The sequence below is a fragment of the Ornithodoros turicata genome, unplaced genomic scaffold, assembly GCF_037126465.1.
Source record: "Ornithodoros turicata isolate Travis unplaced genomic scaffold, ASM3712646v1 ctg00000746.1, whole genome shotgun sequence".
NCBI lineage: Eukaryota > Metazoa > Arthropoda > Arachnida > Ixodida > Argasidae > Ornithodoros > Ornithodoros turicata.
In genome coordinates this window covers 700,174-936,415 of record NW_026999400.1, presented here as the reverse complement: position 1 = coordinate 936,415, position 236,242 = coordinate 700,174, and the positions used below count along the sequence as shown (strand labels likewise).

Below are 236,242 nucleotides of genomic sequence, written 5' to 3'. Positions count from 1 at the left end.
CGCTGGAATCGCTCTGTCACTCTGTCAACATTTCACATGGCCGCGAATAGAGACGTGAAGGACGATGTTGAGTCGTGTGATGTGTGTCAGAGAGTAAAACCACCAAGTACCACCAAAGGTACCACCAGAGAGCCGACAAATGACGTTGCCATTACACTCCTCAGTTCCCTTCGAAGTCATTCATCTCGACTTTGCCGAAACCGAAAAGAACTCCGGAGGAGTCAGAAAAACTCTGGCATTAAAGAAACATACCGTCGACGAGCATACCCGGCTAATCAACACCCGTCGAAGTGGAGAAGATGCGACAAGTATAAGCGCTATGTTTGAGAAGGATATTTTCAAAAGCGCCTAGCAACATGGACGACCCAAGACAGGAACGTTGAACTCAAGCTCACAGCCCCACACCACCCCGCGACAAAAGGAATGGTCGATTGCCATTCGCGATGCGAAAATTCCTTCACATGTACCTGTAAAGTTGGAAGCCGTGGCGTTGGGGGCGGTGACGCACCATCAGAATCGCTCACATAACAAAGAGATAGGTTGTACGCCTTATTAAGGCGTTAGCATTATAGTTGCCCGTTTTGCTCTCTATTCTCACTCCCCCATATTCGACGCGAACTGACACCCTCGACATCGCCGATGCCATACATTGCCGTACACTGAAAAAAGAAAAAAAGCACAAGACGCCACACGAAATCCAACAACAACAACTTCCATAATCCATCTACAGAAACGTTTTCAGTCAAGTGCCGGTATTTAGGTACTTTATTAGAGAAGCAATATCAGCCCAAAAAAGTATCCATAGACAGAACGTGTTTCATTTATTGAACTCATTTTACGCTCAGCAACGTGCACGGTTTTTGGACCTTCATTCAGAGAAGCGTTCTCCAAAAGGGACATTTTTTCTTGGGATTCATTGGCGATTCCGGAGGACAGTTAAACACTTCCCCAAAGTGTTCAGAACTCATGAGAGGAACATTGCACCTCTCGTCAGAGCGAGGATGAGTCTTCTCCGTAACAGGCATTCCACACCACATCAGGCACCAAGCCACGTAGAAGAGCTGATCACTCGTCAATCCCTTCAGTTGTCCCAGACGAACAGGCGATGTTTCCAAAGCTTTCCTGTGCACCTTCAGCAATGACCCCCTGCCCATCGTATCCGCTAGGTACTCGCCCGGGTAATCCGCGAAGTGTCTTGCCTTTGGAGAGTTCTCGATGCTGACGTTGTGACACTGAATGAGGTTAGCGTACGCTCGGTTACTCGCTTCAGAAAACCAGTCTGTTCTGTTTCCCGTACCGTCGTATTTTTTTCCGGTAGTGTCGAAGCCGTGCATAATTTCGTGTGTCAGTATCCCGCCCAGCGCGCCGTAGTTCAATTCAGGTGCTCCTCCATAAGTGAAAATTGGACGGACCATTAAGCCTGGAGGAATATAAATCACGTTGTATAACGCGTGGTACGCCGCGTTTGCAGAATAGATCGGTATCGAGGCTGTGAAGTGAGCTACGACGGACGCATTGAGGGCATCTTTGTTCCTCAACAGGTCAATAGCACTTGACGTTAGATGCTCTACCATCTTCATGACGTTCGAAACGTAACTGTCGGTCATGTCTGGGACATTGCTCAAATATGCGTCAGCCGCTTTTTCTGACGAAACACCAAAAGGGTAACCTATACGTTTGTGTAACAGCGATAGCTTTTTTAAGGCCCCCTTCCGCGTAGAATTGTCGAGCCAACTCGATGTCCTGAAAGACGTTTCGATCCCAAGCAGGATATCATTCGTCATCCGCTCTACAATATCTACTGTTGACTGGTTTACCTTCTCTAACAACGTCTTCATCGGCGCTACAATCCTGAATAAATATAAGACGTATCTTAGGCATATCTCTGCTCTCCAACTGGCCTTCTGATTTGCCGTGGTCACTCCAGATACATTGTAAAGGTACCACGTTGTTCTCCATGCAAGAAATGTTCGAATGTCTTCGGTGCTGATCAATGCTTTGCTGCCAAATAAATTATAGAGGAGATGTATATCGTATAATGTCATTACAATTCGATATCTTCCGGGGAAAAGCGACTTTGACCATTTTTGTAGGCTCTTTCTCCACCTCTCGCATAGTCCCTGGTCTTTGCCGGCAAAGTAATCGATGTTAGACATTCCAAATCTGTAACTCTTGTCTCTGTACGTCCGGTTGCTGGAGACGACGTACACTTCGTCTTCCGCTTGTAGAACACGATCTACAACCTCGTCGTCGAGATTCAAACCTTCGAATACCCAGTGTAACACGTTTTGATAAATTTTTCTGCGTTCCGTTGCACTGCGAGGCTTAACCGAGCGAAAAGAGTCGAAATGAGGAGATACACGAACGTCGAGATAGATGTCGTTCCGGCTCCGTGATGGTGCTAAAGTCATGATGTATATCACCGAATATCCTTCAACCAGAAACCTCACTTGCATATCAAGCGGTTCAAAGTTCAATTCTTGTGTCAATGACAAGCCTAACTTCCTTAGAATTTCATGTATTCCCGGCTTGCTTGACTGTGGATCTTCGAGACACGATTGATACAACTTGACTGCTTTCTGGAAGGCGCTTTGTCTTTGAGCCGGAGGAGAGGCGTTTTTCAACCACATCTCAATCGCTCGCTTATTCTGGAGGGTCACGTAAGATAGCATGTTTGATGTCCCTTTAAAATGCTTCATAGCACCGGCGCAGACATAGGTAAAAAAATTATCGCATGGATTCTTTGTCGTGTCGACAGACATACTGACCAGCCAGCGCATGTAGTTGCAGTCGTCGGTGCCACATAGTGTTTGCCTTTCATGGTCCTCCTCGTCGTCTTCTGAGGATGGAGTTGCATGAGCCTGACTTGTCTTTCGTGCTGTAGAAATCCTGAATTCGTCGTCCTCTGTATAACTACCACCCACAGGCGGTTGACCTCTTTGATGGAACGCTATGATGGCGACACCAGCTCCAAATGCCAGAGCTCCTAGAGCGTAGAGTACTAGCGCGAATAGCCCTTGTTCGATAGAGCTTGTCTGTTTTCTTTCGTCTGCCACTGACTCCTGTTCGCGTTCAAGCTCCTGGAAGAACAGAAAAAACACATTTCCTCGTTTTTCAAGTTATGTCTAAACAAACTATGCACATCTTTCTTGTTCACAATGCGCACGATGTATGACGATTGCCCAATATACAGGGCGCCCCAGAAAACGTGTCTTTGAATTTTAATAATAATAATAATAAAAAACTACGACACATAGAGTCATGCGGTCAATGGCATTTGTTCTTGCTAGGTTTTTGCCACCTCCTGATTTGCATGTCATACAACCTAAGTTTAATTATGTAAATTTTTACGAACTGAACTCTGAAAGTTCCCAAGTAAAGGTCACTTTTTTACCCCCACCACTGTGAACAGCGTGCCGAATTTACTCAAAATAATGACAGTTGACAGGAATATTGGGGAGATATCGTATCGGAAAAAATAGCCGAAAATCATGCTGTACGGAGCTCGCAGAGGATAGCGCGCGCAAAGCCCACACCGGCATGGTAGGAAGAGACAGACAGCTTATCGCGTCCGGCTTCGGCTGCGACCAAACCTTCCCTCTCCCAATTTCAGGAACTGTAACTTTTTCTACTATCATTCTGTGGGCTGGGTTTCCAACCTCCCATCGTCGGACTGACAGCGATTGCGGATTGCTCAGACGGATTGCGCTCAAAAAGTCCTCGCGCGTTACACTCAAGCGCCCCGAGAACCATGATGTTCGATTATTTTCCCCCGATGGGATAGATCCTGAATATCAGTCAATTATCATGAATTTGAGTCAATTCAGACACGGGTCTCACTGCGACGTTCGCCGCCAGTCGAGCGTTTATCGGAACGACGTCACGCCAACGGGAGGTTGGTTGAAAGTTGCGAGCAACGCGGGACTACAGTAGAGTGGTTCAAACGGCGCGGTCATGCGACGGACAAGACAGAGTTACGTATAGGAAGTAATTTCACATTCTACGAGAACTCCCCAAACCGTTTCCAAGCGTACGCGCAAGTGGAGGAGCATGCCCGACACACTTTTTTGTACAAAAGTTTAGAAAAAGTAGCCTGTTGGAAATTTCAGTCATCCGGGAATGAAATGCTTAATACAAACGACATGTTACAATTGCTGCCGTCCCATGCTTTTAACGCGCAGCTGACACATATTAATCAGATGGATTCGCTACTTAACTGCACAGAAGGTCCTCTCTCTTAAAGGGACCATGAACAGGTCCCAAAAACCTCTGCAAACATATGTAATGCATCGCTAGTCACTGGTCCATTCATCATGTGGGCTATGAACTCAACATTCTGTAGAATTACGGATATATTAACTAAAAACCAGGACACACAAAAAAACGCGACTGCTTCGACGCCAACGCTGCCGGCACGACTGAGAAACTGGCTACGACGTCAAAAGCAGGTGACCTTGGCCACTCGCGTGCTAGCTTGATGCAACCTCGGTGTGAGCAAAGGATGCAAGTGACGTCAGTCCGCTTACAGCAGGGGGGAGTCGGGCGACCGGTCGACGCTTTTTGTTTGTTTGTTTGTTTCGCGCGTGAACTACGTCCGTGTTGAATGAAATTGCAAAAGTAGGGTGTATTTCAGATAATAGCCCTCGGACGTAGTTCCGTAAACGGGCTTATGGCTTTCGCTTAAAGAAAAAGCAATAAAAATATGAAAACAACAAAACGTCCGCCATATTGGAAAAGCACACAGACTGCACAGACGATCGGCGGGCAAAAGAACGGAAGTTAATTCATACCGGAAGCAAGACAGCGCCCCCTTCTTGCAAAATGACGGGGGGCAAAAAGTCGCAAAATCCTGTAGACAACGGACGCACAAGACGCTTCCTTGCGGCTTCCTTGCCCATTGTCCCTTGCGGGGACAATGGGCCTTTTCGACAACCAGTGGCGGCGAACACCTGGCTTGAAGGCACTCGTATGTAAGCGAGACATGTGATCTACAACTACGACACGGCTGTCATAGAGTTACCATTCGACGGCAGAAAAACCATCAAGAGAAACTGTCGCAGATTGGTACGACTATAGCAGGGAGTTGTGGGGGCTATTCGGACATGGGGACGATTGGGCGCGGCGACCATGTCGCAGAAGTAGATCAATGCAAAATTGGGAGGCGGAAATTCAGTAAAGGGAGGCTAGAGGGGACATGGGTAATTGGCATGATTGACATCCATAATAATGACCTACAACTGGAAGTGTGTCGGGACAACAAACGTGATGCGATAACATTACTATCGCACATCAAAAACAATGTAGAAGAGAAGGCTCTAATAATCACTGATTGCTGGATAGGCTACATGGGGCTTGATCAGAATGAATTCTAACACTTGACAGTAAACCATAGCTTAAACTATACACTGATTCGGACACAGGGGCCAACACAAACCAAATTGAGTCGCAGTGGAGGCCTCATCATAAATGACAGCGTGGGGTAGCATTTGTTAAAGTTTCTATGGCGCCGTGATTGCGAGCGCAGCAATAAGGAAATATTTGACAAAATTTATACGACATTAGCGTAATATATACAGGTTTGGACTAAGGTCATCACCTCAAGGACACACCAAATTCGTTTTCTGATAGGCCATTCGTGACAAATTCCATCTTCCAGCAGGCTGTGATGAGTGCTCAGTGTTACATATTTCTCACATTATGCATATATCAACCACAATAACTCCTTTCCTTTCCTTTTTCGGTGCTTTACTCACTGACAAGCTCTCCAGGTGCACATCGCTGACCCAACAAATCTACAACGCGTTAAACACAAAGCCTGGCCTGACCTAACCTTGGTGACAGTTGCACAGTCTAGGTGAATACAGCCTCCAACAGGCGAAATAAGTAAAAGCCTGGCCTGACCTAACCTTGATGACGGTTGTACAGTCTACGCGAACACGGCCTCCAATGGATGAAATACGCAAACACCTGGCCCCTGGGCTTACCTAACCTTGGTGACGGTTGCACAGTCTACGCGAACAAACCCTCCAACGGGTGACATACGTAAAAACCTGGCCTGACCTAACCTCGGTGACGGTTTCACAGTCTCCGTGAACAGTGTCCAACAAGCGAAATATGTAAAATCATGGACCAAACCTTACACTGCAGTCACGGATGCTCTACATGAACAGTCTGCAATAGCGCACATTCCCCATTTTTCTTTTCATCTTAACACTTCCTCCACTGTCAAGACATCATAACCTGTATCTTGTGAAATGAAACGTTTTGAAAATCCTTTTGGATCCGGGTTTGCAAATCTCAAACACCTTTTCTCTCACCACTGCTTCACCTGTTTTGCTCCCCATGTGGCCTCAGTCACCACTTCTCCGCCTTACTAAAATGGCGGCCTCCACCTCTGTTAGGCTTAGCAAGGCCGTCGCTGTACAGGGTGTGTGCAGAAAAACGTGACCCGAATTTTTAAATGTAACTCGTTGTCTACTTACCCGAGGAACTTCCGGTGGCGTACGATGGCGTATTTATGCGTGCGAAAGCTACAAAAAATTCTGGAAGCCATACTCAGCGTAAAAAAATAAACAGAGCGCGAAAACATCGGCTTCCATGCATTAGAATAGGGCAGTCATGACAGTGCATGGTAGTGCATGGCGGTCTCAGGAGAGTTATGTGCAGGCACCGCTAGGGGTACCACCGATGAGCATCCATGTGGGACATTTCTGCACCGATAACTCCCCTAGCGGTACTTGAACACAACTGCCCTGCGTCCGCCATGTTGCCCTATCTGATGCACGGAGGCAAAAGGTTTCGTTGCTCTGTCTACTTTCTAAGCTGTGTATGGCTTCCACGCTGTTTCTGCAGATTTCGCACGCTTAAATGCACCATCGTGTGCCACCGGCAGTTCGTTAGTTGTAGACAACAAGGTATGTGCCTAAAGGCGGGTCATGTTTTTCTGCACACGGCCTGTAGATGAGCGCCTTCAAATGGTATTTTACAAATGAGCATAAACAATTTTCTTCCTGCACTTGTTCATAATCCTTGACTTTTCCTATCCGCTATATCACCCTCGTTCACTTCAAAGTGTTATTTAACTTTCAAACGCGCTGGCTAATTCTTAAAATCTATAAGCCTGTCTACGGAACTACACCCTAGGCCTCCATGCGAGCCCTTTTTTTTTAATCTCTTCACGGGAATCTCCCTTTATGCCACGGCGTTCGCATTATAACTCTCCCTGCATGACGTTCACGAAGCTCTACACACAATCTGAGGCCCAGGAACTCACCGACATCACATCGGGGTTTGCCATGTTTGACCGGTGGCTCATAACGTCGGCGCAGGTGACGGCGGGACAAGCTGCTTCTTTCCCTCAAGATGGACACGGAACAGGAGCTAATTTCACGTGACACGAGGGTCGTCCTTGGTGTCCTCTTCTTCACGGGCCTAGGAAAATATTGGCCACTAAAAGCGGTCCTAGCTTTCTGCAGCTATAAAATATCTTGCTTCTGTGCTAAAATATGAGAAATTTCGCGTTTTTCTGCGACAAAAATTACAGATAATACTGGTCCGACTCAGACACAATAGTCCTGCCCAGTAGCAACCCTCCACGCAAAAGGTAACATCGAACCCCACCACTAGCCTCGGCATTGGGACCACACAATGTTCTGCAAATGTTAATTTGGCATGAATTTTTAATAAAATATGAACCGTTATATAGACGTGCCACGGAGTCTGTCCGCAGTCTGGTGATATCACCTATTTTGAGTGCAACTATAAGGCACTGTTCTCTCACACAGCGCAAGAAAACAACTTTTTTTTTGTTTTTTAATGCGCTAGCATTATAGTCCTGATACGCAAGAATGGCGCAAGGGTCTGTCTGTAGTCCTGGCACGCAGCGCATGCGCGGTGAGCGGAGAGGGAAGGAAAGGGCGCGTCTAGAGTGCGACGCGCAACACTGCGCCAGCTTTGGTGGCGCGCTCACGCAGACACGACTGAACCTGTCGACCTCTCTTCTTCTTCTTCTTAGGGGGTGAGTGAGGTCAGCCAAAGTTCTTGACACAGCTGCACTGCGCCGCTCAGCAAACCGCTCATTTCTTGCGCTCGTATATGATGGCCAATGACATCACGAAAGCTATTAACAAGCCTGACCTCGTGACCTTGTAGTTTTTTTGTACTCTCAAATGAGACACAATAAACGTATCACTATGGGATTGTTTTGCGTCCTGGTTTTGTGGAGTGGCGTTAGTGTCCCGATCGTACGGCAACTGAGAACACCATCCACACGTAACGGAACGCTGAAACAAACTGAGCGCTGAAACGAAGCTGCCATGCAGTTTTTGATGCCAACAAATTGCACTCAAACGTTGCTATACTAGCGACTTCCTATGAGAAAGGCAACACTGCTTTTCGAATCCGCGTCCTGACAGGTCTACCATCACTAATGGGCAAATCACTCACCATACACAGGCTACTATCACTAGAAATGGACAAGAGAGTTGAACTCACTCATTGAGTTCAGTCACGTCATATCACGATCCTATTTGGCATTTTTTTGTTGTTCAATGACACGTTTTTTCTAGGACACCCAGTATACTACACGGGCAGGCGAGACCACTTTACTCCTCTAGTGTACAAAATAGCGCGTGGCATATTGTCACGTAACTCAACGTAACATGTACTTTGCAAAATTTTTCCACCTTTTTCTCGAGTTCCGAAGCATCAGTCCGCGTTAAAGCTAAGGCCGACCGAGGTGCTTATGGAAGCCACTTCAATACTACAGAAGCGCTACTTCAGACTTGAGTATACTCCCAAGAACATAATGAAACTAAGAATAATTTGAAAGCTAAATTATCCACACAGAAAGCAGAATCCGTCCGCAGAAAATGGTACCTTTTCATTTCAGCAGTACACAAGCCAGTAGAGCATGCGGAAAACGCCATTTAAGTACTTTATGAGAAAAGCAATATCACGGTACTTCCAAACGTACCGAAACATAAACCACTTTCCTTCATTGAACTGTTCATTTTACGCTCAGCAACGTGCACGGTTTCTGAACCTTCATTCAGAGAAGCGTTCTCCAAAAGGGACATTTTTTCTTCGGATTCATTGGCGATTCCGGAGGACAGTTAAACACTTCGCCAAAGTGTTCAGAACTCATGAGAGGAACATTGCACCTTTCGTCAGAGCGAGGATGAGTCTTATCTGGAAGAGGCTCTCCACACCACATCAGGCACCAAGCCACGTAGAAGAGCTGGTCACTCGTCAACCCCTTCAGTTGTCCCAGACTCACAGGCGATTTTTTAAAAGCTTTCCTGTACACCTTCAGTATTGACCCTCTGCCCATCGTATCCGCTAAGTACTCGGCCGGGTAATCCGCGTAGTGTCTTGCCTTTGGGGCGTTCTCGATGCTGACGTTGTGACACTGAACGAGGTTAGCGTACGCTCGGTTACTGGCTTCAGAAAACCAGCCTGTTCTTTTTCCTGTACCGTCGTATTTTTTTCCAGTATTGTCGAAGCCGTGCATAATTTCGTGTGTCAGTATCCCGCCCAGCGCACCGTAGTTCAATGCAGGTGCTCCGCCATCAGTGAAAATTGGCCGGACCATTAAGCCTGGAGGAATATAAATCACGTTGCTTAGCGCATTGTACGGCGCGTTTGCCGAATACATCGGTATGAAGGCTATCAAGCGAGTCATGATGGACGCGCTGAGGACGTCTTTACTCCTCAACATATCAATAGCAGTGGACGTTTGATGCTCTGTCACCTTCACGACGTTCGAAACGTAACTGTCGGTCATGTCTGGGACATTGCTCAAATATGCGTCAGCCGCTTTTTCCGATGAAATACCAAGAGGGTAACCGATACTCTTGTGTAACTGAGATATCTTTTTTAAGGCCCCCTTTCGTGTAGGACCGTCGAGCCAGTTCGATGTTCCGAATGACGTTTCGATCCCAAGCAGAATATTATTCGTCATCCGTTCTACAGTATCTACTGTTGACTGGTTTACCTTCTCTAACAACGTCTTCATCGGCGCTACAATCTTGAATAAATATAAGACGTCAGTTAGGCATTTGTCGGCTATCTCACCGGCCTTCTCATTTGCCATGGTTACTCCAGATATATTATAGAGGTACCACGTTGTTCTCCATGCAAAAAATGTCCGGATGTCTTTGGTGCTTATCAATGCTTTGCTGCCAAATAAATTATAGAGTAGGTGTATATCGTTTAAAGTCATCTGAATTTGATATCTTCCAGGGAAGAGCGACTTTGACCATTTTTGTAGGCTCTTTTTCCACCGTTCGGATAGTCCCCGGTCTTTGCCGGCAAAATAATCGATGTTAGACATTCCAAATCTGTAACGTTTGTCTCCGTACGTCTGGTTGCTGGAGACGACGTACACTTCGTCTTCCGCTTGTAGAACGTCATCCATAACCTTGTCGTCGAGATTTAAACCTTCGAATACCCAGTGTAACACCTTTTGATAAATTATTCTGCGTTCCGTTGCACTGCCAGGCTTAACCGAGCGAAACGAATCAAAAATAGTAGATACACGAACGTCGAGGAAGATGTCGTTCTGGCTGCGAGACGGTGCTGGAGTCATGATGTATATCGCCGAATGTCCTTCAAACAGAAACCTCACTTGCATATCAAGCGGTTCAAAGTTCAACTCTTGTGTCAATGACAAGCCTAAATTTCTTAGAATTTCACGTATTCCTGGCTTGCTTGATTGCGGATCTTCGAGACACGATTGATACAACTTGACTGCTTTCTGGAAGGCGCTCTGTCTTTGAGCCGGAGGAGAGGCGTTTTTGAACCACATCTCAATCGCTTGCATATTCTGGAGGGTCACGAAATATAGCATGTTTGGTACCCCTTTGAAATGCTCCATAGCACCGGCGCAGACATAGGTAAAAAAATTATCGCATGGATTCTTTGCCGTGTCGACAGACATACTGATCAGCCAGCGCATGTAGTTGCAGTCGTCGGTGCCACATAGTGTTTTTCTTTCATAGACCTCTTCGTCATCTTCTGGGGATGGAGTTGCACGAGTCCTCAGTTCGTTGTCCTCTGTGTAATTCGCAGGTGTTCTATCCACAGGTGGTCGGTCTTTTCGATAGAAGATTATGATGGCGATACCAGCTCCAAGTGCCAGTGCTCCTATAGCGTAGAGTACTATTATGAATAGCCCTTGTTCGATAGCGCTTGTTCCTTCTTTTGTGTCTGCCACTGGCTCCTGTTCACGTTCAAACTCCTAGAAGGACACAAAAACACATTTGCTCGTCATTCCCAACAATCTGTGCCAAAACGTAAAGCACACTTCACCACATTCGCCTGGGCATCAGGGGAAGATTGAAGGACAGGCCCCATAGAAATAATGTATTCGGCAGACAATGTTGCCTATAATTGTGTAATGAAGGACGGCAAAGTTCTCCCGGATATGAAGTGAAGGGTTCATGGTGACTATACCTTCACGAAATTTGATGGCGATAGCACCATTCGTCTTGGTTCCCCAATGACTATCGCTAACACATTGATCTCTATGGGGGAAAAGGTGACCTCTAGGGAACCTTAAGTCCCAGAATCCGCGAGAACTTTTTCATAACGCGAATAACGTGGGAGATATCGGCTGCAGAAGTAGCTCCCCTCACGTGCATGCATTCGACAACTTCAGTTCCGACATTCAGGGAACCGACAGTTCCGAAGGTAGGTGGAAATTGTTTGGATGACAGGTACATTAGGATATGTAGACTTGAAATCTTGGAGAACTTTTTTACAGCGCGTGTCACGAAGGAGATACAGGCTATAGCAGTGGACCTCGCAACCTGATTTTGACAACTTGTGCGACATGACTACCGGAATCTATGGAAGCTGCTTGCGTGGCGTTATTCTGACATAATATGGCCGAGTGGTCAGTTAAAGTGGATCTTACTGTGGACTATTGTCCAAGAAAAGGCTGTTGTTGGTGGTCAACCATACGCTGCGGGCAATGCTGGATACACGGAATACACAAATAAATAGTTTTACGGGTACAACTGCATTTTTCGAGAGAGACATGCGAGGTGCGGGTCGGTAGTTATTCACTACTTATCGGTCGATTTCTGTTGCTCGCCCCTCAGGGTCAGCGATACCGTGGCGTCCACGAGCATGCGAAAATATCTGCGTTACTTGAACAACTTCAAGCATGAACAATGTGCTCCCGGTGCCGCGACGGTCACTGAGGGACAGTGTCTAAGTTGACGGTGTTGAAAGCCTTCGGTGACTTATCCAGCGTAACAACAAGTGTAGCGAGTGTTTCGATGTCCAAACACGCCGTTGTACGCGATACTGTCAAGTTGAAACGAAGACAACGGGACAGTTGACAAGATAAAAATTTGAAACTTGTAACGTGTTAGCTAAGAAGTGTCTGCCACCTAAATCAGTAATATGCATCATTGCACTCCATTATTCAGTACATTTGACCTAATTAGGTTGAGAGAAATCTACAAAGTGAGGAAAAGGTCTTTTATTACTTCAAGTAGAAAGTTCAAGGTTTCGGTCACACCGTTTCAAGTAAGCGGTTTTCGGAAGTTATCCATAAAAATTTAACACTGCCGCTGACAATCGCCGCTCATCCGGCGTGCTGATTTTTCAGCTTCCAGCATGATAAGGCGAAAATAGCCTGCTGGTTTCCGCTAAGAGATAAGCTTGTGAAGGTGACAAAGGCGATAGCACTGTGTTCTAGCTGCGGGCTCCTCTCTCACTGATGCTTCCTTTAGCCGATCGTGTGCCATCGCGCGAAGCCTGTGCTGAGAGGCGTGAGGTTTCAGGTGTGGAACATTGATAGTAAGAGAGTTGAAAGCCCTTGAAAAATGTTACTAAGTCTGCCAATTTATCCAGCAGAAATAAATAATTCGGCTGATAATAACTTATGCACACCAGCGGTCTGTATCGCAAATAGAACTTGGCATCATGCAACCAGGTTACAACTTTTACCTCATGCATTCTTTTCTTTTCTATAAAATGCTAAGTTACAACTAGTGTACGGGCGTCCTCATCACCGTCAGGAATGAAACTAGTTTCAACTTATGTTAATTTAATACATCCTATTAACACAGACAACTGTCCTGTCGTACGCTCTTCAACGCACAGCGTTCTACACAGCACTCTGCATAACAGACATGGCATGAACTTCACAGGGAGGGTCATGAAAAGTCAAACTCCACCGCCTATACTTTCTGCTCGAGAATTGGAGCGATTCGGTGGCGGGTACGGATTGTATGCGCACGCCGTCCCCGGGAGGGACGTGAAGGCATGCGCCCGGTGTGTGAGGTTTCACGCACGCTAAAGAACCCTCCAGTAGGCGAAATTAATCCACAGACCGAGCACTATGGCGTCGCTCATGATCTCAGTTCTCACGCGACGTAAACCTGGAATTATTTTTATTAATAATTTTTTTACACTACTTTCGTGGCACCTTGAAAAAGTAACCTCGGGAAATCGCTTCCTAAAACGATCATCTATACACTATGAACGCATGTATACACCACTGATCTCTATGTATAAAGGCTGGATCGCGCATGGGAGAGGGGCTCGTGGGGGAGAGGCGTGCATTCGGGCCGCCATGTTGGGAGGCCCTAAAACGCGGTGTGCGCCCATAGAAAACAATGGGAGGCAACGGAGATTGTGAGTATTTATTGCGCTGCAGGCGTTGATCGTTGTTTGTCATCACACAATTTTGTAAGGTGCCAGTATACTGATGTATCCCAACAGTGTTTCACAGGTGTCCTGTCGTTCGATTCTTAATTACGTTATGTTTTGCATTCCGAAACTAGACCGTCACGGCAGTGCAGCGCTGGGGATTGTACTACAGTACGTTTCCCAGCCAATATTTCAATAAGAAACGATGTGAGGTTAACGACAACCATGTATGTAATACCCCGTGCTGCGTTCTGGACAAAAATTGTTCCATAAAGAACGGTCCGGGATGATATATACTCGCATGGCAGAAAGAGTTCGTACTGTACAATCACAGCCGTTGTCTTAGTCGTGTATGGGTTTAGTATGATTTATATCAAGCATCGCCGCAGAAACAGTCTTTTAGTAAACGACAGCGGTGCTTTGCCTCGCAAATATGGACACACCGAAGCAGCCCTAAATACTTCACGCAATTAGATCACGCTCGTTAGGACAGTTAATCAGGTAGTGATGTAAGCTTAATCAATTAAGTTACTTAGAAAGTGGTAACACGTCCTTGAGACACAGGACTTATCTCTTTTTGAAGTACAGTCCTCCTATGTTTGTTTGCTTCTTCCTTTATTTGTTCTGATTATTTGCAGGCACGGTTGTGCCAAACTGAATGTCCTTCTCCAGCACTCACATGCTTTTGTTGAATACAACTGCAGCGTGTGAAAAGCTGCTTGGGGACGGGGTCCTGCTATCCAGTGCTGACTTTGTCATGCTTGTTACACTGTTAAAAAAGACCGTAAATTTACGGAAAAGCGCACACGGAACCAGAGCTTCTCTTTTTCATTGCTGCTCCAATTCCGTAGCGGCACATGAACCGTTGCTATCCCGTCGTCTTTTCCAGGAATGAGTAGAACAATATCGCTGAAAATGAAATATTTTGTTCAGACCACGTCACGATTATACTAGCAGAATTATGGAAGACGATACATGTCTTCAGCGAAGCACATATTTACAGTTTTTAAACGATCCAACACTGATATCGCGATATTCGGGCGTAACTTTTTGCTCGGATGAATGTGGCAGGCTCAAGGACGCCGGCGTCTCGCCGTCAGCGAGTGCGCAGCGCGGAGCAATACAGCATTGTCACCTGAGCCGCTAACTGCTAACTGGAAGCCCGCGAAATTCTTTCCTCGTAGACGCATGAGACGCTCCGTGAAGTTTTAAGTGTTTAGAAGTGCATCTAGTGTTTGGTCTTTGGCCGACTGTACCCCCGCAAAGCAAAGGTGAGTTGAAACTCTGTTTCGTTGTTCCACTACTATACCAAGTCAAATAAGCACCACTTGTATGCATGGTTGAAAAAATTGTTTCGTTGCAGACGCGTTTCAGCAACGGTGTGCAACAGCAGGAGAGCAGTGTCTGTGTGTGTCACTGTGTGTGGATCATGAGTAGAAACGTAAAGAGTTGCCTAACCTTTAGTTATTCAGGGGGAGGCTACTGAAATAATTTGTGTTTTGCTGTGATCTCGCACTAAAAATTGATAAATGTTGTGACTCTATTTTCCCCCTTGGAGCTGGAGTAAACAGAATTCCTCTGTTGTGGAAGGTTCACCTGAAGGTGTCCCAATCTCCAAAGTGGATATCATTCCGATATGGCCTGTTATACTTTCCATTGAAATCTGTTGCATTTGCACTATAGGAAGGCCTCCTGTCTGCAAAATTGCAATCCTCTACAGTTTACAATTCATCAAAGAGGTCACATTTCACAGTCTTTCCAGACAAATGTACCTTTACTAGTCAAAGCGGCGTCAAAATTTTCACCAGTAACAGTTTCCTGCTCGCACAGCTGAAGGCTGTACATAAATGGATCCCTTTTTGCACTCTCTTGGTAGGTGGTATACGGGTGCACTTTGTTCCTGCAGAAATTTTCATCTCGTCGAGCTCTTTTCGACCATCTGCTATCACATGAAGATTTTGCAAGTGGTGTTCCTTGCACCATAGAGGGACCTAATGCTGCTTCTAAGAACTATAGAACCAATTCCTCCAGGTGTCATCCTGACGAAATGCCAACACATTCAACACAAAAAGTATTGTCTCAAAAGTTTTGCTCTCTGACTTCTTGCAGCCAGCAGTGTGGACAGTGAGGAAGCACATATTGCACGCTGAAAACATCACCTCATTACAGATGCATCGTGCACTGTGAGTTGACAGTCCCTTCTTGTGTGCTTCGACAGTCACTATCCATGGGACTCAACATACAACAGGACACTACCTTGTGGTCTCCAGAGACGAGTACAACCTGTGCTATGGGAAACTGGTACACATCTTTGTGGAAACTGGCCCGGAGGTGATGCCAATTTTTCTTTTTCGCATAACGCCATCAACCTTCCTACTAGACCTCATGCTATACCATCTTGAATCTCAGGTACAAGTGAATATTGTTGTGTGCGACCCTCAGAATTAATGGACAGTCATCCATATTCAGCTTATGAAGTAATAAACTCTATTGTTGTCTCCCCCAGAATATCACTGCTCAACCATGATTATGGAGGTACATATATATAGTCTGTTTAACCAAATTTTTGCCAAATATATACAATGCTTCTGGTTTCGCTTACTAACTTCTAGTTTTCTGACACAGAAAGTTCCATATGAGAGGTACATATATTTCCCTATGCGTGCTACAGTGATTGCTACATATGTGTGTGGTTTTCAAAGCTTGCTCATTGCCGCTGCTTTTTCTCTTTCTTTTTTTTACTAGGCGTTTCTGAAGATCAGGAGTAGAGATCACAAAACGAAAAACTTGGTGTCAGTAACATGTCTTGAGGAACTAATCAGAGTTGCTGTGGGTCATCGAATTTGTCAGGAAGGCGACATACAGGTATGCCACTTTTGTTATAACGTTTATAATGCTCGTATGAGCTTCAATTGCATTGTTGTTCTAAAAATCTTTGTAAAACCAGTTATTTGTTTCTAGGTGTATTTAGTGGATGAGTTATCACTTCGCTGTATGGTTGCTGGTGCTGAGAAATGCCTCGATGACATTTTCATTGTTAAAAATGGACTATGGAAACAAGGTATAGTGCATACATCTCCAGATGCCACTTTGCCCTCTTGCTTGGGGCTTTAAGTGCCATTTTTTGTTCTGCTTTCCTGTTTAGATCAGTCAACATGTGTGAGTGCACCTTCACCAATCCCACAAATGCCTCTGCTCTCACGAATTTATTACCCTTGGGAGAGCCTCAGCAAGACAGTACTTGATGCATTGGAAGCAGACAATGTTCTGCTTCCCTCTCAACGACAGGAAGTGGCACACATGGCAGCGTCATGGCCCTGCATATCCATTGAAGGTGGGAGGCACTCCTGATATTTATTCACAGGTATATTTGCTGTTTGCATGGCTTACCTGGATAGAGTACAGCAGATATAAAAAAAAAATGTTGTGACATGCATTGAAATGTTGTAGGAGAGCATATCACATACAGGTAAAATATAGCATTTTGAAACTCACGTCATGTAGTAGTAGTATCTGCGGGCCTGTCTCGCAAGAACCCTCCTTATATTATACTACATATTTACTCGGCTGGTACGATACATACTGCAGTAAATACAGCAGGTGATGTAACACATACGTATAGCAGAGGCCATATCAACTGCTAACCTTTCAGAGACATTCATATGCTTCACATATGGTGATGTCTCTGCCATGCTGAACTATGCTGATAAGCATGTTTCACGGATGAAACAAAAATCCTATCTATGTGCTCAGAAATGTGTTGTGCCACTTGCAGTGGTGGACGTGTAGTGTTCTTCATAAACTTATTTGGAATAGTTGGTAGAGAAATGGAGTGTTTGTCCTGATCATTACACCATGTGAAACTACGAATATTTCATGCAATCAATTATTTTGAATACTCATAAGGAAATTTTATTAACTGGTTGTGATTTTAGGCACCTGGTTGGTATCATTGAGAACGAAGGGAGCCAGCAGGCATAAAAAAATCAAGAGGGCTACATACATAAATGCGTGAGGCAGTGAGGGCAGCAGATGAACATAGCAAGAAGTGGGAACATGTAAGTTGTAAATGCTTCCTACGAGCATATTACATTTCTTTATTCATCAAATAATTTAATTTGTCGTGGAAGTATTATGACTAAGGGGGCTCACTAATACTTTCTTTTCTTTTCAGCTCATGTGATACATAGCGGTCAAATGTTCCGCCACCAAAGTCATGCACAAGTTATTTGTAGTCTTTCCAGTAATTTCCAAAATAAAGGGTTATTATTGAAAAGCTATCCTCTCTGGACACACAAAACATGAGAATTGAACAATTAACAATGAAACAAAATCTCTGGACATCTCACATTGATCATAAGGACTGTAAAGGAAAACAACAGGAAACCAGCTAGCATCATGGCCGACAGCATTTATCCCTGTTTTGAAGCGGAGTCATCGTTTCATTACTGGACAGCGCCCCGTCATTATAATTAGTGAATTGCTGCCGTAATGAAGAGGCACATCACGAGTACAGTTTCCTATACTTACTGATATATAGCAGTACCTTGCCCAAACGGCACTTCGGTGATGATGTGCTATTTACTGAGTGGTAGCCGTTGGCTGTTCACAACAGACTCAACACCGTTTTTCTCAGTTACGGATGCATTCCTGTACATTCGCCGTCTACCATCAGAGCCGTAACGGAAGACTACGGGCACTTGGCTGGCATCAACGGATAGCAGCATTCGTTCCCGTTTTGAAACGGAATATTTTCTTACAGTGTATGTGGAGCATGTTCCAAACAATGCAGCTCCACGTATGGTCTTCAAATTGCAACAGGACTATTTGGAGGTTGAAACAGTTGTGATTTTGTCATTTTGGCCCTCGTGTACCCAGTCTGTGAAACGCAAACAAAAAAGTCTAACACGATATGCTTTTGTAATGAAGATCACTGATGATGAGTAAAGAGAATATAAGAGTTCAAGTTTATTCAATATTTTATATCATTCATTATATTATTCAACATTTTATGTCAAGTTTATACAACATCAAGTTTATTCAAGTTCAAGATTTATTTCTTGCACTTATGCGTTTCAGGATACAATGAACGTGCAGGGAGGTCGCAAAAGGCTGCATTTATTGTTTTGTGACCTTGCTACAATGGCAATATATATTTTAGGAATGACAATGGTCAGGTACGCTCTCTAAATTTGTAGCACTCAATTTTAGGTTGGAATGAGCAATGAATAGCAACTTCCCCACTGATATTTTCTCATATATGCTAAATTTTAAATTTAATGTGATCGAATATGTGATAATATAATAATAATATATAAGATTATAATATGTGATAAATGAATGTGATCAACAGTAGATGTAAACAACATGAGTAGCCAGAGAAGTGCATTCTCAATAAATAATTGTCTTCTTATAGCGTATATGTGCATGCCTATTAACTGAAACAATTATCACAGTTCCCTGACAAGTTTTAATTTCTGAGAGTGTACTGTAGAAGCTGCTTAGATCTACAACAGTTCATACAAGGTATTATATACTGTGAATGCCTTTAAAAATCCCATGTGACACATATCCCTTTAATTTCTGGAGATGCTGTGGTAGTCAAAGTTTGCGGGCATTACGCAGGTTCTGCACCCATTTCTTGAGTATGTCGAGGCAGCTGTGAAGTAACCTGCATTGATGATGATTATTCCAACTTTTATGGTGCATCGACAACAAAGGAAATAATACATCAGAACATTGGTTTGGGTGCAACCAGTTAAAAATGAATATGTTGTTTAATAAATGCATGGGACAAATGTTAAAACATCAGTTTAAAACATGGTTTACAATCCCTGTATCTTCTAAAAATTAAAAAGATTAAAAACTATTCTAAAAAGAATATGGGAAACTCTTATAAAAAGAATTATAATCTCTAATTATTATATTGCTGGGTTAAGGAGCCTAAAGTGTAAGGTGTGTTTCTGATGTGAACATGTAAGAAAATATGCAAAACTGAGAGAGGCTAACCACAGTGCGTGCACTGAGGTTGTTCCTTCCTGTAAAGTAGAAACCAGTGGATGAGGAACGTGATACTTACCTGTACATCCAGCCGTATCACACTGCACAGATTATTCACTGGGCAGCCCTCATGACGAAACCTGTATTGAGAGACCACTTTTGCCTTAAAACTGCTACAAATAGCACGACACGCTACAAATTATTACTATCGTAACAAGCTGACGATACAGCTCAGACACAAAGCCGTTATTCAAGTCGCGCCACACCACCGTTACGTAGGATTCTTTGTCACAAATCAAACCAAGGCACAAAACAATACCAATACATGAAAAAATGTGACAATCGTGGTCTTATTATGACGTAATACCGAACTTGTGCGCGAAGGTAATTCAAAGAAATGAATGTGGCACTTGCTTCCGCAGAGAACACCGTGTACCATGCTAGCAATGCATGCAAAAAAGCGCTCGAGTGTTCGCACATATATTGATGACAACACTACCTGTGTAGTGTAACATGTTCTTTCAAGCATATTATGCACTCAAACTGTATTTGCCGCCGGGTAAAATGCAAGTGTGCTCGATTGAACGTCGGAAGAGCGATCAAGCAACCTGCATCCAGTGCTCGTTTTGGGCAAAAAAACACTTCATAATGGTCAAATAAATGTACAGAATGGACGCCTATTTATTCCTTGATGAAGAGTGACTCACCTGTATAAGTTTAGGCCCTGTAACCTTGCGAGTACGGTTGGTACGACCGTAATTGCAACAAGTTGCCATGATCGCTGCGGCGGCTGTTGTGGGCACCGTAAGATGGCGGCCGGTTTCTTCACGCTCGCGCTCCCTATCCGCGATCCAGCCTTTTACAATCGAGATCAGTGGTATACACCAAGCTTCGTCCGTCGTCTTCTTCGCTTCTTCTTCGGCACCCGCTTCCGTTGTATCCAGTAACACACACATACAAAAACAAAGAAATAAATAGTGATACTATTTTTAAATATTTTAAGCAGCAGTAACATTTTTACTTGAAAAGCTGCGACAAGCAGTCGGTATCAAATGTCTGTTTTCTTTTTTTTTTCCTGCCTTCTACTTTAGGAAGGTAAGCGGAATGCCAACAGCTTTCATTGCTACTATCAGTCTATCCTATGGCCTAGCTACCCTGCACAGCCCGTGAGTGTATAGGTGACGCCAAATCAAGTTCCTGTCAGATTGTTGGTCATGTTTTCAAGTTATGTCTAAGCAAATTATGTAGATTTTATGTAGATGCAGACGTCAGACGACAGGCGGAATGTCAGTTACGAAACTGGCGCTTAGCTAAAGGACCTTTGGTGTCTGTGCAAGACGGCAGCTGAAATTACCTTTAGTGGAAACTGGCATCTGACGCAGTGTGAACTATATCTGAAACTAGCGGGGATTGCTAGCGGCCTTTAGAGCGCTAAAGGCGAAGCCTCGTCACCAGCGCGCTGGCAATTCAGACTTGTACGTATCTTGAGTACGTACTCAAAATACAGTATTTTAAACACGTTTCCGGTGTTTTGGTACTCTACTCAATACCTTGTGCGACAAGTATTTTGAAAGTATTTAAAATACTCTTTGCAGTATTTGCTACTCAGTACTCCAAAGACATTTGATCCTCGGCAAGCCGTATCCAGCACACTGCACACGGCAAGCCGTATTCCCCACCGTGTCCAGATTTTCAGCTGCCTTCTTCCTTTATTTTTTGTGGAATTCGTGCATCTGGCACAATACAGGCGGGTTCCACGCTTGGCCTTGCTTGTCAACAGAGGTGGGCACCCGCACGAGGGCGCGCGAGGATGAGGGTTTCCTCATCCTCACCTTACGATATTTGAGGTGAGGTGAGGTGAGGGCCAGTTTTTCTGGTGATGTTTGAGGTGAGGTGAGGAAAATCTTCAAAAAATTTTGAGGTGAGATGAGGTGAGAAGAACATATTTTTAAAATTTTTGAGGTGAGGTGAGGAAAATTTCCAATTTTTCTAGGTGAGGTGAGAAAATTTTCCAAAAAAATTTGAGGTGAGATGAGGTGAGGAAAACTTTAGGAACGCGCACTTTCTGAAAACTTTTTACGCGCGTACACGGGAGATATTTCCTTTTTGCAGCTTGCGTCTCTCACCTGGGCGGGGACTGTCCTCCTCTCTCACCGGTGATACGCGCAACTTTTACGCGTATAACAATCGTTCCACGAAGTATTTTCTGTGATTGATTAGGTCAAATCTGCCAGCTAAAAAAAACGTTACATTGACTAAGCAATTTCACGAGTTCATTGGCAGTCACTCAAAGCCAACGCGACTTTACTGATGAAGATTCTTCAATCCCTGCGAATGTCACATCGAATACACAAATAGCTTGAAAAAAATGAGGTGAGGTGAGGAAAAGTCCCAAAAACTCATCTGAGGTGAGGTGAGGTGAGGAAAAATTTCAAACCATTTTTTGAGGTGAGGAAAAATTTTCAAAACAATTTTGAGGTGAGGTGAGGAAAAAATTTCAAAAATTTTTTGAGGTGAGGTGAGGAAAATTTTTCTCCCAGAAAACTGAGGTGAGGGCGAGGCTCTTGAGGACAAACGCCCACCTCTGCTTGTCAATAGCCCGACCCCTTCGTCAGAAAATGGTTACTATTCTTATTGCAAGGTGAATCCCCCCGGGGATTAGGTACAAGAAAATCCCGGCATTTATCTCATTGGTCACCAAAGTAATAAACACGCGCCAGAAGCTGAAAGACCCGAGCTGACATACAGTAGGGATTACGAAGTTTTGAGTCAGAACATATCACGAAAGTTCACCAAACATTACTTAACACCAAGTACTTGGAAATAAAATATACTGATTGCTGGATAGGCTACATGGGGCTTGATCAGAATGAATTCTAACACTTGACAGTAAACCATAGCTTAAACTACACTGATTCGGACACAGGGGCCAACACAAACCAAATTGAGTCGCAGTGGAGGCCTCATCATAAATGACAGCATGGGGTAGCATTTGCAAAGTTTCTATGCGCTGTGATTGCAGGCGCAACAATAAGGAGACATTTGATAGAACTTTGCACGACATTAGCGTAATATATACAGGTTTAGACTAAAATCATCACCTCAAGAGCACACCAAATTCGTTTTCTGATAGGCCATTCGTGACAAATGCCATCTTCCAGCAGGCTGTGATGAGTGCTCAGTGTTACGATATTTCTCACATTATGCAATATATCAACCACAATAAGTCTTATTTTCCTTTTTCGGTGCTTTACTCACTGACAAGCTCTCCAGGTGCACATCGCTGATCCAACATAAATCTGAAACGCGTTAAACACAAAACCTGACCTGACCTAACCTTGGTGACAGTTGCACAGTCTAGGTGAACACAGCCTCCAACAGGCGAAATAAGTAAAAGCCTGGCCTGACCTAACATTCATGACGGTTGTACTGTCTACGCGAACACAGCCTCCAATGCATGAAATAAGCAAACACCTGGCCCCTGGGCTAACCTAACCTTGGTGACGGTTGCACAGTCTACGCGAACAAACCCTCCAACGGGTGACATACGTAAAAACATGGCCTGACCTAACCTCGGTGACGGTTTCACAGTCTCCGTGAACAGTGTCCAACAAGCGAAATATGTAAAATCATGGACCAAACCTTACACTGCAGTCACGGATGCTCTACATGAACAGTCTGCAATAGCGCACATTCCCCATTTTTCTTTTCATCTTAACACTTCCTCCACTGTCAAGACATCATAACCTGTATCTTGTGAAATGAAACGTTTTGAAAATCCTTTTGGATCCAGGTTTGCAAATCTCAAACACCTTTTCTGTCACCACTGCTTCACCTGTTTTGCTCCCCATGTGGCCTCAGTCACCACTTCTCCTCCTTACTAAAATGGCGGCCTCCACCTCTGTTAGGCTTAGCAAGGCCGTCGCTGTACAGGGTGTGTGCAGAAAAACGTGACCCGAATTTTTTAATGTAACTCGTTGTCTACTTACCCGAGGAACTTCCGGTGGCGTACGATGGCGTATTTATGCGTGCGAAAGCTACAAAAAATTCTGGAAGCCATACTCAGCGTAAAAAAATAAACAGAGCGCGAAAACATCGACTTCCATGTATTAGAATAGGGCAGTCATGACTAGAGGGCGGATCCGCATGCAAATGCTTATTTTTTCCTTGACATGCTCTTGGGTCTGGGCGATACATAAGCGCATTTCATAGCAGGTAGAGACGATTCAACATGGTTTTTAGGTGCATGAAAATGCATATTCCGTACATAACCGCATATTTCGCATTTTTGTTGCATATTTTCCGCCGTGTCCGATATGACGCATTGATTTGAGCTCCAGGCAACTGCTACCGGTTTATGCTAACCCCACATGATCGTTCCCCGCTCTAGGCCTGGCAGTTTTCAACCACTGCTAACTTCGAAAGGCATAGTTTTGTACTGCAAGCCGACGATCTGACGTGCTGCTCGACTCATACCGTCTCTTCGCCTGATTCCTCAATTTTTTTCACGCGACGACACTATGACCTTTGACTTGCACGCGCGTCCGTCGCCTGGGCGCCGCCGAGCCGGGAGTTGTCACTTCAAGCGTCCGCGTCTGCCTGGCATGCAAGCGCGGAAAGCGTCGTCCCGGATTGCCGAGACCTAAACCTTCAACTTCGTGTCTGTACAAGAGATGGACGACAGAAAACCCGGATCTGTCTACGGACGGAAAAGTGCTCTTCTGCAGGATACGTGAGAAGAAGGTAAGGATGGAGCCCTTTTAGAGAGACAGGCGCAACTGCATTTGAGTACCAGCGGCCAACGAAGCCGGGCATGAACAACTGTCAACATTTGACGTCGATTGCGTTAGTGACATGGTACTCCTCACTGGTCAATGAGCAGAAATATTTCGAGTAAATATTGCTAATCAAAGCTGTGAAAAAGAATGAGTGGCTGTGGCTCAAGAAGAGCTGTCCTCCGCGTTTTATCGTTGGGCGCCGGGGGTTAGCGCCTCAACAAGTTCTGTTGTGGGTGACTTTTTCTCTTTTAGTTCTCTTCGTCGTAGTCTATTCTAGTTTCGACGCTGTTGCTTGTGTCGATGGGACACCATAGCACTTCCCAGTTCTATATCCATTTCGTACGGGACACACAAGGTGTATCACACCCGCTATTTTCTATTCTACCTTTTTGTTTCCTTAGCCTCCTTGCGTCGGAATTATCCGCCGTTCCTTACGCAAGTAATTTATTGATGAGGCGATTATCCGTCTTCCTTTTTTCCCGACAGGTCAACGCAACGCGGAAGTTCCAGGTGGACCAGCACGTGCGGTCGCAGTTCCATGTTTCTGAGAAGGCAAAGAAAGGCAGCACATCGCAACCCCTACTTGCCCATGCCCTATCGTACCACCCGTATTTCGACGAATTCTGCTTCGATCTGTCAGAAGCTTTCGTAGCTGCTAATAATCCGTGGAAGAAACTTGAGCACCCGACGCTCAGAAGGTGCCTTTAAAAATATACCTACAGGAAGTTACCAACGGAGTCAACTCTGCGCAAGAATTACTTGCCTATTTGTATGAAAAGGTTCTCAATGAAATACGGGCTTCTGTTGCAAAGGGCCCAATGTGGGCTGCTGCGGACGAAATGACGGACGTTTCCGGCCGCTATGTGGCACATCTTATTGTTGGACGGCTCGGTGACGACAAAAGCTCTAGACCCTACCTACTGGCATGTCGCGTGCTCGAGAAAACCAACTACAGTACGGTCGCTAGATTTGTAAATGACTCCCTCAAGACGTTATGGCCAGACGGAGGCGGAGAGGACTTCCGGATTTTTTACACTGATGCCGCCGCCTACATGATAAAGGCTGCTGACTTTCTGAAGGTTTTCTACCCAAACCTTGTGCACGTGACGTGCTTGGCGCATGGTATCAACCGCGTGGCGGAGGAGGTGCGGAACCAGTATACACATACAAACAAGATGGTGTCGGTGGTAAAGAAAAATTTTGTCAAATTCAATCCGGAAGACAGCAGCGCAGTAAGAGAGGCGCAAACGCTTTTCAAAGATCTACTGCTTGCTGTAGAGGTCCAGCTAATCAAAAGGAACTTCACATTTCTCGCAAGCTCCATACAAAAGCTCGAAACTGGTGGCCTGCCCCTCTTGGAATCCCTGGACGTTGTGAACCAAGTTGGCGAAGAGCTGGCAAAAATCACCAGTCTGGTTGGCCGGCATGTTTTCAGGAAATTCGAAGTCGTGCTCCAAAAGAACCCTGGATATAGCACCCTCAAGGCAGTCGGCAACGTTATGGCTTCGGCGCCCAACGCTACCCTGCCCGAAAACGTGCCAGCAGGACTACTGCCTGCCTACAAATATGGCCCACTGACAACGTGCGATGTAGAGCGCTCCTTCTCCAATTACAAGAATATTTTGAGCGATAGGCGCCAGAACTTCACAGAGGAGAACATTGAACGCTACATTGTGTCAAACGTTTTCTACAACGGCTTCAGCCCTTGAAACCTGCGTTTGCCTAACCCTGGCATTTTTCTGTGTTTGCGAATACGACGTTTTCTCTGTATTATCTGCAATAAAGATGTTGCTGTCACGTTATATTAACTTTACTTCGACTGCTGTACGACGTAACTTAAGATATAGTCAAAACTGTCAACTCAGAAGGGGCATATTTTTACTGCATATTACGACCAATTTTAGTGCATAGTAGCATGCATATTCCTCGACTTTTTAGTGCATACAGATCCGCCCTCTAGTCATGACAGTGCATGGTAGTGCATGGCGGTCTCAGGAGAGTTATGTGCAGGCACCGCTAGGGGTACTACCGATGAGCATCCATGTGGGACATCGTTTCGATTTCTGCACCGATAGCTCCCCTAGCGGTACTTGAACACAACTGCCCTGCGTCCGCCATGTTGCCCTATTCTGATGCACGGAGGCCAAAGTTTTCGTTGCTCTGTCTATTTTCTAAGCTGAGTATGGCTTCCACGCTTTTTCTGCAGATTTCGCACGCATAAATGCACCATCGTGCGCCACCGGCAGTTCGTTAGTTAGGTAGACAACAAGGTATGTGCCTAAAGGCGGGTCATGTTTTTCTGCACACGGCCTGTAGATGAGCGCCTTCAAATGGTATTTTACAAACGCGCATAAACAATTTTCTTCCTGCACTTGTTCATAATCCTTGAAGTTTCCTATCCGCTATACCACCCTCGTTCACTTCAAAGTGTTATTTAACTTTCAAACGCGCTGGCTAATTCTTAAAATCTATAAGCCTGTCTACGGAACTACACCCTAGGCCTCCATGTGAGCCCTTTTTTTAAAAAATCTCTTCACGGGAATCTCCCTTTATGCCACGGCGTTCGCAATATAACTCTCACTGCATGACGTTCACGAAGCTCTACACACAACCTGAGGCCCAGGAACTCACCGACATCACATCGGGGTTTGCCATGTTTGATCGGTGGCTCATAACGACGGCGCAGGTGACGGCGGGAGAAGCGGCTTCTTTCCCTCAAGATGGATACGGAACAGGAGCTCATTTCACGTGACACGAGGGTCGTCCTTGGTGTCCTCTTCTTCACGGGCCTAGGCAAATATTGGCCACTAAAAGCGGTCCTAGCTTTCTGCAGCTATAAAATATCTTGCTTCTGTGCTAAAATATGAGAAATTTCGCGTTTTTCTGCGACAAAAATTACAGATAATACTGGTCCGACTCAGACACCATAGTCCTGCCCAGGGATGGGCAGTATTTAAATACATTGTAATTAAACTACTATTTAAAATATAAATACATGTATTTATATTTTGTATTTAAATACAGACTCGAAAAATGTATTTATAATTATATTTAAATACCAATTTACGGCTATTTATTCTTGTAAATACTTTATAAATACTCTTAAATACAGAATATACTGACTCATATCTCCTGCATTTGACCTTTCGGGAAGAAGGGCGAGTTTGGGGCGCAATTATGCCGGGTTTGCGCTAGCATGCGCATGCGACAAACCATTTTAGATGGCGAGTTTTTCACTGTTGTTGCGAACAACGGTCGTGACTACCCGATTACATTGTTCTACGAAGTATCTTCGTCAAATTTAATACAAGCATTTCCTCAGCGGCACCTGTGGAGATGCTGTTCTCCTTTGCGAATCTGATTGTACGGCCGAACAGAAGATGCCTAAAAGAAGCAGTCTTTGAGAAATTTCTACAATTAAAATTGCCATGATAATCTAACAAATAAATGCTATTCTTTCTTGCTGATTTGTCCTGATCATAATTATTTCTGTAATTCCAGATGACATCTTCCTCACAGTATTTATGGTAGTAGTTACGGTATTTAAATGCCGTATTTATATTTTATATTTAAATACTCATGTTGAAAACTATTTATGAAGAGTATTTAAATACTCCTGTCAACAAAGTATTTTGTATTTATATTTAAATACTCAAAAAATGTATTTATGCCCATCCCTGGTCCTGCCCAGTAGCAACCCTCCACGCAAAAGGTAACATTGAACCCCACCACTAGCCTCGGCTATTGGACCACACAATGTTCTGCAAATGTTAATTTGGCATGAATTTTGAATAAAATATGAAATATGAACCGTTATATAGACGTGCCACGGAGTCTGTCCGCAGTCTGGTGATATCACCTATTTTGAGTGCAACTATAAGGGACTGTTCTCTCACACAGCGCAAGAAAACAACTTTTATTTTGTTTTTTTAATGCGCTAGCATTATAGTCCTGATACGCAAGAATCGCGCAAGGGTCTGTCTGTAGCCCTGGCACGCCGCGCATGCGCGGTGAGCGGGGAGGGAAGGAAAGGGCGCGTCTAGAGTGCGACGCGCAACACTGCGCCAGCTTTGGTGGCGGCGGCTCGCGGCCTTCTTTCGCAGCGGCTCATTCGCATAGCTTTCATAACCCATGGCGCGCCCACGCAGACACGACTGAACCTGTCGACCTCTCCTTCTTCTTCTTCTTAGGGGGTGAGTGAGGTCAGCCAAAGTTCTTGACGGTGGTGGTGGTGGTGGTGTGTGGTGATAGGGTGGTGTGGAAGTTCTTGACACAGCTGCACTTAACTCGGCACAGCTGCACTTAACCGAGTGCCGACGACTCGTCGGCACTCGGTTAAGTGCAGCTGTGCCGAGTGCCGACGAGTCGTCGGCACTCGGCAGGCCGCTCATTTCTTGCGCTCGTATATGATGGCCAATGACATCACGAAAGCTATTAACAAGCCTGACCTCGTGATCTTGTATTTTTTTTGTACTCTCAATTGAGACACAATAAACGTATCGGTATCACTATCACTATGGGATTGTTTTGCTTCCTGGTTTTGTGGAGTTGCGTTAGTGACTGATCGTGTCAGAGTACGGCACCTGAGAACACCATACACATGTAACGGAGCGCTGAAACGGAGCTGCCGTGCAGTTTTTGATGCGAACAAATTGCACTCAAACGTTGCTATACTAGCGACTCCCTATGAGAAAGGCAACACTGCTTTTGGAGTCCGCGCCCTGACAGGTCTACCATCACTAATGGGCAAATCACTCACCATACACAGGCTACTATCACTAGTAACGGACAAGAGAGTTGAACTCACTCATTGAGTTCAGTCACGTCATATCACGGTCCTAGTTTGCATTTTTTTATTGTTGTTCAATGACACGTTTTCTAGGACACCTAGTATGCTACACGGGCAAACGAGACCTGTTTACCTACAATATCCCTTACTCCTCTCGTGCACAAAATAGCGCGTGGCATATTGCCACGTAACTCAACGTAACATGTACTTTGCAAAATTTTTCCTACCTTTTTCTCGAGTTTCGAAGCATCAGCTCGCGTTAAAGCTAAACCGACCGAGGTGCTTATGGAAGCCACTTCAATACTACAGAAGCGCTACTTCAGACTTCAGTATACTTCCAAGAACATAATGAAACTAAGAATAATTTGAAAGCTAAATTATCCACACAGAAAGCAGAATCCGTCCGCAGAAAATGGTACCTTTTCATTTCAGCACTACAAAAGCCAGTAAAGCATGCGGAAAACGCCATTTAAGTACTTTATGAGAAGAGCAATATCACGGAACTTCCAAACGTACCGAAACACAAACAACCAGTTTCCTTCATTGAACTTTTCATTTTACGCTCAGCAACGTGCATGGTTTCTGAACCTTCATTCAGAGAAGCGTTCTCCAAAAGGGACATTTTTTCTTCGGATTCATTGGCGATTCCGGAGGACAGTTAAACACTTCGCCAAAGTGCTCGGAACTCATGAGAGGAACATTGCACCTCTCGTCAGAGCGAGGATGAGTCTTCTCTGGAAGAGGCTCTCCACACCACATCAGGCACCAAGCCACGTAGAAGAGCTGATCACTCGTCAACCCCTTCAGATGCCCCAGGCTCACGGGCGATTTTTTAAAAGCTTTCCTGTACACCTTCAGTATTGACCCTCTGCCCATCGTATCCGCTAAGTACTCGGCCGGGTAATCCTCGTAGTGTCTTGCCTTTGGGGCGTTCTCGATGTTGACGTTGTGACACTCAATGAGGTTAGCGTACGCTCGGTTACTCGCTTCGGAAAACCAGCCTGTTCTTTTTCCTGTACCGTCGTAATTTTTTCCGGTACCGTCGAAGCCGTGCATAATTTCGTGTGTCAGTATCCCGCCCAGCGCACCGTAGTTCAATTCAGGTGCTCCGCCATAAGTGAAAATTGGCCGGACCATTAAGCCTGGAGGAATATAAATCACGTTGCTTAGCGCATTGTACGCCGCGTTTGCCGAATACACCGGTATGAAGTCTATGAAGTGAGCCACGATGGACGAGCTGAGGGCGTCTTTACTCCTCAACAAATCAATAGCAGTGGACGTTTGATGCTCCATCACCTTCACGACGTTCCAAACGTAACTGTCGGTCATGTCTGGGACATTGCTCAAATATGCGTCAGCCGCTTTTTCTGATGAAATACCAAGAGGGTAACCGATACTCTTGTGTAACTGAGATATCTTTTTTAAGGCCCCCTTTCGTGTAGGACCGTCGAGCCAGTTCGATGTTCTGAATGACCTTTCGATCCCAAGCAGAATATCATTCGTCATCCGTTCTACAGCATCTACCGTTGACTGGTTTACCTTCTCTAACAACGTCTTCATCGGCGCTACAATCTTGAATAAATATAAGACGTCAGTTAGGCATTTGTCGGCTATCTCACTGGCCTTCTCATTTGCCATGGTTACTCCAGATATATTGTAGAGGTACCACGTTGTTCTCCATGCAAAAAATGTCCGGATGTCTTCGGTGCTTATCAATGCTTTGCTGCCAAATAAATTATAGAGTAGGTGTATATCGTTTAAAGTCATCTGAATTTGATATCTTCCGGGGAAGAGCGACTTTGACCATTTTTGTAGGCTCTTTTTCCACCGTTCGGATAGTCCCCGGTCTTTGCCGGCAAAATAATCGATGTTAGACATTCCAAATCTGTAACGTTTGTCTCCGTACGCCTGGTTGCTGGAGACGACGTACACTTTGTCTTCCGCTTGTAGAACGTCATCCATAACCTTGTCGTCGAGATTTAAACCTTCGAATACCCAGTGTAACACCTTTTGATAAATTATTCTGCGTTCCGTTGCACTGCCAGGCTTAACCGAGCGAAACGAATCAAAAATAGTAGATACACGAACGTCGAGGAAGATGTCGTTCTGGCTGCGAGACGGTGCTGGAGTCATGATGTATATCGCCGAATGTCCTTCAAACAGAAACCTCACTTGCATATCAAGCGGTTCAAAGTTCAACTCTTGTGTCAATGACAAGCCTAAATTTCTTAGAATTTCTTGTATTCCTGTCTTGCTTGACTGCGGATCTTCTAGACACGATTGATACAACTTGACGGCTTTCTGGAAGGCGCTTTGTCTTTGAGCCGGAGGGGAGGCGTTTCTGAACCACATCTCAATTGCTTGCATATTCTGGAGGGTCACGAAATATAGCATGTTTGATACCCCTTTGAAATGCTCCATAGCACCGGAGCAGACATAGGTAAAAAAATTATCGCACGGATTCTTTGCCGTGTCGACAGACATACTGATCAGCCAGCGCATGTAGTTGCAGTCGTCGGTGCCACATAGTGTTTTTATTTCATAGACCTCTTCGTCGTCTTCTGGGGATGGAGCTGTACGAGTCCCCGGTTCGTTGTCCTCTGTGTAATTGCCATCGACAGGTGGTTTACCTTTTCGATGGAACACTATGATGGCGATACCAGCTGCAAATGCCAGAGCTCCTATAGCGTAGAGTGCTATTATGAATAGCTCTTGTTCGATAGCGCTTGTCTCTTTTTTTTCGCCACTGCCACTGCTCCTCTTCTCTGCCACTGGCTCCTTTTCACGTTCAAGCTCCTAGAAGGACACAAAAACACATTTCCTCGTTTTTCAAGTTATGTCTAAGCAAATTATGTAGATTTTATGTAGATGTAGATGTCAGACGACAGGTGAAATGTCAGCTACGAAACTGGCGCTTACTAAAGGACATTTGGTGTCTGTGCAAAGCGACAGCTGATATGACCTTTAGCGGAAACTGCCATCTGAAGCATGGTGAACTACAGGGTGTTACCCAATAAAAGTCTACCAGCGCCTGCATGCCGTGCTTTGCAAATACCGTATTTTCACGCGTATTAGCCGCACCGTAGATAAGCCGCAGGACTCGTTTTTAGATACTTTTTGAAAATGTTTTTGTCGATAAGCCGCACTCGCAGAAACCCGCGGGTAATACGACGCGACTGCTTCGTGCGCTAAACCAGTGATGCACATACAAAATCAATAGGGATGCTCAACACTCGTCGACGCCGTACTCCCTGCCAGCTGCTCCGTTCCCGTACTGGTCCGCGAAGTCGACGACTTTTAGTTTGAAGTCGCTGTCGTATCTGTGCCTCCGGGTTGGAGCCATGCCTCACCTCTAACTGCCGTGCCCGTGTCCACGAATGCTGCTGCTCTCGTCAAACGAGAACTGACGCTTAGCTGACCACGTTTTATCCCGATGTCAGGTGTATTGAACCCTTCTTGTGGGTCTGCCGACAGAGGAGACGGTAGGGAAGGCCGTAAACCCTGTCCACATTCCGGTGTCGGCATGATGTATAACAAAGGAGGTCACTTCTAGTGTTCTACTAAGATCGGATTGTGCCCTTGTTGGGTGTTTTTCGTGGATTGACGGGTTAGTGGTGTTCCAGGAAACATGAATTACTGTCACCCCTTTTGTTAAAGCTGCGTGGGGGAATGTATTCGGAAGGTCAGTCCACTCGAATGTGGACCCGCCCCTGTTCGGTATTGTTCGTGCACAGGCAGGGCGATCCTGTTCCGAAAAACATGAGGCACTGTCGGCCCTTTCGTTTAATCCGGGGTATGGGGAAAGTACCAGGGAAAAATAGGCACCAGATAAGCCGCACCCGCGGATAAGCAGCAGAGCGTCCGCGAAAAAAAAAATCGCGCATAAGCCGCGGCTAATACGCGTGAAAATACGGTACTCAATGCACGCGCAATGTGCGATTCCCGTCGTCAAAACAACCAAGATGGCGGTGTTGCGAAAAGCACTTCGGATGTTGCCAACGCTGCTCCCCAGACGGCGATGAGTCGCACAACATCACGCAGCTAGCCATGTGGAACTGCTGTTCCTCATAACCTGCTTGTCGTTTCAATTTCGCTTCCGTGTTTGGAAAGCGTTATGTGCAAATTAACCTTTTCAAGGTCTGGAGAGCAGCATCCTAACTGCCCTCTGACAAACCGCCATCTTGGCTGTTTGGACTACGGGAATCACACGTTTCGCGTAATAACTTCGCTTCGCGGGGCTCAATCGCGTGGAAATATAGCATGGTTGATTGTCCCTAGGAGCTTTACATGCAGGCAGTACAATGTTGCGCCTGCCTTGTGTATTTGGCAAGCATGGAGTGCCGGCGCGGGTAGACTTTTATATAGGGTAACACCCTGTATATCTGAGGCTAGAGGAGGTTGCTAGCGGCCCTTAGAGCTTTAAAGGCGGAGCCTCGCTCGATTGTGCAGCCATTCTTGATCACAAATTATCAGAAACCATCGCTCGTGCCCACCGCACCATTTACCTTAGATATTTCAAATTGCTGAATTACTACGCGGGGCTAGAGAGCAGTCTTGTACACATGTAACGAAAACAAAAAGGTGACTAAACACCAATGCTCGTCACCCCGAAAAAAAAGAAAAGAAAGGAACTAGCGAGGTTACCTGTTACTCAAACGCGAAAAGGAACTCTTTCTCGCTATTCGTTAGCAACGGGTTGCTTTCCCGGGACGGGCGAGCGGGGGTAGGGGGAGGGGGGGGGGCGTGGTTGGATAATGAAGTGGGAGGCAATAATTTTTTTAGCTCGAATGTGCACGGTTGGATGTGCACAAGCCAGCACATTCAGAGGCCTCTCAAGACGGCTCAGTGTAGGTCAGTGACAGTCCATTCATTTCATTTCATTTATTTTCCTGAAAGCGCCTTTGGGCGCAAAGGGGTGGGGCATGAAAGACTTGAGAATACACCAAAGAAAATGTACAACAAAAAAAGAGGCTTACAAAAGCAGCTTCGAAGTGCTTCATCGCGTGCCGTTAAATATATACTAATTCTTCTTCAAGCAAGTCCAAGGTTCTAGGGATGAAACGATTACGACATGCAGGTGTACGGCAGTATCGTCTACAGAATTTGAAAGGGTGACCTGTACGTGAGGATATACAGCGTGTTTGTTTTTATTCGTGAGAGATTCTTTTATGAAAAAACTAGCAGAGCACAATGTATGAAGTTTTTGCAGTTGAGTGACCAGGCATGCTTTTTTCATTGTTTGTTTTGCGCGTGAACTGCGCCCGCGTTGAATTCAATGTGGCAAATGGCATGTGGCATGTGGCAAATATGGGATGTAGTTCCGTAGCCGGGCTTATGGCTTTTTTAAACAAACGGAAGTAGACATCAAATAACGGATGATTTTACTAGAAAGATGAGAAAATTACGGATGAAATGAAACAAAATCAACGTCGTATAACGTACCAAACATAAAAAAAATTAAATTTTATCGCTCGTTTCTTCGAGGCAATCCGACATCTTGGATGAGGACTTTCTGACCTAACCCGAGGCACAGTCTCGACGCCCGCACCGCCTAGTGCGTGCCTGGAAGGAGGGGGGGGGGGGAGACCCCCCCTATCTGTAGAACCTAACTTGACCTAACCTCACTAAAGTGAGGTGATTTAGCCCCCTACCTTTCGCAAGATGACAAGTTTCGAATCCTTTAGGTTTAGCACCCTTCTGTTTCTCCACCGCTACAAGTGCATCAGATGGGGTTGTTCAGATACATATAAAATAACTTCTAGACCACAAATTCTTGTAATTCGTGTTTTTTTATATTCGCTATATGGTCTTCTCTCACTTCAGTGCATTATTTCTCATCTGAACACTCCGTCTAATTAGAAAAAGCCATAAGCCCGTCTATGGAACTACGCCCGAATTCTCTTCATGAGAATCTCACTTTGAGCCGCGGCGTTCGCAATCTAACTCTCATTGCATGACGTGCATGAAGCTCTTCACATAATCTATAAGGCCCACGAACTCACCGACATCACATCGGGGTCAGACATATCTGACATTTTGGACGTGTGGCTCATAACGACGGCGCAGGTGAAGGTGGAACAAACTTCTTCTATCTCAAGGTATAGCCACAGAAGAGGTGATCATTTCACGTGACACGAGGGTCCTCCTTGGTGTCCTCTTCTTCATTGGCCTAGGCGATCCTGGCTTCCTGAAGATATAAAATATTTACTTCTGTGCTAAAGTATTAAAAATTACGCGTTTTTCAGCAACAGAAATGGCAGATGATACGGGTCCCACGCCGGTTCAATAGTCCTACCCCGTAGCAACCCAGTCAACACAACATTGCAAATTCAACGCTGAAAACACGTTCAAAATCAACCATGTGAATGCAGGGTCGACGTTAACAATTAACGTTGATTCAACCTGGCTAATGTCACAGCCAGAAACGGGTTAAATTAACAGCGACCAGAACGCATATTCCACGTTACTGAAACGTAGTTTACGCGTGAATTCAACGTATACCAATGTTGAAAAAGTGGAATAATCAACAGCAAACTGACAACATATAATTGACATGCGATGAAAATGCAAATTACTCGTAACTACATTTTTAATTATTATTGATACATGTTATTTCTCGATGCTTTTATTTCACAAATAGGCATAATGTCCTGATAATAGTCGTAAATAATGACACAAGAATATGCTTGCCGTAAGGTTTTATTCTCCTTACATTTGATTAGCACTGCTACATTTTTCAATACTCTCTCTTGTGAACAATAAAGGCAGTTAACTGACCGTTCTAATTGTTGAAATGCACTAGAACCTCGCGGGAAGCCACGTCGTTTCGGCATCCAGGCTGTCTTTTTTCTTTGCGACTACGCCTGCGTAAAAGTGAACACAAACAAAGCAAAAGATCAATTCGAACAGCCAAGACAAAAATTACGTTACATCTGTGTACAGGCTCGCCATTTGCTCAACATCTGCCTTTCTTTCACGCATCGCTCTCTGTCCTGAAATACAAGTGACGATAATTATCACACGAATTTGAAACGGCCAACAACGCTGAAAAACAATTCGGGAGCCCACCATGTAATAGTGACCCTATTTGCACACTCGACAAATGTAAACACAATTATGAACTCAAATCTGACGTGCACATACCTGCGCTTTCTACGAATCACTCATAAACCGCACACACTGGACTTGCTTGCGGCGGCGATAATCTCTGAGCCAGCTTCCTGGTAGTAGAGAGCCCGTTGTAACCGTCACAACCGATTCGTATATCCCAGCAGTGAAACCTGTGCTTACCAATATCACAGTCACCAGCACAACCCGGTTCGAAACCAAAACAAGCCACGAAACAAAGAAGAAGGAGCCGCAAAAGCGAAATAAACTTGAAACGCCAGCATCAGTTAATGGCGATTACAATCTGAGGAGAATGGCGTCTGGTGCGGCTTCCCCGATTCTCACTTTGAAAGGAACTGACTTGAATTGGATCCTGGATGGGATTGGATTGGATAATGCAGTTGCTTTACGTATGATAAACCAACGTGATTTCTACGTGTACACTTTGCAGGTGAAATCCTGAAGTTAAACTTGTGCAAAAACAACGTTGTTCGTTCTACGTTTTCGGTTACGTTAAATTCCAGCGTAAGTATCAACGCTGTCATAACGTGCTCCATTCAACTGCTGGTATATGAGTGTTGAATCAACGTTAAATTCCTGCATTACAATTCGCACGATGAAATTTTACGTAAAATCTGCGTGAAATTGATGTTCTCAATTCACGTTTCACATTGTTCAACGATATTCAACGTGGATTTTACATTCTGTCAACTATGTGTGTTGACTGGGAACCCTCCACGCGAACAGTAACATCGAAGCGTTACAGAGACGTGCCACAGAATCTGGCCCCAGTCTGGTCACATCACCTCTTTTCAGTGCAACTAAGGGACTGTCCTCTCACACAGCGGTAGAAAATAACGCTCTTTTTCTTTCATTTTTGCACCCCCCCTCCCCAACTACTATAAACCGCTAGAACACAGCGCTTGTCAGAGATTAGCTCCCGTCAACTCTTTCAGCGCTCATTTCTAGCGCTCGTATATGACGGCTAATCAAGAGAGTGCCTTACCTATGATGTCATGAAAGCTATGGGGTTGTTTTGCTTCTTGGTTTTGCGGAGTGGCGTTGGTGTACTGATCGTGTCAGAGTACTGGAACTGGGGACACTATCCACGTGTAACGGAGCGCTGAAATTTTGCTGCCGTGCAGATTTTGGTGCGTACTAACTGCACTCAGACGTTGCTATACCAGCGACTTCCTGTGCGAAAGGCCATCCTCTGTGAGCGGCATGCGTTAACACTTTCTCTCCCCTGTTGTTTCGCTTGTTTGGCCAGCACGACAATACGGCCTCCTTCCGTCAGCATTCTAAGGTATCGAGAAAAGACGTGGGCTCGAGCCGCGAGTCCCTATTTCGAAAGCCTCGGCCATAGCTGTACCTCGGCCGTTCAGCACAGGTTGAGTTGGCAAAGGTTCTTACATTGGCGCAGTCGGAAAGCGAAAATGTGTGCGGACACCACGGCCTATATGGTCCGAAACTACGACGACATCCTAGGGCTGTGCCTATGACATCACGACGACATCCCTAAGCCGATGAGAGCAAACAGGCTCGAACCGGCCGTCTCCCTTCACTTAGGCGTTCTAATGATCACCGTTGAGGGTGACAAAGTAGTGCATACCTGCTCTTCACTTTTAGGGCGTGGGCAGTGCTATTTTTGAAACGTGATGTGGGCAAGCTTGCGCTTGTCCCATCCTACAGTTGGCAATAAAACTACGACGCTGCACCGTTGGGGAAGAGAAACGCATCCAGACGAGAACAGCCTACTTAGCTACGTGGCGTCGAAGCTCAATTTATAGACGTGGGTTCTATATTTTGCCAGCTCCGGAACCGTAAAGATTAACATGAAGCTTGATGACATTGACCACTTGGTTCGCGTACCTCGGAAGGCTGAGCAAGCGAACGGGGTGACCTCACCGGGCAACGTAGACATAGCAACCGACCGTCCTTCGTTTCTTGGAACGACAACAAGTACAACTTGCACAACAAGAGGCCCTGGTTGACCTCGTTCGAAGCATATGTCCGCTCGCGAGAAGCCCTCTCGCGCTTTTATGAAGCCCGATTCGTTTGATGGTACATCGTGCTTGGAGTCACGGATTTCTTCCTATGAGCAAGCGTTCCAACACAATTCGTGGCTAACAGACGAGGCCAAAGCTAACAACGTAAGAACTTTCCCTGTCGGTGCCCCGAAGTATATACTGGTATGACGTTCGCCTCCTCGAAAACCAAAATGCCCCTTGGGAATCCTGGAGGAAAAGCGTTCTGCTGTCGTTTGGCGAAATGCAAGTGGGATGGCACAATGTCCCATAAGTATGTTCGCGGACGGTTTGGCGGCTACGAGTTCGAAAAATTACAACTTGCTGAGTCATACCTTCCTCCATCATCTGTTGTCGCTCTCCTCGTACATGGTCTCCCTACGCGTGTACAACAGATGGTAAAAATTGGGGGACCAAAGCAAGCAGAAGAGCCCCTGCATGGCCTACGAGGCATTGGTGACGGGGGAACCACTCACGGGGATCAACTATACTCACGCAGACGCGTCTCTACGCTGTTCACTTCTCCCAATGGACAACGGATGCAGAGTTTAAGACAGAACAAAACTGCTACCTAGTACCTACCAAGGAACATCAGCAACAGTGCGCGATTTTTCTGATGATGTACAACGACAACAACAAAAAAGAAAAACAGTGTCAGTTTCGACCCGCACAAAGAATGTGAAACTGTATGTGTAACTCCTCTCGAATAAATTAATTTACATCGACGTACCCCTGTACAACCGTCCAACCCGTGCCGTAGTGGACAGCGGTTCTTCGGTCACTTTCGGGAATGGTCGACTTCTCGACTCACAGCTTATCTGCGGATGGACGCAGGTGGTAGTGGACGGACAATACGCGTCAATGGACTTGACGGGAGTTCAAAATTGCTGGACGCGAGTCACCATAACAGTCTCCGGTGAAGATCTCCAATGGTCTACAGTCATCGGTGAAGTGGACCACGACGTCCTGTCGTCGCGGTCAGATATGAAGCGCTTGAAGCTGAACGTTTATTGCGACGACACAACAGTATATGTCACAGACGACCTTCTTCGATGCTCCTTTCCATCTCATCATCAGCCTCTCAGAGCAGATATGAACATGCAAGGTGTCTGCCAACCTGGAAAGCCTGGAAAACAGGGAATTGTCAGGGAATCTTGATGTGACTGGAAAAGTCAGGGGATTAGTCAGGGAGTTTGGCCAAAAAGCAGCTGAAGCGGGGGAAATCGCAGACAAGTGCTGTGCTGACCTGTGGCTGAGCGGCGATGCCGCAGCAACATTGCCGCGAGTAGCAGTTCGACAATACGACAAGCTCTCAGGTAGAAAAGTAGGGTAGCCTCACTAATATCCTTAATAAATGGTCGGTTTTATGGGGGATCTGTATCAAAATGTAGGAGCAGGCACCAAGTTCCCGTTTGTTTTTGTCAGGGAATTTGCTTGAAATAGTCAGTGAGAAACCAAGACGAGTCAGGGAATTTGAAGGCTGCAATTTGGTAGACACCCTGAATACGGTTGAAGGACATACAGCAAACCTATCCACAGTTAATTTCCTTGTCTAGTTTCCCTTGTGTGACCTCAGTACCTCAGGTTCCTTTGAGGTCTCCCTTCAACTCCGCGTACTGATCTTTGTCCCATCCTACCGTTGGCAATACGAGTGATCTTACGCGGTGGAGGGAGGCGAAAAGGAGCCGGTCCTTCATATTTGGAGAAGGGACCCTTGATAACGCGGTCCGCCCCTGGGTGGGCCGTGTCTTTGAATGGTACGGCCGATGTATAACAAGGTCGTGGGGGCAGCACCGCTTGCGGTGCTGTTCCGGGAAATAATTTTTCTTTCGCTTTTCTCCTTACGTGACACGACAATTGTTCGTCGTAAGCTGTATAACCTGTCCCGTGACAAAAAGAACTGGCTCAGGAGAGAACTGCAAACAGTGTTTGATGCCGGGATTATTCGCCCGTCAACGCCACCGTTTACCTGCCCCATCAACAAAGCCGCTGAGGCTGACGGCTCCTCAATCGATAGACAGACATCTTTCCGTTCTCTACGCCCAACATAGACGATATCATCAACGACACCAGAGGAGAGCACTGTACCTTCGTGCATAGACCTGTTCAAAGGGTTTTGGCAAGATCGTCCATGTCTACATTGATGACGTCTTCACTTACTCCGGATCCTCGGAGTAACACCATGCGCACCTGCACCTTGTCTTACAATCATTAAGTAAAGCACGTCTATACATCAACGTCAAACAAAAAAGCGTTTGCTTCCAGCCTAGTGTCGCGTAGTCTTTCTGGGCAGGAAGATCGATTGAACGACAAAAAGTACCTAGGACGAGTCGGTTCAGAAAATCAAGAACATGAACAAGTCACACGACGTGAATCCACTCGTGAGTTTTCCTCGGCCTCCCAGGCCAGTTTCGAGCATTCATCCGAGATTATGCAACAAGAACGACGTGACAATGAAAAAATGGCTAAGAAGCAAGCGAGCTGGTGAAGATGATGCATAATGTAAAACCCAGGGTATTTGTCCAAACTATTTTGGAGGTACATTTACTATAGGCACCAATCTTTGTGCCTGCTCGCTTTTGCTGTGATCTCTAACAATGAATATTCCCCGGAGCGGACCTTTAAAGGGGTTGTGAAACCACATGCAACCCACTAAATCTATGACATCGTTTCTCACGTTGTAGTCCCTGGAGCCAACGCGCAAAGTCCCACATTCCTCAATCGAACGGTTTTTTTTCTTTTTCTTTTTTTACTATTGGGCTTTCAAAACGGCAATTCTTTCAAGCCACCGTCGACTATGGCGCGGAACAGCGCCAAGACACATTGACAGACGAGCAGGAAGTGACGTTTTAGGTGTGCGCACTTGCCCAAAGTTCCCGAAGGTCACCGTACTGAAGCCTTTGCCCGCTAGCAGTCTCCCTCTTTACAACCGCTTACGTCGTCATAGAAACGGAAAACAATACGCTTCCTTTCTCCAACATGAAACGTCATTCCAAAAACGGTCGAGGAGGTTAAGAGCTGAGGGCGATGGAAGAGCTCGCCCAGCGCGCGGCCTTCGTAGTGCCACAGGTTGGTAACGCGGGATCGCAGAGACATTGTGTTTTGATGCACATGTTCAGTACACATAGATCAATATTTCCGAGGATCAACAAAAGTTTGGAAATGGTTTCAGTACCTCTTTAAGGTTGCAAACAAACTATCATAGTTCACGATCAATACCACACCAAAATGTCGAAACATCACCTTGTCAACTCGTAGAGAGCAATGGGGTAGAGTGAATGAGTGAGGGGAATCAGGTGGCCGCGAGGGCGTGTGGCGAACATACCCTCAACTCTGTCAACATTTCACATGGCCGCGAATGGAGACGTGAAAGACGATGTTGAGTCGTGTGATGTGTGTCAGAGAGTAAAACCACCAGGTACCACCAAAGGTACCACCAGAGAGCCGACAAATGACGTTGCCATTACACTCCTCAGTTCCCTTCGAAGTCATTCATCTCGACTTTGCCGAAACCGAAAAGAACTCCGGAGGAGTCAGAAAAATCTGGCATTAAAGAAACATACCGTCGACGAGCATACCCGGCTAATCAACACCCGTCGAAGTGGAGAAGATGCGACAAGTATAATCGCTATGCTTGAGAAGGATATTTTCAAAAGCGCCTAGCAACATGGACGACCCAAGACAGGAACGTTGAACTCAAGCTCACAGCCCCACACCACCCCGCGACAAAAGGAATGGTCGATTGCCATTCGCGATGTGAAAATTCCTTCACATGTTGGAAGTCGTGGCGTTGGGGGCGGTGACGCACCATCACAATCGCTCACATAACAAAGAGATAGGTTGTACGCCTTATTAAGGCGTTAGCATTATAGTTGCCTGTTTTGCTCTCTATTGTCACTCCCCCATTCTCGACGCGAACTGACACCCTCGACATCGCCGATGCCATACATTGCCGTACACTGAAAAAAGAAGAAAAAAAAGCACAAGACGCCACACGAAATCCAACAACAACAACTTCCATAATCCATCTACAGAAACTTTTCAGTCAAGTGCCGGTATTTAGGTACTTTATTAGAGAAGCAATATCAGCCCAAAAAAGTATCCAGAGACAGAACGTGTTTCATTTATTGAACTCGTCATTTTACGCTCAGCAACGTGCACGGTTTTTGGACCTTCATTCAGAGAAGCGTTCTCCAAAAGGGACATTTTTTCTTGGGATTCATTGGCGATTCCGGAGGACAGTTAAACACTTCGCCAAAGTGTTCAGAACTCATGAGAGGAACATTGCACCTCTCGTCAGAGCGAGGATGAGTCTTCCCCGGGACAGGCTTTCCACACCACATCAGGCACCAAGCCACGTAGAAGAGCTGATCACTCGTCAACCCATTCAGTTGTCCCAGACGAACAGGCGATGTTTCCAAAGCTTTCCTGTGCACCTTCAGCAATGACCCTCTGCCCATCGTATCCGCTAGGTACTCGCCCGGGTAATCCGCGTAGTGTCTTGCCTTTGGAGCGTTCTCGATGCTGACGTTGTGACACTGAATGAGGTTAGCGTACGCTCGGTTACTCGCTTCAGAAAACCAGTCTGTTCTGTTTCCCGTACCGTCGTATTTTTTTCCGGTAGTGTCGAAGCCGTGCATAATTTCGTGTGTCAGTATCCCGCCCAGCGCACCGTAGTTCAATTCAGGTGCTCCTCCATAAGTGAAAATTGGACGGACCATTAAGCCTGGAGGAATATAAATCACGTTGTATAACGCGTTGTACGCCGCGTTTGCAGAATAGATCGGTATCGAGGCTGTGAAGCGAGCTACGACGGACGCATTGAGGCCATCTTTGTTCCTCAACAGGTCAATAGCACTTGACGTTAGATGCTCTACCATCTTCATGACGTTCGAAACGTAACTGTCGGTCATGTCTGGGACATTGCTCAAATATGCGTCAGCCGCTTTTTCTGATGAAACACCAAAAGGGTAACCTATACGTTTGTGTAACTGCGATAGCTTTTTTAAGGCCCCCTTCCGCGTAGAATTGTCGAGCCAACTCGATGTCCTGAAAGACGTTTCGATCCCAAGCAGGATATCATTCGTCATCCGCTCTACAATATCTACTGTTGACTGGTTTACCTTCTCTAACAACGTCTTCATCGGCGCTACAATCCTGAATAAATATAAGACGTATCTTAGGCATATCTCGGCTCTCCAACTGGCCTTCTGATTTGCCGTGTTCACTCCAGATACATTGTAAAGGTACCACGTTGTTCTCCATGCAAAAAATGTTCGAATGTCTTCGGTGCTGATCAATGCTTTGCTGCCAAATAAATTATAGAGGAGATGTATATCGTATAATGTCATTTCAATTCGATATCTTCCGGGGAAAAGCGACTTTGACCATTTTTGTAGGCTCTTTCTCCACCTCTCGCATAGTCCCTGGTCTTTGCCGGCAAAGTAATCGATGTTAGACATTCCAAATCTGTAACTCTTGTCACTGTACGTCCGGTTGCTGGAGACGGCGTACACTTCGTCTTCCGCTTGTAGAACACGATCTACAACCTCGTCGTCGAGATTTAAACCTTCGAATACCCAGTGTAACACGTTTTGATAAATTTTTCTGCGTTCCGTTGCACTGCGAGGCTTAACCGAGCGAAACGAGTCGAAATGAGGAGATACACGAACGTCGAGATAGATGTCGTTCCGGCTCCGTGATGGTGCTAAAGTCATGATGTATATCACCGAATATCCTTCAACCAGAAACCTCACTTGCATATCAAGCGGTTCAAAGTTCAATTCTTGTGTCAATGACAAGCCTAACTTCCTTAGAATTTCATGTATTCCTGGCTTGCTTGACTGTGGATCTTCGAGACACGATTGATACAACTTGACTGCTTTCTGAGAGGCGCTTTGTCTTTGAGCCGGAGGAGAGGCATTTTTCAACCACATCTCAATCGCTCGCCTATTCTGGTGGGTCACGTAAAATAGCATGTTTGATGTCCCCTTAAAATGCTTCATAGCACCGGCGCAGACATAGGTAAAAAAATTATCGCATGGATTCTTTGTCGTGTCGACAGACATACTGACCAGCCAGCGCATGTAGTTGCAGTCGTCGGTGCCACATAGTGTTTGCCTTTCATGGTCCTCCTCGTCGTCTTCTGAGGATGGGGTTGCAAGAGCCTGACTTGTCTTTCGTGCTGTAGAAATCCTGAATTCGTCGTCCTCTGTATAACTACCACCCACAGGCGGTTGACCTCTTTGATGGAACGCTATGATGGCGACACCAGCTCCAAATGCCAGAGCTCCTAGAGCGTAGAGTACTAGCGCGAGTAGCCCGTGTTCGATAGAGATTGTCTGTTTTCTTTCGTCTGCCACTGGCTCCTGTTCGCGTTCAAGCTCCTGGAAGAACAGAAAAAACACATTTCCTCGTTTTTCAAGTTATGTCTAAATAAACTATGCACATCTTTCTTGTTCACAATGCGCACGATGTATGACGATTGCCCAATATACGGGGCGCCCCAGAAAACGTGTCCCTGAATTTTAATAATAATAATAAAAAAAACTACGGCACATAGATTCATGCGGTCAATGGCATTTGTTCTTGCTAGGTTTTTGCTACCTCCTGATTTGCATGTCATACAACCTAAGTTTAATTATGTCAATTTTTACGAACTGTACTCTGAAATTTCCCGAGTAAAGGTCACTTTTTTACCCCACCACTGTGAAGAGCGTGCTGAATTTACTCAAATTAATGACAGTTGACAGGAATATTGGGGAGCTATCGTATCGGAAAAAAATAGCCGAAAATCATGCTGTACGGAGCTCGCAGAGGATAGCGCGCGCAAAGCCCACACCGGCATGGTAGGAAGAGACAGACATAGCTTATCGCGTCCGGCTTCGGCTGCGACCAAACTTTCCCTCTCCCAATTTCAGGAACTGTCACTTTTTCTACTATCATTCTGTGGGCTGGGTTTCCAAGCTCCCATCGTCGGACTGACAGCGATTGCGGATTGCTCAGACGGATTGCGCTCAAAAAGTCCTCGCGCGTTCCACTCAAGCGCCCCGAGAACCATGATGTTCGATGATTTTCCCCGATGGGATAGATCCTGAATATCACAGTCAATTATTGTGAATTTGAGGAAATTCGGACACGGTTCTCACTGCGACGTTCGCCGCCAGTAGAGCGTTTATTGGAACGACGTCACGGCAACGGGAGGTTGGTTGAAGGTTGCGAGCAACGCGGGACTAGAGTGGTTCAAACGGCGCGGTCATGCGACGGACAAGGCAGAGTTACGTATAGGAAGTAATTTCCCATTCTACGAGAACTCCCCAAACCGTTTCCAAGCGTACGCGCAAGTGGAGGAGCATGCCCGACACACTTTTTTGTACAAAAGTTTAGAAAAAGTAGCCCGTTGGAAATTTCGGTCATCCGGGAATGAAATGCTTAATACAAACGACATGTCACAATTGCTGCCGTCCCATGCTTTTAACGCGCAGCTGACACATATTAATCTGATGGATTCGCTACTGATTTGCACAGAAGGTCCACTCTCTTAAAGGGACCATGAAGAGGTCCCAAAAGCCTCTGGAAACATATGTAATGCATCGCTAGCCGCTAGTCCATTCATCATGTGGTCTATGAGCTCAACATTCCGTGGAATTACGGATATATTAACTAAAAACCAGGACCAAGAAAACGCGACTGCTTCGACGCCAACGCTGCCGGCACGACCGAGAAACTGGCTATGACGTCAAAAGCAGGTGACCTTGGCCACTCGCGTGCTAGCCTGATGCAACCTCGGTGTGAGCAAAGGATGCAAATGACGCCAGTCCGCTTACAGCAGGGGGGAGTCGGACGACCGGTCGACGCTTTTTGTTTGTTTGTTTGTTTCGCGCGTGAACTACGTCCGTGTTGAATGAAATGGTAAAAGTAGGGTATATTTCAGATAATAGCCATCGGACGTAGTTCCGTAAACGGGCTTATGGCTTTCTCTTAAAGAAAAAGCAATAAAAAATGTGAAAACAACAAAACGTCCGCCATATTGGAAAAGCACACAGACTGCACAGACGATCGGCGGGCGAAAGAACGGAAGTTAATTCATACCGGAAGCAAGACAGCGCCCCCTTCTTGCTAAATGACCGGAAGCAAAAGGCGCGAAATCCGATCACAGCGGACGCAGAAAACGCTTCGTCGCTTCGTACTCTGCATAGAAATCTCAAGGAGTATGCTAGAAGGAAACCTCCGAAACTGGGACATACGTGCGAGGGGAGCGCCATATTGAATCAGCTACTGTTGCCGTGGCGCATGCAAAAAAATATATATATATTTGACAAAATGTATACGACATTAGCGTAATATATACAGGTTTGGACTAAAATCATCACCTCAAGAGCACACCAAATTCGTTTTCTGATAGGCCATTCGTGACAAATGCCATCTTCCAGCAGGCTGTGATGAGTGCTCAGTATTACATATTTCTCGCATTATGCATATATCAACCACAATAACTCTTATTTTCCTTTTTCGGTGTTTTACTCACTGACAAGCTCTCCAGGTGCACATCGCTGATCCAACATAAATCTACAACGCGTTAAACACAAAACCTGACCTGACCTGACCTTGGTGACAGTTGCACAGTCTAGGTGAACACAGCCTCCAACAGGCGAAATAAGTAAAAGCCTGGCCTGACCTAACCTTGATGACGGTTGTACAGTCTACGCGAACACAGCCTCCAATGGATGAAATACGCAAACACCTGGCCCCTGGGCTAACCTAACCTTGGTGACGGTTGCACAGTCTACGCGAACAAAGCCTCCAACGGGTGACATACGTAAAAACCTGGCCTGACATAACCTCGGTGACGGTTTCACAGTCTCCGTGAACAGTGTCCAACAAGCGAAATATGTAAAATCATGGACCAAACCTTACACTGCAGTCACGGATGCTCTACATGAACAGTCTGCAATAGCGCACATTCCCCATTTTTCTTTTCATCTTAACACTTCCTCCACTGTCAAGACATCATAACCTGTATCTTGTGAAATGAAACGTTTTGAAAATCCTTTTGGATCCAGGTTTGCAAATCTCAAACACCTTTTCTGTCACCACTGCTTCACCTGTTTTGCTCCCCATGTGGCTTCAGTCACCACTTCTCCGCCTTACTAAAATGACGGCCTCCACCTCTGTTAGGCTTAGCAAGGCCGTCGCTGTACAGGGTGTGTGCAGAAAAACGTGACCCGAATTTTCTAATGTAACTCGTTGTCTACTTACCCGAGGAACTTCCGGTGGCGTACGATGGCGTATTTATGCGTGCGAAAGCTACAAAAAATTCTGGAAGCCATACTCAGCGTAAAAAAATAAACAGAGCGCGAAAACATCGACTTCCATGCATTAGAATAGGGCAGTCATGACAGTGCATGGTAGTGCATGGCGGTCTCAGGAGAGTTATGTGCAGGCACCGCTAGGGGTACTACCGAGGAGCATCCCATGTGGGACATCGTTTCGATTTCTGCACCGATAGCTCCCCTAGCGGTACTTGAACACAACTGCCTTGCGTCCGCCATGTTGCCCTATTCTGATGCACGGAGGCCAAAGTTTTCGTTGCTCTGTCTACTTTCTAAGCTGAGTATGGCTTCCACGCTGTTTCTGCAGATTTCGCACGCATAAATGCACCATCGTGCGCCACCGGCAGTTCGTTATAGTTAGGTAGACAACAAGGTATGTGCCTAAAGGCGGGTCATGTTTTTCCGCACACGGCCTGTAGATGACCGTCTTCAAATGGTATTTTACAAACGCGCATAAACAATTTTCTTCCTGCACTTGTTCATAATCCTTGAATTTTCCTATCCGCTATATCACCCTCGTTCACTTCAAAGTGTTATTTAACTTTCAAACGCGCTGGCTAATTCTTAAAATCTATAAGCCTGTTTACGGAACTACACCCTAGGCCTCCATGCGAGCCCTTTTTTTTTAAAATCTCTTCACGGGAATCTCCCTTTATGCCACGGCGTTCGCATTATAACTCTCACTGCATGACGTTCACGAAGCTCTACACACAATCTGAGGCCCAGGAACTCACCGACATCACATCGGGGTTTGCCATGTTTGACCGGTGGCTCATAACGTCGGCGCAGGTGATGGCGGGACAAGCTGCTTCTTTCCCTCAAGATGGACACGGAACAGGAGCTCATTTCACGTGACACGAGGGTCGTCCTTGGTGTCCTCTTCTTCACGGGCCTAGGCAAATATTGGCCACTAAAAGCGGTCCTAGCTTTCTGCAGCTATAAAATATCTTGCTTCTGTGCTAAAATATGAGAAATTTCGCGTTTTTCTGCGACAAAAATTACAGATAATACTGGTCCGACTCAGACACAATAGTCCTGCCCAGTAGCAACCCTCCACGCAAAAGGTAACATCGAACCCCACCACTAGCCTCGGCTATGGGACCACACAATGTTCTGCAAATGTTAATTTGGCATGAATTTTGAATAAAATATGAAATATGAACCGTTATATAGACGTGCCACGGAGTCTGTCCGCAGTCTGGTGATATCACCTATTTTGAGTGCAACTATAAGGCACTGTTCTCTCACACAGCGCAAGAAAACAACTTTTCTTTTGTTTTTTAATGCACTAGCATTATAGTCCTGATACGCAAAAATCGCGCAAGGGTCTGTCTGTAGTCCTGGCACGCCGCGCATGCGCGGTGAGCGGAGAGGGAAGGAAAGGGCGCGTCTAGAGTGCGACGCGCAACACTGCGCCAGCTTTGGTGGCGCGCTCACGCAGACACGACTGAACCTGTCGACCTCTTCTTCTTCTTCTTCTTAGGGGGTGAGTGAGGTGAGCCAAAGTTCTTGACACAGCTGCACTGCGCCGCTCAGCAAACCGCTCATTTCTTGCGCTCGTATATGATGGCCAATGACATCACGAAAGCTATTAACAAGCCTGACCTCGTGATCTTGTAGTTTTTTTGTACTCTCAAATGAGACACAATAAACGTATCACTATCACTATGGGATTGTTTTGCTTCCTGGTTTTGTGGAGTCGCGTTAGTGTCCAGATCGTGTCAGAGTACGGCAACTGAGAACACCATCCACACGTAACGGAGCGCTGAAACAAACGCAGCGAACAAGCGATGCGAACAAATGGCACTCAAACGTTGCTATACTAGCGACTTCCTATGAGAAAGGCAACATTGCTTTTCGAATCCGCGTCCTGACAGGTCTACCATCACTAATGGGCAAACCACTCACCATACACAGGCTACTATCACTAGAAATGGACAAGAGAGTTGAACTCTCATTGAGTTCAGTCACGTCATATCACGATCCTATTTGGCATTTTTTTGTTGTTCAATGACACGTTTTTTCTAGGACACCCAGTATACTACACGGGCAGGCGAGACCACTTTACTCCTCTAGTGTACAAAATAGCGCGTGGCATATTGTCACGTAACTCAACGTAACATGTACTTTGCAAAATTTTTCCACCTTTTTCTCGAGTTCCGAAGCATCAGTCCGCGTTAAAGCTAAGCCCGACCGAGGTGCTTATGGAAGCCACTTCAATACTACAGAAGCGCTACTTCAGACTTGAGTATACTCCCAAGAACATAATGAAACTAAGAATAATTTGAAAGCTAAATTATCCACACAGAAAGCAGAATCCGTCCGCAGAAAATGGTACCGTTTCATTTCAGCAGTACACAAGCCAGTAGAGCATGCGGAAAACGCCATTTAAGTACTTTATGAGAAAATATCACGGTACTTCCAAACGTACCGAAACATAAACAAGCACTTTCCTTCATTGAACTGTTCATTTTACGCTCAGCAACGTGCACGGTTTCTGAACCTTCATTCAGAGAAGCGTTCTCCAAAAGGGACATTTTTTCTTCGGATTCATTGGCGATTCCGGAGGACAGTTAAACACTTCGCCAAAGTGTTCAGAACTCATGAGAGGAACATTGCACCTTTCGTCAGAGCGAGGATGAGTCTTATCTGGAAGAGGCTCTCCACACCACATCAGGCACCAAGCCACGTAGAAGAGCTGGTCACTCGTCAACCCCTTCAGTTGTCCCAGACTCACAGGCGATTTTTTAAAAGCTTTCCTGTACACCTTCAGTATTGACCCTCTGCCCATCGTATCCGCTAGGTACTCGGCCGGGTAATCCGCGTAGTGTCTTGCCTTTGGGGCGTTCTCGATGCTGACGTTGTGACACTGAATGAGGTTAGCGTACGCTCGGTTACTGGCTTCAGAAAACCAGCCTGTTCTTTTTCCTGTACCGTCGTATTTTTTTCCAGTATTGTCGTAGCCGTGCATAATTTCGTGTGTCAGTATCCCGCCCAGCGCACCGTAGTTCAATGCAGGTGCTCCGCCATCAGTGAAAATTGGCCGGACCATTATGCCTGGAGGAATATAAATCACGTTGCTTAGCGCATTGTACGCCGCGTTTGCCGAATACATCGGTATGAAGGCTATCAAGCGAGTCATGATGGACGCGCTGAGGACGTCTTTACTCCTCAACATATCAATAGCAGTGGACGTTTGATGCTCTATCACCTTAACGACGTTCGAAACGTAACTGTCGGTCATGTCTGGGACATTGCTCAAATATGCGTCAGCCGCTTTTTCCGATGAAATACCAAGAGGGTAACCGATACTCTTGTGTAACTGAGATATCTTTTTTAAGGCCCCCTTTCGTGTAGGACCGTCGAGCCAGTTCGATGTTCTGAATGACGTTTCGATCCCAAGCAGAATATTATTCGTCATCCGTTCTACAGTATCTACTGTTGACTGGTTTACCTTCTCTAACAACGTCTTCATCGGCGCTACAATCTTCAATAAATATAAGACGTCAGTTAGGCATTTGTCGGCTACCTCACTGGCCTTCTCATTTGCCATGGTTACTCCAGATATATTATAGAGGTACCACGTTGTTCTCCATGCAAAAAATGTCCGGATGTCTTTGGTGCTTATCAATGCTTTGCTGCCAAATAAATTATAGAGTAGGTGTATATCGTTTAAAGTCATCTGAATTTGATATCTTCCGGGGAAGAGCGACTTTGACCATTTTTGTAGACTCTTTTTCCACCGTTCGGATAGTCCCCGGTCTTTGCCGGCAAAATAATCGATGTTAGACATTCCAAATCTGTAACGTTTGTCTCCGTACGCCTGGTTGCTGGAGACGACGTACACTTCGTCTTCCGCTTGTAGAACGTCATCCATAACCTTGTCGTCGAGATTTAAACCTTCGAATACCCAGTGTAACACCTTTTGATAAATTATTCTGCGTTCCGTTGCACTACCAGGCTTAACCGAGCGAAACGAATCAAAAATAGTAGATACACGAATGTCGAGGAAGATGTCGTTCTGGCTGCGAGACGGTGCTGGAGTCATGGTGTATATCGCCGAATGTCCTTCAAACAGAAACCTCACTTGCATATCAAGCGGTTCAAAGTTCAATTCTTCTGTCAATGACAAGCCTAAATTTCCTAGAATTTGATATATTCCTGGCTTGCTTGATTGCGGATCTTCGAGACACGATTGATACAACTTGACTGCTTTCTGGAAAGCGCTCTGTCTTTGAGCCGGAGGAGAGGCGTTTTTGAACCACATCTCAATCGCTTGCATATTCTGGAGGGTCACGAAATATAGCATGTTTGGTACCCCTTTGAAATGCTCCATAGCACCGGCGCAGACATAGGTAAAAAAATTATCGCATGGATTCTTTGCCGTGTCGACAGACATACTGATCAGCCAGCGCATGTAGTTGCAGTCGTCGGTGCCACATAGTGTTTTTCTTTCATAGACCTCTTCGTCATCTTCTGGGGATGGAGTTGCACGAGTCCTCAGTTCGTTGTCCTCTGTGTAATTCGCAGGTGTTCTATCCACAGGCGGTCGGTCTTTTCGATGGAAGATTATGATGGCGATACCAGCTCCAAGTGCCAGTGCTCCTATAGCGAAGAGTACTATTATGAATAGCCCTTGTTCGATAGCGCTTGTTCCTTCTCTTTTCTCTGCCACTGGCTCCTGTTCACGTTCAAACTCCTAGAAGGACACAAAAACACATTTGCTCGTCATTCCCAACAATCTGTGCCAAAACGTAAAGCACACTCCACCACATTCGCCTGGGCATCAGGGGAAGCTTGAAGGACAGGCCCCATAGAAATACATGTATTCGGCAGACAATGTTGCCTATAATTGTGTAATGAAGGACGGCAAAGTTCTCCCGGATATGTAGTGAAGGGTTCATGGTGACTACCTTCACAAAAATTGATGGCGATAGCACCATTCGTCTTGGTTCCCCAATGACTATCGCTAACACATTGATCTCTATGGGGGAAAAGGTGACCTCTAGGGAACCTTAAGTCCCAGAATCCGGGAGAACTTTTTCATAACGCGAATAACGTGGGAGATATCGGCTGCAGAAGTAGCTCCCCTCACGTGCATGCATTCGACAACTTCAGTTCCGACATTCAGGGAACCGACAGTTCCGATGGTACGTGGAGATTGTTTGGATGACAGGTACATTAGGATATGTAGACTTGAAATCTTGGAGAACTTTTTTACAGCGCGTGTCACGAAGGAGATACAGGCTATAGCAGTGGACCTCGCAACCTGATTTTGACAACTTGTGCGACATGACTACCGGAATCTATGGAAGCTGCTTGCGTGGCGTTATTCTGACATAATATGGCCGAGTGGTCAGTTAAAGTGGATCTTACTGTGGACTATTGTCCAAGAAAAGGCTGTTGTTGGTGGTCAACTATACGCTGCGGGCAATGCTGGATACACGGAATACACAAATAAATAGTTTTACGGGTACAACTGCATTTTTCGAGAGAGACATGCGAGGTGCGGGTCGGTAGTTATTCACTACTTATCGGTCGATTTCTGTTGCTCGCCCCTCAGGGTCAGCGATACCATGGCGTCCACGAGCATGCGAAAATATCTGCGTTACTTGAACAACTTCAAGCATGAACAATGTGCTCCCGGTGCCGCGACGGTCACTGAGGGACAGTGTCTAAGTTGACGGTGTTGAAAGCCTTCGGTGACTTATCCAGCGTAACAACAAGTGTTGCGAGTGTTTCGATGTCCAAACACGCCGTTGTACGCGATACTGTCAAGTTGAAACGAAGACAACGGGACAGTTGACAAGATAAAAATTTGAAGCTTGTAACGTGTTAGCTAAGAAGTGTCTGCCACCTAAATCAGTAATATGCATCATTGCACTCCATTATTCAGTACATTTGACCTAATTAGGCTGAGAGAAATCTACAAAGTGAGGAAAATGCCTTTTTTTACTTCAAGTAGAAAGTTCAAGATTTCGGTCACACCGTTTCACTAATAAGTATGCGGTTTTCGGAAGTTTCGGAAAATTTAACACTGCCGCTGACAATCGCCGCTCATCCGGCGTGCTGATTTTTCAGCTTCCAGCATGATAAGGCGAAAATAGCCTGCTGGTTTCCGCCAAGAGATAAGCTTGTGAAGGTGAAAAAGGCGATAGCACTGTGTTCTAGCTGCGGGCTCCTCTCTCACTGATGCTTCCTTTAGCCGATCGTGTGCCATCGCGCGAAGCCGGCAGCTGCGATGACAGAAAATCTGAAAGTGCATTGCTGAGAGGCGTGAGGTTTCAGGTGTGGAACATTGATAGTAAGAGAGTTGAAAGCCCTTGAAAAATGTTACTAAGTCTGCCAATTTATCCAGCGGAAATAAATAATTCGGCTGATAATAGCTTATGCACACCAGCGGTCTGTATCGCAAATAGAACTTGGCATCACGCAACCAGGTTACAACTTTTACCTCATGCATTCTTTTCTTTTCTGTAAAATACTAAGTTTTAACTAGTGTACGGGCGTCCTCATCACCGTCAGGAATGAAACTAGTTTCAACTTATGTTAATTTAATACATCCTATTAACACAGACAACTGTCCTGTCGTACGCTCTTCAACGCACAGCGTTCTACACAGCACTCTGCATAACAGACATGGCATGAACTTCACAGGGAGGGTCATGAAAAGTCAAACTCCACCTCCTATACTTTCTGCTCGAGAATTGGAGCGATTCGGTGGCGGGTACGGATTGTATGCGCACGCCGTCCCCGGGAGGGACGTGAAGGCATGCGCCCGGTGTGTGAGGTTTCACGCACGCTAAAGAACCCTCCGGTGGGCGAAATTAATCCACAGACCGAGCACTATGGCGTCGCTCATGATCGCAGTTCTCACGCGACGTAAACCTGGAATTATTTTTATTAATTTTTTTACACTACTTTCGTGGCACCTTGAAAAAGTAACCTCGGGAAATCGCTTCCTAAAACGATCATCTATACACTATGAACGCATGTATACACCAAGCTTCGTCCGTCGTCTTCTTCGCTTCTTCTTCGGCACCCGCTTCCGTTGTATCCAGTAACACACACAATTACAAAAACAAAGAAATAAATAGTGATACTATTTTTAAATATTTTAAGCAGCAGTAACATTTTTACTTGAAAAGCTGCGACAAGCAGTCGGTATCAAATGTCTGTTTTCTTTTTTTTTTTTCCCTGTCTTCTACTTTAGGAAGGTAAGCGGAATGCCAACAGCTTTCATTGCTACTATCAGTCTATCCTAAGGCCTAGCTACCCTGCACAGCCCGTGAGTGTATACAGGGTGTCCCAGAAAACGTGTCATTGAATTATAATAAAAAAACTACACCACCTAGAGTCATGCGGTCAATGGCATTTGTTCTTACTGGGTTTTTGCCACCTCCTCGTGTGAATGTCGTGTAACGTAAGTTTAATTATGTAAATTTTTGCGAGCTTAAGTCGGAAATTTGCCTAGTAAAGCTCACTTTTTTACCTCACCAATGTGAAGAGCGTGTCTAATTTAGTCAAATTAATGGTAACTGACAGGGATATTCAGGAGCTATCCCATCGGAAAAAATAGCCGAACATCATGCTCTACGGAGGTCGCACAGAATAGCGCACGATGAATTTTTCAGCGCAATCTTTGTCAGTCCGACGAAAGAAGGTTGGAAACCCAGCCCTCCCTGACATCGCAGAAAGAGATAAAACAGGAACGGCTTATCACGTCCGACTTTCGCTGGGATAATGCTTTCCCTCTCCAATTTTAGGAACTGTTACTTTTTTCTACTATCACTCTGTGGGCTGGCTTCGAAACCTCCTTTCGTCGCACTGAGAACGATTGCGCTCAAAAAGTCATCGCGCGCTATGGTCCGGTGCTCCGAAAAGCATGATATTCGGCTATTTTTTCCGATGGGATAGCTCGTGAATATCACTGAATTATCATGCATTTGAGTGAATTCGGCACGCTCTTCATATTGGTGGGGTAAAAAAGTGACATTTACTTGGCAAATTTCCGAGTTCAGTTCGCAAATATTTACATAATTAAACCTGGAGTACATGACATTCACATTAGGGGGTGGCAAAAACCTAATAAGAACAAATGCTGCTGACCGCATGATTCTAGGTGGTGTGGTTTTTTCATTATAATTCAATGACACGTTTTCTGGGACACCCTGTAGGTGACGCCAAATCAAGTTCCTGTCAGATTGTTGGTCATGTTTTCAAGTTATAGCAAATTATGTAGATTTTATGTAGATGCAGACGTCAGACGACAGGCGGAATGTCAGTTACGAAACTGGCGCTTAGCTAAAGGACCTTTGGCGTCTGTGCAAGACGGCAGCTGAAATTACCTTTAGTGGAAACTGGCATCTGACGCAGTGTGAACTATATCTGAAACTAGCGGAGATTGCTAGCGGCCTTTAGAGCGCTAAAGGCGAAGCCTCGTCACCAGCGCGCTGGCAATTCAGACTTGTACGTATCTTGAGTACGTACTCAAAATACAGTATTTTAAATACGTTTCCGGTGTTTTGGTACTCTACTCAATACCTTTTGCGACAAGTATTTTTAAAGTATTTAAAATACTCTTTGCAGTATTTGCTACTCAGTACTCAAGACACATTTGATCCTCGGCAAGCCGTATTCAGCACACTGCACACGGCAAGCCGTATTCCCCACCGTGTCCAGATTTTCAGCTGCCTTCTTCCTTTATTTTTTGTGGAATTCGTGCATCTGGCACAATACAGGCGGGTCCCACGCTTGGCCTTGCTTGTCAACAGAGGTGGGCACCCGCACGAGGGCGCGCGAGGATGAGGGTTTCCTCACCCTCACCTTACGATATTTGAGGTGAGGTGAGGTGAGGGCCAGTTTTTCTGGTGATGTTTGAGGTGGGGTGAGGAAAATCTTCAAAATATTTTGAGGTGAGATGAGGTGAGAAAAACATATTTTTAAAATTTTTGAGGTGAGGTGAGGAAAATTTTCAATTTTTCTAGGTGAGGTGAGAAAATTTTCCAAAAAAATTTGAGGTGAGATGAGGTGAGGAAAACTTTAGGAACGCGCACTTTGTGAAGACTTTTTACGCGCGTACACGGGATATATTTCCTTTTTGCACCTTGCGTCTCTCACCTGGGCGGGGACTGTCCTCCTCTCTCACCGGTGATACGCGCAACTTTTACGCGTATAACAATCGTTCCACGAAGTATTTTCTGTGATTGGTTAGGTCAAATCTGCCAGCTAAAAAAAAACGTTATATTGACTAAGCAATTTCACGAGTTCATTGGCAGTCACTCAAAGCCAACGCGACTTTACTGATGAAGATTCTTCAATCCCTGCGAATGTCACATCGAATACACAAGTAGCTTGAAAAAATTGAGGTGAGGTGAGGAAAAGTCCCAAAAACTCATCTGAGGTGAGGTGAGGTGAGGAAAAATTTCAAACCATTTTTTGAGGTGAGGAAAATTTTTAAAACAATTTTGAGGTGAGGTGAGGAAAAAATTTCAAAAATTTTGAGGTGAGGTGAGGAAAATTTTTCTCCCAGAAAACTGAGGTGAGGGCGAGGCTCGTGAGGACAAACGCCCACCTCTGCTTGTCAATAGCCCGACCCCTTCGTCAGAAAATGGTTACTATTCATATTGCAAGGTGAATCCCCCCGGGGATTAGGTACAAGAAAATCCCGGCATTTATCTCATTGGTCACCAAAGTAATAAACACGCGCCAGAAGCTGAAAGACCCGAGCTAACATACAGTAGGGATTACGAAGTTTTGAGTCAGAACATATCACGAAAGTTCACCAAACATTACTTAACACCAAGTACTTGGAAATAAAATATACTGATTGCTGGATAGGCTACATGGGGCTTGATCAGAATGAATTCTAACACTTGACAGTAAACCATAGCTTAAACTACACTGATTCGGACACAGGGGCCAACACAAACCAAATTGAGTCGCAGTGGAGGCCTCATCATAAATGACAGCGTGGGGTAGCATTTGCAAAGTTTCTATGCGCTGTGATTGCAGGCGCAACAATAAGGAGACATTTGATAAAACTTTGCACGACATTAGCGTAATATATACAGGTTTGGACTAAAATCATCACCTCAAGAGCACACCAAATTCGTTTTCTGATAGGCCATTCGTGACAAATGCCATCTTCCAGCAGGCTGTGATGAGTGCTCAGTGTTACGATATTTCTCACATTATGCAATATATAAACCACAATAACTCTTATTTTCCTTTTTCGGTGCTTTACTCACTGACAAGCTCTCCAGGTGCACATTGCTGATCCAACATAAATCTGCAACGCGTTAAACACAAAACCTGACCTGACCTAACCTTGGTGTCAGTTGCACAGTCTAGGTGAACACAGCCTCCAACAGGCGAAATAAGTAAAAGCCTGGCATGACCTAACATTGATGACGGTTGTACTGTCTACGCGAACAAAGCCTCCAACGGGTGACATACGTAAAAACCTGGCCTGACCTAACCTCGGTGACGGTTTCACAGTCTCCGTGAACAGTGTCCAACAAGCGAAATATGTAAAATCATGGACCAAACCTTACACTGCAGTCACTGATGCTCTACATGAACAGTCTGCAATAGCGCACATTCCCCATTTTTCTTTTCATCTTAACACTTCCTCCACTGTCAAGACATCATAACCTGTATCTTGTGAAATGAAACGTTTTGAAAATCCTTTTGGATCCAGGTTTGCAAATCTCAAACACCTTTTCTGTCACCACTGCTTCACCTGTTTTGCTTCCCATGTGGCCTCAGTCACCACTTCTCCGCCTTACTAAAATGGCGGCCTCCACCTCTGTTAGGCTTAGCAAGGCCGTCGCTGTACAGGGTGTGTGCAGAAAAACGTGACCCGAATTTTTTAATGTAACTCGTTGTCTACTTACCCGAGGAACTTCCGGTGGCGTACGATGGCGTATTTATGCGTGCGAAAGCTACAAAAAATTCGGGAAGCCATACTCAGCGTAAAAAAATAAACAGAGCGCGCAAACTCTATCTATGTCTTGCTAACTTTCTGTCTTGCTCTTCTAACTCTTGCTCTGTCTATTTTCTAAGCTGAGTATAGCTTCCACGCTTTTTCTGCAGATTTCGCACGCATAAATGCACCATCGTGCGCCACCGGTAGTTCGTTAGTTAGGTAGACAACAAGGTATGTGCCTAAAGGCGGGTCATGTTTTTCTGCACATGGCCTGTAGATGAGCGCCTTCAAATGGTATTTTACAAACGCGCATAAACAATTTTCTTCCTGCACTTGTTCATAATCCTTGAATTTTCCTATCCGCTATATCACCCTCGTTCACTTCAAAGTGTTATTTAACTTTCAAACGCGCTGGCTAATTCTTAAAATATATAAGCCTGTCTACGGAACTACACCTTAGGCCTCCATGTGAGCCCTTTTTTTTTAAAAATCTCTTCACGGGAATCTCCCTTTATGCCACGGCGTTCGCAATATAACTCTCACTGCATGACGTTCACGAAGCTCTACACACAATCTGAGGCCCAGGAACTCACCGACATCACATCGTGGTTTGCCATGTTTGACTGGTGGCTCTAACGACGGCTCATAACGACGGCGCAGGTGACGGCGGGACAAGCGGCTTCTTCTTCTTCTTCTTCCACCACTAGGAACAGTGGCCACCAGCCACACAGGGCGGACACGGAACAGGAGCTCATTTCACGTGACACGAGGGTCGTCCTTGGTGTCCTCTTCTTCACGGGCCTAGGCAGATATTGGCCACTAAAAGCGGTCCTAGCTTTCTGCAGCTATAAAATATCTTGCTTCTGTGCTAAAATATGAGAAATTTCGCGTTTTTCTGCGACAAAAATTACAGATAATACTGGTCCGACTCAGACACAATAGTCCTGCCCAGTAGCAACCCTCCACGCAAAAGGTAACATCGAACCCCACCACTAGCCTCGGCTATTGGACCACACAATCTTCTGCAAATGTTAATTTGGCATGAATTTTGAATAAAATATGAAATATGAACCGTTACATAGACGTGCCAGGAGAGTCTGTCAGCAGTCTGGTGATATAATCTATTTTCAGTGCAACTATAAGGGACTGTTCTCTCACACAGCGCAAGAAAACAACTTTTCTTTTGTTTTTTAATGCGCTAGCATTATTGTCAGAGGCTGAGATAGACCGGACAAGGAGGACGACAACGAAGTGTTTGCGCTCGTGCACTCTTCTGTTCGAAGCGAAGCTTGGCCGAAGCATGTGACGGGCTTTCGCTAAGATGTACTAAGTTTGTCTTTACCTGAATAAATGGGAAGTTATATTACTGGCGACGAGGGAAGTACGAACTCCACGGACACTACAAGATGAATCAGGCAAGGCTTCCTGAATTCGTACAAGGCTCAAGTTGGAACTCGTGGCGTGAACGCCTAGAATTTCTCTTCGAGGCGAATAACGTGCAGGACGCAGCTAAGAAAAGGGCTCTGTTGTTCACGTTTTGCGGCGAACAGACCTACGACAAGGTGCGAGACTTGCTGCATCCGCTCACACCGGCGCAAGTTCCGTATGACGACATAATCGAACGTCTGAGCAGCCATTTTGAAACAGGTCCTTCTGAACTTCTAGGGCGCTGGCGTTTTCACAAAAGGGATCAACTTCCTCAAGAGACAATCTCTGAATATGTCGACGCTTTGAGAGCTCTAGCTAAAGACTGCAATTTCGGTAATGTTGCCGTTCCATTACCGCTACCACTTCCACCAACCACACGATCGCCTGCCACGGCGCACGGTGATTCCCCAGCGACCCAAACTGCAACCATGGCTTCAGCGATCGCTTCACCGTCACAAGCAACGGTCTCACAGGCTCCGACGACCGCTGTTCCGGCTTCGGCGAAAATAATTTTACCCTTGGAAGTGATGCTACGAGACAGATTCATCTGTGGTCTGAGGGAGGTGCACCTGCAACAGCGTCTACTCTCCGAAAGGAATATCACATTCCAAATGGCGGTCGCCACTGCGAAAGCCATGGAATCCACGGTTTCACAACAGGCAAGCATGCGCAGCAGGGAAGAAAACAAAGTACTTCAAACTTCAGCAACCAGAAGCCCAAAGAAGAATAAGCTCCCTAAGCCGTCCAAAAAGTGCTGCCGTTGTGACGGTGCGCACAACCAGAAAAGCTGCCCTCACCGAAATTCCACATGCGAGTTCTGCAAGAAACTGGGGCATATTGAAAAAGCATGCATAACGAAGAAAAAGAAGCAGGCTTCCGGCACGCGCTCATCTGGACGTCAACAAGCGAATAGTCTAACTGCCGACGAAGCAGATTCGTGGAACAGCTTATTCACGGTCAACTCCATGAGCCAATCGACTGAAAGCTTAACCGTATGGGTTACGGTAAACGAACGCCCTTGCTGCTTCGAAGTCGATTCCGGTGCATCATTTTCAATAATGAGTGAGAACACCTTCAACCAGCAATGGGACAGCAACAGACCACGTCTACTGAAAGCAGCATTGAAATTGAGGACGTGGACCGGCACACCGCTTCAAGTCCGGGGCAAAGCACGAGTCACCGTTCAGCTACACAGGAAGCAAGCAAAACTCGATCTGTACATCGTCGCGGGAAGTGGAACAAGCCTCCTAGGTCGAGACTGGTTTGAGCCACTGGGAATTTCACTGTCTGGCATTCACCGAGTCACGGAGTCACAGTGCCAACCACTACTCGATCAGTTCAGCAGCCTTTTTAATGGCAATATATCAGGCCATGTAGGCGACCCTATACACATCGAGCTGCAGCCAAACGCAGTCCCTAGGTTCTTGAAGTCCCGCACAGTGCCACTGGCATTGAGGACAGCAGTCGACAAAGAGTTAGACAAGTTAAAAGAACAAGGCATTCTGAAACCCGTTTCTTCTTCGACATGGCTACGCCGCTAGTAACAGTACGGAAGCAGAACGGCACCTTACGTCTATGCGGAGACTACCGTAGCACGGTGAACCAAGCGGTAGCGAAGGCAGCGTATCCGTTTCCCACAGTAGATGATATGCTGGCTCTAGTTCAAGGAGGCAGGATCTTTTCCAAGATCGACCTTCAGCAAGCGTATCAGCAGTTACGAGTGGACGACGCATCCTCAGAGCTACTCACGGTGAACACGCCACGTGGCCTATTTCGTGTCACACGCTTACCTTTTGGTGTATCTGTCTCGCCTCTGGTATTCCAGAAATACATGGACAGCCTTCTGGCAGGGTTAGAAGGTGTCGGGGCGTACCTCGACGACATTCTCATTTCTGGCAGTACCCTCGACGAGCATAACAAGCGTCTGCGCTCTGTGCTTAAGCGCTTCACTGATGCAGGGCTCAAGGTTCGTCTGGAGAAATGCCTTTTCGGCGTACAAGAACTTGAGTACCTTGGGTATCATATCAGCGCAGCTGGCATCAGACCCACACAAGTCAAGGTCAAAGCTATCCTTCAGGCACCCAACCCAAGGAACAAGAAAGAGCTGCAGTCCTTCTTAGGGTTGCTGAGCTTTTACAACCGTTTTCTAAAGGACCGAGCGTCGGTTGCAGAACCCTTGTATCGGTTGCTACACAAGGACACACCATGGTTTTGGGGATCCCAAGAACAAGACGCTATCGACAAGCTCAAGCAGTTGCTAGCTGCAGCACCAGTATTGGCACATTTCGACGTTAACCGGCCCGTTTTGCTGGCATGTGATGCCTCACCATACGGCATAGGCGCAGTCCTTTCGCAACGGACACAGAACCACTTGGAGGTTCCAGTGGCGTTCGCCTCACGGACACTCAGCAAAGCCGAGCAGAACTACGCGCAGCTAGACAAGGAAGGCTTAGCGGTGGTATTTGGTATGAAGAACTTTCATCACTTCGTGGCATATAACCGTGGTCACAGATCACAAACCGCTACTTGGTATCTTCAGTCAAGAAAAACAGATACCAGCAGTACTATCGCCTCGGATGCTGCGCTGGTGTCTCTTGTTAAGCGCTTACGATTATACACTGATATATCGTCCGGGTCATCGGCATCAGAACGCAGACGCGTTGAGTCATCTTCCGCTTCCAACCACAGCTAATGAGGACATTTCTACTGGTGACATTTTAATGCTGCAATCAGTCGAGTGTGAACCACTCACACCAAGACACATTGCAAGCTTAACCAAACAAGACCCTATTTTGTCCAAGGTATTTCATGCTGTACAAACCGGCGACTTTTCCAGTTGGAGAGAACAAGCGTTCACACCGTATAGGAGGCGTACCAGTGAGCTTTCCACGTGTAAAGGATGCGTGATTTGGGGCTCACGTGTAATTTTGCCCAAGAAAGCACAATCGCTAGCGTTAAGAATGCTCCACGCCAACCACCCGGGTATCGCAGCCATGAAAAGTACAGCAAGAAGCCATTTCTGGTGGCCCAAGCTGGATCATGATATTGAGATCACGGTGAAGAGCTGTCCGATGTGTCAGACTTGGGCTCGCGCTTCTTCGCCACTCGTGGACATAGAGTTCGAGCGTCCCCACACGCCATGGCACACGCTACACATGGACTTCGCGGGACCCATCGACGGTTGGTCGTACCTTATCGTCATAGACTCTTTTTCCAAATGGCTCGAAGTCAAGCGCATGCGAAGCACAACGTCAGCACGCATAATAGAACAGTTACGCAACATTTTTGCGACGTTGGGCATCCCTAGGGTAATCGTCACAGACAATGCGCCCAATTTTGTTTCGGCGGCGATGGCGAATTTCTACACAAGGAATGGAATCAAGCAACGAACAAGCGCTCCGTTCCACCATCCACGAACGGACAAGCAGAAAGGATGGTCGGAGAAACCAAACGTGCTCTCAGGAAATTAACTGACGGCAGCATCGAGTGTCGGTTAGCACGTTTCTTGTTTAAACAACACACCACAGTGTCTACAAGTACAGGGAAGACCCCAGCTGAGCTCCTCTTCGGGCGGCGCTTGACTACGCCCCCGGATGCACCCAGAAAATGACTCGTCCAGTCACGAGATTCCCCAAGTTCTTCCACGGTCCCACGACTTTGAACCTGACCGGTTAGTCTTCATTCGCAACTTCTCGGGAGAGCAGCCGTGGATACCGGCCGTTATAATCAGAAAGATCGGTCGTTGTTCATTTTCTGCGAAAACTGCAGACGGCAGAGTTCACCGTCGGCACGTGGACCACATCAAGCCACGTTTGCTCAAGAGCGACCATGTAGCGACATGGGAAATAGCCAAAGCAAGCTTACTCAACTTTCCCCTCGACATGCAGCATGCTCCGCTAGTGACTCAGTCACACGACCACGGCCATTCAACTCAGGAAGGTCAGTCAGCTGAGAGTAATGAAAGCCTCCGGCCCCAGAGTCAGACCCCAGGTGACTTGCCCCCTCAACAGGAATCTTCAAGCAAGGATCACCAGCCTCCAGAATCAGCTGGCCTCTCTGAGCAGGCAGAGCACAGTAGCGAGGAAGTGAACCAGCCGGCAAACCTTTCATCGCAAGAGCACACCAGAAACGACTCTACAGCACAAAGTGCTCCGAAGAGAGGACGTTTTGGCAGGGAAGTTAAGAAGCCTAAGCGCTACAAAGACTTTCACTTAAATTAGTTAAATTAGTGTTCCTTATAAGGCATGGGTATTTCTTTACTTAGCCGGGGGGAGTGTCAGAGGTTGAGATAGACCGGACAAGGAGGACGACAACGAAGTGTTTGCGCTCGTGCACTCTTCTGTTCGAAGCGAAGCTTGGCCGAAGCATGTGACGGGCTAAGATGTACTAAGTTTGTCTTTACCTGAATAAATGGGAAGTTATATTAATTATAGTCCTGCTACGCAAGAATCGCGCAAGAGTCTGTCTGTAGCCCTGGCACACCGCGCATGCGCGGTGAGCGGAGAGGGAAGGAAAGGGCGCGTCCAGAGTGCGACGCGCAACACTGCGCCAGCTTTGGTGGCGCCGGCTCGCGGCCTTCTTTCGCAGCGGCTCATTCGCACAGCTTTCATAACCCATGGCGCGCCCACGCAGACACGACTGAACCTGTCGACCTCTTCTTCTTCTTTTTAGGGGCTGAGTGAGGTCAGCCTAAGTTCTTGACACAGCTGCACTTAACCAAGTGCCAACGAGTCGTCGGCACTCGGCAAGCCGCTCATTTCTTGCGCTCGTGACATCACGAAAGCTATTAACAAGCCTTACAAATTGCACTCAAACGTTGCTATACCAGCGACTTCCTGTGAGAAAGGCAACACTGCTTTTCGAGTCCGCGCCCTGACAGGTCTACCATCACTAATGGGCAAATCACTCACCATACACAGGCTACTATCACTAGTAATGGACAAGAAAGTTGAACTCACTCATTCAGTTCAGTCACGTCATATCACGATCCTATTTGGCATTTTTTTGTTGTTCAATGACACGTTTTTTCTAGGACACCCAGTATACTACACGGGCAGGCGAGACCACTTTACTCCTCTCGTGTACAAAATAGCGCGTGGCATATTGTCACGTAACTCAACGTAACATGTACTTTGCAAAATTTTTCCTACCTTTTTCTCGAGTTTCGAAGCATCAGTCCGCGTTAAAGCTAAGCCCGACCGAGGTGCTTATGGAAGCCACTTCAATACTACAGAAGCGCTACTTCAGACTTCAGTATACTCCCAAGAACATAATGAAACTAAGAATAATTTGAAAGCTAAATTATCCACACAGAAAGCAGAATCCGTCCGCAGAAAATGGTACCTTTTCATTTCAGCACTACAAATGCCAGTAAAGCATGCGGAAAACGCCATTTAAGTACTTTATGAGAAGAGCAATATCACGGTACTTCCAAACGTACCGAAACACAAACAACCAGTTTCCTTCATTGAACTTTTCATTTTACGCTCAGCAACGTGCATGGTTTCTGAACCTTCATTCAGAGAAGCGTTCTCCAAAAGGGACATTTTTTCTTCGGATTCATTGGCGATTCCGGAGGACAGTTAAACACTTCGCCAAAGTGCTCGGAACTCATGAGAGGAACATTGCACCTCTCGTCAGAGCGAGGATGAGTCTTCTCTGGAAGAGGCTCTCCACACCACATCAGGCACCAAGCCACGTAGAAGAGCTGATCACTCGTCAACCCCTTCAGATGCCCCAGGCTCACGGGCGATTTTTTAAAAGCTTTCCTGTACACCTTCAGTATTGACCCTCTGCCCATCGTATCCGCTAAGTACTCGGCCGGGTAATCCTCGTAGTGTCTTGCCTTTGGGGCGTTCTCGATGTTGACGTTGTGACACTCAATGAGGTTAGCGTACGCTCGGTTACTCGCTTCGGAAAACCAGCCTGTTCTTTTTCCTGTACCGTCGTAATTTTTTCCGGTACCGTCGAAGCCGTGCATAATTTCGTGTGTCAGTATCCCGCCCTAGCGCACCGTAGTTCAATTCAGGTGCTCCGCCATAAGTGAAAATTGGCCGGACCATTAAGCCTGGAGGAATATAAATCACGTTGCTTAGCGCATTGTACGCCGCGTTTGCCGAATAAATCGGTATGAAGTCTATGAAGTGAGTCACGATGGACGAGCTGAGGGCGTCTTTACTCCTCAACAAATCAATAGCAGTGGACGTTTGATGCTCCATCACCTTCACGACGTTCCAAACGTAACTGTCGGTCATGTCTGGGACATTGCTCAAATATGCGTCAGCCGCTTTTTCTGATGAAATACCAAGAGGGTAACCGATACTCTTGTGTAACTGAGATATCTTTTTTAAGGCCTCCTTTCGTGTAGGAGCGTCGAGCCAGTTCGATGTTCTGAATGACCTTTCGATCCCAAGCAGAATATCATTCGTCATCCGTTCTACAGCATCTACCGTTGACTGGTTTACCTTCTCTAACAACGTCTTCATCGGCGCTACAATCTTGAATAAATATAAGACGTGAGTTAGGCATTTGTCGGCTATCCTCACTGGCCTTCTCATTTGCCATGGTTACTCCAGATATATTGTAGAGGTACCACGTTGTTCTCCATGCAAAAAATGTCCGGATGTCTTCGGTGCTTATCAATGCTTTGCTGCCAAATAAATTATAGAGTAGGTGTATATCGTTTAAAGTCATCTGAATTTGATATCTTCCGGGGAAGAGCGACTTTGACCATTTTTGTAGGCTCTTTTTCCACCGTTCGGATAGTCCCCGGTCTTTGCCGGCAAAATAATCGATGTTAGACATTCCAAATCTGTAACGTTTGTCTCCGTACGCCTGGTTGCTGGAGACGACGTACACTTTGTCTTCCGCTTGTAGAACGTCATCCATAACCTTGTCGTCGAGATTTAAACCTTCGAATACCCAGTGTAACACCTTTTGATAAATTATTCTGCGTTCCGTTGCACTGCCAGGCTTAACCGAGCGAAACGAATCAAAAATAGTAGATACACGAACGTCGAGGAAGATGTCGTTCTGGCTGCGAGACGGTGCTGGAGTCATGATGTATATCGCCGAATGTCCTTCAAACAGAAACCTCACTTGCATATCAAGCGGTTCAAAGTTCAACTCTTGTGTCAATGACAAGCCTAAATTTCTTAGAATTTCTTGTATTCCTGTCTTGCTTGACTGCGGATCTTCTAGACACGATTGATACAACTTGACGGCTTTCTGGAAGGCGCTTTGTCTTTGAGCCGGAGGGGAGGCGTTTCTGAACCACATCTCAATTGCTTGCATATTCTGGAGGGTCACGAAATATAGCATGTTTGATACCCCTTTGAAATGCTCCATAGCACCGGCGCAGACATAGGTAAAAAAATTATCGCACGGATTCTTTGCCGTGTCGACAGACATACTGATCAGCCAGCGCATGTAGTTGCAGTCGTCGGTGCCACATAGTGTTTTTATTTCATAGACCTCTTCGTCGTCTTCTGGGGATGGAGCTGTACGAGTCCCCGGTTCGTTGTCCTCTGTGTAATTGCCATCGACAGGTGGTTTACCTTTTCGATGGAACACTATGATGGCGATACCAGCTCCAAATGCCAGAGCTCCTATAGCGTAGAGTGCTATTATGAATAGCTCTTGTTCGATAGCGCTTGTCTCTTTTTTTTCGCCACTGCCACTGCTCCTCTTCTCTGCCACTGGCTCCTTTTCACGTTCAAGCTCCTAGAAGGACACAAAAACACATTTCCTCGTTTTTCAAGTTATGTCTAAGCAAATTATGTAGATTTTATGTAGATGTAGATGTCAGACGACAGGCGAAATGTCAGCTACGAAACTGGCGCTTACTAAAGGACATTTGGTGTCTGTGCAAAACGACAGCTGATATGACCTTTAGCGGAAACTGCCATCTGAAGCATGGTGAACTACAGGGTGTTACCCAATAAAAGTCTACCAGCGCCGGCATGCCGTGCTTTGCAAATACCGTATTTTCACGCGTATTAGCCGCACCGTAGATAAGCCGCAGGACTCGTTTTTAGATACTTTTTGAAAATGTTTTTGTAGATAAGCCGCACTCGCAGAAAGCCGCGGGTAATACGACGCGACTGCTTCGTGCGCTAAACCAGTGATGCACATACAAAATCAATAGGGATGCTCAACACTCGTCGACGCCGTACTCCCTGCCAGCTGCTCCGTTCCCGTACTGGTCCGCGAAGTCGACGACTTTTAGTTTGAAGTCGCTGTCGTATCTGTGCCTCCGGGTTGGAGCCATGCCTCACCTCTAACTGCCGTGCCCGTGTCCACGAATGCTGCTGCTCTCGTCAAACGAGAACTGACGCTTAGCTGACCACGTTTTATCCCGATGTCAGGTGTATTGAACCCTTCTTGTGGGTCTGCCGACAGAGGAGACGGTAGGGAAGGCCATAAACCCTGTCCACATTCCGGTGTCGGCATGATGTATAACAAAGGAGGTCACTTCTAGTGTTCTACTAAGATCGGATTGTGCCCTTGTTGGGTGTTTTTCGTGGATTGACGGGTTAGTGGTGTTCCAGGAAACATGAATTACTGTCACCCCTTTTGTTAAAGCTGCGTGGGGGAATGTATTCGGAAGGTCAGTCCACTCGAATGTGGACCCGCCCCTGTTCGGTATTGTTCGTGCACAGGCAGGGCGATCCTGTTCCGAAAAACATGAGGCACTGTCGGCCCTTTCGTTTAATCCGGGGTATGGGGAAAGTACCAGGGAAAAATAGGCACCAGATAAGCCGCACCCGCGGATAAGCAGCAGAGCGTCCGCGAAAAAAAAATCGCGCATAAGCCGCGGCTAATACGCGTGAAAATACGGTACTCAATGCACGCGCAATGTGCGATTCCCGTCGTCAAAACAACCAAGATGGCGGTGTTGCGAAAAGCACTTCGGATGTTGCCAACGCTGCTCCCCAGACGGCGATGAGTCGCACAACATCACGCAGCTAGCCATGTGGAACTGCTGTTCCTCATAACCTGCTTGTCGTTTCAATTTCGCTTCCGTGTTTGGAAAGCGTTATGTGCAAATTAACCTTTTCAAGGTCTGGGGAGCAGCATCCTAACTGCCCTCTGACAAACCGCCATCTTGGCTGTTTGGACTACGGGAATCACACGTTTCGCGTAATAACTTCGCTTCGCGGGGCTCAATCGCGTGGAAATATAGCATGGTTGATTGTCCCTAGGAGCTTTACATGCGGGCAGTACAATGTTGCGCCTGCCTTGTGTATTTGGCAAGCATGGAGTGCCGGCGCGGGTAGACTTTTATATAGGGTAACACCCTGTATATCTGAGGCTAGAGGAGGTTGCTAGCGGCCCTTAGAGCTTTAAAGGCGGAGCCTCGCTCGATTGTGCAGCCATTCTTGATCACAAATTATCAGAAACCATCGCTCGTGCCCACCGCACCATTTACCTTAGATATTCCAAATTGCTGAATTACTACGCGGGGCTAGAGAGCAGACTTGTACACATGTAACGAAAACAAAAAGGTGACTAAACACCAATGCTCGTCACCCCGAAAAAAAAAAAAGAAGGAACTAACGAGGTTACCTGTTACTCAAACGCGAAAAGGAACTCTTTCTCGCTATTCGTTAGCAACGGGTTGCTTTCCCGGGACGGGCGAGCGGGGGTAGGGGGAGGGGGGAGGGCGTGGTTGGATAATGAAGTGGGAGGCAATAATTTTTTTAGCTCGAATGTGCACGGTTGGATGTGCACAAGCCAGCACATTCAGGAAGAGGCCTCTCAAGACGGCTCAGTGGAGGTCAGTGACAGTCCATTCATTTCATTTCATTTATTTTCCTGAAAGCGCCTTTGGGCGCAAAGGGGTGGGGCATGAAAGACTTGAGAATACACCAAAGAAAATGTACAACAAAAAAAGAGGCTTACAAAAGCAGCTTCGAAGTGCTTCATCGCGTGCCGTTAAATATATACTAATTCTTCTTCAAGCAAGTCCAAGGTTCTAGGGATGAAACGATTAAGACATGCAGGTGTACGGCAGTATCGTCTACAGAATTTGAAAGGGTGACCTGTACGTGAGGATATACAGCGTGTTTGTTTTTATTCGTGAGAGATTCTTTTATGAAAAAACTAGCAGAGCACAATGTATGAAGTTTTTGCAGTTGAGTGACCAGGCATGCTTTTTTCTTTGTTTGTTTTGCGCGTGAACTGCGCCCGCGTTGAATTCAATGTGGCAAATGGCATGTGGCATGTGGCAATGTGGCAAATATGGGATGTAGTTCCGTAGCCGGGCTTATGGCTTTTTTAAACAAACGGAAGTAGACATCAAATAACGGATGATTTTACTAGAAAGATGAGAAAATTACGGATGAAATGAAACAAAATCAACGTCGTATAACGTACCAAACATACAAAAATTAAATTTTATCGCTCGTTTCTTCGAGGCAATCCGACATCTTGGATGAGGACTTTCTGACCTAACCCGAGGCACAGTCTCGACGCCCGCACCGCCTAGTGCGTGCCTGGAGGAGGGGGGGGGGGGGGCGCCCCCAGACCCCCCCAATCTGTAGAACCTAACTTGACCTAACCTCACTAAAGTGAGGTGATTTAGCCCCCTACCTTTCGCAAGATGACAAGTTTCGAATCCTTTAGGTTTAGCACCCTTGTGTTTCTCCAGCGCTACAAGTGCATCAGATGGGGTTGTTCAGATGCATATAAAATAACTTCTAGACCACAAATTCTTGTAATTCGTGTTTTTTTATATTCGCTATATGGTCTTCTCTCACTTCAGTGCATTATTTCTCATCTGAACACTCCGTCTAATTAGAAAAAGCCATAAGCCCGTCTATGGAACTACGCCCGAATTCTCTTCATGAGAATCTCACTTTGAGCCGCGGCGTTCGCAATCTAACTCTCATTGCATGACGTGCATGAAGCTCTTCACATAATCTAAGGCCCAGGAACTCACCGGCATCACATCGGGGTCAGACATATCTGACATTTTGGACGTGTGGCTCATAACGACGGCGCAGGTGAAGGTGGAACAAACTTCTTCTATCTCAAGGTATAGCCACAGAAGAGGTGATCATTTCACGTGACACGAGGGTCCTCCTTGGTGTCCTCTTCTTCATTGGCCTAGGCGATCCTGGCTTCCTGAAGATATAAAATATTTACTTCTGTGCTAAAGTATTAAAAATTACGCGTTTTTCAGCAACAGAAATGGCAGATGATACGGGTCCCACGCCGGTTCAATAGTCCTACCCCGTAGCAACCCTCCACGCGAACAGTAACATCGAAGCGTTACAGAGACGTGCCACAGAATCTGGCCCCAGTCTGGTCACATCACCTCTTTTCAGTGCAACTAAGGGACTGTCCTCTCACACAGCGGTAGAAAATAACGCTCTTTTTCTTTCATTTTTGCACCCCCCCCTCCCCAACTACTATAAACCGCTGGAACACAGCGCTTGTCAGAGATTAGCTCCCGTCAACTCTTTCAGCGCTCATTTCTAGCGCTCGTATATGACGGCTAATCAAGAGAGTGTCTTACCTATGATGTCACGAAAGCTATGGGGTTGTTTTGCTTCTTGGTTTTGCGGAGTGGCGTTGGTGTACTGATCGTGTCAGAGTACTGGAACTGGGAACACTATCCACGTGTAACGGAGCGCTGAAATTTTGCTGCCGTGCAGATTTTGGTGCGTACTAACTGCACTCAGACGTTGCTATACCAGCGACTTCCTGTGCGAAAGGCCATCCTCTGTGAGCGGCATGCGTTAACACTTTCTCTCCCCTGTTGTTTCGCTTGTTTGGCCAGCACGACAATACGGCCTCCTTCCGTCAGCATTCTAAGGTATCGAGAAAAGACGTGGGTTCGAGCCGCGAGTCCCTATTTCGAAAGCCTCGGCCATAGCTGTACCTCGGCCGTTCAGCACAGGTTGAGTTGGCAAAGGTTCTTACATTGGCGCAGTCGGAAAGCGAAAATGTGTGCGGACACCACGGCCTATGGTCCGAAACTACGATGACATCCCTAGGCTGTGCCTATGACATCACGACGACATCCCTAAGCCGATGAGAGCAAACAGGCTCGAACCGGCCGTCTCCCTTCACTTAGACGTTCTAATGATCACCGTTGAGGGTGACAAAGTAGTGCATACCTGCTCTTCACTTTTAGGGCGTGGGCAGTGCTATTTTTGAAACGTGATGTGGGCAAGCTTGCGCTTGTCCCATCCTACAGTTGGCAATACAACTACGACGCTGCACCGTTGGGGAAGAGAAACGCATCCAGACCAGAACAGCCTACTTAGCTACGTGGCGTCGAAGCTCAATTTATAGACGTGGGTTCTATATTTTGCCAGCTCCGGAACCGTAAAGATTAACATGAAGCTTGATGACTTTGACCACTTGGTTCGCGTACCTCGGAAGGCTGAGCAAGCGAACGGGGTGACCTCACCGGGCAACGTAGACATAGCAACCGACCGTCCTTCATTTCTTGGAACGACAACAAGTACAACTTGCACAACAAGAGGCCCTGGTTGACCTCGTTCGAAGCATATGTCCGCTCGCGAGAAGCCCTCTCGCGCTTTTATGAAGCCCGATTCGTTTGATGGTACATCGTGCTTGGAGTCACGGATTTCTTCCTATGAGCAAGCGTTCCAACACAATTCGTGGCTAACAGACGAGGCCAAAGCTAACAACGTAAGAACTTTCCCTGTCGGTGCCCCGAAGTATATACTGGTATGACGTTCGCCTCCTCGAAAACCAAAATGCCCCTTGGAAATCCTGGAGGAAAAGCCTTCTGCTGTCGTTTGGCGAAATGCAAGTGGGATGGCACAATGTCCCATAAGTATGTTCGCGGACGGTTTGGCGGCTACGAGTTCGAGAAATTACAACTTGCTGAGTCATACCTTCCTCCATCATCTGTTGTCGCTCTCCTCGTACATGGTCTCCCTACGCGTGTACAACAGATGGTAAAAATTGGGGGACCAAAGCAAGCAGAAGAGCCCCTGCATGGCCTACGAGACATTGGTGACGGCGGAACCACTCACGGGGATCAACTATACTCACGCAGACGCGTCTCTACGCTGTTCACTTCTCCCAATGGACAACGGATGCAGAGTTTAAGACAGAACAAAACTGCTATCTAGTACCTACCAAGGAACATCAGCAACAGTGCGCGATTTTTCTGATGATGTACAACGACAACAACAAAAAAGAAAAACAGTGTCAGTTTCGACCCGCACAAAGAATGTGAAACTGTATGTGTAACTCCTCTCGAATAAATTAATTTACATCGACGTACCCCTGTACAACCGTCCAACCCGTGCCGTAGTGGACAGCGGTTCTTCGGTCACTTTCGGTAATGGTCGACTTCTCGACTCGCAGCTTATCTGCGGATGGACGCAGGTGGTAGTGGACGGACAATACGCGTCAATGGACTTGACGGGAGTTCAAAATTGCTGGACGCGCGTCACCATAACAGTCTCCGGTGAAGATCTCTAATGGTCTACAGTCATCGGTGAAGTGGACTACGACGTCCTGTCGTCGCGGTCAGATATGAAGCGCTTGAAGCTGAACGTTTATTGCGACGACACAACAGTATATGTCACAGACGACCTTCTTCGATACTCCTTTCCATCTCATCATCAGCCTCTCAGAGCAGATATGAACACGCAAGGTGTCTGCCAACCTGGAAAGCCTGGAAAACAGGGAATTGTCAGGGAATCTTGATGTGACTGGAAAAGTCAGGGGATTAGTCAGGGAGTTTGGCCAAAAAGCAGCTGAAGCGGGGAAAATCGCAGACAAGTGCTGTGCTGACCTGTGGTTGAGCGGCGATGCCGCAGCAAGATTGCCGCGAGTAGCAGTTCGCCAATACGACAAGCTCTCAGGTAGAAAAGTAGGGTAGCCTCACTAATATCCTTAATAAATGGTCGGTTTTATGGGGGATCTGTATCAAAATGTAGGAGCAGGCACCAAGTTCCCGTTTGTTTTTGTCAGGGAATTTGCTTGAAATAGTCAGTGAGAAACCAAGACGAGTCAGGGAATTTGAAGGCTGCAATTTGGTAGACACCCTGAATACGGTTGAACGACATACAGCAAATATATCCAGAGTTAATTTCCTTGTCTAGTTTCCCTTCTGTGACCTCAGTACCTCAGGTTCCTTTCAGGTCTCCCTTCAACTCCGCGTACTGATCTTTGTCCCATCCTACAGTTGGCAATACGACTGATCTTACGCGGTGGAGGGAGGCGAAAAGGAGCCGGTCCTTCATATTTGGAGAAGGGACCCTTGATAACGCGGTCCGCCCCCGGGTGGGCCGTGTCTTTGAATGGTACGGCCGATATATAACAAGGTCGTGGGGGCAGCACCGCTTGCGGTGCTGTTCCGGGAGATACTTTTTCTTTCACCTTTCTCCTTACGTGACACGACAATTATTCGTCGTAAGCTGTATAACCTGTCCCGTGACAAAAAGAACTGGCTCAGGATAGAACTGCAAACAGTGTTTGATGCCGGGATTATTCGCCCGTCAACGCCACCGTTTACCTGCCCCATCAACAAAGCCGCTGAGGCTGACGGCTCGTCAATCGATAGACAGACATCTTTCCGTTCTCTACGCCAAACATAGACGATATCATCAACGACACCAGAGGAGAGCACTGTACCTTCGTGCATAGACCTGTTCAAAGGGTTTTGGCGAGATCGTCCATGTCTACATTGATGACGTCTTCACTTACTCCGGATCCTCGGAGTAACACCATGCGCACCTGCACCTTGTCTTACAATCATTAAGTAAAGCACGTCTATACATCAACGTCAAACAAAAAAGCGTTTGCTTCCAGCCTAGTGTCGCGTAGTCTTTCTGGGCAGGAAGATCGATTGAACGACAAAAAGAACCTAGGACGAGTCGGTTCAGAAAATCAAGAACGTGAACAAGTCACACGACGTGAATCCACTCGTGAGTTTTCCTCGGCCTCCCAGGCCAGTTTCGAGCATTCATCCGAGATTATGCAACAAGAACGACGTGACAATGAAAAAATGGCTAAGAAGCAAGCGAGCTGGTGAAGATGATGCATAATGTAAAACCCAGGGTATTTGTCCAAACTATTTTGGAGGTACATTTAGTATAGGCACCAATCTTTGTGCCTGCTCGCTTTTGCTGTGATCTCTAACAATGAATATTCCCCGGAGCGGACCTTTAAAGGGGTTGTGAAACCACATGCAACCCACGAAATCTATGACATCGTTTCTCACGTTGTAGACCCTGGAGCCAACACGCAAAGTCCCACATTCCTCAATCGAACGTTTTTTTTCTTTTTCTTTTTTTACTATTGGGCTTTCAAAACGGCAATTCTTTCAAGCCACCGTCGACTATGGCGCCGAACAGCGCCGAGACACATTGACAGACGAGCAGGAAGTGATGTTTAGGTGTGCGCACTTGCCCGAAGTTCCCGAAGGTCACCGTACTGAAGCCTTTGTCCGCTGGCCGCCTCCCTCTTTACAACCGCTTACGTCGTCATAGAAACGGAAAACAATGCGCTTACTTTCTCCAACATGAAACGTCATTCCAAAAACGGTCGAGGAGGTTAAGAGCTGAGGGCGATGGAAGAGCTCGCCCAGCGCGCGGCCTTCGTAGTGCCACAGGTTGTTAACGCGGGATCGCAGAGACATTGTGTTTTGATGCACATCTTCAGTACACATAGATCAATATTTCCGAGGTGCTTTCATCAACAAAAGTTTGGAAATGGTTTCAGTACCTCTTTAAGGTTGCAAACAAACTATCATAGTTCACGATCAATACCACATTAAAATGTCGAAACATAACCGTGTCAAATCGTAGAGAGCAATGGGGTAGAGGGAATGAGTAAGGGGAATCAGGTGGCCACGAGGGCGTGTGGCGAACATACCCTCAAACTCAACGTTTCACATGGCCGCGAATGGAGACGTGAAGGACGATGTTGAGTCGTATGATGTGTGTCAGAGGGTAAAACCACCAGGTACCACCAAAGGTACCACCAGAGAGCCGACAAATGACGTTGCCATTACACTCCTCAGTTCCCTTCGAAGTCATTCATCTCGACTTTGCCGAAATTGAAAAGAACTCCGGAGGAGTCAGAAAAAATCTGGCATCAAAGAAACATACCGTCGAGGAGCATACTCGGCTAATAAACACCCGTCGAAGTGGAGAAGATGCGACAAGTATAATCGCTATGCTTGAGAAGGATATTTTCAAAAGCGCCTAGCAACATGGACGACCCAAGACAGGAACGTTGAACTCAAGCTCACAGCCCCACACCACCCCGCGACAAAAGGAATGGTAGAACGCCATTCGCGATGTGAAACAATTCCTTCACATGTAGCCGTAAAGTTAGAAGCCGTGGCGTTGAGGGCGGTGAGGCACCATCACAATCGCTCCCATAACAAAGATAGGTTGTACGCCTTATTCGCGATTCCAATGAACTACAGGTGGCGCCCCAAACTTCCAAGATGGCGGACGGAAGAAGGTCTCCGAGCAAAGCCAGCGTAGGGAATGCGATGTCGGCAGAAATATTTTCATCTGTTTCAGGTTTAATACCCACAAATTGACATGTTTCATGAAGACGGAATCAATTTTGTCTGCTGGTCATCTCATACTGTGCAGCTCAAATAAGAAATATAGGCAAACGGTTTCCGTCGTCGGAGTTTGTTTACATACGTCGGGAGTCGAGCGAACAAAGGAGACATTTTAGAATCTAAGAAGGCAAAGCAGAGATTAGTTGCTTAGAAGAGTGACATAGCACGTGTTTTGGAATGTGGATTAGTATTCTGCAAGGCAATACATGTTTGAATTTCTCCTTCGATAGTCCCGTAGTATTTACATGTGAGCGTTGCAAGGCAGCAACAGGTCCGCTGGAAGTGTAGTGTTTCTAGGAATTCGATTGGACCTTTGAGACACACGTAATCATAAAAAACTGTAATGCACAAGATAACGTTCACATGGGCATTTGCAAGAGCTCAAGAGAACACTTCTTTGTTTGGTGTGGTGGTGACAAAACGTGCTCGTGTGATGTTAGCTTTCACTCCGATGTTCGCAGAACTGTGACTACGTCAACGTTATACGTGAATAGCACATTTTGAAAACCCTTTGCACTCATACGTATATCCGACCCCCCTGCCTTAATACCATACATGTGTAACTATTTAATATATATGTCATATGCTCTGCGGCGAACATCTGAGTGCTGCAAGAGATGCTTTGGCAAATTGAAGTATTCTTTTTCTGCACTGCTCTTCGTATTCACACACAACTTGGTGTGGTATAGTCTTTGCGAGTCATTCGTTGATGCGTGTGGGACACCAGACAGAAGCTGTCTCTCCCAGAGACCGTCCATAGTGGATGCTCGGCTATACCGCATTACTACGGTGATATTCTTTACTTTCCCTGGGGTCTGAAAATGCACACATGTCAACGTGACAAAGAAATTCTGGTTGCTCGTTCTGTATTACCAAGATTAATATTATTAAGATAAATTTGTGGTCACAGAGCTAATCAGGAAACTCGTGCGATGGGTCGACACATGGGACTTCCGTTCCGTTCTTCTTGACTAGAAGACTATTAAAAGAAAGCATGCGGTATTTCCAACAGTCTCAGAAGAAACTAGTAATGCAACATTCATCTTTTCGATTTCGATACCTTCTTTTTCCGGCTTTCTGTACATAACCAAGAGGAACGTGTATCGCCGTACCGCTTCCCTGTCCGGACGCGCGCTCGGACCTCCACTCACAGCTTTTCGAAATCGCCGTCAGGTGGCTACGGCTTCGCTGGAATCGCTCTGTCACTCTGTCAACATTTCACATGGCCGCGAATAGAGACGTGAAGGACGATGTTGAGTCGTGTGATGTGTGTCAGAGAGTAAAACCACCAAGTACCACCAAAGGTACCACCAGAGAGCCGACAAATGACGTTGCCATTACACTCCTCAGTTCCCTTCGAAGTCATTCATCTCGACTTTGCCGAAACCGAAAAGAACTCCGGAGGAGTCAGAAAAACTCTGGCATTAAAGAAACATACCGTCGACGAGCATACCCGGCTAATCAACACCCGTCGAAGTGGAGAAGATGCGACAAGTATAAGCGCTATGTTTGAGAAGGATATTTTCAAAAGCGCCTAGCAACATGGACGACCCAAGACAGGAACGTTGAACTCAAGCTCACAGCCCCACACCACCCCGCGACAAAAGGAATGGTCGATTGCCATTCGCGATGCGAAAATTCCTTCACATGTACCTGTAAAGTTGGAAGCCGTGGCGTTGGGGGCGGTGACGCACCATCAGAATCGCTCACATAACAAAGAGATAGGTTGTACGCCTTATTAAGGCGTTAGCATTATAGTTGCCCGTTTTGCTCTCTATTCTCACTCCCCCATATTCGACGCGAACTGACACCCTCGACATCGCCGATGCCATACATTGCCGTACACTGAAAAAAGAAAAAAAGCACAAGACGCCACACGAAATCCAACAACAACAACTTCCATAATCCATCTACAGAAACGTTTTCAGTCAAGTGCCGGTATTTAGGTACTTTATTAGAGAAGCAATATCAGCCCAAAAAAGTATCCATAGACAGAACGTGTTTCATTTATTGAACTCATTTTACGCTCAGCAACGTGCACGGTTTTTGGACCTTCATTCAGAGAAGCGTTCTCCAAAAGGGACATTTTTTCTTGGGATTCATTGGCGATTCCGGAGGACAGTTAAACACTTCGCCAAAGTGTTCAGAACTCATGAGAGGAACATTGCACCTCTCGTCAGAGCGAGGATGAGTCTTCTCCGTAACAGGCATTCCACACCACATCAGGCACCAAGCCACGTAGAAGAGCTGATCACTCGTCAATCCCTTCAGTTGTCCCAGACGAACAGGCGATGTTTCCAAAGCTTTCCTGTGCACCTTCAGCAATGACCCCCTGCCCATCGTATCCGCTAGGTACTCGCCCGGGTAATCCGCGAAGTGTCTTGCCTTTGGAGAGTTCTCGATGCTGACGTTGTGACACTGAATGAGGTTAGCGTACGCTCGGTTACTCGCTTCAGAAAACCAGTCTGTTCTGTTTCCCGTACCGTCGTATTTTTTTCCGGTAGTGTCGAAGCCGTGCATAATTTCGTGTGTCAGTATCCCGCCCAGCGCGCCGTAGTTCAATTCAGGTGCTCCTCCATAAGTGAAAATTGGACGGACCATTAAGCCTGGAGGAATATAAATCACGTTGTATAACGCGTGGTACGCCGCGTTTGCAGAATAGATCGGTATCGAGGCTGTGAAGTGAGCTACGACGGACGCATTGAGGGCATCTTTGTTCCTCAACAGGTCAATAGCACTTGACGTTAGATGCTCTACCATCTTCATGACGTTCGAAACGTAACTGTCGGTCATGTCTGGGACATTGCTCAAATATGCGTCAGCCGCTTTTTCTGACGAAACACCAAAAGGGTAACCTATACGTTTGTGTAACAGCGATAGCTTTTTTAAGGCCCCCTTCCGCGTAGAATTGTCGAGCCAACTCGATGTCCTGAAAGACGTTTCGATCCCAAGCAGGATATCATTCGTCATCCGCTCTACAATATCTACTGTTGACTGGTTTACCTTCTCTAACAACGTCTTCATCGGCGCTACAATCCTGAATAAATATAAGACGTATCTTAGGCATATCTCTGCTCTCCAACTGGCCTTCTGATTTGCCGTGGTCACTCCAGATACATTGTAAAGGTACCACGTTGTTCTCCATGCAAGAAATGTTCGAATGTCTTCGGTGCTGATCAATGCTTTGCTGCCAAATAAATTATAGAGGAGATGTATATCGTATAATGTCATTACAATTCGATATCTTCCGGGGAAAAGCGACTTTGACCATTTTTGTAGGCTCTTTCTCCACCTCTCGCATAGTCCCTGGTCTTTGCCGGCAAAGTAATCGATGTTAGACATTCCAAATCTGTAACTCTTGTCTCTGTACGTCCGGTTGCTGGAGACGACGTACACTTCGTCTTCCGCTTGTAGAACACGATCTACAACCTCGTCGTCGAGATTCAAACCTTCGAATACCCAGTGTAACACGTTTTGATAAATTTTTCTGCGTTCCGTTGCACTGCGAGGCTTAACCGAGCGAAAAGAGTCGAAATGAGGAGATACACGAACGTCGAGATAGATGTCGTTCCGGCTCCGTGATGGTGCTAAAGTCATGATGTATATCACCGAATATCCTTCAACCAGAAACCTCACTTGCATATCAAGCGGTTCAAAGTTCAATTCTTGTGTCAATGACAAGCCTAACTTCCTTAGAATTTCATGTATTCCCGGCTTGCTTGACTGTGGATCTTCGAGACACGATTGATACAACTTGACTGCTTTCTGGAAGGCGCTTTGTCTTTGAGCCGGAGGAGAGGCGTTTTTCAACCACATCTCAATCGCTCGCTTATTCTGGAGGGTCACGTAAGATAGCATGTTTGATGTCCCTTTAAAATGCTTCATAGCACCGGCGCAGACATAGGTAAAAAAATTATCGCATGGATTCTTTGTCGTGTCGACAGACATACTGACCAGCCAGCGCATGTAGTTGCAGTCGTCGGTGCCACATAGTGTTTGCCTTTCATGGTCCTCCTCGTCGTCTTCTGAGGATGGAGTTGCATGAGCCTGACTTGTCTTTCGTGCTGTAGAAATCCTGAATTCGTCGTCCTCTGTATAACTACCACCCACAGGCGGTTGACCTCTTTGATGGAACGCTATGATGGCGACACCAGCTCCAAATGCCAGAGCTCCTAGAGCGTAGAGTACTAGCGCGAATAGCCCTTGTTCGATAGAGCTTGTCTGTTTTCTTTCGTCTGCCACTGACTCCTGTTCGCGTTCAAGCTCCTGGAAGAACAGAAAAAACACATTTCCTCGTTTTTCAAGTTATGTCTAAACAAACTATGCACATCTTTCTTGTTCACAATGCGCACGATGTATGACGATTGCCCAATATACAGGGCGCCCCAGAAAACGTGTCTTTGAATTTTAATAATAATAATAATAAAAAACTACGACACATAGAGTCATGCGGTCAATGGCATTTGTTCTTGCTAGGTTTTTGCCACCTCCTGATTTGCATGTCATACAACCTAAGTTTAATTATGTAAATTTTTACGAACTGAACTCTGAAAGTTCCCAAGTAAAGGTCACTTTTTTACCCCCACCACTGTGAACAGCGTGCCGAATTTACTCAAAATAATGACAGTTGACAGGAATATTGGGGAGATATCGTATCGGAAAAAATAGCCGAAAATCATGCTGTACGGAGCTCGCAGAGGATAGCGCGCGCAAAGCCCACACCGGCATGGTAGGAAGAGACAGACAGCTTATCGCGTCCGGCTTCGGCTGCGACCAAACCTTCCCTCTCCCAATTTCAGGAACTGTAACTTTTTCTACTATCATTCTGTGGGCTGGGTTTCCAACCTCCCATCGTCGGACTGACAGCGATTGCGGATTGCTCAGACGGATTGCGCTCAAAAAGTCCTCGCGCGTTACACTCAAGCGCCCCGAGAACCATGATGTTCGATTATTTTCCCCCGATGGGATAGATCCTGAATATCAGTCAATTATCATGAATTTGAGTCAATTCAGACACGGGTCTCACTGCGACGTTCGCCGCCAGTCGAGCGTTTATCGGAACGACGTCACGCCAACGGGAGGTTGGTTGAAAGTTGCGAGCAACGCGGGACTACAGTAGAGTGGTTCAAACGGCGCGGTCATGCGACGGACAAGACAGAGTTACGTATAGGAAGTAATTTCACATTCTACGAGAACTCCCCAAACCGTTTCCAAGCGTACGCGCAAGTGGAGGAGCATGCCCGACACACTTTTTTGTACAAAAGTTTAGAAAAAGTAGCCTGTTGGAAATTTCAGTCATCCGGGAATGAAATGCTTAATACAAACGACATGTTACAATTGCTGCCGTCCCATGCTTTTAACGCGCAGCTGACACATATTAATCAGATGGATTCGCTACTTAACTGCACAGAAGGTCCTCTCTCTTAAAGGGACCATGAACAGGTCCCAAAAACCTCTGCAAACATATGTAATGCATCGCTAGTCACTGGTCCATTCATCATGTGGGCTATGAACTCAACATTCTGTAGAATTACGGATATATTAACTAAAAACCAGGACACACAAAAAAACGCGACTGCTTCGACGCCAACGCTGCCGGCACGACTGAGAAACTGGCTACGACGTCAAAAGCAGGTGACCTTGGCCACTCGCGTGCTAGCTTGATGCAACCTCGGTGTGAGCAAAGGATGCAAGTGACGTCAGTCCGCTTACAGCAGGGGGGAGTCGGGCGACCGGTCGACGCTTTTTGTTTGTTTGTTTGTTTCGCGCGTGAACTACGTCCGTGTTGAATGAAATTGCAAAAGTAGGGTGTATTTCAGATAATAGCCCTCGGACGTAGTTCCGTAAACGGGCTTATGGCTTTCGCTTAAAGAAAAAGCAATAAAAATATGAAAACAACAAAACGTCCGCCATATTGGAAAAGCACACAGACTGCACAGACGATCGGCGGGCAAAAGAACGGAAGTTAATTCATACCGGAAGCAAGACAGCGCCCCCTTCTTGCAAAATGACGGGGGGCAAAAAGTCGCAAAATCCTGTAGACAACGGACGCACAAGACGCTTCCTTGCGGCTTCCTTGCCCATTGTCCCTTGCGGGGACAATGGGCCTTTTCGACAACCAGTGGCGGCGAACACCTGGCTTGAAGGCACTCGTATGTAAGCGAGACATGTGATCTACAACTACGACACGGCTGTCATAGAGTTACCATTCGACGGCAGAAAAACCATCAAGAGAAACTGTCGCAGATTGGTACGACTATAGCAGGGAGTTGTGGGGGCTATTCGGACATGGGGACGATTGGGCGCGGCGACCATGTCGCAGAAGTAGATCAATGCAAAATTGGGAGGCGGAAATTCAGTAAAGGGAGGCTAGAGGGGACATGGGTAATTGGCATGATTGACATCCATAATAATGACCTACAACTGGAAGTGTGTCGGGACAACAAACGTGATGCGATAACATTACTATCGCACATCAAAAACAATGTAGAAGAGAAGGCTCTAATAATCACTGATTGCTGGATAGGCTACATGGGGCTTGATCAGAATGAATTCTAACACTTGACAGTAAACCATAGCTTAAACTATACACTGATTCGGACACAGGGGCCAACACAAACCAAATTGAGTCGCAGTGGAGGCCTCATCATAAATGACAGCGTGGGGTAGCATTTGTTAAAGTTTCTATGGCGCCGTGATTGCGAGCGCAGCAATAAGGAAATATTTGACAAAATTTATACGACATTAGCGTAATATATACAGGTTTGGACTAAGGTCATCACCTCAAGGACACACCAAATTCGTTTTCTGATAGGCCATTCGTGACAAATGCCATCTTCCAGCAGGCTGTGATGAGTGCTCAGTGTTACATATTTCTCACATTATGCATATATCAACCACAATAACTCCTTTCCTTCCCTTTTTCGGTGCTTTACTCACTGACAAGCTCTCCAGGTGCACATCGCTGACCCAACAAATCTACAACGCGTTAAACACAAAGCCTGGCCTGACCTAACCTTGGTGACAGTTGCACAGTCTAGGTGAATACAGCCTCCAACAGGCGAAATAAGTAAAAGCCTGGCCTGACCTAACCTTGATGACGGTTGTACAGTCTACGCGAACACGGCCTCCAATGGATGAAATACGCAAACACCTGGCCCCTGGGCTTACCTAACCTTGGTGACGGTTGCACAGTCTACGCGAACAAAGCCTCCAACGGGTGACATACGTAAAAACCTGGCCTGACCTAACCTCGGTGACGGTTTCACAGTCTCCGTGAACAGTGTCCAACAAGCGAAATATGTAAAATCATGGACCAAACCTTACACTGCAGTCACGGATGCTCTACATGAAGAGTCTGCAATAGCGCACATTCCCCATTTTTCTTTTCATCTTAACACTTCCTCCACTGTCAAGACATCATAACCTGTATCTTGTGAAATGAAACGTTTTGAAAATCCTTTTGGATCCGGGTTTGCAAATCTCAAACACCTTTTCTGTCACCACTGCTTCACCTGTTTTGCTCCCCAGGTGGCCTCAGTCACCACTTCTCCGCCTTACTAAAATGGCGGCCTCCACCTCTGTTAGGCTTAGCAAGGCCGTCGCTGTACAGGGTGTGTGCAGAAAAACGTGACCCGAATTTTTAAATGTAACTCGTTGTCTACTTACCCGAGGAACTTCCGGTGGCGTACGATGGCGTATTTATGCGTGCGAAAGCTACAAAAAATTCTGGAAGCCATACTCAGCGTAAAAAAATAAACAGAGCGCGAAAACATCGACTTCCATTCATTAGAATAGGGCAGTCATGACAGTGCATGGTAGTGCATGGCGGTCTCAGGAGAGTTATGTGCAGGCACCGCTAGGGGTACCACCGATGAGCATCCATGTGGGACATTTCTGCACCGATAGCTCCCCTAGCGGTACTTGAACACAACTGCCCTGCGTCCGCCATGTTACCCTATCCTGATGCACGGAGGCAAAAGGTTTCGTTGCTCTGTCTACTTTCTAAGCTGTGTATGGCTTCCACGCTGTTTCTGCAGATTTCGCACGTTTAAATGCACCATCGTGCGCCACCGGCAGTTCGTTAGTTGTAGATAACAAGGTATGTGCCTAAAGGCGGGTCATGTTTTTCTGCACGCGGCCTGTAGATGAGCGCCTTCAAATGGTATTTTACAAACGCGCATAAACAATTTTCTTCCTGCACTTGTTCATAATCCTTGACTTTTCCTATCCGCTATATCACCCTCGTTCACTTCAAAGTGTTATTTAACTTTCAAACGCGCTGGCTAATTCTTAAAATCTATAAGCCTGTCTACGGAACTACACCCTAGGCCTCCATGCGAGCCCCTTTTTTTTTAATCTCTTCACGGGAATCTCCCTTTATGCCACGGCGTTCGCATTATAACTCTCCCTGCATGACGTTCACGAAGCTCTACACACAATCTGAAGCCCAGGAACTCACCGACATCACATCGGGGTTTGCCATGTTTGACCGGTGGCTCATAACGACGGCGCAGGTGACGGCGGGACAAGCGGCTTCTTTCCCTCAAGATGGACACGGAACAGGAGCTCATTTCACGTGACACGAGGGTCGTCCTTGGTGTCCTCTTCTTCACGGGCCTAGGAAAATATTGGCCACTAAAAGCGGTCCTAGCTTTCTGCAGCTATAAAATATCTTGCTTCTGTGCTAAAATATGAGAAATTTCGCGTTTTTCTGCGACAAAAATTACAGATAATACTGGTCCGACTCAGACACAATAGTCCTGCCCAGTAGCAACCCTCCACGCAAAAGGTTACATCGAACCCCACCACTAGCCTCGGCATTGGGACCACACAATGTTCTGCAAATGTTAATTTGGCATGAATTTTTAATAAAATATGAACCGTTATATAGACGTGCCACGGAGTCTGTCCGCAGTCTGCTGATATCACCTATTTTGAGTGCAACTATAAGGCACTGTTCTCTCACACAGCGCAAGAAAACAACTTTTCTTTTGTTTTTTAATGCGCTAGCATTATAGTCCTGATACGCAAGAATCGCGCAAGGGTCTGTCTGTAGTCCTGGCACGCCGCGCATGCGCGGTGAGCGGAGAGGGAAGGAAAGGGCGCGTCTAGAGTGCGACGCGCAACACTGCGCCAGCTTTGGTGGCGCGCTCACGCAGACACGACTGAACCTGTCGACTTCTCTTCTTCTTCTTCTTCTTCTTCTTAGGGGGTGAGTGAGGTCAGCCAGAGTTCTTGACACAGCTGCACTGCGCCGCTCAGCAAACCGCTCATTTCTTGCGCTCGTATATGATGGTCAATGACATCACGAAAGCTATTAACAAGCCTGACCTCGTGATCTTGTAGTTTTTTTGTACTCTCAAATGAGACACAATAAACGTATCACTATCACTATGGGATTGTTTTGCTTCACTGGTTTTGTGGAGTGGCGTTAGTGTCCCGATCGTGTCAGAGTACGGCAACTGAGAACACCATCCACACGTAACGGAGCGCTGAAACATCAACATCAGCGAACAAGCGATGCGAACAAATTGCACTCAAACGTTGCTATACTAGCGACTTCCTATGAGAAAGGCAACACTGCTTTTCGAATCCGCGTCCTGACAGGTCTACCATCACTAATGGGCAAATCACTCACCATACACAGGCTACTATCACTAGAAATGGACAAGAGAGTCTCAATGGACTCTCATTGAGTTCAGTCACGTCATATCACGATCCTATTTGGCATTTTTTTGTTGTTCAATGGCACGTTTTTTCTAGGACACCCAGTATACTACACGGGCAGGCGAGACCACTTTACTCCTCTAGTGTACAAAATAGCGCGTGGCATATTGTCACGTAACTCAACGTAACATGTACTTTGCAAAATTTTTCCACCTTTTTCTCTTGTTCCGATCAGTCCGCGTTAAAGCTAAGCCCGACCGAGGTGCTTATGGAAGCCACTTCAATACTACAGAAGCGCTACTTCAGACTTGAGTATACTCCCAAGAACATAATGAAACTAAGAATAATTTGAAAGCTAAATTATCCACACAGAAAGCAGAATCCGTCCGCAGAAAATGGTACCTTTTCATTTCAGCACTACACAAGCCAGTAGAGCATGCGGAAAACGCCATTTAAGTACTTTATGAGAAAAGCAATATCACGGTACTTCCAAACGTACCGAAACATAAACAAGCTCTTTCCTTCATTGAACTGTTCATTTTACGCTCAGCAACGTGCACGGTTTCTGAACCTTCATTCAGAGAAGCGTTCTCCAAAAGGGACATTTTTTCTTCGAATTCATTGGCGATTCCGGAGGACAGTTAAACACTTCGCCAAAGTGTTCAGAACTCATGAGAGGAACATTGCACCTTTCGTCAGAGCGAGGATGAGTCTTATCTGGAAGTGGCTCTCCACACCACATCAGGCACCAAGCCACGTAGAAGAGCTGGTCACTCGTCAACCCCTTCAGTTGTCCCAGACTCACAGGCGATTTTTTAAAAGCTTTCCTGTACACCTTCAGTATTGACCCTCTGCCCATCGTATCCGCTAGGTACTCGGCCGGGTAATCCGCGTAGTGTCTTGCCTTTGGGGCGTTCTCGATGCTGACGTTGTGACACTCAATGAGGTTAGCGTACGCTCGGTTACTGGCTTCAGAAAACCAGCCTGTTCTTTTTCCTGTACCGTCGTATTTTTTTCCAGTATTGTCGAAGCCGTGCATAATTTCGTGTGTCAGTATCCCGCCCAGCGTACCGTAGTTCAATGCAGGTGCTCCGCCATCAGTGAAAATTGGCCAGACCATTAAGCCTGGAGGAATATAAATCACGTTGCTTAGCGCATTGTACGCCGCGTTTGCCGAATACATCGGTATGAAGGCTATCAAGCGAGTCATGATGGACGCGCTGAGGACGTCTTTACTCCTCAACATATCAATAGCAGTGGACGTTTGATGCTCTATCACCTTAACGACGTTCGAAACGTAACTGTCTGTCATGTCTGGGACATTGCTCAAATATGCGTCAGCCGCTTTTTCCGATGAAATACCAAGAGGGTAACCGATACTCTTGTGTAACTGAGATATCTTTTTTAAGGCCCCCTTTCGTGTAGGACCGTCGAGCCAGTTCGATGTTCTGAATGACGTTTCGATCCCAAGCAGAATATTATTCGTCATCCGTTCTACAGTATCTACTGTTGACTGGTTTACCTTCTCTAACAACGTCTTCATCGGCGCTACAATCTTGAATAAATATAATTCGTGAGTTAGGCAGTTGTCGGCTATCTCACTGGCCTTCTCATTTGCCATGGTTACTCCAGATATATTGTAGAGGTACCACGTTGTTCTCCATGCAAAAAATGTTCGGATGTCTTCGGTGCTTATCAATGCTTTGCTGCCAAATAAATTATACAGTAGGTGTATATCGTTTAAAGTCATTTGAATTTGATATCTTCCGGGGAAGAGCGACTTTGACCATTTTTGTAGGCTCTTTTTCCACCGTTCGGATAGTCCCCGGTCTTTGCCGGCAAAATAATCGATGTTAGACATTCCAAATCTGTAACGTTTGTCTCCGTACGTCTGGATGCTGGAGACGACGTACACTTTGTCTTCCGCTTGTAGAACATGATCCATAACCTCGTCGTCGAGATTTAAACCTTCGAATACCCAATGTAACACCTTCTGATAAATTATTCTGCGTTCCGTTGCACTGCCAGGCTTAACCGAGCGAGACGAATCGAAATTAGGAGATACACGAACATCGAGGAAGATGTCGTTCTGGCTGCGAGACGGTGCTGGAGTCATGGTGTATATCGCCGAATGTCCTTCAAACAGAAACCTCACTTGGATATCAAGCGGTTCAAAATTCAATTCTTCTGTTAATGACAAGCCTAAATTTCCTAGAATTTGATATATTCCTGGCTTGCTTGATTGCGGATCTTCGAGACACGATTGATACAACTTGACTGCTTTCTGGAAGGCGCTCTGTCTTTGAGCCGGAGGAGAGGCGTTTTTGAACCACATCTCAATCGCTTGCATATTCTGGAGGGTCACGAAATATAGCAGGTTTGGTACCCCTTTGAAATGCTCCATAGCACCGGCGCAGACATAGGTAAAAAAAATTATCGCATGGATTCTTTGCCGTGTCGACAGACATACTGATCAGCCAGCGCATGTAGTTGCAGTCGTCGGTGCCACATAGTGTTTTTCTCTCATAGACCTCTTCGTCATCTTCTGGGGATGGAGTTGCACGAGTCATCAGTTCGTTGTCCTCTGTGTAATTCGCAGGTGTTCTATCCACAGGTGGTCGGTCTTTTCGATGGAAGATTATGATGGCGATACCAGCTCCAAGTGCCAGTGCTCCTATAGCGTAGAGTACTATTATGAATAGCCCTTGTTCGATAGCGCTTGTTCCTTCTTTTTTGTCTGCCACTGGCTCCTCTTCACGTTCAAACTCCTAGAAGGACACAAAAACACATTTGCTCGTCATTCCCAACAATCTGTGCCAAAACGTAAAGCACACTTCACCACATTCGCCTGGGCATCAGGGGAAGCTTGAAGGACAGGCCCCATAGAAATACATGTATTCGGCAGACAATCTTGCCTATAATTGTGTAATGAAGGACGGCAAAGTTCTCCCGGATATGAAGTGAAGGGTTCATGGTGACTATACCTTCACAAAATTTGATGGCGATAGCACCATTCGTCTTGGTTCCCCAATGACTATCGCTAACACATTGATCTCTATGGGGGAAAAGGTGACCTCTAGGGAACCTTAAGTCCCAGAATCCGCGAGAACTTTTTCATAACGCGAATAACGTGGGAGATATCGGCTGCAGAAGTAGCTCCCCTCACGTGCATGCATTCGACAACTTCAGTTCCGACATTCAGGGAACCGACATTCAGGGAACCGACAGTTCCGATGGTAGGTGGAAATTGTTTGGATGACAGGTACATTAGGATATGTAGACTTGAAATCTTGGAGAACTTTTTTACAGCGCGTGTCACGAAGGAGATACAGGCTATAGCAGTGGACCTCGCAACCTGATTTTGACAACTTGTGCGACATGACTACCGGAATCTATGGAAGCTGCTTGCGTGGCGTTATTCTGACATAATATGGCCGAGTGGTCAGTTAAAGTGGATCTTACTGTGGACTATTGTCCAAGAAAAGGCTGTTGTTGGTGGTCAACCATACGCTGCGGGCAATGCTGGATACACGGAATACACAAATAAATAGTTTTACGGGTACAACTGCATTTTTCGAGAGAGACAAGCGAGGTGCGGGTCGGTAGTTATTCACTACTTATCGGTCGATTTCTGTTGCTCGCCCCTCAGGGTCAGCGATACCATGGCGTCCACGAGCATGCGAAAATATCTGCGTTACTTGAACAACTTCAAGCATGAACAATGTGCTCCCGGTGCCGCGACGGTCACTGAGGGACAGTGTCTAAGTTGACGGTGTTGAAAGCCTTCGGTGACTTATCCAGCGTAACAACAAGTGTAGCGAGTGTTTCGATGTCCAAACACGCCGTTGTACGCGATACTGTCAAGTTGAAACGAAGACAACGGGACAGTTGACAAGATAAAAATTTGAAGCTTGTAACGTGTTAGCTAAGAAGTGTCTGCCACCTAAATCAGTAATATGCATCATTGCACTCCAGTATTCAGTACATTTGACCTAATTAGGTTGAGAGAAATCTACAAAGTGAGGAAAATGTCTTTTATTACTTCAAGTAGAAAGTTCAAGATTTCGGTCACACCGTTTCACTAATAAGTATGCGGTTTTCGGAAGTTATCCATAAAAATTTAACACTGCCGCTGACAATCGCCGCTCATCCGGCGTGCTGATTTTTCAGCTTCCAGCATGATAAGGCGAAAATAGCCTGCTGGTTTCCGCCAAGAGATAAGCTTGTGAAGGTGAAAAAGGCGATAGCACTGTGTTCTAGCTGCGGGCTCCTCTCTCACTGATGCTTCCTTTAGCCGATCGTGTGCCATCGCGCGAAGCCGGCAGCTGCGATGACAGAAAATCTGAAAGTGCATTGCTGAGAGGCGTGAGGTTTCAGGTGTGGAACATTGATAGTAAGAGAGTTGAAAGTCCTTGAAAAATGTTACTAAGTCTGCCAATTTATCCAGCGGAAATAAATAATTCGGCTGATAATAGCTTATGCACACCAGCGGTCTGTATCGCAAATAGAACTTGGCATCATGCAACCAGGTTACAACTTTTACCTCATGCATTCTTTTCTTTTCTATAAAATGCTAAGTTACAACTAGTGTACGGGCGTCCTCATCACCGTCAGGAATGAAACTAGTTTCAACTTATGTTAATTTAATACATCCTATTAACACAGACAACTGTCCTGTCGTACGCTCTTCAACGCACAGCGTTCTACACAGCACTCTGCATAACAGACATGGCATGAACTTCACAGGGAGGGTCATGAAAAGTCAAACTCCACCGCCTATACTTTCTGCTCGAGAATTGGAGCGATTCGGTGGCGGGTACGGATTGTATGCGCACGCCGTCCCCGGGAGGGACGTGAAGGCATGCGCCCGGTGTGTGAGGTTTCACGCACGCTAAAGAACCCTCCAGTGGGCGAAATTAATCCACAGACCGAGCACTATGGCGTCGCTCATGATCTCAGTTCTCACGCGACGTAAACCTGGAATTATTTTTATTAATAATTTTTTGACACTACTTTCGTGGCACCTTGAAAAAGTAACCTCGGGAAATCGCTTCCTAAAACGACCATCTATACACTATGAACGCATGTATACACCAAGCTTCATCCGTCGTCTCCCAAGCAGCAAAATGTACTGAAAGTCGAGTGCAATAGGGGTGGACGGGTAGGTGGAAGGCCTTGAACAGACTTGTGAAACTAAAGAACATTGATAAGACACATACCGTCCACCCCTATTGCACTCGACTTTCAGTACGTTGCGCTGCTTGGGCTTCTTCGCTTCTTCTTCGGCACCCGCTTCCGTTGTATCCAGTAACACACACTTACAAAAACAAAGAAATAAATAGTGATACTATTTTTAAATATTTTAAGCAGCAGTAACATTTTTACTTGAAAAGCTGCGACAAGCAGTCGGTATCAAATGTCTGTTTTCTTTTTTTTTTTTCCTGCCTTCTACTTTAGGAAGGTAAGCGGAATGCCAACAGCTTTCATTGCTACTATCAGTCTATCCTAAGGCCTAGCTACCCTGCACAGCCCGTGAGTGTATAGGTGACGCCAAATCAAGTTCCTGTCAGATTGTTGGTCATGTTTTCAAGTTATGTCTAAGCAAATTATGTAGATTTTATGTAGATGCAGACGTCAGACGACAGGCGGAATGTCAGTTACGAAACTGGCGCTTAGCTAAAGGACCTTTGGTGTCTGTGCAAGACGGCAGCTGAAATTACCTTTAGTGGAAACTGGCATCTGACGCAGTGTGAACTATATCTGAAACTAGCGGAGATTGCTAGCGGCCTTTAGAGCGCTAAAGGCGAAGCCTCGTCACCAGCGCGCTGGCAATTCAGACTTGTACGTATCTTGAGTACGTACTCAAAATACAGTTTTTTAAGTACGTTTCCGGTGTTTTGGTACTCTACTCAATACCTTTTGCGACAAGTATTTTTAAAGTATTTAAAATACTCTTTGCAGTATTTGCTACTCAGTACTCAAAAGACATTTGATCCTCGGCAAGCCGTATCCAGCACACTGCACACGGCAAGCCGTATTCCCCACCGTGTCCAGATTTTCAGCTGCCTTCTTCCTTTATTTTTTGTGGAATTCGTGCATCTGGCACAATACAGGCGGGTCCCACGCTTGGCCTTGCTTGTCAACAGAGGTGGGCACCCGCACGAGGGCGCGCGAGGATGAGGGTTTCCTCACCCTCACCTTACGATATTTGAGGTGAGGTGAGGGCCAGTTTTTCTGGTGATGTTTGAGGTGAGGTGAGGAAAATCTTCAAAATATTTTGAGGTGAGATGAGGTGAGAAAAACATTTTTAAAATTTTTGAGGTGAGGTGAGGAAAATTTTCAATTTTTCTAGGTCAGGTGAGGAAATTTTCCAAAAAATTTGAGGTGAGATGAGGTGAGGAAAACTTAAGGAACGCGCACTTTGTGAAAACTTTTTACGCGCGTACACGGGATATATTTCCTTCTTTTTGCAGCTTGCGTCTCTCACCTGGGCGGGGACTGTCCTCCTCTCTCACCGGTGATACGCGCAACTTTTACGCGTATAACAATCGTTCCACGAAGTATTTTCTGTGATTGATTAGGTCAAATCTGCCAGCTAAAAAAAAACGTTATATTGACTAAGCAATTTCACGAGTTCATTGGCAGTCACTCAAAGCCAACGCGACTTTACTGATGAAGATTCTTCAATCCCTGCGAATGTCACATCGAATACACAAATAGCTTGAAAAAATTGAGGTGAGGTGAGGAAAGGTCCCAAAAACTCATCTGAGGTGAGGTGAGGTGAGGAAAAATTTCAAACCATTTTTTGAGGTGAGGAAAAATTTAAAACAATTTTGAGGTGAGGTGAGGAAAAAATTTCAAAATTTTTTTGAGGTGAGGTGAGGAAAATTTTTCTCCCAGAAAACTGAGGTGAGGGCGAGGCTCGTGAGGACAAACGCCCACCTCTGCTTGTCAATAGCCCGACCCCTTCGTCAGAAAATGGTTACTATTCATATTGCAAGGTGAATCCCCCCGGGGATTAGGTACAAGAAAATCCCGGCATTTATCTCATTGGTCACCAAAGTAATAAACACGCGCCAGAAGCTGAAAGACCCGAGCTGACATACAGTAGGGATTACGAAGTTTTGAGTCAGAACATATCACGAAAGTTCACCAAACATTACTTAACACCAAGTACTTGGAAATAAAATATACTGATTGCTGGATAGGCTACATGGGGCTTGATCAGAATGAATTCTAACACTTGACAGCAAACCATAGCTTAAACTACACTGATTCGGACACAGGGGCCAACACAAACCAAACTGAGTCGCAGTGGAGGCCTCATCATAAATAACAGCGTGGGGTAGCATTTGCAAAGTTTCTATGCGCTGTGATTGCAGGCGCAACAATAAGGAGACATTTGATAAAACTTTGCACGACATTAGCGTAATATATACAGGTTTGGACTAAAATCATCACCTCAAGAGCACACCAAATTCGTTTTCTGATAGGCCATTCGTGACAAATGCCATCTTCCAGCAGGCTGTGATGAGTGCTCAGTGTTACGATATTTCTCACATTATGCAATATATCAACCACAATAACTCTTATTTTCCTTTTTCTGTGCTTTACTCACTGACAAGCTCTCCAGGTGCACATCGCTGATCCAACATAAATCTGCAACGCGTTAAACACAAAACCTGACCTGACCTAACCTTGGTGACAGTTGCACAGTCTAGGTGAACACAGCCTCCAACAGGCGAAATAAGTAAAAGCCTGGCCTGACCTAACCTTGATGACGGTTGTACAGTCTACGCGAACACAGCCTCCAATGGATGAAATACGCAAACACCTGGCCCCTGGGCTAACCTAACCTTGGTGACGGTTGCACAGTCTACGCGAACAAAGCCTCCAACGGGTGACATACGTAAAAACCTGGCCTGACCTAACCTCGGTGACGGTTTCACAGTCTCCGTGAACAGTGTCCAACAAGCGAAATATGTAAAATCATGGACCAAACCTTACACTGCAGTCACGGATGCTCTACATGAACAGTCTGTAATAGCGCACATTCCCCATTTTTCTTTTCATCTTAACACTTCCTCCACTGTCAAGACACCTGTATCTTGTGAAATGAAACGTTTTGAAAATCCTTTTGGATCCAGGTTTGCAAATCTCAAACACCTTTTCTGTCACCACTGCCTCACCTGTTTTGCTCCCCATGTGGCGTCAGTCACCACTTCTCCGCCTTACTAAAATGGCGGCCTCCACCTCTGTTAGGCTTAGCAAGGCCGCCGCTGTACAGGGTGTGTACAGAAAAACGTGACCGGAATTTTTTAATGTAACTCGTTGTCTACTTACCCGAGGAACTTCCGGTGGCGTACGATGGCGTATTTATGCGTGCGAAAGCTACAAAAAATTCTGGAAGCCATACTTAGCGTAAAAAAATAAACAGAGCGCGAAAACATCGACTTCCATGTATTAGAATAGGGCAGTCATGACAGTGCATGGTAGTGCATGGCGGTCTCAGGAGAGTTATGTGCAGGCACCGATGAGCATCCATGTGGGACATCGTTTCGATTTCTGCACCGATAGCTCCCCTAGCGGTACTTGAACACAACTGCCCTGCGTCCGCCATGTTGCCCTATTCTGATGCACGGAGGCCAAAGTTTTCGTTGCTCTGTCTATTTTCTAAGCTGAGTATGGCTTCCACGCTTCTTCTGCAGATTTCGCACGCATAAATGCACCATCGTGCGGCACCGGTAGTTCGTTAGTTAGGTAGACAACAAGGTATGTGCCTAAAGGCGGGTCATGTTTTTCTGCACACGGCCTGTAGATGAGCGCCTTCAAATGGTATTTTACAAACGCGCATAAACAATTTTCTTCCTGCACTTGTTCATAATCCTTGAATTTTCCTATCCGCTATATCACCCTCGTTCACTTCAAAGTGTTATTTAACTTTCAAACGCGCTGGCTAATTCTTAAAATCTATAAGCCTGTCTACGGAACTACACCCTAGGCCTCCATGTGAGCCCTTTTTTTTTAAAATCTCTTCACGGGAATCTCCCTTTATGCCACGGCGTTCGCAATATAACTCTCACTGCATGACGTTCACGAAGCTCTACACACAATCTGAGGCCCAAGAACTCACCGACATCACATCGGGGTTTGCCATGTTTGACCGGTGGCTCATAACGACGGCGCAGGTGACGGCGGGACAAGCGGCTTCTTCTTCTTCTTCTTCTTCTTCTTCTACCAATGAGGTAATGGCCGTGAGCCACTAAGGGAGATTGGCCAGGACAAAAGGGGCGTGAGATGTATGTTTATGTCTGTGCAGTAATGATGGGAACTAAGGCCAAGTCGGATCCAAGTATCTTATGACCTATATGACATGTGATGACTAATGCAGGAACTGGATATGCACGTATGTAGGAATATGCGTATGACGACTATGCAGGGCCAAAAGGATGGCTGTATGAATGTGTGTGTACGTGAGAGTGTATGAGTGTAGGAAGGAAGTGACTAGAAGCGGTTGGAGAGCGCGATGTAGGATGCAAGACCCGCTACCACAGCCCTATGACAGAGCGCAGTGTGTGATGCTCCGAGAGACAACACTGACGCCAATGAGAGTGGGGCTCCTAACAAGCGTAAGGGTGTCCAGATATGTCTGCGGCGTAATTGGCCGAGCTGAGAGCAGGTTAGCAAGAAGTGTTCAGTTGTTTCATCCTGGCCACAGTGGGAGCAAGCAGGGGACAAAGACCGTCCAGCACGGTGGAGGTAAAAATTTAGCGGCAGCGCCAGGCATCGAGCTCTCGTCACCAAGACTTCTGTCTGCCTTGAGCTGCAGAGGTTAGGGTTCCACGAAAAGACGAGGTGTTCATATGGCGGGCGTGGGGGGGCAGCTCGAGACAGACTTGTGAGCCGTCTGTACCTGGCAACAGAAGTACGAGCAAGTACTGGGAGGAGAGGAAGAATCTCTCCGGAGAGGGACATTTTAGCGAGGGTGTCAGCGATTTCGTTAAAGGTGAGTCCGCAGTGGCCAGGAATCCACGTGATTATGACGTTGCGAATATGAGGTGGGGCAAGCCGAGCCAAGATGGATACCAATGACTCTGAGGGAGCCCGGAAGCCTGACGGCGACGCCAAGGCTGAAATGACAGATAGGGAGTCCGACAGCAGGATAACTTGTTCGAAGGCGGGAGGAACCCTCCTAAGGGCAAGGGCCATAGCTAAGAACTCGCTGTCAAAGGGTGGGGTAAAGTCAGGGAGGCGAACCGGAAACTGGGAATCAAGTTGTGGGAAGTACAAGCCAGCTCCAGCGCGCTCCGCAGAAACCGACGCGTCCGTTGCAACAATCAAGTACTGCGCGTAGCGATTTAGGTGGTCCGTTAATGTCCTCTGTAGAGTGGTCAGTGGAAGCCGCTTGGCATCCGCATGAAATATCTCGGAGACTTGAATGAAGGCGGCATCCCGGTGAGGACCAAGTACACATACATCGGCCAAAGAGATCCTGAGTGGCGCGAGGAGCTGTTCGGCGAAAAGCAGCTGTGGTGTATTCCTACGGTGCCAACGGCGCGTTAGCCAAAGCCGAGTGTCTCTCATCGACTCGTTATTCTCCAACGCAATCGGGTGTTGTCTTTGCGAGAGGTAGCAACAGATAGTAAGAGACCGAAAGCGTTCTTTCAGTGAAGGTAGGCGGGCTTCAGAGAGGAGTGCGTCGTTTGCCGTATATTTAGGGAGACCTAAACAGAGCCGCAAGGCCCGCCTCTCTAAGATGTATAGTTTACTCAAGCGCCAGTCAGGCAGAGAAGAAAACAGAACACAGCCGAACTCTAATATAGGTCGGATGTACAGTTTATATATATACAGGAGGGCAGTCCTGCGCATACCAATGCGAGGGCTGCAGCAACGATGAAGTATGCAGAGAGCTTTCGACGCCTTAGCGCTCAGGTAGTCGATGTGTTGGGACCAGCACAGAGCCTCGTCATACCACACACCCAGGTATTTAAGCTGGCTCACCTGACGGACAGACTGGAGCCCCACCCTTAGATCAATAGAGATGGCCGCATCCAGCGGGAAGACGAGAATAGCAGACTTAGCCACATTGAGCGACAGATGGACAGAGTCTAGCCACGTGGACAAGGTGTTCATATAGGCTTGCAGCTTCGCATACAGCTCTGGCAAAGATGGTGCCGAAGCGAAGAACGCGATGTCGTCGGCATACGTTACAGTGAGGACTTCTGGGTCACAAGGGAGAGAGCTCATGAGAATGTTAAACAGTATGGGGGACAGGACCGAGCCCTGGGGGACACCTTTACTCTGGGGGTACGCTGAGGAGACAAATCGGCCGTCTGAACAGAAAAAGGTGCGACCCGAGAGAAAGTTCGCAATCCAAGTGAGCAGATACGGGGGAGTGGCGGTGTCTAGCAGCCTCTGGAGGAGCACAGCATGTATGACACTGTCATATGCTTTGGCGATGTCCAGGGCAACAAGTGCTGAAAGGTGTCTCATCTCCTTTGCAAGGCGAATCTGGCTCTCAATGTTCGTATGGGCGAGCCATATCGAGCAATGAGGGCGAAAGCCTATCTGGTGGGCAGCGAGAATGCCACGGGATACCACATGGGAGAGAAGTCGCCGATTGATGATACGTTCAACGGTCTTACAGAGCACAGATGTTAAGGCGATAGGCCTAATATTGTCTAGCGTAAGGCCATTGGAAGGGGCTTTCTTAACGATGACAATGCGCGCCACCTTCCAGGTAGCGGGAATCCATGCATATTGAAGAGATGTATTGACAAGATTCAGTAAAGCCGGCCGGTGGTTGGCCCACAGAGATTTCACTGTGGCAGCAGAAATTCCATCAGGTCCAGGGGCTGTTCCGGGCAAGGACTGCACCACAAATTCCAATTCATCGGCAGAGACATCGTGATAGCCCACACAAGAAGAGGGAAGGGCTGATCCGAGGGGCATCGCGTCGAAAAAACGCAATGAGAGACCCTTGGCAATTTCTTCAAGGCGCGCCTTAAAATCAGTGTCCGAGAGGACAGTGAGATCTGTGGAGACGGCAGACGAAGAGGAGCGAAGCAAGGCAATATGCCTATGAAGCGCTTTCCTACGGTTCGGTGCAGAAAGGAAGGTGTTGCGTCCAGAGTAAAACTCACGCTTTGCTGTAGCAACAGACCGCTTGAAGAGAGCTTTACAAAACTGGTAGTTCTTCCAGTTCACATAGCAGGTGTTGGCAAGCACTTGCTTCCATGCCGCCTTGCGGCGCCTATACGCTCTTGCACAGTCGTCGTTCCACCAAGGCGCACAAGGGGATGTAGTCCGCTTCGTAACGCAGAAGGAGGACTGCTGCAAGGACTGGGCGACAGAGGACAGTGTGTGAGATGCCCAGTCTACCGAAGAAAGGCTATCACATTGGGCCAAAAGAGCATCCAGCTTCTGACTCTGCAGTCGGCGGTTATTGAGGATCCGAGAGGAGGAGTTACGCGTGGCAGAGCAGGGGACCACGAATAGTATGGGGAGGTGGTCGCTGTTGGTAGATGAATCAATAGTCTTCCACGACGACATCTTGGATTGAGAGGAACACAAAGAAAGATCAATAGCAGATCGCGCCAGCCCACGGAGGAAGGTAGAAGAGCCATCATTAGCCACGCACAAATTCCGCTTACAAACCCAATTCCACAAGTCACGACCACGCGCATCTGTCTTAGATCCCCACATAACATGGTGAGAGTTGAAGTCACCACCTACAACAACCCTCCCAGATGCCTGAGTGACGGCAGAGTCAATAGAGCAGTCTGATAAGAAGCCCCGAGGGTAATAAGCGTTAATGACAGACAGGGCGTCATTCGGCAAGGACAAGTGGACCCCGAGAACTTCGCAGTCCGGCGACGTATGTGTGAAAAAAACAGAAGACGAATGAACCAAAGCAGTAGACACAAGAGTCAACAGGCCACCACCCTTACCCGCTGGCCTGTCTAAGCGGTAAGAATGAAAGCCACAAAGAGAGAAAGCACGGTCAGGGGTTAACCACGTTTCCTGGAGGAGAATCACGTCGGGAGAATAGGAAGAGACTAAGGCGGTAAGATCAGGAAGGGAAGCAAAAACGGAGTAGCAATTCCACTGAAGCACTTTAACACTATCCATCACAGAGTATGGAGCTTGCTACAACATCTGCAAGGACATCATTGTTCACATTCGGACGGCCACCCTTTCTGTTCCGCTTTCCTAGAGGGCTTTCAGACCCAGACCCAGTCTTAGAGGGAGAGGCACCGCGTTTGGAGAGAGCGGAAGTTGGAGTCATTTCAGTGTCTGTGTCAGGGGAAGGACAAACAGAGATAGGCGTACAGGCTACCGGGGAGGGGCGATGTGGAGGGGAGGGGCGATGTGGAGGAGATGGGCGCACTGTTGAAGGCGTTTGAATCTGCTCGCCCTCAGTGGCCGACGGCGTAGCAATGGGAGCAGCACGCGTCACGGACGAGACTACAGTTGAGACTACGTCCTGCAAAGCAGCAGACAAGGAGGCCAGGAGAGTGTTGATAGAGGAAATTTCATCTCTCAGTTTGGCAACAGCATTATCAACGGCAGAGTTAATCATTTTTTCCAGTCTGTCGGTAGCAGGACCTGTAGTCTGAGCCATGGTAGCGTAGGAGTTGCCACGGCTCTTCAAGATAGCAGCAGCGTCGCTGCGACAGCAGTGGCGAGAGTCCATGACCTCCAACACGGAAGCCTCGTGGCTACGTGCAGGGCAGCCTTGATAGTCAGAAAGGTGCGCACCACCGCACAAACAGCACTTCAAGAGCGAGCCTGGAGGACACTCGGACTCGTCATGGGAGTCAGCGCACCGACGGCAACGCACCCCAGACTTGCAGTGTTTTGTAACATGCCCGAAGCGGAAACAGCGTTTACACTGAAGTGGCCTACGCGTAAAGGGATCCACGCGAAAAATTAGTGGCCAAGACTTGATTTCGGAAGGTCGGTTATGACCAGCAAAGGTGACGATGACCGACTCTGTAGGAACACGGTCTCCGTTTACTGACCTGCTGCACCGGTAGACTTCTACTGCGCCCGTATGCGAGAAAAGATCGAGGACCTCTAGTGAAGAGAGTGCCACATCTACTCCCTTCACAATGCCTTTGACACATGTCAAATGAGGGGGGATAAAAGCCCTCGCTGGGCGTCCACCGAATGACGATATCCCGAGTAACGACCGGACAACAGCAACATTTGAGGATCGACAGACAAGCCCGTCGCCTCCATACTGGCGCACTTCAGAGATGTCCCTATAGTTATCTGTAATACCTTCAAGACATTGTGTGAGGAATTTGGGGTTCTTCGCGCAAATGGAAGAGCCACTCAAAGGTCGTAGGACAACAGGGATGGATACCAGTCCATTATCGAGAAAGTGTTCTAAGGGGAATGATAAAATGTCCTGTGTTGCGGTCTTTCCCTCAAGATGGACACGGAACAGGAGCTCATTTCACGTGACACGAGGGTCGTCCTTGGTGTCCTCTTCTTCACGGGCCTAGGCATATATTGGCCACTAAAAGCGGTCCTAGCTTTCTGCAGCTATAAAATATCTTGCTTCTGTGCTAAAATATGAGAAATTTCGCGTTTTTCTGCGACAAAAATTACATATAATACTGGTCCGACTCAGACACAATAGTCCTGCCCAGTAGCAACCCTCCGCGCAAAAGGTAACATCGAACCCCACCACTAGCCTCGGCTATGGGACCACACAACGTTCTGCAAATGTTAATTTGGCATGAATTTTGAATAAAATATGAAATATGAACCGTTATATAGACGTACCACGAAGTCTGTCCGCAGTCTGGTGATATCACCTATTTTGAGTGCAACTATAAGGCACTGTTCTCTCACACAGCGCAAGAAAACAAGTTTTCTTTTGTTCTTTAATGCGCTAGCATTGTAGTCCTGATACGCAAGAATCGCGCAAGGGTCTGTCTGTAGCCCTGGCACGCCGCGCATGCGCGGTGAGCGGAGAGGGAAGGAAAGGGCGCGTTTAGAGTGCGACGCGCAACAGTGCGCCAGCTTTGGTGGCACCGGCTCGCGGCCTTCTGTCGCAGCGGCTCATTCGCACAGCTTTCATAACCCATGGCGCGCCCACGCAGACACGACTGAACCTGTCGACCTCCTCTTCTTCTTCTTAGGGGGTGAGTGAGGTCAGCCTAAGTTCTTGACACAGCTGCACTTAACCGAGTGCCGACGAGTCGTCGGCACTCGGCAAGCCGCTCATTTCTTGCGCTCGTATATGATGGCCAGTGACATCACAAAAGCTATTAACAAGCCTGACCTCGTGATCTTGTTTTTTTTTTTTTGTACTCTCAATTGAGACACAATAAACGTATCGCTATCACTATCACTATGGGATTGTTTTGCTTCCTGGTTTTCTGGAGTGGCGTTAGTGACTGATCGTGTCAGAGTACGGCAACTGAGAACACCATCCACATGTAACGGAGCGCTGAAACGGAGCTGCCGTGCAGTTTTTGATGCGAACAAATTGCACTCAAACGTTGCTATACCAGCGACTTCCTGTGAGAAAGGCAACACTGCTTTTCGAGTCCGCGCCCTGACAGGTCTACCATCACTAATGGGCAAATCACTCACCATACACAGGCTACTATCACTAGTAATGGACAAGAAAGTTGAACTCACTCATTCAGTTCAGTCACGTCATATCACGATCCAAGTTTGCATTTTATTATTGTTGGTCAATGACACGTTTTCTAGGACACCCAGTATGCTACACGGGCAAACGAGACCTGTTTACCTACAATATCCCTTACTCCTCTCGTGTACAAAATAGCGCGTGGCATATTGCCACGTAACTCAACGTAACATGTACTTTGCAAAATTTTTCCTACCTTTTTCTCGAGTTTCGAAGCATCAGTCCGCGTTAAAGCTAAGCCCGACCGAGGTGCTTATGGAAGCCACTTCAATACTACAGAAGCGCTACTTCAGACTTCAGTATACTCCCAAGAACATAATGAAACTAAGAATAATTTGAAAGCTAAATTATCCACACAGAAAGCAGAATCCGTCCGCAGAAAATGGTACCTTTTCATTTCAGCACTACAAATGCCAGTAAAGCATGCGGAAAACGCCACTTAAGTACTTTATGAGAAGAGCAATATCACGGTACTTCCAAACGTACCGAAACACAAACAACCAGTTTCCTTCATTGAACTTTTCATTTTACGCTCAGCAACGTGCATGGTTTCTGAACCTTCATTCAGAGAAGCGTTCTCCAAAAGGGACATTTTTTCTTCGGATTCATTGGCGATTCCGGAGGACAGTTAAACACTTCGCCAAAGTGCTCGGAACTCATGAGAGGAACATTGCACCTCTCGTCAGAGCGAGGATGAGTCTTCTCTGGAAGAGGCTCTCCACACCACATCAGGCACCAAGCCACGTAGAAGAGCTGATCACTCGTCAACCCCTTCAGATGCCCCAGGCTCACGGGCGATTTTTTAAAAGCTTTCCTGTACACCTTCAGTATTGACCCTCTGCCCATCGTATCCGCTAAGTACTCGGCCGGGTAATCCTCGTAGTGTCTTGCCTTTGGGGCGTTCTCGATGTTGACGTTGTGACACTCAATGAGGTTAGCGTACGCTCGGTTACTCGCTTCGGAAAACCAGCCTGTTCTTTTTCCTGTACCGTCGTAATTTTTTCCGGTACCGTCGAAGCCGTGCATAATTTCGTGTGTCAGTATCCCGCCCAGCGCACCGTAGTTCAATTCAGGTGTTCCGCCATAAGTGAAAATTGGCCGGACCATTAAGCCTGGAGGAATATAAATCACGTTGCTTAGCGCATTGTACGCCGCGTTTGCCGAATACATCGGTATGAAGTCTATGAAGTGAGTCACGATGGACGAGCTGAGGGCGTCTTTACTCCTCAACAAATCAATAGCAGTGGACGTTCGATGCTCCGTCACCTTCACGACGTTCCAAACGTAACTGTCGGTCATGTCTGGGACATTGCTCAAATATGCGTCAGCCGCTTTTTCTGATGAAATACCAAGAGGGTAACCGATACTCTTGTGTAACTGAGATATCTTTTTTAAGGCACCCTTTCGTGTAGGACCGTCGAGCCAGTTCGATGTTCTGAATGACCTTTCGATCCCAAGCAGAATATCATTCGTCATCCGTTCTACAGCATCTACCGTTGACTGGTTTACCTTCTCTAACAACGTCTTCATCGGCGCTACAATCTTGAATAAATATAAGACGTGAGTTAGGCATTTGTCGGCTATCTCACTGGCCTTCTCATTTGCCATGGTTACTCCAGATATATTGTAGAGGTACCACGTTGTTCTCCATGCAAAAAATGTCCGGATGTCTTCGGTGCTTATCAATGCTTTACTGCCAAATAAATTATAGAGTAGGTGTATATCGTTTAAAGTCATCTGAATTTGATATCTTCCGGGGAAGAGCGACTTTGACCATTTTTGTAGGCTCTTTTTCCACCGTTCGGATAGTCCCCGGTCTTTGCCGGCAAAATAATCGATGTTAGACATTCCAAATCTGTAACGTTTGTCTCCGTACGCCTGGTTGCTGGAGACGACGTACACTTTGTCTTCCGCTTGTAGAACGTCATCCATAACCTTGTCGTCCAGATTTAAACCTTCGAATACCCAGTGTAACACCTTTTGATAAATTATTCTGCGTTCCGTTGCACTGCCAGGCTTAACCGAGCGAAACGAATCAAAAATAGCAGATACACGAACGTCGAGGAAGATGTCGTTCTGGCTGCGAGACGGTGCTGGAGTCATGATGTATATCGCCGCATGTCCTTCAAACAGAAACCTCACTTGCATATCAAGCGGTTCAAAGTTCAACTCTTGTGTGAATGACAAGCCTAAATTTCTTAGAATTTCACGTATTCCTGTCTTGCTTGACTGCGGATCTTCTAGACACGATTGATACAACTTGACGGCTTTCTGGAAGGCGCTTTGTCTTTGAGCCGGAGGGGAGGAGTTTTTGAACCACATCTCAATCGCTTGCATATTCTGGAGGGTCACGAAATTTAGCATGTTTGATACCCCTTTGAAATGCTCCATAGCACCGGCGCAGACATAGGTAAAAAAATTATCGCACGGATTCTTTGCCGTGTCGACAGACATACTGATCAGCCAGCGCATGTAGTTGCAGTCGTCGGTGCCACATAGTGTTTTGATTTCATAGACCTCTTCGTCGTCTTCTGGGGATGGAGCTGCACGAGTCCCCGGTTCGTTGTCCTCTGTGTAATTGCCATCCACAGGTGGTTTACCTTTTCGATGGAACACTATGATGGCGATACCAGCTCCAAATGCCAGAGCTCCTATAGCGTAGAGTGCTATTATGAATAGCTCTTGTTCGATAGCGCTTGTCTCTTTTTTTTCGCCACTGCCACTGCTCCTCTTCTCTGCCACTGGCTCCTTTTCACGTTCAAACTCCTAGAAGTACACAAAAACACATTTCCTCGTTTTTCAAGTTATGTCTAAGCAAATTATGTAGATTTTATGTAGATGTCAGACGACAGGCGAAATGTCAGCTACGAAACTGGCGCTTACTAAAGGACATTTGGTGTCTGTGCAAAACGACAGCTGATATGACCTTTAGCGGAAACTGCCATCTGAGGCATGGTGAACTACAGGGTGTTACCCAATAAAAGTCTACCAGCGCCAGCATACCGTGCTTTGCAAATACTCAATGCACGCGATGTGTGCGATTTCCATCGTCAAAACAACCAAGATGGCGGTGTTGCGAAAAGCACTTCGGATGTTGCCAACGCTGCTCCCGAGACGGCGATGAGTCGCACAACATCACGCAGCTAGCCATGTGGAACTGCGGTTCCTCATAACCTGCTTGTCGTTTCAATTTCGCTTCCGTGTTTGGAAAGCGTTATGTGCAAATTAACCTTTTCAAGGTCTGGGGAGCAGCATCCTAACTGCCCTCTGACAAACCGCCATCTTGGCTGTTTTGACTACGGGAATCACACGTTTCGCGTAATAACTTCGCTTCGGGGGGCGCAATCGCGTGGAAACATAGCATGGTTGATTGTCCCTAAGAGCTTTACATGCAGGCAGTACAATGTTGCGCCTGCCTTGTGTATTTGGCAAGCATGGAGTGCCGGCGCGGGTAGACTTTTATAGGGTAACACCCTGTATATTTGAGGCTAGAGGAGGTTGCTAGCGGCCCTTAGAGCGTTAAAGGCGGAGCCTCGTCACCAGCGCGCTGGCAACTCAGACTTGTACGTATCTTGAGTACGTACTCAAAATACAGTATTTTAAATACTTTTTCCGGTATTTTGGTACTCTCCTCAATACTTTTTGCGACAAGTATATTTTAAAGTATTTAAAATACCTTTTTCAGTATTTGCTACTCAGTACTCAAAATACATTTCTTACTCGTCAAGCCGTATCCAGCACACTTCCCCGCACGTGTCCAGATTTTCAGGCCCCTTTTTCCTATATTTTTTTCTGGAATTCGGACATCTGGTACAATAGGTGGCTACCACGCTTGGCCCTGCTTGTCAATAGCCCGACACCTTCGTCAGAAAATGGTTCCTATTCATATTGCCAGGTGAATCTCGAGAGTATTAGGTACAAGAGAACCCCGGCATTTATCTCCTTGGTCACCAAAGCAATAAACACGCGCCAGAAGCTGAAAGACCCGAGCTGACATACAGTAGGGATTACGAAGTTTTGGGTGAGAACATATCACCAAAATTTTCTTGAGTTCACCAAAGTTCACCAAACATTACTTAACACCAAGTCCTTGCAAATAAAATACATGCTTAAGTATGACAGATGAAGTTTGTTCCTTTCATTTGTACGGCCACGTTCAGGATACACGTTTCATTTACTGCTAATACTAAATTGCTTTAAACAGCATCTTAAATACTTCTTAGAGTATTTAGTACTCTACTCAAATTACTTTTAGGTTTGAGTATTCTGTACTCCATTTTAAAGAATTTTACGTGAAGTATTTACTATCTTATTTTAAATACTTTTACGCAGTATTGTGTACATGTCCGGCTGGCATGTATACCCTCGCACGCAAGAGCTCGTTAACTGTTGACGCCGGTCGGATACAGGGTCAGCAATTGAACAGGGTGATTGAACAATCCTGCTTCTGCACGTATACACGCATTAAAAGGTTGACTGCATAATGTATTTTAATGCATGTTTTGTGGACTGTGGTCCGCGTGCAAGGGCACGACCACGTAAGCTCGTGACTTCTGAACAGAAGTCAGAAGCAACCGGTCTCAGAATGTTTTAATACGTAGCAGCTCTAAAATAAACTTTCGTTTTTAGTGTAATCCCGTTCCTGGTATTCGGCATCATTGAATATACACGCCAGACGCGAACATCTCGGAGGGTTTAGGTAATCGCACATATTCTACATTGGACACGCGGCCACCTTGTGAAAGGTAAAGCGTTGGACCATGTACATCATCATATACATTAGGTTAGGCTAGATTACCTAACTTAAGTCAGGTGTGGTTGGAGGGCCGCTCCCCCCAGATACGCACTAGGTGGTTCCGGCGTCACACTTGGTCGCCTTCTCTCCTGAACCAACATGGCGACTGCTATGTTTTGAGCGTGTCCAATGTTGAATATGCGGGCGCTGCGCCCTTTGTTGTTTCAGCATTTCACGTCACGAAGGCCAGCAGCACGTTGTGAAAGTAAGTTTTCTTATACTCTCTAAACTGGAGCGTTATTTTTGTGTTATTACTTAACTTGTGCGCACAAGCTTTCGCAGATATCGCTACCACCATCATTCATGTAAGACGGCAATCTACACGTCTGACACCTGCGCGTTGGAAATGGCAGTTAAGTGCCATTTAGCTAACTGTCAGTTTCCTAACGGACGTTTAGCGCGCCGTCTCACAGGGGCATAAGCAAACTACAGTAGACCCGCGTTTATCCGGACTTCATTTATCCGGATCCTGCGCTATCCGGACAAAAAAGCATGGGGACGGATTTTCGTCCATGTATTTTGTTCTCGTTTATCCGGACTTCAGCTTCCGGACTCGGACAAGAATTCCACGGAACGAAAGCCGAAAATTCTTGTAATCCAGCTTCAGTTATCCGGACTACAGTGAGTAAGAGGAGACGCTGACCCCGCTTCGTCACCCTTTTCCCTGTGTTGGGGTTATTCCCGTCACACGTCAGGGACCTACATTCCTCCGTAGGGGAGACAACCGTGCACGATGACCCCCTTTTCTATTTGTGTGCGTTGGGTCATGTTGACCAGTCGAGCCATTTGGAAATATCTCCAGCAACTGTCCGGTTCTAGAGGGGAAAACTCCAACCCGAGGGCCTGCTGCTTACGGCCCGTTGGCCGATGAAGACATTCCCCTAGCTGAGCTGCGGTCCCTGATGCAGAGGCTCACTGCGACTGCCGTAGATGATGCTGCGGTTTCTGACTACGTTGACGTTGATAAGGATGATGACGCGTGTGCAGCTATGACTGATGACGGTGTGATTGCTGCTGTTGCCTCCGATGATGTGCAGCAAGACGGTGCAGATGACGCCAGTGAGAAACAAGGCTCCGACATTGACACTTCGCGTCCGCACTGACATTCTTCGAGCAGCGCAACAGCGTGGCTCAACTCTATGCAATTAGCAAAAGTTTGCAGGAATCGAGTGCCTACACTATCATTGACGAGATTTCTGTGTTTTAATTAAACCGTGCTCTGTAGGACGTTTCTATTCGGTCGTTTCATTTATCCGGATGCCCCGGTATCCGGACGATTTCGCCGGGAACGGCACCGTCCGGATAAACGGGGGTCGACTGTATGTAGATTGTTCTTGTTCACAATGCGCATGCGCACGATGTATGACGATAGCCCAATATAAACCAAGGCTCCATGGGGCGCTTCAGTCAGTGGCGTCATTGGGGTACGCGTCACCCGGTGAAGCAACTCTTTTCGTCACCCACCCCCACATGATGTTACCCCTCCATACCTGACGGTACGCGTTAAATAATACCCTCCCACAGGCAGAATAAAAAATCACGTGGTCTCATGTCGCCGCAGAGAAAGAGGTGCTGGTGCGGCGCGTCCACCCGCGATCCGCATGCCCGCACCCCCCGGTGACGCCACTGACTTCACGCCTGTCGTGAACCAATACTGAAAACATGTTCCAGTACTGAAAACTTGTGTCCAAGTGGTCTGACACACACGTTATTAAACAGGGTAGCTGTGGCTTTCACAAATGACTATTAGCAAACAGAAACCGATACAGAACGACGTGCACGCCACAAAGAGAAATGAGCTTAAATGAAGTATACACCACAAGTATACAGCGGCAGGTAGTTCTTGATGTTCGTGAGCGTCCCTGTCAACCGTGATTCCTTTTCTCTACCACATGCGAAAGTTCACACGAATTTAACTCAACATAATTCAGACACTGTTCGCTCGATTGTGCAGCCATTCTTGATCACAAATTATCAGAAACCATCGCTCGAGCCCACCGCACCATTTACCTTAGATATTCCAAATTGCTGAATTACTACGCGGGGCTAGAGAGCAGACTTGTACACATGTAACGAAAACAAAAAGGTGACTAAACACCAATGCTCGTCACCCCGAAAAAAAAAAGGAATTAACGAGGTTACTTGTTACTCAAACGCGAAAAGGAACTCTTTCTCGCTATTCGTTAGCAACGGGTTGCTTTCCCGGGACGGGCGAGCGGGGGTAGGGGGCGGGCTTGGTTGGACAATGAAGTGGGAGGCAATAATTTTTTTAGCTCGGATGTGCACAGTTGGATGTGCACATGCCTGCACATTCAGGAAGAGGCCTCTCAAGACGGCTCAGTGGAGGTCAGTGACAGTCCATTCATTTCATTTCATTGATTTTCCTGACAATAAAAAAGGCCTTTGGGCGCAAAGGGGTGGGGCATGAAAGACTTGAGAATACACCTAAGAAAACGTATAAAAAAAAGAGGCTTACAAAAACAGCTTCGAAGTGCTTCATCGCGTGCCGTTAAATATAAACTAATTCTTCTTCAAGCAAGTCCAAGGTTCTAGGGATGAAACGATTAAGACATGCAGGTGTACGGCAGTGTCGTCTACAGAATTTGAAAGGGTGACCTGTACGTGAGGATATACAGCGTGTTTGTTTTTATTCGTTACAGGTTTTTTATGAAAAAACTAGCAGAGCGCAATCGATGCCGTTTTTGCAGTTGAATGACCAGGCATACTTTTTTCTTTGTTTGTTTTGCGCGTGAACTGCGCCCGCGTTGAATTCAATGTGGCAAATGGCATGTGGCAAATATGGGATGTAGTTCCGTAGCCGAGCTTATGGCTTTTTTAAACAAACGGAAGTAGACATCAAATAACGGATGATTTTACTAGAAAGATGAGAAAATTACGGATGAAATGAAACAAAATGAACGTCGTATAACGTACCAAACATACAAAAATTAAATTTTATCGCTCGTTTCTTCGAGGCAATCCGACATCTTGGATGAGGACTTTCTGACCTAACCCGTGGCACAGTCTCGACGCCCGCACCGCCTAGTGCATGCCTGGGGGGGGGGGGGGTGCCCCCCAGATATTCCCCAATCTGTAGAACCTAACTTGACCTAACCTCACTAAAGTGAGGTGATTTAGCCCCGTACCTTTCGCAAGATGACAAGTTTCGAATCCGTTAGGTTTAGCACCCTTGTGTTTCTCCAGCGCTACAAGTGCATCAGATGGGGTTGTTCAGATGCAAATAAAATAACTTCTAGAACACCAATTCTTGTAATTCGTGTTTTTTTATATTCGCTATATGGTCTTCTCTCACTTCAGTGCATTATTTCTCATCTGAACACTCCGGCTAATTAGAAAAAAGCCATAAGCCCGTCTACGGAACTACAGACGAATTCTCTTCATGAGAATCTCACTTTGAGCCGCGGCGTTCGCAATCTAACTCTCATTGCATGACGTGCATGAAGCTCTTCACATAATCTAAGGCCCAGGAACTCACCGACATCACATCGGGGTCAGTCATATCTGACATTTTGGACGTGTGGCTCATAACGACGGCGCAGGTGAAGGTGGAACAAACTTCTTCTATCTCAAGGTATAGCCACAGAAGAGGTGATCATTTCACGTGACACGAGGGTCCTCCTTGGTGTCCTCTTCTTCATTGGCCTAGGCGATCCTGGCTTCCTGAAGATATAAAATATTTACTTCTGTGCTAAAGTATTAAAAATTACGCGTTTTTCAGCAACAGAAACTACAGATGATACGGGTCCCACGCCGGTTCAATAGTCCTACCCCGTAGCAACCCTCCACGCGAACAGTAACATCGAAGCGTAACATAGACGTGCCACAGAATCTGGCCCCAGTCTGGTCACATCACCTCTTTTCACTGCAACTAAGGGACTGTCCTCTCACACAGCGGTAGAAAATAACGCTCTTTTTCTTTCATTTTTGCCCCCCCCCCCCAACTACTATGAACTGCTGGAACACAGCGCTTAGCTCCCGTCAACTCTTTCAGCGCTCGTATATGACGGCCAATCAAGAGAGTGTCTTACCTATGATGTCACGAAAGCTATGGGGTTGTTTTGCTTCTTGGTTTTGCGGAGTGGCGTTGGTGTACTGATCGTGTCAGAGTACTGGAACTGGGAACACTATCCACGTGTAACGGAGCGCTGAAATTTTGCTGCCGTGCAGTTTTTGGTGCGTACTAACTGCACTCAGACGTTGCTATACTAGCGACTTCCTGTGCGAAAGGCCATCCTCTGTGAGCGGCATGCGTTAACACTTTCTCTCCCCTGTTCTTTCGCTTGTTTGGCCAGCACGACAATACGACCTCCTTCCGTCAGCATTCTAAGGTATCGAGAAAAGACGTGGGTTCGAGCCGCGAGTCCCTATTTCGAAAGCCTCGGCCATAGCTGTACCTCGGCCGTTCAGCACAGGTTGAGTTGGCAAAGGTTCTTACATTGGCGTAGTCGGAAAGCGAAAATGTGTGCGGACACCACGGCCTATGGTCCGAAACTACGACGACATCCCTAGGCTGTGCCTATGACATCACGACGACATCCCTAAGCCGATGAGAGCAAACAGGCTCGAACCGGCCGTCTCCATTCACTTAGACGTTCTAATGATCACCGTTGAGGGTGACAAAGTAGTGCATACCTGCTCTTCGCTTTTAGGGCGTGGGCAGTGCTATTTTTGAAACGTGATGTGGGCAAGCTTGCGCTTGTTCCATCCTACAGTTGGCAATACAACTACGACGCTGCACCGTTGGGGAAGAGAAACGCATCCAGACCAGAACAGCCTACTTAGCTACGTGGCGTCGAAGCTCAATTTATAGACGTGGGTTCTATATTTGGACAGCTCCGGAACCGTAAAGATTAACATGAAGCTTGATGACTCTGACCACTTGGTTCGCGTACCTCGGAAGGCTGAGCAAGCGAACGGGGTGACCTCACCGGGCAATGTAGACATAGCAGCCGACCGTCCTGCAACAAGCACACAGTCAGCAACAAGCACAACTTGCACAACAACAGGTTTAGTTGACCTGTCCGTTAGCGAGAAGCCCTCTTGCGCTTTTATGAAGCCCGATTCGTTTGATGGTACACCGTGCTTGGAGTCACGGATTTCTTCCTATGAACAAGCGTTCCAACACAATTCGTGGCTAACAGATGAGGCCAAAGTTAACAACGTAAGAACTTTCCCGGTCGGTGCCCCGAAGTATACTGGTATGACATTCGCCTCCTCAAAAACCCAAACGCCCCTTGGGAATCCTGGAAGAAAAGCCTTCTACTGTCGTTTGGGGAAATGCAAGTGGGATGACACAATGTCCCATAAGTATGTTCGCGGACGGTTTGGCGGCTACGAGTTCGAGAAATTACAACTTGCTGAGCCATACCTTCCTCCATCATCTGTTGTCGCTCTCCTCGTACATGGTCTCCCTACGCGTGTACAACTGATGGTAAAAATTAGGGGACCAAAACAACCAGAAGAGCCCCTGCATGGCCTACGAGACATTGGTGACGGCGGAACCACTCAGGGGGATCAACTATACTCACGCAGACGCGTCTCTATGCTGTTCACTTCTCCCAATGGACAACGGATGCAGAGTTTAAGACAGAACAAAACTGCTACCTAGTACCTACCAAGGAACATCAGCAACAGTGCACGATTTTTCTGATGATGTACAACGACAACAACAAAAAAGAAAAACAGATGATGTCAGCTTCGTCCCGCACAAAGAATGTGAAACTGTATGTGTAACTCGCCTCGAATAAATTAATTTACACCGACGTACTCCTGAACAACCGTCCAACCCGTGCCGTAGTGGACAGCGGTTCTTCGGTCACTTTCGGGAATGGTCGACTTCTCGACTCGCAGCTTATCTGCGGATGGACGCAGGTGGTAGTGGACGGACAATACGCGTCAATGGACTTGACGGGAGTTCAAAATTGCTGGACGCAAGTCACCATAACAGTCTCCGGTGAAGATCTCTAATGGCCTACAGTCATCGGTGAAGTGGACTACGACGTCCTGTCGTCGCGGTCAGAAATGAAGAGCTTGAAGCTGAACGTTTATTGCGACGACACAACAGTATATGTCACAGACGACCTTCTTCGATGCTCCTTTCCATCTCATCATCAGCCTCTCAGAGCAGATATGAACACGCAAGGTGTCTGCCAACCTGGAAAGCCTGGAAAACAGGGAATTGTCAGGGAATCTTGATGTGACTGGAAGAGTCAGGGGATTAGTCAGGGAGTTTGGCCAAAAAGCAGCTGAAGCGGGGAAAATCGCAGACAAGTGCTGTGCTGACCTGTGGTTGAGCGGCGATGCCGCAGCAAGATTGCCGCGAGTAGCAGTTCGCCACTACGACAAGCTCTCAGGTAGAAAAGTAGGGTAGCCTCACTAATATCCTTAATAAATGGTCGGTTTTATGGGGGATCTGTATCAAAATGTAGGAGCAGGCACCAAGTTCCCGTTTGTTTTTGTCAGGGAATTTGCTTGAAATAGTCAGTGAGAAACCAAGACGAGTCAGGGAATTTGAGGGCTGCAATTTGATAGACACCCTGAATACGGTTGAACGGCATACAGCAAATATATCCAGAGTTAATTTCCTTGTCTAGTTTCCCTTCTGTGACCTCAGTACCTCAGGATCCTTTCTCCTGACGTATTCGTCGTAAGCGGTATAACCTGTCCCGTGACAAAAAGAACTGGCTCAGGAGAGAACTGCAAACAGTGTTTGATGCCGGGATTATTCGCCCGTCAACGTCACCGTTTACCTACCCCTCACCATAGCCGCTGAGGCTGGCGGCTCATTTCGTCTCTGCACAGACTATAGGATCCTCAATCGATAGACAGACACCTTTCCGTTCTCTACGCCAAACATAGACGATATCATCAACGACACCAGAGGGGAGCACTGTACTTTCGTGCATAGACCTGTACAAATGGTTTTGGCAAGATCGTCCATGTCTACATTGATGACGTCATCATTTACTCCGGATCCTCGGAGGAACACCATGCGCACCTCCACCTTGTCTTACAATCACTAAGTAAAGCACGTCCTTTCGTGTTCCCAAGTCTCGATGCTTTACATTATGCAAGAACGAAGTGTCTGACCGCTTTGCTACGTAAAGACAAAAAAGTTCACATGGACCACCGAGTGTGGACACGCGTACCAAGACGAATCTGACGTACCAGGCGTACCACCATACGCAGTGGCGTAGCCAGACCTCCAAGGTAGAGGGGGCTCTATACGAAAACCTGCCCCCCCCCGCAGATCCTGGGTGCGTCAGCACACAATACTTGTGCACACCGTAGCATGCGTTAACAAAACAAAAAAAAAACGAAAATAATTGATTTCGACATTCACAATACGATTATACTGTGATGTCCAATGAGGTGGTGTCACGAGATTGGAAGGATTTTGAAAAGCTCATACTTTGGAAACCATTCAAGTGTGCCGCTTAGATAGATGCCATGAACTGTAAGAACTTTCGCGATCGTCACAGTGGTCCCCCCCCCATATATTATTTTCTCCTCGGATTTGCACGATTTGCCTGGGTCGGTCAGTGGCAGGTATGGGGGGATTGCCCCCCCCCCCCTAGCACCTCCGTGCCTACGCCACTGACCATACACAACACAAAAGTTTTACGGAACACGCTCCGGCGCATTCCTCCTTCACAGTAACAAGCTAGCAGCGAATGGTACCGTACGCACTTGCAAACAGATGACTGGGTTACCTGTAGGCACATGTCTGTAAGCTGAACGCGTTCCAGAAACTTTTGTCCAGCAATGTACCATACGTACCACGAGTCACGCGTACCAAGGCGCGTACTCAGTGCAATCTCTTCCAACCCAATTTTAGCCCTCTACGACTTTCGGTTACCTTTTGGCCTGTGTACTGATGCGCTCACAGTTTGGTACCGGTGCCGTTCTCTACAAGCGCGACGTGACGCAACCTAAGCCGCAACAACTGACGATCATGGGGTATCATTCGTGTCATCTTTAATAAGACTGAGCTTAACTACGCTACCACAGAAGAGGAACTACTTGCAGTGGTCAAGGCAACCGTGTACTGTCGTACATTTTTTTTATGGAAGAACATTCCAGGTTTTGTACTGACCACCAACCAATTATTGGTATTTTGGAATCTGCTAACCTCAGAGGATGACTCGCTACGTGGGCTTCGGAACTCCAACATTTTAACATCAAAGTTAATTACAAGCCAGGAAAAGCACTGACTCGGACGCCGATGCGATGTCTATGCTGGGTCTTGAGCACCTTTTTGCGCATCCTTTCGTGATCCCAAGGCACACAGCCCATGACAATGAAAGGTGTAAGATACGATTAGAATGCTTCGACTCCCCACCGCGTTGTCCGTAACAACAAGAACAACAACAATAAATGATGACGATGAGATGGGGTGTTTCACCGCGGCGGTGCGGTACCCTACCTTATTGCACGGGAACATTATGTGAAGATGATGACGGCGTAGGAGACGGGCAGGGAAAGAAAACGACAGATTTGGGTCTACCGAATGCATTAGAGTTTGAGCCGTGATGTCCCGGCGCCATTGCTGCAGAGCCAGGGGTAGCAACGTAACAACGAGTCATCGATGCAGGGGTCGAGAAATCACATATTGATTGCCATGACGGAAAGCAATAATGGCTCTGAGCATAAAGCACACGGTAAACAAAAAAGAAAATCTGGACGCTGTCTGGCTTTTTCAACGACTGCCACATCTCAGCTGCTCAGTATTTCTTCAGTTTGTTTATGCGCACATGTGGATTCTTTTCTGGATTTTAGGGACGGGTTCTATGGTTAATTGTTATGTCGAGCCCAATGTTATATGCATGCAACGTGGTTGCCGCTGTACGCGGCATCTAGTACGGGTCCCTTCCGAATACCAAATACAGTGTTGCCCGTAATATTTAATTTGAATTTTCTAATTAACTACACCGCCGATTGGAACGAAATCTCTGCCGCTTTTGTACTGACTGCTTGGGCTATCGAACAGCCACGCCAAATGACGTTCGACCTCAGCTGCTTTCGTTCGTTTCATTTCGTTATGTTCTTGGGCGTACTGAAGTAGCACTGAAGTGTCGTCTATAACAATTCGAACGGGCTAAGGTTTAACGCCGGCTGACGCTTCGAACTTCCAGAAAAAGTTAGGAAATTACCGAAAATGCGCGAAAATTTTGGGAACTACACATTACGTTGAGTCAACGCAGAGTTAACGTTAGGAAAGAATCGTTAACGTGCTCTTGCGTGCGAGGGTATACATGCCAACCAGTCATGCACAAAACACTGTGCAAGAGCATTTAAAATAAGATAGTAAATACTCCACGTAAAAGTATTTAAAATAGAGTACAGAATACTCAGAACTAAAAGTAATTTGAGTAGAGTACTAAATACTCTAAGAAGTATTTAAGATGCTCATTAAAGTACTTTACTATTAGCAGTAAGTGAAACGCGTATTCTGAACGTGGCCGTACAAATGAAAGGAACAAACTTCATCTGTCTTACTTAAGCATATCTTTTACTTGCAAGGACTTGGTGTTAAGCAATGTTTGGTGAACTTTGGTGAACTCAAGTAAATTTTGGTGACATGTTCTGACCCAAAACTTCGTAATCCCTCCTGTATGTCAGCTCGGGTAGTTCAGCTTCTGGCGCGTGTTTATCGCTTTGGTGACCAAGGAGATAAGTGCCGGGGTTCTCTTGTACCTAATGCTCTCGGGATTCACCTGGCAATATGAATAGGAACCATTTTCTGACGAAGGGGTCGGGCTATTGTCAAGCAAGGCCAAGCGTGGTAGCTGCCTATTGTACCAGATGCCCGAATTCCACAAAAAACAAAGGAAAAAAGGGCCTGAAAATCTGGACACGGCGGGGAAGTGTGCTGGATACGGCTTGACGAGGAAGAAATGTATTTTGAGTACTGAGTAGCACATAGTGAAAAAAGTATTTTAAATACTTTAAAAATACTTGTCGCAAAAAGTATTGAGGAGAGTACCAAAATACCGGAAAAAGTATTTAAAATATTGTATTTTGAGTACGTACTCAAGATACTTACAAGTCTGAGTTCCCAGCGCGTTAGTGACGAGGCTCCGCCTTTAACGCTCTAAAGGCCACTAGCAACCTCCTCTAGCCTCAGATATAGTTCACCATGCCTCAGTGCCAGTTTCCGCTATAGGTCATTTCAGCTGTCGTTTTGTACGGACACCAAAGGTCCTTTAGCTAAGCGCCAGTTTTGTAACTGACATTTCGCTAGACATAACTTGAAAAACTAGGAAATGTGTTTTTGTGTCCTTCTAGGAGTTTGAACGTGAAGAGGACTACAGGAGGTTGGAAACCCAGCCCACAGAATGATAGTAGAAAAAAGTGACAGTTCCTGAAATTGGGAGAGGGAAGGTTTGGTCGCAGCGCGCCCACCCAGACACGTCAGAACCTGTCGACCACCACAGCTGCACTGCCAAGTGCCGACGCGCCGGTGCTGTGTTGCGCGTCGCCACGCGTCGCACTCTACACGCGGCCTTTCCTTTCCTCTCCGCTCGCCGCGCATGCGCGTTGTGCCAGGGCTACAGACAGACCACTGTGCAATTCTTGCGTAGCCAGGAATATAATGCTGGCGCATTTAAAAAAGAAAGGAAAGAAGAGTTGTTTTCTTGCGCTGTGTGAGAGGACAGTCCCTTAGTTGCACTGAAAATGGGTGATATCACCAGACTGGGGCCAGATTCCGTGGCACATCTATATAACGGTCCGATGTTACCGTTTGCGTGGAGGGTTGCTGTTGGGCAGGACTATTGTGTCGGACTGGGACCGGTATTATCTGTAATTTTTGGCGGTGAAAACCGTGGAATTTCTCATATTTTAGCACAGAAGCAAGATATTTTATAGCTGCAGAAAGCTAGGACCACTTCTAGTGACCTATATTTGCATAGGCCCGTGAAGAAGAGGCCACGAATTAGGATTCACGTGTCACGTGTCGGGCTGCTCTGCTCTATATTTATAAACTGTACATCCAGCCTATATTAGAGTTCGGCTGTGTTCTGTTTTCTTCCCTTCCTGACTGGCGCTTGAGTAACCTATACATCTTAGAGAAGCGGCCCTATGGCTCTGCTTAGGTCTCCCTAAATATACAGCAAACGACGCACTTCTCTCTTAAGCCCGTCTGCCTTCACTGAAAGAACGGTTTCGGTTTCTTACTATCCGTTGCTACCTCTCGCAAAGGCAACACCCGGTTGCGTTGGGGAATAATGAGTCGATAAGAGACTGTCGGGTTTGGCTAACACGTTGTTGGCACTGTAGGAACACACCACAGCTGCTTTCCGCCGAACAGCTGCTCGCGCCACTGAGGATCTCTTTGGCGGATGTGTGCGTACTTGGTCCTCATCAGGATGCCCCCTTGGTTCAGGTCTCCGAGATATTTCACGCGGGTGCCAAGCGTCTTCCACTGATCACTCTACAGAGGACATTAACGGACCACCTAAATCGCTAGGCGCAGTACTTGATCGTTGCAACGGACGCGTCGGTTTCTGAGGAGCGCGCTGGAGCTGGCTTGTTTTTCCCACAACTTCGTTTCCAGTTTCCCGTTCGCCTCCCTGACTTTACCCCACCCTTTGACAGCGAGTTCTTAGCTATAGCCCTTGCCCTTAGGAGGGTTCCTCCTGCCTTCGAACGAGTTCCCTTGCTGTCGGACTCCCTATCCGTCATTTCAGCTTTTGCGTCGCCCCTAGGTTTCCTGCCGTCCTCAGAGTCATTGGTGTCCATTTTGGTACGTCTAGCGCTGCCTCATATTCGCAACGTCATCACTATGGAATTAGACGTGATGCGCTTTCGGGGTCCTTCAACGTGGATGTGCTTCACCTGAATGAGGTCCAGGAACTCTGTCGAATTCGCTGGGACAGAGAGCGAGTAAGTGTTGTCTTTGTATTCCACCCTTGATTCTGTATTGTTCGTCTCTCTGAAGAATTCGTGGAATGTGTCGGTAATTACCGATCGGAGTTCCAAAATTAGATCATTATTGATCACTATCACCCGGCAAACTCGCATCATAACGGCTCTTTCCTCCGCGAGTGGTAACACGTTTGGGACAGTGCGTGTTCTACCGCCCTCCAGGTGATCTCCATCGGTGTCGGCGATTCCAAAGGTGAGATGCAGCGGTCTGTTGATTTGTTTCACCGAGCGCACGCGCGACGGTAGCTTAAACACGTAGTGATCTTCCTCGTAAGTCCACTCTATCCCATATTCGGGGAAGATTTTATTCAATAGCGTGTCTGTGTCTTCACACGTGAGCTGTTTTGTTTACCACTTCTCCGTTGATAGCATTATCATGTTATCCGGCGCTTGGTTCACGTTCAGGAAGCTGTTGGGAATGGAAAATCCCTCTAGACTGACGACGAACGAATCGTCCAGGTGTAGCGGCTTATCCAACGCGATCGTGAGTCGTTCAGCGTGTTGGACGGGTGCAGGTCCATGCTGGCATTCGAGAGCAGATACACGTAAAATTTATTTTCTGACATTGCTGGCGTGCACCCAAGAATCGTGATCTTTGGCGTGTCTGAACCAACGAACCAAGAAGTGCAATCGCCCTTTAATTTTCTTCTTTCTAATCACCGTGGATATGAGTCGCTTATTGTACGAGGAAAGATGGTGGATGGGCTGCAGCTCCTGCTCGTAGAATGATCCCAGTATTTCTTTTCCCATCGAATCTTTCACGTACACTACGGGTGGATCGGTGTTTCTAGTTCGCGACACCTCAAATACTTTGGTCGTCCACCTTTGATCGTAGCCTTTGGCGAACACGCCGCGACCTAACGCAAGCCTCACCTGGTCCCCTACTTTATACTTGCTCTCGCGCGGGGTCGTCTTACGATTTAATCTGTTGAACAGAGCTACTTCATTTCCGGCGTTCACGTTTTTCGGCTTTTCGCCCATGACGGAGTGTACCGAGTTGTTATAGTCGGCCACTATCTTCGGCAGCGCGCTGATATAATTAAACTTCCCCGTACTAGTGAAATGTCTGGCTATTCTTTCTCTAATTGTTCTTTGCACGCGTTCACAGGAGGCCGCCTTCATTCCACTTTGTGTGCTATAGTGATTTAGTAGCGACTCAAAACACTGACGAATTGGGAACCCCAAAATTCGCTTCGGCGATCGGTGAGGAGATTCTTCGGGATTTCATGACGGAAAACTCGTTGAAAAGATTTCTTTACGTCCTGCAGGCGCTTTGTGCAAATGGGGACCATGTATAGGTACCTCGATAGCGTATCTATGACCGTTAAGATGTACTTGTAGCCCTTGTTAAATTTCTGACATTTACACATATCCAGAAGGTCTGCCCGATATAAATCCCTCACGTGAGTTGCGATGATAGAGTGCCGCTTGAATTTTTTCTTAACGGGCTTGTGAAGGGTGTAAGCATCTTCTTTTTTCAGCTGTTCAATGGCTTCTCGGCGCGTGAGCTTGTGATAACGTCAGTACCGATCCACTCCACCTAACCCTTTCTCCTTGATCTTTCCATAGGGCCCCATATTTGCTCCAGCGAGCAATTTGGTGCATTTTCAGAGTGCTTATAATTTTCAATACTTTTATGTACCAACTGGGTTTCTTGATGACCGCGCTACGACATGCTACGTAGCTCACAAGGGCCACAATGTTTGAGCGATTCATTCGCTCTATATACTAGCATATTATCTGCCTACCAGGTGAAAACTTTCTTAAATTCTTTTAGCACATATTTCGCGCGTGCTTTATCAACGCCGGAGGGTAGAAGATTAAAATCGAATTGAGTGGGTTCCGATTTGGGCTCCGAATGGATGGGTTCCAGAGGAGGAGGAGGAGGAGGATGATGATAGTGAGCACGCTTGAGCAAGTAATAGAGGGCTTCCAGTATTTTGCCCACTTTTACGTCATCCGAATCGTTGGATTTCAGAACTTCACCTATTTCTATTCTATGAGCCATGACCGATGGCTTTGGATATCGCTCGCCCGGCGACTCCAGCCGCGAGACTTGATAGCCCTGAGAGGAGCAGTAGAAGTATGGGAATGAGACCACCTTGTTGTCCCCTAATATATTTCTTCAACTGCCAGAGGCACTTATGAAGTGACTTGTAAGCGAGGAAGCAGAGGATTTTTTTGTGTTTCTTCAAGTTTTTATGAAGTTCCATTGAAAGTGGGATATGCCCGCGTAGAATGTTCAGACAGATTTCCGAAAGGATTCGAATGTCGTCGCAGCTGAGCTCTTTAAGTAACTTTGTGCGGTGCGCCGGTTTGCTGATGGCCAATACTTTGAGGAGCGCGAGATGTCTTCTAAGATCGCGGTCATTTCGCAGGCTTAAACAGGAACTGCCGGTCGTGCGGTAAAATACCCGTTCGCAGGCTACGGGAAGGAGGTGTTTGCAAGTGAAGATCTACAACTAAATAACCGTGCACCTTCTCCGTCGCCTGGTTATATGCATCGAGAAAATAGGAGAGCCCCTGTTTCTCGAATACTTGACGTCCGAAGGTTTCGATCTGTTGTATGGACCGAGCGTTCCGGAACAATACGATATAACTGGCATTCAGCGATATCGTTCGAAAAGCGGGGTTGTAATAGAACAAGGCTTGTGTGATCAAGATCACGGATGCATTCTGATGGTGGCTACCATGCACAAACAGCGACTCTACTTCCGATAGAACCCTTTTTTCCGTGATTGGATCGTCAATAACTATGAGAGTGGGATATTGTTCATCCCAATCTGCGGGCATCCTGTCCATAAACTCCATGCCGTCGAAATCCTTTTCCCATCCAGCTGCATACTTTCGTACGTAGAGTATCTTCTGCGGTGAAATGCTAAATAACTTCGGGTGTCTGATTATATTCTGCGTGAGCACCGTCTTGCCACACATGGACGCGCCGGAGATGAGAATTCGAGCAGGGTGCTGGAACTGCATGCACATCGTGGAATAACTTGAGCAGACTGTGTAGTGAGGTGTGATGCATATTTATTTTCATCCATAGCTCCTAGCGCGATTGATGATCGTCTCCAGGGCTCTTATTGCTTCCTGACATAATTCCTGAAGCTCACGCAGTGATTGCTCCCTGTAAGCCTACAGGTAATCGTCCAAGATTTTACGTATGATGCCTTGCAGCTTGTTTGCAGTGAAACGGGAGCTCAATATGTGGCAACACATCACGACGAAGTTCTCTCGCTCGTGACGCCTCGAAGAGGAACCTAGTGGAGTTGACGCAACTGTGTTGTGCCATCTGGTGGCACGAGCTAAGTTTAGACATCTGAGACAGGACTGACTTAGGAGCGAGAAATTCAGGTTAGCCAATCACTGTTCGGTAGGCTTAGTGTGGACCAAACAGGGCCAGCCATCGGTAGACTTAGAATGGACCAATCGGTGTGAAGAGCCAATCAGAGGGCTTAGAATGCACCAATCAGCATGAAGTGGGCGGAGCCAGTAAAGAGTTGCGCCATCTGGTGTCAGTGGGTTTAGAATGAGCCAGCGAGGGCCAATCGGTAAACTTAGATTGGGGACGGCCAATCAGAGCGTCTGGGAGTCTGAAGTCTGAAAGTCTGGGAGGGTGATCAGTAGGCTTCGTGTGGACCGGCTTAGAAGTCAGTAGGCTTAGAATGGACTAATCAGCATGAAGTGGGTGGAGATAGTAAATAGGTAAGGTTGAACATCTGAGATAAAGCCGCAGCGGGGTCGCTGCCATCTCGCGGGCGCTAATGAAGGCTATGTTCAGCGAGCCAATCGCTGGGCTTAGAACGGGCCAATCGGTGGCGGCGGCCAATGAGAGCGCTTAGAAAGTCTGGGAGAGTGATCAGTAGGCTTAAAATGGACCAATCAGCAGAGCTCAGCGATCGGCGTGCACCAATCAGAGTGACGTGGGCGGAGCCAACTAATTAGCATTAAGGAGCGGAGCTACGGTCAACCAATCAACGATCAGCAGGCCTGGCATGAGCCAATCAACATGAAGTGGGCGGAGCTAATGACGGCCAATCAGATGGCTTTGGAATTGGCTTGTGTTGGCTTAGAATTGGGTTTTGGCTTAAAACTGGATTAGAATTGGATTGGATTAGAGAAAACTGTTGGCTATAGGACTTCTAATTATACTACTAATATCACGCATAACGTGATGTTGATGATGGGCCTCATAGTGAGGACGAAATGAATATGTGTATGACAGAAGTGTACAACAGCACTCACACTGAGGCGATTCCTCTGCGCGAAGTAAAAACTGGTGTGTGATGAATGTATGTCCTATGAGGAGCCTTGAGAGTATAACACTCAGCAGAGGATTTTTCGAGCACTCTCTATAACTTTCAGTTTACCCAAATGGAGCTTGTTATGTGTCTGGGTGTCCCTGAAGTTTTGCCTATCTGTATAAGTTAATTTCTTAAGTGCAGATGCAATGTTCTGTAGGGGAAATTAAAATGGGGTAACATCACTCGAAAGTACACCTGCAGCAGCCTCGTCTGCTAATTCATTGCCCCGTATGCCAATGTGGCTGGGCACCCAGCATATGATTACAGAATAGCCTCTCTTGTGTATTGTGTGGGCTTTGCACTGTTCTCGTTGTACAAGAAAATTCTTTTGTTTGCGTAAGCTAGGATAACATTAAGGGAACTTAGGGAATCTGTGTATACGACTGCTGATTTTACGCAACCTTCAAGAATATAGTTGAGCGCAAGGATAATAGCATAAACTTCTGCTGTAAAGATGGATGCAATACTTTTTATACAGTGTAACCCTGTGCATGTACCAGAAACCCTGTCACAAGACACTCGTGCGCTAGGCTTTTACAAATCAGTGTACACCTCTATGTGATCCCCAAAGCTTTGCTACAAATGTTCAAACTCTTGCTGTAGTATAGGCGTAGCAGTGTTATGTTTGCTGTACTTCGTCAGTGCCCAGGTAGCACAGAAAGTTGCAGCAACGTTGCCTGAATGTGTCCGATGTGAGAGCAACGTTTCCAACAAAAAAAAAATGACGTTATTGCAACGTTCTCCTGGAAACGTTACATGTTCAACAAAAAAGAGACATTGCTGGTACGTTGCTTTAGAAACGTTACGTTTTCAACATAACGGAACAACACCGCTACGTTGCATCAGAAACGTTGTCTAGATATTCCCTCAGAACGTTACTGTTACGTTTCCCAGAGCTCACACTGCAACATTTTAAAATGGAGGAATTGGCCTATCTGTTTCAAAGAGAATGGTATTTCCTATTGATTTAATGGGATCCACCATGTTGCAGAGCCACCATACAGTAAGTGGGATGCCCGATGCTGAAGCAACGAGTGTAATGGCGACCAATGGCACATCATATTCTCAAATTAAATAATAATATGACTACGAACAATGCCGTATGTCTGTGTAGCAAATTAACTACTTTGAGGAACTCGTTGAATTCTAATGAAATTCCATAATACGCATGGTATCGCAAGTATTGCAAGTGAAAACTGAATGTAAATCTGATATTAAAATTTATTCTGAGTTGAGCAAGCGGCCGTTGGCTGATGTCGTCAAAGGCTGGCTGCGGACGCTCGCCAAGTCCGAACCATCCGAACTCCGAACAGGGCGCGTTGTAACACAACACGTACGTGTGCCGCACCACATAGTGGCTCGTCCGCGTTGAAAATAGTCCGTGTTACTTCAAATGTTTGTGAACATATCTACAAAGGTACATGAACCGTGCTAACTTCGTATTACGCCTCTTAATTTAAGCTATTGTTTCTGCATTTCGTACAACATTCCTGTGCACGTAAGTGGAGCGTTCGACAGTCGTCAACCGTCAGTCTGCTACGAAATGTCGAAGCGTTCGGTAATGCGCTGTGTCTGACAAGCAGTTTGCATCATTCGGGCTTTATTTTGAGGATGTTATCCGTTTCTAAGGTATGTAGTTGATGTCTCAGGCATTCTCGTTGTTTCTACGTCGTTTCTCATGTTTTTACCGCTGCTCGTAGGCAATACGACCGCTGATGGGAGGAGAGCGCGAGATGTTCTATCAGAGTGCTACGTGCTACCGCCCGCGCTGTGAGAAACGGTATGTAATGTGTTTTGACGCCCACTCACACTGACATGGTGCCGTGCTAACATCTTTTGAAATTCTATTTCTTGAAGGTTATGCTCGTGCGACGCGGCTGGCATAGCTGACTCGGCATTTGTAAGCAGTTTGTCAAAACGGAATCTCGCTGAAGTTTGATGGCGTTAATTTTCACGCAAGAAACGGAAGCTGGATGGGATATCACGAATCACCTACGAAACACAAGAGCACGACAGAACTCAGTGTTTCAAGTCTTCAAGTTCTTTTGTTTTTCGTCAAGACTGTTCAGACATTGGGGACACATATCCCTATGAATCTGCTGATCGACGTTGTGTGTGTTGGTGATGGACAGTATGCTTTCAGAACATGTAAGTGGTGAACCAGGTTTCTATGTGAGGATCCTCCTTCCCCCTCCTCCTCATTCACGCCGCACTTCCACTGGACACAGTCGTCGTCGCTCGCCATGCTTGCTTGTCGGTTCTCTTGTTAGTTGTCTGTATCGCTTTCGCCATTAAACGGGTAGTTCGCTGCCCTCATTGTTCTCCCCAAGCCTTGCCCCATGCCTCTCCAGCCCTGGCATTCCCACATTTGGCGCAGTCGACATCAACCCACTGCCTACCCCGCTCGTACCACAATGCCGCCCAGCCTCGCGTTGTTCGCTTGTCACCCCGGTTCTCGGACCTTCTCCCAGGCCGCGCCATCTTTGCCTTCTTCCTCGGCTTCGCCGTCTTGGCCTTGAGCCGCCATATTGTCACGCGGCTTTCGCTCGCTGATTCCACCATCAATTGGCGGGAATTGGACGCCGCTACGATGGCAGGCCTCAGCCCACTCCCGGTGCCGGCTGTGCTGTCTGGGGTTTTTCCTGGGTTTTCCTCAGACGCTTTCAGACATATGTCGGCACAGTTCCCTTAGAAGTCGGCCCAGGACGCACATTCCCCCAGGGCGTGAGTCGTGACGTTGCCCACATACGTGAGGCCGACAACGGCAAGCCCCATCACCACCACCACCACCTCAGCCCACTTCTAATTCGGGATGAACTCTCACGTCGCGATCTTGACACAACCGGCTCGGACGCAGAACTCGTCCAGCGTCTCCAAGCCTGCCTTGACGCAGAACGTTCCACAGCATCCACAACACGGGAAACGCTCCAAGATATCCCTCAAGCTCCTGTGCCTTTTGACCCCCGAATTTTACAACAGCTTACAGCATCCATCAACACACTGACACATATCCTGCAACAAGCCCAACAACCCCCGCAATCTCTACCAATGACTATGAGTGTGCCTTCAGAGATAGCTACGTCAACTCTTCCTATGTCTCCTCCATTGTGTGAAACCATGCTCCACTCAAGCAACACATCCCAAGCGTCGACAGCGGACCACGGAGTCAGCGCCATTCCATCGCAACTGCCCCATCCCCAAACCGCACCTCAGTCTGCTTTGCCTCCTGTACTTCAGCCTTACCAGATGTCTTACGTTCCTCAAATAAACGTCACCACCATGCCCGACATTTCGTCTAGCATACCTGCCTTTGAGGACGGCAAGAAACAAAAAGCACGTCTATGGATTGAGGATCTTCAACGAACGCAACAACTTGCATCATGGTCACCAGACACTACACGCTTAATCGCGGCCAGTAAACTGCGCGGCACAGCCAAGAACTGGCATCTGACTTCGGGTCGTGAGTACCCCACGTGGGACTCCTGGAAGACTGCCTTCCTCGACACATTCGCACAGGAAACGTCACTGATCCAGTGGCAGCAGCAGGTTATGGCTACCGTGCAACACAGCTCCCAGTCCCTGCGTGACTACGCCTACGGAAAGCTCCGTGCTATCAACAAATGCCCTGCTCCCCTCACAGATGCTCAAAAAGTGGAGTACCTACTGCAGGGTATATCAACCCAGTCCACTGCTACAAGCATCGCCGCACAGCGTCCAGCGTCAGTGGCAGCGTTTCTCGAGATGTGCAATGACATAGATCGCACACTCCAGCATTTGCAACAGCCAACCTCTGTGCCCCCACGTCACAGTCAGGAGGAATACAAACGCCATCAAAGTCGTCCAAGTGCATCGTTGGGACCCCCCAACACTGGACCACCAAACACCAACTTGCAAGTCCCAATACTGCAAATCTCAAGTCTTATCCAGAAGGTCCTCCGCGCCCCCATGCTCTACAACAGCGTGTTCGAATTGCGGACTTAGCCCCGGAACAAAAAGAAGTCCGGTACGAAGCTCTGTCTCAGCGCTACGGTGCACCAGCATTCCGCCCTGGTGACCCACTAAGCGAAGCTGTCTGCTTCTCGTGTCGTGAGAAAGGCCACCTCTCCTCCAAGTGCCCTACAAAGCAAGGCCGACAAAATCACGGTTCCTCCTCATCAAAGACTGCAACACAGACTACTGCCATACCAGCACCACCACTGCCTCACGCTCTACATACCACCACATCAGAAACTTTTGACGGGTCTCAACTGGAGTGCTCATTTTTTAGAGCTACTATCGCCAGTATCGGACCATGCGACGCATTTCCTGACTCTGGGTCAAAAATGACCATTATTCACCAGTCCCTCGTGACCAGCACACAGCTACTTCCTTGGACCCAGCCACCACTGGGAGTAGTCGGTGGATCGACCGTTCTACCAGAAGGAACGATCTGTCTGAAGATTACAATTGGACCTATTTCTGGAGTCGTACAGGCTGTTGTCCTCCACAATAACGTGTTGCCCTTGATTTTGGGTGAGGACTGGTCCCGCGTAACAGGCACCCGCCTTGTCTTTGAGCCACCTAACCCAGCAGAAGTACACCACCCTGCTTCAGGTTCAGTAGTACAAGCACATCTCAAACTCTATCCTCGTTCATCTTGCACAGTTGTTCTTCACCAGTCGTCCCTAGCGCAAGGCACAGCACCAGAAGCCCAACCTACTCTGGGCCTTCAGGAGTCGTCGCTACCAGATACAAAACCTCCATGGGAGCCCCTTTGCAAAAGCACGGCACCATCACACTACACTCGTTCTGCACCTGATGAAACCGTTACAATACCTGTTCACGACGACTTGCCACCAGCAGCTGTGGGCAAGGAACTGTCGCAGGCACAACAGTCGGAACTCGCCTCAGTCTTGTCAACTCACCACAGTGTTTTTGCTCGCAATGAAGATGACATCGGTCATCTAAAAGGACTTGAGCATCACATCGAACTACTGCCCAACGCAGTGCCATACAGCAGGAGTCCATATCGATACTCCACAGATGACCGTCGGTTTTTGGATAAGCAAACGGATAAACTTCTAAAGCAAGGCATCCTCCTTCCAGCTACAGGGCCATGGGCTTTCCCGGCTATCGTCGTCACCAGAGGACAAAAGAAACGACTTTGCGTCAACTACATACCCTTAAACAAAGTTACAATCACAGCCGTGCACCCACTGCCGCATGCAGACGACATCATTCACGATGTAGCAGGAGTATCCTACTTTGCCTGTCTCGATTTAAAGTTTGCCTACTGGCAAGTCAGCCTTCGACCAGAGGACTATGCTAAGACTGCCTTTATCACACACAGTGGCACTTACATGTGGACACGTATGCCTTTTGGCCTCAAGAATGCCCCATCTACCTTTCAACGTGCCATGCAACTTGTGTTCAGCAACTTCAAAGCCCCACAAAAGTCAAAAATTCGTATCTATTTAGATGACATTCTGGTTTTCGCATCATCTTTTCCTGACTTCGTCGAAGTGCTCCAATTGGTGCTCCACCGCTTGGAACACCATGGACTGAAAGTTTCACTTGATAAGTGTCGTTACGGGCGATCTCGAATCCGTTTTCTAGGATTCATCCTCTGCAGCGACGGGAAACTCCCCGATCCAGCCAAAGTGACCGCCATGTTAAACATCCCAAGACCAACAACACGGAAGCAAGTTCTCTCCTGGGTACAAACTGCAAATTTCTACCGCCGCTTCATCAAAAACTTCTCAAGGATTGTCACCCCATTGTATGCCCTCGTCAAAGCCCCCGATTGGTATTGGAACACTACGTGTGAACAAGCTTTTCAAACTGTACGGAAAGCCCTTACTGAAGCGCCACTTCTGGGACATTTTCTTGAGGAAGTTCCAACTACTGTAACAACAGACGCATCCGCATCAGCTGTCGGTGCAGTGCTTACTCAACTTCAGAATGGCCATGACACGGTCATCGAGTATGCTAGCCGCAAGCTTACGCCTGACGAACAAAATCTGCACAGTAATGTTTGGGAATGTATCGCCGTCCATTGGGCCATTACGTTAAGGTTCCGCCACTATCTTATAGGCCGAAAGTTTCGTCTCATTACCGACAATTGGACTGTTGTTTGCCTTACCACCAATGTTCGCCCGTCACGTCGCTTCACAGGCATGCTTATGGACTTAATTGAATTTGACTTTAGCGTGGAACATCGCCCAGGTCGCCAAAATGTTGTCGCCGATCACCTTTCTCGCCTGTCACTTGCCATCACAGCACGTAACAGTTCACTCGCTGAACTGCAACAAGAGGATCCCCAGTGCGCAGCCGCCCGGCAAACAATCCAAGACAACCCATCGTGCAGCGACTTCTTGGACATCGATGGAATTCTCTACAAACAGTCAGACTCTGGGCACCCAACCTTGGTCGTCCCCAGAAAAATGCGATCAGCCATCCTCCATACTATGCACGATTGTGCAGGCCACATGGGTTCAGAACGCACACTACGCAAGCTTCACGACCGTTACTGGTGGCCCGGACTAACGGCATCAGTACAGAACTATGTTACATCGTGCCAAACCTGCCAGCTCTACAATCGTCCTACCTCAAAGAATGTTGGCTTTATGGGACACATGCCTGTCTCTGAAATCCCATTTTCAATCATCGCATTTGACCACATAATGATGCCACCAACAGGGAGTGCCCGCTACATCTTTAACGTGATTGACTTCACAACACGCTTCATCATCCCTGCCGCAGTACGTTCTACAAACACCGCGGACGTAATAGCCCATCTGCATTCAATATTCTACCGTTTTGGTGCCCCAGACCATTGTCTCTCCGACCACGGAGCAGCTTTCGAGTCTGCCCAGTTTGTGCGTTTCATGCGCCTTCACGGAGTGCAAGTACACTACTCCACTGCCTACCGAGCGGAAGGAAACGGAATGATAGAGCGCAGCAACGGCTCACTCGTCACAGTCCTACGGAAAATCAGTCCACAAAAATCAACAACCCTGGGATTCCAAGTTAGCAGAAGCTGCATTCGCCGTAAATACAGCGTACAACGCCAGCACTGGCTTCAGCCCGTTTGAACTTCTCTTCGGATACTTGCCAAAACTCCCCGAACAACGACATCGCCCCCCAAGTGCTTCGTCGCCCGCAGAACGGCTACTAGATGTTCAAACTGCACGCGGCTCTCACAAACTCTGAAACTGCTCAGCATCGTAGAAAAAAGCTATATGATCGAACCCATCGTCAACACTCTTTCCAAGTGGGTGACTTCGTTTGGATTCGCCGGCAACAGCCGGTTCTGCAAGGCCTCGAGAAACTCTCCCCTCGCTTTAAAGGCGTTTACCGCCTTACGGAACAACTTACTCCATCGACGTTTCAGGCTACGCCAGTTACGGGACAGTCCATAAGACAAACCAAACAACCACGCACGGTGCATGTCTCCCAGTTAAAGAAATACGTGCCCCCTCTTTCAGCGCAAATCGACGAAGACCGTTTGTCATCGCAGCCTGCCAGTGACCTGACCGACACTTCGGACTACTCCGCATCACCAGCCAGCGACGCAAGTAAATTCAGCGTCTCAACCAACAACAGAACAGCCTTCTCAACGTCCAAATAGACAGCGCAAACCGCCGTCCTATCTAAGTGACTATGAAATCGAACTGTGAAACGTTTTTGGTTCACTAAGTAACATTTTGTTCTTGTTTGTGCATTGTCATGTTGCTTATAGCTTATTTTAGTTTGTATTGTGATATATTGTTGTCAATGTTTAACTTCTTCAAATGGGACTTTGGTCTTCAGGAAGGGGTGGGATGTGAGGATCCTCCTTCCCCCTCCTCCTCATTCACGCCGCACTTCCACTGGACTCCAACAGAGGTCGCCCCTTTGCTTACGCAAAAGCTGTGGCACGCGCTCGCCGCGTCAAGAAGACCAGAGACTCCCTTGCCTCTAGTCAGTCGTCGTCGCTCGCCATGCTTGCTTGTCGGTTCTCTTGTTAGTTGTCTGTATCGCTTTCGCCATTAAACGGGTAGTTCGCTGCCCTCATTGTTCTCCCCAAGCCTTGCCCCATGCCTCTCCAGCCCTGGCATCCCCACATCTAATGTTGTTGTTCTATGTCTTGCTAGCGATTTTCAACTGCTTTGTGAATATCCCCACATATAAAATTTTGAAACCTGTAAAATCATCTGAAATAGCTTTGACCTTTATATCTACCACTTGTAGTATTTTCACGTCTACTGTTTTGTTATATGTGCAAGAATAATAAATGTTCACACAGAAACGGCATCAAGTGTAATTTCTTTTTACAGCTAAAACATGATTTCTGCTCGATTTCGTTCCCATTGACATTTCAGTGATTTATTATTGAAGCTCACTAAATTCTCGTTTCTTTCAATAGGTATTTGTCCAAGATCGTTGATTGGGAATGGCAAGTTTTGATTACTTTCAATAAGAATTGTGAATGCGATATCCACTTTAACCGAAAGAGACATCTGGCCTATTTTGAATTGGATTATTTTCAGCAGTAAGGCAGCTTTAATATTGATATACTGTACAGTGTATCACTGTTGAAGCTTTGGCTGCTGGAAATTGGCCAATTCAAAATAGCCCAGAAATCTCATTCAGTTAAAGTGGATATCGCATTCACAATTCTCATTGAAAGTAATCAAAATTTCCCATTCCCAATCGACGATCTTGGACAAATACCATATTGAGGAAATGCTATAAATTCATATATTGTTGTAACGTTGCACACATACATTACTGAAACGTTGCAAAATTTACGTTGAGAGGACGTCACAGATGCATACGTTGCTGTGATGTTTACAATGGATGTTGCGCTAATGTTGCAAATGAACGTTGCAGATAACGTTGAAGTCGCGGACATTAGCAACATCTGAGCAATGTTCCAAGCTGACATTTAGACAACGTTGCTGCAACTTTGTGTGCTACCTGGGTGTATATAGTGTCACGTCTCGGGGGTGGTTTCCAAGGTGAGATCCGCTTGCTGCCTTCTACAACCAGAGAATTGTAATAAGAAAAATCGTGAGACTCAGTGTCACACGCAGGTCGTACATAGAATGAGAGCATGACTGAGCGCTTGTTAATAAAGAGCTGTTCGAACCGTGTGCTTGTAACACAAGGCAGTGCAGGGTGTTGTGCATGACTTGTTCTCAATGCGTAAGATGTCCCGAAGTAAAATCTCTGTCTCCCCCAGGAATATTCATGAGATTCAGCGTACGTGCTTTCAACTGGTGAGGCTTTAAAAGCGCCAGTTGCGAGACGAAGTCATTGATGATGTATAGGGTCTAGCATTTTTAAAACAGATGAACGGACTGAACCGTAAACAATACTCCCATAGGCTAGTTTCGAACGTGCTGTCGAAACGTAGGCTTAGAAAGAATAGTTAGGTTTTTAAGGTGCGGCAAGAATATGATCTTTTGTCAAATGCAACATCAAGGAATTTGTGTTTATTCCTTACAAGAATGTCATAGTTTCAGTGATGGTTGTGGCGAATCGTTCCCAACTCTTGAGAGAGGAACACACACAGTATTCTCCAATGAGAACCTAAAGCAATTCTCAGCAGACTGTTTCACTAACCTATTTGCAGCCAGCTGCGCCGTCCTCGATAGCTCAGTCGGTAACCTGTTGGCTTGCTGAGCTCAAGATCGTGGGTTCAATCACGGCCGAAGACGGTGGCAATGTGGGGGAGGCAAACATTGCTTCTAGTACCGCGTGTCGGAGATTTCCAGTGCGCGCCAAAAGAACACCAGGTGATCCAAATTATCCGCAGTCCTACCCTGCGGCACGTGCAAGATGTCGCCACTCTGCGCAGGTAGACCCTATGTGTAACATCACAGTACCATTATTATTTTTGCATCTGTCGTTCATATACAGATTGTATATACAGGTCTGCCGATCTGACACGTTGATAGAGGAACAAGAAATCTGTACGTGATCTACGTAGACAGAGTAGATTGGTGGCAGGGTTGCGGAATGTGGTACCCCATTCCGTTCCAATTCCATTCCGAGGAATGGAGATTTGCGATAATTCCATTCCTTTCAATTCCTCAGAATGAAAAGGTATGGTCAGTTCCCACTCCTGGAATGGCCTGGCAGCCCAATTCGATTCCGTTAATTCCCTCAATAAAAGAAAAGGACCGGTAACCATACTGGCAAATCCAGCACTGCTAGAGGAGATTGACATTGCCAAGCACGGAAAAAGCACAAAGAGAAGGTTATTTCACTCTTGACCGTGTGCAGGTGCAGTGCAAAGGATGCGAGGGCAGAAAGCAGCACTTTGAAACCAAAACTGCCACCGGGGCACCCAGACCAATTCCAATTCCATTCCGGGCTCTGCTAAATCTGGAATGATTCTGGAATCATTCCAACTCCGGAGTGGCAACTCCGCAACCCTGGTTGGTGGTGGCATTACACTGGCCACTGAGCTGATTTCAAGGAGGAATAGAATGACACTCAGAGCGGATCCCTGCGGGACACCGTTCTCCTACACAGGACGATGGGAACCTCTAAAAGTTGAAATTTTCGTGAGAACTTAATTTTCGCGAATTTCACGATCGAACTTTTTTTCGCGAGAAATGTCGCTAGCGGGATGAAAAAGTAGTATGGTCACTGGAATTGGCGACGATATGAGCTCCACAAAGACAAGTCGACTTACTGGACGACCTTTATTCTCAATGTGTCGTTGTCAAACATTTCTATAATTGAAACTCCACTTCAACATCAGCAGTTTATTCTCATAGTGCATAACTTCGCATTGCAGATACCCGCTTTCACAAAGCCTGTCCGTATGTGTTTCAGGATTGGAGTTCACGGTAAGCTTCTATAAGCCAGCCGGCAAGTACAGGTCGGCTAATTTTCGTTGTTCACTGTCGGCAGTGTCGTGAACCCCAGATTTTCCCGATCCTGCGATTTCCGCTTCCGTCCACTTCCATGCGGATTCGTGAAATTAAGGTCCCGCAAAATATTCTCGAAACGCGCTCCAATACAAATTCACGAAATTAACCACTTTTACAATAGCATGGCACCCGGTTGTTGAACGCTAAATGTTCGATTTTCAAAGATGTTCGACATGAGAAGATGACCCCTCATGCCGAAGGAATATAGATATTGTAGAACACCATTATGCCAAACGGTGTCATAAGATGTCTTTAAATCAAAGAATATGGATAAGCAGTGTTGCCTTCTAACGAAAGCTTCCCAGATAACCGTTTCTAAAGAAACGAGGTGATCCGCTGTGGAGTTGTTCGGAAACCACACTACAGTTGACATATTAAATTATCCTCTTCCAGCACATGATTGAGACGGTTACCGACCATTCGCTCAAATGTTTTGCGAATGCAACTCGTAAGAGTGGTATGCCGGTAACTTGAGGAATTCGAGGATTCTTTTCCTGGTTTCAAGGGGGAATTACAGTGGCAATTTTCCACCGTGCAGGTAATCCTCCTTGCACCCAAACATGGTTGAAGAATTCAAGTAGGCATGATTTGGACATCTCAGACCGCTTCAAGCATTGAGCACGTGATCCGGTCTGGACCTGGAGCAGTTGGTTTTGCACACAGTAAGAGAGTGAAGGTTCTAACACCATGAAAGGCTGATTTTACGCGTAAGCATCACCTCCATACACTGGAATTGCTACTTGGGAACCGCTTAATGAACTTGCTACTATAGTGGGAAGAACTGATATGTCTTGGAACTGATGCACAAGGGCATTCGCCTATCCTTCCAGACTGTCACATACCTTTCCATTTACCTCTAAAGGAGGGACGCAGCGACTCATATGCTCGCCTCAAATTTTGCGAAACCTGTCCTAGACCACTGTAGGTGGTCACTATTACAAGATAGAGAAGTTACGAAGTTCTGCCAAGAGGTTCGTTTAGCTTGTTTCCGCATTCACCTGGCCTTCGCTCTTGCCTTTTCAAAGGCTAACAGATTTGGTGTAGTGCACCTCACACTCGATTTTGGAGTTTGCGAGCTTCCTCGCAGTTGATGTTCTACCAGGGCTTAGGTCGCTTGGGCAGATGACGAGATGTTTGTGGTATGAACTGCTCTGCTGTTTGAAGGATTACGTTGCTGAGGAGATCGTTAGTTTCGTCAATCGTCGTCCTATCAAAAGTAATCAGAAATAAGTTGCATTTTTCTGAAAACTGCTTCCAATTGTCTTGTTGAAGTTTCCACTTGGGAGGACGTGGCGTTAGCCTAGTGACGATACAGTTATATGTTAACACCACCGGGAAATGGTCATTCCCCCGGGTTTTCCTCTACGGCCCATTGCACGAGGGGTGTTGAAGTCAAACCGGGACTTTTCATTTTTCGCAAAAGTAAAATGAACTTACAAGCGAGAAATGAGTTTTATATTTCAACGTAATCTCCAGCTGCACTAATGCACTCGTCCCAGCGTTTCACGAGGGCTTGGATGCCAGCAGCGTAGAAATCCTTACAAGCGCGCAGCCCGGATCGGACCGCATTTTTTTATCTCGTCGTCACAGCTGAAGCGGTGGCCTCCAAGGAACGCCTTCAGTGGCCCGAACAGATGGAAATCGCTAGGGGCGAGGTCTGGACTGTAAGGGGTATGTGGCAGCAACTCCCAGCCAAGTTCCTGTAAGGTGCGTGTCATGAGATGAGCGGTATGCGGGCGTGCATTGTTCTGTAGGAAGAGGACTCCTTCGGTGATGAGGCCCGTCGCTTTTGCTTCAGCGCCTTATGCACATCCCTGAGAACCTGGCAGAATATGTACTATTGATGGTGGTACCACTGGGTAGAAAATCAACATGAACAACGCGGGCCTTGTCCCAGAAAATTGTGGCTATGACCTTACCCGCACACGGGGTGCTTCGGAACTTCTTGGGAGCTGGCGAGCTCGGATGCTTCCACTGTCTTGATGCGCGTTTAGACTCAAGAGTGAAATGGTGCATCCACGTTTCATCGCACGCGACGATCCGATCAAGGAACGGCTGTCCTTCAGTGTTGAAACGGTACCTTAGCTCTTGGGAGATTTCCAGTCTTCTCTGCCGGTCAAACACGGAGAATTGCCTTGGGACCAGGGATCGGAACCGGTATTTTTTTCGGTCCGGTTCGGGTTCGGGTTCAGGCATATTGGTTCGGTTCGGGTTTAGCTCCGCTGAACCGAAATTATCAGCTTGAACCGGTTCAGGTATATCGGTTCGGTTCGGTTCGGGTTCGGCTAAGGGAGAACCCCCCACCCCCCCACCCCCGCACATACACAGACACAAAAAAATTTTGTCGGCGGTCGGGGCATTTAGAGGGATTGGAAAAGTTACTTTTTTCGGCCTCGGTTTAACCGGTCCACGGGCAGTAATTTTGCTACATGCAAGCAAGCTTACGGTCACCGTACGCGATTGTAAGAGAAAGGTGTGAGATAACCGTTTCAGGTGAGCAAAAAAAAAAAAAGGTTCGTCAGTAGTACAATTAATTCACCTCTGAACCGATTCCCGAACCGGTAACCGTATCAATTTTTTTCGGTTCAGTTCCGGTTCGGCTCAGGACAAGCAAAACAATTGTTCGGGTTCGGTTCGGTTCGGGTTCGTCAGAAAATAACGTTTTTTTCCGGTTTTCGGTTCGGGTTCAGTTCCGGTTCCGATCCCTGCTTGGGACCCAGCGGGCACTAACTTTCCGAAACTGGAGGTGATTATGAATGATAGTGTTCAACGTTCCCACAAAAAGGTCCGTCTTTCGAGCCAGTTCGAGACATGTTATCAGTCGGTCTTTGAGGATCAGGCGCTCCACAAGTTGGATGTTATCAGGAACTCTGACACTGGGCTCTGAGCCGCCCCGGCCGGGATCGTTCTGCACTGATGTAGGCCGTCTCGGAACCGTTTGCACCACTCAAACGCTTTGCTGCGGCTAAGTGTATCTTGGCATACTGAGCCTGAAATCTTCTGTGAATTTCAGATGACTTTACGTCTTCATTCACGAGAAACTTCATGACAATTTGCTGTTCGATGTGCGCGCTCACCTTGTTGTCGGCCATCATGTCCAGCACGTGTCTTCTCTTTTGCAAACACGTTGGACCACCACGTGGTGAACGCGGAGGCCTGTAGCGTGTGAAAATAACGAAAAAGAAGTAGCCCGAGCCCATTTGTACACTCAGGAGACAGAAAGTCCCGGTTTGACATGAACAACCCTCGTATATCTTGGTGCAGGACGGACTGCAAAGGGACAGATCTAAGGGTGAGAAGGATTGAGTAGAGGAATGTATGTACGCTGGTTTTCCCATGCTCGAAAGACAGATTGAAGACATCAACAGAAGTCACTATCACTTTTCCTCTTGTGTCTGTTCTAGCACTGCCCCAAAGCGAGTTATGGGTGTTAAAGTCATTGCAAGAATAAAAAGAGTTGAAAGCTGGGTGCATAAATCTTCTATGTCCTTTTGTGTGAAGGTTTCTGACGTTGGGGCAGATAGACTGCGCAGATAGTGACGATTTTAGCACGACACACTTACACAGTCACAGCCTCAAGTTTGTAACCAGGTGAACTTCTTCGGTTAGAAAAGAACCTTGTATTACGATCGCTACACCACCATATGATCGTGATGTGTCAGATCGATTTTAAAAAAAATGGTATGCCTGCGCAGTGGTTTTGGTGTATGAATGGTTAAGTATGTTTCTTGATGACGGAAGCCTGCTGCACTGTACTTGTCGAAATGATTGTTTACATCATCTAGATTCGAAATTAGCCCACGGCAATTCCACTGTAGGATCTTTCAACCCATAATTACGGCAGTACCAAGGAGAAATAAGATGTGTACAGCAAAGTTTTGGCGATTAGGAAAACCATACTGTATTATCGATTTGTTTGGGGCTGCTCAAAGAAGAACTTATTTCTTCTTTGGGTCAGTTAAGAGCTGCTTCAGTACTTTTCTCTGAACAGCCGCCAATTCTTTCGGCGATATATCGGGGAGTGAAAGAGTGCTCCCCAAAAGGCTGCTTTTACGGCGAGTTCGAGTGGTCATTTCATGGGCGCTCGGAAACTGCTAGGTCGGCGCACGAGTTGGATCATATGACCATTGCCTCCCGACCATGAATGCCAGGAATCTAGCGGTTTTAGTCACTTGGATCACGCTCCGTTTTCGGGTTCCGTCGTCTGCAAAGCGACTTTGAACTTCGACGTGCGGCCAATCAGGGCACTCGCCACCGTTTCAGTGCGGATGTGACGACACCAATATAGTTGGGCAACCCGCTGCTCGCGCGTTTCGACACCGGGCAAAAGAGGTGCGAGCATGCAAATTGCGGTCACTCGGAAAGCGCATTGCGAACATGTCAGATTGCTTCACTTTGACCAAGTGAATACGGCTGCTCGAGATCTGGCAAAAAAAGTTGCCACGAAATGATCACCTGAATTCAACATTAGATCTTCCTTGGGGCTCGCGCTTGTGAACGAGCCTTGCGAGCTCATGTCTTCATCACAATCCATGGAGCTAGCCTCCAAGGGTAGTGATGACGAAGGGGGCGTCTGTGAAGGGGACGCCACCAAAGATGGTTGGAGAGACTGCAGGTACTGCTGCAGGAGGAGATGATGCCTGAGAAAGAGGTAAGTGTTCGACGGATGTTTGTGTTGAGCAGGAGACCATACGTGGTTTCTCTTTGACCACAACTGCAAAGAACTTTCGAAAAAACAAAGGAGATACCCTTTTCTTAGCTTCTGGGTGGCTCAGCTTCTCTATTACTTTAACATGCATCACCTCTTTCTCAAACTTCCACCTCGGGCGCAGTTGACTTCCTGCGCAGTTGATGCAGTGATCAAGGCCCTGTTTGGAGTCATGGCCCTGCTTGCTGCAGCGGGAGCAGCACGCAGATTCTCTGCATATATCTGAAAGGTGGCCAAACCAGTTGCATTAAAAGCACCAAGTAAATTGGGAATACGTGGTCGCACTTCTGCGGTCAGATATCCCACCTTCAGCGTTCCATGTAGAGTTTGACAGTCAAATGTCAGAACTGTATTATGCCTGGTGATGTATTAATTGTTTTACCTGATCTTTATTTTCCTTACATCTATCTTTCTGACCTTTCAGGTTTTCGAGAATTTGGAACATGAAATCAGTTCAGTTAGAGCCACGACACACGACACGCAAGTGTTGAGGGTCTTGTGCAAAGTTGCTGATATTTTTGTTCCAACAACAACAACTTTATTGTGAGATGATGAATGGGGAGTTTTATGTTAGATTTTAATGTTCTGAGCCTTTCCTTGGCATTATGTATTCGCTCGCAGTAAGTTTCAGAGGGGCATTTAAGCAGCAGGTCATCCGATCTAAGGCGTTTAATTTCTGTTACATTTTTTGACAGACTTGTCACCGCCTTCTCAATGAAGAATGGCGACCGTTTTCCCGAGCAGCGCGGTTTCTTTGTTCTCAGTGGATGCACTACTAAGGACAACATATTTTTCCTGAAAGACGTTGGACGTTCTTATAGAAGCATCGGTCTGGAGGCGTTTACTGTAAGGCGTACTGTTTAGGTAAATACGTAGTCCTAACTTGTTGCCTATGCTTCATACCTATACACATGGGAATGTTCCAGAGATATGATAATCCATTGGCTGGGGCTTGACCAAGACCCCGACCACAACCGTTCAAGACCGTGCTTAAAAATACCATGGGATAATTCAGATGACATCCGGATTAAACTGAATAGCACTTGGATTATTTCAGATGGCGCCTAGATTAAACTGAATGGTGTCTGGACTAAATCTGATGGCACTTGGACTAAAATGGGCGGGAAAACCTGTGGATGTAAAGGACACTGTGGGTAATCAGGTTTCACTTACACAAGAAACTGTGCCAAAAAGAACCCAACATAGGGAAAACCCACAGCCACAGCTTTGATAGTGCAATGCAGAACAATATAGCATACAGGGTGTCCCAGAAAACGTGTCATTGAATTATATATATAAAAAAGACCAGAATCATGTGGTGAATGGGGGGGTATATATAAGTTTAATAAACAGGAGGTGGCGTCCACGCAAGGAGAGGTCAGCCAGACCTATGTCGGCTTGCTACGCCCTGAATGGCATTTGTTTTTTGCGAGGCTTTTTACCACCTCCTGATGTGAATGTCATCTAAGTTGTGTTTTATGATTTCAATTTACGTACTGAACTCGAAAAATTTGCATGTAAGTGTTGCTCTTTACCCTCCGCCCCAGCTCCCCAATAAAAAGCGCCTGCCAAATTTACTGAAGTTCATGGTAATTAGCACGGATGCTGAGAAGCGGTCCCATCAGCAATATATCCACACATCATGCCTTTCGGAATGCCTACTCGATCGAGCAGATAAGCAACGTTCCAAAACCTACCCCAGTTACTCCATGACGTCATAACCTAGCGCTCAAAAGGAACTCGGGTCTTCTCAACGAGCTACTCAGACGACTCTCCGCTGACAGATGGGTACGTGCGGGTAATGACTTCTCAGACAGTGTCGTCTACTAATCTCCCACCGTTTTGTCCTGACTTTATCAGCTGTTTCCTCTTCAACTGGTTTACTTAGGAACAGTATATCAGGGTGCTTTTTGTGACAGGACTTTTCCTCGTAAAAGGAAGACACACACGCACATTCGCAACGAGTTAGTAGGCGAACTGCGGTAACGCTGAGCGGTTTGTAAATTGGTAGCACTTAGAAAAAGGAGAGCGTGCGGCGGTAGTGTTTGTGTTGCAGTACATCTCGCACAGAAAGCTTTCACATCGCTTCGGTTTGCCTCACTGTGCTTTAACTTTACTCAACAAGCACTGTCCTTTGGTCGCAACAGATCTTTCCAGCCTCTCTTATTCCACCACATACTCATAGCCTCGTTACATCACGAAGCGGTTTTGGATAGCGAAATCAGCGCTATTGTACGCATCTGATGATACAACTCTCTGTTTTAGTTTCTCCTATTTTTTTCATTACAAACAAACAAACAAACAAACAAACAAACATCACCTTCATTTTCTTCTATTCCGATCTCTTTGGAGTTACAGATAGTTGTACTGTCTCGGGGTGGATCAGCTAGGAAGCATTTCAGAAACCACATAAGTGCATGCTGTTGATTGGTCCTCTCTGCCCAGCTGTCAGGGCCTATAAGATATTACTTGACACTGCAGTGAAATACCTGATAGACTTGTGCAGGAGCTAGTACTGGATAAGAGAGCAGTGCCACGCTGGCGTATCACGGTTAATTCTATTTACCTAAATCCGACTTATGTACGCATATAGGACCAGTGTTGCGCTTCGAGAAATAGGCGATGTCGTGTCAGCCACACAGGTGAAAAATAAATGGAGAAATTTAAAAAGGAAATACCAAGAAATTATTAAACAAGACAAAAATAGTAGCAACCACCAGTAAATATGCTTGTGTAGACCTCATTACGAGGCAAGAGTCCATAGAATATTGTCAGAATTGGCAGAGCCTGCATTTTTCTTCCTCAATTCGGAAGCCTATGCCGATAACACACTATTCCATTCAAAATCACGGGGTTTTTCGCAAGATATTTGGCAAAAATTTGACAGCCGAAAATAAATCAGTCGCTGGGCGTCGCTTGGCAATTTTTCGAGTTTAATTGTGCAAGTTAGATTAATTAATATGTAACAGGAATGGAAACGGCCTCAATGTATGGCAAAAGTCTCTATGAGTGTATTCCAAGTAGTCTCGTAATTTCGTAAAATCTGAAGTAAAACCTTTTTTTCGAATTTGAGTTTATGAAATTGTGTATAATACAGGGTGTTCCACAAGGTTTCGTCCTGTCTACAGTGTGCGTACGCTGGGGACGAGTGCAATCCTGAGCGGTTGAGATATTAATTGAAGGGTACAGCTAGGCATCTAGCGCGTGTTAGATAGACTTCATGCTGACTGAAGGTGCAGCAGCTCGGCTGTCACTTCATGTCCATGTCCGAGGCGGGGGGTAAATGAACTGGAGAGGGCGAGGAAGCGCTTGTACCTGGAACGCACAATGATAGCAATGATTGGGAAGGCATCGAGAATCGCGCCTGACAGACATTTTTGGCAAACTGTCAGCCATTTCATTAGGTAACAGTCCCCGATGACCAGGGATTTATGTAAGAACAATGTCAGTTATATGTATGGCGGAACAAAAGGGATAAACAGATAAGAGCACGTTGGAAGTAGAAGTCATAATTGAAATAACATACAGGGAGTCTGATTGGGAGTACTATTTCTATCGCTATTTCCTATTTCCTTCCTGCTTAGGTTTAGAGAAGGATGCAAAACCTCGCATGCGCACGCGACAGTGATCTGTGGAAGAACAATGCTCCTCTCTGCTATGGCTTCTTTCTACTAACATGTCACCGTGGGTCTCATGAGCCTCTAGAGATTACTCCGCACGAAACCCTGGCCAATCGCCCTGTGTGGCTGGTGGCCACTGTTCCTAGTGGTGGAAGAAGAAGAAGAACAATGGCCAATGTTGAGAATGGCCATTCTCCGCGGGACGAAGAAGAAGAAGAAGAACAAAACGCGGAGCGGCTGCGTCTGCTGGAACTCCGAGACATCTCCACGTTCGCGTTCCACCGTGAATACGTAGCTCTGACACCACTTCTACAAAATCCTTCGCAGACGTTCTTCAATGCTGCTTTGCTGAATTTCGCTGGGAGTACCGGTGCATTTTAGGGTAAGCTGTAATCATCTGTTTTCTCCCACTTCAAAACACTCCGTATACATGTGAACATTCTTGACATCTGAAGCATTGGCCTGCATTTCACCTATAGATGACAATGTATAAACACATGTTGTTCTGTTTCACGTTTTATGTACCGCGAAGTCCCACTGCTGTAGTATATACCTTGGGCCAGAGATGTATAGCCTGCATGAGGTGACCGCTTACGCCGGCCTGTTCGTATACTCATTGAAGTTCCAAAGATTTCTTCGTTGTTGTATAGTTCGATACCGTCGAAACAGTATTAAATCTAAGTGTTGTCAAATTAATCTAACTTATTGAAACCTGAGATTCAACCTGAAAATTTCGGAGCCCTTTGATGTCAGCTATGTCGTGCATTGAATGTGTGCGCTCCTTCTCTTTCGACATTAATTTTTTGCGCATCCCACAGTAAGCCTTACTGTTCTTTATTTTTTTCTTTTCTTTTTCAGGATATATTGATGGATACTCGCCTGTAGACGCCCAGTAGGATTCGTGACAGGAGAAGATCTCGGAGACAGACACGTAAGAGTTCGGACGTTACAACGCGGTGCCGTTGTGCGGCGGCATAAGACAGTAAGGCTGTCGCCTCTGAGATTTTTACGCGTCATCGTTGAAGATCGCCAACACCAGGCTGCACTTTCATTCTACATATGACTAGGGTTCCGCGTTTTCCGGTTTTTGTTTTGGGCGGATTCAGCGTACGTTTTTCCATGTTTATTGATTTTCACGAAATCGGCGTTTTTCGGTGTTTTTCCTGGCGTGTATGGTTTACCTGGCACTTATCGGCGAATAGAAATCGCAATGTAATTTCCGCACGACGCTCATTCGACATGGCGTTGTTCGCTGTGGTGGGCGTTTTACAGCTAACGCAAAAGTAAACACAACTATTTTTCACAACCAACACGTTTCTGTATGGTTTCCTAATCTGCATCAACAACTGGCTGGGCATGTGCAGCAATTTATCTCTGCCATGTCCTGGAATGTCCCTACTGGTATTCGGCATTTTTCGATTAAAACCAAATGAGGGAAAATTTACCCGGCGTATGCTTTTCGATTAAAAGAGAAAACGCGGAAACCTACTACCGTCAAACTCCTTTATAGCGAACACCTTTTTAACGAAAATACCACTAGAACAAATTTTTTTGCGGTCCCGCTGGAGCCCTATAGGTCCAATAATGGACATCCTTTTTAACAAAAATACCTTTACTGCGATTTTTTTTTTGCTGTCACCTGAGTTTCGTTGTAAATGGCATATTTGTTCAGCAGTTGCCTTTCAGCACGTCAATTGCGAATCGCTCTCTTACAGCGTTATCCGACCGCAACATTCACAAAATTTGCGGCCGTCGGCTAAGGATAAGATAAGCAAGACACCATGCAGCCGCGACGACAATCTGGACCAGCGCAGCAATATCCGTACCCTCCTCCTCCGCCATACCAGCAAGGACCGTACCCACCCCCTGGACAATACCAGCAAGTCCCGTATCCACCACCTGGACAATACCAGCAAGGACCATACGGCGCACCGAATCCGGGGCAATATCCGTACGGATATCCACCACGATACGGGGGCCAAGTGCCGCCACAGGCGCAGCCTCCGCCACGTGAAGACCGTGGATTGAACTTATTCGGGGAGAGCAGCGAGGACCAACCACAGAATGTCATATTCGAAGATAAGACCGTTCGACTAGGTGAGTCACAAACATCAGATTCACCTTGTAGCTTTGAGGTATTTTACATAACGCGATTAAGGTATTACGTTTGTCTGACCCACTATGAGATACGTGCGACGTCCAAGTGAAAGTTTTCATTACGACACTGTCCGTCATATTGTCTAGTCGAATAACTGTAAACAAGTTATCTGTGTGGTTGGACATTGTTACAGTTCAGTGCGATTGTAACTAGCAGAGTGCCATCATGTCAAGTGAACGAGTGCGTGAAGGCTCCGAGAAAGTGATTTCTGAAAGAAATTTCTAGCAAAAATAGACATAAAACTGGCATGTTAAAGAAGGTAAGAAGCCAAATGAGGTACTCAAACAAATTGTGGCGGTTCACGTCTGCCACTCCGTATTGCGAAATGAAAATTACGGAGAACGAAGTTTGAAGAGAATCGATCCACAGTGAGCGTCCTGTGGAATCGCGTTCTGAAGAAATGTGGGGAACGCGCTTGATTTTGGCAGATAGGCGAATGAAAGCGTTTCGAATAGCGGAAGGGACAGGCATCTACGACCAGTGTGGATAAAGTCTGGAGGTCTAAGGTTAGTGCAAGATAAACCCTGAGAATGTTGAGTTATTTACAAGATGGCCTTCGGCGACAGTCCTCTGAGGGGAACTTAGACCAGCTGCTCATTGAGTTTCAGGGACATTTTTTTCCGACGTTTGGTGACAGAAGACAAACCTTTGGACTGTCGGAGCTCCTGAGTCCAAAATAGAGTCCATTCATTTGAAACATCCACCCCTAGGAATTGTAAGTCGAGAATTCTGCTGGAAATATCATGACAACTGTTTTCTGGGATGATAGATCATAGAGGACTACCATAACATGAGGGACTTATGCTCACATTCCTCTTGGCGCGAGGTAATCAAAGACAAAGTCGAGGAAAGGGGTGCTGCTCCTATACATGACAACGCATCATGCTAAGGTAAAGAAGGTGGTTTCAAAAAACTTCCTAACCCACCCACCAGACATAGCTCCCTTGGATTATTTGCTATTTGAATGTTTAAAGATGTCCTAACCGAGAGGTGCTTTTTGAATGATGAAGTAGTGAAGACAGCGCTAACGACCGGCTTTGTAACCAACTTTTTTGTAACCAACCAGCAACCAACTTTTTTTCTTTTTTGCCATGTGGAATTATAGTGATAAAAGAAAAACGGGAGAAATGTAATGTTTTTTTTTTTCGGACATTATTTGTGTGTTGATAAGTTTTTCCTTCGGTAGTCCGGTACAACAAAAGACACAGTTATTGCTCATTTGTACTGGACTGCGTTGTACCGTCATGTCATGCTCCCGCTTCCAAATCTCCACAGCCTGTGCCTCAAAAACTGGGTTCACTACCTTAAGTACAACCGGATTATTGATTTGCCACAGGTTACATTATGGCGACGCATATGCTCATAGTGTTGCGATATCTTCTGAGTGAACATCCCTGAGGCGTCTTGTGGGCCACCGCCGGTGAATCATTGGCCGGTTAAGGTCACTCATGCCCAGCACTCACTGTCACTAAGGTCACTAAGCCCATCATTCACCATCACATGCATCGTGGGTTACTAATGTGATGTTGAAATCGATGTTGAACGATGGCTTATGTTATGTTGAGTTGAGGTCGAACGATGAGTTTTGAAGTTAAGGTGAAGGTTTCGCAGATTGAGCTTTGAGTTTGCTTTCGAAGTCGAGTGACGGCCGAAGTTTGAAGTAGGATGATGAGCTTTGAAGTTGAGGTCGAATGATGGGTCCGGGTTTTGAATGTTGAACTATGATGTTGGAGTGTGATGAGTTAAGATGGGATGGAAGGCCTGCCATGAAGCGTGATCTCAAAAAGTGCCGCCCTATGCAGTGACTGCATCTAGGGGAGCGAGAAGTTCGAACCTAGCCCTAGATTAGTCCAGGTGTCGGCGCATGGCATTTTGTGTCTTTGCAGCAGGGAGGGACTTGGACCTCCCCCTAATGTCAAAATACTTTCAACTCCGTGCCATGCCTAGTCACCCGAAGGACGCGCATTATGTAACCACTATCCGTCTATTTCAGCCTTCATCCGGAAAGTATATGCTATTCTGTCACTGCAGCTCCTGATGGTCACGGTTCTAGTATGCATCTTCGTGTTCGTGTAAGTATCCAAAGAGCCATGTGATGTTAGTGGTGATAGTGGCGCAGAGATTGCCAGTTGTGCAACACTCTAACAATAAAGTGAATTCATACTAGACGCCTCTCCATGAAGTCGAGTACATCGAAATCGTAATTCAGTGCAACCATAATTGTGTCGTTTCAGTACGGAGCACCACAAAGCGCGTGGAATGAATGCTGAGGCACTGTTAGTGTTAATTAACAGCGAAACCGACTGTTCTTCTCTGTAGTCTTCGTAAGGTTTGTCACTCAGAAATGAAAACTACGAAGTTAAGAAAAAACTAATTCCTTGAGTTATAACTTGCTGAGAAAATTACGGTGAGTTCTAATTATAACACGTCAATATATGTCATTTAAACTAACACACAAGTTACTCGCACACATTAAATGAATCATCCTGATTAAATGAATAAAGCCGTCATGAACTACGCTAGGGCCTCAACTATCATGTCCGTGCCCCAATATATGAAAAAAAAAAAAAAACAGTGCACAAACAGCGCTTAGGGCGATGAAAACACTTTAGTTTCGTGAAACCACTTCTGCGGTTATTATAGCGAATGTCCCGATCGACTTTCTCCTTCAGGCCCGAGGCAAGGCAGGCAGCCCACAAATATTACATACTCTTCATGATATGTGGGTACGTATTCCGTTGGTCCCGGATATAGGGGAGGGGGGGGGGGGCTCCGTGTTAACAGATACTGAAAGGTACTTATTGCAGGTTTGTAGGCCTCGGAGTACTTCTCGCACTGAGTTGCTGTCCCGGACTATCTCGGAGCTTTCCTATAAATATGATACTCCTGGCTGTCTTCGTAAGTGTCTAAACGTTGATTATGTTCGGGACATGGCCTCATGACTTCAGCGAATAGCCTCGATAACGTACAACTTAACACGGTTCTTCCAGTCGCAACGGACGTGTCGGCTATACCACGGAGGTTACGTTAGCTTGAAAAGCGGGCGGTTTTAAGCGGATTTTGTTTGCTCCACACTGTTCACGGGAGGCTTTTAAATCGGGTATATGAAACATTGCGGACGGTTATGAAGTAATTCAAATACAAACTACTATTTCTTGGCTGAACTGACACCATTTTTATTGGAAAACGTCACTAGCCGTAGCGTAACAAACTTTGACATCAACAATAAGCATTGGCTAACTTGATGGCGCATGAAGCCAACGGGGTGCCATCAGTGAAGCCAACAAGCCAACAATGTGGCCAACAATGAAGCCAACAAGAATTGGCTTTTTTAAAAAGAAATTGATTTTTTAATGAAGTGGCTTGTCATATTGATTCGTGGACGCTTACGTGTTGTCGTCCAGGGTTGTAGCCGGCCTCTGCTAATTCTCGTTGTCTACTTTTTTGCTCCCGTACAGCGAACGCATTGCACTCCAAGCTTTTTTCACGTGTCGTGCCCTGTTCGTAGCGGCAGGAGTACGCTCGAGTAGCAGACGTCCCGGTTTTGTGGCGGTGGTGAAGGTTTTGCTCTAGCTGCTGCGGTCTGCTGTATAGCTCAAACCCGAGGCTTTCTAAATGAATGGGTATCGTTATGTGCGATCAGTCAGCCACCTTTTACAGAGATAGGGTGCTTCTACCTAGCTAATCTAATATCGGACCTCTGGGCTAGCTAAGCGTGCGTTAGCGAGCTGCCCGGCTTATTAATGAAAGTAAGTGACGTCTTCACCTTACAGTATGGGCACCTTACAGTGAGGCATCTTCATCTTACAGTTGGCCGTGACTAAGCCAAAATTCGGGAATAACATGAAGGTGTACCGTTGGCTCGTTGATGGATTGCGAGGAACTGAAGATGCGTACTTCTTTTTACTTAGAGGGGCAGTAGAGTATCACGCATTGGACCCATAGTTACCAGTCTTGAAAAGTTGTTGAACGTCTATATACGTCCAGAGATACTGGAAACAGCTCTGCACATGCTGTTTTAAAGCCCTCTTGATATCACACAGTCACGTCTATCAAAATAACGAAACCATGCTACGCGGCCAGGCGCGGATCTAGAGGGGGTGGGAGCAGATGCCTAGACCCCCACCCCTTCCGATTTTTATTGTCCCATAACGCTCAAAAGACCTCTCCTTGTTTGTAAACAAATGACGTCAGCGCCACCAATTTGGTAGAGTTGGAACTACGCTCGAAGCTAGGGGTGAACATGGCCTCGCCCGGAAGCCGCGGTCTTGAGGGGATTACGGTGGTCCCTAAAAGGGACGCGACCTTCGGTCCTACTTTTCTTTGAATAGGACGCAGCGAACAAGTGCCCATTCGTGGAACCCAGCCCTCCTCTTCCGATTTGTTTAGGTTTCGGTAGTCATTTGTTCCGTTTCTCGGGTAGAGGTCTATTGACCTTAGGCACTGTATGTAGGACGCCTTCTGAGGTTGGAGCCCTTCCCCAGAAAAATCCTGGATGTGCTCCAGTACGCAGGCAGGCAAAAAGCGAATCGCGAACAAGCAAATTCATGAAGGTCAGACTCACAAAAATCGAGGGCCAACTGTTTTCAAACTGGGAATTCGAAAAGTCCACCCCATTTTTTTTGGTTACCTAGGAAAGTATATTATGTCAATCTTTTCACAGACCTTCTTCGACGGATTATCACTGGCAGGTATATGCTCGTAAGTTTTCCATTTGCTTCGTCTGTCTTAATTACACAGAAATGAGCTACACACGGGCAGCCTTCAAGGACAATTGAAAGCAATGGTTACTGAACATGCGCCTAGCACCACCAAGCGTCTAACAGGTGAACCTGCCAGGGAGTATTGGACCCACCACTCTTGGAGTAGTTGACATGTTACAAACTGGGTGGCGCTACACACAGGTTCCATGCTTAGAATTCTTATTCAACGCAGGAAGCGACTACTTGAAGGAAAAAGAAACGGTGATGAAAAGAACCAGACAGAATTAAGCAGTTATGAAAACTAGCGTTCTGGTAGTACTACAGGTATGAGGTAACCCATATGATTCCGAAATTGGTAATAGCTCCAGGCTTCACACTTGGGAATGTAGAAATCTGTCCAAACCCAGGCATGGACACGCGAAAGAAAGGAGTGGGAAGACTGGCATTGGGAGTGCACGCAAATGGAGGGGTATGGTATGGTCCTTGTTTGAAGGGAAGGCGCGCAAGGAGAGTTTAAACAAAAAGATGTGCACCCGAAATATGGTACATATAAAAACATACACAAAACGACTAGGCAAAGGCCCTGCAAAGTATTTCACCTGGGATGGGGAAAGTAAGAAGAGCGTAAAGGCTAGGGTAAGAGAATAGGAAACGAGACAATGGGCAAGTAAGATGTAAGCGAAATCTACAGGGAGCATACAAAATGAAATACGACCGGAGGGTATTTTCCACAATTCTAGAGTGCGTTGCTGACGAAGGCAGGGCCAGGGATGCCAAGAAAGAGAGAGAGAGAAAAAAACTGTGTAGCTAAATATTCGGAAACGTGTGGTGGTGCATGCGTGCAAGAACAGGAGACCGTCGTATTGAAATGCAGGCGCAAGGTAATGCGGCCATATGGGAAGCACTGGGCGAAACGAGAGAGACGCGAAACACGCAGGACCGCTTAAACGATTGCTGTGCTACAAGCAATCTTACCAAAAGTAATACACACACAGGAGGTAGTACTTGATTACTCAAACTAATAATTTGATTGTAGGCCAGGTGGCGCAAGCTGCCGCTTGTTTCAAAAGGTAAAGCCGCACGATCCATCCATTCATTCCATGTAACAGAGGTCACTTTACAGCGTTTTGTACAAATCTAACTAATAAGCACTCTATTACGCGTGCGTGCTACAATTTGCGTATAGGAGAGAAACATCAGCGACATAGTTGTTTGCCTTACTAGTCATTACTGCGCATGTTCACTTCAGTAAAACATGTCAAACGTGGGAATTGCTGATAATTATGTTTGTATCTGTCGCTTATATGCTACTCGTACATGATTTCTGCACATAGTTTTGTTTGTTTTCTTTTCCTTCCCTACTAACATGGGGTCCCGCACTAGCTGGCTCTATATGTATCTAGGGACCCGTGGCCGCATAAGCATCTTAGGAAACAATAAAATGGTATCGAATAGAGGGTCCCATTTCATTTTGCCTTCGCTGAAGCTTGTTTGCTTTGTTCTTCCGTTTAGACACTACAGGGCAGACGAAGTGGTGCTTGCTGCAGGAGCCACGACGGTATGCCTTTGCACTATTACTTCCACATAGGCTTCTGTGACGCTTATCCAACCCTCTCCTTCTCCCAGGTGGTTTTCTTCGCTCTAACCATATTCGCGTTCCAAACAAAGGTGCGTACCCAGTGCTGGGTTCAGGTCTCTCTGAATATGTATATGTCGCATGAACCCTACATGGGCGGCAGACACTGTTCTAGTTCATGTGCAATTGCAGATAAATCATGCGCGTCATGTTGCTTGCAAAGGCAAACAGCGCATTCTCAAGATTGCTTGCAGTTATTGTCCAAGTTCAATGCTACAGAAACTCGATATAGTACAAATACAGACTCGGGCACTTTGATGCTTTCGTGTAGTGACACAAGTGCTACAAGTGTACTGTCAGTTCAGTGGAGCGGCGCGCATGCGAAACCAAAATATTTCTCTTTGAATTATCATTCGAGTATGTTGTATGCTCCCGAGGGATCCTCGTCTTAGCACATCTTCGTCGTATAAACCGGATACGACGGTTTCTGGACGGGAAACCGGCCAACTTTCTCACCGGCACGAGAATTCGACGGGGAAACGGCGGTAAAACCGTATACACAGATTTCTATTGCGCCGAGCGATTCGTTAGTCTGTTAAATATTAACGTCAAATTAACTTATAAACATTTTGCTAGACATAGAAAAGTTGTAACTGCACACAGAAGTTATTGCGGTAAAAGCATATTCGCAGGCAAGTGCTACAAAAGCGCCCTCAGATCAAAAACCGGCAGGCCTTCCAAGATGATTTGACTGTACAAATCATCCTATATCCCACCATACGTCCCGCCACTGTAAATACGAAGTGTTCAATCTCCAAGTGATGCGCAAAGTGCTTGAAAAGGCTTTGTTGGGCTCGCTGAAAGGTTCGAACGTTAACCGAGTAAAATGACGGATGGAATCCCAAACGAGGCGATCAAAAGATAGGGGGCCAGGAGGAGGGCGGTAGCAGTCATGTCTGTGACGAGCTCTAGGTGGAAAGGCTTAACTTTTGGATGACTGGGTTGAAATTTGTCGCACATAGAGGAGGGCAGCGAAATCCACGTCGACGACGTCGAATGTGGAAGCATTGGTAAAAAGGTGGGCGGATGGTGGATTGTCGGCCTGAAATTTTGTACGGCGACATCGCGAGCAACGAGCGATGACACGCTTGACGGCCAGTTGTAGTGTTTGGTTCCTCGTCTCGTCCTTGGTCCCTTTAGACCAGCACTGTGGCCTTGTACCGCTTTTAGCAACGCTAGCCTGACTGGCGTCCCTTTACAGGCCAATACCGGTCAGGAAGGTCGAGAACAGTTTTCTGACATGGGCATGCATGACTATAAGCTCTGTGAGACGATGACGGCTAGGACTAATGATAGGGTGCTTTACGTCGTCAGCGTCCTGAAGATTGTCTAGCCGGGCTCGCGCTTTCAGATTGCCGTCGAGGTCCAAAATAAGCCGAAGTAAGCAAATTCTTGAGGAAGCAGGAACCTCTTCATTTTCATTCTCTTGGAGGGCGACGACATCAGAAGAGTCTTAGGCCTCACGCAGCCAGTATAGCTCGCTGGACTTGATCTGTTCAGTGTGTATGGTCTTCGTAGACAAGGAGCCGGAAATCGAGTGTTTCTTACAAGCCGCTGGGACCATATTGGCAACACGCAGGGCAGTCGTTAGAGCTGAGCAGTGGACATGGGTCAGCGAAGGCGGGCGTCATTGGGGACGGGGATGGGCAAGTTTGCGCGAAAAAACTCAGTTGGTTCACTGGAACTCTTGCTTGTTTAACCACTCGAACCCTCTCTCGCCTGGTCTCTATCTCGCGGTTCCGTACAAACGTGGATGGTTGGAGTCTCGATCACTCAGACGATGCTGGCGGGAAACTCAAGACGAGGGAGGGGACAGTCTTGAGCGGGGCTACACGACCTTTGCCAAGCTGTGTTGGAGCTTCACTGTCCCATCTGGTCCAGAGGTGCGAACGTAGGAGGCGCCACATGCACGTGGGATGGCGTCCGCGAAGACAGGAATTCCGTAGCAGAACTCGTTGCTTCCGACAACAAGGTTAACCTGCGTGGTAAGCGCACAGTATCCGGTAAAGAGAGCTCTGAACACCATTGCTTCTAATCTACCTCTCATGTGGCTGCGGCACATCGTCCCAGTCTCGGTCCAGAGCACACAAAGATTGGATCAGTGGACGGGCACGTATTGTGAAGGACATGAGGTATCCAGATGGATAAAAAAAAATCAGGTGCTGCGTGAAGGATTGATCGCTTCGTGACTTGCATTCGAGAAGTATGCAGTCGCGTTACCGGCGTTGAAAGCAATGTCATCCGAAGGGCGGTGCCAGAGCAGGTCGGTCCAGAGGAGTAGTTATCGAATGCGATACCTTGAGAGAACTGTTGAGGGATTGCGATGAGCAGTTGTCCCCGCCAAAATGTTTCGTGCATCTAGTTAGATCTGAAAGGCATCGTCTTCGGACGTGGCGCCTGCAAACCAGTTGTCGTAGACACGGTAGGCGGATGCAGGATATCTATTATCGTAGCAGAATGATGCTGGAGATTTCGGCAAACATACTGTGGAGTCCAATGACCAAGGAATCCTTTCCAAAGTTAATAGGCGACACGGCAGCTTAGAGTGAAAGCGAGAGTCCACAGACTTCTTGTCGAACGCTAGGCGGACCTGTGATAATGAATGATAGCAAGAAATATCGTCAGTAAAGAAAGGGCGGACATTAACAGAAGTATCGGTGTCGGTTGCGATACGTTACCATAAATTTGTAACGGAAATACATTTCCGATACCGATTTAAAAACGTATCACGATCCACACCGCGATACCGAGAAAAGTATCGATTACTGTAACGGCGTTACGTAGAAAACTGATCTCTGGTTGCCAACAGTCTGCATATTACAGATGACTGTCACGACGTAGCCCGAGTGACAGAGCGCTCATTTCTATACAGACCTGCCTAAGAAATTGGTCATTGATCGTTCATTCATGAAAAAAATTCAGTCTTCTAATGGGAGAAATTGTTTGGAAAGTTCGTAAAACCACACTTCATCGAAATCAATTTTCTTCTCCACCTTCCTGTGATAAACGTCACCTAGGACCGCCAAGCACCTCAACTAACTTGTTGATTGAGAAGAGGAAATATTTGGGCTTGTTGGTGGAGCATGATTAGAGTTAAAAGCGCTAAAAGGCACAAGGACAACGAGTGAGACGAACAAGGCGTTCCTTCCAACATGGTTTATCAAGAAGGCACCGTCTTATATACCCAAGCAGCACAATGTACTGAAAGTCGAGTGCAATAGGGGTGGACGGGTAGGTGGAAGGCCTTGAACAGACATGTGAAACTAAAGAACATTGATAAAACACATACCGGCCACCCCTATTGCACTCGACTTTCAGTACATTGGGCTGCTTGGGTAGACTTACGGGGAAGGGGCGGGGAACACAGCGTCAATGAAGGGATGCATAACGTACCAAGCATATCTATTCTTTCTGCCTCGATAATCTCACGAGCGGAACTGATCTCGCTAGCACAAAGCTGTATCTCGACATACTGGTCTGCAGCCGCATGCCTTAGTCAGTTCCAAGCTCCAGCCGACGCCTTCCTGTGCCGTCTACAATATGTATCTTAAGTCAACCTACATCCGTTGGGGAGATCGTTCAACAAAAATGCGGCGTGTGCATTGGGTCCAGCTTGGTCCCCGATACTGAGTGACCTCTTTTTGGCCAAGCTCCATAGGGCCCTGCTCCAGCACCTTAGATGAAAAAAAGACTTCAATATCTTTTATTTCGTTGACGACTACCTGATCTCCTTCAACACGGAAAGGCAGTCAGCAGAAGACCATGTTTCCACTGCATTAGACGTGGCCAAACGCAACCATGAACCTTTGTTGGTGACTCGCGAGATGCCATCCCAGGGAAACATCAAATTCTTGGACCTTTGCCTGACGTTCCAAGAAAACCACGTCTGTTGAGAATACCCACTGCGAGATGACAAGCCTCCTCTGCCTCACAGATCTTCCCACCCGAAGTTGGCAAAACGAGCAGTTGTTAATCACTGTTTCAGAAATGACATTGGAAAGTCCTGACCCCGTCGGATGTCAGCCCATAGGCTGGCCAGTCCGGGTTACCCCTAACACCCCTGGACTGCCGTAGCCGAGAGCCATCTTAGGAAGCTTAGCAATAGGCCTCAGGTTCAACAGACAATGAGGAAAGACACGGTTTCAGTCATAACCCAATCTGCACAACGCGTCGCATAACCTCAAGGAACGAGTTGGTGTGAGTGTGGTCTTCGCAGCTCCCTCAGAGCAACAGTGTGCACAGAAACACAGGGATCCATACGTTCAGTGCACCAAGAATGTTGTATATTTTTCCCCCTTTCCTGTGGCAAAAGGTACGTCGGCCACACAGGGAGATAAAACGGGGATGTTACGATAGGCTCAGGAAGCAGAACAATAACGTAAGAAACCGGAACGAAGGATGGTTCGCTCTTCACTGTGAAGCATGCGGCTGCAAACCAGTATTTCGACGAAGATCGAGGCGGAAAGAGTAGATAAACTCGGCACGTTGTGCATCAGAAACCCTTTCAATGACTCTAGCTTTTTTAGATTACCCGCTACTTTCCCGTAAATGTATATAAGACGGCGCCTTCTTAATAAACCATGTTGGAAGTAGCGAATTGTTCGTCTCACTCGTTTTCCTTGTCTTCAAACGCCTTTAAAAGAGTACCGAGGGCCTTCCAAAAGATTTTCAGATTAAGACGTGTGATGAAAGTGTGCGCGCTATTTTACCGAATGGCGCTAAAGGTTTTGATGTGTGCAATGTGTTTCCCAGAAAGACTCTCATAAACATGGGCCCGCGCCTTCACCCTTAACTCGCCACTCCGGGTATTACGAGGAGAAGGTATGATGCAACGTCACCTATGACGTTATAAGGAGAACTCCTTCACGTTCGCCGGTCAGTGGGGGTCAGCGCCTTGTCCCTTTGCCGCCACAAACCAGTTTTGCCAATGATGAAAAATGGAAATCACTGAAAAGGTTAGCCAGCTGTAGGACTCGAACCCACGTCTTCTGGATTACCGGTCTAGGGCTCTTCCAACTGAGCTAAGCTACACACCTCCCCGCGACTTCCAAGGGTGCGTCATCTGACGGGACAAACCAGCCATTCTCTCTCACTCATCCTGCTTTCACCCTTACATTTTTGCTCACTCATATACACATTCATACGACGGGATCGACGCAAGCGGCAACTGTTGAACATGAGAGAACTGATGTTCTGAATTAATTTCACATTTGAGGCTTTGTATGTATTTGTCCTTCTATGTTGTTCCAGCCTCAGAACATCAGTTCTCTCAGTTTTGCCAGTTCTCCCGGGGAATTGGAGATAGAAGGAGCGGCCGAATCATTACCGAGCCAGGAGAAAGGCTTTTTGAGAACCCCGAAATGCCGAGTAGCAGACGACAGAGTAGCAGACATTTCTCTAGACCAATCAGCGAGCGTTCTCCTTATAACGTCAGCGCGAGGTTCCAGGCAGAACTCAGGCTGGTACTGCTCTTCATCGCCGTTGTGCACAGTCTCTTTTTGCGACATACTTTAAATTCAATTTGTGTGATAATTATGACTTTGTGGTGTGAATTACTTCACCAGGTGTATCTTACTGGCCTACTTAACAGTTTTATGGGAAGAAAACAGGGTGTTAAAAATAACTTCTGTGCTACTTTAACTTGATTAACATCTCCATTTAATCCCTTTGAAGAAGACAAAGTCGAACACCCTTCGTTTGTGTCCTACTCTACTGATCCGAAACATCCTGTAAAAGAGTGAAATGTATTCGATTCTTTTCCCTGTGTGTGTGTGTGTGTGATTCCTTTCCGTTTATGTGTCTGTGTGTGTCCTTTATTTTCAGATTGACTTCACTGTCTGTCACACAGCCCTGTTTGGTGCAATGATAATACTGTTCATTGTGGGAATAGCTATGATAATCTTCCCAAGCAGGGTAAGCACTTTATACCAGCCGCGTGTATCACCCGATAGAGTGACAGGATTTCGTCTGTTCGCGCAGTGGGGCGCGGTAGACGCCGCGCATAATGCGTGTCACCAGGGTTGCGAAGTTTCCACTATACGGGGCTCGATTGATTAGTTCCAGCTTTATCAGAACCAGTGTCGTTCCCGCCGCCGAAACGAATGGCGAATTCCACTGGCAGAGTTCGGTCAGAATTTTGCTAGGGAAAGGTGCGAACAGGTGTCCAATTAAGAAGGAAAATCCTGACAGTAGGAAATTTACCCACCGTGGGACAGTATTTTATCTCTTCCGCTATCAAATATAAGAGAGACTGAAATACTTTCTCCCTATTTATCTGGTACTTACTCTCCGCATTCAGGCATGTCGTTTTCCAATGTATCTAGCGATTGTGGGCTACTTAAATTCCTCTAATAAGCCAATGTGCAGCATAAAATATTAACGTTAGGCAGATTTACAATAGGGTGCGTCCTGGAAGATTGCTCTCCGTACTTGCTGTCAGGATGGGGACAACAAATTCCGAACAACAGAGACAAAATCCAATGGTAGCAGATTCGTTCCCAGTAATGTAGTCCGGATAAAGAGTTTTCCGGATATCTGAACTCCGGATAAGTGATAAGTGACACGTGACTGTGCTTCACGTGAACAGCTTTGGAGCGTCTCTCTCGCGCTGTATAGTTTTGAAATACCTCGTTTATTTTATTTTGTAATTCGAAGAATAGTTTTTCGAAATCACTTGAAAGACGCCAGATTTATTGGTTTTGACGGTATTAAAGGAACGGAATGGGGTTGCCAAGCCATTCGTGCAGTAGAACTTGACCATACGTCTCCATTCCGAGAAATTCAAAGGAACGGAAGTAGCGCAACTCTCTGAGGCGCACCCGTGTGCGGCTATATTCGTGTATCCGCGCGGATAAAATGAGGCGAAACGGCGCGCCTCTATGGTGCTCGTGGATATTCGTATAAGCACGGTCGTATAGACATATACAGGACATAGGCGTTTTATGTACAAACCTTTGCCGACGTCCTCTAGGGCAGCCGCAATCGAGATCACGTAGAGGATTCAAAATGGTGTCCAAGTGCGCCATCGCTTCCATTGCTATGCCTTTATCTATTGGGCATTTGTGGTTGACATCAGGTTCCCGAAAAAAAATCTTTCGTCATGGGGTTTTTTTTCTTGTAAGTGCAGTAACCGTGGACGTGCGGATCTACCCAGTATACGCCTGTTACGAATGGGAGACACGTATATTTCAACTAGCGCGGTTGCTGACGCGCTCGCGGATCACGTGCGCATACTGTCAATTGTATCCACGCTTCCCTCTATCGGTGACTCCATTCGGAACCCTGCCTGTCCATATTGTCTGACGAATCTGGCGCTCCACCCACCAGAGGCATTGACAATGGTTCTACATTCACGAAATATGAGACAGCGTCGAGGAAAATGTGTAACTGCGTTCGCTGAAGAAAAAAGAAAAGAAAAATAAAGCGTAATTTTACTCAACTGACTGGCAACACTGCCGCCGGCATATGTGCAGTAACGTAGTTATTGCGAAAAAAAATCGTTCGGAGTGCACACTGCACAGCTCCCATAAGCAGATAGAATGACACATTAAAGGGATATTACACTGCGAAAACCCAGCCCGGAACTGTGCAGTGTGCACACCAAGCGGATTTTGTGCAGCATAACATATGCCGGCAACAGAGTTAGCAGTCACTTAGTTAGTGATTCCGTAAGAGTTTGGAAATCTCTCGAGACAAGCATTCTGTAACACAGTATATAAACGTTTCTTTACAGACATTGAGGATCATTTACAGCGGCTTCGGGGCATTGATCTTCACTTTCGTACGTATGATCTACTTCTTAAAGCTGCAATGCAAATGCAGCAAATGCAATTCACTGGTTACGTAATTTCTCTCGCACCGCTTTCTCTTCGTCGTTTACAATGGTCATGATTTATCATCCACTCCCGTTAGCTTCGGCATACCCGAAGGATCTATACTAGGCCCCCTTCATTTTTCCGTATATTTCAATGATCTTCCCGTTAACATACGTTCTCAAATGCGCCTCTTCGCCGATGACTGTGTGCTATACCGTAAAATTTGTTCATCTAATGATGAAATAACTCTACAGAACAACTTATCATGATCCAGTCCTGGCGTGACACTTGGCAGATGCCACTAAACCTAAGTAAATGCTCACTTGTAAGTTTCCATCGCCGTAAAAACTCGCATCACCTTCAGTACAACCTTAACAACACCCTTATAACGCCCTCTAGTACTTACAAGTATCTCGGCGCACAGCTTTCAGTGGATTTAACAGAGAATAACCATGTTGATAAAATAGTCTCAAATGCTAATCACACCCAAGCTTTCATCCGACGCGATCGTAAATCGGCCTTACCTAGCGGCTCACGTACCAACATTAGTTCGTCCTAAACTAGAATATGCATAATCAATATGGGATCCTCACCAAAGGTATTTAATAATTCGTCTGTAATGATTTTTCTCGTAATTCATCAGTCGCTGCTTGAAACACGAACTTAACCTGTTGTCCTTAGAAGAGCGCAGTCTTCTCTCACGTCTATCTCTTTCATAAATTCTTGCATAACATTCCCTCACAACCGTGTCAGATTCGCCGATCCACTGCCATCTTTCCCCGCCTTGATCACCCAAATAAAGTGGACCGCTTTTTATGTCATTCTAATGTTGTTCTAATGTCCATTTTCAAAATCATTTTTTGCCTGAAGAGTCCTAGAATGGAATGACCTTCCAAGCAACATCGCTACAATACAAACTCAAGAATTCCATAGTGCCATCTCTGTTCTGTTCTCGTAGTTACTATCCGGTTACCTTCGTATGTGTTTTCCTTGTGTCCAGGACGTCTTACATACCATTAAAGTATATCACATTATTAGCCATTTTCATCGTAGCGGATGAAGTACCACATTGCTGATTCATCATGCATAAAGTTCGTTGTGTATGTTGCCGTATTATCTCACATTATCATGGCTTTGTATTTTTTTCTGTACAAAAAAGTTAGGTGCATATACTCGCGATCCATTATTGCTGTAACCCACTCAGTCATGTAATGCCCCTCAGCGAAAGTGGAAGAAGGTTGCAGCACGAACAGATTAGAAACACATTTTTTAAATATAATATGACCAGTAAATGACAGCTAATATCTTTTTGAGGATGTAAGAGAGATCTTGATCATCCCATATTTTCCTCATGGCAGGACGATCAGCAACTCTTTACCGTTATCATTTTTCCTGAGGCCTACGAAGGGTACTTCGGGGAAGGTTTTGATCGCAATGACTGTTATCATGGACCGACATGTTGACTGAAAGCCGCGGTCGACGAATCTAGGGTCAAAAACTCCGTAGAATTCACTCTACCTTTGTATACTCTCAACTAGGTTAGCTGACGTTCCGTCGACAGCCGACACCTGAACGACATGATTCTAGATTTATTTCCGCTCTGTCACCCTCTATTAGAAACCGATACGAGTGTGCTGGTTTGTCGACTTATTTCTCCCAGTCGGGTGTAGCAACTCAGCAACGCAACAGATTCAGCGCGTTGGTCGTTGGCACTCGTCGGAAGAATGCAATAGGCGAACGGGAGAACAATGACACGACACGAGTGTCTGGTTTCGAGTATCTGTTACAGCTATAGTACTCATCCAGCGCCCCTAAGTTCTGAAAGATTGTTCTATCGTTCCAACAAATTGCTGTCCTTCCTGCTCTGGGCCTACAACTTTGGTATCAGAAGGGGGCACAGGTAGTGCTTCAGTAGTTTTTTTCTTTTTTAATTGTGCGTATACCATCATAACAAAAGCTCAACAAAACATGTGCCCCGTATAACACTATATCATTTGGTATCATGTGATTAGCCCTATTCCTTTATCATTTGCATACCTAAGGCCGCGTTCACACGGGTCAACTTTCAGTACCAGTCTATTCATTTTCAACTTCTTGTGCCAACTCGAACGAATGTCTCATGACCAACTTCGAGAAGTTGGTCATGAGACATTCGTCCGTGTGCCCTCCAATCTCCCAGAAAATTGGGACCTTTTGCTTTTCTTCTCTCATTTTCCTGTAAGCAGGGCCGGTGCTAGGGTGTGCGGGGCCTGAGGCAAAGGCACTTCGCGGGGCCTGTTTCACACGATTAAGTGCATACTTAATATTTAAAAGAAAAAGTAATCCCTGGTTGAGGGCTTCGTGCGCGGGGCCTATGCAAACGCTGGGCTTAAGGCGGTCGCCATACCCCCCCCCCCCCCCCCCAATCGCTGCCCCTGCTTTTAAGAACTGTGCAAACGTATTCCTGAAGAGCTAGTCAGACCGGAACACGTGTTTCGCGGCGTGACCATCCATGGCTGGAGGTGGTGGCAGATGGCGCGTTTTATTGTGTCCGTGTCTCTCGTGCTATTGTCAGTCCCGTCTCGTACAGTAGTTCCGTCTCCTCCGATAGCGCTCTCCAAACTGGAGAAATACCTGCACGTGTTCCTCATACGTGCTAACTGCCTTTTCACAGGTTTTTCTGGTTGAGAACAACCAGTCGCGGAGCGTATAAACGACCACGTGTGACCGCTATTCCGGAAGAGGTTCCCAAAAAGTGACTGAGCGAAGCGCTATACAGGTGTGGGCGGGCGAAGGCCGCTGCCATCGTCGGTGAAATGCAATGTCCTGAAAAGACGCGTCTTCTCAAGTGCAGTTGACGAGAGCAATGATAATGCGTCGTAGCTCCGCCCGACAGTGGCTACGATTATGACGTACAGGAATCTGAGTACACCGGCAATGCTATTTCGAATGCGCAAAATTACTACTTCCCCCTCTCCTCGGTTGCGCTGCGGGCAGTCTCCCGAATTTTGAGCTCGTCAGGTTGGCAGGTATGTCTGGGCACAGTTCTTTTCCTTGGTCGTCTATCTATTTAATGGGTTGGGGGATTGACGGTTAAATGTTTCGCAGGGCATAGTTGCTTGAACTCTTCGCGTAGACCCGGTGAACAGACCAGTGGATGATAGTCATTAGTAGCTGCATAATGTACTTTCGTGCTGCTAGTGAACAAGTCGTCATTATGACCTAGATGTTCCAATAACGCTTTTCTGGAACTTTACATCGTATGACACGGGATGCAGGCTTCGTACATGGATAATATTTTCCTTTCTTGCAGTACATAATCGTAGACACGCAGTCCATAGCCGGGGGTAACCGTGCAGAAATTCTCTCTCCTGAGGACTACGTCGTGGGCGCCATCATACTGTACACGGATATCACGAGGCTTTTCCTGATGCTGCTTCAACTCCTGAATTCGCTCAACAACGACAACAATTAGGAGACACCCATCGTGGCCGCGTTCCCTCTGAACGCAATGCTACACGACACTTATTGAAAAAAATAAGAATAAAATTATTGAATTAATCGTAGTTGCTGGTTTGGAGTTTTCTGGCGCAAGGATATCGAAGATCAAGCCGTAGTTGCTGGTCTACGAAAACGTTTTCGCAAAATCAAACACACATACATGTACGAGCTCTGGCGTCTATTTCCAAGTATCACAGCACGTACCTACCCAGTCTTCGATCAGCTTTATCCTTTTCACTAAAATACAGACAGCAAGCGCAGACACCTCTTCCGCAGGAATAATGACGTCATAACTATATTTGTTTCCGTTGACCACCACTGCCAAGTGAAAAGTTGAACGTCCTACAATGCGAGGTGAACAATACGTATTACGGATGGAGATGACGGCTTCTCATTAGGCGTCGGTCAGTACTGTGTAATCGCTTAGTTGCTTTTGTCACTGTCAACGACTAACTTGACATTTTGCACAAAAACTTCGATTCGCTTGCACTTGACAATGTTACTCCTTATTTCTAAACGGAAGCTGCTTATTTCCAAAATTGCACTGCAGTTGATATGCAGGTTGATGTTGCCTACAGAAGGAAAGCGCCAGAGGATGAAAGCTATATTCCGGCAGAAGAAGAAGACAAAGAAGAAAATCCATTGGTGGGTGAAGTACGATGAGATGCAGGCCCTTAGAAGCCGGCCCAGGACGCACATTCCCCCAGAGCGTGCGCAGTTAGTGCGCTCGCTAAGAGCGCACTGCGCGAAGCTCTTTATGGTTTGCGCGTGCGCAGAACCACCAACGCTATCCTTACGTGCGCAAAGGCGATAGCGTACGGTACACTAAAACTGTCAAATGATCATAGAAACTGATGAAGCGAAACTGATAAGCTGAATGTTTGCACTCGTACGATTTTTTGCAGACGCGAAAATGTAATGGCATCCTCATGTGATTTTTTATCGCAAAGTTCTCGTAAGTTTGATGTACTTTTTGATGGGTGTAGAAAAAGGAGGTTGGACCCCACAGGCTTCCCGTGCGGAGCTGCAAGGACGCGTTCAAAGTTCAGGTTACCAATAGGGCGTATGCGCCTGGCTAAACCTTGGATATATGATCCGTATTATTAATACCAGTTCACTTTTGACTGAGTTCACCTGTACCACGAACGGATATGCAGTGCCAATCTGGTGATTCCTCCTTGCCCAACCTCAGCGGGTATCGTGCACCGTAGGCCACATTAAGACAAAAAATAAAATAAAATAACGGAGCTGGTTGCGACATCCTCATCCATCGATGGAACCAGGATTCCCGCAGGATTCTTCTGGAATCTTCAGGAATTCTTCTGCATTTATGCCTGAATTTACGTGGATTGTAAAATCCACGTGTTTCACATTGTGTTCTCGCAATACATACATATATATATATATATATATAAGTACAGAAAAGGTAAAGAAGGGATTCAGAAGCCTTGAGGGAGAGTTTAAAAAATTTATTACAACTAATTACGGGAGAGAACTAAGGTTTATTTACATGTTACAGGGGTCGACGTTTCGGCGACAGCGTCGCCTTGGGATGAGTGTCGTTGGGAGGAACCCGAGAGGTCTGCCTGCCTGATTAGGCGGCATGTTTCTCGGGAAGGGAAAGATGGTGGAGAGGAGGAAAGGGTGAAGTGGAAGACCGAGCGGAATCCGCTCGGGGGGAGGATAGCTGCGTCCATGGGCCGACTTCAGGGGAACTGTGCCGGCATACGCCTATTACACATCTGAGGGAAACCCAGGAAAAACCCCAGACGGCACAGCCGGCCCGCGGATTCGAACCGCGGACCTCCCAGTCTCCAAGCGCACGCGTTACCGCTGCGCCACCGGAGCTGGTACAGCGTCGCCTTCCACAGGACTAACGTGAGTCTTATTTAATCCATAAATTCCAATGCACAATAAACGAAGACCCGGGCATATTGTCCACAGTCCGCAGCCTCAGCTCATGATCGGGTTTGAGCACATCGACCCACTTCCGTTCTTTCTGCCGCCTCTTCCTTTTATCTTTACAGATCCCCACTCCCCAGTGACGACCAAGGACAAAGCTCCTGGAAAAACCTCCCAAGACCAGCACCCGTTCCACGTGCGGATTCCTCCTCTCTCGTAACTCTTCCCGCCCTTCTATAAGCGATGACCCACTACAATCCCCTTTAGTCCTGTGGAAGGCGACGCTGTCGCCGAAACGTCGACCCCTGTAACATGTAAATAAACCTTAGTTCTCTCCCGTAATTAGTTGTAATAAATTTTTTAAACTCTCCCTCAAGGCTTCTGAATCCCTTCTTTACCTTTTCTGTACTTATATACTTACGTGTCCATCCGTACCCCCTGAATCATCAGCATATATATATATATATATTGCGAGATATTGCGCAATATATATATATATACATGTATTTTTTTAAATGTGACGCAGAAGCATATAGTTTTGATAAGGACGTTGTAGTTTCCGCATTCTGCTACGCGTCTGGCAACATTGCTCCCCAGAGTACAGTTCCGTCTCATCACCGCAGTTTTACTGGCAGTCTTCCAACCCAAAATGGGTGCGGGGAGCGGAGACCAGGAAGGCGCGCGTGCTGTTGCTAGGAGACAGACGGCAGAGTCCTTGATGATATCACCCACACTTAACAAAATCCAAAACTATCATGTTTTGCGTGTCCTTTCGAAAATTAGCGGAATCGCGTAATGTTTCCGAAATAAACCCGACACAAGGAATACAAACAAATACGTCTGTAGTCCTTGTCTCGGGTTTATTTTGTAGTCATGCACCAGTTTGTCAGCACCATTTCGCTTTTAACGCTTCAAAATTTCGCTTCAAACAAATTAATGTAGCCATCACATTGAGCTCCGTGGCGTCTATAGCGGCGATCACAATTTCTCGAAATCTCACCACACTGACGGCATTTATGTGAAATTGTGCTAAAAGACGCAGAGAAACATGCACATACTATTTTGAAAAACGTACCAGTAACCTTCCAGTATCCTTACGAAGGACAGATGGTAACAAGACCAAAGTTCCTGGCAATAGGGTTCTGGATCATCGTCTTGTAGGTGTTGCTAGTCCTAATTGGAATTTTAAAAATGCATCACCACGAGATCCGGAGGTAACACTTGCACCGCCGATCGATGAAATGCACGATAGCGACCTGAGCCCCATAAGTGAACCACATGGCCCAGAAAATCAGTGGCCAAGGTCGACAACGTCTAGGACACGGTCCACACGCAAGCCTGCCAGTACAAATACCCCGGAAAGCAACACACGGCACCTGCAGATCTCACGTAGGACACCGGAAAGGCAGACACACTCCCAGTCCATTTCAGAAAGTGCAACACCAGACAGGACAAAACAGTTAGGAATAAGGTGACAAACAAGCCTGCAGACTCACAACTAAGGAATTTCATTTCAACGGAACATAATCAAGATTTCAGTCAACGATGTACACGAGGAGAACACCCCAATTTTTCAGTTGACGTCACAAATCTAAACTCAGATAATCGTTTCTACCGTGACAGAGCTAGGGGAGGTGCACTGATGCAATGACTTGATGTATCAATGTAAAAGGCTCCTATTATCTCCTGCACGATTTTTCCCGCATTCCCACACAACACCGAAGTGTCAACGAAAAAGAAACAATTGAATTCCCTACAATATATGCCCAAATGGCCGGAAGATGTGTCCAAGACAGGAAGCGTGTTCAAGTTAATGAACATTTAAGCAGTATTGCGACTGCCCAATATAACATGCACCGCAATCTAAAGAAATAGTATAAATTGCGTCCGAAACACATTGTACAAATGTTTTTCCTTCTGTTTGTGTGTGTGTGTGTGCCGCATACCACAGCATCTACGCAGCATCTCTGTTTGCTTGCTTATTCGTGCTCGCTCCGATTCCTATACACGTACCAGCTCTCGTGGCATAGTGGTTAGGATGATCGCTTTCCACGCCGAGACTGGGATGTGACACTTGTTCAAATCCTGTCACCGGCTGTGCTGTCCGAGGTTTTCCCTGGGTTTTCCGAAGACTTTCCAGACGAATGTCGGCACAGTTCCCCTTGAAGTCGGCCCAGGACGCATACTAAACCCTCTGTCTCCCACTCCATCCTGCTGTCCTCCCTCCATCTGTCCACGTCTGTACGCCGCTCATAGCCACAGTTGCTTCGCGGCACTAACACGGAACCCCCCCCCCCCCAAAAAAAAAGAAACCCTATACACGTAAGAAAGATGTGAAATTTTTAATGACTGAAGCTGAGAACATTGGCTTGTTTAAAGCCTCACCAAGAAAACTGAGATATGTAAAGAAACGAGAAAGTTAGGTGAACAAGCTCTTCAAGGAAACCGTATAAAGGAGACCTCCTATAGGTTCCAGTGTGGACACACGACGAAGTGCGTAAAATTCTGAATGGCACCCATAACAATACGATACATATGAACACCATCCTTTTCATTCCAATATCTCAGCTTGGATTGTTTCTTGATGACGAGTTTGTCAGTATCGGGTGGATCCTTACACTCGAAATACATTCGCAGCAACGCCTGCCTTCAAACGGTATGCCTTAAGTGTCAGTCGCTGACGTGGCCTTGTTCCATCATCTGTTCAGAAATTTTACCCTACTAACTGCACAAGCTCGAAGGAAATCCATAGCCTCAACAGCTCTGATGGCAATCTAGGGCTATTCGGGGCTCATACGCTAAGACTCAATACATGCTTGACGCTCATACCTTCTACTTGCACTGTCAAATGCACTTTTTAAGTTGTGGAGCGCACAAGAGTGGGTGCTGTTCACACTCTAACTAATTAATTGGTTTTAGTTTACATATTTTTATCGTGGCTGGGCGGCGAAGCGTAAGAGGACGCTCTTCCACTCTCATGTCCACCAATGAATTACGTCCTTTAGCACTTCGCCGCGAGCAGCCGCGACAAAAATATGTAAACCGAAACCAATTATACCCAGACAACCACGACAAAATTTATATGTCCAAACAATATCCGGAGAGTGCCGAAGCGGGCATTCCATGTGAGTGCCGAAAGATATATCCAAAGAATGTTCGAAGATTGCCGAAGAGGGCATTTCGAGTAGCATCCACAAAGATATGTCCGAAAAATGCACCGAGAACACCGCAATCGGGCCTTTCACTCGTCAGGGGGAGGAAATGTTCAAGGCCGAAAGTGGTTCGCGCTGGCAGGAGTCACATGACACTTTTCGAGACAGAAGACGAATGGCAAAGTTGCCTGTTTGGCGATGAAGCAGGAAGCACAGTCAAGACGCACTTCAGTTAGTTGAAAGTGATGTAAAACCGTGGGAGTAGACGCGGCTGCTGGACTGCTTCGACGCAAGATTTTTTCTTTCGTAAAAGTAAGCATGCCATACTATACCGTATACATAATGCACGGGTATGGGGCCTTAGAAAGCAAATGCAGACTGTTTCCATAATGGCGTGACCACATTGCTCAGAGTGCAACTTTTTAAACAGTCTTGTCCCGCTTGGATTGCTTATAGAAATGCTATCGGAGAAATACTGCGTCTTTATGAGGCAAAATCAGTGGAGGTTTACGCCTGGGTAATAATGTGGTAAGTAACGCAGAAGATAATTGCGTTCCCTGATTGAATGCGATCGGTGTGAATTGGAGACGCAAAACGAACGCACTATACATGAACGCGAGCGCTATTTCGATTAGAGATCTCCAGTACACACATGGCGCTTGTTGTAGTGTGGTCTGTGTGGCGACAATAGCAAGTTAATCCCCAAATATACCTCTGTTGTAGGCCTCCGAGAAGTAAACGCTTTGGAGATAGAGAGCGTCATCCAGTCCAACCTACGACATGCAACTCCAGCGTAATTGGAAGTTTGTAATGTTTGTAGATTACCAGAATAAATAAAGCTTGCCAGAACATTACACACTGACTCAGGAATTGGCTGACGCTTTCTTTATTAGACTCATCATTTGTCCTCATATGTGTGCACGTCTGCGTGGCGATCGAAGAAATGCAGTGTCATTTCACACGGACGTGCGAAATGTCTGGTATTTGCGTACAGTACACTAGATATATAAAGTCTTGGAGCACCGTCTCGTGGGGTAGACACATCAAATAATCGTAGGTGCATTAAGGGTCATTAATATTCAAATGATACATTCTTGGGATATTCCTGGGAACGTCCAAGAGAGTACCTCGGGGACATGCACGTGCCTATACCCAGGGACATTTTTGGAATGCAGGTGTGATATTGAATATCCATAGAGGAATATCCCTGGGACGTTTGCGGCATGACATTTTGTTGTCTGGGAAATTACTGCCACCCGCTCTGGAGGGAAGATTTTTCTCTAAAAGGGGTGTCCACTGAAGGTCCCAAAAGTTGTCGTACCATGTTTGTCGTATGTCATGTATGTCGTACCGTGTCTTTTCACGAAACACCTTTGAATTTTTAATTAAATAATCAGCGCCCCCCACTCATTCACACAATGCGCAGGTTGTAGGCGGTATCGGACTGATACTTGCAAAAAAAAAAAAGAAAGTTCTTCGATTGATGCACCGATTCGCGAATTATTTAGCCCAGGGATTTAACTGAGACACCCTGTAGACGACCTCGTCACCACTCCTCCACCCTCGGTTTCCCTCGTCGCGATGCCGGACGTCTTCCGATCTCAGCGCATGAACGTTATAGCCAAAACGATACACTGACGTTTTATTGGAGCAACATTGAGAGGGGGTTCTCTGGGCCAAAACGCTGCACAACTGCACGCTTCGCTCACCGACAATGCACGCGAAGCGGTTTCTTCTTTTTTTCGTCTGCTCTACTTCAAGAAGGTACCACTGCGCGGTGCACCGTGAAGGCTAGGCGTCCGTGTATGCCGCGTTAGACGCGGACGCTGTGGCCAGTGGGAGTGAGTGGACCTCACTACATAGATTTTGGCCCCCGTGCACAAGTGAAAACAGGCGTGAAAGCGAGGCTGTGTGATGCATACAAAATGTCGCGTACACCGCGTACAAGCGCACTTATGAGAAACCTCCAGGCCCGCTGCTACGGGCTTCCTGGTAACATTGAGTAGCGGGCACGGCGTGGTATTTTTTTATTTGTGGGTCGCTTCGCCATCCCCCCTCCACCCCGGAGCGTGTCGCGACGCACAGTTACTGAATCACTGGGTTAAAGAGGTTGAGATCAGCTGCGAAGTGATGAAGACAGTGTCACTGTGGAAACGTCGACTGTTTTGTTAAAATACCATGTTGTAGTTTCGGTGTTCAATTCGCCATTACACAAACTAGTCTTTGTTAACTTCTTTATAATCAGTTGTCAACGTCATATTACAACTAGTAATGAAGAGACGTGGGAAGCAGCATAAACATTAAAAAGAATAGCTAGTTTTATTACGTATACAAAAAGAACATTAAATGGGAAGTGCTAGAAATAGATTTACAGTAGTAGTAGGGGATGACCACGAGTATCAGGAAACACACGGGGAGCTTGAACACCATTAAATTATCAATTAATTAGCAATTAGGACCCGCACAGAAATCAACATCCTCCAGTGAGTCGATCACCACACTAATTGGGGAGCATCTAACTCGTTTCCAAGCCTCTTGCATGTTTCCGGATACTCGTGGTCAGAAAAATAATAAAAATAGACAGCACTAGAATGGAGAAAAACAATTTGTTCGAAAAATGAATGATGCCGAGTCGAAGAAATCGCTCTGGAACGGTCAAGTGACCAGCGACAGCCATGTTGCTTGTAGACGGCCCGTAGCTGCAGGAATCGACAAGAGGTGGCTACCTAGTAGAAAGGCATCACACCAAATGAAGCCACTGTCATGGCTCTATGCGTGAAAGACAGAGAACAACAAAATACTAGAGGTGGGTAAAACTTTCACCAAGAAAGTCACTGCTGAACAAGTCTAAAACAAGTTAGAGTGCGTAGAAAACATCACAGAAAAGGCTTAACCGCTACGATAAATGCTAAACATGTGACAGCAATGAGAAAAGGCTTAAGACGAACGCTTAGCCCTAATCGCAGCGTCACCAACACATCACTACAAAACTCGAAGGCTAACACAAGATGAAAACAGCAGCAAAACACTAGGAAGGCACTGCTAAACAAGTCGAGACATGCGACAGCACGGAGTGGTAAATCAAAAGCTAACAACCACAAAATGCTAGGCGCAGGGTATAAAATGAACACAGCTAAACATGCAACGGAACGGAGAAAAGGCTTATGACGCATAACGCTATAAAACTCAACAGCATGGAAGTCACTGCTAAAGAAGTCCAGTCATGCGGGAGAAAAGGCTTAACACGAGCACAACAAAAATGCGCAAACATCGGGAAAAAGGCCTAACGACAAATCCCTCACCTTTCCCCTGCGGCAACAGAGCATCTACTCCTGTTAACAGCCAGGCCTGAACTGATGTGGCACGGTGATGGCGGAGCGACCGACTGCAAGTCTTCTCCCCAAGACAGCCAGTGCTCGACTGACAAATGGGCCGCCTCTCTGCGGGTGCTACGCATGCGCGCGCTCCTAGCGCCCTCTGCGCCGACGCGGCCAGCAGCCAGAGATCATCCCCTTGAGGGCATGCTCCCTGCACTGCCAAGTTTTGGTTTCGCTTCTCTGTTTCGGTTTTGCTCTCGTTTTTTTGCACGTGTTTATTTGAAAACGCTCTATAAAGGGAGCGCTCGCGTCATCATTCTGTCCAATACGTACGTGGAAAACATCATGTGTGGTTTATTCTCCTGCGTTTCTCGTCGGCGACAGGAAAAGACAAAAAATGAAGAACTTCGCAAATTTATTCGTGGTATCGTGGAGGAAGCCTTTCAACGATGAAAGGTGAAAGTCACTGAAAAGGTTAGCCAGCTGTAGGGATCGAACCCACATCTTCTGGATTACCGGTCCAGGGCTCTACCAATTGAGCTAAGCTAACACGCCTCTCCAGCGACTTTCGGGGTTTGTTTGCACCTGTCCTTCTATGTTGTTCCAGCCTCAGAACATCAGTTTCTCTCTTGAAGCCTTTCAATTCCACCACCTGGAATGGTTGCAAACACGTCAAGAAATGTGTCAGGACAAGATGAAGACGCTCGACAGCATTTCAGCGGTAGACAGACTGATGAAAAAAGACTCCAACTTTAGCCTGGATAATCTGTATTGAGAACACAGTTTGGATCTAGAGGACGACGCGTAAATAAAAGAGATGCCTTTCTCTACGACAGTTAGTATCTTTTTCTTCACACAACTTGTACACACGCACCCTGTCTTCCCCCGTACCTTTCCCTTTCTGTCATGTTTTTCGTTGTACATTGAAACCCCGTTAACTTGAAGTTATAAAAAACGGGAATAAATTCGAGATAAGCGTGGATTCAAGATAAGCGAATTACTGAAATTTTCCGCATAGACTCCGCATATTGCTCGATGTTTGCATTGCCGATGTTCGTTTGGCAAAGACAAAGCAGAAAGAAAACTACGAACGATCACAAACACGCACAAGACACGAAAGTATGCGGCGCACGGCGTTCAAGACAGGAAGCAGGTGACTATGGGACAAAACAATTTATTGCTGTTCAAATCATTGGACACAAAAAAATGCCGTTATACATGTTTGTTTCATGTTCACGCTTGTTCCGAAAAAGGCATCTTCGAGTTGTTTCACGCACCTCATGAGCTCTTCATCCCCACCACTACATTCTACCTTGTTATGCAGCAGACGTAGCAACTCCCGCGTTTTGGACGCCGGGGGGGGATCTCACGAGGTTGCTCGTCGTCGTCGTCCTCGGTGACGGTACCCAAAGTTGTACTGACAATTTCAGCGTCGGTCATGTCACCGAACACTGGGACATCTTTTTCGAATGTTGTGTAGTCGTCGAAATCAACATCGCACCCTTCCGCTTCGTCTGCTTCGTCAGTGAGACGGCAGACCTGTGCGCACAATTCGTCACAGTCTGTCAGCTCCTCCACTTCCGGTACTGGCACTGCAGGGGACGGGAGAACCCGGCATGCGCAAAACAGTTTGCAATCGAGGCTGCATGAACAGACCTCCAGGCATGGTCGATCAGGTGAACTGCACCCAGAAGATCAACTTCATATTTCTTGCCATTGTCGTAAGAAAGCAAAATTCGATGGAGAAGGGCCTTCCTCTATAGCTTCTGTGCGATTTCGATGTCAGTTTGGGTGGCAGGAACTCCACCGTGATTGCTTCCAGGTTGTCGATCTGCAAGCGTTTGCCGGGAGGAATGCACCTCCACCCGACTGGACACTGTGTATGACGTCATGCTCAAACCTCATTGGAGAAAATCGCCGGCAGCGTCGTCTGCTGCATGGTCCTCTGTCTGTCTAGCTCGACGTCCCGCTTGTTTGCGTGATTGGTGTGTGAACTACGTTGTTTCAGGATTGTGTCGAAGTTTTCCAGTGTAGGAACGGGGACAGGGTGCTCAAGTCGCAAAAGTCATGCAGGATTGGGAGTCACTGCTTCGCTTCGATGTGTGTAACACGAGAGGAAGGAACCGCTGGTGCACGAGCGAAGGTGCGGGAACAGCACACAAGACATAGTGTTGGCCCACACTGTTTTCAGCTGTCACCCAACGAAAAATCAAGGACTGCAGGTATGGTGTGCTGCAGAGACAGAGTGTATTTCATATTATAAAACAACACGTGCATAGGGCCTGACCCAGAGATTTCCCCAGAAATTCACTGCTGGGGGTGCCGAGCTTACAAGGGGAGGGGGTATGCTTGGTGAAGGAATTTTTCTTAGACACTGAAAGAATCGTGGCACAATGGTGACATCTCTGCACAGCTTTCCCATTTTATTTGTACGAGGGTGGTTCCATAAGTTTCCTCGAGGTAGAAAATGCGCGCGAATTTGAAAATGCGATTAAGGACGCGTGGCACCATCTGTTGGAGGGCCGGAGCACCACCCTCAACCCTCTCCATGCTTTTGTCGGTCGGAGAGCGGCATTTCATACAGCCAGGGTGCACTCTTCAGTTAAAATGGAAAAAATCGAGTACTGCGCTGTGATAAAATTCTTGACAAAAGAGGGACTTTCGCCTAAAGAAATTACAGCGCGACTGGACAACGTGTACAGTGTAGCCTCTCCGTCGTACACAACGGTAAAAGACTGGGCTAAGCAGTTTCGACTGGGGCGAGAGTCCATTGAAGATGATCCACGCGATGGTCATCCAGTGGAAGTGGTGACACAAGAAAATTTGTCTCTTGTCAAGGAGGGAGTGCTGAGCGACGGGCATCTGAAGGTGAAGGAAATCTCAGAAAGGCTGGGGCTTTCCGAAACAACCGTTTTTCGCCTCATTAGCGAGGGCCTTCTCATGAAAAAGGTCAGTGCGAGATTGGTGCCACGACTTCTCTCGTCAGTTCAAAAGCAACAGCGCGTCGTCTGTGCCAGAGAGTTTTTGGAGCTCTGTCAAGAGAACGAAGAAGAAATATTGAAGTCAATTGTCACAGGGGATGAGACTATGGTGCTCTACTATGATCCCCGTTCGAAAAAGGAGTCGATGGAATGGCACAAACCAGGAGAAGCACCCCCAAGAAAAGCCAAGGTCACACAATCCACAAAGACGATCATTGCAACAATATTTTGGGATTGTCACGGGATCCTCCTTGTGGTGTCAGGACCACTGAGAAGAGACAACTGAGTCCGAAGAAGGTCGGGATGAGAATGAAGGTTTAATTCCGCACTCTCGCGGTTGTCGAGCGGACGATACCGATGAGAATGCAGAGGATGAAGACGATGCGCTACAGGTGGCCCCCCACCGTCAGATGTGCCGTCCCCCCACCGTCAGACGGAGGCGCATTGATGGAGCTGGTCCCCAGGAGACGCGCTTGGGCTTAGGGGAAGAAGGCGGAATGGCGACGGTCTGGAGGGCAAGGGGGAAGTCTTCGTTTTCCACGAAGGCCGGCTTGACGTGGTCCACCGAAACTGTGTCCTGGCGGCCGCCTATGTCAAGCACCATGGTCTTCTCGGACCGGGAGATGACATGGTAGGGTCCTGTGTAGGGGGGGTCTAGGGACTTGCGAGGGGTTGGAGCCCGGAGGAAAACGTGCGCGGCATCGGCGAGAGCGCCTGGAACGTAAGAGTTCCGGCCGGAAGGGAACCGTGGGGAAGCAGGCCTAAGGGTCTTGAAGACGTCATGGAGGAGCGAGACGTACTCAGAGTGGCTTGTGGCTGGGTTTCAGAGGAAGTGGGAGGTTGCTGGGTGACGAGGTCGGCCGGAAGGCGTAGGGGCGTGCCGAAAACGAGCTTGGCGGCGGAGTAGCTCAGGTCCGGCTTGAGGCATGCTCGAACGTGCAGCAGGATGAGTGGGAGAGCGCTGGTCCACTTTTCGGGATGGCGAAGGGCACGGAAGCAGCTTTTCATCTGCCGGTGAAACCTTCTACCAGACCATTGGCACAAGGATGGTAGGCAGTAGTGCGTGTGCGCGTCGTGCCAAGAAGACTGCAGCGCTCACGGAAGAGGGAAGACTCAAATTGAGCCCCGCGGTCGGTGACGATTTGGTCAGGGGTCCCGTATTGGCAGATCCAGGCGGCGAGAAGAGCGCGGTCAACGGTCTCGGCACGCATGTCGATGATAGGCACTGCTTCCGGCCACCTGGTGAAACGATCCACCATGATGAGGATGTAGCGGAATCCCGATGAGTGAGGTAGAGGACCGACAAGGTCGATATGGATGATCTGAAATCTGCGGTCAGGCGGAAGGAACTTGCCGTGCGGCGAGCGCCTGTGCAGGACGATCTTCGTTCGTTGGCAGATGATACAGCGAGAGGTCCACACTTGGATGTCCTTGGCCATGCCTGGCCAGACGTAGCGGTAAGTGAGCAGGCATCTGGTTGCACAAATACCAGGATGGGAAACGTCATGAAGGGCGTGGAAGGTTTGGCGGCGGAGACTGGATGGAACAAACGGCCGATGAACGCCGGTTGACACGTCGCATATGATGGTGGAGGTGGTGCCGGGAAGAGCGACCTCTTCAAACTGTAGCGATGTTTACGTGGACGCACGAAGCGCCCTGAGCTCTTCGTCGGCGCGCTGTTCAGATGCGAGACGTTCAAGCGAAAAGATTTCGGGCGGAAAAGCGTTGATACGGCTGAATGCGTCAGCGGGTACGTTAGCCTGGCCGGTGATGTGGGCCAATGTCACTTGGAATTCCGCCAGGAAGGCTAGCTGTCGGATTTCCTGGAGTGAGTGGCTTTGACGGCTAGCTCGAAAGGCGTGGACGAGTGGCTTATGGTCCGTACTAAGTATAAAAGATCGGCCTTCCAGAAAGTAGCGGAAGTACTTGACGGAAACGAGCGCAGCGAGGAGTTCGCGGCCGAAGGCGCTGTAGCGTTGTTGGGCCGGCGAGAGTTTGACGGAAAAGAAGGAGATGGGTTGCCACTGCTGGTGACCTGCTGCTGGAGCACGGCTCCGATAGCTGAGCCGGACGCATCCACCGCTAGTGATGTGGGCGCATCATGCTGGGGGTAGATGAGCATGGCGACGCTGGCGAGTGCCTCTTGGGCAGCCAGGAAAGCGTCCTCGGCATGCACCGTCGAAGCAAAACCGGCCGCATTGGAAGGCTTCTTGGGAGAATGCAAGAGGGCTTAGAGATGTGCCAACACAGACGCGCAGTTCGGAATAAAGCGCCGGTAGAAACTGAGTAGCCCAAGGTAGCGTCGAAGTTGGCGCAGTGTAGCCGGTCGTGGGAACTCGCGGACAGCCTGTACCTTCGAGGGAAGCGGTCTGATGCCGTTGCAATCGAGGTGATGGCCAAGGAATTCCAGGGACGCGGCTCCGAACTTGCACTTTTGCACATTGATTATGATGCCGTATTCTTCAAGGCGCGCGAAGAGCTGGCGTAAATGGAGGCGATGTTGTTCGTGGCTTTCACTTGCGACGAGTAGATCATCCATATACGCAAAAACGAAGAGTAGTCCCCTTACCACCGAATCAATAAAACGCTGAAATGTTTGGGCTGCGTTTTTCAATCCAAAAGGCATCCTAACGAACTCGAACAGGCCGAATGGAGCCGTTACTGCTGTTTTATGGATGTCCTCTGGAGCCATGGGAATCTGGTGGTACGCCTTCGTTAAATCAATTTTGGAGAAGGTGGTGGAGCCCTGGAGGTTAACGGCGAAGTCCTGAATGTTGGGGAGGGGGTAGCGGTCAGGTAATGTGGTAAGGTTTAGCGCGCGGTAATCACCACATGGTCTCCAGTCCCCGGTCTTCTTGGGGACCATGTGTAACAGTGACGGCCAGTTGGTCGACGATGGCCTGACTACGCCGATGTCGATCATGTGTTGGAATTCGCTCTTGGCTATGGCCAGCTTTTCAGGGGCCAGTCGGCGGAACCGCGAGGAGACTGGTTGGCCAGAAGTTATGATCTTGTGGATGACATCATGCTTCACAGGCTTGGACCAATCGGTGGGCTGTGTAAGTGACGGGAAGTCCTCGAGGATGTCGGCGTACGGCGATGCAAGCGCAGACAGTGGCTCGGTGTGAAATTGAGGGGACGCGAAAGTGCTTATTCAGTGCACTGCGAGCAATGTGGCAGAGTCCACGAGGCGACGCCGAGCAAGGTCCACCATAAGGCCAAACCGCTTAAGGAAATCTGCGCCTAGGGTGGGCTGGCTGACGGAGGCGATGGTAAACAACCATGTCAACTGCCTTCGCAGGCCGAGATCGAGGGTCAGAGATTTCTGGCCGAAAACGGGAATACCGGTGTTATTCACCGCCGTCAGGAACCAGATAGGAACTCGACGCCTGTGAGCCCCTGTTCCCCTGTTGCAGGAAGCATCCATGTCGACGAGCATCTTCAACTTGGAGTTTCGATCTGTTATGTAGAACAGGCGACTGGGTGCGTGGTTGAGGGTGTCGCCTGTCGCAGCTAGTGACGCCCGATGTCGTTTCCCGGCCATTGGCAAGGGGCGGTGCACATGCACACCGAGGCACCGAAATTGTAATGATAGAAACAATATGGGCAGCTCGCGGGTGGTGATGAAAGGCGACGCTTGCGAGGGGAGGACGGACGGGGTCTGCGCGGTCGAGGGCTTCGGAAGCGGGGTCGAGGTTGACGTCCTGCAGATTGTGGAAAGGAAGACGGCTGTGAAACGCTGCATGCCAGGCGATCGTCAATAAGCTGTCGGAGTTCCTGAACTTCCGAACGAAGAAGGGCAACTGGACCTGCAGGTGAAAGAGGCACAGGGTAGGAAGGTCGCTCGGTCGCTTGGGGAACGTGGCCAGAAGTGGAGGGCGGCACAACCTCAAAAGCAGGATATGGGGTGGGAACGTTGGCAATTGTGACTCGTCAAACCTCCATTACACGGTCGGCGACTTCAGCGAGTGCCTCCGCAGAAGAGTCGGGAAGTGCCGCGAGTACCATCTGTGTCTGCTGAGGGAGCCGGCTCAGGGAAAGTTCTTTCAGGAGGGATCGGTCGAAGGTTGGAAGCCGAGAGCCGGGGAGGCTGTGCATTCATCGGAGCAGCTGACTGGGCCTGCGATCGCCGAGTTCTTCGGCTGCTAGCAGCTGGCGCAAGCGCTCGCGCTCCGACGTCATGATTCTCTCCGTGACGGCCTTCCGAAGGTCGTCGTAGGCGTTGGGGGTGGCGGGTGCCGTCAGAATATCTGTGACTTCCACCGCGATTTCCGGAGGTATGTTGCTGACTATGTGGTGAAACTTCGTAGCTTGCTGGGTGATGCCAGCCAGCGCGAACCGACTGTCAGCCATTTTGAACCATAGGTCAGGATGGGCGGTGAAGAATGAGGGAAGCCGAACAGCAACACGGGCGATGCTTGGGGAAGGGGGAACCATGGACGTTGCCGCTGTGGCCGCCGTGGCAGGGGTGGATGCTTGGGAACCGTCGCCTGGGAACATTGCGGTGTCCAGCTTGCGACGTTCGGGTCACCATTTGTGGTGTCAGGACCACTAAGAAGAGACAACTGAGTCCGAAGAAGGTCGGGATGAGAGTGAAGGTTTAATTCCGCGCTCTCGCGGTTGTCCAGCGGACGACATCGATGATAATGCAGAGGATGAAGACGATGCGCTACACTCCTCATCGACTTCAAAGAGAGGAACACCGTAGTGAATGCGACTAATTATGCTTCACTCCTGCACCGACTGCGAGACGCCATCAAGGAAAAGAGGCGCGGCAGGTTGAGTCGAGGTGTCCGGTTGCTCCAGGACAATGCCCCTGTCCACACGGCTTCTGTTGCCAAGGCTGCACTGAAGGAGTGCGGCTTCGAAGAAATCCACCACCCACCCTACAGTCCAGACTTGGCACCGAGTGACACTTCTTGTTCTCAAACTTGAAGAGGGATCTCTGAGGACAGAGATTTCAAAACGATAGTGAGGTGCAAGAGGCAGTTTTCCAGCATTTTGGAGATAAAACTTCTGACTATTTTTTCAAGGGTATATGAATGCTGGTTGAAAAGTGTCAAAAGTGCATCGAAGTTAAGGGTGACTATGTCGAAAAGTGGTACACTTGTTTTGTCTCTATGACTATTAAAAGTTGGTCGTGCCGGAAACTTATGGAACTACCCTCATACATGTTATTACGTTAGAACACAGAATACAGATTCATTATGAACGGCATTTCAACATTAAGATGCATAATCGCACGACCGACAAAGTAAAAAGACTAGCGCTTTGTCTCACGAAGCTCAATGAATACCTAGCAACCAACGGTGAAAACCCTAGACGAAAACGGCAGAATATCACGCTTGATTTAGTTGGGCGCAAATGGTTCTTGATGATCAACATTGAGTTTGCATGCCCACACGCATTTTTGCTCGTATATGTGCGCAATATATACATTGAACAGTCACTTTAAAATGATTTTGGACAAATGCATTGTACGATCATCTGCATGACTGTGGTCCCACAACGCAAGTTTGACAGTACAGGATGCAATTCGCTGTGCCGGACTCTCTACCAGAACGTGTTGGTGGCCAAGCTAGGTGGAGTCACCTCAGAAATTTGGGGGGGGGGGGGGTGTTGCAAAAATGCAGAAGGGGTGTAACCCCCCCCGGGGTGAGGTGTAGAGAAATCCCTGATCTGACCATTCAGCCGATGCCACCCTGTCCATCAACAATTAATTCCTGCGAATAACGATAATTTATTGTGAGACAGTGAATAACGTGTGTTTATTCCTGTGGCCTTTTCGAGTGCAACAGTGTGCACTCCAATAGGTGAAAAAAATGTGTATATACACATGTGATGTAAACTTCATATCAAAGAAATAGTAAGGTGTGGGAGGCTGAACAATACTTATATAATAGTTTTACACTTTTGATTGCAAGCAACCTGCTTGACAAAGGCCAATGATGGCTGGACAAAATTAACAACGATGCCCAAACCGATCAGTAGCGGTAGTAGAGGTTTGAGCATGACGTCATACACAATGTCCAGTCGGGTGGAGGTGCATTCCTCCCTGCAAATGCTTGTATTGGGAGGGCAATATCACCACTACTGCACGGGAGATAGTGCGTCCTAGACCGACTTCACGCAGAACTGTGTCGACATTTATCTTAGAGCCCCCTTCGCACGCAGGAGTCTTAGCTGATATCTTAGCTGAGATTTTAGCTGACATTTTAGCTTACATCTTAGCTGATATCTTAGCTGACATTTTAGCTGATATATTAGCTGACATTTTAGCTGACATTTTAGCTGATATCTTAGCTGATATTTTAGCTGACGTTTTAGCTGATGTTTTAGCTGACATTTTGGCTGACACCTTAGCTGATATTTTAACTGACATTTTAGCTGACATCTTAGCTGATATTTTAGCTGATATTCCCCGTACGCATTCTAAAGCCTTTTGTGCCAACTGGCTGCTGTGCCTATTCATGTGCTGTTCACTGTTTTCCTCCACGTACAACTCCGACTCGTCTGTATGTATGTCTGTCTGACCTTGTCGAGCCACCTCCTACTGATTGCGTTTTGTTTTTCATTTTCATTTTTGTTGATATTTGTATCGCGTTTGTAGTTCTCTTCACCCTTACCCTTTTCTCTTGTACCATGTGACTTGGTTTTTTGATATATGCTTCACCACTTGTAACAGGTCCTCAAACCTGAAGAAGTGCAGCCTACTGCACGAAAGTCTTGTTTTTAATGTATATAGTAAACAGCTGATGCTCTTAACCGTCTTTGTTATTTTTGATTCTGCATCGCCGGAAACTTGCACATTGTTTTTTCTTCACGTTCTACTGATATTTTAGCTGATATCTTAGCTGATGTTTTAACTGACATTTTAGCTTACATCTTAGCTGACATTTTAGCTGACATTTTAGCTGATATCTTAGCTGATATTTTAGCTGACATTTTAGCTGACGTCTTAGCTGATGTTTTAGCTGATATTTTAGCTGATATCTTAGCTGATGGTTTAACTGACATTTTAGCTTACATCTTAGCTGATATCTTAGCTGACATTTTAGCTTACATCTTTGCTGATATCTTAGCTGACATTTTAGCTTACATCTTTGCTGATATCTTAGCTGATATTTTAGCTGACGTTTTAGCTGATACCTTAGCTGACATTTTAGCTGATATTTTAGCTGTTTTAGCTGACGTTTTAGCTGACATTTTAGATGACATTTTAGCTGACATCTTAGCTGCTATCTTAGCTGATATTTTAACTGACATTTTAGCTGATGTTTTAGCTGACATCTTAGCTGACGTTTTAGCTGATATTTTAGCTGACATCTTAGCTTACATCTTGCTTTCTTTTTAGCTTACATCTTAGCTGATATCTTAGCTGACGTTTTAGCTGACGTTTTAGCTGATACCTTAGCTGACATTTTAGCTGATATTTTAGCTGTTTTAGCTGACGTTTTAGCTGACATTTTAGATGACATTTTAGCTGACATCTTAGCTGCTATCTTAGCTGATATTTTAACTGACATTTTAGCTGATGTTTTAGCTGACATCTTAGCTGACGTTTTAGCTGATATTTTAGCTGACATCTTAGCTTACATCTTGCTTTCTTTTTAGCTTACATCTTAGCTGATATCTTAGCTGATGTTTTAGCTGATATTTTAGCTGATATCTTAGCTGACGTTTTAGCTGATGTTTTACTGATATTTTAGCTGATATTTTAGCTGACGTTTTAGCTGATGTTTTACTGATATTTTAGCTGATGTCTTAGCTGACATTTTAGCTGATATCTTAGCGGGCATTTTAGCTTACATCTTAGCTGATATCTTAGCTGATATTTTAGCTGACGTTTTAGCTGATACCTTAGCTGATGTTTTAGCTGACATTTTAGCTGACGTTTTAGCTGACATCTTAGCTGATATTTTAACTGATATTTTAGCTGATGTTTTAGCTGACATTTTAGCTGATATTTTAGCTGATATGTTAGCTGATGTTTTAGCTGACATTTTAGTTTACATCTTAGCTGACATTTTAGCTGATATTTTAGCTGACATTCTAGCTGATATTTTAGCTGACATTTTAGCTGACATTTTAGCTAATATTTTAGCTGATATGTTAGCTGATGTTTTACCTGACATTTTAGTTTACATCTTAGCTGACGTTTTAGCTGATGTTTTAGCTGACATTTTAGCTGATATCTTAGCTGACATTTTAGCTGACATCTTAGCTGATATTTTAGCTGATATCTTAGCTGACATTTTAGCTGATATCTTAGCTGACATTTTAGCTGACGTTTTAGCTGATGTTTCAGCTGATGTTTTAGCCGATATCTTAGCTGATATTTTAGCTGACATTTTAGCTGACGTTTTAGCTGATGTTTTACTGATATTTTAGCTGATGTCTTAGCTGACATTTTAGCTGATATCTTAGCTGATGTGTTAACTGACTTTTTAGCTGACGTTTTAGCTTACATTTTAGCTTACATCTTAGCTGATATCTTAGCTGATATTTGAGCTGACGTTTTAGCTGGCGTTTTAGCTGATAGCTTAGCTGACATTTTAGCTGATATGTTAGCTGATGTTTTTGCTTACATCTTAGCTGATATCTTAGCTGACGTCTTAGCTTATATCTTAGGTGATATTTTAACTGACATTTTAGCTGATATCCTAGCTGATATTTTAGCTGACATTTTAGCTGACGTTTTAGCTGACATTTTAGCCGATATCTTAGCTGACATTTTAGCTGACATTTTAGCTGATATTTTAACTGATATTTTAGAAGATGTTTTAGCTGATATCTTAGCTGATATTTTAGCTGACATTTTAGCTTACATCTTAGCTGACATTTTAGCTTACGTCTTAGCTGATATCTTAGTTGACGTTTTAGCTGATATCTTAGCTGACGTTTTAGCTGATGTTTTAGCTGATATTTTAGCTGACGTTTTAGCTGATGTTTTACTGATATTTTAGCTGATGTCATAGCTGACATTTTAGCTGATATCTTGGCTGATATTTTAGCTGACATTTTAGCTGACGTTTTAGCTGACGTTTTAGCTGATATTTTAGCTGATATCTTAGCTGACATTTTAGCTTACATCTTAGCTGACATTTTAGCTTACGTCTTAGCTGATATCTTAGTTGACGTTTTAGCTGATATCTTAGCTGACGTTTTAGCTGATGTTTTAGCTGATATTTTAGCTGACGTTTTAGCTGATGTTTTACTGATATTTTAGCTGATGTCATAGCTGACATTTTAGCTGATATCTTGGCTGATATTTTAGCTGACATTTTAGCTGACGTTTTAGCTGATATTTTAGCTGATATCTTAGCTGACATTTTAGCTTACATCTTAGCTGACATTTTAGCTTACATCTTAGCTGATATCTTAGCTGACGTTTTAGCTGACATTTTGGCTGACGTTTTAGCTGATGTTGTAGCTGATATTTTAGCTGACGTTTTAGCTGATGTTGTAGCTGACATTTTAGCTGATGTTTTACTGATATTTTAGCTGTCTTAGCTGACATTTTAGCTTACATCTTAGCTGATATCTGAGCTGATATTTTAGCTGACGTTTTAGCTGATACCTTAGCTGACATTTTAGCTGATATTTTAGCTGACATTTTAGCTGATATCTTTGCTGAAATTTTAGCTGAAATTTTAGCTGATATTTTAGCTGACATTTTAGCTGATATGGTAGCTGATGTTTTAGCTGACATTTTAGCTGACATTTTAGTTTACATCTTAGCTGACATTTTAGCTGATATTTTAGCTGACATTTTAGCTGATGTTTTAGCTGACATTTTAGTTTACATCTTAGCTGACATTTTAGCTGATATTTTAGCTGACATTTTAGCTGACATTTTACCTTACATCTTAGCTGATATCTTAGCTGACATTTTAGCTTACATTTTAGTTTACATCTTAGCTGACGTTTTAGCTGATATCTTAGCTGATATTTTAGCTGACATTTTAGCTGATATTTTAGCTGATAATGTTTAGCTATGTTACCCTACTGATTTATAGCTGATTTGATGCTGCCTCATGCACTTCGTAGTCGTATCAGGCGGGAGACTCTTTTCGGCAGTAGTTCGAGTCACACAGGCTGCGCCTCTCTGCGAACGTCATATGTCACGAGAGAAGGTCGCTTTTACCCGCGCGCTGACCGCTGGGGATTCTTCTAGCTGTGGAGAGATGGGACGTGTGGACATGTGCTCGTAGCTTTATAAGGTAAATGCGTTTCACGCGTGGTACTGCATAGCCTTGCTGGATGGGCATGAGATGAGGTTCTGTAAAACCGACAGAGGTTCGCTATACTGAGTGCATTCAGGTGGTTCTTCCTCTCGAGCGAAACTGGAAAGCGTCTGAAGTTTCACCGCTTCCCCAGGCCAGAGCCGTAATACACGGCAGACTGCCGGACTTATCAGCGTCTGTCCCTACCTTCGAAGATTGCAAACACACGTCTCCTAAGCCGTGGACTGAGGAAATGGAAAAGACGCAACAATTAGCGGCATGGCAGGATTCAACCGTGCGATCAATCACAATTATTAAACTTTGTGGAACACCAAAAGATTGGCATTTCTCGACGGGACAACACTTTGACACGTGGACCCAATGGAAAGCCGCCTTTCTTAAGCAGTTTCACGACACACTCACGATTGTAGAGTGGCAAACTAGAATTGCAGATAGGAAGCAAAGACAGCAAGAAACGCTCCACCGGTACAGTTTTTCAAAGTTGCGACTTCTGGCACGAGGTCCGGTAAGCCTCTCAGACAAGCACAAGATCGACTACTTATTGCAAGGAGTTAATGACCAAATGTTAGTGGCATCAATATGTGAGCAACGACCAAAGACTATCGATGACTTTATCGAAATCGTCCCGGAGCTCGATAACACTTTAGCTCACGTGAAAACACGCAGTGGACATACCGCGACGCATCAAATGCCTCGAACTTCGACAGGTACAGTTAGTACAGCTAGCGCGCCGGGTCGACAAGTAACTCCACGTCCTGAAGGACAAGAACAGGTCCAGCCAGGCGCTAGGCGCCGCATCACAGCATTACCTGCGACGCAACAAGAATCACGTTATGCAGTTATCTCGGAGAAGTATAGAGCACCAGCTTTTCGCCGAGGACAAGCCATTAATGAAGGAGTTGCAAACAGAAAGGGCACTTGGCGGCACATTGCCCACAGCAACAAGCAACAGCACAAGACGGCACAAACTTCCCACCCCCAACGTTACAGTAGTAAGTACTGGACTCTCACGGTGCACAACGCCCAACTGGCCTGAACACGATTTAATTGGCAATTAGAGCTAATTGGGACCCCCCACATTAATCAGCACCCTCCAGGGAGCCACCACACTAATTGGGGAAAGTCTAACTCGTGTCCAGACCAGCTGAGCGTTGTGCACCGTGAGAGTCCATAAAAAATAAAAAAATAGATAGAAATAGAGTGGAGAGAAGGAGTTTAATTGAAGATCAACGGCGCCATCTTGAAGAAAGCGGTCCGGAAAGGCCGCTGACCGTCGCTGGGTGACGGAGCACAGAAGCAGGTTGCAAAGCATCGCAGTTATGACCACCAGTTCCGGACATCCTGTGACGTCAGCTGTGACGTCATCACGGCATGTCTGGGCAAGTTAGGACAGCTCTGGGCATGCAAGGAGAAAAACACTCGTAATACAGAGGCTGGAAAAGCAAGAGTACGCAAACCATCAATAGCTAACAACAAAAAAAATTAGTTACACAACAAATGAGCCCACCAGAACAGGAGCGCAGAACCATGCGACTGCTCCATCCGAGAGGAAGGCAGAAACTGACTCGTAATGGTTTTTGTCCTGTATAAACCCCGCAGCTGCATCCCCTAGCGGTTACTTTCTCAACTAATCTCACAACAAAATTATTAAGAATCACGCCAGCGCTACTCCTGGTCCCAAGGCAGAAGATGATAGAAAATGGCGGGAATGCCCGGACAACAGCAACCAGCACCCGACGTGCACGGGCACGAAAATCGCAAACAAAGCGGGAACAAAGTTGGCGAAATCATTAGTTACACAACAAATCACCTCACCACAGTAGGAGCGCAGACCGATGCGACTGCTCTCGTCGACAGCCAGGGATCAAGTGACGACGGAGCGAACGACCGCACGTCTTCTCCCAACGAGAGCCAGAGGTGGACTGACGTAAGCGCCACTCTACGGGTGCTACGCATGCGCGCGCTCCTAGCGCCCTCTGCTCCACCCGACCGCGCATGCGCGCGCGCGCGCGCTCGTAGCGCCCTCTGCGCGCTCCTACCGCCACCTGCGAGAGGCTAAGAGAGAAGAGCATTCCTGCGCCCCCTGCTGGCCGTTCTCATTGGTCGTGAGGCTAAGTGAGAAGAGCATTCCTGCGCCCCCTGCTGGCAGTTCTCATTGGTCCAGACATCATCCTATTGTCTCAGGGCTACACTGTTTTTTTTTTTCCACTAATGCTCCTTTGGTCAATCTGCAGTGAAGCCACGGTATGACGTCATCATGCACCTGCGTGGCTCAAGGACGCGTGCGCTCTAGCAGGGGACCTATTATTTATTGAATCACTATCCCAAGATTATTTCCTTTATTCTTCTATAACCATTGCATAGGAAACTATTGCAGAAGAGCACCATGCATGAAAACTGATCGTAGGAATTCCAAAGTCTTACTAAATGAGACTTGCAAAAGAACAAAACATCCTAACATGTAACTCCATCAACGGCTAATAAGAGGACTAGGCACTTAACAAATCAACGCGCGCAGAACTCAGGGCAGCACTATCGTCAAGACGACAATGTTCCTTGTCAAAAAAGACAAAATACAAAGCGTTAACAAAGGAAAGCATGCATATCGGGGCATGTCAGGACACGTCAGGACAAATTCGCACGACTGTTGGGCAACAGAGGAAAACGAACACTTGAACAGAGTGAAAAAGGCACTCACCATCATTTTTCCCGTTCACAGCATTCCCTCATTGTAAATCCGCTCGTCACAAAATCCACCTGCATCGTCGAACACCATTCACCAGTGACGAACCATACATCCACACCCCATCAGAGGCAGACAGAACCCCACCTAAGCTACGCTCTTCCACTGACGGCCAACGCCAGGATCATAATTACCGTGTCTACACCCGTCAGTGTCCAAGAGAGAAGTGAATCCTTGCGCCCCCTGCAGGCCAGTCTCATTGGTCGTGTCGGCATCCTATTGTCTCAGGGCTACACAGTTTTTTTTCCACTAATGCTCCTCTAGACAAGGTCAACCTGAAACAATAGTCTCTCGGTATGCGGTCATCATGCAGGTGCGTGGCTCAAGGACGCGTACGCTCTAGACAGGGCACCTGTTATTTATTGAATCACTATCCCTAGATTATTTCCTTTATTCTACTATAATGATTGCGTAGGGAACTATTGCAGAAAAACACCATAGACAAGAGGAGATTGTAGCATTTCATTCTCAAAGTCTTACTGTACAGGAAAAAAAAAATAGTTCAGCAAGTCATAAAGTCACACACCTGTCCCCCTCGCGGTTACTCTCTGAACTAAATGAATCGCAAAATTATTAAGAATTGCTCTACTCCCATTCAAGGCAGCACTATCGTCAAGAATATGCCTTGTACAAAAGGAAAAAAACTACATGCAGAAGGAAAGCATGTCAGAACAAGCCCAGGCATGTCAGCACATGCTTGTCAGACAAGGGGGGAAAAAGCGAAAAGAAACAAAGAAGGAAACCAGCATCAAACTATTTCTTCTTATTCAAAAACAGTGCTCATCATAAATCTGCCCAGGACAATACACACTATTTTTCTATTGCCACACTTTTTTCCAGTAACGGTCAATGCATTGCTACAGACTGCGTGACGTCATCACATCCTGTCTGAAGAAGAAGAACACACCGGCAAAGACTCCTATTATTTATTGAATCGCAAGATTATTTCCTTTGTCCTACTCTTAATGACATTGATTCTCTCATTAAAATTCAACAAAAAAGCACCCCGCATATTATCGATTTTCACCCCAAAGGCTCATCATGGTAATTAGAATTACAGTAAACTGCCACTGCTCTTTTAAAATAATAAGTGAGACCACTCAACATCACCTCCAGGCTTATGTAATACATGACCCTTTCTATGCTCATACATTCGTTGTCTGAGGCTACACCTGCGAGCAAAAAAGGCGCGGAAGCCGGGTGGGCAAAGTTCCATTCACGCATGGCGAGCAAAAAGGTGCGAAAGCACAAGACAGAACGCCTTTACGGGAACACGATAGCATTCCTATACTATATTAATGATTATTGCATTGCAGTTTAGAAAAACTACAACTAAACTATAATTTTAGGAGCCCAACTTTCTATGGAAACTATAATTGCCCTATTACTTGGATCGCTACTAATGAAGCGCTCCAATTTTTTCTCTCTTCCCATTTCAGCCTTGTCATGCAGGGAAGCAGACTCATATCCAAAATAATTAATTTACACTGAGGGTGCCGTGCTTCAGGAATTCCTATCCTGCGCTCAGATGCAAGCATTTCTTCACGGATACCTTTAACAGCTGACTTCCTCAACATATCGAACACCCAACAAAATCAAACAAACAATCAGAGAAACCTTCTTCTCAGCTGCACCATGCGACTTTCTTCTGCGTAAAATCGGTGATTTGAAGAAGAGAGCAGCGAAAAATTGTGCGCGCTTGTGCTCGACCTGAAGCATATGCCAATAAACCAAGAAAAAGGCACTCATGTCTGGTATCTGATAGTGCCACATACACAGACGCATTGCCCTTGCGTAAAGAAAGCACAGGACACGGATACACAAATTTCCTTAGGTGAGCAGGGAAAAGGCTTAAGACCTCAGGTCACCACACATCGCCACGCGGCTAACACAACATGACACCAACAACATACTAGCGGCGGGAAGAACTGCAACACTGCTAAACAAGTCCAGACATGCCACGATGACGTCACAAATCAGGGGAAAAAAAAGCACACGCATGCACGCACAGAGGACAACGCATTAAACACACGGAGCGCTCAGGAATAATCGTAGCGTTACCGCACATTGCTACGAAGCTCAACGTCTAACACAAGACGGCAGCAACAAGATATTAGCGAAGGGTAAAAATTGCAACACTACCGAACAAGTCCAGACATGCGACATCGCATACAAAACACTGCTCATCGGGGAAAAGGCCTAAGCCCGCGGCGGATCATCATAGAGCATACACAACTTCATTTTTCTATTTCGCGTAAACTAAACGCGGTCTGCTTGGAAAACGACGTACAAATTTTCTTAAGGAGCAGAGAAATATATCTACTCCGTGCTCAGATACCAGCATTTCTGCTCAAAAATCTGCAAAATTAAGCACTGCTTACTTCGTCAAGATATCGAACAAAATCAAACAAACAACCCCACTTCAACTGGTACAACACTATTCAGCTTTTACGCAGGAGGCTTTGTTCTACATAAAAAGTAGAGAAAATAAGAAAAGAGCAGCGAAAAATTACACGCATTTGCGCTCCAATAGCTGTAACTGCAAGAAACCGTAGCGCACGCCAATAAACTGAGAAAAAGACACTCATGTCTGGTATCTGATAGTGCCACATACACAGCCGCATTACCCTTGCGTAAAGAAAGCACAGGACAGGGATACACAAATTTCCTTAGGTGAGCAGGGAAAAGGCTTAAGACCTCAGGTCACCTCACATCGCCACGCGGCTAGCACAACATGACACCAACAACATACTAGTGGCGGGAAGAACTGCAACACTGCTAAACAAGTCCAGACATGCCACGATGACGTCACAAATCAGGGGAAAAAAAGCACACGCACGCACGCACAGAGTACAACGCATTAAACACACGGTGCGCTCAGGAATAATCGTAGCGTTACCGCACGTCGCTACGAAGCTCAACGTCTAACACAAGACGACACCAACAAGATATTAAAGGGTAAAAATTGCAACACTACTGAACAAGTCCAGACATGCGACATCGCATACAAAACACTGCTCATCGGGGAAAAGGGCTAAGCCTGCGGCGGATCATCATAGAGCATACACAACTTCATTTTTCTATCTCGCGTAAACTAAACGCGGTCTGCTTGGAAAACGACGTACAAATTTTCTTAAGGAGCGGAGAAATATATCTACTCCGTGCTCAGATACCAGCATTTCTGCTCAAAAACCTGCAAAATTAAGCACTGCTTACTTCGTCAAGATATCGAACAAAATCAAACAAACAACCCCACTTCCACTCATAGAACACTATTCAGCTTTTACGCAGGAGGCTTTCTTCTACATAAAAGTAGAGAAAATAAGAAAAGAGCAGCGAAATATTACACGCACTTTTGCTCGCATAGCTATAAGAGAGAAAAATAAAATAAAATATCGACACACACGCTAATAAACTGTGACAAAGACACCCATTTCTGCTATCAGATAATTATTGCATAATGCTAAATACTCATTTGCATTGTCCCTTCGTGAAGAAAGCACAGGACAGGGATACACAATTTATCTTAAGCGAGCAGGGAAAGTCACTTCTGCTCGAACAGCTTAATACCATAAAGTCTGAATTTTTGCAAAGCAAATAAAGCTTGAACAGCGCTACGAACGTGACAGGCACATACTAACAAACAAACAAACACTTCTTCGAGTCTGTATTATCTTTAAAAAATAACGAAAGCACACAAAAAAAAATCAAATCGGCTAGGTAGCCTACCAGACGTTGTGCCTTAAAGTTGGCTGCATGAAATGCGCGGAAGCATGCTGTGAAGCCAACTTGCGGTTTTGCTGGATGCACATGAAGTCAGATTCCAATTGGAAATCGCGCTAAGGACGTGCCAAACGTGGAATTTTCGCAAAATTAATCACAATACCTGGAATTCTGTTCATTTTAGCGGGAATGCTGGCGCTTATGCTCTATTATTCGAAATTTTCGAATATTCGAATTTCTCGATTATCAAATTTTCGAATACGAATAGGGTTCGAATATCAACAATATTCCAACGATATCCGAAATTTCGAATATTCGTACACCTCTAGTGAATACTGACACTCATCAACATATAACAAAAAACAAACAAACAAATCCCTTTCTGATGAACTCTCCTCTGCCGAGCGGCTTTCTCCTGCTCTACCTGGATGCTGACTTTTCCCCCCCTCACCAACATTATGAGTAAAAGCAGTGAAAGAAGAAAAGAACCGCGAAAAATTACACGCATTTGTGTCACAGGACAGGGATACACAAATTTCCTTAAGTGAGCAGGGAAAAGGCTTAAGTCGTACCGCTCAGGAATAATCGGAGAATCGCCGCTTATCGCTAGGCGGATAGCGCTTGAACAGCGCTACGAACGTGACAGATACATACTAACAAACAAACAAACAAACAAACAACAGCAGGACCGGCGTCGGGCACTCATAAAATACCCTGCCCAAAACAAAGACTTCACCAGGTTCGCGAGGCAATTCCATTAAAAACGCTCGACCTATCCTACAGATAGCAATGCAAACGCGACTGCCCTTATTTTTTAAAACCACTATTTCACGCAATAGTACATAAATGTATCACTCGTGTCACACGAAAAGGCAAACACTTACCTGTCAAGTGGGGTCCCAGCGCGTGCGCGCGCGCGCACATACACACACACACACTAACATTTTCACACTCACAAACACAAAGTCTATTTTCACAACCACATAAATCCATATTATTCCTCAGGTCAATAATTATCCTGCCATCGCCAAAAGACGGCACAGACATGTATGCTTACGCAAGACAATCGGTCCTCGTTCCGGATGTAATAGGATATCGCCACTCGGCCGGCGCGAACCAATAAAGAAAGAAAGGAATCCATGTTCGCTACGAAGAAAACGGTGCCGTGCTTCTACGCAGCGATCATTATAGAGACGCGTAAATGTGAACATCATTCGCTACACACTGTAGCTCTAATCATTTTTAAACCAAACCAAACCGTGTTCATAGGTCTTCACTAAATAGGTGAGCCGATAATGACTCAAAATAAAATAAAATAAAATAATCATTCCATCATCGCTGGCTGCAAGCTTGGGTACCCAACAGAGCAGCGCGCCTTGGGCTGACCTTACACACCCGAAGCCTTTTCTGAATACAATCTGCCAGCGCTGGAATAAAAGATTTATCGCGAGGGTACTACGATGTCAGCTCTGTTGCTGTTTAAGTGATAAAACAGTGCGCTTACTCGGGCAATCGCGCGCGTCCAAACCGCGAGAACGGGTCCGCGTTGCGCTCGCGCCGCGGGGAATCGCGCACGTCGCGAGTCCAAACCGCGAGACCGGGCCCGCGCGTGCGCTTCGCGGTTCGGGCGCACTGTTTTATCACTTAAACAGCAACAGAGCTGACATCGTAGTACCCTCGCGATAAATCTTTTATTCCAGCGCCGGCAGATTGTATTCAGAAAAGGCTTCGGGTGTGTAAGGTCAGCCCAAGGCGCGCTGCTCTGTTGGGTACCCAAGCTTGCAGCCAGCGATGATGGAATGATTATTTTATTTTATTTTATTTTGAGTCATTATCGGCTCACCTATTTAGTGAAGACCTATGAACACGGTTTGGTTTGGTTTAAAAATGATTAGAGCTACAGTGTGTAGCGAATGATGTTCACATTTACGCGTCTCTATAATGATCGCTGCGTAGAAGCACGGCACCGTTTTCTTCGTAGCGAACATGCATTCCTTTCTTTCTTTATTGGTTCGCGCCGGCCGAGTGGCGATATCCTATTACATCCGGAACGAGGACCGATTGTCTTGCGTAAGCATACATGTCTGTGCCGTCTTTTGGCGATGGCAGGATAATTATTGACCTGAGGAATAATATGGATTTATGTGGTTGTGAAAATAGACTTTGTGTTTGTGAGTGTGAAAATGTTAGTGTGTGTGTGTGTATGTGCGCGCGCGCGCACGCGCTGGGACCCCACTTGACAGGTAAGTGTTTGCCTTTTCGTGTGACACGAGTGATACATTTATGTACTATTGCGTGAAATAGTGGTTTTAAAAAATAAGGGCAGTCGCGTTTGCATTGCTATCTGTAGGATAGGTCGAGCGTTTTTAATGGAATTGCCTCGCGAACCTGGTGAAGTCTTTGTTTTGGGCAGGGTATTTTATGAGTGCCCGACGCCGGTCCTGCTGTTGTTTGTTTGTTTGTTTGTTAGTATGTATCTGTCACGTTCGTAGCGCTGTTCAAGCGCTATCCGCCTAGCGATAAGCGGCGATTCTCCGATTATTCCTGAGCGGTACGACTTAAGCCTTTTCCCTGCTCACTTAAGGAAATTTGTGTATCCCTGTCCTGTGACACAAATGCGTGTAATTTTTCGCGGTTCTTTTCTTCTTTCACTGCTTTTACTCATAATGTTGGTGAGGGGGGGAAAAGTCAGCATCCAGGTAGAGCAGGAGAAAGCCGCTCGGCAGAGGAGAGTTCTTCAGAAAGGGATTTGTTTGTTTGTTTTTTGTTATATGTTGATGAGTGTCAGTATTCACTAGAGGTGTACGAATATTCGAAATTTCGGATATCGTTGGAATATTGTTGATATTCGAACCCTATTCGTATTCGAAAATTTGATAATCGAGAAATTCGAATATTCGAAAATTTCGAATAATAGAGCACAAGCGCCAGCATTCCCGCTAAAATGAACAGAATTCCAGGTATTGTGATTAATTTTGCGAAAATTCCACGTTTGGCACGTCCTTAGCGCGATTTCCAATTGGAATCTGACTTCATGTGCATCCAGCAAAACCGCAAGTTGGCTTCACAGCATGCTTCCGCGCATTTCATGCAGCCAACTTTAAGGCACAACGTCTGGTAGGCTACCTAGCCGATTTGATTTTTTTTGTGTGCTTTCGTTATTTTTTAAAGATAATACAGACTCGAAGAAGTGTTTGTTTGTTTGTTAGTATGTGCCTGTCACGTTCGTAGCGCTGTTCAAGCTTTATTTGCTTTGCAAAAATTCAGACTTTATGGTATTAAGCTGTTCGAGCAGAAGTGACTTTCCCTGCTCGCTTAAGATAAATTGTGTATCCCTGTCCTGTGCTTTCTTCACGAAGGGACAATGCAAATGAGTATTTAGCATTATGCAATAATTATCTGATAGCAGAAATGGGTGTCTTTGTCACAGTTTATTAGCGTGTGTGTCGATATTTTATTTTATTTTTCTCTCTTATAGCTATGCGAGCAAAAGTGCGTGTAATATTTCGCTGCTCTTTTCTTATTTTCTCTACTTTTATGTAGAAGAAAGCCTCCTGCGTAAAAGCTGAATAGTGTTCTATGAGTGGAAGTGGGGTTGTTTGTTTGATTTTGTTCGATATCTTGACGAAGTAAGCAGTGCTTAATTTTGCAGGTTTTTGAGCAGAAATGCTGGTATCTGAGCACGGAGTAGATATATTTCTCTGCTCCTTAAGAAAATTTGTACGTCGTTTTCCAAGCAGACCGCGTTTAGTTTACGCGAGATAGAAAAATGAAGTTGTGTATGCTCTATGATGATCCGCCGCAGGCTTAGCCCTTTTCCCCGATGAGCAGTGTTTTGTATGCGATGTCGCATGTCTGGACTTGTTCAGTAGTGTTGCAATTTTTACCCTTTAATATCTTGTTGGTGTCGTCTTGTGTTAGACGTTGAGCTTCGTAGCGACGTGCGGTAACGCTACGATTATTCCTGAGCGCACCGTGTGTTTAATGCGTTGTACTCTGTGCGTGCGTGCGTGTGCTTTTTTTCCCCTGATTTGTGACGTCATCGTGGCATGTCTGGACTTGTTTAGCAGTGTTGCAGTTCTTCCCGCCACTAGTATGTTGTTGGTGTCATGTTGTGCTAGCCGCGTGGCGATGTGAGGTGACCTGAGGTCTTAAGCCTTTTCCCTGCTCACCTAAGGAAATTTGTGTATCCCTGTCCTGTGCTTTCTTTACGCAAGGGTAATGCGGCTGTGTATGTGGCACTATCAGATACCAGACATGAGTGTCTTTTTCTCAGTTTATTGGCGTGCGCTACGGTTTCTTGCAGTTACAGCTATTGGAGCGCAAATGCGTGTAATTTTTCGCTGCTCTTTTCTTATTTTCTCTACTTTTTATGTAGAACAAAGCCTCCTGCGTAAAAGCTGAATAGTGTTGTACCAGTTGAAGTGGGGTTGTTTGTTTGATTTTGTTCGATATCTTGACGAAGTAAGCAGTGCTTAATTTTGCAGATTTTTGAGCAGAAATGCTGGTATCTGAGCACGGAGTAGATATATTTCTCTGCTCCTTAAGAAAATTTGTACGTCGTTTTCCAAGCAGACCGCGTTTAGTTTACGCGAAATAGAAAAATGAAGTTGTGTATGCTCTATGATGATCCGCCGCGGGCTTAGGCCTTTTCCCCGATGAGCAGTGTTTTGTATGCGATGTCGCATGTCTGGACTTGTTCGGTAGTGTTGCAATTTTTACCCTTCGCTAATATCTTGTTGCTGCCGTCTTGTGTTAGACGTTGAGCTTCGTAGCAATGTGCGGTAACGCTACGATTATTCCTGAGCGCTCCGTGTGTTTAATGCGTTGTCCTCTGTGCGTGCATGCGTGTGCTTTTTTCCCCCCTGATTTGTGACGTCATCGTGGCATGTCTGGACTTGTTTAGCAGTGTTGCAGTTCTTCCCGCCGCTAGTATGTTGTTGGTGTCATGTTGTGTTAGCCGCGTGGCGATGTGTGGTGACCTGAGGTCTTAAGCCTTTTCCCTGCTCACCTAAGGAAATTTGTGTATCCGTGTCCTGTGCTTTCTTTACGCAAGGGCAATGCGTCTGTGTATGTGGCACTATCAGATACCAGACATGAGTGCCTTTTTCTTGGTTTATTGGCATATGCTTCAGGTCGAGCACAAGCGCGCACAATTTTTCGCTGCTCTCTTCTTCAAATCACCGATTTTACGCAGAAGAAAGTCGCATGGTGCAGCTGAGAAGAGGGTTTCTCTGATTGTTTGTTTGATTTTGTTGGGTGTTCGATATGTTGAGGAAGTCAGCTGTTAAAGGTATCCGTGAAGAAATGCTTGCATCTGAGCGCAGGATAGGAATTCCTGAAGCACGGCACCCTCAGTGTAAATTAATTATTTTGGATATGAGTCTGCTTCCCTGCATGACAAGGCTGAAATGGGAAGAGAGAAAAAATTGGAGCGCTTCATTAGTAGCGATCCAAGTAATAGGGCAATTATAGTTTCCATAGAAAGTTGGGCTCCTAAAATTATAGTTTAGTTGTAGTTTTTCTAAACTGCAATGCAATAATCATTAATATAGTATAGGAATGCTATCGTGTTCCCGTAAAGGCGTTCTGTCTTGTGCTTTCGCACCTTTTTGCTCGCCATGCGTGAATGGAACTTTGCCCACCCGGCTTCCGCGCCTTTTTTGCTCGCAGGTGTAGCCTCAGACAACGAATGTATGAGCATAGAAAGGGTCATGTATTACATAAGCCTGGAGGTGATGTTGAGTGGTCTCACTTATTATTTTAAAAGAGCAGTGGCAGTTTACTGTAATTCTAATTACCATGATGAGCCTTTGGGGTGAAAATCGATAATATGCGGGGTGCTTTTTTGTTGAATTTTAATGAGAGAATCAATGTCATTAAGAGTAGGACAAAGGAAATAATCTTGCGATTCAATAAATAATAGGAGTCTTTGCCGGTGTCTTCTTCTTCTTCAGACAGGATGTGATGACGTCACGCAGTCTGTAGCAATGCATTGACCGTTACTGGAAAAAAGTGTGGCAATAGAAAAATAGTGTGTATTGTCCTGGGCAGATTTATGATGAGCACTGTTTTTGAATACGAAGAAATAGTTTGATGCTGGTTTCCTTCTTTGTTTCTTTTCGCTTTTTCCCCCCTTGTCTGACAAGCATGTGCTGACATGCCTGGGCTTGTTCTGACATGCTTTCCTTCTGCATGTAGTTTTTTTCCTTTTGTACAAGGCATATTCTTGACGATAGTGCTGCCTTGAATGGGAGTAGAGCAATTCTTAATAATTTTGCGATTCATTTAGTTCAGAGAGTAACCGCGAGGGGGACAGGTGTGTGACTTTATGACTTGCTGAACCATTTTTTTTTTCCTGTACAGTAAGACTTTGAGAATGAAATGCTACAATCTCCTCTTGTCTATGGTGTTTTTCTGCAATAGTTCCCTACGCAATCATTGTAGTAGAATAAAGGAAATAATCTAGGGATAGTGATTCAATAAATAACAGGTGCCCTGTCTAGAGCGTACGCGTCCTTGAGCCACGCACCTGCATGATGACCGCATACCGAGAGACTATTGTTTCAGGTTGACCTTGTCTAGAGGAGCATTAGTGGAAAAAAAACTGTGTAGCCCTGAGACAATAGGATGCCGACACGACCAATGAGACTGGCCTGCAGGGGGCGCAAGGATTCACTTCTCTCTTGGACACTGACGGGTGTAGACACGGTAATTATGATCCTGGCGTTGGCCGTCAGTGGAAGAGCGTAGCTTAGGTGGGGTTCTGTCTGCCTCTGATGGGGTGTGGATGTATGGTTCGTCACTGGTGAATGGTGTTCGACGATGCAGGTGGATTTTGTGACGAGCGGATTTACAATGAGGGAATGCTGTGAACGGGAAAAATGATGGTGAGTGCCTTTTTCACTCTGTTCAAGTGTTCGTTTTCCTCTGTTGCCCAACAGTCGTGCGAATTTGTCCTGACGTGTCCTGACATGCCCCGATATGCATGCTTTCCTTTGTTAACGCTTTGTATTTTGTCTTTTTTGACAAGGAACATTGTCGTCTTGACGATAGTGCTGCCCTGAGTTCTGCGCGCGTTGATTTGTTAAGTGCCTAGTCCTCTTATTAGCCGTTGATGGAGTTACATGTTAGGATGTTTTGTTCTTTTGCAAGTCTCATTTAGTAAGACTTTGGAATTCCTACGATCAGTTTTCATGCATGGTGCTCTTCTGCAATAGTTTCCTATGCAATGGTTATAGAAGAATAAAGGAAATAATCTTGGGATAGTGATTCAATAAATAATAGGTCCCCTGCTAGAGCGCACGCGTCCTTGAGCCACGCAGGTGCATGATGACGTCATACCGTGGCTTCACTGCAGATTGACCAAAGGAGCATTAGTGGAAAAAAAAAAACAGTGTAGCCCTGAGACAATAGGATGATGTCTGGACCAATGAGAACTGCCAGCAGGGGGCGCAGGAATGCTCTTCTCACTTAGCCTCACGACCAATGAGAACGGCCAGCAGGGGGCGCAGGAATGCTCTTCTCTCTTAGCCTCTCGCAGGTGGCGGTAGGAGCGCGCAGAGGGCGCTACGAGCGCGCGCGCGCGCGCATGCGCGGTCGGGTGGAGCAGAGGGCGCTAGGAGCGCGCGCATGCGTAGCACCCGTAGAGTGGCGCTTACGTCAGTCCACCTCTGGCTCTCGTTGGGAGAAGACGTGCGGTCGTTCGCTCCGTCGTCACTTGATCCCTGGCTGTCGACGAGAGCAGTCGCATCGGTCTGCACTCCTACTGTGGTGAGGTGATTTGTTGTGTAACTGATGATTTCGCCAACTTTGTTCCCGCTTTGTTTGCGATTTTCGTGCCCGTGCACGTCGGGTGCTGGTTGCTGTTGTCCGGGCATTCCCGCCATTTTCTATCATCTTCTGCCTTGGGACCGGGAGTAGCGCTGGCGTGATTCTTAATAATTTTGTTGTGAGATTAGTTGAGAAAGTAACCGCTAGGGGGTGCAGCTGCGGGGTTTATACAGGACAAAAACCATTACGAGTCAGTTTCTGCCTGCCTCTCGGATGGAGCAGTCGCATGGTTCTGCGCTCCTGTTCTGGTGGGCTCATTTGTTGTGTAACTAATTTTTTTTGTTGTTAGCTATTGTTGTTTGTTGTTAGCTATTGTTGTTTGTTGTTAGCTATTGTTGTTTGTTGTTAGGGTGTTTGTCCAGCATCTGTATTACGAGTGTTTTTCTCCTTGCATGCCCAGAGCTGTCCTAACTTGCCCAGACATGCCGTGATGACGTCACAGCTGACGTCACAGGATGTCCGGAACTGGTGGTCATAGCTGCGATGCTTTGCAACCTGCTTCTGTGCTCCGTCACCCAGCGACGGTCAGCGGCCTTTCCGGACCGCTTTCTTCAAGATGGCGCCGTTGATCTTCAATTAAACTCCTTCTCTCCACTCTATTTCTATCTATTTTTTTATTTTTTATGGACTCTCACGGTGCACAACGCTCAGCTGGTCTGGACACGAGTTAGACTTTCCCCAATTAGTGTGGTGGCTCCCTGGAGGGTGCTGATTAATGTGGGGGGTCCCAATTAGCTCTAATTGCCAATTAAATCGTGTTCAGGCCAGTTGGGCGTTGTGCACCGTGAGAGTCCAGTACTTACTACTCGTTACCAGCTTGTCACACTCATATGCTGGAAGGATCACAAGTCTTTTGTCCGATGGTACCAACCAACATAGAAGGATATGGCTCCGTTCATGCCTTCCGGGACAGTGGCTCCAAGTTGACCATCATTTCAGACATCATCGCCACTAACAGACCAGTAACTCCATGGAATGGACCCCCTTGTCTGTAGTTGGTGGTGGACACGTTACTCCTGTAGGGACTACGCCCATCACGGTAACCATTGCAGGAATATCAGGAACCGTAGAAGCAGCTATCCTTCACCATAACATTTTGCCCTTCATTCAGGGTGAATATTGGTTCCTAGCCGCCCAAGCAGAACTTCACGTCAAACCGCCCCACCCTTCAGAAATACGTCACCCACCGTCTGGAACTGCCATACTCTGCGAGGAGAAACTAGTTCCCAAAACGCTCCACGCAGTTGTTTTACAGTTACCAGCTTTGGGCATATTCACCGAATCACCTAGCGCAGGACAAAGGACTCCGCTCCGAACACATTTTCCCAGCGGAGAAGACAGAGTGGACAAAACTAAACTGCTTAGTGCATGGGCCAGCTGAGTCAAATGAGTTAGCTACCGAAGACAGTCCACCGCTCTCTGAAGTCAAATTCGGAGCACAGTTGTCAACAGACGAGCAAGACAAGCTCATAGCAGTTTTGAACAAGCATACAAATGCTTTCGCCAGAAGTGACGACGACCTCGGTCTCTACACGGCCACTGAGCACACAATTCAGCTCGTTGAAGGACACCAGCCCTACAGCCTTACAAGAACCAGTTAAAGACATATGCTCGAAAATGGCTCACGGATCCAAAGGCCTCTACACAGTTCTCGAAAAGAGAACACCATACACCTACAAGATGGTATGCATAAACCCAAGCTCACCAAGAAGCAAGTCGGAACAACGTATAGCCCATATCAGCCAAATCAAGCCTTAGAAGGCACCCTATCAAGACCCCTTCTTGTTCCGCCACACAAACCAACAAGACGAAAGCGACGACGGAAGGAAGTCCCCGGCACCTCCATGAACAAAGCCGGCAACCTCCACAAAAGGGACATCGTATACGTGGACGACTCCAACCAATCTCATAAACGAGAACTCTACTGTGACTTTGTGTGACTAACTTGTGTTAGTTTTCGTAATTTTAAAGGGTTTATTTTGTTTTATGCCGAGAGGGCTCGTCAATTTTTCAAGAAGGGTAGGATGTGAGTATGGAAGCAGCGCAAGCGTAGAAGACGACGACTCGAGAAGACGAGCGCGTGATACAACCAAGTGTAAATTCAATCCACACCATCTTGGCGAATGTAAGTCGTAGAATAAAGAGGCGTTTACTTCGACGCCTGTTGTTCCCCCAGCCGTAGCCCCACACTGCTGAGTGCGTTGAGCCCTTGTTGAGTGCGCTGAGTGCTTGTTGAGTGATTGTTGCCGAGTGTTGATTGTTGCTGAGTGAGTGCGTTGCTGAGTGGGCGACAGTACCGCGACCGGTACGAGAGCGTGTATGCTGGTTGTCGCCAGAGTAGTGCCAGGGAGGACCATCATGAAGCAGGTAGAGGCCAGAAAGTGAACTTGCCGTGATCTCCCTGCGGGTCCCGGGTGCGACTTGCCTGCCAGAAGGTGGTTCGCTGCTGGATTGCCGAAAAATTTATGGTGACGAATGGCCGAATTACGCCGAACATGGTGTTCGTTGTTCGGGTCACCAATTGTAGAGGATGTGGTGGTCTTCTACACGCGTCCTGACCGGCGACGATGGAATGTCCCAGCGGGCAGATGGACGTGTCCTCACGCTAGGACGGTGCCGGTAGAACTGGCTGCCAGGCGCAGTGGCGTGCGGCAGCAGAGGCACGTCGTCATCGTCGTCCACGGCCGCCACATATATACAAATGTGATGTAAACTTTATATCAAAGAAATAGTAAGGTGTGAGAGGCTGAAGAATACTTATATAATAGTTTTACACTTTTGATTGCAAGCAACCTGCTGGACAAAGGCCAATGATGGGTGAACAAAATTACCAACGATGCCCAAACCTGTCAGTAGCGTCCCATTTCACCCCGAATTGTGGGTTCAAAGATAGCACCCAATCCTTGCCCCCCCCCCCCCAAATGCAGGAAAATTTTAAATTTCCTGAGGAAAGCTTTAACACTAAATCTGTCCAAAGCATTCAAAAAGGGTACAGGAATAAACACACGTCATTGTCCATCGTCACAGAATAAATTATCGTTATTTGCACGAATTAATTGTTGATGGACAGGGTGGCATCGGGTATAACCTGAATGGTCAGACCATTTTATAATATTAAATACAATCTGTCACTGCAGCACACCATACCTGCAATCCTTGCATTTTCGTTGGATGACAGCTGAAAACAGTGTGGGTCACCACTATGTCTTGTGTGCTATCCCTGCACCTTCACTCGTGCACCAGCCTTCCTTCCTCTCGTGTTACACCCACCGAAGCGAAGCAGTGACTCCCTATCCTGCATGACTTTTCCGACTCGAGCATCCTTTTCCCCGTTCCTACACTCGAAAAATTTGACACAATCCTGAAACCACGTGGTTCACACACCAATCACACAAACAAGCGGGAGAGCTGCAGACCATGCAGCAGACGACGCTGCCGGCGATTTTCTCCAAATGAGGTTTGAGCATGACGTCATACACAATGTCCAATCGGGTGGAGGTGCATTCCTCCCGGCAAACGCTTGTGTCGATCTTGACATGTCCCGGGCAACTGTCCACTATAAACAAGACCTTCCGCTTGTTTTTAGCCATGTTACGGTCGAGAACGCGGACGTAATCCTCGAAGATTGCAGCTGTAGATGACATCTTTCAGCAGCCGTGCATTTTGGAAGCACACAGGATTCTTCGACTTGCCAATGACGAGGAAAGGCAATTTCTCTTCTCCAGTTGCGTTCGCTCCAAACAGAATCATAATCCGGTGCTTCCGCTGCTTTGCACCCGCGGATGCGTCTCCCTTTGTTGTGTTGGTCCGTCTCGGCAGCATGTTGTAAAAGAGGGCAGCCTCATCTAGCTTAAAAATGTATCTGTCACTGTTGATCTTCTGCAGTTCGGCAAGTCTGTGGTTACTCCAGTTTAGGGCGGCCTCACAATCGGCCGCCCCGCCTTCCCCATGCAGCGTCTTCGAGACCACGTTGTTCCTTTTCTTGTACCTGTCAAGCCATTCGTTGCTCACAGAGAAGTCGGTGTATCCCATTTGCAGAGCTAGACACCCAGCTTTGCCCCAGACACTGGAAGGTTCGTTACTCCAGCACTTTTCAGGCAGAGTAAGAGTGCTGCTTCAACCTCAGGAAACTTTAGTTTCGCATGTTTTTCCTCGTGCTTGAGAAGCTTTGGTGTAAAGCGTCGAAAATACGTGCCCTGTTCTTCACAATTGTAGACAGCGTTGAAGGACGAATCCCAAATTCCTTGGCAATGGTGATCTTGCTCCGGCTACCTCTATTGACTTCGTTGATTACGGCGACCTCTCGTTCGAGGGTTAGCGCCTTGCACCTTTTTGCTCCGCCATTTTGTTAGACGTCCACCACGGCGTCCGTTTCGCGATGCAAGAAACTTTCGACTTAACCGAGATTTTGAGATATGCAAGTTTGTGTTAACGGGGTATTACTGTATTTTAAGTGGTCCCTCCATGTACGGTAAGTTCACGTTTGTAGAGAACGTGTTGAGGAACCTAAATGACGTCGTGGACAAGCCACCGTCGCAAATATTGTACGTGCAGAAATATGCTTTACCGAGCGTGCAAGACGAATCTGGGGACAGTAAAGTTTACCAAGAAGCTACCACGAGAGTGGGACATGTCGCACGCTACACTCGTCGTCGATGGCCACATGACTACGCTGGAGGTTACCGATCTTTTTATTCGGGGTTCTCACCACGCCAACGCGTCTATCTTCTTACTCGTTCAAAACATCTTTTTCAACCTGTAGCCATTCTAGAACTATATCGAACAACACCAGTTACGTCGCCCTGTGGCGCACCGTGTGCAGCGTCCACCAGATGGAACATTTTGGGCAACAGCGATTTGGTAGGAAAAGATTGGAGTATTTTTAGACGCATATAAACAAGCGATGTCGTCGCCCCACGATTATTTACTCGTGGATCTTCACAACTATGCGCACGAGGATCACAGGTTGCGTAGCAATGTCTTTCCGGGAGAACGTCAATACATCTACGCTCCAAAATGAACCTCGGTCCTAACCTCACTTTACTCAACGTGCTGTCCACTCTATCCCCACCGCGTCGTCGCGACTTCTTGAGACGTTCTTCCTCGTCCGACATGAAACACATTTCCGAAATTTATATCAATGTATTGAACGGAAAGGTCTTGTTGGCTACAGATACGTTCGTGCATTTGAAGAAGCACAAATGCTTCTTACATCGGCTCGCCTACAAAAAGATTCACAAAAATCTGCAACGTTTGAAGTACAACTTGTCTCAGCAGCGAGGACAGGGCATTCTTTCGGCGGTGGTTCCTCTCCTGCTTTGCGCCGTTTTGAACTTTTCTGACGCCCCGTCCAATGGCCAATAGAATTTAAGTGACTGGCTCCATCGGAAACATTCTTTCCTCGAAGGAGAGTGACGACGTCAAAGTGAAACTCATGCTGCAAGCACTCTATCGCATACTCAAGCAGTACGGATTTTATCCCTGCGACAATAAAAACACGACGTCCGACGCTACAAATGACTTTGACTATTTAGCGGCAGGCTATAAAGAAGTCCTTCGACAGCCGCCACAGCGCTAAGATTCCAGATGTGCAAGTCGGGGACTTCGTCATGGTTCGGACAGGCCTTCCTGGTGCCCAGACATCGTTAATTGGCCCTGTACAAGTGGTGCAGACTGCACACAAACAAGGGATACTAAAGACAATCGCCTACAACCATCCCAATGGGCACTTTCGCCTAGCTACCATCGGCAACGTCTTCAAATATTATCACAGGAGTGATGATCAAGCCCCCCCCCCCCCGCCTATGTAGCCATCAAGGGAAGGACGAGGGAACACGAGGAGAAAAAGAGGAGAATAAAGTGATTCGAGGCCGTTGCCATATGGCGGGTTCTAGCCCACCAAGGCGCGTTTATATGAAGGCGACATAAGTCGACTAGGCGAGATAGGTCGATCTCCCCTCTCCATGTAAACCCGCCTACATCGACCTAAAGGGGACGTCGACGCAGCAGAAATAAGTCGCTACGTTGGGGTAGACCAGACGACTGGAGTCGTCTCACCTTTGCCATGTAAACCGGGCAAGTCGACTGTGCCGACGGTTTCCGCTACATCACAACCGTATCTGCCGCTGTGCTCCGCCCGCAACACAGAAAATAAACATGGCGATGGACACGGTTGACGTTCCCGCCGGTGCAAGCGTTTCAAGCCAGCAGCGTTGTGTATGGACGGAGCAAAACAAGACTCGTTCCATGTGTACATTTATTGACTGGGACTTGGTAGAACACTTTCATAGTTATGGGCGCAGTGAAGGAAGTCACACACTGATAAATCAGTGTGCAATTGCAAAGTGACCACTTTAGTGCCTTGGCGGAGCTGTCATCGACTGAGTCGACTGAATTGCCCGGCGCACTAAGGCGCATCGCTTCCTGCCATGTAAACCGTCCCAAGTCGATCTTTGCGATCAGTCGACTATTGCTTTCAGTCGACGTATGCACCCATGTAAACGCGCCTAGTTGCCATAGTTGCTCCTCCCTCCAGAGCTTGACGAAGAGGAAGTGGAAAGGGTCGTCTCCAAATTAAAACTTATTTCCTGGGATCACGAGGGTTGTATCTCTGCCTCGTGCAAGCCCATCAGGCACTCCTCCATTTACGAACTCGTCGATTATATGTTGCAACGTAAGACGGGGATGAAACCTTCCTGGTTCCCCAAATTCTCGAAACTATTGCGCCTGATTTCCCTGTCCATATCTCGCGAGCCTCAGCAGCAACAGCAGCAGCAGCAAGCCTCAATCGTGTGGACAAGTTATGGAGGGAAATGAGAAACCAGAGGGGGTCCGGGGGGAGTGGACTGCTATAGAAAAGCGCGTCAGTTGAGCAACACCTTGATGCCTACACCTTGATGCCTACACTCTTTACCATGAGTAAGAGAAACTTTAATACGAAATGCATCATAAACGATGTGTGGCAAATTGATCTCGCCGGCTTTTCAAGGTACAAGAGGTTCAATGGTGTCTACTGCTACATTGTCATAGCCATACATTCCCACTCACATTTTCTGCACACCCTCCCGCTAAAGGCGAAATGTCCTGCCAAAATGAAAAAGGCCTTGATACTACTTTTTCGGGGAGGTAATGTTCCTACACGCATCTTTTGCGAGAGAGGAGGGTAATTCTACAACAAGACCGTCAAGCTGCACCTTACATGAAAGAAGGTCTTCATGTGTTCCCACTTCTCTCCTTTAATCAAAGCTTCACAAGCCGAACGAGTCATAAGGACTTTACACAACAGAATATTCCATTACTTTAGGGTAACCGGAAAAATACCACTTCGTTTCCGCGCTTCGCAAAATCGTGCGTGACTACAACACCACCAAACACAGAACATTGGGCATCTGCCCGTCCAAAGTCACTTCCGAAAATGAATTGGAACTGTTCAATAAAATAAATGGGAAGCGTCGTACCCTCCGTGAAAAAGAAGCTCAAATTTGGGGATAATGTGAGGGTCCTACTGCACAGAAAAGGTTTTCAAAACAGCTCGGAAGAGAGTTGGTAGCCTCAGATTTACACCGTATCCCGCCTGACAGACACTTCCCCTCCCGTCGTGCATCTGGAAGATTATCAGGGTAAGGAAGTGGACAGATCTTTCTACCCAGAGGAGGTACTCGTCGTAACCCGCGGCGCCAACCAGCCTTGGCCAGTAACGAAAGTGCTGAGAAAGAAGAAAGTGAACGGTCAAAGCAGAGAACACAACAGTTGGGTTCCGAGCAGCGACGTAGACAAGATTGGGAAATGAGGTGAAACATCTACATCCACCTCCTCTCGAATGCCAGTATGGATATGTTTCCATCGTATAAACTCAATGCCTTCACAGTAGCTTTCGATAGTCCGCTTCAACTCTAGGATCGTTATAAAGTCGGCCTGATGAATGTGAGCATAAGCAACGATTTTTTAAATATCGGATATGAAAAGTACGATGTGAAAATCGAGGTCTCTTTTGAAGACACGGTCGAAACTGGGAGAACTTTTCGTGCCACCACAGATCTTGAGAGGGATTTGGGAAAAGCCCGTTTGGAATTTAATGTTTCTTTCGCGGACAATAAATCGCGATACGACTTCATCTTACCTGAAGACGTGACCTCGTGGAATTGCAGCCTCGTCTCGCTCAGGCACTCGATGCGACGCTCGCATCGCGCGAAGCAGGTCGTGCAGTGAAGCCTCCCAAAATGAGCGAACGCGAAGCCACCTCCATCTTATTGGAGCAGGCCGCACCCATTGCTTCCGGTGACGTCACTTTGAATTCGGAAACCACATCCCTCCGTAACACATTCAACCAGTATTTCCAGTCGCACAAGTTGGACGCCTAGCTAGAATTCGCGGATAACATCTAGTCTATGAAAACGCCGAAAGAGTTGCACATTACAGAACCCTTTTTAAAGCTGCTACGGTGCACGCGCGTCGACGGACACGAAGAAACTATGCATCTCTCTCCCTCTAATTCGTCAATTTTTTTCACGATCAAAACGAAATCCGTCAATCTTTGCAAGCACATCGGCCTCCTGGCTATTATGCTTCACCCCAAGCACTCCTGGATGTGATAAACGAGCATGCTTGCGAACGCGCGCGCTTCACCTTCAACTGAGCTGAACGGAAATGTAAAATCCGGTTTTCTGAGGGCACCACCACCTTAAACCTTTCTGAGTACCAGGCCGTACTTTTGTGCTTCGAATCATGTACCGTATTCGCGGGGGAGGACGATACCACGAGCTCCGCGGAGGTACTCCTGGAACCCCCGTTTCACAACGTAATCATTTACGCGGATATCGTGGAACCCACCTACGTGGGGAGCGGAAAAAAATCCGATATGAAAAATACTACCCTTTTATTGCGAGAAGCACGTCGTCACCTACACGTTGGATAACACCCAGTATTTTAACCTGTCTCAATTCGAAATTCCCTCAGTGACGATTGTCCTCGTTAATGAAACGGGAAGACGTTTACCGTTGTGACCCAAAGGTAGAACCAATTTAACGTTGCGCTTTAAATATGTACCGTAATTCCCCCATAATGATTCCCATGTATACGGGATCCCCTTTCCAACGAGGAGGCGGCGTGTTGAGCAAGATATCTAAGTTTCTCGTACCCATCTGGCAACAAATAAAACCAATGGCCAAGAAAACATTCAAGCGCAAAGCGCAAAGCGCTTGAAAGGCGCAGTAAAAAAGACGGCCATTACAACGGGGCGAGACGTGTTGGATTCAATGCAGGGCTCTGGAAAGAACAATGGAAAGAAACGTCGTAAAGGACATGAAAAGGCGCCGAAACACGATGCACCTCCAGATATCTTTGGTTCGGCGTGAGGGTCACACACCCGGTACGCTCCGGCCATGATGTCAGTGAAAGACAGAAACAGGCTGAACGGTCACCCCTCTGTCTAACGAGTGACGTGATGATCTTCTAGCCCCCTTCTGCTCAATACGGAGTGGAAGATACTTCCTACCAACTCTTTTACCCAATCAACGGGGTAAACTATTCAAAATTAGCTATTCAAAATTTGCAAAGGGCACACTTGGATGTCTGCGGCAGCTTTGTGTCTATGGCCGTACTCATCATTCGCGACGACGGAGAAGAAATGGACGAGAAAGATGTCATTTTCCAATCTGTTGAGCGGCATGGTCACCGTTTGTGCAAACAACAAGCTTGTCAGCTCCAACGACTTGTACGCCTACAGGAGTATTTTGGACGTCGTGCTTCACTCCACCCCCTGACTCAAGAGGCTGTGCACGCGGCCGGATTCTTCGTGGAGGACGACCGAACATTGAAAAAACGATTACGACATCTCGTCTCGCGGTCCGAAACAACGCTTCGAAGCGACGAAAGGTGGGAAATACTTTGACCTGGTCAGTCAGATCAATACTCACCTGTTCCAACAGCCGCACCTGATGGTACCTGCTGTCGAAATTCACGTTATTCTCCTGCTAAGAGGCCATATCAGTCAGGGAGCAACTCCGATTCACGATTTTCCCGATTCTAGGTGGCGCCACGTTCGCCGTCCTTATCACGGCCATTCGCCTCCGACTCCGAAATAATCCCCATTGTGCACGGTTGAGGTCGCGAGTTTAAGGGAGTTAGTCTGCCCTGCGCAGTTTGTCGAGAGGTAAAATGTCGGACTTTGACACAAAAGGTCCGCAGTTCGATTCGAGACATGCACGTCTTTTTGTGTGTCTCCTGCCTATTGCTATATGATTACTTTGCTGTTTTTATTTTGTTGTTATATATTTATGCTATAATTATTCTTTTCACATGTCACTGGCGGCTGTACTGAATGATTATGGAATTTTAGTTGCTCTTCGTGTTGTTGTACTAGTGTATACTTACTGTATGCCGACGTACAAGTGTGATCGGATAGTACGGATGGCACTATGGGCAATACACACACAGATGGTGTTATAAACGAACGTTGCGAACACTGAGTCTGAGCACTTGTCGATTGCCAATTAAGATATCAGGAAATGGCTACGGAAAGGTTACTTCATATGCTGACCCGAGATGCCGGTATCTCGGAGGCTCTCAACTGGATGTACCAGCAGCTGTAAATTAGGCTGCACACAGCGCTTACAACGCCAGTCTGGAAAATCTAGTGCTCGAAACAGTATTTTTTTCTGCACTCGCTTACACACAATTTACCTTGATAATACCTCTATTATTAATGCAAAAATTACATTTTGGTATGTACGAGGGGTGTTCAAGTCAAACCGGAACTTTTCAATTTTCGCGAAAGTATAATGAACTTACAGGCCAGAAATTTGTTTTATTTTCAACGTAATCTCAAGGTGCACATGCATTGTCCTAGCGTTTCACGAAGGCTTGCATGCCAGCACCATAGAAATCCTTACCGGCGTGTAGCAGCATTGACCGGACTGCATTCTTGACCTTGTCAGCTCAAGTGGCGGCCCCCAAGGAACGCCTTCAGTGGCCCGAAGAGATGGAAATCGCTGGGGGCGAGGTCTGGACTGTAAGGGGGATGTGGCAGCAACTCCCAGCCAAGTTTCTGTAACGTGCGTGTCGTGAGATGCGCAGTATGCGGGCGTGCATTGTCCTGTAGGAGGAGGTCTTCTTTGGTGATGAGGCCCAGCCGCTTTTGCTTCAGCGCCTAATGCACATCCCTCAGAACCTAGCAGCAATATGCACTATTGATGGTGGTACCACTAGGCAGAAAATCAACATTAACAACGCCAGCCTTGTCCCAGAAAACCGTTGCCATGACCTTACCCGTAGACGGGGTGCTTCGAAACTTCCTGGGAGCTGCTCAGCCCAGATGCTTCCACTGTTTTGATGCGCGTTTGGACTCAGGAGTGAAATGGTGCACCCACCATATCATAGCACGTGATGATCCGATCAAGGAACGGCTGTCCTTCAGTGTCGAAACGGTACCTTAGCTCTTGGCAGATTTCCAGTCTTCTCTGCCGGTCAAACACGGAGAGCTGCCTCGGGACCCAACGGGCACTAACTTTCCAGAACTGGAGGTGTTCATAAATGATAGTGTTCAACGTTCTCACAGAAAGGTCCGTCTTTCGAGACATGTTATCCGTCGGTCTTTGAGGGTCAGGCGCTCAACAAGTTGGGATCTCAACACATTTGGGCGCTCAACAGCCGGGATCGTCTGCAGTCATGTACGGCCGTCTCGGAACCGTTTGCACCACTCAAACGCTTTGCTGCGGCTAAGTGTATCGTGTCCATACTGAGCCTGAAGTCTTCTGTTAATTTCAGATGACTTTACGCCTTCATTCACGAGAAACTTCATGACAATTCTGTTCGATATGCGCGCTCACATCGTTGTCGGCCACCTTGTCCAGCACGTGTCTTCTGTTTTGCACAAACTTTGGACTCCCACGTGGTGAATGCGGAGGCCTGTCGCGTGTGAAAATAACGAAAAAGAAGTAGCGCGAGCCATTTGTACACTCAGGAGACAGAAAGTCCCGGTTTGACTTGAACACCCCTCGTATATTTCTGGTAAATAAGTATTATCAAATATCTGAATTCATTTTCAAGGCGTTGGTGCAAAATACTTTTTAAAATTTCCACAAAATAGACTGCTTATTATTACCCTGAAACTTTAGTAACATATTTGAAAGACTCCTGTCACCCCTGTTTTCCCTTCTATTTCTTTCACATTACACCAGCCCAGAAAAATGATGTCAGTCGACAATCCCCAGTGACAGGGGACTTCCTTTCGCCTCGGCGTGGTGTGCTATTTGCCAAACCGTACAAAGGAGGTGAAGGGTGATAAAGGCTTCGGGTCGACACACAAGAAACCAACCAAGGAAGATACGGAAAGGTAGAGCGGCGAGGCCTCGCGGCGCGTGTTGCGATATTCCTAACAGAGACAGTTCTCTTTTTTTTTCCTGGATGCCAAGAAAAACGATTCGACAAAAAATAAAAGGGCACAGAGTAGAAAAAATAACAACAATGGTCACCTGACACACAAGAGGTTCTTGTTTGAGTGTAGGAAAAAGTGCACTTCGACCTCCTTATCATATGGGACAAGAAAATATATGCTTCTTTTTCTTCTTTTAGAAGAACTTCTGAAGCGTAAATGTTTTCCTCTAGACTTCGTTGTGTTGGATGCTGAGGTCTCAGTTAATTCAATCCAAACTTGAAAATGTGGAATTCGGTCGTGAAAAAAGCTGAAGAACTGGACAACATGTGAGCCAAATTCATGCGTATTTTAGGCGAATCACTATTCTTGTAGGTCAACACAGACGGAATTATCAAATAGGGGTTTCCAGAGATGAATCTGAGCACTAGTTGCAAAATGAAGGAATGATCACGGAGAAGTCATTTCATATCATCAAAGCTCGCCCGAGAGGCCGGATTTTCGTCTCCGGAAAAACTGTCCCCAAGAAGAACTGTCCTCAAGAAAAATATCCCTAGGACAAATCGCCTCTGCAAGAAGAGTGTCACGAAAGGTAGTTTTCGTCAAACTGCGTTATAGCGTAGCATAGCGGGCGTGCCCAGCTGTGGGTAGGGCTGTACGCCAAAATAGATATTTTAAAATAAAACATTAAAAAATATACGACAAAAAAGTTACAGAAGCCAGCAATAACTGTGCAACAGGAACTTTCATTTCGTAGTGAGGGAGGGCAGCAGGGGACATTTTGTCCACCCCGCTAAGCCTAAGCCGCCAAAAATGTGGCTCTCGTTTGCTAAAATAACTTGGACGGACATCGAAATTTCGTGAGTTTGTGTGGTAAATAGTGATGTCGGATTTTTAAAGACGGCATACGAAGCAATCGAGCATTGTCGTTGGTTTTTCTTGTTTCGAGAATGTGAATTTGGGTTCCGGAAAAGATGGTTCCTCATTGCGTTGGCAGAAATAATTTTGCAGCGATTGCTTGATCGGTTTTTCTTATTGGTTCACCTGGAGCGTTGACGAATAAAAAGATAAAAATAAAAAATCAATAAAAGAGAGAAAGAGAAGAACACAGAAAGCTGCAGTTGTAGATGCCGTTATCCTAAGGAACATTTATCTCTGTGTAATCCGCTTGCTCGTAAATACATTCCTCATGCTGACCCACTTTTTCGCATCCAGGAAGCGGTCCACGGGCCATTTTGTTCACCCTACCCGTTTGGCAACTTGATAGGTTTTCCCCCTCTGACACATAGTGACTAAGCATGCCATTACATGTCTTTCATCCCTAATCCCCAACCCTTTTTCAAGTAGTGGAAAGTAGTAGAGTGAGCAGAAAGTAGTGGAAAGTAAAGTTTTAAGTAGTGGTAGAAAGTAATAACTGATGTCAAATAATAAACATTTTTGACAAATAAATCAGTCAAATGAATAAATGACATCTTAAGATGACGCTCACTGGGTGGTGCTCCTATATCGCATATCGTATTTTCTTATTGTAGGTCAGACACAGACATTGCAGTTGTTCTCTCATACTTTGGATGTCAATGAACCGTATCTTCAGCCGATGCGGAGTTGTACAGGCCATGAAACAATGAATAAATGGGTGTACAGCTTTCATTGTACATAAACATCGACACAGAAAACATGCAGGGGACAACTGTCAAACCAGTGTCTGGTCAACTGTAGAAAAATACTAGCATCCAGAGGACGATATCACTAGCGAACCAGTGCAGCGAATTATATCGATTTTATGTTGCCCATTGAACGGAATTTCAAATCAGGAGAGCAAATGGTAACACTTAGTCGCCTGTGATGTGCTCCATCGCATCGGCTATCTGCAGCTACGCCCCTGTATTTTTGGCAGCGCAGGCGCTTGCAGGACTATTTTTTCCGTCCACACAACCAGGAACTTTTTTTTGCTTATACCCCGCGAATTTCGAGACCGTGATTTTTGCAACCTGCAATATCGAGGTCCTCCCGCAAACTTCAACAGCTTGGAACTGACTGAGGCGTGCACTCTTAGTGAAAAGAAAAGGAAATGACGAAAAATTAGTATGAGAGGCGATGGTAGAATTTCTAACATTTTGTCAGCATTACGAATATTACAGCACAGTCCTGTTGAACGCTACTCTAAAGAATGACTGTAAATCCCGGCTTGCACTAACTGGATATACGAGGGATTCTTGTTAGCCTTATGAGACAGTTCAAGCAGTTGACTGAGTTCACACAAACTCGAACCGGCAAAATCGGGAGAATTGAAGTCACACTCTTCTATACGCGCACCGTGCGCAGAGAGATAGAGAAAAGAAGAGGATTGTTGGTCTCTGTGTGCTTTCACTTTACATTACACAGGCACGACTGTGCAGGCTCAGGGGATAATCCTTTTGTGAACAGCTAAGCAACCTTTTGTACTGGTCTCCAAGGCCATGCTCTATGTCAGTGGGCCATGATGAGCTCATTACGGGGGCTTTCCTTGTTGAAACATTTATTCTCCACTTCTTCCCACGAAGCGTCGATGCGGAGGCAAGTTTGTAAAGCGTGGTAGCTAGACATTTCCACATATTGGTCAGAATGATGATGCGAGTGCAGTGTGTGCTTCCTTCATAGAGCGTTTTCAAAGAAACACACGCAAAGACACGAGAGTGGAACCGAAACGGAGGAGCCGCTAGGAGCGTGCGCAGAGAAAAGAGAGAGCAAAACCGAAACTCGGCAATGCAGGTAGTGCAAGGAGCGCGCGCGCCTGTATAGCACCCGCAGACAGGCGGTGCTTTCGTCAGTCGAGCGCTAGTTCTCATGAGAAGAAGACTTGTGACCGATCACTCCGCCGTCGCCATGTCAGTTGAGGCCTGGCTGTCTACAAGAGCGGATGCTCCGTCACCGCAGGGGAAAGACGAGTGATTTGCTGTAGCGGATAGGCCTTCTTCTCGATGTTTGCACATTTTTACTGTGCACGTGTTAAGCCTTTTCCTCCACATGACTGAACTTGTTTAGCAGTGACTTGAGGAGCGTTGAGTTTCGTAGCGTTGTGTGTCTGAAGCCTTTTATCTGTGCTTTCGCACATTTAGCAGGGTTCATTTTTACCACGCACCAAGCATTTTGTGGTTATCATCTTGTGCTAGCTGTTGAATTTCGTAGCGTTGTGCGGTGACGCTGCGGTTAGACCTAATCGATTTTCTTAAACCTTTCCCCCGATGTGTTTTCTGTGTGCAGTCGCATGTCTGGACTTGTTTATAGTGCCTTCCTAGTATTTCGTTGCTGTTTTCATCTTGTCTTAGCCCTCGTGTTTCCTAGTGATGTGCATAACGCTGCGATTAGGGCTAAGCGCTTGTCTTCAACCTTTTCTCTGTGCTATCGCATGTTTAGCATTTACCATAGAGGTTAAGCTTTTTCTCCGATGTTTTGTACGTGCTCTCGCATATCTAGACTTGTTTAGCAGTGACTTTCTTGTTGCAATTTTTACTCGCCGCTAGTATTTTGTTGTTCTCTGCCTTTCACACATAGACCCATGATGGTGGCACCATCTGATGTGATGCCTTTCAACTAGGTAGCCACCTGTTGTCGATCCGTGCAGCGAGCGGTCGCCAAGAAGCAACATGGTGGTCGCTGGTCACTTGGCCATTCCGGAGCGATTTCTTCGACGCGGCATCATTGATTTTCGAATAAATTGTTTCTCTCCTCTGTTTCTGTCTGTTTTTTTTATTTTTATGACCACGAGTATCCGGAAACATGCAAGTGGCTTAGACACAAGTTAGATGCTCCCCAATTAGTGTGGTGACTCACTGAAGGATGCTGTTTACTGCAGGGGTCTTAGTTGGGACTTAATTGATAATTTAGTGGTGTCCAAGCTTCCTGTGTGTTCCTGATACTCGTGGTCATTCCCTACTACTTACAGTTACATTAAAGGGTCGACGTTTCGGCAGTCAGCGCTGCCTCAGACAGGACGTTGAAGGCGTGCTGGTTCTGCGCAATGTGCGAAATTCTCCTGATGTTCTGCGCGTGCGCGGAACCAGCAACGCTATCCCTTATGCACGCAAAGGCGATAGCGTTCGATGTACTAATACTCACTAATATCCTGAGAATCGTAAAGTGGTATATCAACAGGGAGCTTTAGGAAATCGCATCAACCCTTCAATTCAGTCTCCGTATGGCTGTGAATCAATCAGATATCAGCAACGTTGCATCAGCCACTCCAAAGGAACCAGGATCATGTTTCGGAAATGTCATTGTGAAACTTTCCCCTAGAACTCGCTACTCAGAAATATCGCTGCAACCCCGCTGTTCCCCACTCCTTCCTGCTGTCCCCTCTCCATCTGTCCACATCTGTACCCCGGCCATAGCCACAGTTGCTTCGCGGCGCTAATACCGAATAAAAAATTTAAAAAATATCGCTGCACGTCCACAGTTGACGACCTCAGAATAATCATAGGAAAGTCTATACCAAGATAACTTCGCGACAGGATGACGGTAGCACCGAACCCGACTGGATACATCTACAATCGTAACTCGTAACTGTACACCTTGCAAGTGGTAAAACGGCGCTCGCTTAAGCGCTTTGTAATTCTTTCTCTCGTATGGCGTCTTCAGTTTGCGCAAACGAGCACGCAAGCCCGTAGTTATGATGATAGATGTCACGGCACAGTGAGGGGCGGATCGATGAGTTTTCTGAGAGGGGGTTCAGCCTTGCCCAGCACTATACGCAATCGAGGTCAATTAAACACTATGTGATGCCAGAAACACAGGAGGGGCGTCAGGACATCCTAACCCCCTATAGATGCTCCCCTGGGCACAGTATCTACCAGGGCACCTACTAAACAGCCATCAATAGAAGCAGAGATATCTTGGCAAGGAACGTCTATATAACGCTTCGATGTTCGTGGAAAGTTGGTACGGGGCAGGACTATCGTGCCGGCATGGGACCAGTATCATCCGTAATTTTTTTCGCTGAAAAACGCGGAATTTCTAGTATTTTAGCACAAAAATTAGATATTTTACAGCTGCAGAAAGGTAGGATCGCCGAGGCCCGTGAAAAAGAGGACACCAAGGAGGATCCTCGTGTCACGTGCAATGAGCACCTGTTCCGTGGCCACCTTGAGGTGAAGAAGAAAAAGGAGAGCTTCTTCCGCCGTCGCCTGGACCATCGTTATGAACCACACAGCAAACATGTCAGATATGTCTGAACCTATAGTGATGACGGTGAGTTCCTAATTAGGCTTAGACTACGTGTAGAGCTTCATGCACGTCATGCAATGAGAGTTCGATTGCGATCGTCGCGGCATAAAGGGAAATTCCCATCAAGAGATTTCCAAAAAGTCTGAGTTCTCAGTGGAGAAGGGCTCCGATGGAGGCCTATTACCTGAAATATATCCTATTTTCACCATATTGCATTGCTATGTAACGTTCAACGCAAACGCAGTTCACGCGCAAAAAAAAAAAAAAACACCACTGCAAGCGAACTGACGTCACTCCTTTGCTCACTCCAAGGGTGCACCAAGCTAGCACGCGAATGGGCAAGGTCGCCTGCTTTTGACGTCACAGCCGGTTTCTTCGTAGTGCGGGCAGCGGTGGCGTCGAAGCAGTCGCCTCCTTTGGCCATGGTAACTAATGCTGAGTTCATGCTCTATATTGGGTTTCCGACCTCCTTTCGTCGGACTGGCAGCGATTGCGCTCAAAAGGTCCTCGCGCGCTATACCGCCGGATGGTAGCGAGGCCTATCCCAACATCCTGGGGCAGGAATGTGGGAAAGGCAAGGAGCACGACGAAACAGAAAGTGTATTTACAGAAGTTATACAGAGTTCTCACCTTAACGGGTCACAGCGTGCGCTTAAATAGGCGACGTCCCTGGGAATCAGGTCGTAGTCCGCAGTGGTTCCAGGAAGGTGACTTTCGTTCTCTCCCCTTTAGTCCCTCATGAATGGGTTCTCTTGCTGTGAGGAACATGGCTTTCCGAGTTGAGGGAGCTAAAGCTTTCACTTTTGCTCTTTCATCCCCCCTTGTCGCTTCTGATCCCCATTTGCAAGACCTGTCTGGCTGGTCTGAAAACTGCCTTCCTGGGTGCGCTCCCTTTGTTCCCGTTTTCAGCCGGTGTTTGGCCTACTTCTCTCTGGCACTTTGGCCTCCTTAGCGTCTCACTCCCAATGAGACATATACTAAGGCTGTGCGGGCCGCGGCGGCCTGTACTGTAGTCCGCTGGACTTATCTCGGATAAAGTTCCTGATGTTTCCGGGAATCTCTTGAAAGAATTCTTCCATTTCGAGCACCTCAATAGTTTTTCGGCGTTTCCGAACGCATCTGAACTTTTCAACCATTCGCGCAGGTTTACCTTTATGTCAAATGCCCTTTCAGCAAAACAGCTCACATTCCACCCTGTCCCATTGCGGAACCTCAATGTAAATGCTTCGGCGGGGAGACGGAAACGCTTTATCAACTCTGCTTCACTTTGTCGTAGTCCTTGGCGACCTCTGCTGAAACACGAGCTATGCTATCTGCGGCCTCACACGGTATCACCGTCAATAATCTAGCTGGCCAAGTCCCTTTAGCATATCCTTCCCTTTCAAACGCCCGTTCAATATTGACGAGGAAAAGCCCGATGTCCTGGCCAATCCTGAATGGTTGCAAGAACTTTGACATATCTAGATTTTCCACTCTCGGCACACTTTGTTGGCTCTGCGACTGACTCGTAGCTTCACTTTGGAGCTCTAATTGTAGCTTCAGCCTTTCCAGTTACAGGTTCCGAGACTACCTTATCTGCTGGATTTTCAGTCTCTCTAACTCAAGAGCTTGTTTTTCACACTCTTTCTCTTCCTTTTGCTTCTGTTCTATAAACCTCTACCCGAGAAACGTCATCATGACGTTGGTAGACACACCGAAACCAAAACAGATCGGAAGGGGAGAGCTGGGTTCCACGAATGGGCAATTGTTCGCTGCCTCCTATTGAAAGAAAAGTACGACGGAAGGTCGCGTCCTTTTCAGAGACCATCGTAATCCCCTTGTATCAACGCGGACTCCAACCTCTAGCTCTACACCGCTCCACGTCTGAGGGGGGGAGTGATGTGGAGGAGGAAATGTAGAGGAGGTGGTGTCCCTCTACACCCTCAAGACCGTGGCTTTCGGGCACGACCTTGTTCGCCACTAGCATTGAACGTAGTTCAACTCTACCAAACTCGTGGCGCTGTGGAACAGTATGACGTCATTTGTTTACGAACAGGTAGAGGTCTATTGCCTGATGGTTCCAGTTGTTACCTTCCTGAAGTTCTGCCTCAGAATAGCCTCTATATGATCTGCGCCTTCCTTACGTACTGCCTATTGTGATCCCGAATTCCCTACATACCTGCGTTAAATCATTCCTCAGGAAGCGTGTCAAATCCATGGTGCAAAATCCAGCCTGACGACACTGTCCTACACCCCTCTGATGTACCCAGTAAAACCCAACTAGCACTGTCAGGGGGGACCCCCCGGGATAGATATGATTTTTCTAACATCTACTCCTGGTCAAATGAGAACCAAAGTCAAACCGGCTCACCAGTTGCATTCTGAAACCGTGGATCCCATTCCGTCGTTGATCACCAGTTGATGCGTACCACCGGATGGTAACGAGGCCGATCCCAACACGCTGGGGCAGGAACGTAGGCAGAGGCAAGGAGCACAACGAAACAGAAAGTGCATTCACAGAAGTATACAGAGTTCTCATCTTAGCGGGTCACAGCGTTCGCTTAAACAGGCGACGTCCTTGGGAATCGGGTCGTAATCTGCAGTGGTTCCAGGGAAGCTGACCGTGGTGTCTCCCCTGTAGGTCCGTCATGAATGGGCTCTCGGGCTGTGAGGAAGATGGCTTCCCGATTTGTGGAAGAAGGCGAAAATGGCTAGCCGTGTGTCAAGCAGTCCGGTAAACCTCGCATGTACCTGGTGACAGAGGCGTCGCGAGGCGAGCTACCGCCTGGTGCACGATTGAGTGACCCCCCCCCCCCCCTTAGACGCTCTATAAACAGAGGAGAAACGCTCATACGTAGTTCCCGAGCTCAAAATTCTATTGACTCTCATTGTATTATGCAATCCAGCTCCCACAACCTGCTGTCTGGCACCCCCTCTGGCGAAGGCGTCCGGAGTAACTCATTTTCGCTACTCTCGCAATTTTTCGCCCACTTAGACTAACTGAGAGTTAAGGGGTTGAATAAGAAAACGCGCGCTACCCTCGTACAGCTTGGGACAACAGTTTAGGAACACTGAGGTGTCGCTTTTTGAGTGATGATACCGTACCAGCAACCAAGAGCGGGCACACACACTGCACATACTGGGAGATTGACAGCACAGCCGGTCACCCGTTTCTTATGCGACCTCTTCTCGATATCTCTAGCACAGGAACGCCTCGATGAAGGAATACACCAGTGGCGTGTTCCGTAAGCTTTTGTCCCAAGCCGTAAATTGTGCGCGTTGTGAACAAGGACAATCTGCAAGGTTTGCTTAAATATAACTTCAAAAACTAGGGAATGTGTTTTTCTGTCCTTTCAGGAGTTTCAACGTGAACAGGAGCCAGTGGCAGACGAAAGAAAGGAGACAAGCTCTACCGGACAAGGGCTATTCGCGCTAGCACTCTACGCTCTAGGAGCTCTGATATTTGGAGCCTGTATCGCGATCATAGCGTTCCATCGAAGAGATCGACTATCCCTGGATGACAATTACACAGATGACGACGAATTCCGGATTTCTACAGCACGAAAGACATGTCGGGCTCATGCAACTCTATCCCCAGAAGAACACGAAACGGGCCATTATGAACGCCAAACACTATGCGGCACCGACGACTGCCAGTACATGCGTTGGCTGATCAGTATGTCTGTCGACACGACAAGGAATCCATGCGACAATTTTTTTACCTATGTCTGCGCCGGTGCTATGAAGTATTTCAAAGGGACACCAAACATGCTAGGTTACGGCACCCTCCAGACTAGGCGAGCAATTGAGATGTGGTTGAAAAACGCATCTCCTCCCGCTCAAAGACAAAGCGCCTTCCAGAAAGTAGTCAAGTTCTATCAATCGTGTCTCAAGGGTCCACAGTCAAGCAAGCGAGGAATATATGAAGTTCTAAAACAGTTAAGCTTGTCACTGACACAGGAATTGGACTTTGAACCGCTTGACATGCAAGTGAGGTTTCTGTTTGAAGGATATCCGGCGATATACATCATGACTCCAGCACCGTCTCGCAGCCAGGACGACATCTTCATCGACGTTCGTGTATCTCCTAAATTTGATTCGTTTCGCTCGGTTAAGCCTGGCGGTACAACGGAACGCAGAATGATTTATCAAAAGGTGTTACACTGGGTATTCGAAGGATTAAATCTCGACGACGAGGTTATGGATCATGTTCTACAAGCGGAAGACGAAGTGTACGTCGTCTCCAGCAACCAGACGTACGGAGACAAACGTTACACATTTGGAATGTCTAACATCGATAATTTTGCCGGCAAAGACCGGGGACTATGCGAAAGGTGGAGAAAGAGTCTACAAAAATGGTCAAAGTCGCTTTTCCCCGGAACATACCGACTGCAAATGACTTCAAACGATATACATCTACTTTATAATTTATTTGGCAGCAAAGCATTGATAAGCACCGAAGACATCCGAACATTTCTTGCATGGAGAACAACGTGGTACCTTTACAATGTGTCTCTAGTTGCCACGGAAAATCAAGTCAGTAGGAGAGCTAACATATGCCTAAAACACGTATTACATTTCTTCAGGATTGTTGCGCCGATGAAGACGTTGTTAGAGAACGTAAACCAGTCAAAAGTAGATACTGTACAACGGATGACGGATGATATACTGCTTGGGATCGAAACGTCTTTCAGGACATCGAGTTGGCTCGACAATTCTACGCGGAAGGGGGCCTTAAAAAAGCTATCGCAATTACACAAGCGCATCGGTTACCCTCTTGGTGTTTCATCCGAGAAAGCGGCTGACGCATATTTGAGCAATGTCCCAGACATGACCGACACTTACGTTTCGAACGTGGTGAAGGCGAAGAAACATCTAACGTCGAGTGTCATTGCTTTGTTGAGGAACAAAGACGCCCTCAACGCATCCATCGTGTCTCGCTTCGTAGCCTTCATACCGATTTATTCCGCAAACGCGGCGTACAACGCGCTAACCAACGGGATTTATATTCCTCCAGGCATAATGGTCCGGCCAATTTTCACTTATGGCGGAACACCTGAATTGAACTACGGTGCGCTGGGCGGGATACTGACACACGAAACTATGCACGGCTACGACAATAAGGGAAAAAATTACGACGGTACAGGTAACAAGACAGACTGGTTTTCTGAAGCCAGTAACCGAGCGTACGCTAACCTCGTTCAGTGTCACAACGTCAGCATCGAGAACGCCCCAAAGGCAAGACACTACGCGGATTACCCGCACGAGTACCTAGCGGACACGATGGGCAGAGGGTCAATACTGAAGGTGTACAGGAAAGCTCTGGAAAAATCCACTGTTCGTCTGGGACAACTGAAGGGGTTGACGAGTGACCAGCTCTTCTACGTGGCTTGGTGCCTGATGTGGTGTGGAGAGCCTGTCCCACCGAAGACTCATCCTCGCTCTGACGAGAGGTGCAATGTTCCTCTCATGAGTTCTGAACACTTTGGCGAAGTGTTTAACTGCCCTCCGGGATCGCCAATGAATCCGGAGAAAAAATGTCCCTTTTGGAGAACGCTTCTCTGAATGAAGGTTCAAACGCGTTGCTGAGCGTAGACTGAAGTGTTCAATGAATGAAACACTTTATTTGTGTTTCGATACCTTTGGACTTACTGTGATATTGCTTCTCTCATAAAGTCATTGCTTTATTGGCGTTTGAATGAAAAGTTACCATTTTTTCAGGTGCGTTCTGTTGTCTGTATGGTTTTTGGTTGGTTTATGTTCTGCGTACTGGAGTTGTGCTTCTGTAGTATTGAAGTGGCTCCTGTAAGCATTTCAGGCGGGTTTCCCTTTAATGCAGACTGAGGCTTCGAAACTCGAGAAACGAAAATTTTGCGAACGATATCTTATGTCGAGTTAGCGCAGAGTTAAAGTAGAGTTAACGTTTAGCTACCATTGTTGTTTGTGGCCACAGGAATGGCATCCAACGTATTGCTCCGTAGACGAAAGCGTGCTGGGCGAACGCAATGCACCCTGGACAGGTCCTGGTCGCACGTCACAGCAAACGTCAAGGCACATGTGACCTTAAAGATTGCGGCGCCTGTGATCGGCGGCCAAAGCGTTTGTAAACAATGTGGTTTCTGGACGACGTTTTGGATGTTTTTTGAACACGGTAATTATTTTTATCCGATAATGTCGCGGTAAAACTCTCAGTTTTACACAAAGCCTCGTATTGACAACTTCCAAAGATGTGATGGCGACCGCGCGTTAAGACTTACCGCAGAGGCGGAGAGTTTTCATTTTCCCGGAGGGGGCAAGGGCGCACCGCGAAATAAGTACTCTGGCCCGGGGGGGTATGTTTATTAAGAAAAAAAAAGAAAGCAAAGGTAAGCCAGATAGATGTCGGCTTGTTATTCCAAAAAAGTGAAAGGGGGAAGTCTAAAAAGGCAAAGAAAATAAGAAAACAAAAAGAAGGAAAGAAACGGAAAGAGAAATGAACACAAAACTAGCTCAAGAAGCTCAACAAGCTCAAGAATCACACACTCTGGCGGGATCCTATGATGTATGCAGAACTCGTATAGAAATAAGAGGAAGGAAGAACAGAAAAAGCAAAACAAAAGAAAAAACAGAGAGAACGTAAACAGTGAACATGTGCACAACTGAAGGCATTACGCCTTTGAAAACTGAGTGCAAAAAGAACAAAATGTATTGAATCCTCCGTGTTTGACCCGAAATGCGCGCAATATGGTCAATGAAATGGAGCAGCGGGAGTTGAACCCGCTCCCAAAGAATGTGCGTTACCGTTACACCTCACTGGCAGCTGCTGGTACCTTTTTGACTGCTTCGTTTCATTGATCTGATTGCTTTGGGCGAAATTCAGGATACGTGTTGTGTCATCCTCTGTGTTTCTTCGCCTCACCTTCTACTGTGATAATGAGTATGGTGGGCGGATACATATTTCACAAATTGCAAGATGCATTTTTGGGTTGGTGCCCCTTCGCTCTTTTGACCCGGGCGCGCCGAGCCCCAAAGTTTGGTGTCAGTCTCTTAGCGGGACTTCTCGGGGGAGGCGGCGCCCCGCCTAGTTCATGTTCCGGGGGGGCAAGGGCCCCCGCGCTCCCCCGCAGTCGGCGCCTATGACGTACCGAACCGATGCGATGTACTTAAACTAAGGTGAAATGGGCTACCATGTTGAGGAAGAAGCACCCCATAGTTTACGATGGCAAAATACGGTGATCTCTTGGTGTTATGACGGTGAAAATATGTCGGTAAGCGGCAAAACGACATGTAAACAAAGTCACATGACCTCAAAATGACGTTTTCTATGACGTGCGACGAGGACAAGATGGCATTTTTGCCAAAAGCACCCCCTTGACCGGTAGTTACAACAATGGCGGGTTTCTGTCACCACTGTGTTTGTGGCAATATGCCATGCGCTGCTTTGTATAATGATGTTGATGATGATTCGAGTTCTTTTTTTTTTCTTTTTTTTTTGGCGCATCGCGCTATTGTGTGCAAACATAATTAGTGAGAAAGAGTATGAATAATGAAGTATGAAGTAATTCCAATATCTGTCAAGAAGTCTGGAGGGATTATCGCCTCATCACCAAGCAACATGGCTGGGCGAAGACATGAAAATATCCACAGCGATGTTGACAGTAGGACCCGTAGTGAGAACACGAAATCAGTATGTGTATGATAGGAGTGCACCGCAGTGCTCGCACTGAGGCGGCTGCTCCCCTAGGTGTAGCTTTGATAGTATGACACTCAGGAGACGATCTTCTGAGCACTTCCTATGACTTTATATATATTCGTATTGCTCAAATGGAGCTTGTTATGTGTTTGGGTGTCCCAGAAGTTTTGCAAATTTGTATAAATTGATTTCTTTAGTGCAGATACAATGTCTTGTAGGGGTAATTCAAATGGGGTAACATCACTTGAAACTATACAGCTGCAGCAGCATTGTCTGGTAATTCATTGCTCTGTATGCCAATGTGGCTGGGCACCCATCATAGGATTACAGAATAGTCTCTCTTGTGTGTCGTGTGTCTTGTGCATCGTACTGTGCTCGTTGCTATTCTTTTGTTTGCCTGTATTGTTTGTTTGTCTGTACAGTATACAACTGGTCGTTTTACGCATCCTTCAATAATGTAGTTTGGTGCAAGGATAATAGCATAAACTTCTGCTGTAAAGATGGACGGTGTGACCTTGTGCATGTACCAAACACCATGGCACAAGTCACTGCGACGCTAGACTTTGACTCATCAATGTGCAGGTCAACGTGATCCCCAAAGCTTTCCTTCAAATGTTCAAACTCTTGTTGGAGTATAGGCGTGGCAGTGTTATGTTTGCTGTACTTTGTCAGTGTAATGTCGGATCTTGGAGGTGGTTCCCAGGGTGGGGTCCTCTTACTACGTTCTACAACTAGGGAATTGTAATAAGATCTTAAACTTCTTATTCACAATGCGTAAGATGTCCCGAGATAAATCCTCCGTGTCCGTCAAGGAATATTCATTACATTCAACGTACAAGCTTTCAAATGGCGAGGTTCTGAAATCATTAGTTATCAGACGAAGTCCTTGATGATGTACAGGGTGTAGTATCTTTAAAACAGATGGACGAGCGGAACCACAAAACAATACTCCCATAGTCTAGTTTCGAACGTACGGTCGAGACATAGGCTTTACGCAGCATCTCTCGTTCTGCACCCCGGGACTTGTAAGAAAGGATTTTAAGGATATTATCGTATTTCATACATTTGACTTCCAGGGTTTTAAGATGGGACTGCAATGTGAGCTTTTTGTCAAACGTAACACCAGGGAATTTGTGTTCATTTCTTACGAGAATGTCATGGCCATTGAGTTTCAGTGATGGTTGAGGAAAAGAGCCCCTAACTCTTGAGAAAGGAAAGCACACAGTTTTCGCGGTAGAAACTTAAAGCCATTCTCGGTAGACCATTTCACCAATGGTCACATAGCGTCGGGTAGGTATCAGAACAGGAAATCTGGATGTCATCCATATAGAGAGAATTGGTATATATGGTGGCATTAGACTGGCTACGGAGTTGACTTTCAGGGCGAATGAAATGACACACAGAATGAATCCTTGCGGGACACCGTTCTCCTGCACGAAATTGTGGGATAGCATGGTATCCAGCTGAATGCTAAATGTTCGACTTTCAAGGAAGATTGAGATGCATTTGAGACGACTACTCCAATGCCGATGGAATATGGATATTGTAGAATATCATTCTTTATTTTGTTCATTGCGCTTCTTAGAAGACGCGTCTTTCTTTCACCCCCAATGTGAGAGGGAGAAAGAGCACACTATCGCCTCTCGCGTCCTGGAAAAAGATGAAAAGGAAACAAAATGCAAACCAAGATAAGGCCAGTTCCGATAGAGTCACCCGATACATTTGTTTTTGTTTTGTTTCCGCAAGTTAAAGCTAATCTTCGACGCATGAGGCGGCACTCCTTCCCCCTCTCCCGTTGGGGATGAAGGAAATACGCGTCTTCTAATAAGCGCAATGAACAAAATAAAGAAGAAAATGGCGTTCCTTCACGAATTTTTTGTGGGTGATCTATCGAACGGATTTTTGTTCTGAAAACGGCTACGATATCAGGTGACCGAAAGGAACAGATGTTCTCTTTGGGACAACTTTGTAGCTTTTATAATTAAAAACTTAATTAATGAAAGTTAATTAAGACATTGCCTTTGGACTTTGCTAAAGCCCTGCTAGGGAGTGCCCTTCAGCATATGCTATATTGCAATTGATTTCATCTTGGAAAAAGTGTTATGTATATTTTTAAGAAATCTGTTCACACTTAGCGTGGACACCTTGTATATAAGCTAAACATGTCAGCAAAAATGTCAGCTAAACATATCAGCTAGATGTCAGCTAAACTTATCAGCTAGATACTAGCTAAACATAGGTAACATATTTACTAAACATCTAGATAAATATGCCGCCTAAAATATCAGCTAAACATGCGAGCTAAAAGATCAGCTCAACGTGGTCAACATAGCTAATTATTGCCAAGCATTCTAGCTAAACGTACCTAAATATATCAGAAATATAGCTGAACATGGCTAAGTAAAACTGAACATACCGCAGACCCTGGTGATGAACAGGTTTCTAAGCTTTCAGCACAGATTGGCGTGCAGACCCGTAGATAATACATCCATAATGTAGTCTTGATCGGAATAAGCATGTGTAAACGCGATATAGCGTTTCACGATCTGCACCCCAGGATCTGCGAGGGGATTTTAAGTATATTTACAGATTTCAAGCATTTCCCCTTCAGGTTCTTTATGTTACCTGCAAAGGTGAGCTTTGTATCGAAAATGACACCAAGGAATTTGTGTTCTCGTTCAACGGACAGTTCATGGCCATTTATGCTTAGCTTGGGCTCTGGGAATACCCCTCTTACTCTAGAAAGTGCAACAACGACGGTCTTCGTAGTTGAATGCTTAACGCATTTTGGGACGACCATTTGGAAAGCTTATTGTGAGCTGGATTTGCCTCTCACACATGGCCAGGTTCGTAGAAGAATATGCTATCTGAAGATCATTTATGTGTAAAGAGTACATGATTGAGGGTGGAATCACCATGACGATAGAGTTTATTTTGACAGTAAAAGGTATAACATTAAGGACTGACCCCCATGGGACACCGTTTTCCTGTATGAACAGACAAGAGAGTGATGTACCCAGCTGACCATGAAAGTCCTTCCCTTAAGTAAATTAGGAATGTAGCGAAACAAGCGCCTACATATCCCAAAATCATGCGGGTCCCAGAGGAAACCATATCGCCATGCCGTGTCATAAGCCTTTTCGAGGTCAAAAAACACTGATAAGCAGTACTGTCTCCTAACAAAAGCTTCACGAATGCTAGTCTCAAGTCGAATGAGGTGATCTACAGTGGAACATCCCACACGGAAGCGACACTGGTATCCAGTGAGGCATTCATTCTCCTCCAGTTAGTGAATACGCTCAAAAGTTTTACCTAAACAACTTGTGAGCGCGATAGGTCTGTAATTCCTGCGTATGGAGGCATCTTTCCCTGGCTTCAGGAAAGGAAGGACAGTAGCTATTTTCCAACGAGAAAGGAGATGTCCTTCTTTCCATCTGAGATTGAAGAAGTCAAGGAAACATTGGAGTGATTCAAATGACAGGTATCTTAGCATGTTATCCTATCTGACCCCGGGGCCTGATGGAGGCAGTGCTCCCAACAACTCAGTTATCTTAAAAGGCATGTTGTATGTATAATTTTTGCCATAGCCACTCGGTATATGCTTCTTTTCAGCAGATGTCTTAACTTCAAGGAAATCTTTACTGTAATGCGTAGAGCTTGAAATGCTCTGAAAGTGTTCACCTAGTACATTGGCCTGTTCTTTGAGGTTCGCACATGGTGCTCCATTAACTTGCAACAGTGGAATTGACAAGCTGCAATATTCCCCTCAATATTCCAGAGTCTTTACCACACTTTTTTAGAGGGGGTATTAGAGTTGAGTGATTAAACGCAGTTTCTCCAAGATTTCTGCTTAGGTTGGTTCCGTATCCAGCCTTGGCTTTCTTAAAAGCAAGAAGGTTTTTTTAAGTTTGGCATCTGTGGAAGACTCCCCGAAACTGGTCTTGTTCTTTTCTTGTCCTTTCACAATCGCTCGTCCACCACGGCGTGGGGCACTTAAGGACACGTGTAGACGATTGTAGAATGGACTGAGTGGAAGCCTCTATGATTGTGGTTGCAAGAGTTTCATTAGACCAGTCTTTCGGACCAGTTAATCTCATCTCTGATCTGATGAATCTAATCTCATCTGACCACTTAATTTCAAGATAGTGGGGAAGTGACCGCTACCATGAGGGTTCTCTTCTACTGCCCAGTCAAAGCTTGCTATATTGATGGGCTGCAGAAAGAAAGATAAGATCGTTAGCTGGGAAGGACTGGTTTGTACTGTTCATGTACGTCGGATTTCCTTTGTTGAGCAGGCTGAGGTATCGTGATAGTAACATTTCCTCTAGCATTTTGCCTCGCCTGTCGACCTTTGAGCTGCCCCATGCCAAAGTATGGGCATTAAAATCTCCCAACAGAAGAAGTGGCGGTGGGAGTCTTTTCATTCAACTGTAACTGGTGGTGGTAGATACAGAGTACATACTGTTGACTAACACGTTGCAAACTACGAGGTACTTCGGGTTTCGTTTTGTTTTTCGTTTTACTTCATCTTAATCTGTGTGTGAATAAAGGCAGAGGGAGCGAGCTAAAACGGCACGCTCATTCTGGAATGGATCACGGACTGGGTGGTTGCTCGGGCGAAATGTACGAAGCATATGACCGAGTTAATTCAACATAGGTTATGGGCCCAGAACTCGCTTCATATGTACTTTTGAACCGTGACTGAGTTGGGACGACTGCGACTACTCTACATCGGGATGACTTCCGAAGGTACAGCGAATGTTGGACCAAGTTACGTGGAAAAATTGGAAGGCAAGAATTATCCCATTTGGAGATTCAAGGTGAGCACGTACTTGAAGACGAAGGGATGGTGGTCAGTCATAACGACGGAACGGCCAGGAGAAGAGGCTGAGAGAACAAGATGGGACACGAAGGATATGGAGGCACTGAATGCCATAGTACAGACCTTGTCTTCGTCTCAAGCGGCATACGTAATCAATCAGACATCGGCGAAAGGAGTCTGGACGAAGTTGGAAGAGGTCAACAGAGGACGGATTCTAGAACGAAGATTGTTTTTGCGCCGGCAACTAAATGGAATTAAGTGGGAGAAAGGAGACAACGCTTCCCACTACATGCATCGGGTTGAGGCTATATCTGAAGAGCTGCGCACTTTGGGGGATTCCCTGGAAGACTCCGAAATTGCCTCAGTAGCGCTCCAGGGGTTGCCGAGAAATTTTTACGGAGTTGCTCGAAGCTTCGACGTGTGCTCCATGGGAGAGGTCACACCAGAGCGAGTCAAATACGCGCTCCTTCAAGAAGAATTGAGACAGGGGACGACTCCCGAAGACTCAGCGTGCAAAGCCAAGCTTGTGCATGACAAACCTGATCCCCAGAGCCGAGGTACCTTCCGGTGCTTTAATTGCGGAAGAGCAGGACACACAGGCACGGGAGTGCTACACGAAGAAGGATACAAGGCGTCACAGGGACACGCCGGGGCCAAGACCTCATCACGACACAGGACGCGCGCACGTGAACAAACCAAAAGCAAGGATCGCGAAATCTGCAGCTAACAGATGTTCAGATGAGAACGACCACAGGGAATTTGCTTTCGGTGCAACTGCAGCCTTTCACAGGAATCAAGGTGCATCTCCAGAAAACTGCCATTCTAGGTCGTGGTCCATCGACTCGGGAGCAAGCCACCACATGACGGGACAACAGGATTTCTTAACTGATTTTCGTGAGAAAGAACCAAGACAGGTCGTTATGGCCGACGGGAATGTCATTGATGCTCGCGGAGTCGGATGTGTTATTTTTAAGGTGCGAACAGAGCACAGTGTGCATACCTTAAAGGCCAAGGATGTGCTCTACGTTCCAGGTCTGGCAGACAACCTCATCTCCGTCTCCAAACTGACCGAGAATGGAATCAAGCTGACGTTCGTGGGAGATAGTTGTACTGCATACCGAGGGAGCAGATTCGTTTTTTCCGGGTCAAGAAAAGGAGGCATCTACAGACTGCGAGCTTCCCCCCAATTCACAAGTAATGCTACGGTGAATTCAGCGAAAGCGGACTCCCTCCTTTGGCATCTTGTAAGGATGTGTCATTTAAATTACGGTACCTTGACTCGCATGAGTAACCAAGGTCTGGTTCGAGGTTTGCCGAAACATCTACGTGCTGAGACTAAGCCCTGTGAGAATTGCATCGCAAGCAAACAAACGAGGACATCGTCCAACACATCGGAAGCGCAACGAAGAGAAATACCCCTGGAATTGATCCATGTGGATCTCTGTGGACCGTTCCCGGTTCCATCCTTGGGAGGTAGTAACTATGTCCTGGCCATTACTGACGACTGCAGTAGAAGGGTCTCGGTACGATTCCTGCAACATAAACGGTAAGCAGGTGGGACAATTATCAACTTCATATGTCAAGCGGAAACGCAAACGGGTATGATTGTGAAGAGATTACGATCCGACAACGGTGGAGAGTTCCTTGGAAGGGAGCTGGAAAATTTTCTCACCAGAAAAGGAATCGTACATGAGAAGACTGTTCCTTATTCACCCGCGCAAAATGGTGTAGCAGAGCGCACCAACCGGACTCTCCTCGACACTGCAAGATCGCTACTCACAGAATCAGAGCTTCCGACTGCCTTCTGGGCGGAGGCACTGAACACGGCCGCTTATGTGAGAAACCGTTCGAGTAAGAAACTTCTCAACTGGAGAATACCGGAAGAGATCTTCTCAGGACGTACCCTGTTGGTCTCATATTTCAGGACATTTGGTTGCCTAGCGTACGTTTCATCTTCGACTTCACATCGTACCAAGCTAGACAAAAGAGGAAAACCTGTCATATTCGTCGGGTATGCTGAAGATCGCAAGGGATATCGCTTTTATGACCCCGCTCTGTCGAAGGTCATCATCAGCCGTGCCGTGCTCTTCCTGGAAGGCAAACAAGGATCAACCTTGCTAGATAGGGGAAAGGCCCCTACTCACTCTTACATGGATCTTGAATACCCACACATGCCCACACAGGAAGTGAATGATTTATCGTCATCAGAAACGGATCAGTATGAAGAACTGCTCCACGACGTACCACGCGTAGATGCAGATGAGTTTCAGGAATCACAGCAGGAGAGCTCGAGCAGTGGCGAGACATCTTCGGAGAATTCTGATCGTGAAAGTGGTTAGACATCTTCGCAGAATTCCAGTCATGAAACGGTACCACTTGCAGACGTGGGACAGCAAATCCCTCGCAGATCAACACGACTTCACAGGCCTCCGGATCGTCTACAGGTGGATCCCACCCAGAAGAGTTATTGCAACCAAGCGGACGTACCACTCACAGAACCGCGCAGCTATGAGGACGTCGTGTGTTCACCGCAAAGGAAGAAGAAATACGATCTCACCGTGAAATGAACACATGGGAGCTGGTTCCTCGGGAACCTGGAATGAAAGTCGTTAAATCAAAGTGGGTGTACCGCATAAAAACAGGACCAACAGGAAACGCTGACAAATTTAAGGCAAGGCTCGTCGCCGTGGGGACGTCGCAAGTGTATGGGGTTGACTATTTTGAAACTTTCTCGCCTGTAGTCAAGTTAACAAGTCTCAGAACCTTGCTTGCTCTAGCAAACGAAGAGGGGATGGAAATGAGACAGCTCGATGTCAAGACGGCATATCTCCATGGACAACTCAGTGAGGAAGTCTATATGGAGCAACCTCCGGGGAGCCCCGACTGTCATTCAACGGTGTGCCGCCTGAAAAAAGTAATTTACGGTTTAAAACAAGCCGGACGTACTTGGTACAAAACACTCGATTCGATCCTCCGAAACCAAGGGTACACCAGACTGGAGTCTGACAACTGCGTCTATGTGCGGCAGACGGCATCTACGAGGATCATCTTGAGGGTTTATGTTGACGACATTCTCTTAATGGCAGTGATGGCCACTAACTACTTCTACAGTAGTTTAACTATAACTACTAACTACTTAGTGATTGAGTAGTTTAACTAGTAGTTCAACTACTTTCCGGGGAAGTAGTTAAAACTACTTTTTTAACTATTGCAATGTAGTTTAACTACATCTATAACTACTTAACGTTGTCCACAATCCCTTGTTGGATACCTAAATAGGAATCACAGGCAATAATAAACTTTGGCTCAAGCCGTTGCTATGATCGTCAAATACAAAGCTTGCGGCGGGATTCTTTCTGTGCCTATGCGATAAACTAAGTTGCAGAATTATTTCACAGCAAATCAAATGAGGAAGCATTAAGAGTGAAGATTTAGTACACATGCACGACACAATTGCTCTGCACCTCCGTCCTCATCAAACAAGTAGCTCAAGGTAAAAGTCGGAAGCACAATCGTGCGGTAAAGCTTGCGGCAAAATCGGAAGTAGTTGGCGCCTTCAGTAACCTAACTACTGTAGTTAACTACTTAAAATAGTAGTTTAACTAGTAGTTGCCACTACATTTCTGCAAGTAGTTGATAACTACTTTTTAACTACAATCAGGTAGTTTAACTAGTAGTTTAACTACATGTAGTTAACTACTGGCCATCACTGCTTAATGGCCACTACCGAAAAGGACCTGAGGACGGCCATTATGGAGCTAGGAAAGAAGATCGCACTCAAGGATCTAGGTGAACCCAAGTACATTCTAGGAATCGAGATAGCACGTGACAAACACAAAAAGAACCTCTCTATCTGCCAAGAGAAGTATGTGAAAGAAATTCTCCAGCGATACCACATGGAGGACTGCAAGGCGGTAACAACACCCATGGAAAAGTATCAAAGCGAGGATCAGGTGTACGATCGCGCTCCGGAAAAAGAGGAAGCTCGTCCGAATGTACCTTTTCCAAGCCTTGTAGGAAACTTGATGTACTTAGTACAGGGTACGCGCCCGGACATTGCTTACGCTACTCATTACCTGAGTCAGTTTAACAACAGTTTTCATCTCGGTCATTGGAAAATGGCAAAGAGAATCCTCCGTTATCTGCGTGGAACAAGTACAAGAGGAATAACCTACAAAGCATGCGGGGAACCAGTTATAGGATACTCCGACGCCAGCTGGAATGAATCGGCAACTGGACATTCGCGGCATGGATATGTATACACTTTATCTAGAGGGGAAATCAGCTGGAGATCGGTGAAACAACGAGCCGTGGCTCTATCCACTTGTGAAGCTGAATACGTCGGAATCACCGAAGCCCTTAAGGAGGGGAAGTGGCTGCAAGCCTTCATGGAGGAGCTGGATTTTCAGAAATACGGCGGACGTCCACTGGAAATTAAGAGTGATAACCAAGCTGCCATAAAGCTGATGGAAAACCCTGTTAATCACCCAAAGTCCAAGCACATAGCACTAAAGTACCTTTTTGCACGACATGAAATCGAAGGTGGTTTTTTTGTGATAACCTACTTACCAACGGAACAGATGATCGCGGTCTACATGACTAAGCCCGTGAAGAACGCTCAGAACATCATGTGCTTCAAGGGATGTGGCCTATTGTGACTCATTGAATACAGTTAGACATAACGTTAGACAGACTACGAGGTACTCCGGGTTTCGTTTTGTTTTTCGTTTTACTTCATCTTTATCTGTGTGTGAATAAAGGCAGAGGGAGGGAGCTAAAACGGCACGCTCATTCTGGAATGGATCACGGACTGGGTGGTTGCTCGGGCGAAATGTACGAAGCATATGACCGAGTTAATTCAACACATACGGTTAGGACCCCATCAAGGGAAGAATGGAGTAGATGTTTTGCAGGGTGTGTGTTAGCTGTAAGAATTGCAGCACCACCAGATGAACGTGTTGCATCTAAACGATCTTTCCGGAAAAGGTTCCATCGTCGGAGTGAGTGTATTTGGTGCAGATTCAGGTAAGTTCCATGTAATGCACAACAGGACGTGCCATACCTCTGCGAAATAGCGGTTACATAATCAAAATTGGCGAAATTACTGAAGAAAAAGAACTGTTAGCCACGCAGGTTTGGTAAAATGAGCATTCCTCAAGGTCGCCCACACTTCATGCTTATACGCACGGGAAGGCCCCGGAGTTGTGATAACCAGTCGGCCGGAGCTTGACCAAGACCCCGACCGCCACCGTTCTAGGTTTCTATCCCCTCACCTTCCATCCCCTCGGCACAGTAGGTAACACCTTGGGACTGGGGGCTGGGGTCCGTGGTGGCGCCACTCACCAAACATCAGCATGCACTGACGCCCCCTGCGGTGGTATCAGTTAAACATCCTGCGAAGTCCTGAAAATTGCTAAGTAAAGCTAAACATACCAGCAGTACATATGTGAATATAGATAGTTACATCAGCTAAACATTAGCTACGCTAGCAGCTAAACATAGGTAAACATATTAGTTAAACACCGCTAAATATAACAGCTGAACATAAGATAACATGTCATTAAACATATCAGCTCAACTTAGGTCAATATAGCAAGATATATAAGCTAAACAGGCTAAATATAGCTGAACGTCGCCAAGTAAAGCTAAACATATCAGCTGTACATATCAGCTCAACACAGCTCAACATAGCAAAACATATAAGCAAAACATGTCCCCTAACACAGCTGAACAAACACGTCATCAGCTGAACGCCAGGTAACATGCCAACTAACACATCAGCTAAACATTGCTGAAGATATCAGCTAAACATGGCAGCTAAAATACTGGCTGAACATTGCAAAACATATCATCTAAACATAGCTAATTAAAGCTAAACATACCTGCTATACATAGTGATATAGGGATATCAACAGAACATAGCTAAACATATCTACTAAATATAGCTGAACATGTTAGCTAAATATCAGCTACCCATGTCAGCAAAATGTCAGCTAAACATATCAGATATCAGCTAAGCTTATCAGTTAGATAGTAGCTAAACGTAGGTTATTATACTAAACATATCAACTAACCATGCCTGCTAAAATATCAGCTAAAAATGTCAGCTAAAATATCAGCAAAACATAGCTAAACATCAGTCAATATGTCAGCTAAACATATCACCTCAACATAGCTCAACATCGCAAAACTATATGAGCTAAAGAGAGCTAATCATAGCCAAATATATCAGCTAAATATACCAGCAATACATAGGTAAATATGGCTAAACATATCAGCAAGACATCAACTAACATGTGGGCTCAACATAGCAAAACATATAAGCTAAACATATCAATCATTGCAAAACATATTTGCCAAACATGTCAGCTAAACAGAGCTAAACATCGCGAAACATATCACCTACACATGCCAGCTATATAATACCAGCCAAAAAATCGGCTAAACATATCGTGTATATGTGTCGGCTAAACATATCAGATAAAGATATCAGCTAACATGTCAGGTGAAATATTAGCTCAACATAGCTAATTATTGTCACGCATATTAGCTAAACGTAGTTAAATATAGCATACATACATAGCTAAACATATCAGCTGGACATGGTTACAGCTAAATATAGCTATACCAGCTGACCATCGCTAAACATATCAGTTCAATATAGATTATAGCCAACTGTATAAGCTAAACATACCTAAACATATCCGTTAAACATCAGCTAAATAGCAGCTGGGTATAAGCTACATATGAGCTCAACACAGGTAAACATAACGGCCAAACTTAGCTAAACATGTCAGCTAAGCATAGCTTAAAATAGCGAAACACAGCAGTTAAACATAGCTAAGTAAGGCTAAACATACCAGCAATATCAACGAACATAGCAAAACATATAAGCTAGACATAGCTGAATATAGCTATGCGTAGGTGAATATAGCTCGACATATCAGCTCCAACCAGCTCCCGTGGCATAGTGGTTAGGATGATCGCTTGCCACGCCGAGACTGGGAGAAGACAGGTTCGAATCCTGTCACCGGCTGTGCTGTCTAAAGTTCGCCTGGGTTTTCTGAAGACTGTCCAGACGAATGTCGGCACAGTTCCCCCTGAAGTCGTCCCAGGACGCATACTAATCCCCCTGTCCCCCCACTCCTTCCTGCTGTCCTCTCTCCAACTGTCCACGCCTGTACGCTGCTCATAGCCACAGTTGATTCGCAGCGCTAACATGGAATAAAAAAATATCAGCTCAGCATAGGTCAACATAGCAAAACATAGAAGCTAATTATCACCAAAGATATTAGTTAAACATATCAGCTAAACATCGTGAAATATATTAGACAAACATATGATCCAAACGTAGGTTAACACAGCTAAAGATATAAGCGAAATATAGCTGAACGTAGCTGGATTTATCAGCTAAAATATCAGTTCAACATGGCAGCTGAAAAGCTAAACATAGCTATAGGTAAATATAGCTATATCAACGGAACATAGCTAAAGCTTTCAGCTAAATATAGATGAACATAGCCAAATTTATCAGCTAATCAACTAAATATATCAACACAACATGTCAGCTAAATATCAGCCACACATATCAGCTAGGTATCAGCTAAACATAACCAGGCATGGTAAGTAAAGCTAAACATACCAGCTGCACATAGGTGAATATAGCTAAACATATCAGATGAACATCACCTAATTTGTCAGCTAAACATAGCTACATAGCAAAACATATCTAATCATTGCCAAATATGTATCAGCTAGATATCAGCTAAACATAGCTAGGCATAGGCAAAGGTATCAGCCACATAGTATAGCTGAACATAAGTAACAGAGGGGAAGTTGGTACATGACTAAAGGAAGAAACCCAGAGACAATGGACGGAAGAGGAAGACTTGATATTTTGTCTGTTTGTTTCTTCTTCCTCCGTTTCCCCTGTCTCATGGTTTCTTCGTTTAGTCGTAGTTTTGTGTCTCGTACTCTCGCACTAAACATGGCGAGACATATCAGCTTAACATATCGTCTAAACATATCAACTCATCATGTCAATATAGCTGAACATTGCTAAACATATCCGGGTCATTCCACATGAAGCGATGCAATCGCGTGGCTCGACCACCACGGATCTTGTTCAATTTTCTTACCACTGGTTGACACCTCAGAGAAACCAATGCTCAAAAAATATGTTCGCCCAATTTCGGAGAAATTTTCACGTTAGGTGGCGCTAAACATCTGGGATTCATCTAAATGCGACGTC

At 46.5% G+C, this 236,242-nt stretch overlaps 16 protein-coding genes and 4 long non-coding RNA genes across 24 annotated transcripts; 7 read left to right on the top strand and 13 right to left on the bottom strand.

The window, feature by feature from the left end:
- Positions 1–747: 747 nt before the first annotated feature.
- LOC135374772 (neprilysin-1-like) lies at positions 748–7,374 on the bottom strand. Its single transcript, XM_064607697.1, has 2 exons — positions 7,274–7,374; positions 748–3,080 (listed from the first exon to the last, which is right to left on the bottom strand). The coding sequence occupies exons 1-2, from the start codon at positions 7,313–7,315 to the stop codon at positions 873–875; spliced, it is 2,250 nt and encodes a 749-aa protein (XP_064463767.1). The 5' UTR covers positions 7,316–7,374; the 3' UTR covers positions 748–872.
- Positions 7,375–8,856: 1,482 nt separating this feature from the next.
- Positions 8,857–27,149, bottom strand: LOC135374775 (endothelin-converting enzyme 1-like). The gene is made up of 2 exons (XM_064607700.1): positions 27,075–27,149; positions 8,857–11,239 (listed from the first exon to the last, which is right to left on the bottom strand). Exons 1-2 carry the CDS (start codon positions 27,114–27,116, stop codon positions 9,050–9,052), a joined length of 2,232 nt encoding a protein of 743 aa, XP_064463770.1. The 5' UTR covers positions 27,117–27,149; the 3' UTR covers positions 8,857–9,049.
- LOC135374807 (uncharacterized) lies at positions 14,646–16,476 on the top strand. Its single transcript, XR_010417123.1, has 3 exons — positions 14,646–16,074; positions 16,172–16,200; positions 16,411–16,476. It is a non-coding gene; the product is annotated as an uncharacterized LOC135374807 (long non-coding RNA).
- Positions 16,483–17,988, top strand: LOC135374806 (uncharacterized). Of its 2 annotated transcripts, none has more exons than XR_010417122.1 (5): positions 16,483–16,530; positions 16,627–16,726; positions 16,811–16,999; positions 17,601–17,723; positions 17,840–17,988. It is a non-coding gene; the product is annotated as an uncharacterized LOC135374806 (long non-coding RNA). The 2 variants fall into 2 exon arrangements; XR_010417121.1 differs by having other exon boundaries at positions 16,811–17,029.
- A 2,613-nt stretch (positions 27,150–29,762) lies between the features above and the next one.
- LOC135374774 (neprilysin-1-like) lies at positions 29,763–35,381 on the bottom strand. Its single transcript, XM_064607699.1, has 2 exons — positions 35,235–35,381; positions 29,763–32,028 (listed from the first exon to the last, which is right to left on the bottom strand). The coding sequence occupies exons 1-2, from the start codon at positions 35,283–35,285 to the stop codon at positions 29,827–29,829; spliced, it is 2,253 nt and encodes a 750-aa protein (XP_064463769.1). The 5' UTR covers positions 35,286–35,381; the 3' UTR covers positions 29,763–29,826.
- Positions 35,382–42,467: 7,086 nt separating this feature from the next.
- Positions 42,468–48,533, bottom strand: LOC135374803 (membrane metallo-endopeptidase-like 1). Its single transcript, XM_064607732.1, has 2 exons — positions 48,433–48,533; positions 42,468–44,752 (listed from the first exon to the last, which is right to left on the bottom strand). The coding sequence occupies exons 1-2, from the start codon at positions 48,472–48,474 to the stop codon at positions 42,545–42,547; spliced, it is 2,250 nt and encodes a 749-aa protein (XP_064463802.1). The 5' UTR covers positions 48,475–48,533; the 3' UTR covers positions 42,468–42,544.
- Positions 48,534–50,145: 1,612 nt separating this feature from the next.
- On the bottom strand, positions 50,146–59,383 carry LOC135374707 (neprilysin-1-like). The gene is made up of 2 exons (XM_064607626.1): positions 59,222–59,383; positions 50,146–52,397 (listed from the first exon to the last, which is right to left on the bottom strand). Exons 1-2 carry the CDS (start codon positions 59,243–59,245, stop codon positions 50,208–50,210), a joined length of 2,214 nt encoding a protein of 737 aa, XP_064463696.1. The 5' UTR covers positions 59,246–59,383; the 3' UTR covers positions 50,146–50,207.
- A 651-nt stretch (positions 59,384–60,034) lies between these two features.
- LOC135374794 (uncharacterized) lies at positions 60,035–61,597 on the top strand. The gene has a single exon (XM_064607724.1). The coding sequence runs from the start codon at positions 60,035–60,037 to the stop codon at positions 61,595–61,597; it is 1,563 nt and encodes a 520-aa protein (XP_064463794.1).
- Positions 61,598–63,016: 1,419 nt separating this feature from the next.
- On the top strand, positions 63,017–63,526 carry LOC135374793 (uncharacterized protein K02A2.6-like). The gene has a single exon (XM_064607723.1). The coding sequence runs from the start codon at positions 63,017–63,019 to the stop codon at positions 63,524–63,526; it is 510 nt and encodes a 169-aa protein (XP_064463793.1).
- Positions 63,527–66,476: 2,950 nt separating this feature from the next.
- On the bottom strand, positions 66,477–71,134 carry LOC135374792 (uncharacterized). Its single transcript, XM_064607722.1, has 2 exons — positions 70,999–71,134; positions 66,477–67,778 (listed from the first exon to the last, which is right to left on the bottom strand). Exons 1-2 carry the CDS (start codon positions 71,047–71,049, stop codon positions 66,477–66,479), a joined length of 1,353 nt encoding a protein of 450 aa, XP_064463792.1. The 5' UTR covers positions 71,050–71,134.
- Positions 71,135–78,614: 7,480 nt separating this feature from the next.
- LOC135374770 (neprilysin-1-like) lies at positions 78,615–85,219 on the bottom strand. The gene is made up of 2 exons (XM_064607696.1): positions 85,094–85,219; positions 78,615–80,898 (listed from the first exon to the last, which is right to left on the bottom strand). Exons 1-2 carry the CDS (start codon positions 85,133–85,135, stop codon positions 78,691–78,693), a joined length of 2,250 nt encoding a protein of 749 aa, XP_064463766.1. The 5' UTR covers positions 85,136–85,219; the 3' UTR covers positions 78,615–78,690.
- A 1,463-nt stretch (positions 85,220–86,682) lies between these two features.
- LOC135374755 (neprilysin-1-like) lies at positions 86,683–165,434 on the bottom strand. 3 transcript variants are annotated; one of them, XM_064607683.1, is made up of 2 exons: positions 165,026–165,434; positions 86,683–89,069 (listed from the first exon to the last, which is right to left on the bottom strand). In XM_064607683.1, exon 2 carries the CDS (start codon positions 88,703–88,705, stop codon positions 86,879–86,881), a length of 1,827 nt encoding a protein of 608 aa, XP_064463753.1. In that variant the 5' UTR covers positions 88,706–89,069; positions 165,026–165,434; the 3' UTR covers positions 86,683–86,878. The 3 variants fall into 3 exon arrangements, 2 of the variants coding, with proteins under 2 accessions (XP_064463753.1, XP_064463752.1); XM_064607682.1 differs by lacking the exon at positions 165,026–165,434 and adding an exon at positions 95,435–95,511; XR_010417108.1 differs by lacking the exons at positions 86,683–89,069; positions 165,026–165,434 and adding exons at positions 90,376–90,626; positions 95,435–95,499.
- On the bottom strand, positions 95,806–98,853 carry LOC135374791 (uncharacterized). The gene has a single exon (XM_064607721.1). It carries the CDS (start codon positions 98,851–98,853, stop codon positions 95,806–95,808), a length of 3,048 nt encoding a protein of 1,015 aa, XP_064463791.1.
- Positions 102,343–110,441, bottom strand: LOC135374754 (neprilysin-1-like). Its single transcript, XM_064607681.1, has 2 exons — positions 110,266–110,441; positions 102,343–104,740 (listed from the first exon to the last, which is right to left on the bottom strand). Exons 1-2 carry the CDS (start codon positions 110,314–110,316, stop codon positions 102,539–102,541), a joined length of 2,253 nt encoding a protein of 750 aa, XP_064463751.1. The 5' UTR covers positions 110,317–110,441; the 3' UTR covers positions 102,343–102,538.
- Positions 142,458–162,113, top strand: LOC135374762 (protein lifeguard 1-like). Its single transcript, XM_064607688.1, has 12 exons — positions 142,458–142,639; positions 143,116–143,188; positions 143,973–144,354; positions 146,409–146,487; positions 147,088–147,141; positions 147,223–147,313; positions 149,079–149,116; positions 150,631–150,676; positions 150,745–150,786; positions 156,578–156,667; positions 158,487–158,534; positions 161,861–162,113. Exons 3-12 carry the CDS (start codon positions 144,039–144,041, stop codon positions 162,020–162,022), a joined length of 966 nt encoding a protein of 321 aa, XP_064463758.1. The 5' UTR covers positions 142,458–142,639; positions 143,116–143,188; positions 143,973–144,038; the 3' UTR covers positions 162,023–162,113.
- Positions 165,435–173,806: 8,372 nt separating the features above from the next.
- On the bottom strand, positions 173,807–174,408 carry LOC135374790 (uncharacterized). The gene is made up of 2 exons (XM_064607720.1): positions 174,201–174,408; positions 173,807–174,114 (listed from the first exon to the last, which is right to left on the bottom strand). Exons 1-2 carry the CDS (start codon positions 174,406–174,408, stop codon positions 173,807–173,809), a joined length of 516 nt encoding a protein of 171 aa, XP_064463790.1.
- A 10,557-nt stretch (positions 174,409–184,965) lies between these two features.
- LOC135374836 (uncharacterized) lies at positions 184,966–191,028 on the bottom strand. The gene is made up of 3 exons (XR_010417126.1): positions 190,998–191,028; positions 185,463–186,665; positions 184,966–185,042 (listed from the first exon to the last, which is right to left on the bottom strand). It is a non-coding gene; the product is annotated as an uncharacterized LOC135374836 (long non-coding RNA).
- A 1,297-nt stretch (positions 191,029–192,325) lies between these two features.
- Positions 192,326–200,111, top strand: LOC135374771 (uncharacterized). Of its 2 annotated transcripts, XR_010417115.1 has the most exons (4): positions 192,326–192,356; positions 196,684–197,886; positions 198,347–198,985; positions 199,058–200,111. It is a non-coding gene; the product is annotated as an uncharacterized LOC135374771 (long non-coding RNA). The 2 variants fall into 2 exon arrangements; XR_010417114.1 differs by lacking the exon at positions 192,326–192,356 and having other exon boundaries at positions 196,494–197,886.
- Positions 200,112–201,537: 1,426 nt separating this feature from the next.
- LOC135374789 (tigger transposable element-derived protein 4-like) lies at positions 201,538–201,978 on the bottom strand. Its single transcript, XM_064607719.1, has one exon. The coding sequence runs from the start codon at positions 201,976–201,978 to the stop codon at positions 201,538–201,540; it is 441 nt and encodes a 146-aa protein (XP_064463789.1).
- Positions 201,979–215,409: 13,431 nt separating this feature from the next.
- LOC135374813 (membrane metallo-endopeptidase-like 1) lies at positions 215,410–221,217 on the top strand. The gene is made up of 2 exons (XM_064607740.1): positions 215,410–215,542; positions 218,855–221,217. The coding sequence occupies exons 1-2, from the start codon at positions 215,492–215,494 to the stop codon at positions 221,060–221,062; spliced, it is 2,259 nt and encodes a 752-aa protein (XP_064463810.1). The 5' UTR covers positions 215,410–215,491; the 3' UTR covers positions 221,063–221,217.
- Positions 221,218–236,242: the final 15,025 nt, after the last annotated feature.

Bases quoted from the DNA above. Each gene is read 5' to 3' on its own strand.
- LOC135374770 (XM_064607696.1), bottom strand. From the start codon at position 85,135: ATGAGCCACCGGTCAAACATGGCAAACCCCGATGTGATGTCG. The intron at 80,899-85,093 runs GTGAGTTCCTGG...CTGTTCTTCCAG, and splicing joins CAAACCCCGATGTGATGTCG to GAGCTTGAACGCGAACAGGA.
- LOC135374707 (XM_064607626.1), bottom strand. From the start codon at position 59,245: ATGGCAAACCACGATGTGATGTCG. The intron at 52,398-59,221 runs GTGAGTTCCTGG...GTGTCCTTCTAG, and splicing joins CAAACCACGATGTGATGTCG to GAGTTTGAACGTGAACAGGA.
- LOC135374792 (XM_064607722.1), bottom strand. From the start codon at position 71,049: ATGAGCCACACGTCCAAAATGTCAGATATGTCTGACCCCGATGTGATG. The intron at 67,779-70,998 runs GTGAGTTCCTGG...GTGTCCTTCTAG, and splicing joins CTGACCCCGATGTGATGCCG to GAGCTTGAACGTGAAAAGGA.
- LOC135374790 (XM_064607720.1), bottom strand. From the start codon at position 174,408: ATGAAAAGCTGCTTCCGTGCCCTTCGCCATCCCGAAAAGTGGACCAGC. The intron at 174,115-174,200 runs GTACGTCTCGCT...CTTACGTTCCAG, and splicing joins CCAGCCACAAGCCACTCTGA to GCGCTCTCGCCGATGCCGCG.
- LOC135374772 (XM_064607697.1), bottom strand. From the start codon at position 7,315: ATGAGCCACCGGTCAAACATGGCAAACCCCGATGTGATGTCG. The intron at 3,081-7,273 runs GTGAGTTCCTGG...CTGTTCTTCCAG, and splicing joins CAAACCCCGATGTGATGTCG to GAGCTTGAACGCGAACAGGA.
- LOC135374775 (XM_064607700.1), bottom strand. From the start codon at position 27,116: ATGAGCCACCGATCAAACATGGCAAACCCCGATGTGATGTCG. The intron at 11,240-27,074 runs GTGAGTTCCTGG...GTGTCCTTCTAG, and splicing joins CAAACCCCGATGTGATGTCG to GAGTTTGAACGTGAACAGGA.
- LOC135374789 (XM_064607719.1), bottom strand. From the start codon at position 201,978: ATGGGATACACCGACTTCTCTGTGAGCAACGAATGGCTTGACAGGTAC.
- LOC135374794 (XM_064607724.1), top strand. From the start codon at position 60,035: ATGAATCAGGCAAGGCTTCCTGAATTCGTACAAGGCTCAAGTTGGAAC.
- LOC135374774 (XM_064607699.1), bottom strand. From the start codon at position 35,285: ATGAGCCACACGTCCAAAATGTCAGATATGTCTGACCCCGATGTGATG. The intron at 32,029-35,234 runs GTGAGTTCGTGG...GTGTCCTTCTAG, and splicing joins CTGACCCCGATGTGATGTCG to GAGCTTGAACGTGAAAAGGA.
- LOC135374754 (XM_064607681.1), bottom strand. From the start codon at position 110,316: ATGAGCCACACGTCCAAAATGTCAGATATGACTGACCCCGATGTGATG. The intron at 104,741-110,265 runs GTGAGTTCCTGG...GTGTACTTCTAG, and splicing joins CTGACCCCGATGTGATGTCG to GAGTTTGAACGTGAAAAGGA.
- LOC135374762 (XM_064607688.1), top strand. From the start codon at position 144,039: ATGCAGCCGCGACGACAATCTGGACCAGCGCAGCAATATCCGTACCCT. The intron at 147,314-149,078 runs GTAAGTGTCTAA...ATCTTTTCACAG, and splicing joins TGATACTCCTGGCTGTCTTC to ACCTTCTTCGACGGATTATC. The intron at 150,677-150,744 runs GTATGCCTTTGC...TCCTTCTCCCAG, and splicing joins TTGCTGCAGGAGCCACGACG to GTGGTTTTCTTCGCTCTAAC.
- LOC135374813 (XM_064607740.1), top strand. From the start codon at position 215,492: ATGAACCACACAGCAAACATGTCAGATATGTCTGAACCTATAGTGATG. The intron at 215,543-218,854 runs GTGAGTTCCTAA...CTGTCCTTTCAG, and splicing joins CTGAACCTATAGTGATGACG to GAGTTTCAACGTGAACAGGA.
- LOC135374803 (XM_064607732.1), bottom strand. From the start codon at position 48,474: ATGAGCCACCGGTCAAACATGGCAAACCCCGATGTGATGTCG. The intron at 44,753-48,432 runs GTGAGTTCCTGG...CTGTTCTTCCAG, and splicing joins CAAACCCCGATGTGATGTCG to GAGCTTGAACGCGAACAGGA.
- LOC135374755 (XM_064607683.1), bottom strand. From the start codon at position 88,705: ATGGAGCATTTCAAAGGGGTACCAAACCTGCTATATTTCGTGACCCTC.
- LOC135374791 (XM_064607721.1), bottom strand. From the start codon at position 98,853: ATGTCGTCGTGGAAGACTATTGATTCATCTACCAACAGCGACCACCTC.
- LOC135374793 (XM_064607723.1), top strand. From the start codon at position 63,017: ATGCTCCACGCCAACCACCCGGGTATCGCAGCCATGAAAAGTACAGCA.